The sequence below is a fragment of the Sinohyriopsis cumingii genome, unplaced genomic scaffold (assembly GCF_028554795.1).
Source record: "Sinohyriopsis cumingii isolate HCF-2022 unplaced genomic scaffold, ASM2855479v2 utg002430l, whole genome shotgun sequence".
Classification (NCBI taxonomy): Eukaryota; Metazoa; Mollusca; class Bivalvia; order Unionida; family Unionidae; genus Sinohyriopsis; species Sinohyriopsis cumingii.
In genome coordinates this window covers 55,496-301,669 of record NW_028316206.1, presented here as the reverse complement: position 1 = coordinate 301,669, position 246,174 = coordinate 55,496, and the positions used below count along the sequence as shown (strand labels likewise).

The 246,174-nt window shown below is 37.4% G+C and overlaps 1 protein-coding gene and 1 long non-coding RNA gene across 2 annotated transcripts; both read right to left on the bottom strand.

The window, feature by feature from the left end:
• Positions 1-3,018: 3,018 nt before the first annotated feature.
• LOC149770748 (N-acetylated-alpha-linked acidic dipeptidase 2-like) lies at positions 3,019-123,619 on the bottom strand. Its single transcript, XM_089949167.1, has 19 exons — positions 123,561-123,619; positions 115,935-116,000; positions 114,892-115,048; positions 112,607-112,738; positions 111,345-111,470; positions 97,936-98,116; positions 94,862-94,955; positions 90,278-90,367; positions 88,611-88,696; positions 84,028-84,147; positions 76,676-76,758; positions 72,118-72,249; positions 62,420-62,508; positions 61,616-61,709; positions 27,369-27,499; positions 22,840-22,964; positions 17,988-18,069; positions 13,922-14,014; positions 3,019-3,205 (listed from the first exon to the last, which is right to left on the bottom strand). Exons 1-19 carry the CDS (start codon positions 123,617-123,619, stop codon positions 3,019-3,021), a joined length of 2,127 nt encoding a protein of 708 aa, XP_089805293.1.
• Positions 123,620-129,807: 6,188 nt separating this feature from the next.
• On the bottom strand, positions 129,808-184,665 carry LOC149770747 (uncharacterized). The gene is made up of 3 exons (XR_016418478.1): positions 184,547-184,665; positions 164,735-164,752; positions 129,808-129,985 (listed from the first exon to the last, which is right to left on the bottom strand). It is a non-coding gene; the product is annotated as an uncharacterized LOC149770747 (long non-coding RNA).
• Positions 184,666-246,174: the final 61,509 nt, after the last annotated feature.

The window sequence follows — 246,174 nt, the reverse complement described above, 5'->3', positions numbered from 1 at the left end:
TAGATCAAGACATGTAGATCAAGTAGACCAAGACAAGTAGATCAAGACATGTAGATCAAGACATGTAGACCAAGACAAGTAGATCAAGACATGTAGATCAAGACATGTAGATCAAGTAGACCAAGACAAGTAGATCAAGACATGTAGATCAAGACATGTAGATCAAGTAGACCAAGACATGTAGATCAAGACATGTAGATCAAGACATGTAGACCAAGACAAGTAGATCAAGACATGTAGATCAAGACATGTAGATCAAGTAGACCAAGACAAGTAGACCAAGACAAGTAGATCAAGACATGTAGATCAAGACATGTAGATCAAGACATGTAGACCAAGACAAGTATATCAAGACATGTAGATCAAGACATGTAGATCAAGTAGACCAAGACAAGTAGATCAAGACATGTAGATCAAGACATGTAGATCAAGTAGACCAAGACATGTAGATCAAGACATGTAGATCAAGACATGTAGACCAAGACAAGTAGATCAAGACATGTAGATCAAGACATGTAGATCAAGTAGATCAAGACAAGTAGACCAAGACAAGTAGATCAAGACATGTAGATCAAGACATGTAGATCAAGACATGTAGACCAAGACAAGTAGATCAAGACATGTAGATCAAGACATGTAGATCAAGTAGACCAAGACAAGTAGACCAAGACAAGTAGATCAAGACAATTAGATCAAGACATGTAGATCAAGACAAGTAGATCAAGACATGTAGATCAAGACATGTAGACCAAGACAAGTAGATCAAGTAGACCAAGACAAGTAGACCAAGACATGTAGATCAAGACATGTAGATCAAGACATGTAGATCAAGACAAGTAGATCAAGACATGTAGATCAAGACATGTAGATCAAGTAGACCAAGACAAGTAGACCAAGACATGTAGATCAAGACATGTAGATCAATCTTGATGCATCTTCTTTTTAAGGTCAGTCAGAAAAATGTTCCTCTAGAAATCTCAAAATTCCTACTAAACTGGTCCATGATTAACTTGAGTACAATTGTATATAAAAACACCAACACCATATAGAATAGTGTACAGATAAAATGAGTTAATATTCTTTTGTATGCACGGCATGAACGTTTCATGTGAAATGCAGGTAACAATGATTCAGATAGGAACGAAAATACAATGGGTCAAAGTATAGATACATGGTCACATATTTTTATCAGAACCATGTCACATTCCTCAGGAGCCTGAAGTCACAAAACTTAATTGAGCGCTAAATTTCAAACAGGCTTTAATTTACATTCGTCTTTTCCAATAAGGTTATTTATTGTAGAAATAGAATTGCACCCTTCGGAATAAGCTTCTTATTCTTTGCTATACAAATGTACAAAATAAGGCACAAGCCAAAAGACTTTCAATATGTATTCTAACTGTGTATCACTTAGCCTGACTTGAACGTATATCTTCCAATTTTGTGCATCACAAACTTTCACAGGTTGAAGATAAATCTGTCCCTAGCCTCATAATGTTATTAATGGAAAGTTCGGTTCTTATATCACTAAATCGTTATATCGTGTAATTGAGCAAATAAATTTGTCCACATTTACATTTTAGACAATTATCAGTATTTCTCACAGGTCTCAAGTTATGTTTTTATGTATTTCAACTTTTAAAGTATTATTATCTGTGACACTTTTGCTGAGGCCGCATAAAAACGGCTTTTGAAACCAATTCAAAGAACATCATTTATCGATAATTATTTTTAAAAAATGCATGTGCTTTATTTGACATCATTGTTTTCATTGACATAAGTGTTAAATTGCATTCATTTTTTTAAATTCATCATTTAATGAAAGAATGAAGCTGCAATTACGTCATGTTCTGTCCGATATCGGACAGTTCTGATTTCGTTGTACTTTGCTCCTTTAAGGTACTACAGTGTCATAAATTTGACTTGATACTTATGTCGTTCCTTTTCAGCATTCTTTTGGGGCATGAATAGTGAAGGGTTAATTAGGACATTTTACTCTTTTTTTACCTAAAATTTGCACATTTGGAATTTGTGTGAAACATAAGGACAAAAGTAATTATGATTTATCTGATTTAATGGTGTATGAAAAATGTGTGGGTGTGCAAATGACTGACAACATGGTATGCCATTTCAGAATCAGATAAGCAATGTGTATTATACACAGGAAAACATTAGCGAAACGTCAAATAACTGTAAATGGTTTCTGTATGTTCTTATTATAGTCTCAAAATCATCAAGCCACTCTTTTAAACTATATCATTTACTATGTGTTTGATCATTAACTAATGACAAAAGGTTGAAACAGAAGAGTCTAATTACCTTTTAAATTCAATAAAATGTAAAATAAATAGGGTCAATATCCAGGTGAAATAAATATGGAAATAGGGTTTAATGGTACACCACTGCAATCTCTGCCATAAGTGTGAATGAAAAATTAATCGTCTGATTTTAAATTATCTTAAGGGTATTAAATAAAAGATATTTTAGGATGAAAAAGAAATCATATTAACTGTTAAACAAAGGCAGTCAGCATATATATATAAAGTATATATGGAACATAAGTATATATTTCATATGCCTATGTTTGTAGCCAATAAATACAGGACATTTTTCATGTATTGAGTGAATAATAATTGATATATTTCTAGTGGATGAAAATCTTAACATTTTCACGAGTTGCAAAGTCATGTGGAAAAACACTAAAGTTTTTCGCCCATGAGATGAACTATGCCCATTAATTACTTGAACCAACGAAAGTTTCTGTTTATTTATGCTCAGATAGATTGGCTAGCTCTTGTGTATTGCAGATTTGTTTCCAGTAAATACTGTGCTTGCGTATATTCACAACAAAAACGTAAATAGTAACATAATATGAAGTAAAATTAAAAAATCAATACAAATTTAAAATTTGACAAAAATCGAGTTGCCGATAATTCATTGCTATCAGTTAAAGTGGATGACACAGCAACTTTTTTGTGATTTCAGGAGGAGATACTTCTGTACCTATTTGATTGGTTCTTAAAGTCCAGTTGGATCCAATGAATTCGCAGCAGACTGAATAGTGTACGTCGTGACATAAACTTGTTGTTTCAGCAACTCCCAACTGCTGGCATTATTGTTCTCAATTTCATACATGGTATCCACGATTCCTGGAAAACTTATGCCTGTGTATGTGTCCAGCTTGCTAGGGGCATACATTACGTGCCTGTAGGAGTTAAGAACACATAGGTTATCAATCATATCATTGCACCCCATTGTGACCTCATAACACAATAATAATATGTGTATTGCACCTCAGTATAAGGCGACCTTATAACACAATAATAAAAATATGTGTATTGTACCCCAGCATAAGGCGACCTATCACAATAATAAAAATATGCGAATTGTACACCAGTACAAGGCGCCTTCACATGCAACATAGTCCACTTGTAAAAGACATATATGGTCACATATTTCGAAATAATAATAATAATAATAATAACAATACAACTTTCTTTCTGTTTAATGTGCTTGAATAACTCACATACTCGCTTATAATGCAGAGGCAGGTGTGGATCCCACCTTTCTTATTGAAAAAGCAAAATTAAAATAGGCCACAGTCTGTTTAATGTAATTTGCAATTTGTAAAAAACATTATATACCTTTTACGTTTTCATAACAAATTTCTCAGCACAGTGTAAATAACAATATATGGTGAAATTTTGATCAATTCAAATGTTAGAAATGTCTACTCGTGGCAATACTTTAACAAATAAACGTCAATTAAAAAAGTATTATCAAGTATTATTAAGTGAAATGTGTGCTTTATTTTAATCTTTAAGTTGGTTTTGGTGTAATCATCCCCAGTCAATCCGATGCAAGGTCGTCTAATTGTTACATATGTTTGATTTAATTTGTACTTGATTTAAATTGTGTTTGATTTGATTTGATTGTTGTGTGTTTTGGAATCTTTTTATTTTCTTTACATGTCAATATAATGTAATTTTGTTTACTAGGAATTTGACATTTTCCAGAAAATTCAGTTTGACCTGAGTTTTCCTTAGATACTCAATAATAGAAACACCTGTTTCTATTTTTGGCTTAGTTCCTGGCCTTGACTGAGGGTCAAGTAAACAACCTTTTATAGTAGTAAAATGATTGGTTCTTATCAAGGACATACAGGAGATATGTGACTTTTACATATAAACATGATCATGTCATCCTCGATTTCGCAATATATTTCCGAAATTGCGAAATATTTAGCATTAATAGTGATGTTTAGAGAGAGAGAGAGAGAGAGAGAGAGAGATCTTGAGATCTTAGATTCCAGGGCTTTTAAACACTTGATGCCAAGTTGTTTTCTTCTGTTGTGACCAGAAATGAACTTCTGAGTTTTTGAGCTATTAGTTATTTTTCCCCAAATTATTTGGACTCTAAAAGATTAATTAGTTTCTCTGGAAATATTATTGTATTCATACAGAATTCTTGAACAAGGACATTTATTGAAAATTCTGTTTGGATTTCCAAGACCGGAGGATAAATTATTGTGTTTATACAAGGAACTGTATATGTCAACACAATACAGCTAGAGCATACGTCATCGCCTTCCATCTTGGACTCTTCGTCGGGATTCGCACTTGGAATCATTATAATATTTCAATATTAGAACTTCAAAATTTTTATTCGTGGATTATTCTTGTATTAGTTTTGGATTTGAATCTGGAAACCGTAAGTTCTCATATTTTTTTTACAGTATTTTTCCAGGGATATATATTATTTGTTATATTTTTTTAAAGCTTGTTGTTTTCACGCTTTCTTGTGTAACTGTTTAATCCAGCCTAAACATGTAACATAAGATAATAAATAGTCACACAGGTCTAGCAAGAAATTGGGTCTTTCCAACAGTGCTATGTATATTTAATTTATACTGTGTGTGTTTCGAGGGTTGCAAATAGAGCTATTGCGTACCTGACTTTTGTCATTCTTTTAAGTGGTAAATAATATGTCCATTATAATTTGAGTTCAAGGGTTACTGAAATTTTCCATGGAAATGATTAGCTTCCAAAACAGGTCAAGTGGGCATGTATACAATGATGAATTGCTAAACAATTTCTCATTTCTGTTTTGAGATCAGTCTATGGAATCATTTACAGTTGTGTTGATATATAATTTGAGACAAATAATTTATTTAAATTATTCATTGAAATTACAAAGTACTCATTGACTTTTGGACCAAAATCACAACTTTGGGATTATTGAGAACTCATTCAAAATAAATTCTGGATCATTGTGGTTTATCTGGATATTCATTCGGAACATTCTATACTTTTTCTTTCGATGGGACCTATACTATTTTTTGGGATTTAATTCACAATACTGTTACGTGTTTAGGCTCTCGTAAACAGTAACAACAAAAAGAACGAAGAAAACAAGCTTTGTAAAATTTAACAAATAATTTATTTTCTTAAAAATAAAGGTAAAAACGGTAAAAAGAACTTACGGTTTAAAAATCAAATAAAAAATAATCCAAGATTAATCCAAGAATTGAAAATTAGAAGTCCTAAGTAATCAAATATTCTAATGAATTTGAGATCGAGTTCCGACGAAAATCCAAAATGGAAGGCGATGACGTATACTGTAGCCAGTATAGTATTGACGTGTGAAAACTTCTTTGTTGTACCATGGACAATAATATTCCAGTGTTAGAATTCCGAATAAAATTATAATAAATGTCTTTATCCAAGAATTTTGTATGAGAACATAAATATTCACAGGGAAAAGAATTAATCTCTTAGAATCCAAATAATTTGAATAAAAATTAAAATATAACTCCAACTGGATACAACAGAAAATAACACCTTGATATCTAAGTGTTTAAAAGCCGAACTGAGATTATTTCTCAAAACATCAGTATTAACCCTGACTACTGCGCAGTTCCGGTATAACCAGAATTTCGAAATAGAGGTTATTACATGTAAACAGTCACGTACACCCAGTACAGTCTAGATTCCACCATAAAATCCCACACTAGGAATGAATACAAAATTTAAAAAAAGAAGTTGTTTACTTCAACTGTTACTAATTTTTAATCAAGGTCATGAACTAGGTCAGCATAAAGATACAAAGTATTATTATTATGTGTTTACGAAAAAACAGTCAGGTAAAACTAATTTCTAAAAAAGTTCAAATTCCGATAAATAAAATTACATTACTTAAACATGTAATGCAATATAATTTTTTTTAACGCAAATAATCAAACAATCAAATCAAAACAAATATAAATAAATTAAATCAAATATAAACAACAATACTGTAAGTGTCTCTTAAATTTTCATTTTGTAAGTTAGAGAACTAAATTATTTGTTGTTTCTACTAAACATCTTGGTTTCATTCCGTTTTGTTACATATTTTAAGACCTAAAGTCATGACCGCAGTAATAATGAGTAAATCTCGCCTCATAATAAAATGCATCATATATCTTGATGGCATAAGCCTCTTTACCAAGTTTAATCAACAGCATGTCTAAAATAGTCACTAAAGGGAAGACAAACAGTTAATTTTGATGCAAAATCACCTCCTTCATATTCATAGACCCAAGGTCTTGATAATTCAAACCTAGGTATCAAGTTTCATCAAAAGGAACTCAAAAATGCAGCAGCGGTAACAAACTCAGGCCAATAAAAAATATATAGCTTTAAAATATATTTGGATCCAGTCATAATCGAAATTCTTGGATACCTTGATAATATAAGTCCCCATTCAAAGGTCTAACAAAATTGGACCAAAAATACGGCTTCCATGGTGGTAACAACCCCATTCAATCAGAAGGAGAACCATCTCATTATTATGCAAGGATCTTGCTCATAATAAATATCAGCTAACAAATCATATATTCTAAATTTTATCAAAATTGGTCGTGAAATATTGTCTCATTGATGGTAACAAGCTCAGCCAAACAGATGCAAGATCACATCATTAGATGCGTACATTTCATACATTCTCAAACTCTTGCAAGATCTCTATGATATAAGCATATATTCGTCGACTTATCAAAACTCGATTGGAAATACGATGTACTGATCGGAAACAATTTAGACAATCGGATGCACCATCACTGTATTTAATACGCATGGATCTAGTTCAATCTCAACTTTATCAGAGTTCTTGATATTTTAAATCTTTATTCCGAGTTTGATTGAAATCAGATCCAAATATTGTTTCTAGAATTCTAACAGTGATAAAGTAAATAATCGGGATTGGAAGCTCCAGAGAGCCTGCTGACTTCCCCCATTCACATTGGATACGCAAATGAGGTTTGCAATCGTCAGCGGAGCAGCAGGATTAAAGAAAAGTTGAATTTACCCTAAGGTCATAAACATATGATTAAAGCTATCAGATGCAATGTTTCATTCGAAAGCAATTATGTTTACTACCTTACCTGAATATATTTTGCCAATATCAGCACCAAAAGAAGCCAATTGCTTTTCTAGAAAACATGTTTCTTCAATAATACTTACTTGATCATAATACCTCAGGCGAACTACTACTAAATTGCAATGCCAGCCCCCTCATACTAACACTCTTGAGTTAAAAAGCCAAACGTTACCTGCCCATCTATGTTACTGTTAGATAAAATGCCTTTTCCTTGATAGAGGTTCCAAATCCCGTGAATATTTCAGTTACTCCTGACGTGGCACGCTGTCTATATGGATGTAGCTGTGGGAAGGCTCGAATATGAACGTGTATTATGATGGAGTAAATATTATTGAAGAAACATATTTTACCAGAAAATAATGGTTTCTTTTTAAAATTCGTTTCCTGATCATAATGCCTTGGGAGAATGCGGAAGAGATACAGATACAGAAAATACATCTCCTTAAACTGTAAAAACCATGTCTGGTTCCCGAAAGTATGTGAGACAGCTTCTAGATAACCCGACTGGAGAACAGACTCCATATGTCAGAGCAGTTTGAAATGGTAACATTTTACCTCCCACAAATCGAGAGAAAGTTGTGAAGTTGCTTCCTTACGAGACTGTTGAACGACCCGGGAAGGTAATCTGTTGCGCCACGGCATTAAATCCCACCAGACTGAGTTGAGCCATTTGAGATGAAAGATCTCGGAGATCAAAGCTGGACTCTGATGTCCGTCCCATGGCATGGATAATGTCAGCTAGAGAACAGTTTCGCTCAAATGCATTGTTGGAGGCGACTACCTTAACTTTTTGAGCCAAGATGTGAAGCAAATTCTTTTGATCCGTTGTTGTTTTCAGACATGCAGAACAAATAACCAACATTATTCAGGATGAGAACGTCTGTGCTGTTTTGCCATCCTTTCCCTCTGTGAGGTATGATAAGTGGTGTAATCTGCCTCGACGTAATGGCTCGGTCTTTCATAAGTACCACTTCTACAGAGCTTGCCGTAGATTAATTTCAGATGAAGTGTCCAGGGTAGACAGGGTTTTCATAACATAAGTCGGAATTGGAGCCTGTTCTGGGCAATGAAAACAGGGGCCTTCAAGAGTGATATTTACCCATCTTGTCTGAACTGCTCGTAGTTCAGGTTCACTGATATTGCATGTATTTCAGTTATTCTGCGCTCACTCGCTAGTGCAGTGAAAAAGCGGGTCTTAGATGAAAAATGAATCAATGAGGCTCCTCAGAGATTCCATTTTGAGCAAATAGTCAAAGTCATCGGACGTATGTAATCAGTACTAGACAAAATATTGGTTAGGTCTTTGTTTCGTTAAATAATCTCTCTTCCTGACTGGCGCAGGGTTTCATTGATCCTGGAACGGTATCCTTTAATTGTGACTGGTGATAACTGTATCTCGTCAAGTAAGCATAGTAGAACATTTGCTATATGAGGTAATGACACCTGCAACGGTACAACGTGTTGTTAGTCGCACAACTGTGTGAAGATTTCCACTTGCCTTAGAACGTTTTTAAAGTGGAGGGTCAACTCGCTTAAACGATTTCTCCACCACTGGTTGTGAGAACTATTTTTTTTCTTTCTGAGTGCCTTTTTTGGCATGACTCAGACGCACAGGGTCAGCAAGTCTGGGTTGGGATGAAATACATGTTGTCGTGGTTACTTGAACAGATGATGAACTATCTCGACTTACCTGGAGATTTCAGTTGAAAGATTCATGAGGTCGCTGATCCAACTTTCTTGCGTTTTTGTATCATCATCGCAATGAGAGGTGTTGAAGTGTAAGCGTTCCAATCTGTAAAAGGAGCATCTACTACCCAGACAATCGCTTCCGGGATTAGTGAGGCAAAGGTTGGAAGTTTCGCATTCAACCTTATCGCAGATAGGTACACCATTGTTCGTTCCATCGAGCATATATTTCAGTGAAAACTGAGGGATAAAGAGGCCGTTCCGTTTCGACGTAGTTGAATACTTGCGGAACAACGTGTTCCCTAATACGCTTAGTCGATCTGGAATATGACGAAAATTCGCGTAGATTTGTCATTGAAGACGCTAAAATCCTAAACATGAACGGAAAGGTCTGTGGAATTTGTTTCACCGTTGAGGTAGGTCACCACATTGGAGTTGTCGGACAGGATGAGAACTCCCTTCCAGTGCAGATCTTCTTGACACCAATGCAAAGTTTTTGTAATGGCTTTCAGCTTGAGAATGCTGATACGTAAATGAGGCGACCATGGTCAGCTACATTCTCGAAATGAGTGAACGTGTCCCCCCCCACCAACAATTACATCCATATAGATGGTGAAATCCGAAGGATGGACTGCAGAGGTATACCCAATCTAAGTTTAGGTCTTCTTAGACGGAACGTCATATTTGTATAGATCGCGTCAATCTGCTCTAATGGAAAAACAACATAATGTTTTCTAATATGCCCATATATAAGCAACCTCGGGCTAAGCAAACTCAGCAAGCGTAGGAATTCCCGGGTTGATAGTTTGTACCGTATAAGCAAGAAATAAAAACCATTAAACTGATGTTTGTTCCTGACGTAGACATGCTCTGTTTACTACCTAGATTAACAACATGTTGAAATCGTACGAAGTAGGAATTGACCTTGTTGACAAGGAAACTAAGGTTGAGAAGATACAACTCACCCAATATTTTGGAGAATGTAGTCCAAGTAGTGGATGTTGGCGCTATAGACGTGGTCCGGACACGGGTGAATTCCCGATCCATCTATTGTAACCACGAGGAACTGATTCTGTGTCTAACTGCGAGTGCCATGAACTAGCAAGTGGTGTACTTGTATGCATATTGCAGAAACTTGGTGGAAGCCGTGAGAATGGGGACTCGAAGATACGCATGTTCCAGGTCCACACTGATTGGGTAGTCTCTCGCATGGTCCGCATTAAGAACCCATCGTTGTGTTTTTACCGTTAACAAAGGGGAGCGAATGAATTTATTGAGTGAGCTTAGGTCAATAAGAGCGCGAAGAGTGCTGAGTTTCCGGCTGAGCGAACCTACACAGAAGAGTAGGTGTGCTGAAAGTGATACGGAAGCATTCATCTTACCGGGATATGTGATAAGGGCGGCGTGAAGATGTTTTTAATTTTTTTTTAGATAGATCGTCGTCTCTCTGCCTCTTGTCTATTTTTATTTGGGAGAACTGTCGTAAATCCGGTAGACATCATCATGGTGTGTGTCCTAGGAGTGTCGATGCGATCTTGCTGTTGAGTGCCTTGTAAATCCCTCTGGAATAGCTGAGACTGTAAGGGAGTACAACTGGTCTGCTTGATGGCTTGTTTGTGGATGTTGTCAACCAGGCCATTAAAGAGGAGATTAAAAGATAAATGTTGCGAGCGTAACTGGGACGAACTCTGGTGTTAAAAAAGGTAGACAAAAACACTGTATCTTTCTCCGCCCATTTTTCGAAGCTGCTGTTGCGGAATTGGCTATAGCATGTTGGGATGGGGGCTCTGCTAAGGCGAGAGTAATTTTGGAAAGATTCCCACGCGTGTTCTATGGGATTCGTGGTAGCAGAACATAGAGTTTGTAAGCCTATTGAAAGATGGCCATAGATACTGGATCCAAAATAGGACTAACAGCCACTAAGTTACGAACCAACTGCTGTGTGTCTTTTCAAGACTACTAATTTCAGTGTACATATAATGGCTTAATCATCCCCAAAGCTGCAATATCTCAGTCGATTGCTGAGGTATCCAAATGGAATTCTGGTGTGTGGGGCTTAGAGAACTAAAGTTGGAGAGAATGTGTCTTTTTGAGAAAAGGATCGGTTAACGCTTGGATCTTGTGATCGACAATACAAGCATCAAAGAATGTCAATAACCCTGCCTGAATGTGGAATTAATTTGAAAGTAGATTCTTACTTTGTAGTCAATACTCAATTGGTGCAGGAACGTAGACCATATAATTATTTTTGAGTGAGGAGGAAGACAGAACTACGGTGGCAGTATGTGGAAAACCTCTTCAGTAGAAGTCTGTAAGACCGAGTCTTCGCGCAATCAAGTAATATCTTGTAACGACGAGGGGAATTGCAAGCAAGTTTTGTCATTTATGGATAATGACTTTGAAGTCGACATCTCTTGTGCTGCCGGCAAATTAGTTTGCAAATAATTTCGAGGATAGTGGCTCACTAATTTACAGAACGTAGATCCACCCGTAATTCTGACATGTGAGATGGTAACTAAGACTGTTGCTTTGCTCTTTTTCTTGCTCCCCCAAAAGTATCGTGCTTTGGAACCCGAGTGTACAACCTTATGACATTATCGTCCCTCAAGGTACACTTCTGTACATTCCCTTTTAGTACCCACAGTACTGCCGTCCATTGACTTCTGTCTATGACATGCAAGTCTGGCTTGTATTGGTCGATTGACAACCGGAGTAAATTGCACATGTGGACTGGTTTTCAGTCTGGTCCTGCCCATGATCTAAATCTGTAAGGCTAAATAGATCAGACAATATATACAGGTGTAGCGCGACACGCGTTCTGCTTTATGAGCCTCATGATGTATATGCAGAGCTATACCCTGTGCTATGTACCAGTAAAAGGGTGAAAGCGCTGCGCTTACAGGTAGGGTTTTGAGTGTCGCTACTAATAGCTGCGAAGTGGACGATAAAATATCAATTTTTAAAACGTTACCTGAGGAAAGGCCAATTGACTGCCTATACAAATAAAATCACAAAAGCATCGCTTGTGAAAAGTATGATGTGAACGCTATGGTTAAATTATCCATAGAAAACTTACCTGTCTGTATCCAACAAAGGCAGAAACTATACGGCAATTGAGTTTTCTTCTGTACATACGATACAATATATGCACAGTAAAATGCACTGAAGCTTCATTATTGATACTTCAGAAGTGGACGTTATGATATGTCAATTATGAAAGAATGTTACCTGTAGGAAAAAAACAAATGTCGACCCATGCAGGTAAAATGATCTGAGCTTCGTGTATATAACTACAAAGTGGACTCTAAGACAATATTAATATAGAAAACTTGCCTATATGTATCCGACAGAAAAGAACAAAAAAGTAAGTTGGAAATTTATAGAGTATACTTCCCTTCGCAGAGGACACTTCTACAACTGCTTTTAGGTATAAAAAAAGCTACCAAAGTGCTTATATGAAGTTTACAAGACTTCTCTAACTGTAGAGAGTGTGCTACTCGGCACGATCGGAAGTAATAACTTAAGTAGTTACGGGATTTGACGCCATTCCCTGTATCTAGGAGAGATCGCCCTATGTAACTCTCACCTATGTGGACATTTAACTTTTAGCTTTATACCTGAAACGTTTTTGCCTGGGATGACTGGATATGAGAGCTAGTTCTTCTGGGTAACTATTGAGTAACATGTTTGAAAAAGAAACACCACAGATCCCTTCCATTCTAATATCTGTTATATGCATTGATGAGATGGCGTCAAAGCAAACATCAGTGAAATATTTGTTTTCATACTCTTACGCCAACATTAATTTCCAATTTTAAAGTAACAAAATGGAAAACAAAAATTATAGAGCTCAAATTAGTAGTAATGCATTTTTCAATATATTGAGTGCATATACATATCAATTATTTTCAATTATCTTGAATACAAATTTTTAATGTGGTTTCCAAATGGCCATGATCGAATATTCTATACAATTTCAACATTAACAGTCCACAACGCATTTAGTTCAATATTTCGTTTAAATGTCTAAAAATTTTAATTACAGTCAATGCACTGTCATTTCTTTGAAGATAAAAGGATCCATTTATTTCTTCTGCTAATGATGAAATGTACACGCAGAATACTTACAAAATATGTAGAACCATAGTACTTTTCTAGTACACGCAACGAATCTAAAGTTATGATGTTACAGTGTTTTGGGAACTTCATTCATATAACAATAAGGAACCGGAGAGATATTAGGTGGGGAATCAAATAGAAGATTTTGTTCATTATTAAACGCATCCCTGAATAGGATGATATAATCATACATTCAAAAAAAATATTTCAAATCAAATCAGAAACATTGCCTCCAAAATAATAACAAAGAATTGTTCATGAACTGATGATAGGCATACCATGAAATTGCATGGCCTAGTTACTTACAAACTTATGTTGACAGACAAAGTAAAAGTTCAAATAAAGAAGTAAGTTGAAAGTAATAATACATAGATATGCGGTGAGGAAACTTCCCCCAAAACATTGCATGCGAAACCTGCTTGGTATTGTATCCTGGATATCTAAAATCCAGTCTCAATACCGAAATCAATAAAATATTTAAAGGAAAACATTAAAATTGTCTGACTTTCTGGGATCAAATTAGTTCCACCTTTAGCATACAAAGTTTAAATTACTAAGGTGTATTCTAATAATCAGATTCTTAGCTATTGAGCATTACTTTGATGAAGGCTACATTGAGAATAAAAGAGCTGATCTAAAGTACTGTAAAAACACAGCTAAAACCTATAACTGTGATGGTACAATTATGAATAAAACTTACTTGTAGATTGGTCTTCCCGGCACCCCTTCTGGGTCTATGAAGGTCCTCTCAAGCTGCATCATCTTATCATTTACCATTCTTACTGCCAAGGGACTGGAATAGAACAGTTGGTTATTTAATTCTTGTTAATCTTGTTTTGAAAAACTCTGTGGTGAATAACTGTCAGAATGAGATATCCATCTGGTTCCAAAATGATACTTTATTGCAAACTGGACGATGGCTTAATAATTTGATGGGATGACAAATTCTTGCCTAATATGCAATTGCAATTATTCTGGTGATATACTGGTTGAGGTAAAATGCCGAAAATGTGAAGAGACAGCCAGAAGGTGATTGTCATATGCAGAAATATAATGATTAAGGATGCAGCATTAGCTCTAACAAGGCTTCTGATTATCATCAAAGAAAAGTCACTGAGATATTGATATTGAGATGGTAGTTGCTGAAATAACAGTGGTGATATTTACAGAAAGAAGAAGATGGTGATGTCCATCACTTTTCCCATTTGGTTTATCCAAGTAAAACTTTAATGCCTTAACTAGACAAGAATAGCCCGTCTTGATCATTCCAAACACAGATGTGACTGTTATTGTAGATTTGAATTGAATCGGGAGTTACCAAAGGTCGCTGTATTTTTGTTGTTGCTGGAAACTCCAGTTGAAAAAAAATCAAAGTTAATATTGAATTATAAACATTATTTTCCCAACAGACCAAGCATGAATTTCACTCCTTATTGCTGATGCCTGCGTGACGAAAGACTGTTTTGAGGTAAGTTACCCAAAGGAAGCGTTCTTCAAGTGTTCATAAGGTATTTTAAAGGGCGACCAAAGATCACATTAAAGGTTCCACCTAGACAAAAACAAGAAACAAAGTACTTAGGTTTTGAAAATGACGTTCCGGTTCCAAACAATAGAGAAATTAAGAGTGATGGAGCGGGCTTCTCTCTAACATCCCTAATGACAGAGACCGAGTAGATTTTCAATTGACCACACCAATAAGAAAATCTGCAATTAGAATTAAAACGTGAGTGAGGAAGAATGAACCGTGCTTGAAAACTATTTTCGGTGCATTGATCGTTTGATATGAGACAATCTTGATGGTGAAGAATCTGTGGATTGCTGTGCTGGAGAGACCCTCTGTGCTGCGACAGAATATATTTCCTCAGCAACAACTCGGTAGGGCTTTCTACTACCAACATGAGTATTATCAGGATGAGCTGTGATGTCAAGGTCGTTACAATGTCAAGAACGTTAGACATTATTCTGAAAGGTGGGAAGCGCAGGCATACAATATGAGTACACCTTCATTTGTCATGCCCTCTGAAGAGACATCACATGGTAGGTTGCTGTTGAACCCATTGCAATCACGTCTTATATTGACTTAAATCTCAGTTAAAGATTTGTCTCTACTAGCATTGCAATCACGTCTTATATTGACTTAAATCTCAGTTAAAGATTTGTCTCTACTAGCATTGCAATCACGTCTTATATTGACTTAAATCTCAGTTAAAGATTTGTCTGTACTAGCAATAGATGCAGAGACAAATCTTTCTGGTCTAAAAAAAGATGTCTGCTATGATATTTATTTTACCTGATATGTGGAAAGTCTAGAAGCAATATTTGAATCTCTCCATCTGAGAAGTGTCAAGACTTTCAACCGAAGAAAAAGCACGAGTGCACATTGATGCATAGTGTACTCCACAACTGTTGTACATTCCAACCATGATTCGGATACGTCTTATACAGCTGGCACATCCTCGTAGTGTTAGAAAAACGTTCCGTATTTCTATTTTTTATATGAAGGGAAATTTCTCTTTTAGACCACATGCCCTGCAAGTCTACCCCTCGAGCTCTAAGTTTGCACAAGAGCCTGATTCTGAGATATCAGTGCAATGAAAGGATCACGGATCTGAGACATGTATTGGAGTCCGTGCCAGACAACTGCACTGGTTCAGTCATGAACTCAGGTGATAATTGAATTTGAATCACACTGGAAACTGAGCTGATAGAGATTAAGAGATTGAAAGCTGCAGAAAATGAAATGCTGAAAATTAATCATTCCCACGGAAACTAAAAAATCCTTTACAGTCAGAGACACCATGAGAGAGAGAAACTGATATACAGACAAACAGAGACAGAGGCTAGCAGACAACAAATATATCCACACATAGCAAAATTATTAAAATATATCAGAATTGATGGCCTCTCCAGGTTGTGGATTAGATCCAGACGAGTAATGTACACAATTGTGTACTTAAGTTCTCTATATATAATGGGACAAAACTAAACGTGAAATATTACAAGGACTGTGCAGAAAGTGTCAAATGCAATACACTAATGTAATGTACACAATTGATAATAATAATACAAAAAATACACTTTGTATGGCAATGATCTCCAGTGTTATGGGAGACTCGCTATAACCACACAGATTACAAGCAAGAGCATGGCAGTATTCTGAATACTTGAAGTAACTAAGGCATTTTACTAGGATTATGTTGTTTTGTTCTACTACCTCCAATTGCTAACAGGAGGAAGGATTCACTTTGGTCTGGGGACTAGTGTCAGAAAAAGGGATAGCAATGCAATAATAGACGGCAATGTATTACTGTTATTAAACAGTAGATTTCATACCGCACGAAACAACAAACATTTCATGCAGCCACAACAGCAAACTTTGCAAGCATCCGAACATAATGAGAGAAAAAACATGAATAATTCAATGTGCAAATTGCGATGTTGAAATATTACATCTGTTTTGATATTGCAAACGTTCTGTACATTAATCATTCAAGTTTGGCAATTGGATTGGGTTAATGACAAAACATTGTTAAAATAACTGTTTAGCGATTTTGCATGATTTAATATATTTAATATATTTTAACCGATTTTGCGACATTGTGTCCTGGCTACATTTGCCAAGATATTACCATAGTTAAGGTTTTGCGATCAACAGTACATGTTAAACGTGTCAAGACAAAGTTCTGCATGAGCATTAGGCATGGAAATGATTACGTCGAGTAAAAGAATCGGAGAGCTTTAAGACCCTTATGTTAATGAAATGAAAGCGTTTTTAGTAGTGAATATGTAAACAGTTATTATTAAAATAATGAACCTTTATGTTGCAAATTAAAGCATAATATAATACATATCAGACATAATATACTCAACATAAAAGACAGTTGAGTTATGTATCCAACATTTCAGAGCATTATATCCGAAGTTACATCACATCCGGGTACAGATCATCCAGCTCAAAGGATGGTTTTCATATGAACCTGTAACTACTTGGATTGAAGTTGACATATTCCTCAGTTTCCCGACAAACCAAGCGTTTTAGGAACATCTGGGTGCGTTTTCCAATATTTCTTTGTTTCCCTGATACGTATGGATTAGCTGCCTCTGTCTATCTCTGAGAAAAGTAATTATCTCCCATTTCCTCAGCATTATATACCCAGTATTATGTTTAAACTAACGTAAAAGAAAACAAAACATTTAATTGACCAAATATGTAAAACTTAATTTGAAATCAATGTATGGAGTATATGGTGGTGTCTGACGGCAAAATCTACCCACAACAAGTACCAATCAATTTTGAACGCACGAATAAAGCCTAGGTAAAACCTAGTATTGTGTAGTGGTCCCAGCCTCATGCTGAGATTTTATTTAATGTCAACTGTTCTTTATTTTCAGAAATATACAATGAAAACCAATAACCGAGTTATCTGTATAATTCTGAAACTTGTTGAATGTTCACAGCCACATTTCATCCATGAACCACGAGTCTCAGCCAATAGATACAAAACTTTAGGCAAGATGCTTGAAAATCTGAGAGTCCTTGGTCAGAAAATATATTTAATAAAGATTTTAATCTACATTGTATGCTGTAAATTGCATGCAGTTTTCAAGGTGAGTATTGAACTGTCTATATGTGTTATCTTAAAGACAAATTCTATGCTTCAAGTATTTGTTTCCTTTCGTTTCTCAAAACATGTGCGTTATATTTATAAGCTGTTGATGTTACCGTTAGTGTTTAAAATAATGAGTATACATATATCTATACTTACTCATTTTTATCAACAGTCTGTGTGTGGTCATAAAAATTCCGTGCAGCTAATGTCAGGTTCTTACTTGCTGACTCCAAGGCATCTACAAAAGAATCTTGCTGTACTAATATCAAGATGCTACTACAACGCTCATGTCTGACTTAGACCAGACTAAGACGAGTTAAACAAGCATACAATTAGTGATTATTATGAAAATCTATATGCCGATCCGTTATTCCTATCTCGAATGGAACATTTAGTAACTTGAGAGAGCAACATTTTTATAAACTATTAACGCTGTACGGACCTTGTACTAACATGCCATGTGTTATTTTAATGCATAATGAACTCAGTATCAATACAAGTAGGGTGCTGGTTGTAAGTGAACTCAGTATCAATACAAGTAGGGTGCTGGTTTTAAGTGAACTCAGTTTCAATACAAGTAGGGTGCTGGTTTTAAGTGAACTCAGTATCAATACAAGTAGGGTGCTGGTTTTCAGTGAACTCAGTATCAATACAAGTAGGGTGCTGGTTTTCAGTATCAATACAAGTAGGGTGCTGGTTTTAAGTGAACTCAGTATCAATACAAGTAGGGTGCTGGTTTTAAGTGAACTCGGTATCAATACAAGTAGGGTGCTGGTTTTAAGTGAACTCAGTATCAATACAAGTAGGGTGCTGGTTTTAAGTGAACTCAGTTTCAATACAAGTAGGGTGCTGGTTTTAAGTGAACTCAGTATCAATACAAGCAGGGTGCTGGTTTTCAGTGAACTCAGTATCAATACAAGTAGGGTGCTGGTTTTCAGTATCAATACAAGTAGGGTGCTGGTTTTAAGTGAACTCAGTATCAATACAAGTAGGGTGCTGGTTTTAAGTGAACTCAGTATCAATACAAGTAGGGTGCTGGTTTTAAGTGAACTCAGTATCAATACAAGTAGGGTGCTGGTTTTAAGTGAACTATATTGTAATAGTCATACACCATATCACAATTAGGTTGCTGTATCAGGGGAAACGCATTGTCATTACCATACATCGGACAACAAGTTGGATGCTGTTTTTGAGAGAAATACCATGTCATAATCATGCATCAGACCACAAGTTGGATGTTGTTTTTAAGGGAACTAACTTTTCATCATCATGCATCAGACCAAAGGTATAATGCTGCTTTCACAGGAGCAATTATGCATCATAACACATGATTTTAGCTGTTTTAAAGGAATCTACATTGTTATAATCGTGCATAATGCTACACATAACATGTTGTTTCTAACGGAACTACATTGTCGTAATCATGCTTCAGGTCACACGTATTACACTGTTTTGAGCAGAACTACATTGTTATACTCATTTTATCACACATAGGATGCTGTTTGTGGGAAATGCATTATCATAACCATGTATCAGACTACAAGTTGGATGCTTTTTTAATGGAAGTACATTGTCATCTTGTGTGAGACCACACGTTGAATTTAGTCTTTAACGGAATTACATTGTCATAATCATGCATTGTAAACACAATTATTATGCTGTTTTTAGCAGAACTACATTGTTGTGAGCATGCATTATATCACACGTAGGATGCTGCTTGTGGTACATGCAGTATCATAACCATGTATCAGACCACACATTTGATGTTGTCTTCAAAGGAATTACATTGTTATAATCATGCATTGTACCACATGTAGGGTGCTGTTTTCAAAGGAACTACATATGCCATCGTGTATCAGACAACAAGCTGAAACTAAAGCGAAGCAATATTTTACTTGTACAAAAAACAGGTATTAGATCAAAGAACTGTCAGGCTATGAAACTACCATATTCTCTTAAGGATTAACTGAATGTGTTTCTTATAGACAGCAAACTTACAGCTTGTGATTATTCAGTGTAATATACCCAATGACGATGTATACAATTTGCATTCTCAGTAATGTGCATTAGCATGAGTGATATAAAGGTGTTTTAAACACGTATGAGGTTTTTATCTGTGTCTTTCCTTGTCAGTAAACTAGTGAACTAGCTGTTGACATTTATTTATGATAAAGAGGGCAACATTTCTGATATTTGAGTTTCCCAGGATTTTGTCATCTCTGTTTTATTCAATGGTAGATTTATCCTGATAACAGCACTTTAGACAAAATCAGATAGGTATTTTACCTATAGGATCATTGTAAATAATGGTGTTTTGTAACTGCACTAACGAACCAGTCAAAGTGATTAGACCCATTTACGTATCTAATCCGATCAAAGCCATATCTGGAGCTTCAATCTTAAAGCAGTTTTGAAGTATATTATGGAATATCTTTAAAAGATACATTAATTAGAATGCATGCAAATAATTTCAATCCAACATCCTGTTGTCAAACACTATCCTCACAGTATCAATATTAGTATTGGAGCCAGTCAGCTATTTGTATATGCTATTATAATCTGAGTCACATTTACAAATAATGTTCTAAGGCTGGTCGAGACTTTTTGGACCGTAACCAACTTATGATGTTAATATTTTACTCAAACAAATTAAGCAATATTGTGTATTCTACAGGTCAAATAAGATGCCAAGAGTTTGCAGGAATAAAATATGGTAAATATGTCATTTATGGCCAGCATACACTTATCAAAAGAGGCAGTATGTATATCAATGAACAGACTTACTTTACAAACAGAATATAAGCACCAGCAATATGATTAGAAAAGAAAACTCAAATATTTATTATTAAAATATTCTTTGCCGGCAAGCAAGGTTATAATGAAACCTAGTTTACATGCCTATACCATTTTGACAATCATTAAACTCTTCGGACAGTCGATACACTGATAATAAATGTAATGAAACCCGTCTTAATGTTCACCTGTACATATCGGTCACCTGGTCTTGATAGCCATTGTAAAATCTCCCTGGAAAAATTCCTATATAAATGTCCTCTGTTTAACGGTCATCTACATTCTGCACCCAGTAGCTACGTGTCGCAGAGCCGAAATTGGTCTCTCCCTGCCTTAAGCTGTTACGGTCGCATATCATCAGTGACCAAATGAAACTAATGCTTGATGAGCAAGACATTGTTTAGATAATGATGTATTAATGTGTAAGCATTTCATATATCATTTATACTCACCATACTCTAGTCACGCTGTCAGGCAAACTCAAAGGTGCCAATAAGCAAGTCGGATTTTATTATTACATGAGAGGGGGGAAGAAATTTGTTGGTGTAATTGTGGAAAAGCAGTCAAGTAGTCTCAGCAGAAATTGGATTCGGGCTAACTCAGATGCAGTGAATTATTTAGCATGAGATATTTTTTTCCCGACTTTGACAACAGAGTTCACCTTTGACAAGAGTTACGAGTTTCATCCTTTTTCTTAATGGTCAATGGTCATTTAATATTCTAGACTTGTCTATCAAGCAGGCGAAGTTTAGATTTATGGATCACAAAGAATAATCATATGTGACTTCTTTTGATTAAATATTTATCAAAACTAAGGCCTCGCACATAAGCCGACTGACTTTAAATTTCGGCGAGTTGAGCAAGTTGCTAATCCAAATACTGTTTCTGAAGCACGAACAGTTAGTATGGTTCGCATGCAAGCTGGCCGACCAAAGGGTCAATTCTGTTTTACAAGTATCTGTAAGCTATCGATTTTAAGTGAAATTAATGTTTTGTTATGGTGCTCAAACCAAATTTAGATCAGTAATTATCTTAGATCAGTGATGATTTAATTTATAGAATGGATCCCAGTGAGTAGGATACACTAATCTTGTATGAAATATATATTTGGGAGAGAACAACATATAAAGGTATTGTATGATTTTGTTGAACGGTGCATGCAAGCAATTTTTATTTAGGATATAATAATAATAATAATAATAACATTTTTAAGTAGTACGAATAATATTCATTGCATGTTATTTCTTCATAAAATAATTTTGAAAGGTGAAACTTTGTACAGATTTTGTCATAATTCAAAGGCTTGTTTTGCATTCTCCCATGGATAGCCGTTATTGAATGGTTTGACTTTATATTAAATTTCTTGACAAAATATTTGGAAAAATTTATACGTTTCATACACCATGAATTATTGGGACAGAAAGAAAAGTAAATATTGTTCGATGTCCATATAATAGGTCATTTTAGGTACATGTATGTAGTATGCATGTAGTTAGGTACATGTATGTAGTATGCATGTAGTTAGGTACATGTATGTAGCATGCATGTAGTTAGATACATGTATGTATCATGCATGTAGTATGTATGTAGTTAGGTACATGTATGTAGTATGTATGTAGTTAGGTACATGTATGTAGTATGCATGTATTTTGGCTCATGTATGCAGTATGCATCTAGTTAGGTACATTACATGTTACTTGTCGGAGCCTCAATTGCATGTACCAAATACTTCCAACCTGACTACTCACAACATGCAATTGGATACTTCATATGCATCTAAACAAGTCAGGAAAAAAGTATTGTTACTTATTAGGCATTTTTCTCTCTTCACACACTGCCACTTTAATTTCTGATTTTACAGTTTATTTATATGTATATTTAGGAAAAACTGTGTTAATTTAAGGCAATAAAATTTAAAGCTGAAATGGACAAGTCAGCTAGCAGACAGCACAGCTGTCCTTCACAAAAGTAAAGTGACTAGTATGTAACAAACGTGAGAAAGAGACCTATGATTTGTAAAATGTAATTGTAGCACGTTAGACTGCATGCAGACATTAATTTCCTGACAGCGAAAGTAGAAACATCCAATGGAAATTTGATGATGCACTTATTTCTTTCCAGCGTTTCATAGAATATTAATATAAAAAAAGGATGGATTAACAAGATTATATTGCAATAATATTCCGCGTACAACTTAAGCTTCAATAATGCTTACCAATATTAACAGTATGTTCTTGCCATATAATTCCAAACTGGGTCCTTAATGAGGCTACTGCATCTGATACGGCCTTCGCATATCTCCTTACATCACATGACAACAGTGTTTCATCAGCAAGTTTCCTGAAATATAAATCAACAGTAAATTCCAGGTTTCTACCTGAATGAAATTGAATTTTCGAAAGGTATACATGTGGCACTAACTGAGCAGAATCAACATTTTAGCATTTAAAAATCAAAATCTGCTATATTTTGAGACTCTATCATAAAATCCAAGTTTAGACATTGAATTAGACACCTGATCATGAACTAAAATACAATACGCATCATTAGAAACAAGGGCAGATGTATTGAACCAACTATAACTCGACATCTACATTGAATTTTACATGATAAATATGCTCAAAAATAACTTTCAATCCAAACGCATCTAAGAAACAAGTCGTCTGTAAAAACTAGTCTGTAATACAGAATTTGCTTACTTTCAAACTGGGTCAAATTCTGTAATTTTTTAATGCAAATGTTTTTAACCTTTTGCAAAATGGTCATATTTGGAAGTGGGACAACATCATTTGGACAAACCTGACAGCCATCCAGACCAAGATACGTTCCGTCAGATTTAGCAAGATTCTGTTGAGTGGATGTTATTAAATGATCACTTGTAAATATTTCTGGTAATTGCAACCATATTTAATAGTGAATCAATTTCATTTGTAAAATTTTAAAATGTATCCATTCCAAAATGTTTTTTTGTTAAATTTAGCTAAATTCTGTGTAGCAGTTTTTGAGAAATCATTTAATAAAGGTTTTTCGGTATTTAGTACTATTGACTATCTTTGATGGAGGACCAGTATCATTTGAACAAAACTGTGACCTATATGCCTGTATTCTTTCTCTCAAATTTGGTTAAAGTTTGTATGCCAGTTTATGAGAAAAAGCTGTGTAAGGATTGTCCATTTTTAGAAAGGTCAACCATATTGGATGGATCAGCATCCCTTAAACAAGCTCGAAAGGTCGTATAATATCAGAATATACCTCCAGCATCATGTGCAAATTGGTAAAGCAGTTTTTGAGAAGTTGTAAATAGCAATAATAACTACTGGAATGGAATATGCCTGACTGATAATGCATGCCGGATGAAGGGTTTCACTATAAACTCACTTGGCCTTATGGCCAGGTAAGCAAATTTTAAACATTTATATGACTGTTAGTACAGAAATTGTTCATAAAAAGGAAGGATTCATCAGTAGTAATAGCTATGATCACATAATGTATGTCTCACCTTGTTTAATCTTGGATAAGCCTCTTTTGGGTTAAAAGTTGAGAGAGAGAGAGGATACAACATACCCGGTAAATGCCAGTTATACAGTCATCAGGAGCATAATCGTTAACCACTTCAGTTAGGCAAAATATATGCAATGTTGTTCGGTTTTACGTTTGCTTGATTTGCTGTTACCATTTGATCAACAATAGATACTAGTTTTAACCGCCAAAACATTTTGGGATACTTTGACCACAGCATAAACGTTTTCACACTCAACCAAATGCTTTTCCAGCTGGAAAATCATCCCCAATGTCTCCTATGTGCACATGCAGAGATGTCATATACGAGCCTACACCACGAATAGCAGAAAACTCAAGGTGTGATCAAAGCACAAGACCCACTTACCTGTTGTATTTAAAAAGTTCTTGCTATTAGTGCACTGCACAAAAAAGGACTTTATTTATGATAGCACGTTTGCTCATCCCATTAAAGTACTTGCCATGCACTTCTCCGCACTTTCTCAGTAAAATTATCCAATTATTAAATGCTGTTTTGTTTCAATTTTTTTTACATGATATTATGCTGTTCATACACTGAAAAACTAAACTTCAAATGGCCTGGTGGTGGTCAAATAATTTGCCCCTCAGCGAATCTCTGATGGCAGGATTCAGCGAGATTTCATTTGGAGCTATATTATGGATATGTGGATGATGTGGGACAGGTTGGATGGCGTGATCCTTCACAGAGTGTGTCACAATGTTTGATTTATGCTCTGGTGTGTTATCAGCAAGTAGATCGATGCCTCTTGTATTGGTGCGCAGAAGGTGGAGTTAGCAGCCATCTCCTACTTGGACAGCATTTTGGAGTAAAAGCTGTGTCCATTGATATTGAGAGAGTCAAGCATATGTACTTGGATGGACGGGCCATTTTAATGTAAAAAAAAAGACTCGTCAAACTTTATTAACAGATTGAGTGTGCCGAGAGATTTGTGTTCTCTAATCATTTTCTCAGCTCCAAGACTTTGTTTTTTTCTCTCGAGTAGGGTTCAAGAAAGGAAACCTAAGTTTTATCACTGTCGTAATCTGATTAAAATGTCTCTGTGAATCTATTCATATTTGGGAATATCTGATCAATAAATGCAGGACCCATCTGGAACAATCCTTTCTGAGCCTCAAATGATTCTTCAATATATTAAAAATATCTGATGAATTAATGTTCATGATAATGGAAATATGTTCCAATTTGTATCGAATATCTTCGTCGGTTGCACCCTTAACTGCGACCACTTTCCACCCATCTTGTACAAACCTTTCCAAACTTCAAATGATTTTTAAATATATTAAATCAATCCTTTCCGAGCTTCAAATGATTCTTCAATATATTAAAAATATCTGATGAATTAATGATAATGGAAATATGTTCCAATTTGTATCGAATATCTTCATCGGTTGCACCCTTAACTGCAGCCACTTTCCACCCATCTTGTACAAACCTTTCCAAACTTCAAAAAATTTTTAAATATATTAAATCAATCCTTTCCGAGCTTCAAATGATTCTTCAATATATTAAAAATATCTGATGAATTAATGATAATGGAAATATGTTCCAATTTGTATCGAATATCTTCATCGGTTGCACCCTTAACTGCAGCCACTTTCCACCCATCTTGTACAAACCTTTCCAAGCTTCAAATGATTTTTAATATATTAAAACAGCTGAAAATTCAATACATAAAATAATAGAAATATCTCGGACAATGCATCCAGCATCTTCATCAATTGCCACCTTCATTTCAGCCACTTACTACGTGGGTTATGGCCCATGGATTTGTCACCATCTTCAAAACGACAAAACCACATCAAAATTGTAGGATACGACTGAGCATTACATCGGTAAACTTTATTGAAATTGGTCTTGATATCGGTTGAAAAATAATCTAAGAGCACCCCAATTTGACGGTATGATTTCTAGTTAGTAGCTGAATTGTACTTCTCCGACATTCTTAAGTCAAAGTCATTTACTAATGCTACTTCACACGCATTTGTCTGCAAGTGTCTAGTATGTTGCTGTTGCATTTCAGCTAAGTTTATAAAATGTTACTTTTTATCGATAGGTATTATATTTTGACATCTTCAACGAAACATTGAAGCTGTAACACAGTATTCAGAACTTTTCAAATACTTCACGTAGAAAGTTGAACCAGAGAGATTTACAACATTGTTTTGTCACAGAGGTATCGTTTTTTCATTCTGCAGCTGTATAAGCTTACAGCCAGCCCCATACAGCAGTACTATAGCTTGATGTACCCACACATACTCTGAATAAAAGACGGGTTATTCTTTACTTTGAAAATGAATTAATAAATCCAGTTATATGATTGTTTCAGAGGGCTAGCACAAGTTTATATGAATTAAAAGCAATGCATAAAATTCATGTCTGATAGTTAATAAGTTAAGTTTCATTTTCTCTTAAGGACATAGGCATATCTCGAAATAGTGATTTTGCATGTTTAGAACTAGCCCAAACTTTACATAGAACCTATAACAAAATGTTTACAGCATTATAACATTATTTGAAATTGTGCCATGTTTTGGTCTTAGTAGCCGGTTTCCCTGTTTATGCAGTACATGTCACCACTTTAGTGTGACATTAATAACACTACAGGTGTTTGTGTTGTTATTGCTTGCTAGGATAGACTCATCTGGGCACGCATTTCGATGTAATTTGTACAGTTTTTACTATATTTTTGATTTACCAAGTAGTTCAGGAGACGTAGTGCAAGCAAACAGTTGCATACATTAAAATATGGAGTGACTGACTGAAGAGCTATAAAAACATTCTGGTAATTTTATTCAATGCAATAAGCTCACAATTAGTTTAAATTCTAATTTTTCTCTACAATAATCTATGCAAGGTTCTCACTGAAAATGATTGGCTTTTTCTCCACCTTTGAACAATTTTTGCCAGATACTTAGCTTTTTCCAGCTAGAAATAACTTAGTCTACTTATGACTATTCCTGTTTTATAGGTAAAAAATTAACCCTGAAATTAATTGACTTTACGTTTCTTTTCATGTTCGTTCGATAATAATAAAAATGTCAGAACTATTAATTCCGCTGTCGAATTAATGGAATAATTTAAAATGCCATAATGATACATGATGGTCTGGTCTGTTCATTGTCTAAATTCATCAGTGCTATACAAAATTCAACATACGCTATATGGATTGAATTACGAGAGCGAGTGAGACAAAATAGACTTACCAGCCTAATACTCCCCAAAGTCTTGCGACGGCCAAGGTGTAGTTGAATGATGGATCAATAAATGTTGTGTACATGTGGAATGTTTCATATGCAGAGTGATATAACGGGTAGGAAGGTATGTCCCACTTTTTCTGAAATTTGAAACATGGTAACATTTTTGTTTTCATGCGGAAAAAAAGATTTTACAGTAATTCAATCGTGGGGAAAATAAAGGAACCTCATGTTCTTGGATCCAAATCCTGATTGTTAATCATGGCCTATGAACAGCATTATATGTCAATAACATACATAAAGCTCCAATTTAATTAATCATATTGTTTCTTCACATTAAATTCACTACAATCTTCTAGTTTAATTAATCATATTGTTTCTTCACATTAAATTCACTACAATCTTCTAGTTTAATTAATCATATTGTTTCTTCACATTAAATTCACTACAATCTTCTAGTTTAATTAATCATATTGTTTCTTCACATTAAATTCACTACAATCTTCTAGATTAATTAATCATATTGTTTCTTCACATTACATTCACTACAATTTGCTAGTGGTAGCACTTTTTATACCTCTTACTTAGGTCTGAGAAGTCTGAAGCTCTTGTGTATTTAGAACAGACTTAATTACTGGATTGTCAAGCAAGTGTGTTGACCGGTTATGCACTAATATTTTATTATGACTAGGTTCCATGCATTTATGGGGTATGCCCGATTATTGGAGAGGGTATGGGTGTTGGTGCGATCAAAAAATATAACTTATGGACCAGAATTCAATTCCTTGTCCTTCTAGGGGACACAGTACAACTCTCTGACCTTTAAGATAATTATACTGCATGGTGTAGTATTGATGGACATTGTGGCTGAGACCAAATTACAACAGGGCCAGCTTTGGAGCCCATGTACGTTGGGCGAGACAATAATATCCAACAGTTCAAAGCAGGCTATTTTTTTATCGTATACCAACATTCAAGAAAATAAACTTTGCATTAATATTGCTTTTCACGAAATTATGACAATACAATCTGATTCAAGAGGAATATTGTTCTGAATAATGAAATGAATAATAAAGAATGATAATAAATGTTATTTTTTTAAATAAATTATTAAGTGACTTACTATGTTTTAGAAAGGCTAAAATAACTATGCACAAAGTTCGTCACTATGTTTCCATTATTTTAAAGAATTCTTGAAGAAACGTTAAGTGGAATAAAATTCCAAAAGGAAATAAGAGATAGCATAAAATTAATACGTTTCATTAGAAGTTTTCAAAGATGTTACAACTTTAAAGTGTCAATTTAAAAAACAACACTGTGTGCCTCAAAATTCTTATACTGTATATACCTAGTCGGCAGTTTTACCCTATGAGTATTGCTTTATATCTAAATTTAGTTTATTATCTGGAACTAATAAAGAAATACATTCAAGCTAAGTGATCTTGCCAAAGAAATGCTAGCACCTTTTTCTTACTAATTATGCTTTTACAGTTTGTTCCCTTAACGTTACAACAATAAATACTTTGAAAATTAAAAATTTAAACTTTCTTTTGTAGTTTAAAGACATTATTGTTTTGAATTATCAACTACCTACCTAGTAAAATAATGTGGCAGGTTATACAACATACAAATCCAAAAAGTGGAACAACCTTTTGTCTTCATATCAAAGTTTAGCTATTATATAAAGCAGACAAAAATAGAGATTAGTGATTTTGTATTATGTTTCATTCAAGCATTGCTCATTATCTTCTTGAGAAACTATTATAAATGGCCTCCCCAAGTAGCCAGATTTTACTGGATGAAAGTCAAAGGTTGTTTAACCTTACAATGTCAGCCACCAGTACAAAGATAGTTAATGCATCAGTAATCACCTTGATTAATCACTACATCTTAGGACTTACATAAGAAGACTGCAGCACATCGTTCGTTAATCTAATTCTTACAGTTATTCACATGTATAATACAACTAACTTGTTCAGGTTAACCTATCATAAAATATATAAAATGTATTATCATTCAAAGTTTATCACTGAATAAACATATTTAGTCGCACTTCCAATCGCAATGGAGAGAAAGGGCTTTCTAAGAATGTATATTTTATTGAAGAATATATTTGATCATAAATGCAAGTATTTAACAAATGTCAGTGCATCTTAAACCGTGAGTCACAGTGACATATTTTGGTTCTAAACGGTGTAGTAGTAGGTATGAAGTACCAATAATCAAGTTTTATTATTGGAACATAAACATCACTCACTACATGAACTTTTAATACAAAAATTGAAGCATGAAATATAGGTCCTAGAGACTTTATTTTGCATTAATGATGTAGAACTTAACACAATGCATTTACTCACCAAGTTTCTTGATTCTAGGTAGGATAGTATGCATATAACACAGAAAAACTTACGTGGCCATAAACTAAATGTAAATAATTAGCCCAAGTCAGTGATACATTAAATATAGGCTACAATGGGCTTCTTTTGTTGTAAGGGCGTGGTAACGACTCATATCATCATACATTTCATTGTTATATTAGAAACAATGCCTCTGAAGTGAACACAAAATACAAATACTAACACAGATCAGTGATGTCAAAAATATTGGACAAGATAACCTGAGATTTACACTGTACGTGTTCCATAGAATACATTATTACAGGTATTCGCTCTTCTGACATCCTGATGACGTGGCCTGCACATCTTAACTGATTTCATAAGCACATTGTGAATGCTTGGAATATCTGCCCATGTGAGAACTTTATTATGGACCTTGTCCTGCCATCCCATCTTCATCAGTTTCCTCGGACAACCCATATGAAAATGGTCCAGCTTCTTGGCATGGCGTCTATACACAGTCCAGGTTTTGCAAACATACAGCAGTGTGGGCAAAACATTGGCTTCGTAGACTTAAAGTTTTATTTGTGGGTCTGATATATGATATGGACACCAGTGTCATAGTCACGGAAGGCAACAGTAAATATGGCCTAGAACACCATATTGTGTGACTCAATTCGTGACTGGGAAAGGTTCAGATGATTCAGTCATCAGTGGAGGATCAGCACGTGAGATGTTGATTGCCACTTGGGGCAGTCGATCAATTGCCTTCTCAGTCGTATATAATTGCTGAATGAAGATGTGGTTGAAGTGTTTTGCCCATTTTTGAAGTATCGTTTCTTTGTCAGAGAGCAATGAGGCGCTATCAGCAATCAGTATTAGAGATGTTCCTGATGACTGTGGCCCATAGGTTGCCTTCAATTCATCAGAGAGGTGCTTCATCGCAATCCTGACAATGCAGGAATGAATCTCGTGACTATTTTATTGTTCAGTCATGAGTTTTGCAACTCGTAGATATTGCATTGGACAGGCCACTCGATGTTGTTGAAGACTGCCTTCATGGAGGATGAAGTCCTTTATTCTAAATAGGCCCATGTTTCCCATGCATGTTACTGAATGGCAGCACCATTATCTTCAAACCAATCATAATATTTACGTATGGTGGGTCCTACGGTTTTTGGAGGCATTTGAGTACATGGAGTCTCTGAAGGTCGCCCCGTTTTCATTTATATTCTCAGAGTCAATATCGACTGTATCTAGCTGACTGCTCATTCCACTGACAAATACCTGCTTTACATTCTCCTGTTTTAATTTTGAGACATTAAGATTTTGGGGCACTTTTTCGCCTTGTGGACGTCTACTACTCTGAATCTGGATATTGAGTTTAGATGCTTTAAGCCTGTGGTCAGTCCCGAATTCTCCACTTCTCATGGCCTTCGTCATTCAGATATCCTGCCAGTGTCTTCACCTGAGGATGAGGTAGTTAATAAGATGAAAGCGGTTGGAGCGTGAATGCATCTAAGACATCCTGTTGCGATTTGGCAGGTCACAGATTGTTGAGATTAGAAGGACGTGGTCAGCGAAATTCCTTTATAGCAGATTACGTTCCTGTTGCATTTATCAAAGCTATATTTTGCCAATGACACCTGACCATGTCAGCAAGGGGTGATGAGCATATCTGCTGATCCACCAGGTGTTAAATTCAGGGTTACAGGCCTAAAGATATATATATACAGAGCACAGAAAAGAAGGTGGGGCCAGTTACTCAATTCTAATAGGGAAAAAAGTTGTTTTCGCATATTGATTCGTTTTAGCTTCATATAAGCACAATTTCTTCTCATTCATAGTTTGTTTTTTTCTATTTAACTAGTGCTGTATTATGCATAAGCTGAATACATAATACCTAACAATAATGCCAAAATTGCTATGCCACGTGAACAATGTCATTTTCTAAGTTAGCAATTAAAGTTACAGGTTATGTCGATCGAAATTTACAATGCATAATCTCTCTGTCTCTCTCTGTCTCTCTCTCTCTCTCTCTCTCTCTTATTTCGCAAATAAGAAACTCATTTTTACAAGCAAAATGCATTTTTGAAGAAAAGAAAAAACCTGTATTGTAGAAAAGCTTTAGTTAAATATTTAATGTGATGGAGTCTTAGACTTTTATTATATGCACTGCGTCGAAAGAATAATGGGAAAATAATTTTAGAATCTTTTGCTTTATATTCTGCTAGAAACCAATTTATACGAAATTATCACAAGTTAACCTTGTTTTGTTCTCTGTCCACATAACAAGTTCAAAATTGTCACGAACTAAAATCTTATTGTTTTATACTGTTTGGTTTTATTACAAGTAGTGAAGGGGGGCACTTTACGGTCAATGGGAATTAGCATTACAAGACCCCTTGGGCAAGATTACCGTCAAGGGAAAATTAACATGGAGAAAAATCGTGGGTAAGATTACCGTCAAGGGAAATTAACATGGAGAAAGAAAAAATCGTGGGGCACTTTAGCGTCAAAGGAAATTAAACAGGGTGGGCCTTTATAGCGTCAAGGGCTTTCACTAAAGTGGGCCTTTATAGCGTCAAGGGAAATTGAACATGGGATTTTTTCATATTTTTAAAAAAAAAAATTAAAAAAGGGGTAGGCAATGGAAAGACTATCTCTTTTCGAGAAATATGGGGCCCTGAAAAGGGCCTTTGGGTTTATGTTAATGTATTCATAAACATAAATGGCACCGCATTGGTCTTCTTCTTGTCCTTAGGCTGCGTCTTACTGTTGGTCCGTACATCAGCACTCTTTTCAGGCATCCTTGTCTTTCGACGTAGATCCTACGTATCCACAGGCTGGTGTTTGTCCTGTGGACAACGGTCCACTTCGATCGGACATACATGAGCAAGTCTGTCCGAAACATCATGGAAGACACAAGGGTGGATGACTCAACTGTAGTCCACATCTTGAAGCGACGAGAACAGGTGAATCAATGCAGTGAACGGCGCTTATTTATAGGTACAGGAAGGATTGAAACGGATTGAGTTCATTCACCAATCCGACAACGCGTTACAAAATTCAGTCAGCCCGCATCCAATCCGAAGAGAGCAGTCTGTGACGTCTGTTGGTCTATATAGATTCGCTAGCGCTTATGTGCAGTCAATCTATGCGACAGTGATTCAACATGACGGAAACTCAGAAAACGATCCATTGGGCTGCACCAACAGGGGAGACTGCCCAAGGGAACCCGGACTTACTTTCAGAAGAGGTGAATTGGGATTTTGTGGATTTTCTCTCCTCGCAAGAATTTGTTCCGGAACCTGCGTTACCTTCTTCATTACCGCAAGTGGAGAATTTTAGACAGAGACAGAAAGAAGAATTGGAGAAATTTATACAACGACAAAAGGAAGCGGAACAAGCTTTTCTCCTACAGCAACAGCAAGAAGAAGAGGTAAGAAAAAAACAACAGCAGCAACAGCAAGAAGAAGTAGCAGCAAAGAAACAAGAGGGTGAAAATCAAACGGTCACGGTACTGTTGGACATTTTAGCGGAGTTAAGAAGTCTGAAACAAATGTATCAGACTTCTTTATTACGACCGAAGAGAATACGACCTTCCCGAGCTAAACACGTCAACCCTGTGACTAAGCCTACCGTACCACCCTTAGTGATTTCAACCCAATCATTATCATCATCAACATTACGCAGTCCAGAAGTAGGCCTTGGCCGTGGCAAAGGCTTAAGGCAGTTAAAGTTGATTGCTTAAACTCACCCCTTCACCATAAAGAAAAAAGGCCCTTTTCAGGGCCACCCACATTTCTCGAAAAGAAATACAATTTCAATTTGCCAATAACTCAAAAAAAAACCCCACCCATTTTACCCTTATAGTACGTGTCTGTGTATGAGTGCGTGAGTGTACGTTCTTATTTTAAAATCAAAACTCAAAGACACTTACCTTATATCATTCATTTATTCTTTTATCTATTTTTTTACAATCCAATTCACAACACAACACTTTAATAAAAAGTTCATTGACTTCTTCTTTCTCCTTGTTTAGTCTCTCTGTTTTTTAAATTTCTTCACCGTCTTTTCCGCATTTTCTTCCCTTCTTCTTTTCTTTTTCTCCTGTTTCTTTGCCTCTTGTAAATAGAATTGTCTTCTTTCTTCCTCTTCTTCCTCTGAAGAATCCCTCTCTTCTTCCGAAGAATCCATCTCTTCTTCTGAAGAATCCCTCTTTTCTTCTGACTCCTCTTGTTTCTTTTTTGGGCAATCTGGAGACCAATGTCCTTTTTCTTTACAATAATAACAGGTATCTTGACTTTTGTCTTTTTTAGCCTCTGTTTTTGTTCTTTTTTGACGGTCTGGACACTCTGAAGACCAATGCCCTTTCTTCTGACAGATATAGCAAGTATCTTGACTTTTATCTCTAAAGGAAGGAGAGTAGTCCGTCGGCTGGTCTGAAGAGAATTTTCTAATGACCCCTCGCAAAGCTCTGACGAAACGTTCCATCTGGTTAGTCTCTTCCATCGTTGTGCTCGGCTTGAGAGTGAAATGAATAGTGAAAGGACAAGACACACACCCTTTTATATACGCTGGTCTGCTATGACTATAAAGTAGCTCATGGTGTTTGAACTTGAGTCATTTGACTTTTTGCTTTCAAGATGAAACGATCTAATTCATTCGAGAAGAAAGAAGAAGAAGAAGAAAGTAAGAGGCAGAAACGTGATCTATCGCCTCGTACCAGGGCTGAAATCTTGGCACAAATTCATGCCAGTGATTTTGAAGAGGACATGAGTGAACCAGAATCCGAACCCTCTAAACCAAGTTCACCACCCTTAGTCAACCCTGAAAAGTACTATTCCATTCGAGAGACGGAAAAGCGCTCCTCTAGAAAATTTAGAACCACGGCTTACAAATACACAGTGAAGTTTAAAGATTTCAAGGCTGAAGTGCCGTTAGAGAAAGCAGAAGTGTTCATCACTGGGGTGTGGGATTCTTTGCTCACTTCACTCAAGCAACAATGTCAACCCAAAGAAGACGATCGCTTGAGACTTTCCATACAACACGACGGTTTGAAATCCCCTGTTTGGATCGAGTTTAGCACCCCTGCAGAATTGACTGCTTCCAAAGTCATGGGCAAGATTCAACATGTGCAACAATCTAATGACCAGTTTGACATCACCGATGGTAAAGCCACACTGGATATGACCCACGTCTCTCCTCCTCAAGGGACTGGACGCAAAAAGATGTTATTGGTGGACGACCTTCGCAACACCAAAAAGAGTCTCGTCCGAATTCGCAACCCTCATGACCAGATGTGTTTAGCCCGTGCCATCGTGGTGGGACGAACCTATGCCAACAAGAACGACACGGTAGAATGGAAAAGAACCTGGAACACTATTCAACAATCGGACCGAGCCAAACAACGAAACGAAGCAGAACTCCTGTTGCAACAAGCTGGCCTGTCCAAAGACACACCCTGTGGCATTCCTGAGATGCAAAAATTGCAAGATGTCCTAGCTCCACGATACACCTCGAAAGTGCACCCTCGAGAAGTGCGCGGACCTCTATTATTTCGAGGGCAAGACTTTAAGGACGGAAAATACATTCACGTCTATTATCACGATGACCATTTCGATACGATTACCACTATCACTGGATTCCTGGGATACAGTTATTACTGTGAGAAATGTGACCATGGTTATAACAATCGAGAGCAACACAAGCATTGTGGATCGAAATGCACAGGATGTTTGGCCTCTCCACCCTGTCTGAGCGAAGAACCAGTGCCTTGTTCAACTTGTCTGCGCACGTTTGTCAGCCCTACCTGTTACCAACAACATTTGAAGACGCAAGGTTCACAGAAGAAATGCGCTTGTCAACTGCTGAGATTGTGCTCTACGTGTGAACAAGTCATACGTACCAATAATACCAAGGCACACGTATGTTCAGGAAAGAAAAAATGTCACATTTGTCACCACATCGTGGACTTGGAACACCAATGTTACGTGCAAAAATACCAACCCCCACCAGAGAAAGAGGACGGTCACAAGAAGAAAGGCAATTTCATCTTTTTCGATTTCGAATGCATGCAAGAGACCGGCATTCACATCCCTAATTTCTGCGTGGCTCATCGAGCGTGCGAGAAGTGCATTCAAGAACCTATCTTCAGTCATTGCCCTCACTGCAGCAAGATTCCTGGAGGGCGTGAAAAAATCTTTCGGGGGCCGAACACGTTAGCCGATTTTGCCCAATGGGTTTTAGACCCCGTCGACAAGACGTGGAGCCAAGAGGACATCGAACGTTACGGAGATTGTCATCGTCATGCCACGGTGATGGCTCACAATTTCTCCGGATACGATGGACAGTTTCTTTTGAGGTACTATACGGAACAAGGCACCGAGCGTCCTAAAGTGACTTTGAACGGAGCCAAAATCATTTTCATGCAAGTGGGACAAGTACAGTTTAAAGATTCGATGAGCTATTTGGCCATGCCTTTGAGTCGAATGCCTAAAACGTTTGGAATGACAGAAATGGCTAAAGGGTACTTTCCACACTTTTTCAATACGGAAGCCAATCAACATGCCGTTCTACCCCATTTGCCTGAGGTTCACTATTACGACCCCGACAACATGCGTACCGAACAACGAGAAGCTTTCTACGCTTGGTACCAGATTCACGCCTCGGACCCTTTCGACTTTCAGGAAGAAATGCTAAAGTATTGTCGTTCCGACGTGGACATTTTACGGCGTTGCTGTGGAAAATTTCGAGAACTGTTCATGGAACACGGAGGGGTCGATCCTTTGAAAGAAGCTTGCACCATTGCCAAAGCCTGTTCCTTAGTGTATCGACAACGATTCATGCCTGAAAACACCGTGGCTGTCATCAGTCCTCAAACGACCCACTATGTCAAACGTCAATACTCGGTCAAAGCCCTACGTTGGTTACATTACTTGTGCGACAAGGAAGACAAGTGGATTCAGCATGCCCGCAACGGAGGGGGCGAAAAGACCATCGGAACGTATTCGGTCGATGGCTGAGACTTAGAAAACCCCAAGAACGTGTACGAGTTTAACGGTTGCTTATTTCACGGATGTCCCGTCTGCTACCCTGACCGTGGCACTAAAAATCAGTTTTTGCAACGAACCATGGAAGACTTGTACCAGGACACTTGTCAGCGGCGCCTAAAGTTAGAACAGCAAGGATACCAAGTGGTGGAAATGTGGGAACACGAGTACGATCACCGTATGAAAACCGATCCCGAGTTTAAACGCCTCGTGGAAAGTTACCAGTTCATGGACCCGCTGACCCGAGGGATAGTTTGTACGGAGGAAGGACCAATGCCACCTGTTTGCTGTACCAAGCCGACGAAGAGATAGGAGAAGAAATCAAATACTTGGACGTGTGTTCGCTGTATCCCTACGTGTACAAATATTGTCGCTTTCCTGTAGGGCACCCGCAATTGCTGACGGAACACATCGACCTGAAAAACATTCGACAATACGAAGGCTTGATCAAGTGTAAAGTTTTGCCTCCAACGAACCTCTACCATCTCGTCTTACCTCACCATTGTCAAGGCAAACTGATGTTTCCCTTGTGCCGTACTTGTGCCGAAACGTGCAACCAAGACCAGCCTTGCCATCACAGCCAGGAAGAACGGGCCTTGACGGGAACCTGGGACAGCGTAGAATTGTTCAAAGCTCTGGACATGGGATACCAACTGTTAGAAGTGTACGAAATTTGCCACTTTCCCAAGACACAACAATACCACAAGGGTGACCCTACTCAGAAAGGCATTTTCGCAGACTACGTGGATGCCTTTTTGAAACTGAAGCAAGAAGCCAGCGGCTATCCTTCCTGGTGTCACACTCCCGAAGACCAAATAAAATTCAAAGAGAAATACTACGAACAAGAAGGCATCACTTTAGACCACATCGAGAAAAACGAAGGCAGGCGATCGTTTGCCAAAGTGATGTTAAATTGCTTGTGGGGTAAAATGGCACAACGACCGTGTTTACCCAAGACGGAATATTTGACAGAACCTTCCCGCTACTTCCAGATGATTCACGACAAAACCAAATACATGAAACACGTGGACGTCGTTCTAGAGAATTTGATCTTGGTCAATTACGAAGAAGATCTGGACTTTGTACAAGACGACCCTTTTGGAAATGTCATCATTGCGGCTTACGTGACAGCTCATGCTCGCTTAAAATTGTACGAAGCTTTAGAACTGTTAGGGGAACGTGTCCTGTACTTTGACACGGACAGTTGCATTCACATCCATCGCCCGATTCAACATCACCCTGACATCGAAGGAGACCGTTTAGGAGCCTGGACAGACGAGCATCCCGACGACAAGATTCTAAGTTTCGTCAGTGGCGGTCCCAAAAATTACGGCTACGAATACCGGGACAAACAAGGAGAAGTGCACACGACGTGCAAAGTGAAAGGACTGACTCTGAATTATCGTACCAGTCGAGTGGTCAACTTTGGGGTATTGAAAGAAGCCTTGCAATCGGGAGAGGATGGAAACTTTAAAGTGACCACCTATCAACCGAACAAGATTGTACGTTTACCCACTCACCACATCGTCAGTCGACCCTTGGAAAAAGTCTATCAAATCGTGTACCAGAAGCGAGTGCGACTTCCCAATCATTTCACCTTACCGTATGGACACGTTGGTATAAAACATTGGTTGTAAGAGGATAGTCACCCACCAGAAAGATGACTTCGCCACAGCAAGAATTGAGTGAGAAACCCGATGAGAACTCCAAGTTCAAACCCTACCATTTTCCAGTCTTCTCACCTGACTATTGTGATTGTGCCCGTCGATTGGACACGTTTCAGAAATGGCCTACGGATAGGGAAGGATTACCTTCTTCGCATGTTTTAGCTAGAACAGGATTTGTCTACTTGGGACCTGAGTCAGGATTGGGATACGAGGTACAGTGTTTCGCTTGCGGACTGAAGTTACGAATGGATCTATGTATCTATAAAGATTCAGCTATTCTGGAGCATACTCGATGGTCTCCGCATTGCCCTTACCTTTCTATGGCCTTTCCACCCATCACACTACGGTACAATGTTGACGGTACCTTAGAGACGGTACCTTCCAGAACAGGACATAAAAAACGTAAAAAAGGAAAGATGTACAAGCTGGAGACTGCATTGCGACTAGTATAAAAAGGGGCTATGGTCAAGATCGATAGTTCATTGGGACTACCAAGACCGAGCGAACAAGATGAATACTTTGAAAGAGACATCGTTCCAGTTTGGGGATTGTAAAAAAGTTGTATCTTCCTCTAGTGTGACTAATACTGGATGGATAAGACCCATGCATTGCGACGGAAAATGTCCGGAAGGAAACTGCGATTGTCCATGTGGTTACCATTGTAATTGCGTAACAGAGTTTGCAGACGAGTGCGATTGTGAGCCTTGCGATGGATACGATGCTGTACCTTGTGACCTGAGCGATGCCGTAAAGCATCATGGGAACTTTGTTCTCACTGCCCCTATCATGGAAAGGGATGCTGTGCGTGTCAAACCTGAGGGATGCGAAAGCGATGCCGCTCGTCCTCTTGGACATTTTACTGGGTTTCGTTTTAAAGGGGAATGTTCACCTTCACGTCTACCCCCCTACGGATGTCATCCAGCCCTGAGCAAACTCCTACCCATGTCACTCAACCCTCATCGAAACGAACCTGTGAAAGACGAATATTCGTTTCCTGTGCGTTTGTCGGAATACTGCGATTTTGAAAATCGTCTTCAATCGTTCAAAGGAAAATGGCCTAAGTATCTGGGAGGACCCACCCCCGAAGAATTAGCCAGAGCCGGATTTTTCTACTTGGGCGAAGGAGATAAAGTCAAGTACTTCAGTTGCGGTGTGTCACTTCACCACTGGGAACCGCAAGATTCGGCCTACGTAGAACATGCTCGATGGTCACCGAATAGTCATTACTTACCCTTAGTGGGACCGAGACGTTGAAGTAACTTACCATGTCGTTGACGAAGAAGAAACCAGATTGGTTAGGAGTCAAATGTTGGACATCACCCAGACCAGTATTTAAACTTCATTTCAAAAACGATATTGAATCATTACCTAAAGAACTACAAGAGAAGATTTACAAGGAAGTTTGGCAGGGGTTTGCCAGAGTGAAATCTCAATGGGTCACTGTAGAACTTTTGTGTCGAGAAATTCATAAGAGGAAAGTGAAAAAAGTCAATCAGTGTGTTAGATTTCTTTGGGTCAAGGGTGCATTCCTCCTATTGTATCGCTTTAGACCGTTTACATCAAAAGAGTTCAGTGACATTCTTGGACGTTACCCTGAATGGTAGTGGTCAGAAATTACTCACTATGTGGATTACTTTTGTGAATTGTACGGACTGACCTATTCATGAATACTTTACAAGAGAACATTCGTGCTTTGCCTGTGGAGTTGAGAGAAAGGATTTACCGAGAGCTGGTCAAAATACAAGTCAAACGTAAAGAACAATTGCATCCGATACGTCACCAGATCTTTAACCACTGGTACCTGAATGGTATAAGAGAACTGATTCGTCAGAAATTCTTTCAATGGTCAGACATTGTTCAAAACTTTGAGGTCGCTAATGATCGACATGTTCATGATTATGGTTACTTCGAGATTCACCTAGTGCAACGCATTGAGGAAGACAAGTTAAAGGATTACCAACATTTGTTACGTGGAATCTACTTAGCGGAAGAGGAAACTTCTAAACGAACTCTGACGTTTCGGTTACAGTATGCAAGATTTAGATTCCCTACTGGAGAACGAAGATCTCTGGCTAGAAAGTACGTGTATTGCATCCGAAAAAAAGAGAATATAAAAATAGGCTGCCATGCCACGGTTTATGTCACATGTCATTCAACAGATTCCGTGGAAGGAACTCAATGACCATATTCAAACCGTGGATCATTACCATCAATTATTACAAGAACTGTATCCATTCAATTTGGGACGACAAGTGGTGTGTGTCTTAGTGACTTGTTTTCTGGGATTTCGTTTACCAGCCGATTCTTTGTGGACTCTTTACGATCAGTACTTACCACCTCAATGGCCTTAAATGGTCACGAAAAACTCCTTTTGCTCAAAGCCTTGCGTTTTCATCTGGATACGTCTCGACCTCAACAGGAAAAAAAAATTCGTCAACTTTTAGCTACCCAAGACGTGTATGACGATGTGTGTGTAGCTTGTGACTTACATCCCCATTGGACAGATGTCCGTGCCTGGAAAGAATGGGGTTTTGAGGCTTGGACCCAAGAAGTGGCCCAGTATGCACGAGAGTTGTTCAAGGAAAAAAGTTACTTTTCAACCCGTGTTAGTGACGGTGCCAGAAGAACCCGTCACCCAGGACAGGACTGTCGTGGACAGACCTGAAAGACCCTTTCGGGAGGACACTTGCGTGACCTTACCCCCTACTATAGAACTGGTTAGAACATTACCCAAAACATGTTGTACAGACACTTGTGTTTATTCCACGTTCATCGTTATCATGTGCCTTTTATCCTTGTACTTAAGCCTTTGGCTTTTATGTATTTTTGTCTTTCGTATTCATGTTTGAAAAAAAAAACATTCAATAAACGTGTTCTGAAAAAGTATATAAACTCTTGTCTTGTTTGTTTTCGTGTCACAAGTGACATTTCTGACACCATGGCTACCTCTACTGTCTCTGCTCCCTCTTCCTCTACTGTCAAAGTCATCGACGAACACTTAGATCGTGCCAGTTGGGAGGCTTTGTATCTTCGCCATCCCTTTAACATGCTCATTGCTGGACCTAGCGGTTCTGGCAAAACCGAATTCGTCAAACGTTTGATCGAACATAAACATCATTTGATCGATCGGCCCCCTCAACGGATCGTGTGGTGTTACAAAGAGTGGCAATCGGCGTACAACCTCTTGCGAGAAAGTCAAGGCGATTCCATCGTGTTTGTGGAAGGCATTCCTAAAGAAGACGACGGCATCGTCTCTGACTCCCGTCAAACCCATTTGGTCATTCTCGACGACATGTTAGGAGAAGACGAAGAAGAAATTAAACTGTGGTTCACGCGCAAAGGGCATCACCGTAATGCCAGTGTCTTTTACATCACCCAAAATTTGTTTCAACAAAGTAAAGCCCATCGCACCATCAGTCTCAATGCGCATTACGTGGTCTTGTTTAAAAGCCCTCGAGATAAATCGCAAGTGCAAGTCTTAGCCAAATAGTTAGGAACGCCTTGGCTGACTCAGGCGTACGACGATGCCACTCAAACTCCACACGCCTATTTACTCGTCGATTTGAAACCTACAACCCCCGAGGATTTGCGATTTTGTACCCACTTGTTTCACCACTGGTGGCAAGACGGAGGTCCTGTCCTGTACACGTCTCCGTCCTCGACTTCATTTCACTCCCCATAAAAAAATCTATAAAAACCTCAGACCCTTTCTCGTTTGCCTCACACAGTGTGAACATGACGTCCCTTCAGTCGCATCTTCCCGTCAAATTGATTCGTGCCTTGTATGGCATCAGTCGAGAAAAAGATCCACAAACACGAGCTCGTGTCTTAGAAGCTAGTCTCAAAGAAGTCTTACGATGGTTCACGGTGACGGCACGTCAATTACTCCAAGGAATCATTCAGATTCCTCATCAAACCAAACGCTTTTTCGATCGAAACAAAATCGCTTTGGTCCAAATGGCCGATCCCCGCATCGACACTCAAACCAAAAAACAAATCATTTTGAAACCTGGAGGGAGCGGTACTTTAGGAGGGGTCATCATTCGCTCACTCTTAAGATGGGATCCTAATGCCCCCAAAGTTATCCCCAAGACAAAAGTCCAACGAAGCCCCAAGAAGAAAAAGAAAAAGACCAGGTCCCCAAGAAGAATAACTTCTCCAGTGGCAGGACCCTCCTCTTACCAGACACCACCACCCCGGAAAAAGAAAAGAAACCCCCAGAAAAAGAAACAGAGAAAAAGTCCTCAGAAAAAGAAAAGTCCACAGAAGAAAACTAGTCGCAAGAGAGGCACTTCGGCCAGGACACAACCTTACACTCGCAAACCACGACCTGCCACAGCGGTGACTGCGTCTCCGGAAGCCTCACGTTTATCCACTTCTCCGCTGATGTCACCAGGAACTGAAGAGTACTTGGAGACGTTGATCACACCAAGAACTTCTCCGTTGATGACCCCCAAAAGAACTTCCCCAGTGGCAGGACCCTCCAATTTAGTGGCAGTGGCTGCTGCTCACAAAGTACCTTCTCCCAAACCAAAGTCCATGAAAGATCGGGCATGTTACAAAGTTTACTGGATTTGTCCAAGCAAGAACTGGCTCGATTTAGTCCGTTACGTACCCCTGCACGACGTGTCATGCCTGTCCTCAAACTGATACGCCGTAAAGACAATCAGTGGCGACGCGTTCCAGTATAAAAAAGGCCTGTGACCGAGTAGGGTATCAGTGTTTTTTAGGTGCTCCTAAAGACTCAAAGATGTCACCCTCCAGAAAACCCCAAGGAAAGAAAAGGAAAGGACTGCCACCACGTTTAGCCAAACACGGGGACCTGTTATCTGTCCTGTCCAAAGCTTCTCCACTCCTACGAAAAAAACTCATTCAAACGGCCTCCAAAGAGGTCATCGATACCGTGTGCGAATGTTGTTTGAACGTTTTGAAAGGCACGATCCCTTTGTCCAAACACCAGAAACAATGCTTAGGCAAACATCGTCACGTTCTTCGCCAAATGGTTCGAAAGAAAATTCCCATTCGTCAAAAAAAGAAGATGTTAGTGCAACGTGGAGGCATTTTGCCTCTCTTGCTAGGCCCCATACTGAAAGGAGTCTTGGGAACCATGTTGGGAGGACTGGTGGGAGCAAGATAAAAAGGCCTTCGAAAGTCCCAAGATCTCAGAATCGACCCCTGACAACCCCATGGAAGGACGAAAACTAGCTTTAGTGCCTTACAAACGATGGATGGAATACCATCGGTGGCAAGAACAACGCACCCCGCATTTACCTCCCAATCCCCATTTGAGCGAGATGTCCCAGTTACAACACGAATTGCAGTCCTTGATGGATCGCCAAGATTTGTCCGAAACAGAAAAATCGCAAAAGTACGGTCAACTCTTGCAACGAGTGCAACTCTTTCACCAGAAAGCTTTAGACGAAACAGCTCTACCCACTCTGAAAGATTTTAAGACCTTGATGAAAAGTCCAGCACCATCACCAGTACCAGTACCAGTACCAGTACCACCAGTACCCGTGACCAAGACAGAAAAAGGAGAAGAAGAGGAAGGGTTTCAAACTCCACCAGAAAAAGTACGCAAGTTAACAACACCACCTACCTCCAGAATTGGATGGATTAAAAAGATGATGGCCACCCCTTCTTCCTCACAAGAGAAAAAGAAAGTGAAGACAGAAGTGAAGACAGAAGTGAAACAAGAACCGATATCCCCCGCTCAGACATCCTTCTCCTCTTCGACACCTATTGCTGGCCGCACACGCAAAGCATTGCAATCCAAGAAAATACCCCAAGAGAAAAAGAGTAGCCTCTTCCAAGAGTGGGTGCCTTATTAACACACAAACACAAAAATGGAAAAAGTCTTAGCCAGCATTTACTACGATCCCTCGCATCCTGCAGGTTACGCAGGAGTTCAAAAATTGTATCGTGCTGCCAAAACTCGACTGAAAAGTCTCCGTTTACCTCAAGTACAACGATGGTTACAAGAACAAGCTACCTACACTTTACACAAACCCATTCGACGCAAGTTTGCCAGAAGTCGCACCCGAGTGGAAGGCATCGATCATCAATGGCAAGCCGATTTAGCCGATGTCTCTCACTTGGCCAGCTACAATCGTGGCTACAAATATTTGTTTTGTGTCATCGACGTCTTTTCCAAATTTGCCTGGGTCGTGCCCTTGACTTCCAAATCGAGCAGCGAGTTAGTGCGAGCCCTGCAACGGGTGTTGAAACAAAGCGGTCGTCACCCTCTTCGATGGCAAACGGACAAAGGTACCGAATTTCTGAACCAAGCTTTCCAAAAAGAATTAAAGAAACGTGACATTCATTTTTTTACCACCGAGAATCCCGAAACCAAAGCCAGCATCGTGGAACGTTTTCAACGCACTTTGAAAGAACGCATGTGGAAATATTTTACGCATCACCACACTCTGAAGTACATCGACATCTTACCGCACCTGGTGCAAGCGTACAACCAATCTTACCATCGAAGCATCGGACGTGCCCCGCAAGACGTGACTCCCGACAACGAAGTGCTGGTGTTCGAGCGCCTGTTCGGTACGTCCCCGACGAGGGCTGTCCCCAAGAAAAGTGGAGAGTTGGCCGTAGGAGATTGCGTGCGCATTGGCAAAACCAAACGCACTTTCGACAAAGGTTACTTACCTAACTGGACGACCGAATTGTTTCGCGTCACTGGACGAGTGCATGGCCGTCATCCTGCAGTCTATAAATTGGAAGACATGAACGGAGAAGTACTCAAAGGAACGTTTTATTTACCCGAGTTACAACGTGTCACCAAAAAAGAAGACGACGTGTACGACATCGAAAGCATTCTCGAACGCAGAACCCGTAAAGTGGGCAAACGACGTGTCAAAGAAGTCAAAGTACGTTGGAAAGGATATCCACCCAGTTTCGATTCTTGGATCGACGCTTCGCAAGTCATCGACTATAAAAAGAAGAAGTGGCCATCATGCCCTTTCACACAGCAGACGCAGCTACGTCGACCACTCCTTCTTCACCTAGTTCTTCTGTGCAAGATTTACAAAAACAACCCTTGTGGGTGTGGTGTGGAGAACGTGTGCCTAAAATGCAAATCGTCTTTTTCTGCCAAATCTTCGTGGTGTATTGTGTCATCGGGGCAGCCATCGCCAATTTGAGTTTGCAACAAGGAGACAAACAATTGTGGACCATTTTATTGAGCAGTTGCATCGGTTACCTGCTTCCCAATCCCTCCCTGAAATTCTCTTCCAACGGGAACCACGGGAACCTTGTGTCCAGTGCCAGTGTCAGTCACCACTCCAACCACAACCAGAACCCCATTCTAGACGGAGACACGCCTCTGACGTCCAGTAATATCCCCTCGGACAGCCACAGAACTCTGGAATTATGAGTCACGAAAACCAATTTTACTTAACCTTACCCAGTGACAGTTCCATGGAGGTGTTTCCCCACAACACGTTGTGCTGTTACACGGCTAAATTACCTCAGGCCATCCAGTTAGATCACGAAGCCCATTGGGAAGTGGCTTTAGTAGAAATGATTCACCCGAACCAAGTCCTCAATGTCCTTCCCAATCAAAATAAATTTGATGTGGAAGTTCATGACGAGCAAATGCAACAGTGGATGGATACCCATAGCAAATATGACAAGAAAACCCGTACACCAAATCTAAAGTGGACCACCTATCACTTGTTCATTCCCCCAGGCTATTATTTTAGTGGTCAACATTTGGTCAACACCATAGCCACCAGGTTTAATGGTGTGTTTCTGAAAGCTTTGGAAAGTGTCAAAAAAAGTGTCACCCTGGAGTACCACAAAACAGCTCGTCGCTTCCTGATAAAATTTCCTGAGGGGCCCAAAATCATGTCTTTCTTATTTTGTCCTGAATTGTTTGACATGTTGGGCGGAGACATGGAGCTGAGGAAGAAAGTAGAACAAAAAGGACAACCCGAATTACCAGTCATTTACGACAACGATTCTTTTGCCAAATATTTTCGTACCCCGGTAGAACTGAACCAAGGACTGAATTTGATGTTTGTGTACTCCGATGTGGTGGAATACAACGTGGTGGGACACACCTCCGTGCCGTTACTGCGTGTCATTCCTTTCAAAGTGGATTCTGCCGCGAACGCTGACGAGGAAGGTGGAAACACTTACCACGTCCACCGTGAATTTGTCCATCCTCACTATTTGCCTGTCAGCAAGTCGTATTTGGACACGGTCAACATTACTATAAAAGGAGATTTGGGACAAAATATTCCATTCACCAAAGGAAAAGTCACGGTGAAACTCCATTTTCGAAAACGGTTTTCTCACGACTCATAAGTAAGTCATGTATCCAGTGTACCGAGGGGTTGCTCGACAGCGAGGACACGGTTTAGGAGATATGCTGAAATCAGCCTTTCGTTCGGGGGCCCCGGTATTGAAACCGATACTGTCACGCGGATTGCACGCCTTGAAAGATGCGGCACTGACGCAAGGCAAAGAATTTCTCCAAAATGTCATCATCGACAAACAAAACCCCAAAGAAGCCTTCATGAGGGCAGGCAAAAATGTCTTGCTGCAAACGGGCAAAGACATTTTAGGCCGACGAGACACACCTATAAATGCCCTGCACGCTACCGAGTCAGGCATTCAGCAAGGACAAGGCAGAAAGAGACGACGAAGAAAACACCCTTTCACCAGACTTCAAGCGAGAAAGGCCAAGAAAAGAAGAACCGTTCGAGACTTAGACGTTTTCGATTATTGAGAAAGAACAGAACAAAAAAATGATGTACCGAGAGTCATGCGTCTGTTCCAAGACGGAACTGGATCTGTTTGCCATGCCCCCCACCATGATGACGATGCAAGAATCCCAGTGGGTGGAATTTCACCCCGTCTCCTCATTGACAGCCTCAGCTCCCATCGAGTTTGAAATCAAAGGACAGCCCGAAGATTACATCGATCTGAATAGCAGTTACTTGTACTTGAAAGTCAAAGTTGTCGATGAGGATAATTCGACCCTAGATGGCGATGAGGTAATAGCTCCCGTCAACAATTTCATGCATTCCTTGTTTAGCGGAGTGGACTTGTACTTGAACAACAAACTGGTCAGCAGCAGCATGGATACTTACCCTTATCGAGCGTACCTGGAAAATCTCTTGACGTACGGAATAGATGCCAAGAACACTCATCTCAATGCCTGTGTGCTATGGGAAGCTGACGAAGCAGGCCAGTTTGAAAGATTCGAAACTGATGCAAGCAAAACACCAAACAATGACGGATTTGTAGAACGAAGAGACAAAATCAAAAACGGACAAAGTTTAGAACTGATGGATCGTTTACATCTGGACATGTGGTTGCAAGAGAAATATTTGCTAAACGGGGTGAATGTTCGCCTGAGACTGAATCGTAGCAGTGCCGCTTTCCATTTGATAGGTACTACTGTTTGCAAAACTGTCATCGAGGAAGCCAGGCTCTAAGTACGCCGTGTGGAAGTGTTACCTAAAGTGGGAAACGACATCAGTCAGACGTTGAGCAGAACGACCGCCAAGTATCCCATACGACGCGTGGAAGTGAAAACCTTCACCATTCCCAAGGGACAGCGATCCATGATTGAAGATCATCTGTTCCAAGGACAGCTACCCAAACGTTTAATCGTTGGTATCGTCGAGAATACAGCCTTCAACGGAGCTGTCGAAAAAAATCCTTTCTACTTTCAACACTTTGGCGTGTCCAAGATCGAAGTCAGTCGCGATGGCAAGACCTTGTGTACCCGACCTTTCGAACCTGACTTTGAGAAGAAGAATTACTTGAGATCGTACTTGTCCCTGTACGAAGCCACCGGCCAGTTAGGAACCAACACCAGTCACGGCATTACGTACGAGGATTACGCAGGAGGTTATGCTTTGTGGGCTTTCGATTTCACTCCAGACCAAGGCAGCGACGAGGGACATTTCCACCCTATAAAATCCGGCCAAATTCGTGTGGAAATTCAGTTTGCAAACCGAGACCCTGATGTAACGGTGAACGTCATCCTGTATGCCGAATTTGATAATACCATAGAAATCAATAGTTTGAGAGAAGTCATTCTAGATTACTAGAAGCCATGGAAGACTGTTATCCCTCTTTACCTAGTGGAGAAACTTTGGACATGGAATGTAAGGAGACCGTGGAAGAAGAAGAAGTGATCATGATGAAATCGAGATGGCCAGAACAAGAAGCCCATTTAGTCTCCTGTTTTGCCAAACACTTGGTCGACAAAATGACGGAATTGATCAAGAAAAATTGTTATGGATGTCAAAACGATCATCCCAGTCAAATTCAACACGATAAATGCCTAATGTTAAGTCAAGAAGAAAAATTGGACGAGTATCTGGACGATGCTTGGAGTCTCATCTCGAACAAAGACGTGTTGCACCAGTGGTATAAAGACTTGCGTGAACATTCTTGTCCACCATTAACCACTCAAGAGATCCATCGTATCGAAGCTCTCCTGAATCAGAGTGAGGAAACAGAACGAATAACCGTTTATTCGTCAGACATTTTCAAGCAAAAAGTCAGGATCGAATTGACGACTTATTATTACCTGTGAAGAAGAAAAAAGCACACACAAAACATGGATACCTGGGAACTTTATTACCTTTTGAACCACAGTTCGTATACGGCTTCTTGGAATCCTGTCGTCTGTGCTAAAGATGAACTCCTTCATCGCAAACCTAAAGACCATCAAGCTTACGTGATCAACACAGACGACAGTCATCTCCCAGGAACCCACTGGGTAACCGTCTACTTTCCTCAAGAAGGATGTGTGGAATATTTCGATTCGTACGGATTGCCCCCTTTTGAAGACGATATCATTGACTTTATGAGAAGAAATGCTCAGACTACCCGATTCAATAACGTGAAATTACAAGGCACAGATTCCTTGGTGTGTGGACAGTACTGTGTGTATTTTCTGCATCATTGCAGCCTGGGCTATTCCTTAGAACATTTAGTGACTCATTTGATCCTCGTTCTTCTGCTAGAAACGATGTGAAAGTAGATCGATGGTTTTGTGACCATTATGCTTATCTTTTGTCTCAAGCTAGGAAACGTAGTGTCCATCAATGGCCTAATGATTTCCAACAGTGGAAATCACAATTTCATTCACAACGTTGTCAGCCCTGTTTAAAGTAGATTGTCCATTGAGAAAAAAATGTTGGTGATTTGAAAAAAATTGTTTGATGTTATAGTGTTGGATTATTGTTAAAAAATGTTAGAGTTGTTGTTTAGCGTTAAGTGATTTTTGAATAAAAAATGTTGTGTTTTGAAAAAAATGCCTTTGTCTTTTGTTTAGCTATAAGAATGTTGGATTGATGCTCTTTCATTTCTTACTATCCCTCTCATGACACTCACTGAACGTTGCGACTCGAAATCCGTGTGGGGATGTTTTCCTTCACGTCCGCGCTTTGACTTTAAGAACCGGGTTATTTCCAGTCTAACCATCCATTGTCGACTCATCCTCCTACGAAGATGTGCTCCAAACTAGCTAAGCTCAACGAAGCCTACGTGAATTTGCATAGGGTCAGACACAGTCTGATACCGAAGCCAGAAGAAATAGAGAATGTGAGAATGTTAAAAATCACTGAAGACCTGATAGAAGAGCTCTTCAGAGAAAAAATGAACAGGGAAAAAGAAGAATGGACAGAGAACTACAGACTTCAGAGACAGCAGCAACAGCAGCAGCAACAACAACAACAGCAGCAACAACCTGAAGCTGACAGAGGCTTTGTCGATTGTCGTATCGACACCAAAGAGTTCTTCTTCTCTTTCCGAAGAAGCAGACCTATTGCCAGAAAGTCTATCCTCAGAGGACATCGCATTCTTAGAAACTAAAAAAGAATGCCATAGCAAACAAAAAAACAGCCCTTTTCAGGGCTACCCAATACTCTAGAAAAGAAATAACTATCGATTTGCCAATGTGTAGGTAGAGTAGTGTGAAAATAAACACTAACTCTTTATTAATAGTGGAAGTGTATGTGTTTGTGTGTTTGTGTTAGTAAGTGGTTAAGTAAGTTGGTATGGATAGTAGATTAAAATGATGTTTGTTTTTTTGGCTGTTAGAGGTGTATGTTTTGGGTTAGATTAGATTGCTTTGCGTATGTGGATAGTCTATTGAAGTGATTTATAAAAATTTTACAATAGTGATGGGTAGCATAAAAAAGTGAGTGAGTGTTTCTTTTAGGTCCGCGCGTTGTTTTGGGTCATGATCTAGGTAAGATCAATTTTATGTTATTAGGGGGATGTTTTCCATCACGTCCGCGCTTTCACTATAAATTGAAACTCGCTGGGCAGTCTAGCTACCCTTGTTGATTGATCAACACAGCCAGAAGAATGAATAGCAGAATAGTGAAACTGTTAGAACTCCAGATGCACCTGGAATATGCCAGGCGCATAGTAAACGAACTATCAGCGGAGGCTATCGTAGAAGAAGCAAGAATGAAGAAAGAAGAGGAGGAGAGAAGAGAGAGGGAAGAAGAGGAAAAGAAAAGAGAAGAGAGGATGTCGTTCAATATTCCCGAGACGGAGGATTGGGGTGTTGAAGCGAATCATCCTCCCTCTGCGCTCCCCAGAAGAAAGGTGAAAGAAGACTGGGGAAGAAGATGCGTGTGTGGCGCCAGGCCAGGACGGTGCAACCATTAGATAGGTGCATCAGGAGTTCAAAAAAAAAACCAACAGCCCTTTTCAGGGCTACCCAATACTCTAGAAAAGAAATAACGATCGATTTGCCAATGTGCGTAGGTAGAGTAGTGTGTATATAAACACTAACTCTTTTTTAAAAAATGTGAGAGTATGTGTTCGTGTGTTTGTGTTTGTAAGAGTAAAGGTATGTTTGTGAGAATAGTAGATTATGGGTTTCTTTATTGTTTCTTAGCAAATGTGGAGAGTATAGTTTGGGTTATATTATATGAAATGAAAAAGTAGGGGGATGTTTTTCTTCACGTCCGCGCGTTGTTTGGTCATGATCTAGGTAAGATCCATTTTATGTTTTAGGGGGATGTTTTCCTTCACGTCCGCGCTTTCACTATAAGAACCCACAGTGTTCGTTGTTCAAACCATTCTGCAAAGAATAAAAAAGAAGATGGCGTCAAACCAAATGGACAAAATACAAACCTTGCAAGACGTTTTAGACAACTTAGGAATAATGGAACAGATGGTAATAAGACTCGTTGAAGACCATTATTCCTATAGTCCCCATCGTGTAAAGATGGAAATTAATAACTTAAGAAAAGCAAAGGACAAGATTAGTGGTGTCATGAAAGAGATAAAGGAGGAGAAGGAGGATGAAGAGGAAAGAATAAGAATACGCAAATGGAACGAAAAAATTGAAAAAGAAGAAGAAAATGAAAAGAGGAAGAAAGATGAGGAGGAAGAGAAGAAGAAAGAAGAGGAGGAGAAGAAAAAAAAGAAAGGGAAGAAGAGTGTAGGAGATAAAATAAGAACTTGGTGGAGAAAAAGAAGAAATTAGAAGAAGAAAACCCAAAGGCCCTTTTCAGGGCCCCATATTTCTCGAAAAGAGATAGTCTTTCCATTGCCTACCCCTTTTTTAATTTTTTTTGTTTTAAAAAAATATTAAAAAAATCCCATGTTCAATTTCCCTTGACGCTATAAAGGCCCACTTTAGTGAAAGCCCTTGACGCTATAAAGGCCCACCCTGTTTAATTTCCTTTGACGCTAAAGTGCCCCACGATTTTTTCTTTCTCCATGTTAATTTCCCTTGACGGTAATCTTACCCACGATTTTTCTCCATGTTAATTTTCCCTTGACGGTAATCTTGCCCAAGGGGTCTTGTAATGCTAATTCCCATTGACCGTAAAGTGCCCCCCTTCACTACTATTACACAATACTGATAATACCAACTAAAATTTTATTGTTTTATGCTGTTTGGTTTTATTACACAATACTGATAATACCAATTAAAATCTTATTGTTTTATACTGTTTGGTTTTATTACACAATACTGATAATACCAATTAAAATCTTATTGTTTTATACTGTTTGGTTTTATTACACAATACTGATAATGCCAATTAAAATCTTATTGTTTTATACTGTTTGGTTTTATTACATAATACTGATAATACCAATTAAAATCTTATTGTTCTATACTGTTTGGTTTTATTACACAATACTGATAATACCAATTAAAATCTTATTGTTTTATACTGTTTGGTTTTATTACACAATACTGATAATACCAAGTAAAATCTTATTGTTTTATACTGTTTGGTTTTATTACATAATACTGATAATACCAATTAAAATCTTTTTGTTTAATACTGTTTGGTTTTATTACACAATACTGATAATCCCAATTAAAATCTTATTGTTTTATACTGTTTGGTTTTATTACATAATACTGATAATCCCAATCAAAATCTTATTGTTTTATACTGTTTGGTTTTATTACATAATACTGATAATACCAATTGAAATCTTATTGTTTTATACTGTTTGGTTTTATTGCACAATACTGATAATACCAATTAAAATCTTATTGTTTTATACTGTTTGGTTTTATTGCACAATACTGATAATACCAATTAAAATCTTATTGTTTTATTAAAATCTTATTGTTTTATACTGTTTGGTTTTATTACATAATACTGATAATACCAATTAAAATCTTATTGTTTTATGTCTGATCACTTTTAACAAGTGTAGCAGCTGACTTCAAAGTAAGATTGTCTCTCCTCGGCTGGCGCATAGATTTATAAATATGTGACGAACCTCTGTCATGAAAACGTTCTTAGTAGAGCACAGCCTTCACCATGGTAGAAAAATTCGGTGAATTGACAAATTTACATACTCTAAAAATAAGCAATGTCATTTTCTAAGTGTACAGTAAAGGTTTTGAAAAAGATAATTTTATACCATAGTCCACGTATCATTTTTTGTACTGTGTCAATAAACAATGGCATGTTATTCTTAGTCACCAACTGAGAATGAGTTATGATATATATGAAATTATCCCTTGTACTTCATCGTGTATGTAGACTATAAATAATACATTGCTAGTTGTAATCGCCATCAGTCATACATATTAGTCTTAAAGGTCATATTCATTTTCACAACTTACTATTGGCATACGTATCTCTGACATTTATTTAATTAGATATATTTATTTTTACTTGACATAAATGTTTTCAAATCTAAAGGGCAAATACAATAAATGACAACTATCTCACATGAATGTCATTCGCGTTAGTGATACGATAGTACCTTTTTATTTGTTTCTTTAGGTAATATAATGGAAATTAAATGGAAACTATGAAAAATTAATAACCAGTACAACAACCACTTGTATGAAATATGATTTATTGAGCAGGAACATAGAAATTACTACTAGATGCAAAACAGTGTGTACATTGTTACATTTGCACATGTTAACAGAAACATGTACGTGTCCATCAACGAGGATATAAGTTTGAAATAGCCAATTTTTTCCGATGCATGCCCTCTTTGATAGGAGTGGGAGTATCACCAAGAAATTTAAAACCTCATGGTTTTTTCAATTTTACGCACGTTCACCTGGATCTCTAGCCAGGCGACTTATAAATACCACTCTATAGTTTGTATCGTTAAAGGTATGAAATTGACGCTGGCCATTGTTGGGTTTATGGCATCAGGGGTTTTCACATATGCTGTTTAAAGTGTCGACGGTGGGGGGGGGGAACGAATAAAATACAGTCAACGAGGAGTGCCATTAAGCCTACTATGGCTGCAATAAAGTCTGTGACAGGGTTAGACAACATTGTGTAGATATCCACCAGCAGTAGTAGACATTCACTATTTGTAGTGGACACTTAATCTCATGCTCCTTCCCCCCAATGCCCACGTCAATTGTATTAAGTGGGCATTTTGTAATCCACAATACGTGTCATGTAGTTCTGTGCCCACTCCTAAACCCCAAAACATTTATAAGGCCAGGTGAAAAGCAGGCATCATTTTTCCTTCAGTTAACTGACACGTCACACCATTGTACGATGCATTACATAGAACGATGGCACCCTGCAAACCCAGACTATCTTGAAATAGTAGATATACAGTGTGTATATTTTTCCATTGTTTAAGCACTTATTTAAGCTTACATTTTTCATGGCATCTGATCTGTATTGTTATATTGTACATATGTACAATCTATGTACCGGTCCAGTTTTGATATGTCGTAATCGTTTTAAGTCGCGTTGGTAAAACAGGCCATGTAGAGGTTGTGTTTTATGTAACCAGGACTGACGTCACTAAATATAGTTTAATGTATCTTCGGTATTGTTTCAGTGCCTTTTATGACTCACATTTCTTCACACCGAAAAGCCAACAATGTTTCTGGATTACTAGACGCTGATATCAGAGAATTTTGAAGGGTAGATACCAAGTAAATCAAAACTTCAAATGAGATTATATCGACTTTTGATTGGTTTATTCCTCAAATCATGTCGATGATAAATTAATTTTTACCAAAGGGCAAAACATTTGACATTTGCATCATGATGTGTGATATGAAAACGTTTTAGCAACCAGAAAATGTACACAAAACGTATTTTATAAAAGAATGTTCTTCGTATTGTGATGTATATCTATTATTTTTGTATTCATGACTGTAAATTGTAGCGATTGTCTATAGCAAAATTTTGTATATGGGTATGGAGTTTACTTTAAAATATTATTTGTGTAGATTGCATATGATCTATAAATATGTGCTTACGTAGATGTTTATAATTATCATAAATAATATTAATAATAAAACCTGTCTACGAGGTTGGGGTTGTTTCTCATTAGACAGGTCAGCCAAGTTGATTCTTAGAAGAATTAAGCTATTTCCCTTTGGATAGGTTGAATCACATCAAAAAGTAAATTTGAAATATTGAATTGAGTAGTAAGATCTGTCACGTGAGGTATTTTGCTACATATAGTCGTAATACACTCTTGAAGGTGTATATATGGAGAGAAGTAAGCAATCAGATTCATTCCTATTTTGGATTCATTCTTATTTCGGATTCATGTTTAATATGTTAAAATCAGTCTGCAGATGTCTTTAATGTTGTGTTTAGATAACTTGAGAGGAGACATTTCTTAGTATTATTCACTGCAATTACAAAGTGCTCATTGGACCAGACATTATTCTGTGACTATTGTAAATTATGCAAATAAGTTCTGGAAAAAGCCATTGTGATACGTACATTTGAAGGTCCGAAATTCATTCAGAAATTTTGATTTCTTTTAACTTGAGTATAACCTTTTAATATTAATTTGGGTTCAATCCATAATACTGTAAGTTCCTCTTACATCTTCATTTTTAACTTTGAAAACTAAATTATTATTTCATTAAGTTTTACAAAACTTGTTGGTTTTTCTTTCTTCTGTTACTCAGTTTGTGGAAATTAAGCCATAACTAAATCAATAGCTTTATATAGCTATACAATATGTAAAATGCCACTACCGAGATCAGAAAAATATTGTAACATCAAAAAAATCAATGTGTTGCTGACACTTGTTGACTTCTTTATTTGTGGCATCTGATGCTAAAATCAAGAGACTGTTGCGACACTATGATCTTAAAATAAATGACAGGAAACGGCGGTGAAAACAAAAGTAAGTTTTATAAAATTCATAATATTCATTCCCATACAATAGAAAGTGAAAAATTAAAAATAACTTACATCGTGAATAAAATCCTAAGTAGTCCTAACAGTTGTCACAGTTCCAAAAGTATTGAGTAATCTACTGAATTCGAGTGGTATTCCGAATGAAGTGCACTCTATTGTGGCAATGTGCCAATATTTTTGAAGCATCACAATGATATAATCCAAAATAGCTTTAAATACATACACAATAACTCCTGAACAGCTACTAAATCCGAAAGTCTGAGCACTGCGTAATTCCAATGAATAATTGTAATAAATAAATAAATCTACACAACTATTTAACTCCTTTAAGACTGACGGTTATGCTAGGAATAAATAATTTTCAGTCAATTATCCCTTAAATGAAAATTTAAGATGCAATACAGAAAGCAGACAGAGGCTTAGCTTAATCATTTCGAAATCACTGACTGTCAAACAAGGTCAACTATTTTAGCAGCAGTCCAATTAGGAATTAGGTCAGCTAGATTTCCCATGGAGAATTCCATGACCCGTACTCATCTCATCAACATGTTTACTTCAATTCAAAGTTCATCTCAGTACTTTAAAACTATGTAATGTGCTTAAGAAATCTTAATCTACTGACCCACAATCATAAGGAATATTCATATTTAATATATATATATATATATATATATATATATATATATATATATATATATATATATATATATATATATATATATATATCAAAATAAAGCGATCTGGTACTTTCTAACAAGTGAAATGCTTCTGCAATCTGACTTTCTTACCCCAACATCGACGTTATATTAATGCGACATCAAACTCGAACCCAACAGTCTCTAATTCTTGTTTTTCATTTTGTTATTGAAAGTATGGGGGTTGTAATCACCGAATACAACAATCGGAGAAGGAGCTGAGCTTACATACACTTCAAAGTGTTGTAAAGCTAAACTTAAAATCAAACATTCCTTCTCGATTGTGGAATAATTTCTCTAGCACTTGTTGAATTGTTTAGAACAATAGTACACTGGATGATCCACACCACTGTTGTCTTCCTGAATCAATACTCCACCAAACCAACACCTTTGCATCAACAGAAAACTGTAAACGAATGACTGAAATCTGGAGCCTAAAGAATTTGTGCACTCTAGATTAAGGTCTTTAACTAACCTTAAACATCCTCACATTTTGCAGACCAATATATCGCAGTTTTCTTATATTAAAATTTTGTTCAAGAGTTCAGCGTTTACGGAAAAATCAACAATATTTCTGATAATATCCAGCCAAACCTAAAAATCTCATCAGTTGTTTTTAACTGATAAGTATAGGGAGTTTAGAGATAACCTTGGCATTAACTCTAATATGGTTTAACTTGACTTTGTCCCACAATCTGTCCTATAAATGTATTACAAGCACGGCAAAACTCAAGTGTCCCTTGAAGGAAGCCGTATTTGCATCACTCAGTCGATCAAAGAATTGTTCAATGGGTTTCAAGTAATCTTTCCAGGTGTCCTTGTGAATTATGAAGTCATCGATGTAAGCATTACAATTAAACGTTGGAAAGTCGAAGGCGTCCTTTTCATCCCTAACGGTATTACTTTATATTGTCAAAGTCCATCTAGTAGCCCTTTCCGTCAGTGAGATTTGCCAGAAACCTTTCATAAAGTCATACTTGGTGACAACTTTTGCATCTTTAATTGTGTCACTTATGTAATCAATTCTTTGTATTGGAAATGAATCTGTTTTTGGAACATTGTTAACATTTTAATAATCAATACACGTGCCGAAAGCAATATATGGTTTCGGCACAAGAACAGATGGTGAACCCCAGTCACATGTACTTGGTTCTATGAAATCATTCTCCAGCAAATCTTGAATTTTCTTTTTTCAAACATTCTTGTTTGAGGGGATTGATCCACAAAGGATGCTGTTTCACATTAGTATAGTCTATAATTTCGACGTCATGGTAGATTGTTGTTGTTCGTCTTAGAACATCTGGAAAAAGTGCTCATATTCATTTAATATTTGTTTTTGTCCGCTCTTCTCTTGTGACAGCAGATACAAAGGTTTCTTGTTCAGATTGTCCAATATTTCCAAATTCAAAACTTCATTACAGTCGGATTTCACCTCATCATTTAAATCCTCACTGTGGGACAGGTACAGCCTAATTAATTGAATCACGTGCAGGTTGGTTTAAATTTTCAAAGGAATAGTCTTTGGAAATCTTTTCAACACAGACATTATCGTCAATAAGATTTGATTGCTTGACTTGGTCTTACATAAGGGCGGCACAGTCTACCATTATTCTACAGATTGGTTCATCCAATGTAGAAATATCTTGAGGATAGGCGTTAGGTATTATCTGATTTTGTTTTCCTATCATCTGACAAGTGTGAAAAAATCTACAGTACAAATATCACTTTAATGTTCGGTCAATAAAGTAATTCAAGATGTTGTGATAAGTCTGATTCATCCATAAATGACTAGCCAAGGGAGTTTCAAGGGGTAGACTAAGAACTTCCTTGCCATATACCAGAGGTACAACAATTTGATAGCTCACTGACTAAACGTTACATCGGAGTACTTCATGTGGTATCCATCTTCTCATAAGGACCACATTAATCACAAAGTAACAAACACGCACTTCTATGTCTTCAGTTTCGCTAATAGCCCTCTGAAAACAAACAGGAGATCTTAGGATCTTGTTCCGGTTCGATAACGAGTGATTGTCCTTGTTCACCCTGATTAGAATAAAGAAAATGAATAGCAAAAAGATGATCACTGTTATCAATACTTTTTGATTGTTCCAAACGAGGAGCAAAAGTGACCTCATTGAAATCATCACATTAAATGTGTCATCTAAAGGAATACTTTCCTGATCAACGTCATTCTCAAGAGTTTTCTCTGCCATAGTTCTAGTAACTGCACAAGCAGGGTATAAATCAGGGATTTCATTTTCAATAATGATGAATGAACGCACACAACGGGCAAATAAATTCCCTCTTATATAATCACGGGTTCTGAGACTAAGTCTGATGAGAAATTTACACAATGGAGAAGAATATTAACAAAGCCGCTCGCAGCTCCCTGAATAAAAACACTTTCACTAGAAGAAGACTTCTCAGATAAATTCTAATTACCTGATAATAAAACACTCAGAGAAGCTTCTGTGTCCCTTAAAATTTTAATAAAGACAGACATTTTAGTCTGATGCTTATTTTTTAATATGTAGCAATACAAAATAACGTGATCTGCTTCTTGCAATAGGTGCACATAGAAAGAGAAAAGGATTTCTGATCAGTATTATCAGATGTTTGATTCCTGTAAGTTGTGCCAGAGTGAGATTTGGAAGTACTCGTATGAGACAGATGCTGATTTGTTACAAGAAAACTCCTGAGAGGAATACTTATCGAGAAATGAAACCTTCTGATTCAAGGAGTATTTGTCAGTTGTTCGAGCAGAATTATCTAAATTTTCGACCTTTTTCTCATCAAGGTAGTTTCTGAAATCTTCAACTAATAAGATTAGTATAAGTACTTTGCCTATCACCCAGAAATGCAACGGGTTTTGAATAATGTCATCTAACTTTGAAGATTATGATTCGGTAATATGCATTTGATACAGCTGAAGACAGATGAGGGGGTTCATTTACTGTTGTTTGCTGTTAATCAGTTCAAAAATCATTAGCTTTTAATCCTTTTAAACTAGTCTTTTTGGACATATTATCCATGGACTATTGCATTTATTAAAATAGAAATTTATTAAAATGAAGATTCAGAGGTTAATTTTCTTGATCACCTTTCTGATTTCAAATATAAGCTGTCAAAGGCATGTGACATAGCAAACGAACTAATTTTCACTCTGCTCAGTCAAAACTAAAATTAAGGTATGACAGAAATACAAAGGAAAGAAGTTTTCAGCCTGCTGATAGGGTTCTAGTTCTCTTGCCCATGCCTCAAAATCCTCTTCAGGACAAGTATTATGGTCCTTATACGGTTGAAAAAGTAAGTGACATAAATTATATCATTAAGACTTCTGGGAAGCCAAAATATGGACAACTTTGCAATATAAATACGTTATTAAAGTATGTTGATAGTGATAGCCCTGTTAATCATTCCATCAATTTATTTCTACCTTTTCCATACAGTGAGAATATAAGCGTTGGTTTGCAGTAAGACTGTAACCAATCTACGGAATTCAAAGTCATTTAACAAAATGGACTAGAAACTTTCACATCTACAGCCACAATAAAAGAGTGAACTAAAACAACTATTATGTGAATATGACCACTTGATTCCAGATGTTCTGGCATGAACAAATAAAATCTACCATGACGCTGAAATTGTTGATTTTACACAAGTGAAATAAACATCCTTATATGATGGATTCTCTCAAACATTAATGTTTGGGGAAAAAAAGAATTCAATATAACTGGAGAATGATTTCATAGAACAAAGTAACAGTAACTGGAGTTCACCGTATATTCTAGTGCCAAAACCAGATACTACTTTCTGCATTTACATTGACCATGAAAAAGTGAACAGTGTAACCAATGACTAATGATTATATTAGGATTATTGTAAATTCATTCAATGATATTTTGGACTACATCATTGTGATACATCAAACATCATTGTACATAAATACTATTCCAGGCTATTATCACATCAGCCAATTCAAAATTGGAATTCATTCAAAAAACTGCTGCAATTCACTCAGAAAACTCTATACCTTTGGACTTGTGATAGAACTTTTAGGACATTTTGAGATTAAATTTACAATACTGCAATTTCTTTTACATTTTCACTTTGCATTCTTGAGAAATAAATTATTTATTAAATTTTACAAAATATGCTGGTTTTTTTACAGTCTGTAACTTAGTTTAAGACATTAGAGTCATAAGGATAGATAGATAGATAGATAGATAGATAGATAGATAGATAGATAGGTAGACAGACAGACAGACAGATAGATAGATAGATAGATAGATAGATAGATAGATAGATAGATAGATAGATAGATAGATATAATAGTTCATTTTTCTTGATTATTAGGACAAAAACAATACCTTTGTCCTTTGACAAAGCAAATTTTTTGTCCACAAATTTTAATTATGTAATTGATCATTTGCCTGAGCATGAGGTATTTGATTCTTATTCATATATTATATAGCTCTTGAAAGTGTTGCATAAAAACTGAAATTCTTGTAATATTGGCAAGTCACCAATTTACACATTATTATTTTAGTCAATAAATGTGCTCACAAATATACTGCTAACTATGTTCACATATACAATCTAGAACACAACAAATTGTCTTTGCTTAAGATTTGTGACTTTGTGTAAATTGATGTCACAACCCCAACAAGATGTGGAAACTGCATCTTTAGATCTTCTATATGATATCACCCATTATTTGACAATTGATTGACTCCAATATTAGAGGGATCAGAGCAATGCTTGGCAGGAACACAGTACACTGCCATAAATATCTTTATACAGAAGTAAATAGTTATACTGACTTTGCAAACATGTGATGACACTTCAATATTTTGATGTTTTATTGTAAGAAACTTACATTATCATAAGTATACAACAGTGCAATACTGGGCACGCCAGCTCTTTGGTAGAATGCAGCCAGATCACTTCTTGCACCAAGGGAATAAAAAATGCTGCAATAATAATAATAATAATAATAGCAGCATTACTAGTAGAAATGGGGTGGACCCTTAGTATAAAGTCCCTAAGCATACTATCGTCCTTGTAACAAGTATGGTTGTGGACCCAATTAAACTGCTTACATTTTAATTGATAACTGCTGCCTAATTTATTTTACTTCATGACAATCAATTATAATCTAAAGTGACATGCATGGTCTGGTGCACTTTATAAATGCAATCCTGGAACAACCCCAACTTATAAATTGGGCATGCCCCTGATGATCAGCATTTATAACATTGTTATGTAGATGTAATACACTTTTGTAGTCATGGTAGTAGTAGCAATAGTAACTGTAGTGATAGTAGAGATATAACAAGTTATTAACAGCATGATTACAAGATGAAGGAAAAATAATGAGAAGTGAAGAAGATGAGGATAATGATGTTGTGCCCTCTTAGCATTATAAAGATGATACATGAGTTACCAAAGTCAATTAGCATAATATGTATGTGATTGCTAGCAAACATGTGTGAACTGTATGAATCTACTTTTTTAACTGAAAGACCAATGCAACTCACATGGTCCCATTTTGGGGGAACTGGGGTATTATTTTCTAGGAGGTTTCCTGTTTACCCATGATAAAAATTGAAGTTATTCAAGAACAAACTTAGACTCATACAAGCATTTGAACTACAATGGAAATCAAACAATGTCTTTTTACCTTGGTTCTCCGGTACCATTTCCTGGATTTGTCTTGTTCCATATGTCATACAGGGTCCTATAGGGTGATGTTGGATCAGGATTAGGAATCTTAAAAGGAAAAATAGTTTTAAAAGATTCAGTCCAACTTAAAAACTCAATGAAGTCTGGGTCCAAATGTTTTATCTTTTGATTGTTTAGAGTTTTTTAAAGTTGCATGCAAAAAAGATGGCTTCATTATGAGACTGAACCAGTCATTAGAGCAATAACAAGTATTGCAGTGATCCCATGTATTCAAGTGATTCTGAGCATTCTAGTGATCCCATGTATTCAAGTGATTCTGAGCATTCTAGTGATCCCACATATTCAAGTGATTCTGAGCATTCTAGTGATCCCATGTATTCAAGTGATTCTGAGCATTCTAGTGATCCCATGTATTCAAGTGATTCTGAGCAATTTGCACAATGCTGAATATTTAAGTATTGCTTAAGTATTAAACACTGAGTATTGCAGCAATGTTGAGTATTTAAGTATTTGATTTAAGTTGAGTACAAGTTATGCAGAGTACTCATGTGATGCAGAGTACTCATGTGATGCTGAGTATTCTAGTGATTCTGAGTATCTGAGTGATGCCAATGCAAATATATGATTGGTACTTCAGTTGTCAAGATTTACACTGCACAGAATGATATAGAATATAAATCATTTATTAGTTTATCAAATCCATATTTATACACTCTTTGATTGACCGATAATGTAATATAATGTGAAGATTTCCAATGAAAAAACCCAGTCTAACTGTAAACAAGACTGACCATGAATACATGTTATTTAAACATTTGGTTTGAAACTTACAAAATCAAGAACAAAAGTTAGCTATGTAAACATTCTATCTACAACATACAACCACTGACAAAAGTTAAGCAAATAATATAAATTAAATATACATAATATATACATGACAAGCACTTGAGCACATAATAAACACCTGTTATAATTTGAAAGCATTATTGAAATTTATAAATAAAAAAATGGAAGTAAATAAATAAATATATTTAAAATTTAAATCAGACATTACAACATGATCAGAATGTTAAAATATGCAAACACATTTATATCGGTTAATGCATGTGGCAAACACATTTATATTGGTTAACACATGTGGCAAACACATTTATATCAGTTAATGCATGTGGCAAACACATTTATATCAGTTAATGCATGTGGCAATTCAGCAAATGTTCTGGTTTAGTCATAAATGTTATATTCGTTAAATTTACAAAATTGTCAGCTTTGATGATGTTATGTACAGTGCAGAGAATTATAATTTAACAGCAGATAAACAAGCTTTTTTTTAAATGCATGATACATTGTGTTTAATTTCATGTAACAGCTGATTCAGTAAACATAATTTGGCCACATAAGAATAAAATAAACATAACCTGTAGTAAAATAAATAGCATAAGATGTTGCAGATTATATAAAATGAAGACTAGTCATATTGTCTCTAATTAGAATCAGCGGTTTGTCAATTATAGTTTATTGCCCATAGCTAATATAATCACTATAATTGCTTACTGACTCTGCTATAGAAACACTAAAACCTGATATATATATATATATATATATATATATATATATATATATATATATATATATATATATATGACTTTAAAACTTTAAAACTAGTGCCAGATTGCTGAATTCATTAGTTTTTATTTTCTTGTTATACAATCAGTGGTTTGTCAATTATAGTTGAAGTTTATTGCCCATAGCTCATTACTACAAGTTAATATACATATAATTGCTATAAAATGCTTATTAACTGTGCTATTTTAACACTAAAACCTGATAGATAGATAAATAGATAGATAGGACTTTAAAACTTTAAAACTAGTGACTAAATGTTGAATTTATTAGTTTTCATTTTCTTGTTATTGTTTCATTTATCATTACTATTTATCATGAAATATGAAGCAATACCTCTGCTTGGTGACCATTACAGTTTCAATATAGATATAAAGTTCATTGCAAGGATTGTTTGAGTACTCAAGGGCTAATGATGGGCACTGTCTCTGTGGTGAAGATTTCAAAGACATGCAAAATTATAAATTTTGCCTTTTAGTCTTAACGATTGCTTCTTTTACATGTATTTATTTGGGCTTTTTTTCTTCACAATTGGTCTAGTTTTTTTTTACAGAAATGATGGTCCAGACCTCATTCCAACTTAACCAATAAATTATCTGCATTGTCTGATAAACTAAATTCCAAAAGTATTTTGAAAACTGAATATAACTAAGAGCACCAATAACAGTGAAGTCAGATCAATATTTGACTAACATTTTCCTTCGATTACCTTTTTGAAATTTTAATTGATAACTTTGTTTAGAAAACAAATTAAAATTAAAGGCATTCCAAAAACAGATGGTGGTGATAAAGTGTACAAAAAGTCTGCAAGTTCACAGATTTTCTAACAAATTAGGGCAAACATTCCTCTCAATATATGTTCTTTGCATATGTTTGCCAGTACTGAACTTTCTAGTGTAAAACACATTAAAATACACTAATACAGATAGGGACTAATTTTACGAAGACTATCATTGCTGAATGCTTTCAGAAAAAAGAATTGCATCTGAATAGAAAAGTCTTTAATCTGTGATAAAACAAATGTAACTAAAAAATTGATGCATTGTATCAATAGATTTGAAACTTACAGGTTTCTTTCTGACATCATTGATTTGGAAAAGACATTTAAGAACAAAATTGACCACTGTCACAAATTCAAGAAAACTGTAAGGTTTAATTGTCAATTTTTTGTTTAAATGTTACCTGGGAGCAAAGTTTGCTACAATATGCCATTAATAGTTCCTTAAACATATCCATCTGGACATAGAGTTTAGTAAATGTAACCTAGAAACTCAGTTAGTCCTTATCATTTATTCCTGGTTATTTGTGTTTTAACTTTCTGTTTAGTAAACACTGTTTCAAAAACACTGATCCATAATTTGCTCATTAAATTACCATGTGCAGCAAAATGATGGTCATCCTCTGCGATTTTCTGATATATTTATAACTTATCTGAAATACCTCAAAGTTGTTTATTCTTGCAGGTATAGTACTATCAATAAATGAATTTAATTGGGACCATATCTATACTCATGCTTGCAATGTGTACATGGATAATATTAGACAAATTCAGCAATGTCACAACTGTCACTGTAATAAGAATGAAAGCAATTGTTTTCTTTCCAATGTCTGCCATGTAGGACAATCTCTACATAGAAACATCTAAGTGGGGTACAGACAAAATAAAACCAGAATGAAATCCTCCAGTCATACCTCCACCTGACAAAATCCTCGCTGGTCACAATCCATCTCCCACCAGCAAATGAAAGATAGGAATAGAAACCAAAATCAGTGGGAGTGTTCCCAACGGAAGGCAAGCAGGAGTACAATTACTACATACTTAGATTGCAATGATTTACATGTGACCATCCTGAACAGCCATGATGTTGATCCATACCATGCTGAGGTGGCAAAGTTTAGACTCCATTTACATGAACAAAGTGAGTTCATGTGATAGGCCTGTTAGACTCTTTCTAAATTTATATGATAGGCCTGTTAAACTCTATTTAGACTCTATTTACATCTGAATTCATAAATAGGCCTGTTAGACTCTATTTAGACTATTTACATCTGAATTCATAAAATAGGCCTGTTAGACTCTATTTAGACTATTTACATCTGAATTCATAAAATAGGCCTGTTAGACTCTATTTAGACTATTTACATCTGAATTCATAAAATAGGCCTGTTAGACTCTATTTAGACTATTTACATCTGAATTCATAAAATAGGCCTGTTAGACTCTATTTAGACTATTTACATCTGAATTCATAAAATAGGCCTGTTAGACTCTATTTAGACTATTTACATCTGAATTCATAAATAGGCCTATTAGACTCTATTTAGACTCTATTTACATCTGAATTCATACAATAGGCCTGTTATACTCTATTTAGACTATTTGCATCTGAATTCATACAATAGCCCTTTTATACTCTATTTAGACTATTTACATCTGAATTCATACAATAGGCCTGTTAGACTCTATTTAAACTCTATTTACATCTGAATTCATACAATAGGCCTAATCAGATCATTATCAATGCAGTGCTTGATGCCATGGAAACCCTGAGAGTCAATGAGGCATGGCTTCCAGTGGAAGTAGAGCATTACTAGTATAAAGAAGTAATAGTTAATAAGTTTACTGTATCTGACCAGTATTATATTCTGTTAAATACCTAAAAGCTCAGCAATAATTATTTTGGGTGATAAACATGAAATTCCATAATAGAACTAAATATGAACTGTAATTGGCATTATGTTATATTTCTTATTTTTCCCTTGCCCAGTTTCATTATGATGGATGTATTCATGTACTAATACCTAAACCAATACTGGTGGCATTATGTTATATTTCATTATGATGGATGTATTCATGTTCTAATACCTAAACTAATACCAGTGGCATTATGTTATATTTCATTATGATGGATGTTTACATGTAATAATACCTAAACCAATACCAGTGGCATTATGTTATGTTTCTTATTTTTCCCTTGCCCAGTTTCATTATGATGGATGTATTCATGTACTAATACCTAAACCAATACCAGTGGCATTATGTTATATTTCATTATGATGGATGTATTCATGTACTAATACCTAAACCAATACCAGTGGCATTATGTTATGTTTCTTATTTTTCCCTTGCCCAGTTTCATTATGATGGATGTTTTCATGTACTAATACCTAAACCAATACCAGTGGCATTATGTTATGTTTCTTATTTTTCCCTTGCCCAGTTTCATTATGATGGATGTATTCATGTACTAATACCTAAACCAGTACCAGTGGCATTATGTTATGTTTCTTATTTTTCCCTTGCCCAGTTTGATTATGATGGATGTATTCATGTACTAATACCTAAACTGATACCAGTGGCATTATGTTATATTTCATTATGATGGATGTATTCATGTTCTAATACCTAAACCAATACCAGTGGCATTATGTTATGTTTCTTATTTTTCCCTTGCCCAGTTTGATTATGATGGATGTATTCATGTACTAATACCTAAACTAATACCAGTGGCATTATGTTATATTTCATTATGATGGATGTATTCATGTACTAATACCTAAACTAATACCAGTGGCATTATGTTATGTTTCTTATTTTTCCCTTGCCCAGTTTCATTATGATGGATGTATTCATGTACTAATACCTAAACCAGTACCAGTGGCATTATGTTATATTTCATTATGATGGATGTTTACATGTAATAATACCTAAACCAATACCAGTGGCATTATGTTATATTTCATTATGATGGATGTATTCATGTACTAATACCTAAACCAGTACCAGTGGCATTATGTTATGTTTCTTATTTTTCCCTTGCCCAGTTTGATTATGATGGATGTATTCATGTACTAATACCTAAACTAATACCAGTGGCATTATGTTATATTTCATTATGATGGATGTATTCATGTACTAATACCTAAACCAATACCAGTGGCATTATGTTATGTTTCTTATTTTTCCCTTGCCCAGTTTGATTATGATGGATGTATTCATGTACTAATACCTAAACCAATACCAGTGGCATTATGTTATATTTCATTATGATGGATGCATTCATGTACTAATACCTAAACTAATACCAGTGGCATTATGTTATGTTTCTTATTTTTCCCTTGCCCAGTTTCATTATGATGGATGTATTCATGTACTAATACCTAAACCAGTACCAGTGGCATCATGTTATATTTCATTATGATGGATGTTTACATGTAATAATACCTAAACCAATACCAGTGGCATTATGTTATATTTCATTATGATGGATGTATTCATGTACTAATACCTAAACCAATACCAGTGGCATTATGTTATGTTTCTTATTTTTCCCTTGCCCAGTCTCATTATGATGGATGTATTCATGTACTAATACCTAAACCAATACCAGTGGCATTATGTTATATTTCTTATTTTTCCCTTGCCCAGTTTCATAATGATGGATGTATTCATGTACTAATACGTAAACCAGTACCAGTGGCATTATGTTATATTTCATTATGATAGATGCATTCATGTACTAATACCTAAACCAGTACCAGTGGCATTATGTTATGTTTCTTATTTTTCCCTTGCCCAGTTTCATTATGATGGATGTATTCATGTACTAATACCTAAACCAGTACCAGTGGCATTATGTTATGTTTCTTATTTTTCCCTTGCCCAGTTTCATTATGATGGATGTATTCATGTACTAATACCTAAACCAGTACCAGTGGCATTATGTTATGTTTCTTATTTTTCCCTTGCCCAGTTTCATTATGATGGATGTATTCATGTACTAATACCTAAACCAGTACCAGTGGCATTATGTTATATTTCATTATGATGGATGTTTACATGTAATAATACCTAAACTGATACCAGTGGCATTATGTTATATTTCATTATGATAGATGTATTCATGTACTAATACCTAAACTAATACCAGTGGCATTATGTTATGTTTCTTATTTTTCCCTTGCCCAGTTTCATTATGATGGATGTATTCATGTACTAATACCTAAACCAATACCAGTGGCATTATGTTATGTTTCTTATTTTTCCCTTGCCCAGTTTCATTATGATGGATGTATTCATGTACTAATACCTAAACCAGTACCAGTGGCATTATGTTATATTTCATTATGATGGATGTTTACATGTAATAATACCTAAACCAATACCAGTGGCATTATGTTATATTTCATTATGATGGATGTATTCATGTACTAATACCTAAACCAATACCAGTGGCATTATGTTATGTTTCTTATTTTTCCCTTGCCCAGTTTCATTATGATGGATGTATTCATGTACTAATACCTAAACTAATACCAGTGGCATTATGTTATGTTTCTTATTTTTCCCTTGCCCAGTTTCATTATGATGGATGCATTCATGTACTAATACCTAAACCAATACCAGTGGCATTATGTTATGTTTCTTATTTTTCCCTTGCCCAGTTTCATTATGATAGATGTATTCATGTACTAATACCTAAACCAATACCAGTCGCATTATGGTATATTTCATTATGATAGATGTATTCATGTACTACTACCTAAACTGATACCAGTGGCATTATGTTATATTTCATTATGATGGATGTATTCATGTACTAATACCTAAACCAGTACCAGTGGCATTATGTTATGTTTCTTATTTTTCCCTTGCCCAGTTTCATTATGATGGATGTTTTCATGTACTAATACCTAAACCAATACCAGTGGCATTATGTTATGTTTCTTATTTTTCCCTTGCCCAGTTTCATTATGATAGATGTATTCATGTACTAATACCTAAACCAATACCAGTTGCATTATGGTATATTTCATTATGATAGATGTATTCATGTACTACTACCTAAACTGATACCAGTGGCATTATGTTATATTTCATTATGATGGATGTATTCATGTACTAATACCTAAACCAATACCGGTGGCATTATGTTATATTTCATTATGATGGATGTCTTCATGTACTAATACCTAAACCAATACCAGTGGCATTATGTTATGTTTCATTATGATAGATGTATTCATGTACTAATACCTAAACCAATACCAGTGGCATTATGTTATGTTTCTTATTTTTCCCTTGCCCAGTTTCATTATGATAGATGTATTCATGTACTAATACCTAAACCAATACCAGTCGCATTATGGTATATTTCATTATGATAGATGTATTCATGTACTACTACCTAAACTGATACCAGTGGCATTATGTTATATTTCATTATGATGGATGTATTCATGTACTAATACCTAAACCAATACCGGTGGCATTATGTTATATTTCATTATGATGGATGTCTTCATGTACTAATACCTAAACCAATACCAGTGGCATTATGTTATATTTCATTATGATGGATGTCTTCATGTACTAATACCTAAACCAATACCAGTGGCATTATGTTATGTTTCATTATGATAGATGTCTTCATGTACTAATACCTAAACCAATACCAGTGGCATTATGTTATGTTTCATTATGATAGATGTATTCATGTACTAATACCTAAACTAATACCAGTCGCATTATGGTATATTTCATTATGATAGATGTATTCATGTACTACTACCTAAACTGATACCAGTGGCATTATGTTATATTTCATTATGATGGATGTATTCATGTACTAATACCTAAACCAATACCAGTGGCATTATGTTATATTTCATTATGATGGATGTCTTCATGTACTAATACCTAAACCAATACCAGTGGCATTATGTTATATTTGATTATGATGGACATATTCATGTACTAATACCTAAACCAATACCAGTGGCATTATGTTATATTTCATTATAATGGATGCATTCATGTACTAATACCTAAACCAATACCAGTGGCATTATGTTACATTTCTTATTTTTCCCTAACCCAGTTTGATTATGATGGATGTATTCATGACACTAATACCTAAACCAGTACCAGTGGCATTATGTTATATTTCATTATGATAGATGTATTCATGTACTAATACTTAAACCAATACCAGTGGCATTATGTTATATTTTGTTATGATAGGTGTATTCATGTTCTAATACCTAATCCAATACCAGATCTTTTAACATGATTATATTGAAAACTGAAAGCAAGTTACCAGTACTCAAACGTGGTTGGAAAATTATACTCCATCTTCCATCGTGCATGGAGGGATTTTGTTCGAGGGTGATTTTGACATGGGGGGGGGGTATACTCCATCTTCCTTCATGCATGGAAGGATTTTGTTCAAGGGTAATTTTATCAGTGGGAGATTATGTCAGGCTGGGATTTTGCCCTGACTTAAGGGTGAATTAAAGGACATTAAGTATGATTTCAAAACAGCCCTTGTTTTAATTTCACTTTAGTGTTTTTATTTCAGGAGATTAAGTCACATAGTGTACCATCTGTCAGAATGGATACAAAATTGCTGACATGTTAATCTCTACCATCTGTCAGAATGGATACAAAATTGCTGACATGTTAATCTGTACCATCTGTCAGAATGGATACAAAATTGCTGAATGTTAATCTGTACCATCTGTCAGAATGGATACAAAATTGCTGACATGTTAATCTCTACCATCTGTCAGAATGGATACAAAATTGCTGACATGTTAATCTCTACCATCTGTCAGAATGGATACAAAATTGCTGACATGTTAATCTGGATGTTACTGCCTCAAATTATGGTGGCTCTCCCATCTTGTTTGATCCCTCTACTGCCTCAAATTTGGGTGGCTGACCCACCTGAAATATTGATCTCTGTACCACATGAAATGATGACTGCTCTTCTACTATATATTTCAATGATGTATTGCCATGCATTGTGTTATACAACTAATCAAGGAGTGAATTACATTGACATATGTTTGAGTGAGATTTTCACTCATTTTCACAATGTCACATGTTGTGTTGTGTGTTTCAGTGTTTGCACAATTTCTGACACATCAATCTAGATCATAGAGCCTCACATTTAAATGACCCTGCTGCCACAAATTTTGATGAAAAAAATTCAAATTTGGATATTTTACAAATTTAATACTGGATTACATTCATAATTGTGGCATATATTTCAGAATGTTTCTACTCACAAGTTTGGCAGCTTGATAAAGTGGATCCTGAAGAAGTGGACTCGTACCAGCCACCAGATTATCTATGTAGTCCACAGCATAGTCCACATTTATATAGGCTACAGCTCTCTCATACAGCACCTTCATGTATTCCTATGTAAGGAATAAACATGGTGTTTATTTTTCATCATTAGCAATTTCCTTTACTCAGAGCATAAATATTTTCACAGTTACAAATTTTCAGCACTAGACTACACTGCCTTCATCTAATATTGATCACATGACTTATAATGGTCACGTGATAGGAGGAGACTCGGGTGTAGATGAGTGGTAATTTAAGCCTGAACTATGACGATATTTATGCTCTCAGTATGGATAATTACTAATGATCAATAATTATCCAGTATGAGAAATTGCTTATCATCGATAATTATCCAGTATAGGAAATTACTAAGGATCAATAATTATTAAGTATGGGAAATTACTAATGATCATTAATTATCCAGTATGGGTAATTGCTAATGATCAATAATTATCCAGTATGAGTAATTACTAATGATCAATAATTATTCATTATGGGTAATTACTAATGATCAATAATTATCCAGTATAGGAAATTACTAATGATCATTAATTATCAAGAATGAGAAATTGCTTATCATCGATAATTATCCAGTATAGGAAATTACTAAGGATCAATAATTATTAAGTATGGGAAATTACTAATGATCATTAATTATCCAGTATGGGTAATTGCTAATGATCAATAATTATCCAGTATGAGTAATTACTAATGACCAATAATTATTCATTATGGGTAATTACTAATGATCAATAATTATCCAGTATGGGAAATTACTAATGATCATTAATTATCCAGTATGAGAAATTGCTTATCATCGATAATTATCCAGTATAGGAAATTACTAAGGATCAATAATTATTAAGTATGGGAAATTACTAATGATCATTAATTATCCAGTATGGGTAATTGCTAATGATCAATAATTATCCAGCATGATTAATTACTAATGATCAATAATTATTCATTATGGGTAATTACTAATGATCAATAATTATCCAGTATAGGAAATTACTAATGATCATTAATTATCCAGAATGAGTAATTACTAATTATCAATAATTATCCAGTATAAGAAATTACTAAGGATCAATAATTATCCAGTATGGGTAATTACTAATGATTATTAATTATCTAGAGCCGGAAGCAAACTTTTCAGTTGTATGATGTATTTTATCATACAGTATATGTTGTATGATGTATTTTATCATACAGTATATGTTGTATGATGCATTTTATCATACAGTATATGTTGTATGATGCATTTTATTGTACAGTATATGTTGTATGATGCATTATATCATACAGTATATGTTGTATGATGTACTTTATCATACAGTATATGTTGTATCATGCATTTTATCATACAGTATATGTTGTATGATGTATTTTATCATACAGTATATGTTGTATGATGCATTTTATTGTACAGTATATGTTGTATGATGCATTTTATCATACAGAATATGTTGTATGATGCATTTTATCATACAGTATATGTTGTATGATGTATTTTATTGTACAGTACATGTTGTATGATGCATTTTATCATACAGTATATGTTGTATGATGCATTTTATCATACAGTATATGTTGTATGATGCATTTTATCATACAGTATATGTTGTATGATGCATTATATCATACAGTATATGTTGTATGATATATTTTATCATACAGTATATGTTGTATGATGCATTATATCATACAGTATATGTTGTATGATGCATTTTATCATACAGTATATGTTGTATGATGCATTTTATTGTACAGTATATGTTGTATGATGCATTTTATCATACAGTATATGTTGTATGATGCATTTTATTGTACAGTATATGTTGTATGATGCATTTTATTGTACAGTATATGTTGTATGATGTATTTTATCATACAGTATATGTTCTATGATGCATTTTATCATACAGTATATGTTGTATGATGCATTTTATCATACAGTATATGTTGTATGATGTATTTTATCATACAGTATATGTTGTATGATGTATTTTATCATACAGTATATGTTGTACTGACAGAAATAGCTTCCAGCTCTTGTTCTTCCAAATTTTCTTCCCTTTCTTTCTTCTTTCTTTTCTTGAAAGCTTGTATGGATGGGTACTATCATTCATAAATGCTTATAATTAGCATCATTGAACTTTGACCTGTAAATACTTGTACATAATGCAGGTATGGCCATCGATTTCATTACATGATGTAAAATATAACGTGCATAAGGGGAATCTCATTCTACACAAAGATGACTATCTTGTACAGCATTATAATGAGAGATCACTGTAATTATCATTTCAAGTTGTAATGGCAGACTTGATTCAACTATTTACAATTGAATATACCTTATATACAGGTTAATATTAAATACAACATTATGATAAAGTATATATCAGCAAATCAGTTTTCCATTAATAGTCTATGCTTTTACAGTATTTCATCCACTGTAAGTTTGTCACGGAACCAGGATACAATTAAGCATTTGAATAAAACTGAGAATTCCAATTAGACTGATACCAAAACATTAATACCATTAAGATACAATGCAGTTTATTAAAAATGCCCTGACCATGTTCCTTACATAAAATGTCTTTCCTACTACATCAAAAAAGAATAAAAATTTTACAAACTTACTAAATCAGTTACTGGCAGAAAGACAACTAAAACTTTAGCAAAATCAAACCAGTAGTTTCTAAAATATTTTACCTCAAAGTTGCTGTATGTTAGCTTTAATTTAATCCAAGAACGTGTTGACGCACATGATTTAGCATGATACCAGCTATTAACACCATGGTCCTACAGAAAACACTTCTAATGGCCATAGGTAATTAGCTATTTAAGTATTAAGATAGGCTGAATGAAATATTAGGTAGGTTTATCACCGTTTATCTACATGTATCACCCTTCATAACCATGTAATATTCTTCCATCATCAGTCATGCAAACACAGGGCAAATGACTCTTCACACTATATAAATACCATGCAATATACTGAAGTATGCAAATGAGAAGGTAAAAGGAAAGTATCAATTCACAGGGCCACCATTCAATAGAATTGAAGTACCCTGTATACAACAAATGTTATTAGAATGCTCCAGCATATATATATATATTCAATTAAATAAAACTAAAGGGTACAATGAGTGGTTTTGAAAGTGAGACAGACAGACAGAACATCAGAGACAATGCAAACTGCACACACAATTAGATTAGAAACATGCATCAGAGAAAATAAATCAATAATATAATTACTGGTAATATTTTGCACACAGATTTTATAGGCCATTTATTTTGCATACAGATAGGATAGGCCATTTATTCTGCATACAGATAGGATAGGCCATTTATTTTGCATACAGATTGGATAGGCCATTTATTCTGCACACAGATTGGATAGGCCATTTATTCTGCATACAGATAGGATAGGCCATTTATTCTGCATACAGATTGGATAGGCCATTTATTCTGCATACAGATTGGATAGGCCATTTATTCTGCATACAGACTGGATAGGCCATTTATTTTGCATACAGATTGGATAGGCCATTTTTTTTGCAAACAAGAATTGAAGCCTTATCCCAACACCCAAAAGTATACATCTTTAGTATTAAGAAGAAATAAAATGAACAGTATTCCCAAACACATTTCAAGGTGTATTGATTCTTAAGGTAGATACTGACACACACCCACCCACATATATATATAAAATATAAAGTATTATGGTGGGGGTTGTCCTCCAAAATTGCAGCATTACATTTTAATCCAGATAAATTTAAAATAAGGAAATATTTTGAGGGGTTTCTATGGTTGAAGGGTTCCTTGGTTATTTTCATTGTAAGATGAAAAAATTAAGTATGTTTGGTTTCATACGATGTTTAATGCAAGTTGATCATTCAGCAAGGTGTAACATTGGAGAGTTTGTCTTCAGGAATGAGGTATAAATGGTGAAATTGTTATCCAGCAAGGTGTAATATTGGTGAATTGTGTGTTCAACTGATTCTCATTCAATATGAAATGAAAAAATGGACGTATTTATAAAAAAAATCTAGGTGTGTTATTCTTAAGGTAAATTTGAAAGCAAATTGTTATGTCGTTGAACTGTATGTTCAGCGAGTTGTTACTCGATATGTTGCTGCAAATCTGATGCAGTGCCTCATGAATGGTTTCTTGTGTTTTTAATATGAACAGTACTGATGGAAGTTTGCACGATAAAATTAATGATTTTTACCAACTGAAGGGTTAATATATGGTTTTCTTGATTCATGTTTAGGGTGAAGAAGAAGCACAGAGTTGTTACTATATATAATAAAGACCCAGAGTAGAATTTATAGCATAACTATCTATTGATGTATGAACAACCCACATTTTACATAAAAGACATGTTGCACTTAACGAAAAAGGTACTGACAGAAGATTATCAAAAGTAAAGAAAGAGCGGCAGAGACAAAGAGACAAAGGTACTTACAAAACTGACTGATAACTGACCTCAACCCATTCTGTTGATCCAATTAAACCAACCTCCTCTCCACCCCATGTACAAAAAACAATTGTTCTCTGAGGTCGAATATCTGCAGTAGTTAAAATTTGTGTCATTAAATAAAAACACATTTTAGATGAATAAATTCCACTGAATCATTTTCACATAAATAAGAGTTATGCAACTGATGTTCTACTAGTGAAGAGGAAATTCCATAAATTCGAGGCAAGTCAGTTTCTTCCTGTCAGTTTATTATTCTTAATTGCTGAGGACTGAAACTATCTATGACATCAATGAGGAACTCAAAACAGCCAAATTTTGGTAATAAAAATATTTCCTTACAAGTCTAAGTTAACATGTTTTATAATATACTTTTAACTGCTGTACAAAATTATTGTCATTGCCTTTGACCTTGAATCTGATATCATGGATACCAAATCATTGAACTTGTCCCAGATAATGTATAGATATATAATAAATGAACTTGTCCCAAATAATTTCCAGATATAAAATCAATGAACTTGTCCCAAATAATGTCCAGATATAAAATCAATGAATTTGTCCCAAATAATGTCCAGATATAAAATCAATGAACTTGTCCCAGATAATGTCCAGATATAAAATCAATGAATTTGTCCCAGATAATGTCCAGATATAAAATCAATGAACTTGTCCCAGATAATGTCCAGATATAAAATCAATGAATTTGTCCCAGATAATGTCCAGATATAAAATCAATGAATTTGTCCCAGACAATATCCAGATATAAAATCAATGAACTTGTCCCAGACAATGTCCAGATATAAAATCAATGAATTTGTCCCAGACAATGTCAAGATGTAAAATCAATGAATTTGTCCCAGACAATGTCAGGATATACCCACACACAAAGTTTGACCAAATCATATAGGGTAGGACCAACAGGATATCATTAAGAAGTATTTCAGTGAAAATTTCATGTTGAATCCATTCAGTGATATCAGACTTTCAAGACATTGGCTGTAAAGGATTTCAGTATGAAACACTTAGACATAATAAGAACTTGTTTGGTGAAAAGCCTATGTTAGAATGACCGTCCTTTCAGGAGCCATTTTAGCCATATAAGGTATTCCATTTTCATTTAGGATCAACTAGACCTTACAATAAGTCCTAGAAGTCCTCATGTCAATATGACCACCATGTAAGGATGATTTCTGATAACAAGATTCATTTTCAACATGGCTACCATGCTAGTCATTTTTGGCATCTGGTTGACACCATTTTCATTTTGACCCAATCAGAAATTATGAGATCTTTTGATGAAATCCCATTGTCAATATGGCCATCTTTCAAGGAGAAATAGCCAAAACAGGATTGTCCCATTGTCGTATGACCATCTGTCAAGGAGAAAAACAGTATTGTAAAAGTGAGCACCTTAGTAACCATAATGGTTGTCAAATTAGTTGTTGTTGTTGTTCTAGGGTTTAATGCCATTTTTCAGCACAAGATAGGCTATACATGGCAGCCAGTATAACTGGCGGAGGAAGAACCCTGGAAAACCCAGGGAAGAACCACCGACCTACGAGAAGCTACCGGCAGGCTTTCCCATGTACCAACGTTAGCCAAGCCTTGGACTCGAACCCACGCAGACAGAGGTGAGATGGCAGTGATCCGTAACGGAGAGTGCTTTAGACCACTTGGCCACTCAGGGCCCCAGTTGTCAAATTAGCATTGTTGTCATATAGGTCATTAAAACGTAGTGTGACCACATGTCTGATTGACAGCATTTTTCTTTTGGGCCACCTAGACCTTTTAAAGTCATTTGGTGAACACACAATGTTGATATGTCAAGATAAATAATGGAAATACAGTGAAAACAACATGATTTTCAAGATTGTAACCATTCTGGCCATAGTTGATGTCAGATTGGTACAATTTTCACTTGAAAAAGAATGGACTTTTGGTGAAAACCTCATATAGATGTGACCTTCCATTCAGGAGAAGTAGAAATAAGAAGATTTTCAAGATGGTGGCCATATTAGATGTCTGAGCAGCACCATTAGGACCAATTAGACCCTGGGATGTGTGTGCAATGTTTCATGACATCCCTCCATTGAACAGTAATATCAAAATTGTTTAATGGGCAGATGTTTGATGGACAACAGACAACAGGCCATCCCATAAGCTCTTCTGATCTATGACCAATAAAAGCATTCCAAAGGCCGACATTTTGAAAAGACCTTTACATTTCCCTTTAACTCTGATGAACTACTATTATTTTCTGTATAAAATGAGAAAGAACACTATTTATTGCAGTAAAATTATTATATATTTTTATCATGAAACAACGATGTAACAAAACTCTTTATGGAAATAAAGATTGTTGAAAACTGTGCCAATTTTGAAAAAACAGGTGATTAAATGACTTTGGATCAGTATGTATAAAATTTTTATATATTAATATGTATTCAAGACATACTTCAAATTGTCTAATGAAAGATAACTAAATAAACTCATTTTTCAAGGAATTTTAAAGGAAATCTAAAAGAACAGTAAATACAAGACAGGTAAAAATTTAATCCACAAAATTCTTCTCTAAACTACAGTATTAATCAATGATTATTTAGCTCCCTTCTGTGTAGATTTTACCAGTTTCTAGTAACCATTGTAATGATAGCAATTAATACTGACTAAAGTGATATTGGCAATAATATGTTGACCTTTTTCTAACTAAAGTTTTTTTCTTTTCAAATTTTTAAATTATTATTTTAACTTCTAACCTTTTATAAATTCAGATTTTGTTGGTAAACTAATTTTAATTTTATTCATTCTACTTACCTGGTACTATTATATTACTTTCACTTTTCCTGGTACGAGTCTGCAGTTGAAGGTGAATTATAAAAGAATAATACAAGAAGAGACAATAAAAAACTGAACAATCTTCCAGTCTGATGCCTTGGTTACTTAAGTCATCTGAAATATTAACATTTCACCTAAACCATGACTGAAAGGATATCAAAGTGGGAGAGAGAAGGGAAATTTGGTAAGAACATCAGGTAAGTATTTCTTATTTAAAATTGCTATTACCCTCAAAAGCTACATTTTAAAGGCAGTAACACATTACATGTTAATCATCTATTCGTTACTTTTCTAGCCCCAAGAGAGACTGATGGCCCCAAGAGAGACTGATGGCCCCAACAGAGACTGATAGCCCCAATGGAGACTAATGGCCCCAAGAGAGACTGATGGCCCCATAACCAACTGTCAATTTGAACATGCCATCTACTGTCATTACGGCAGTCTAATGCACACTCAAGGATGGTTTGATAACTTGCTTGACTGCCTGCATAGATGCCTTTGCTTTGCTGCAACATTAACAAAGCTATAATGAAGAGAAGTTGAAATGAAAATGCCAGAAAGTATCTTTCATGATATCATCCAGAGAAGAATGATCAAAAAATACCCACAATGCAGCAATAGCCTTAATTACATGGGCATTGATTGTCATGCAAAAAAATCTCTGTCAGTGTAAAGTTAAAATATTCAATAGAATAATCCACCTTAAGATAGTGGCTGCCAAATATCAGAGATACTTTTTACAGGGAGAAAGAGATTACTGCAACCGTTTTTGATCCTTTATTGCTTATCCAAATGGAAACATAAGGTCTAACCAAGCAAAGGAGTAAGTTTGATCATTCCTAGCACATTAAAATGTGACTGTGACAAAGGATTTCATTTGGTTCAGGGGCTACTACAGAAAGCTAATTCTTGACCAGAAAGCCTAGTTGCAATGAAGCAAATGAATCATAGTTGCCATTGAATCATAGGCAATCCTCTCTCACAGAAAATGCATGAAGTTTTCTCCTTGCCTGTGCTAGAGAGAGTGAAGGTGAGACTTCAACCCTATGTGAGGATCATCCATTCCTGTCTTGACAGATACTTTACCAGGATATTTCTCTTGACCGGAATGTAGCAGACTCTCACAATAATCCCATCCAAAGTTATCCATCTGCATAGCTTCCATATTTACAAGCAAAATGGGACAGGAGTGCTTCATTGACATCTAAGGTATGCCACAACAAATGTGGTTAGGAGAAAAGCCCTAAAGAATTACATCCTCAGGCTCTAGGTGAGCATCCCTGCATAAAGCTAATGCATTGTTGTACAGGAAAGATTGACCAATTCTGGCCAGAAACCTGTCTTGATTGAGCCATCATCTCAGGTGGTGATGCAATTAGGATCCTACAAAAGTCAGTGTAGGGCATGGGTCCATGTTAGATCTCCAATTAGCTATCAGCAGGAACAGCAGAGGCCTCATATGATGTATTCCTTGGTGAACCAGGTTTGCTACCATGTTCAAGGTCCCCAGGAGAGAGAAGTAGAAACAAACAGACAACAAAGCCTTATGTGACAGTTTACTATTGTTTTGAGTCTGCATTTGTTTTCTTTCTATCCATTTTTTCCCTTGTTATATTTTGTAAAGACTAAATCCAGATACACACTCTAGTCTAGACCCTCAGATACACACTCTAGTCTAGGCCCCTCAGATACACACTCTAGGCTAGGCACCTGAGATACACACTCTAGTCTAGACCCCTCAGATACAACTATAGTCTAGGCCCCTCAGATACACACTCTAGTCTAGGCCCCTCAGATACACACTCTAGTCTAGGCCCCTCAGATACAACTATAGTCTAGGCCCCTCAGATACACTCTAGTCTAGGCCCCTCAGGTATGTATAACTATTCAGATTCTAAAGAATGATTGTTTATCCATGTGTTGTGCTGTCAGCTGTCAAGTTTAAATTTCAGCATATTCTCATGTCAATGTGTACAATGCTAATGGGATTAATGCTTTATGATGTTCAATTAAAGTTAACTAATGAGTCAAAATTCTTTTCTCCTTTTCCCAGCAGATAAAACATTAGAAGCCAGTAACACTTCTCCAAAACTTATTATGAGAGACAGTATTTGTGACACCCTGTTGGGGTAACATGAACTGTGCATAAATTTGACATATGAAGACATTTATCCTACAGAAACAAATTTATGTCAGAAGCCCACCAGAGGATGTTGCGTATCAATCAAAGAAAATAAATCTTATCCTATCTTAACAGTCATCAACATAGTGGATGATGGGAATCTCTAATAGTCTTAAATTTGATAATTTGACAAGTTATTACCCACTTTCTTCAAAACCAGGAAGAAAAAGAAATACAATCCTGGACCTTGAGTGTTTTTTTATGCTCTCTATTGCCCCTTTGTTAAGAATGATGTATACCTTATACCTTTGGGATGCCAATTTGGCAATTTGATCAACTGAAACCAAACAGTGGTATTTCACTGAGGTGGAGGGTCATGCAAGCAAATCCAGTACCTTTCTTTTATTGTGCAGAGGACCCAAGCATCCTCCATTAGGTCCACAAGGCAAAGTTTAGTCTGGCGCCTACTGGGATTTTGGAAAGAGAGGGACTTTGCAGATAAAGGTGCATCTCTTCAGGACTGATTGCTTACCCTCTTAGGGAGGAGGAAGGAGTCTGTGGACTTCCTGGCCTGGCCCTTCCAGCCACCCCTTTCATTGAAAGAATGGACAGAAGGCATGTAAAAAGGAGTTGGACAGTTCTGTAGGGACCACTACTTCAATATTTGGTGGGGGACCCATAGACTTCCAAGGATAGAGACACTTCTTATCCAGTTTTGCCAGACCTGGAACTGATTCTAATGACTGGTGTTGCTGGTCTCTGATATCTAGTGGGGGACATCTAACATTCTCACCTCTGTTAGAGTGGGTTCACATTTCAGGCTCATATATCATGGGTATGTGAGAATGCTTGCCAGTAGTTCCCATGCAGTGGTTTTTCTTCCCGGGGTTTTCCTGGGTTCTTCCTCCACCAGATATACTGGCCACCATGTATAACCTATCATGTGCTGCAAAATGATATTGATAAGTGCTACAAAATAAACAGATTTGTTTGTGAGCACCATAGAGGTTAAGCCACTAAATAAAGGCTCCATGTCAAATAAGTCTGCAATCAGCAGATCCTTGTTGTGTTCCAGCAAAACCTTCAATGTACTGAATGTACCATCCTTACTAAGATGGAGAAGTTCCACCAAATGTACCATCAATATGGCAACAGCTTCTGTAAGCCTTTGCAAGATAGCTTCTGATAGTGACTCAGATGGTTGAAGGAGATAACCGCAAAGACACTGGTGTGTGAAAGTATGTTAACCAGTGTTGAAACATTAGGCTCCATAGCTTCAAACAACTCTACTGGAGTGCAAGCCCAGGTTCCTGTCAATATCCCTACCTGCAACTCTCTTGAATCTATGGCAGGAGGCCTGGGTGGCTAAACAGGCAAATGTAGCATGTAACAGAACATTAAAACAATGACCCACAGTATGGAAGAGAGAAATGACCACTCCTTCTACTGTCTGGTTGCGTATTAGCCTTGCATTAACTTCTGCACTATGCAAAGATGTGGGGGGGGGGGAGGGGAAAGCAGCAGAAGATCAGGTTTATTCTGTGCCAAGCTAAAGACCAAAGAAACAGAAAGCTTAAGACACAAAACTAGGTGAATAAGATAATAATAGTTTACTGTTTTATAAATTTCCATTCATCATCCATCATTTAATCCCTTGGGTGAGACTGAAATGGAAACATCAGAGGAGGAGAATGAGCAGATGGAAATGGGTCATCGATCCTCAAACTTATTTGTATCCCCTAATATGGATCATCCTGTCACTCATGATTTATGCATGAAAAGAGCTTGAGAAACAAACATTAAGCAAAAAATATAACCAGAGTCAGTGAAGTATCAAAACATTAGGTGGTCACAGTAGTACATCTACAATGACGGCTCAGTCTATGCAAACTTAACTTTTGCTTCGTGAAGAAGACATATGCTTTGATGAAGGAATATCATGCAAATTAATGTGAAAATATTTTTTTATCTCACTGTTATTCACCACGCTTCAGTCATATTATCAATGTAAAACAAAGGTGCCAACATGTCAGATTCAAATGCAAGGCTGTTAGGGTAGAGGTTGAACCAATTTGTTTGCTGGATGGTATGTAAAGTAGTTGTGTTATTGCAGTAGAAATTGAACTTGCCTTCATGCTAGTGTGACAAAAATAAATATTATCATTCATCTATATGATGGGGAATTAAAGCTATCTTTGGGGTAAATAATATACAGCTTCTTTTCATTCCCTATTTATCACAGGCCTCACATAAGACTCTTGTCTTTTAATTTTGGTCAGCTGAGCAACTGGCTAATCCAGATATTGTTTGTGAAGCATGAACAGCTGTTTTCAAACCTAATCTACAGAAGACACTAATACCAGACCAAGGTAGATTCTATCCAACAGGTATTCAACTTACCTGACTGTTTCATTTTTCCCATTACACGTGTAATTTCAGTGAGAGCTGCTGTCCCTGACAGGGGATCTATTGCTCCAAACACCCAGGCATCATGGTGGTTACCTAGCATCACATACCTGTCTGGATACAATAAAATTTAATTGCTGTTTTAAATCTATTTAGTTAAAAAAGAGAAGCCAGATATCTTGAGTTTGATACAGTTCATCAAAATTTAATCTCATCAAGGTGAATCCTTCTATAATTTTTCACTTCATTTTCAAATTCATAGATTAAAAAGCCCCAGGTTATTCTTTTATATATAAAATCCATCTCTAATACATACCTGTCATATTCCCAAACAGTGCAGAGGGGGGAGGAGGTTAAGACTCAAAAAGTGTGTTTTATGGTCCTAAAATAGGTCCCTGCATGTAACCAAATAAACAATACTGAATAGAGAATAAGCTATCTGTTCTTATAAGCCTATATCAAATGTTTGGACATTTAAATCTGAATAATAAAATAAAAACTTATGTCTGTTTTTTTGAAGCATTTAAAACACTTACAATGAAAAAATAATATTTGGTAGACTTAGTATTGTCTAATATCAATGCAATACATACATGCAAACAGATAATCACACCCATACTATCATTAAATAAAAACATACATCAAGTTTTGGTCTTTAAACTCCATTGGATGGCAAAATATATGCTTAATTTGGTGCAGTCTTTGCTCCTTTCAACAGTTGAATATGGGGTTTGAAGGTAATGCAAGTGTCATTAGTGTTCATCCTTTCACTCACTAGATACTGGATTTATGTCTAGGGAAGAGAACAAGAATTATGTATGTTTGTGTCAGACATTAAAGCAAGTATTAAGTATGTCTGTATCTATGCCCAGATTAGATCAAGTATCAAATCTATGTCCAGTCATTAGAACACGAATCAAGTATGTCTGTGTCCATGCCCAGATTAGATCAAAGGTCTCATCTATGTCCAGTCATTAGAACACAAATCAAGTATGTATGTGTACATACATAAGAACAAAGATGAAATATGTCTGTGTCCAGAACAAGAATCAAGCTGGCCTATGTCTAGAACAAGCAACAAGCTGGTCTATGTCTAGAACAAGCATCAAGCTGGCATATGTTTAGAACAAGAATGAAGCTGGCCTATGTCTAGAACAAGCATCAATCTGGCATATGTCTAGAACAAGCATCAAGCTGGCCTATATCTAGAACAAGCATCAAGCTGGCCTATGTCTAGAACAAGAATGAAGCTGGCCTATGTCTAGAACAAGCATCAAGCTGGCCTATGTCTAGAACAAGCATCAAGTTGGCCTATGTCTAGAACAAGAATGAAACTGGCCTATGTCTAGAACAAGCATCAAGCTGGCCTATGTCTAGAACAAGCATCAAGCTGGCCCATGTCTAGAACAAGCAACAAGCTGGCCTATGTCTAGAACAAGCATCAAGCTGGCCTATGTCTAGAACAAGAATGAAGCTGGCCTATGTCTAGAACAAGCATCAAGCTGGCCCATGTCTAAAACAAGCATCAAGCTGGCCTATGACTAGAACAAGCAACAAGCTGGCCTATGTCTAGAACAAGCATCAAGCTGGCCTATGTCTAGAACAAGCATCAAGCTGGCATATGTTTAGAACAAGAATGAAGCTGGCCTATGTCTAGAACAAGCATCAAGCTGGCATATGTCTAGAACAAGCATCAAGCTGGCCTATATCTAGAACAAGCATCAAGCTGGCCTATGTCTAGAACAAGAATGAAGCTGGCCTATGTCTAGAACAAGCATCAAGCTGGTCTATGTCTAGAACAAGCATCAAGTTGGCCTATGTCTAGAACAAGAATGAAACTGGCCTATGTCTAGAACAAGCATCAAGCTGGCCTATGTCTAGAACAAGCATCAAGCTGGCCCATGTCTAGAACAAGCAACAAGCTGGCCTATGTCTAGAACAAGCATCAAGCTGGCCTATGTCTAGAACAAGAATGAAGCTGGCCTATGTCTAGAACAAGCATCAAGCTGGCCCATGTCTAAAACAAGCATCAAGCTGGCCTATGACTAGAACAAGCAACAAGCTGGCCTATGTCTAGAACAAGCATCAAGCTGGCCTATGTCTAGAACAAGCATCAAGCTGGCCTATGTCTAGAACAAGCATCAAGCTGGCCCATGTCTAGAACAAGCATCAAGCTGGCCTATGACTAGAACAAGCATCAAGTTGGCCTATGTCTAGAACAAGCATCAAGCTGGCCTATGTCTAGAACAAGCATCAAGCTGGCCTATGTCTAGAACAAGCATCAAGCTGGCCTATGTCTAGAACAAGGCATCAAGCTGGCCTATGTCTAGAACAAGCATCAAGCTGGCCTATGTCTAGAACAAGCATCAAGCTGGCCTATGTCTAGAACAAGCATCAAGCTGGCCTATATCTAGAACAAGCATCAAGATGGCCTATGTCTAGAACAAGCATCAAGCTGGCATATGTCTAGAACAAGCATCAAGCTGGCATATGTCTAGAACAAGGCATCAAGCTGGCCTATGTCTAGAACAAGCATCAAGCTGGCCTATGTCTAGAACAAGCATCAAGCTGGCCTATGTCTAGAACAAGCATCAAGCTGGCATATGTCTAGAACAAGCATCAAGCTGGCCTATGTCTAGAACAAGCATCATGCTGGCCTATGTCTAGAACAAGCATCAAGCTGGCATATGTCTAGAACAAACATCAAGATGGCCTATGTCTAGAACAAGCATCAAGCTGGCATAGTCTAGAACAAGAATCAAGCTGGTATATGTCCAGACATCAGATCAATAATCAGGCTGATCTATATCCATATGTCACAAGAAGAAGAAGCAGCAAGTATGTCCAGATATAAGAAAAAGCATCAAGTATTTCTAAATTAAAACAAGTTTCAAGCTGGTCTATGACAATAGTTTGATATCAAGTATGTCTATGTCCAGACATTAGTCTTATATCAAGTATGTCTATGTCCAGACATTAGTCTTATATCAATTATGTCTATGTCCAGACAATGGACTTATATCAAGTATGTCTATGTCCAGACAATAGTCGGATATCAAGTATGTCTATGTCCAGACAATAGTTTGATAACAAATGTGTCTATGTCCAGACAATAGTATTATATCAAGTATGTCTTTGTCCAGACAATAGTCTTATATCAAGTATGTCTTTGTCCAGACAATAGTCTTATATCAAGTATGTCTTTGTCCAGACAATGGACTTATATCAAGTATGTCTATGTCCAGACAATGGACTTATATCAAGTATGTCTATGTCCAGAAAATAGTCGGATATCAAGTATGTCTACGTACAGATGTTAGTCTTATATCAATTATGTCTATGTCCAGATGTTTGTCTTATATCAATTATGTCTATGTCCAGACGTTTGTCTTATATCAATTATGTTTATGTCCAGACATTAGTCTTAAATCAAGTATGTCTATGTCCAGACATTAGTCTTATATCAAGTATGTCTATGTTCAGATGTTAGTATTATATCATTTATGTCTATGTTCAGACATTAGTCTTATATCAATTATGTCTATGTCCAGACATTAGTCAGATATCAATTATGTCTATGTTCAGATGCTAGTATTATATCAATTATGTCTATGTCCAGACGTTAGTCTTAAATCAAGCATGTCTATGTCCAGACATTAGTCTTATATCAAGCATATCTATGTCCAGACGTTAGTCTTATATCAAGTATGTGTATGTCCAGACATTAATCTTATATCAAGTATGTCTATGTCCAGACGTTAGTATTATATCAATTATGTCTATGTCCAGACAATGGACTTATATCAAGTATGTCTATGTCCAGACATTAGTCTTATATCAAGTATGTCTATGTCCAGACATTAGTCTTAAATCAAGTATGTCTATGTCCAGACATTAGTCTTATATCAAGTATGTGTATGTCCAGACATTAATCTTATATCAAGTATGTCTATGTCCAGACGTTAGTATTATATCAATTATGTCTATGTCCAGACAATGGACTTATATCAAGTATGTCTATGTCCAGACATTAGTCTTATATCAAGTATGTCTATGTCCAGACATTAGTCTTATATCAAGTATGTCTATGTCCAGACGTTAGTCTTATATCAAGTATGTGTATGTCCAGACATTAATCTTATATCAAGTATGTCTATGTCCAGACGTTAGTATTATATCAATTATGTCTATGTCCAGACAATGGACTTATATCAAGTACGTCTATGTCCAGACATTAGTCTTATATCAAGCATGTCTATGTCCAGACATTAGTATTATATTAATTATGTCTATGTTCAGATGTTAGTATTACATCATTTATGTCCATGTCCAGACGTTTGTCTTACTGTACCATGTAACTGTTCTTGGTGATTAAGGTGTTGGGGATATGTATGTTTGTGTTTCAACCCTTTTCAAAGGGAAAGATTTCACAAGCCTGTGCCTTCTCACAACATCTAAAATATACACAGCAAGTATTGCATAACTCTAATGCTAGCTAGGATATTTTTGTTTTAAGATATCTTTACTAAATATTAATAATGTTAACTATAAAAAAATGGTCAGTTATCCTGAAATACCTGGTTCAACCTTCCCCCTTATAATTCCAATAATATTTTCCACTGTCACAACCTTTAGGTAATTGTTCACTGTCAGTTTCACCTTCCTGAAACACAAATGACACGAAGGTACAAACAATATTTATAGGTAAGTAAAATTAACAGCAGATCAAGAAACTATAACATGTTGACATGTAACTGAATACAATTCAAATCTTTTATTTTGTTGTAATAGAAGGAAGGTACTTTGTCAACAAAAAAAAACAAAGGTTATAACTCAATAACATTTTGTCATAAAATAAAGGAAATCAAATTGTTTTCATAATGAAAAGCTTTATATCTAATCTTGCTTGAGTTTGTGCAATCAATCAACTGTATGTTGAGCAGAAACAAAATTCATTAAGGACGTAACATGAAGGAATTCGACATGATAGACAGGCATGGTAAATTCTTTTTATACATCTAGAGATATGATGGGGCAGGACACGCATTCATTTTTTTCAAAATTATAGTATTTTCAAAGGTATTAAGTCTGAAAAATATACTGGGAAAAATGATGGGGTTAATAATTAAAATAATGAAAGTTAATATATTGGTAAATTTTTGGGATGAAAGATTTCAGACATGACAGATATGTAAATGTATACTGGATTACACTTGAGACCAACCTAACCTGAAATTTGAAAACTGGCTTTTACTCATGAAATGACATAAAGAAATTGATTAATTCAAGAGCTTTGCTTCCATCTTATGTAGCAGCAAAAGCTGATAATGAAATTTTCAGAAGTTTTATGCAACACAAATTTTATCATGTTTGTACAATAGAGCCTATACAAATCTTGTGCATTAGAGCTTATATAACTCTTGTACATTAGGGCTTATAGATATCTTGTACAATACAGCTTATATAAATCTTGTACTATAGAGCTTATAGAAATCTTGTACATTAAGGCTTATAAAATTCTTGTACATTAGAGCTTATATAAATCTTGTACATTAGAGCTTATACAAGTCTTGTACATTAGAGTTTATAAAAATCTTGTACATTAGAGTTTTTAAAAAATCTTGTACATTAGAGTTTATAAAAATCTTGTACATTAGAGTTTATAAAAATCTTGTACATTAGAGCTTATACAAGTTTTGAACATTATACTTATAGAAATCTTGTACATTAGAGCTTGTAAAATCTTATACATTAGGGCTTGTCAAATCTTGTATATTAGGGCTAATACTAAGTTTATACAACAGAGCTTATAAAGATCTTGTTCATCAGAGCTTATAGAAATCTTGTATATTAGGGTTTATAGAAATCTTGTATATTAGGGCTTATAGAAATCTTGTATATTAGGGCTTATAGAAATCTTGTATGTTAGGGCTTATAGAAATCTTGTATGTTAGGGCTTATAGAAATCTTATATGTCAGGGCTTATAAAATCTTGTATGTTAGGGCTTATAGAAATCTTGTATGTTAGGGCTTATAGAAATCTTGTATGTTAAGGCTAATATAAATCTTGTGTGTTAGGGTTAATATAAATCTTGTATGTTAGGGCTATTAAAAAACTCTTGTATGTTAGGGCTTATAAAATCTTGTATGCTAGAGCTTATAAAATTTTGTATGTTAGGGCTATTAGAAATCTTGTGTTTATCCTGCTAAATGAAAAAGAGCCTCAGAATATTCTCAAAATTACCTGGTTGAATTGGCAAATCCAGGACCAACCCTGTATGTTATATTAAGTTTTCCTTTCCAGGTATCAGGAACTGATGGGCCACCCAGTTCCCTGAAATTTGTAATAACTTTTCTTACCATGCTAAAAGAACTTGTATTCAACTGCAAATAACTAGTGTGAAATGTTCTTCATTTCAGATCACAGATGTTATAAACATATTACACTCTGATCTGCTGACAGAAAATTGCTGTTATACATGGTTACACATTATCATCTATCATCAGTGTAAACCATACCAAAATCTTTGTAATTTTTAAATCAGAATATTCTAGAATCATTTAACTAAAGTCATTTGAATAGATAATCTTTTTCATTTTCAAAATATAAAGAGCATCTCTTTAGTTTGGTATGTAAAGTATTTATCCCACGATAAAATGAACAGTGTAGGGTATGTACAGTATTTATCCCATGATAAAAGGCACAGTGTAGGGGGCAACCTAACACATTTGTCAAAATATAGGATGGACCCATGACCTAAGTTAATTGTTAAAATGTTTGAATCATGAGGTATGGCTTATCATTTCATAATTACATTGTCAGCAAGTGAAAAATAAACTGCACTGAAGTGTGTTATTCATCACAATTTTCTATTTTATACTAGGAGACAAAAACAATTTATAAATTATTTTTCATTTCTGATAAATGTCAAGAAGAATTAAGGTGTATGCCAATTTAATATAATAAAGTAATTACCTAAGCCAATTTAATATAATAAAGTAATTACCTAAGCCAATTTTATATAATAAAGTAATTACCTAAGCAGACAGAATAATGTTATTATTTATAGTATTTATGAATCAGTTTACTATATATTTGTTATTATGTACAATTTCATGGATAAGAGGTAAATGATGAAATATTACTCAAATATGGAAATATTACTCAAATTTGGAAATATTACTCAAATTGGAAATATTACTCAAATTTGGAAATATTAATCAAATTTGGAAATATTACTCAAATTTGGAAATATTACTCAGATTTGGAAATATTACTCAAATTTGGAAATATTACTCAAATTTGGAAATATTACTCAAATTGGAAATATTACTCAAATTTGGAAATATTAATAAAATTTGGAAATATTATTCAAACTTGGAAATATTACTAAAAATTGGAAAATGTCTGGTCACTGAACATTTTCCAGAAAGATTTGGAGTTTTATTATGTAGGAATTAGGCCACATCATCATTAAAAAAATTAAAACATTTTCCAGAAAGATTTGGAGTTTTATTATGTAGGAATTAGGCCACATTATCATTAAAACAATTAAAACATTTTCCAGAAAGATTTGGAGTTTTATTAAGTAGAAATTAGGCCACATCATCATTAAAAAAATTGAAACATTTTCCAGAAAGATTTGGAGTTTTATTAAGTAGGAATTAGGCCACATCATCATTAAAAAAATTATTCAGTGCTTTGAGTAACAAAATTTATACCTGACTTGGAAATATTATTCAAAATTTACAATTGCATCCTTTTGATTGGTCAGAAAATATCTTCAATCTCTTCAAGTAAGATTTTGAGTTGTATTATGGAGGAACCAGATCTTGTCTTGCATACTGTCCCAACAGATCAATGTCTACACTGTTTGTTCTACTAATAAAATTAAGCAAGCCACATGGATACTGATATTCTGGCACAATTTGTGATGGCAAACCTGGGTCTATTCCATAATCAGCTGGGACCTGTTTTTACATACAAAGGAAAATATTGTATCTCTCTTATCCTATTAAAGCTCAATTTCTTCATTAAGATCAAGGATGAATAATAAGACATGATTGGAACCAAACAATGTTCTTTCAAAATGGTTTAAGTATTAGAATGTAATCAAATTGATCTGTATTGATACAAACACTTAATTATTTAGAAGAGTCAATTGTTTTTAATTCAAATGCCCACTGTTGCCTTTAATGACTTTATCAGCCTATTTGTAAAGGATTCTCTTGTCTTGTGACCCAGGAAAAGAGCAATTTGAAGATGACAGATTCTCCATGTCCCTCTTTTACATAATGACTAATACTGAAAGTTCCTTATGGTCCATGACTCCCAATCTCTAAACTACTTATGTTGCACCCTATGGTACATGACTCAATTTCTATACTACTTATGTTGCACCTTATGGTCAATGACTCCCAATTTCTCTACTACTTGTGCTGTACTCTATGGTACATGACTCCCACTCTCTCTACTACTTGTGCTGTACTCTATGGTACATGACTCCCACTCTCTCTACTACTTGTGCTGTACTCTATGGTACATGACTCCCACTCTCTCTACTACTTGTGCTGTACTCTATGGTACATGACTCCCACTCTCTCTACTACTTATGCTGTACTCTATGGTACATGACTCCCAATCTCTATACTACTTATGCTGTACTCTATGGTACATGACTCCCAATCTCTATACTACTTGTGCTGTACTCTATGGTACATGACTCCCAATCTCTATACTACTTGTGCTGTACTCTATGGTACATGACTCCCAATCTCTATACTACTTGTGCTGTACTCTATGGTACATGACTCCCAATCTCTGTACTACTTATGCTGTACTCTATGGTACATGACTCCCAATCTCTATACTACTTGTGCTGTACCCTATGGTCTATGACTCAATTTCTATACTTTGTATGATTTTCCCTATGGACCATGACTCAATTTTTATACTATTTATGCTGTACCCTGTGGTCCATGACTCAATTTTTATACTACTTATGCTGTACTCTATGGTACATGACTCCCAATTTCTCTACTACTTATGCTGTACTCTATGGTCAATGACTCCCACTCTCTCTACTACTTATGCTGTACTCTATGGTCAATGACTCCCACTCTCTATACTACTTATGTTGCAACCTATGGTACATGACTCCCAATCTCTATACTACTTATGTTGCAACCTATGGTACATGACTCAATTTCTATATTTTTTATGATTTTCCCTATGGACCATGACTCAATTTTTATACTATTTATGCTGTACCCTGTGGTCCATGACTCAATTTCTACAATACTTATTCTATACCCTAGTGTCCATGATTCAGTTTCTGTACTACTTATGCTGTACCCATGATGGTTCAGCAATATCTGTTAATAAACTACTTAGTTAATAAACTACTTAGTTGATAAACTACTTTTGTTACACTTTGTTTTTATGAAAACATTTTAAAAAATCTTGAATGCAGAAAATTCCAAGCATCAAAAGGCACCTCTATACAACATGCTTGACATGTGTACGAAGTTTGGCCGAAAGACTTTAAACAGCTTGAGAGGTATGCTCCAGAGATGAAAATGTTTCCATGCTAGAGGTATGCTCTAGAGATGAAAATGTTTCCATGCAAGAGGTATGCTCCAGAGCTGAAAATGTTTCCATGCTAGACAGGTATGCTCCAAAGATGAAAATATTTCCATGCAAGAGGTATGCTCCAGAGATGAAAATGTTTCCATGCTAGAGGTATGCTCCAGCGATGAAAATGTTTCCATGCTAGAGGTATGCTCCAGAGATGAAAATGTTTCCATGCTAGAGGTATGCTCCAGAGATGAAAATGTTTCCATGCAAGAAGACACTGAGACAGTTTCTCCCTGCACCTTTCCCACCCACATCCCATATTAAAACTCAAAACTTAAAGAAAAAACTAAACTGCAAGATTTGGCCTGACATTGCTTCCCTCTTTGAAGGTCTACTGCATTTAGTTTATACACAGAATCTGATTGTCTGATATACAAATGTAAATTAACTGAAGTCATTTAAATGCATGGGTGGGTTGTTCTCACTAGCTTGTACTATTATACTATTTTATAATGGGTGGGTTGTTCTCACTAAACTGTACTATTATACTATTTTATAATGGGTGGGTTGTTCTCACTAGCTTGTACTATTATACTATTTTATAATGGGTGGGTTGTTCTCACTAGCTTGTACTATTATACTATTTTATAATGGGTGGGTTGTTCTCAATAAATTGTACTATTATACTATTTTACAATGGGTGGGTTGTTCTCACTAAATTGTGCTATTATACTATTTTATCCTGGGTGGGTTGTTCTCACTCGCTTGCACTATTTTATCCTGGGTGGGTTGTTCTCACTAACTTGTACTATTTTATCCTGGACTGGTTGTTCTCACTAGCTTGTACTATTTTATCCTGGGTTGGTTGTTCTCACTAGCTTGTACTATTTTATCCTGGGTTGGGTGTTCTCACTAGCTTGCACTATTTTATCCTGGGTTGGTTGTTCCACTAGCCTGTACTATTTTATCCTGGGTTGGTTGTTCCACTAGCCTGTACTATTTTATCCTAGTGAGCCCGTTTTATTACATAATGAGATTGAAACAAATTTTCAGGAAGGAAAAAAACATTCATGCTGATGAGCTGAAGTCTTCTTTTACAAAAGTTTGCCAAATAATTATTAAAGATGTCTTTGTCTGGCTTTAAGCTCATCCCAACTTCTTGAAATTTAATCTGGATGGTAGACCGGACTTATTATAGGAATATATTGCAGTCCACTTTACAATTTCAGCCTAAAATGAATTGTCCTTTACCTGAGAAAATGAAATGCATCCCCGTAACTGACTGGCTGGCAAGGTATCTTGATATTAATGATAGTTTTGTCAATGGCTAGTCGATGGGCGTATTCTGAAAGAGGACGAAATTGTACACCTAAATAAGAATATCAAATATTAACTAATCTACTGTTAAATTTGATTAACAAAAGAGTTGTAAAATGACGATCTAATATTTTGTAGGTGTATACATTTTGCAGGGATAAAATGATCATTAAAAATACTTGTAAATGCACACATGTTTATTTTAAAGGAATAATTAGATATGTAAAATATTGGTAAAAATTAGAAGTGTGTAAAATGTATACATTATAAGGAACCATCTACAGAGGAATTGGATTCATGCATGTTATTCTATCTCCTAATGTGTAAACAGAAAGGTGGAATGAAGAAAATCAAAAGGCACAACTAAGGAAAATGGGTCAAATTCAGAATTATGTAAAATCAATACCATTTTGTTTCTTATGCTGTAAACTGTTGTACAATGAACAACAAGAAACTCTATTATATAAATCACAAAGACTGGACACATTAAAATCTTTCCATTATAACTCAGTTATCTACCTTGTCCTGGGACTACCAATCAGCTATCACATAATTACAAACAACAAGAAACAATATAACCTAAATCAGAAAGACTGGACAGCTTTAAAATCTTTCCATTCAGTTATCTACCTTGTCCTGGGACTACCAGTCAGCTATCACATAATTACAAACAACAAGAAACTCTATAACCTAAATCACAAAGACTGGACAGTTTTAAAATCTTTCTGTTATAACTCAGTTATCTGCCTTGTCCTAGGACTACCAATCAGCTATCACATAATTACAAACAACAAGAAACAATATAACCTAAATCACAAAGACTGGACAGTTTTAAAATCTTTCCATTCAGTTATCTGCCTTGTCCTGGGACTATCAATCAGCTATCACATAATGACAAAACTTCCAATAGGCCATTGACCAATCTGACCATCCAGCTATCACATGATTACAAAACTTCCAATAGGCCATTGACCAATCTGACCATCCAGCTAGAGGTGAATGTTTACATAATGGCATTTTCTTCTCCATATTACAGGGTTAGTCAAGTGGTCTTGCCAGAGTTCAATGTCACTTATGTTGCTTATACCATGCAACACATGCAATTTCAAGTCTTTTTTACTTCAACACATGCAATTTCAAGTCTTTTTTACTTCAACACATGCAATTTCAAGTCTTTTTTACTTCAATACATACAATTCCAAGTCTTTTTTTACTTCAATACATATAATTTCTAGTCTTGTTTACTTCAAAACATGTACATACAATTTCAAGTCTTTTTTACTTCAATACATGCAATTTCAAGTCTTTTTTACTTCAACACATGCAATTTCAAGTCTTTTTTACTTCAATACATGCAATTTCAAGTCTTTTTTACTTCAATACATGCAATTTCAAGTCTTTTTTACTTCAACACATGCAATTTCAAGTCTTTTTTACTTCAACACATGCAATTTCAAGTCTTTTTTACTTCAACACATGCAATTTCAAGTCTTTTTTACTTCAACACATGCAATTTCAAGTCTTTTTTTGCTTCAACACATGCAATTTCAAGTTTTGTTTTACTTCAATACATGCAATTTCAAGTCTCGTTTTACTTCAATACATGCAATTTCAAGTCTTGTTTTACTTCAATACATGCAATTTCAAGTCTTTTTTACTTAACATCTCATATATAGTTTTCATGACATTTTCCCAACTCAACTAAAGCCCTAATTGCTCTATAATGTGTGTTTTTGCCATTACTATTTTTAAAGCAGAAAAATTCTTATTTTAGAGAAATACCATTGCTAATGACAAATTCTTATTTTAAAGAAATACCATTGCTAATGAGAAATTCTTATTTTAGAGAAATACCATTGCTAATGAGAAATTCTTATTTTAGAGAAATACCATTGCTAATGAGAAATTCTTATTTTAGAGAAATACCATTGCTAATGAGAAATTCTTATTTTAGAGAAATACCATTGCTAATGAGAAATTCTTATTTTAGAGAAATACCATTGCTAATGAGAAATTCTTATTTTAGAGAAATACCATTGCTAATGAGAAATTTTTATTTTAGAGAAACACCATTGCTAATGAGAAATTCTTATTTTAAAGAAATACCATTGCTAATGAGAAATTCTTATTTTAAAGAAATACCATTGCTAATGATTGGGTGGAGCATTCTCATCCAAAATTAATGTTGATATGCCTTCAAGATTTCCATTAATTACTTCTTTACTCTTAATTACTTCTTTACTCTTAATTACATTTTTACTCTTAATTACTTTTTTATTTCTAAGCTGAATTTAAGCAACAAGACTAGATTAAGTCCATGCTCATGCTGAAGCTAAAACTATTGTGTTGTAGTTGGAAAAGAAAATCACAATACAACCTAATACAAACAAATTCAATTTTGATTCTTTGAACTCATGTCTGAGAAAGAAATGGGAGAATGGGAACCAGGTTGATAATATTTATTCAAATTTACAAATAAGATCTTAAAACATACCAGTTCTTCCAAAGTGGGACCGAGGACATATTTAATTGGAAAAGAATACAAGTAACAAAGCTAAACTGGGTGTTGTGTTATGTAACCAAAATTCAACAATAAAATAATCAAGACTCCTAATTTTAGATTTGTTACCATATTTGTCTGATTTTAAGCCCATGCTTGATGATAAAACCACTGCTATTCTTACACAATTATAGCAACTATTTACTAACATCACTGTTGTCTGTTAACAAGCACACACTAACTTGTTTATAAATTGAATAAGCTGGAAGCCTGGTCTTACAATGGAAGAAATACTGAAATCGGCATCATTTTTGTTTGCTTTTGATATTTGAAAGACAAATTATTTCAAGATCAATATTAGTTAAACGTCTTTCTTTGCTAATTTAATCTGAGAAATTTCAGGCCAATTTTAATACATGTAAAATACACGACACTTAGGAATTGTAATACAGAGACTTATTTGGCTCCAGAAGGAAAATCCATGTTAAACATTTAGTCTTATTCATACCTCTGGCAGGATAGAATGGTGTAAGATAGTCACCATTTGCACCAACGGTTCCATGCTGAACACCAGTATCTGGCAACCACCAAGAATTAGGGTATGTATCTGATGTTCCATTAATATCAAAGTCGGCCGGATCAGAGTACAATATCACACCAGAGGCATTGAATTGCTGAGCATTTAATACCTGAAATAGCATTACATCCATTTTCAAATAGCAGCCATAAGTATTACAGCTATTATTAAATAGAAGCCATATTATGGCTATTGTCAACTAGCAGACATATAATAGCTATTATCAGAGGATAACAAGATGTCTTTCTCTTGGTTGTATTAATGAACTGATCATGATGTAGCAAGCACCTGCAAAGTAAAAAATGATGTGGCTAATTGCAATTTATGGACTGGTATTGATTGAATCAAATACTATTGTTTCACACATTTTCATTTGATTGCAATTTATGTGGCTTTTTTAGTTGCTCTAAATGACAATTTTAAAGATGCAATTAAAATTTTGCCAAATGTGATGCTGAAGACCCCCAAAATATTTTCTTACTGTTACACTCCTAGTAATCAATTAAATTCCACTATTTTAATAAATGAACTTCATTACTTAATGTGATTAGCTTTTCTGTGTACATTTTTATATTAACCCTTATGAAAGAATTATGAATCATTTTATATTGTTTCAATACACATGTATGTATAAGGTTGCTGTAATTTCCGCGAACTGCTTTAAATTGATATATTGTGAAAGCTCTGTGGATATACAAAAAATAGAAAAAGTATAAAGTATCAAAATACTAGTATTGCTGAAAATTAAAGCAAGAATAGTAAAACAATGCTAGTATGTAAAAACATAGATTTAATGTTTATTTGAATTTATTCTACATTCAAGTAAAACTGATGCTGAAAAAATTATATTCTTCTGAAATTACAACTCTATTTTATATTTGCATATTTAATCCAAATGAACATCAACACTGTACCTTGCTAACATCAAGACTATACCATACTAACATCAAGACTGTACCATGCTAACATCAAGACTGTACCATGCTAACATCAATACTGTACCATACTAACATCAAGACTGTACCATACGAACATCAAGACTGTACCATACTAACATCAAGACTGTACCATACTAACATCCAGACTGTATCAGACTAACATCAAGACTGTATCAGACTAACATCAAGACTGTACCATGCTAACATCAAGACTGTACCATGCTAACATCAAGACTGTACCATGCTAACATCAAGACTGTACCATGCTAACATCAAGACTGTACCATACTAACATCAAGACTGTACCATACTAACATCAAGACTGTACCATGCTAGCATAAAGACTGTACCATACTAACATTAAGACTGTACCATGCTAACATCAAGAATGTACCATAATAACATCAAGACTTTACCATGCTAACATCCAGACTGTATCAGACTAACATCAAGACTGTACTATACTAACATCAAGACTGTACCATACTAACATCAAGACTGTACCATGCTAGTATCAAAACTGTACCATACTAACATTAAGACTGTACCATGCTAACATCAAGAATGTACCATAATAACATCAAGACTGTACCATATTAACATCAAGACTGTACCATACTAACATCAAGACTATACCATACTAACATCAAGACTGTACCATACTAACATCAAGACTGTACCATGCTAACATCAAGACTGTACCATGCTAACATCAAGACTATACCATACTAACATCAAGACTATACCATACTAACATCAAGACTACACCATACTAACATCAAGACTACACCATACTAACATCAAGACTGTACCATACTAACATCAAGACTGTACCATACTAACATCAAGACTGTACCATACTAACATCAAGACTGTACTATGCTAGTATAAAGACTGTACCATACTAACATCAAGACTACACCATACTAACATCAAGACTGTACCATACTAACATCAAGAATGTAGCATACTAACATCAAGAATGTACCATACTAACATCAAGAATGTAGCATACTAACATCAAGACTGTACCATACTAACATCAAGAATGTAGCATACTAACATCAAGAATGTACCATGCTAGTATCAAGAATGTACCATACTAACATCAAGACTGTACCATACTAACATCAAGGCTACACCATACTAACATCAAGACTGTACCATACTAACATCAAGACTGTACCATGCTAACATCAAGACTGTACCATACTAACATCAAGACTGTACCATACTAACATCAAGACTGTACTATACTAACATCAAGACTGTACCATACTAACATCAAGACTGTACTATACTAACATCAAGACTGTACCATACTAACATCAAGACTGTACTATACTAACATCAAGACTGTACCATACTAACATCAAGACTGTACCATGCTAGTATCAAGACTGTACCATACTAACATCAAGACTGTACCATACTAACATCAAGACTGTACCATGCTTGAACTGCTATTATTAATGAAACACTATGTTACAACTCCGTGGTCTTAAACAAAGTAACAGAATGAAGCAAAACCAAAAAGTTCTGTAAAATTCAACAATTTATTTGTCTAGAATAGAAAGTGAAAATTTATCATGAATGTTCAGTATTGTGAATTAATTCCAAATAATCCTAAATCTTCAATCAAAAGTAAAACAATATTGAATATTCCAAATGAATTAAGTCTTGAATGTGCTGATGTACCAAAAGTCTTGAATAGTTTGAATTACCAACACTCTTGATGTATCACAATCACATAATCTAAATGTCTTTGAGTGAGTCCTCAAAAATCCCAAAGCAGTTTTTAGTCCAAATGTTATTGAGCACTTTATATCTTCAGCTATCAAAAGAAATATATCTGCATTTGTAACAAAAACTTATGGTACAAATTAAATGGTACAAAAAGTTTACTTCATATATTTTGAAAATGTAAATATTTAATTGGAGTTATTTTGTTCTCTTCGGTTCATCCTATATGACAATGTAATCATGCAATAAGGATCTGTTTGACCCTCTTGAAATTAAATCAGTTATGTCAGAAAATAAAGCATTTATTCTGCCTAAACAATTGGAGAAATATAATCATAAATGCCCTATTTAAAGTAGAAGTATTTTTACTACCAAAACAGTCAGAAAAATTTCATCAGAAAGGCCTTTTTCAAAATGGAAGCATTGATACTGCTTAAACAGTAATTTAATACAATCAGAAAAATTCTATTTAATACGATCAGAAATTCCCTATTTAATATGATCAGAAAGGCCCTATTTAATACCATCAGAAAGGCCCTATTTATTACCATCAGAAAGGCCCTATTTAATACTATCAGAAAGGCCCTATTTAATACCATCAGAAAGACCTTATTTAATACCATCAGAAAGGCCTTATTTAATACCTTCAGAAAGACCCGATTTAATACCTTCAGAAAGACCCTATTTTATACAATCAAAAAGGCCCAGTCTAATACCATCAGAAAGATCCAATTTAATACCATCAGAAAAGCCCAATTTATTGCCATCAAAAAGGCTCTATTTAATACAATCAGAAAGGCTCTATTTAATATAATCAGAAAGGCTCTATTTAATACAATCAAAAAGCCTAATTTAATACAATCAGAAAGTCTCTATTTAATCCAATCAGAAAGGCCCAATTTAATACCTTCAGAAAGGTCTAATTTAATACAATCAGAAGGGCCTAATTTAATATCTTCAGAAAGGCCTAATTTAATACCTTCAGAAAGACTCTATTTAATACCATCAGAAGGCCTCATTTATTGCCATGAGAAAGACCTGATTTAATACCTTCAGAAAGGCCCTATTTAATACCATCAGAAAGGCCTAATTTAATACCATCAGAAAGACCCAATTTAATACCTTCAGAAAGGCCCTATTTAATACTATCAGAAAGGCCTAGTTTAATACCAATCAAAAGACCCAATTTAATACAATCAGAAAGGCTCTACTTAATACACTCAGAAAGGCCCAATTTAATACACTCAGAAAAGCCTAATTTAATACAATCATAAAGACCTAATTTATTACAATCAGAAAGGCCCTGTTTAATACAATCAGAAAGGCCCTATTTAATACAATCAGAAAGGCCTAATTTAATACAATCAGAAAGTCTTTATTTAATACACTCAGAAAGGCCTAATTTAATACAATCAGAAAGGCCCAATTTAATGCAATCAGAAAGGCCTAATCTAATACAATCAAAAAGGCCGCATTTAATACCATCAGAAAGGCCATATTTAATACAATCAGAAAGACCCAATTTAATACAATCAGAAAGGCCTAATCTAATACAATCAAAAAGGCAATATTTAATACAATCAAAAAGGCAATATTTAATACAATCAGAAAGGCCTAATTTAATACAATCAGAAAGACCCAATTATATACAATCAGAAAGGCTCTGTTTAATACAATCAGAAAGGCTCTATTTAATCCAATCTGAAAGGCTATATTTAATACAATCCGAAATGCTCTATTTAATACAATCAGAAAGGCCCAATTTAATACCATCAGAAAGGCCTAATTTAATACCATCAGAAAGTCCTAATATAATACAATCAGAAAGGCCTAATTTAATGCAACCAGAAAGGCCTAATTTAATACAATCAGAAAGGCTCTACTTAATAACTTCAGAAAGGCCCTATTTAATACCATCAGAAAGACCCAATTTAATACAATCAGAAAGGCTCTACTTAATACACTTAGAAAGGCCCAATTTAATACACTCAGAAAGCCTAATTTAATACAATCAGAAAGGCCTAATTTAATACAATCATAAAGACCTAATTTAATACAATCAGAAAGGCAGTACTTAATACAATCAGAAAGGCCCTATTTAATACAATCAGAAAGGCCTAATTTAATACGTTCAGAAAGTCTTTATTTAATATACTCAGAAAGGCCCAATTTAATACACTCAGAAATGCCTAATTTAATACACTCAGAAAGGGCTAATTTAATACAATCAGAAAGGCTCTGTTTAATACAATCAGAAAGGCTCTATTTAATCCAATCAGAAAGGCTATATTTAATACAATCAGAAATGCTCTATTTAATACAATCAGAAAGGCCCAATTTAATACCTTCAGAAAGGCCTAATTTAATACCATCAGAAAGTCCTAATATAATACAATCAGAAAGGCCTAATTTAATGCAACCAGAAAGGCCTAATTTAATACAATCAGAAAGGCTCTACTTAATAACTTCAGAAAGGCCCTATTTAATACCATCAGAAAGACCCAATTTAATACAATCAGAAAGGCTCTACTTAATACACTTAGAAAGGCCCAATTTAATACACTCAGAAAGCCTAATTTAATACAATCAGAAAGGCCTAATTTAATACAATCATAAAGACCTAATTTAATACAATCAGAAAGGCAGTACTTAATACAATCAGAAAGGCCCTATTTAATACAATCAGAAAGGCCTAATTTAATACGTTCAGAAAGTCTTTATTTAATATACTCAGAAAGGCCCAATTTAATACACTCAGAAATGCCTAATTTAATACACTCAGAAAGGGCTAATTTAATACAATCAGAAAGGCTCTGTTTAATACAATCAGAAAGGCTCTATTTAATCCAATCAGAAAGGCTATATTTAATACAATCAGAAATGCTCTATTTAATACAATCAGAAAGGCCCAATTTAATACCTTCAGAAAGGCCTAATTCAATACAATCAGAAAGGCTCTATTTTGATACAATCAGAATTCTCTACATAATACAATCAGAAAGGCTCTATTTAATACAATCAGAAAGGCCTAATTTAATACAATCAGAAAGGCCCAATTTAATACCTTCAGAAAGGCATAACTTAATACAATCAGAAAGGCCTAATTTAATACAATCAGAAAGGCCTAATTTAATGCAATCAGAAAGGCCCTATTTAATACCATCAGAAAGGCACTATTTAATACAATCAGAAAGACCCAATTTAATACCATCAGAAAGGCTATATTTAATGCAATCAGAAAGTCTCTATTTAATACACTCAGAAGGGCCCAATTTAATACCTTCAGAAAGGCCTAATTTAATACAATCAGAAAGGCCTAATTTAATGCAATCAAAAAGGCCCTATTTAATACCATCAGAAAGGCACTATTTAATACAATCAGAAAGACCCAATTTAATACCATCAGAAAGGCTATATTTAATGCAATCAGAAAGTCTCTATTTAATACACTCAGAAGGGCCCAGTTTAATACCTTCAGAAAGGCCTAATTGAATACAATCAGAAAGGCCTAATTTAAATGCAATCAGAAAGGCCCTATTTAATACAATCAGAAAGGCTATATTTAATGCAGTCAGAAAGGCCTAATTTAATGCAATCAGAAAGACCCAACTTAATACTATCAGAAAGGCTATATTTAATGCAGTCAGAAAGGCCTAATTTAATACAATCAGAAAGGCCTAATTTAATAAAATCAGAAAGGCTCTATTTAATACAATCAGAAAGGCCCTATTTAATCCAATCAGAAAGGCTCTATTTAATACACTCCGAAATGCTCTATTTAATACACTCAGAAAGGCCCAATTTAATACCTTCAGAAAGGCCTAATTTAATACAATCAGAAAGGCCTAATTTAATACAATCAGAAAGGCCCTATTTAATACAATCAAAAAGGCCTAATTTAATACAATCAGAAAGGCTCTATTTAATACCATCAGAAAGGTCTAATTTAATACCATCAGAAAGGCCCTTTTTATACCATCAGAAAGGCCCTATTTAATACAGTCAGAAAGACCCTATTTGAAATCTTGTACAGCTGATCCATCACTGTCATTTTTTAAATTCGAATGCTGAAAGAAACATTTAAATAAATGTATAACTTGTATCCATTCGGCATCAGAAATGTCATTTTTTGTAATTAATCATACAAGATAACCCTCCTTGCACTTAATTGGTAACATGGAATAGACATTTTTCCCAATTACACATAAGCTGGTGTCTGGGTTATACTGCCCAGCAATCAGAAACACTTGTCTAGTCTTATCAATAGCAACAGGGTATTAACTCTTTATTGTTCCAGCTTCAGGTCAGAGTGTGAGGTCACATTATTTTTTCCAATAGAAATTAAATTTAGAAGGGTACTATTAAACACTCCATCATTACATCAGAAATTAAAGTTTGCACTGTATATGTTGCATAAATTGAGTAACAATTTGATTAGCAAGTGAGCTCATTCAGCTAAAATAATGGAATTTTGTATATAAAAAAACTATTTTAAATACATTCTTAAGTATTTTGTATATTTCACTTACAAATGAAAAACATCATTGATGCCATTATCTATTATTCTATTGACTATACCTTTCAAAGAATTTTTACTTGGCTTTTAATATATGTCTCAAATATTACAGTACATCAAACAATATAACATACTTTTAAAGTTTTAAAGATTATTTCCTGAAGTTAGTTATAAATATTTTAAAACAATTATTTGACATTTTTCAGAAAACAAAGCTCTTTTATAGATGTATTGCATCAAGAGGGACATTAATGCACTCTGAATCATGCCAGGATAATCAGCTGGCCAGGGCATGCCCTCATGAAAAAGCCAGCTGGCCAGGGCATGCCCTCATGCAAACGTCAGCTGGCCAGGGCATGTCCTCATGCAAAAGTCAGCTGGCCAGGGCATGCCCTCCTGAGAAAGCCAACTGGCCAGGGATGCCCTCATGCAAAAGTCAGCTGGCCAGGGTATGCTCTCATGAGAAAGCCAGCTGGCCATGCCCTCATGAGAAAGCCAGCTGGCCAGAGCATGCCCTCATGAAAAAGCCAGCTGGCCAGAGCATGCCCTCATGAGAAAGCCAGCTGGCCGGGGCATGCCCTCATGAGAAAACCAGCTGGCCATGCCCTCATGGGAAAGTTAGCTGGCCAGGGCATGCCCTCATGATAAAGCCAGCTGGCCAGGGCATGCCCTCATGAGAAAGCCAGCTGGCCAGGGCATGCCCTCATGAGAAAGCCAGCTGGCCAGAGCATGCCCTCATGAGAAAGCCAGCTGGCCAGAGCATGTCATCATGAGAAAGCCAGCTGGCCAGGGCATGCCCTCATGAGAAAGCCAGCTGGCTAGGGCATGCCTTCAAGAGAAAGTTAGCTGGCCAGGGCATGCCCTCATGAGAAAGCCAGCTGGCCAGAGCATGCCCTCATGAGAAAGCCAGCTGGCCAGGGCATGCCCTCATGAGAAAGCCAGCTGGCCAGGGCATGCCCTCATGAGAAAGCCAGCTGCCATGCCATCATGAGAAAGTCAGCTGGCCAGAGCATGCCCTCATGAGAAAGATAGCTGGCCAGGGCATGCCCTCATGAGAAAGCCAGCTTTCCAGGGCATGCCCTCATGAGAAAGCCAGCTGGCCAGAGCATGCCCTCATGAGAAAGTTAGCTGACCAGGGCTATAACAACACAATGACATTGATACAGTAGAATGCCATGACAAATCAATAACATTGATGCAGTAGAATACTACAACAGTACAATGTCATTGATCCAGGAGAATGCCATAACAACACAATAACATTGATACAGGGTAATACTAAAATAATGCAATAACATTGATAAAGTAGAATGTCATAACACAATAACATTGACACAGTGGAACGTTATAACAATACAAAAACACTGACACAGTAAAATGCTATAACAACACAAAAACAATGACACTTTGGAATACTATGATAACACAATAACATTGATACAGTGGAACGCTAGTACAACACAATAACACTGATATCGTGGAATGTCATGACAAAACAATAACATTAATACAGTGGAAATCTATAACAACACAATAACATTGATAGAGTGGAAATATATAACAACATAATAACATTGATACAGTGGAAATATATAACAACACAATAACATTAATACAGTGGAAATCTATAACAACACAATAACAGTGATACAGTGGAATGCTATAACAACACAATAACATTGATGGAGTGAAAATCTATAACAACACAATAACATTGATACAGTGGAATGCTATAACAACACAATAACATTGATAGAGTGGAAATATATAACAACACAATAACATTGATAGAGTGGAAATATATAACAACACAATAACATTGATACAGTGGAATGCTATAACAACACAATAACATTGATACAGCAGAATGCCATAACAACACAATAACATTGATACAGTGGAAATATATAACAACACAATAACATTGATACAGCAGAATGCTATAACAACATAATAACATTGATACAGTGGAATGCTATAACAACATAATAACATTGATAGAGTGGAAATCTATAACAACACAATACCATTGATACAGTGGAATGCTATAACAACACAATAACATTGATACAGTGGAAATATATAACAACACAATAACATTGATACAGCAGAATGGTATAACAACATAATAACATTGATACAGTGCAATGCTATAACAACACAATAACATTGATACAGTGGAAATATATAACAACATAATAACATTGATACAGTGGAATGCTATATCAACACAGTAACATTGATACAGTGGAAATCTATAGCAACACAATAACATTGATACAGTGGAAATATATAACAACACAATAACATTGATACAGCAGAATGCTATAACAACATAATAACATTGATACAGTGGAATGCTATAACAATACAATAACATTGATACAGTGGAAGTCTATAACAACACAATAACATTGATACAGTGGAATGCTATAACAACATAATAACATTGATACAGTGGAATGCTATTACAACACAATAACATTGATACAGTGGAATGCTATAACAACATAATAACATTGATACAGTGGAATGCTATAACAACACAATAACATTGATACAGCAGAATGCTATAACAACATAATAACATTGATACAGTGGAATGCTATAACAATACAATAACATTGATACAGTGGAAGTTTATAACAACACAATAACATTGATACAGTGGAATGCTATAACAACATAATAACATTGATACAGTGGAATGCTATAACAACACAATAACATTGATACAGTGGAATGCTATAACAACACAATAACATTGATACAGCAGAATGCTATAACAACATAATAACATTGATACAATGGAATGCTATAACAATACAATAACAATGATACAGTGGAAGTCTATAACAACACAATAACATTGATACAGTGGAATGCTATAACAACATAATAACATTGATACAGTGGAATGCTATTACAACACAATAACATTGATACAGTGGAATGCTATAACAACACAATAACATTGATACAGCAGAATGCTATAACAACATAATAACATTGATACAGTGGAATGCTATGACAATACAATAACATTGATACAGTGGAAGTCTATAACAACACAATAACATTGATACAGTGGAATGCTATAACAACATAATAACATTGATACAGTGGAATGCTATAACAACACAATAACATTGATACAGTGGAATGCTATAACAACACAGTAACATTGATACAGCAGAATGCTATAACAACACAATAACATTGATACAACAGAATGCTATAACAACATAATAACATTGATACAGTAGAATGCTATAACAACACAATAACATTGATACAGCAGAATGCTATAACAACATAATAACATTGATACAGTGGAATGCTATAACAACACAATAACACTGATACAGTGGAAATCTATAACAACACAATAACATTGATACAGTTGAATGCTATAACAACATAATAACATTGATACAGTGGAATGCTATAACAACACAATAACATTGATACAGCAGAATGCTATAACAACATAATAACATTGATACAGTGGAATGCTATAACAACACAATAACATTGATACAGTGGAAATCTATAACAACACAATAACATTGATACAGTTGAATGCTATAACAACATAATAACATTGATACAGTGGAATGCTATAACAACATAATAACATTGATACAGTGGAATGCTATAACAACACAATAACATTGATACAGCAGAATGCTATAACAACATAATAACATTGATACAGTGGAATGCTTTAACAACACAATAACATTGATACAGTGGAAATCTATAACAACACAATAACATTGATACAGTGGAATGCTATAACAACACAATAACATTGATACAGTGGAAATCTATAACAACACAATAACATTGATACAGTGGAATGCTATATCAACACAATAACATTGATACAGTGAAAATTTATAACAACACAATAACATTGATACAGCAGAATGCTATAACAACACAATAACATTGATACAGAGGAAATATATAACAACACAATAACACTGATACAGTGGAATGCTATAACAACATAATAACGTTGATACAGTGGAATGCTATGACAACAACATAACATTGATACAGTGGAATGCTATAACAACATAATAACATTGATAGAGTGGAAATCTATAAAAACACAATAACATTGATAGAGTGGAATGCTATAGCAACACAATAACATTGATACAGTGGAATGCTATAACAACACAATAATATTGATACAGTGGAATGCTATAACAACAACATAACATTGATACAGTGGAATGCTATAACAACACAATAACATTGATACAGTGGAAATCTATAGCAACATAATAACATTGATACAGTGGAATGCTATATCAACACAATAACATTGATACAGTGGAAATATATAATAACACAATAACATTGATACAGTGGAAATATATAACAACACAATAACATTGATACAGTGGAATGCTATAACAACACAATAACATTGATACAGTGGAATGCTATAACAACACAATAACATTGATACAGTGGAAATACATAATAACACAATAACTTTGATACAGTGGAAATATATAACAACACAATAACATTGATACAGCAGAATGCTATAACAACATAATAACATTGATACAGTGGAAGTATATAACAACACAATAACATTGATACAGTGGAAATCTATAACAACATAATAACATTGATACAGTGGAAGTATATAACAACACAATAACATTGATACAGTGGAAATATATAACAACACAATAACATTGATACAGTGGAATGCTATAACAACACAATAACACTTATACCATGGAATGTCATGACAAAACAAATGCTTGGTACAAATATGCCTGTTACTACCATGTGACTGTTCTTGCACTGACTAACCTTCTCCTGAAAAATAGGCCTGCATTATGCTTTTATTTTAAATGTATAAAATAAGTTAGCTCATGATTTGGTTGACACCTGTGTTTTATGCCTGTAGCTGGTGTTTGGTTTGCACCTGAATTCAGGGTTTAATTTATGCCTGTACCTGGGCTTTGGTTTATATCTGAACTCAGGGTTTAACTTATGCCTATACCTGGGTTTTGGTTTATGCCTGAACTCAGGGTTTAACTTATGTCTATACCTGGGCTTTGGTTTATGCTTGAACTCAGGGTTTAATTTATGCCTGCACCTTTGCTTTGGTTTATACCTGAACTCAGGGTTTAATTTATTCCTGTGTTTTATGCCTGTACCTGGGGTTTGGTTTAAGCCTGAACAAAGGGTTTGCTTATGCCTGTACCTGGGGTTTGGTTTAAGCCTGAACAAAGGGTTTGCTTATGCCTGTACCTGGGGTTTGGTTTAAGCCTGAACAAAGGGTTTGCTTATGCCTGTACCTGGGGTTTGGTTTAAGCCTGAACAAAGGGTTTGCTTATGCCTGTACCTGGGCTTTGATTTATGCCTGTACTCAGAGCTTAAATTATGCATGTACCTGGGATTTGGTTTATGCCTGAACTCAGGATTTAATTTATTCATGTACTGGGGTTTAGTTTGCATCTAAACTCATGGTTCAATTTATGCCAGTATTTTATACCTGTATGTTAGCTTTGGTTTAAGCCTGAACTCAGGGTTTAACTTATGCCTGTTCCTGGGCTTTGGTTTATGCCTGAACTCAGGGTTTAACTTATGCCTGTGCCTGGGTGTTGATTTATGCCTGAACTCAGGGTTTAACTTATGCCTATACCTGGGCTTTGGTTTATGCCTGAACTCAGGGTTTAACTTATGCCTATACCTGGGATTTGGGTTATGCCTGAACTCAGGGTTTAATTTGTGACTGTGGTTTTCACCTGTAATATACCTTGTATGCTTGATACTACCTTAATTAAGTGTATCTACTGTTTGAATCCAGGCACACTTACTTACATAATTCGCATCTGTGTAAGCCTGAATCTGGTTAGTATTACACCACAGATACACTATTACAAGGCATATTCCTCATATTCTAGAGAAACTGTAAAGCATCCTTATTTTAGCTGTAGTATATGCCTATAGTGTGCCGTTATAATTGCTGTATGATTTCATATGAGTAGTAGAAATACTGTATATATTCATGCCATTTTAATTCACTTTTCTATTACTTCAGACAACCAGTCAACAGCTATGTTCTGAAATGAAGCATGATTGTCAGGGTTAAATAAACTGACCTTGCTACCTCGAAATAGTTTCCCATATCGTGCAATAACTATCTTGTTGGTGACATCAATGGACATATTATTTTTCAGGAACATGAAATCTTCAATTTGTCCATAGTTGACATATACCAGATCACCCTGTAAATGCAAAATATATTCTATAGTAGGAGTGTTTTTTTCTTCAGTTACTGTGCTCACAAGTCCTGTCTTTAAAAATGTATGGTATTTACTTTCAGCACTGTTCAGCAGTCGTGCTAATAACATATACTACTCTCAAGACAATACAGTAACACATCAATTATTTGTAATCAATTACCTGGACCTAACTTTATGTTATTTATATTATAGTGTAGAGAGAGAGAGAGATAGAAAGACTGATGACTTATTTGTTAACAAACATCAATGTCCCACACAAACGTAGGAGAATCAACCTTTACCTCTATAATTTACATAGGTGACAAATAACTGGATAGATAAAGAGATTGATAGATAAATTGGAAAAATAAATACCAAACCAATATATATATATATATATATATATATATATATATATATATATATATATATATATATATATATATATATCACCAACTGGTATATTACTAAGTGGAATTTGCAGTGAGTAATATTTAATTTAATTTTTTGAAATTATTAAACTCAAGATATACAAGCATACAAGTATTTTGTAATAAATACTGCAATGAAATGGATCAACATACTAAGTTGAAGGTGTTGATGTACCTTTGGTGGTCTGTATCATGTTGTTGTACCAGCAGTCTTTTGTTGAAACACAGTAATTTAATTTCAGGCTTTAATTCACTATAAATCCCAGCAAATGAGGTGCACTAGATTACTTGGTCTAAGCCTGCTTTGAAAGATTTTTCCAGACAGGCTGTTTATTGGGATTCCTTATATTTTCTACCATAAGAGTGTTAAGCTTTCTTAATGAAGCATTGTGATCTAAATTCATTTGTATCTGACAAATGCATCTTATAATACAGTTATATTATCAAATTATTATCAATGCATAATGTTACTTTTCATAAAACAATTTTATATTTTTCTTCAATCAAAATTACAAGCCATTTATTTATACACCATGTCATGTATTATTTACTAAATTTCATAACTTATTCTATTAAAATTAATGCATTTTGTATTCTAAAACAAAAATTAACTCCCCTGAGTGTTCATAAACAAGCGTTGAAAGATGGACAGACAAACATGAAACAAAATAAAACAGCAGGTTATAAGAACAAATTTAAGACTGGTACCTCAACAATCCCTGCTGGAGCAAATGAATTGTATGGTGGAATAATGTCAGACTGGTTGCCATCTGCATCCAGGGGCTTCTCTACAAAGGCAGAGGTGAAAATTGCAGTCCCATTGTCAATCACTATCTCCACCTGAAAGTTAAATATTCTCATGTATCATGTTTTGATTGGAAACAACGGTCATTATAACACATGACCATATGAGGTTTATTATTAAGAAAGGAAGATTGCACACTTTTAAAAATTACAATTATAAAATACTGATTGATTTTCCAAGCTTGTCAGATTTATCTCCCCTGAGTTACAGTTGGTTATCATATAGGCCATGCTTTACAACTTGAATGTACTAAAATTACATTTAATTTTCAGAAATTCTGTATATACAGAACTGCATATGTACTGTGGTAATTAGCTTATCTTGATTCATTATAAATTTGAAAAGACTGATCCTAATGATGGGCCAGAAGACCTCAGAAGTAGTATGAAATGAACTGCCCTTTCCATCTCCTTCAATTTTATTTGTTATGACTTTTTTTAAACTATTTATGTTCTATGTATTTCCTTTTGATGAGGGGGACTATTAAAATAAGCACTGTCTTCTCTAGTTTATTAACCAATTACAAATATAAATTTCTATCATATGTAACCAAGCCTTAGACAGACACATGGACAGACAAAATATTCAGGGCAACATAATGGATTACAATCAAGGAATCTGCACATGGTGAGGTCCTTGAAGCACATGGTGAGGTTCTTGAAGCACATGGTGAGGTCCTTGAAGCACACAAATGACTGATTGTAAGCAGTATTGAGGTTTTATTTACTCTGACTTGTAATATTTGATTAGTATATTACAAGAAAGGAAAGGTACAATAAGACAAGGGAGACAAATTCATGACAAGTTAGAATTTAGGCGTTCAAAACATTAAGACCCCTGCCAGCTGGCTCAGGGATATGCTATAAAATCCTAATTATTTTACTATTGGGTAACAAATTATCCTTGAAATTAAATCCACCACCAAAAAAATATTGGATGTTTTGGTAAATAGTTTGATCATTGACATTTTCTTCCACAAAGGCATCTATTCACTTTAAGCTACAAAATTGTGTCCCAATAAATATTTCTGACTTTACGGTATGCTTTACAAGGCAACGAATGAATGCAGCTGGTTTGTTATGGGATGCATCGGGTGATTATATTCCAACTTGGAGGATCTTTGGATATTTTTTAAATAGTGTGGCACTGTCTTTAATTAATTTGCCTTGCTGGGGAGTTTGGAATATCTTTACTGTTTCTTCTTTATCTCTTGGAATCATCTGATACACATTTAGAGGGGTTTGTCTTCCTTTGACTCGACTGTTAATTCACCACTTAGACACCACATGACACTCACTTCAGACTCCACTGTTAATTCACCTCTTAGACCGCACATGACACTTCAGACTTTACTGTTAATTCACCACATGACACCCACTTCAGACTCCACTGTTAATTCATCACTTAGACACCACATGACACTCACTTCAGACTCCACTGTTAATTCATCACTTAGACCCCACATGACACTCACTTCAGACTCCACTGTTAATTCACCACTTAGACCGCACATGACACTTCAGACTTTATTGTTAATTCACCACTTAGACACCACATGACACCCACTTCAGACTCCACTGTTAATTCACCACTTAGACCCCACAAAAGAATATGTCATCGGGATCCACTGTTAATTCACAGTTTAGATCCCGCAAGACACTCCTCTCATCAGGATCCAGTGTTAATTTACCATTTAGACCCTTATATAACTCCCTCTCTCTCTCCCTCTCTCTCTCTCTCTTCAGGGTCCTCTGTTTGTTCACAATTTAGACTCATTTTGACACTCTTCAGGACCTACAGTTAATGTATAATTTAGATTACACAAGACACTTTCTTCAGGATTCACAGACTGAATTTTGATGACCCGATAAAACAGTCTTTCTTCAGAATCCTTAGACTGAGTTATGTTGACCCCACATGACACTCATTTAAGTGGTCACAGGGAAAACATACATAATTATGTGGATTCGCCACTTAGACCCCATAAAATTATCTCTCTCTCTCTCTCTCTCTCTCTCTCTCTCATATGTCAGGTCCACAGACTGAATTATGATCCTACAGTGTAAGAAGACTGGGACCAAACTTAAAACTTCCTCTCCAAATAGCCACCCAGTATTATCAAGCTGGTGCCTTGATGGTTTTCAATCATAATGGTAGACAGTAAAACTCAAGACATTTTATGACTGACCTTATTTGGATTTGTAATGTTAGGGTAAGACATTAGAACTTCATAGGGAGTAACTTCTACTTTGTCCAGTCCATTGTCTCTCCATTGCTGGGCTATGTGCTTCACTAAATCTTTTACACCATCTGTCCCTGCCAATCTTTGTTTGCTTGTGTAATTCCTATTAAAATGGACATGAAGAATAAATAAACAATCAATATTTTCATGAAGATAATACAACTGTACTGAGAAAAGGTGTGACAGAGTCCCCCTAAAAGGAGAGACTGTGCTTTGGAATGATTATTAGTCTCTTAAATGCAAGTCAATCAAAACAAACTCTAAATGGCATATATATTCACATATGTGAAATATATACATTAAACACCTAAATGTATATCTAGCTTTATACTTACATTCAGCTCTATAACACTTTTATCTAGCTACTTAATTATACACATAATTACCAAAAGCTATAAGAAAATTTACAGGTAACTATATAATTACATATAGCTATATAAAACTTTTATCTAGTCATCTAATCACAGATATCTATAAAACACAAACAGCTATATAAAACATACCTATCATAGAATTACATATATATATATATAAATCTTACATCTGGCTATATGATCACATACTGCTATATAAAACACATGAAGTGGAAAAAAATTCTTCCATCCAATTCTTATTTATCCGAAAAAGTCTTAAAGTTTCAATTTAATATTTTTTATCATGCAGATAAAAAATTATAATCATGTTTTATTTTGTTGTCTTTCAATACTTTATATATACTTTGTATAATTTAAAGTGAAATAGAGATTATTATAGCTATACAGAACAAAACAGGACTACTTTTCAAGCCTTCCCACAACCTCCTTAATACATGTACATGTGCTGTTGGTTTCAATTCAAAGAGTGCTTTTCTAATTGGGGCCCAGGGCAAATTACATTCCATAAGTACTTATTTTAATTTCTGCATAAAAATGTGATTTATTTATTTATTTATTTATTTAGTTATTTATTATAACATCAGTATGGGTTTGTACTTCTAAAACCATGCTTACTTTAGGTTAGATCTGAGATTGTCCTTATCCAGCTCTTTCAGTATGAATTGGAATGAATTCTCCATGCTGAAAAACAGGAATTAAAAATTAAGAAACATTTAAGAAAGAAGCTAACACTAGATATATGCAAATAACAATTTATGTCCCTGATCCACCTTTGACTTCCCAGCATTTCACATGACACAACAGCAATATAGGACCCTGAGCCACCTCTGACTCTCCACAACTGTACTCCACAATGCATTCGTTTTAAATTTCCAACTGCTGTGCTTATTCTTCATGAAGACGATCTTAATTCTTCATGAAGAAATCAAACTCTCTATATAGAAATCTAAAAGATTGCCAAGAAATGTACTTTCTGGGGATAATTTGTTGTTCATGTCACAAAGATAAAATATGTACCTTAAGTATTTTACTTCAAAAAGAAGAACATCTGTGGTTGTTCATGTCATGCATAACACAATGGTTTACTTTTACTTACTTATTTACTTTTGTGAAGAATACATACATACATACATACATACATACATACATACATACATACATACATATATATATATATATATATATATATATATATATATATATATATATATATATATATATATATATATATATATATATATATATATATATATATATATATATATATATATATGTATGTATGTATTCTTCACAAAAGTAAATTTTGGCCAAGTATGATTTCAACATACGACAAATGAAAACTAAAATTACAAACCTTAAATGGGTATTCCTTGGTAAATATATTTTCGCTACCAACATCTCAAAAAATCATCTCAAAAAATAAGGCTCTCCAGAAATTAGTGCTATTGTGACTTTCTGGTCTTTAAGTAATTGAAACGAGTACAAACCAACAAGCTTTGAAAAATTCAACAAATAATTTATTTCCCAAGAATACAAAGTGAAACAGGGGCCCCGAGTGGCCGAGTGGTTTAAAGCGCTCACCGTTCCGGATCACTGCCATCTTACCTCTGTCTGCGTGGGTTCGAGTCCAAGGCTCGGCTAGCGTGGGTACGTGAGAAAGCCTGCCAGTAGCTTCTCGTGGGTCGGTGGTTCTTCCCTGGGTTTTCCAGGGTTCTTCCTCCACCAGTTATACTGGCCGCCATGTATAGCCTATCTTGTGTTGAAAAATGGCGTTAAACCCTACAACAACAACAACAAAGTAAAACTTTAAAAAGAACTTTTAGTAATGCGAATTACATCCCAAATTAGTCAAAAATGTTCTTCTACAGTCCCAAGAATAAAGTTCTAGTTAAATTTCAATGGTGTTCAAAATAAGATAGAGCACTGAAGGTGCTGATGTGCTTGTAGTGGCCTGTGACGTGGTGATGTGAAAACAGTCTTTTGACGAATCACAGTAATATAATTTAAGATGTCATTTTCTGACTTTCCTATAATTCCAAGTTAATGTATCTGTCCAAGGATATTATTAAAGAGCATACTGTATTTCCAGTGAGAAAAAAAAAATTTGAATAAATAATTTAACCCGAATTAAATACTGAACACGTACAACACAATTTACATCAAGATGTTACAGCACGAATGAATAATTTTAGATAAACATGATTATATATTTTTTTTAAATAACACAAACGAGGAGTCAGGATGTAGAACAAAAGTTCATTTCTATAACAATCTGTAGCTTAATTATAATATAGAACGTAACTATCAGGTAGGCTATGTATTTTTATGGGAGAATTCCTATAAACATGACCCAGATACTAATAAATATGTTTACGTCTATTGATAATGATCATAATATTTCACCCAAACCCCAATATAAAAAAATTAGCTATGACTTTTTTGTTTACCAAAGGGGACGTCCATTAATTATGTCAACAATTTTTAGGCAATTTTTTACCCCCTCCTCCCCCCCCCCCCCCTTGTCAACAACTGTCAAACATTCAGTGACTCCCCTAATAAAATTTAACCCCCCCCCCAAAGTAACAATATTTTATACGGCTGGCTTTTATGCTACAAATAGAATTATGGAAGTTAAAAGGTCTACAAATAAATTTTAATACATTTTTTTACTTGTTTAACAGATTTCAAATTGACTATAACAATTTTACAGCACATGCAAATGGGAGGGGGGTGGCATTTGCCTGAAATGAACAAGAGAGTCTGTTATCAAAGTGTACAATATTTGTAAGGCATTAAGGTTACTGCATCTGGCTGAAGAAGTTATATGCTTGTGTAGGCTACATAATTTATTTTATGTATGATTTTAAAGATGACTGTATAATAGTCAAGCTCTCAAGTTTCCTAGGCTCAGTTATCCATCCTTGGAGGGATAGCTCATGGACTTCAATATATATAGCATCTATACATATAACATAGATGCTATTTAATAGAAGTCCATGGATAGCTATACTATTTAGATGTCTATGGCTCAGTGCAGTCTTTGAATTTAGTAACAGCTTCCCTTAAAAATCTTTCTACAGTCTACAAGCTACATCGAATAAAAACAAAATATGATGATGCAAGACTATGACTTCCTTGGCAAGAGCTCAACCGGTTTAGGATTAAACTGGTGGGCTGTAGACGGGCGAGCGAGTGTGTGCCATACCAACGCACCGACTAATTTCCTATTTTTTTTTAATTAAATTTATTGTAAAAAATAACATTGTTGACGTAAATTTATCTTGAACTCCCCCCTCCTCCATGTCAACAATTGTCAAACTTCTTCAAACCCCCTCCCCCCCATTTTGTTGACATAAAAATTGGGCGACACCAAATTAAAAACAGCATTACTATTTCTAGTCAGAAACATAGTGAGCTTGATTTTGGACAAGGTCAAGTACAAAATACAATTATACATAAAACACAGTCATGGAGGAAGAAACTAATTATGAAACACGTGACAAACAGTAGTACTAGCAAAATAGGTATCAAATAAACTCAGTTACTCCCATTAATAGTATATTATATGTTCCCCACCACCCCATGTTAATGGTCGTCTATGTAGGCACTAGTAGAGTATGGTCAACTTTATAGATTACTGACCAATATGTTTATGTTTCAATGACTTGAACTTTGGTCAAGGTACGCAGCTTTGAGCAAAACTAATTTTCCTGAGACCAATATTTTTTTAATTAAACTTGCCATGATCTTTGACCTTAAGACCAAATAACAACGTAATGAGATGATATGCTCCCCCTTCTGGCAGACGAATACAGACTGTACAGTATAAAACTCATAATAATATTCACACATTTACTGCTGTTGTGCTGCATAAACCATGCAGCATTATAAAAAAGTCACTTATTGATGAACTCTCTCTCTCTCTCTCTTTCTCTCTTAACGCATGATTAGTGTCACACAGTAAGTGATCTAGTTCATTTCGGAAAATTCAATTTTGAAATTTCAGAGTTATTTAATATGACTTGAAACCACCTGAATAATTATTCATTATTGATTGATTTAATTTGGTTTGCTTTAGTGTTTTACGGCAAGGCAAAACATACAGGTTATTTAGTGTCTAGGCAATAGGAGCAGTGGCGTACTGAAGATAAATGGAGCCCGGATCGACGATAATGATGGCCCAAAGTGGTTTTTGCGCTCCAAGACCTCTGGCGCCAGTTTTTTTTGGGGCGCCACAAGAATTATGGCGCCCAGGGCAACCGCCTTGTCGCCCCCCCCCCCTTCCCCGTTTGTATGCTACTGAATTGGAGTAAAGTCTCTTGCCGAAGTACACATCACAGTAGCTGAGCCGATGGCAGGATTCAAACCCAAACACCTTCGGTCGTGAGACGCCTCTATGGAAACTTAATCCCTTAGTAGCCTCTTATGACATGCAGGCGTAACAAGTCCATTCTACATTCCTAAATCCGTACGGGAAAGAGAAAAATAATCTATATGAAAACTTATCGAACACGTAATGAGGAAATTGACCATATGTCTATATTGACTGGCAAATAATTTGAAGCGCGCAGCATTTGCGTTTACTTTACCCTGTCGATGAGTCTCAATTTTAGACTGATCTACAAGAAAGGGGCGTATGGGTAATATATGCTTTCAATCCGAATATAATTTCGTATTACAACTTGTCAATTTCCACTCGACACAGTAGGAGGTATGTTGAGGCTAAGGTTAGGACCTTCGAGAAATCTGTAATTACTTGAAACATTCCTTCCCACTTTATTAGTGCTGAAATATAGATGCCGAAATATTACCTAGCCTATGAGTGTAATCTTTATTTTCATTCGTCGAAACATATTCGTTAAAAAATATAACATGTTAATTGTACCACCACCACCATCATGACCAAAGAATGTGTTACTCTTCTCTGAAGTAACTCCTGTAACTGTCCGCTTTTGGCAAACAAAGAAAAAATGTCCGAGGCGTTACTTTTTGAAAATAATGGGTTACGTTTATATGGAATATATATGGGAAAATATTTTTTCTATGCGTTACTTTTCTCACTTAGGACATGAAGGGGCACTCATTGATCTATATCGTTTACGGAGTAATTTTATTTCCAGGATTTGTCTTCGTGGATACTCGCGATTTAAGTGACTGGAATGGTAATTAGTAATTGACAAGATGGTACTTCTGTTTGGTCAACCAATTTTAGGCCCCCTATGTCCCGGTATTTGGTTACAAGTCTAAACTGGGGAGTTTTCATCATGGAGTCTCACTGCTTGAGTAACCTGGATGGTCATTGATACTTAGGCATGCTATCTGAAGACTGGCCTTACGTTTCATACATGACTTTGCGGGGTTTTGTATCTCTACTTTTGATTAGACGTGTAAACCTGAGATGTTTCATCGTGGAGATCCACAACATAAGTGACTGCAAGGGTCGTTGATATGTTGGTATGCTATCGCAAGACTAAACTTCTGGTTGGTCACCTAACTTAAATTCCTTTAAGTCTCAAATTTGCATTGTGACTCATAACGAGAACTCTCCAACAATCCAATAACTAATGGAAAAATGACTAGAAATGAACATTATTCAAACTTACTCAAGTTGGTGTTGTTGATAACTAAATCGCTGATGGTCATTTTTACAGTCCTTCGTACCTATTGAATTATGCACGAACCACCCAATCAAAAATCCCACAACCAGTGCCAGGACCACACTCACCACCAACCAAATTGCTTTTTTCGTCTCCTCTCGGGGTTTACTGTCCATCTGTCAGAAATTGAAGAGAAAAGAATCTTACAAAATAAGATCAAAAACTGTGGCTTGCAGTTCATGTTTAGCTGGTGTTTTAGAGCAATATTATTAATATTATGTTGAGTCAGAGAATATATTAGAATGATCCATTCTATAGGTAGAAAACGCTATCAGAATTCCACATATAAGATGTATTCCCATTGAAATACGTATGAATATGTAATTTCGACGTGTGATTGTATGATTATATGTATGAGTTTGTGATTTATATATGTAATTGTACGTCTTGTCCTTGTTATTCTCGTGTCTGTACCAATTCTATCTGTTATTAATCTCTGAAAGGAGGAAATAAAGATGCAATGAATGACTGAAGCACTCATGGTCTGGTGATTTTACACGATATTCTGAGCAACAATATCTGTCACTCTGGCTCAAAATTGTATTCTGGCATCCGTGGGAATTTAACACAGTCTATACGTTTTGGTTTCAGAAAAGCATCTGTCCACAATAAGGAATTAACATTAGCATTAGTATCAAACACTTGTTCTCCTCTTAATTAAAATTGAACACTATACAATTTTGATTTCAAGTATGACTCTGCGGCCTTCGTGGAAATTTATTAATGTTGGGCTCTCTGGTTTTAATTGGAATATAGCATTGTGGGTCTCTCTGGCCTCTTACGGAAAATGGAATGTTAAAACTCCACTTAATATCTAACACGACGTTTGGATTGGCCAGTACCCAGTCATATACAATGCAATATCCACAATTACTATTTAATTTGCCGTTTGGAGTGATAACCACCCAAACATTTGCTAGTCAGCATGCCGTTGGAGTGATCAACACGTCACACTAACTATTCCGCACCCAAACTTAATATACACCATGCCATACTTACTATCAAAAACGCCCTCTGGAGTGACTAAGACCCACTCAGCACTAACCAAAGAGTAGGAATGCCTACAGATACGCAAACATACTATTAAACACAAAGGCAGAAGTAGTTACATATACAGGCGTGTATAACATCATAAATTTACTATACAATTCGCCGTTTGAACTGACCAACACCCAGTCGTATGCTATCCAACACCCCACACTTACTATGCGGTTGAAATTACCAACACCCAACACTTACCATTCAGCACCCACGTTAACTATCCAACATACTATATTTACTATCAATACACCGTTTGTAGTTACTAATACCTAATAACCAAAGGGTGGGAATCCTACACATGGACAAATATTATCAAACACAAGGGTAGAAGTGCTTTCATATACACTAACATGCTATTACACACAAGGATATGAGAGGTTCCACATACATTCCCCACCAAATATTAAAAGATACGGTGTGAGGAAAAAGTGAGACTGGTTGGTCTCATTTTATCAATCCTCCACTTGAGAGACCATGATTTGCTCTCGTCGATGATATAATTGTTCATGCAGCTCCATCTCAAGTTCCGTTACATAGTCTTCTTGCTGTGCCTTCTCCAGCGTTTTAAGATCTTCGCCGCTTTGTTGTTCTTTTTACTTCTATCCTTTCTTTTTCTTCCACTTCTTCTTTACTCTTTCATTCTTTTCATCTATCAAATCTGCGATGAGCTTTTTCTCCGTTTTGTAGTATATCAGTATTCGTTTTACTAATATCCTATGCGGAAAGCCCTGTCTTGAAACCGGTCCACGAAGTCGTTCACGTTGTCGAAATGGATGGTGGCTTCCAAAAGTCTTTCATCAACACTGCAACTTATTTTGTTTCTATGTCGAATCAACGGTGAATGACAAGAAAGATTAATAGTTGTATACTACCATATGCACGAACGTGAAGATAATCCTTAGAAACTGGATAAGAGGAGGTCACAATATTATCATCTTAGAAAAGTTCAAGGATCGACAGAGAGAAGATAAAAAGTTTGTTAAAGGAATTGTTTGTTAAATAAAGAATAGCTATCACCATTTTTCAAAATCATCATTTATTTTAAATTGGTCCCGCTGACTCATACATCACAATAGAGTGAAGAGGATGGATCAGAGGTAGATACGATCTTCTTCATGTACAAATATCAAGTAAATAATAAATATAAACACATTTACAAAAATTTATACCGTTATGAAATAAGGCTAGAATTCCAATGATCTAGTACAGCGTCATTTTCCCATCGATGTGCCAAGAAAATGCAGATCCATAGTGTTCATAAAGTAGTTATATATGGTACTCTGGTCTCAGAAATTTCACTGTGACCTTAATGGAAATTTAACACTTACAAATGGTACTATAGACTCAGTATTAATTTAACATTGGTGGAGATCACTGGCCTTTAACGGGAAATATAATGTCTAAGCACCACTTACTACCCAACACGCCGTTTCGAGAGACTAACACCGAATCTTATGCTATCCACAATCTCACACATACGATCCAACACGCCGTTTGGACTGGCTAGCGCCCAGTCATGTACTATCCACCACCAAACACTTACTATCCAACATCCCACTCCTCAAACTTGTAATCCAAGACCCCACATTTATACTCCAACATGCACTTTGAAGTGTCTAACAGCCAGTGATGTACTATCTAACACCCTACATTTACTATCCAACTTGCCGTCTGGAGTGACTGACACCCGTCATTCACTAACCAATACGTCACTGGGGGTACGAACACACCACACTTACAATCCAACACTCTATACCTACTATACAAGAAGACATTTTGAGTGAATCACACCCACTTACCCAAAAACCACAAACATACAGCACACAATAGTTTGAAAATTATTAAATAGAATTCCTTTTCTGTGAAATCTGGTTAGGACTGAAAAGGGCCGTTTGGTTTTCTTCTTTCAGACGCACTTTCCACTAAAGGCCGCACTTCCCATGTCTAGCTCCACAGGCAGCACATCTCTTTTCCTATTTGTTTCCCCGCCAACAATTGACAGAAACGAGGATGGATAAGTAAGGCTCCCTCACTTTCCTAAAGTTCCACAGAGGGATTAAGGTCGCTTTCTCGAGTTCCATTGCCATATCTTCCTATTGGCTCCTCTTGGTTCCTCCTCAGTTGTTGGGATCTTGGTCGCTTTTATTGCTATTGCTTCCATTTTGTCGTTTCTCTTTCTTCCACACCTACTTTTTTCCATCATTTACTTCCATCTTCACGTCTGTTAAGAGCTCTTGCGTCACGTTATCGGTGTTCGTTTAACTAATCTTCTATGAAAAAAAGGCTCCGTATCTTGAACCATGACCATACAGTCGTTGAGTTTGTCCACAGGATGTTGGCTACCAAAACTCTTTCATTAATATTTCAACTCAATGAAGGACGTGAAGGAAAAATTCTTAAAAGTGGATACGCGAACGTGAAAGAAAAGATCTTCGTAAAAATGTTTTTTTTTTTTAAAAATAGTCGTTGGTGAAGCGATGCGAGTTTCGATTGCCACACTTGGCCAGACTTTAGCATTAAGCTATGGTTTTGTGCTATAAGCTATTAGGTTGTGACATTTTCTGGTTATGCTTGAATTTCAGTTCATTTGTTACAAATGTTTTTGTCTCTCAAGATTTAATACACTAAGTGATATATTACCTTTCGTAATGCGCTGTTGGTAAGGAGAGGAGAGAGTTAAGTTTGTCACTTTTTCAAACTAGGTCAGAATTCGGCATTCAGCTAAGGTATTCTTGTATCGTAAGATTATGTCATTTTATGTTTGAGTTTGAAAATGGCGAAACTGAAATACATTACAGTTTTTCCTCGTACTTAAAATGAATGTGCTTATTATGTAGCATTATTTTTTTTTCTCATTAAAATCCCTTTGATAGCATATGTATATGTGCATATAGTGTATATTTTAGTACTCTTACTTTTTTATGTGTGATAGTATGTGATTTCATCCCTCGTTTATACCCTACTTTTTTCTTAGAAAGTGTTGGGGTGTTGATCACTCCAAACAGCATTTTGAATCGTAAGTGTGTGGTGTTGGATTGTACATGACTGGGTGTCAGTCATTCTAAATTGCATGCTGAATAGTAAGTGTGGAGTGCGGGAATATAAGTGCAGGATGCTGGTCACTCCAAAATCTTATTGGTTTGTAATTGTAGTATTCAATAGAACACAACTGGGTGTCGGTGACTCCAAACGGCATTTTGGATTGCAAGTGTGGGAAGTTAGATGATCACTTTTAAAGATCATATTGGAAAGTAAGCGTCTTGTGTTTGATAGTAAGTGTGGTGTGTTGGATAGTATATCACTGGGGGGTGTCAATCCAAATAGCGAATGAAATAACAAGGTGTAGCATTAACATTACATTTCCCGTTAAAGGATGGAGATCCCCACAATGTTGAATTCCCACAGGGGCCATAGTGCCATTTTTAAGCCAAGCATTAGAGTTACACTGTTAAATTCCTGTTGATGCTAGATTATCATCTCAGACTTAATTCTCACTGAGGCAAAAGTGCCGTTCTTAAAACAAAAAGTATAGCCTCAGTTTTATGTTCCCATGAAGGCCAGAGTGTCAGTCCGAAACGAAACATTACAGCATCAACGTTAAATTCCATTGACGCCAGAGTACAATCCTAATATAAAAATTCCATAGTAGCAGAGTGCTGTTCCATTGTTAAATTCCTAATGAGGCTAGAGTGCTGTCTCAATGTCAAAGTCCCAATGAAACCAGAGTGCTATATTTTAATTATAGCTTCAGTGCTTAATTTCCACTGACCTCAGAATGCCATCTCAAACGTAAACTTCCCACTTAATATAGAGTATCAGAGTGCCACATTTTACCGCAATCATGTAAAAGAATTCTATTGAAAAAGCCAAGCATTAGAGTTACACTATTGGAAAAGAGTAATCATAAGTAGCTTTAGTAATATGAAATTTTCTAATAGTCACTTGATGACTTTATCTGCACAGTTTGGTGCTTTATAATGTGTGCTTTGACAATTAGATTGCAACAAGGTCATAATCAATTATGCCATTTTTGAACGAGACATGCATCTGATTATGTCGATTAGAATATACACCAGCCAAGCCAAGTCTGCCCATCATTCGAGATAATCAAGACTGCTGGGAATAATTATATAGAACCAATTATATAGAACCAATTATATAGGACCAATTATATGGAACCAATTGTATAGAACCAATTATATAGAACCAAACGTGCATTTCCTCAATCTTTTGATTTTTCTTTTAAAATATTGGTCTCAAATTCTTGAACAATATTCCAGTTTTGGTTTTTGTTTTGAAACGTAATTTCCCTGAATTTTTATCTTTACTCTCTCTCTCTCTCTCTCTCTCTCTCTCTCTCTCTCTCTCTCTATATATATATATATATATATATATATATATATATATATATATATATATATATATATATATATATATATATATATATATATTATAATGAATGTGATTTCTGAAATGGCAATTTCGTCAACATGTACATTCCAGGAAGGTTACTAGAAGTGTTAACACTCAATATTTTGCATGTGTGATAATATATAACAAAAGCCCCTCAAAGGAATTAACGCTCTACTGGATGAAATGACTCTTCAGGAATCCAAGTCCGTTTTATTAGTTCTTTTAGTCATATCTGATATTTTTGGACAAATCCTAAATTCCAAATTTGGTAACAACCTGTCTCTTACATATATCTATGTTAGCATGTTCACAAAGTACTTGTCAGAGTAGTACGAATTCTTTTGGCACGACTTTGGGCCTTGTTAGTACCTGTTCACAAAGTACTTGTAAGAATAGTACGAATTCTTTTGACACGACTTTGGGCCTTGATAGTACATGTTCACAAAGTACTTGTAAGAGTAGTACGAATTCTTTTGGCACGACTTTGGGCCTTGATAGTACATGTTCACAAAGTACTTGTAAGAGTAGTACGAATTCTTTTGGCATGACTTTGGGCCTTGATAGTACATGTTCACAAAATACTTGTCAGAGTAGTACGAATTCTTTTGGCACGACTTTGGGCCTTGATAGTATATGTTCACAAAGTACTTGTAAGAGTAGTACGAAGTCTTTTGGCATGACTTTGGGCCTTGATAGTATATGTTCACAAAGTACTTGTAAGAGTAGTACGACGTCTTTTGGCATTACTTTGGGCCTGATAGTACATGTTCACAAAGTACTTGTAAGATTCATGACAATTTCATCAACACGTACATTCCAGGAAGAATTCTAGAAGTGTTAACACTCAATATTTCGCATGTGGGCAATAGCCCCTCGAAGGCTCTACTGGATGAAATGACTCTTCATGAATCCAAGTTAAGTCCGTTTTATTTGTTCGTTTAGTCATCTTAACTGCTGAGTATATAAACGATCTCTGATAGTTTTGGACAAATCCTAAATTCCAAATCTGGTAAAAACATGTCTCTTACATATATCTAAGTTAGCATGTTCACAAAGTACTTGTAGGAGCAGTACAAATCCTTTTGGCACGATTTTAAGCCTTGAAAGTACATGTTCAAAAAGTACTTGTAAGAGCAGTACAAATTCTTATGGCATGACTTTAGGCCTTGATAGTGATATCAAGGATAAAAAAAAATCACCTAACTTATATTTTATAAAAATGACAAGATAAACAAGATATTCTGTAAAAACCATGATTAAATTTTTTTCGGGAAAAAAAGTTCTTTCAGTAGCATCATTCAGTTTATTATTCTTATATATCCACCAATAAAAATCCACTTGCACATGTTTGTGTTGATGTGCTGACTAGCCGATACAACAAAAAACATGGGTCAAGACAGTTGACCTTAACATGAGTCTTAGAATGCTGGCTGTCATTAGAATTAAATTTAAAAGATAGTCTGGTCTTTACACACACACACACACACACACACACACACACACACTGTGTTCATTAGCTGAAAGTAGTACAAAATTAAAGGAATGGCTTTTGACTTGACGCCATGGTGAAGTAGGTCTGGTTTATACACTAGTCGCCAGATTGGCGCCATTTTCATTTAAAACCAGTTAAATATTGCAAGAGGGTTTTTTTTGTGAAATTTCCAAGCAGGTGCTACGATTCAAGAGGAATAGAATGACACTATGATGCCATGCTAAAGGCATGATGAGCATCACTGTTACGATTCTATGATCTTAAATTAAGTAACAGAAAAAAGGGAAAACCAACAAGTTTTGTAAAATTTAACAAATATTTTTTTTCCTAAAATACAAAGTGAACATTTAAAAAGAACTTACAGTATTGTGACTGAAATACCAAACAGTCCTAAAAGTTCTATCACAAATCCACATGTATGAAGTTCCAATTGAATTTCAGTGGTGTTCCAAATAAATTCCGATATTGAATGTGTTGATGTGCTTGTAGTCTCGAACGTCCTAATGTGCCAATGGTCTAGAGTGTGTCGGTATGTTAACACTCTAACACTCTTTTGATGCATCAGAATAATTTAATCCAAAATTAATTGTATTGTCGGACTTCGCTACAATTCCAAATTCAGGTTCCAGTCTAAGAATATTATGTCTAAGAATATTATTGAGCACTAGGATAATTTAAAGAAATCAAGCAAAATGAAAAACTGAAAACAACAATAAGACTGATTCTGATCATATGTTAAAGCAGGAATGAGAAACTTTTAGAAAAACAAGATTATATACCCCTCTACTTGATATAGGTCGCATTTACCCTTGTCTGAAAATACTTTGTTAACTAAGATAAAATTTACATTCTAGAAGTTTCTATAGTTAGAATAGAGATTGAATCTTTAAGTCAAATTGAAGTAAACATTTTTCCCCTCTAATAATGATCTGAATATCTAATCCACAATCATAGACAGATAGTAAGCTGTGTATTATGTTGTTTGCAAAATAAATGTTGTAGGTTATGTACAACATTAACTTGATTTTGGACAGGGTCAAATACAAAATACAAATGTAGATAACATATAATCACTGAGAAAAGGCAACATCTAATACAAATTAAATATACATATCACCACATTCGTTCAAAACCAGCTACATATTGATATAGTGTTTGAATGATAAAACTGGAGAAGCAGCCATCCAAAGATTTTTAGAATGGCATTCAAGACAGCCATTTTGGTGGATAGATCAGCGCCACTTTAACAGATGAACAACTATATATTTCAAGAAAGAGTTTTCTTTTTTTCTTCTTAAATGTTGCAAAGGCAATCCATTTGCCGAAGTTAGTTGTTACAATATTTCTCAAAATTTAGAGAGGTCACATTGTCATTTTTTATTTTCATTTAGGACCATCAACATTTAGTGAAAACTGTTTTAGTAAAGCCTCCATATCGATACGACCATCCCTTTAACAGAAGTAATTATAGCAAGATAGTCAAGATGGCCACCTTTGATCAGCTTTATCTTTATTTAGCACCAGCAAGGTACCATAAGAAGTCTTTAAGTGAAAACCTACGTTGATATTGCCGTCTGTTCAGGAGGATTAGCTATCCCATAATTTTCAAGATGGCTACTTGTAGCTACGACAATCTGTTAAGAAGGAGTATCAGTGACATTCGCTAATGGCCATCCATTCAGGAGTATCAGTCTTCACGAACTTATCCATACCGCCATCATAAAGACCATATTAGATGTCCCTAGGAAACCATCATCATTTAGGACCGACAAGGGATCAAATAAAGTCATTTTGTGGAAAACCGTATGTCAGTGCATCCAGCCTTTCAGGAGGAGGAACGATAACAAGACCATATTAGATTTCGGACCTGCACCATTTTTTTTATTTAGTAACAACTGTATGTCATAAAACTTTTTTCATGAAATCCCCATGTCGATATGACCATCGAAGAAGGAAAAATTTCGATAACAATATTTTAAAGCTGGCCGACACCGCGACCACATAGGACGCAGCAGGAGTTCTATTTTCATTCTGTACCCAACTAGACATCTTCAGAAGTCTTTCTGTTAAAAAAAACAACTTCTGTCATTAATAATATGCTTTCCAACAGTGAGGTCTGCACCAAACTACACAGTATAGGAAGTCTTTCTGGGCACATTGGAAGAGAGTACAAACAAACAAACGGTAATAATTTTGTATTAGATCATAGTACACATCATAGGCATCGCACAGAAAATTAGCGATAATTGTCAAGGTAAAAGGATAAACAGCTAACAAGAGATTTTAAAAAATATTAATGATTTGCTGTTAAGTCATCTTCAGTGTAAACACTTTCGTCCGGGATCTCCATATGCGTTACATATTAAAAGAAAATGATGTTCATCGTCTAAGAACCTTAACTCCTTTCTCAATATGGGTATATTCAAACCATACTGTTGATTTGTCTCTGTTGCTTAATTATGACCGGAACATCAAAATATATGGACTGCATTTCTAATTGTAATGTAAATCCTACAGATAAAACCTTTTCATGATTTTACAAAGAATTAAAACATATTTAGCTTCCTTGCGTTGACCCCCTGCCTTACCTATGCCATTTTTGTATCATACAATCTTTGACTCTTCATTTAAATTATTTTATAAACATTTTAGGATGTCCAACGCTTTGCTCAGTCCCATATGAATATAATAATTTATGCCCTCGTGTTGCCCATGTAATGTGATTACTTTCATCAAAATATTTAGGTAACAGTTATAAAAATACCTTTCTTGATCCATGAACTAAACGTGGTCAAACTGTAATACACCGAGTAAGATAGGTAAATGTACACTGGGTATGTGCCACTTTACCCAGGTACATCAGCAATATTAGTTGAGGATGAGTTAGTAAGATACTTGTATGAATATCTATGTTTTCGTGTAACCTTTGGTACATGACTGTATCTGTATTGTGTGTAAGTTTTGGTACATAATTGTATCTATCTTGTGTGTAACTTTTGTTTTTGAAAGTAAATTGCAGTGATCTTCATTAACAAGATATTATGTAGCAAATTTTGTGTCAACGTTAATGATATTGAGCTGCAAATAGGTATTTACAAGTTAAATTCAACCTATACATTAACCATGTTGATAAGTTTAAAGAAATTTCTCATTTGCTAGTAGGTTTAGGTGGCTTTTTAGAAAAATTAAGTTGTTTCCCATTGGATGGGTGGGTCAGATGGGTTTTTTTACGACGTAGGTCTGGTGAGTGGGTTTTGTTAAATATCAGATTGAGTACTAAGATCTGTCACGTGGGGTATATTGAGACATATAATCGTAATAGACTCTTAGATATGTGAATAAGGAGAGAACTGAGCAATTAATTCATTCCTATTTCGGTTTCTTATTTCATATGTTCTTAAGATCAGTCTGCATATGCGTTTAATGTTGTGTTTAGCTACAGAATGGAGCCTGCTTAATGAATTTTGTAAGTAAAGTAATGGTCCTGATTTTAAGGTTCGGATAATTTTGAGAACTTAAGGTTCGGAGATAGGAGTTTCAAAAAAATTATCCGATGTTTCAGTCATAAAATTCAAAAAGTGGTTAATTTCCGAGTTACTGTAAAATAATAACGATCTGAAGTACTCGTACCATTGATGACATGAGATCGTGTTGTTACTGCGTGCTTTGCATGCTCATAGATGTTTGATAGCTTCCAAAATTTTGAGACATTGGACCTTGATTCTATTAATTCCTTTTTCTTGTTGTATTTGTAATTCTCTATTTTCATGCGAATCACATTTTTGAACCCCTTTCTACTCATTTTGAAATCTGTCGAATTTTGAATGGAACTGTTAAATCGAAATATATAGAGGATTTTTTTTTAAATAGAGGTCATTTTGTTTATCCCACCAAAAAATTGTGTTTTCATATCTTTGTTACACCGTAACAACATGTATCAATGATACATTGCACAGCTTCCTCAATTCTATAAGATTAAAGAATCCTTAAAATTATATCGAAGTTCATAAAGTTCACATTAGAATTAATTTAAAAAATTCGTTAGTGTTTTCTTTCGTTCCATCTCTACCTGTCAAAATGTTTACGTTCCTCCAATATGTGCATGTTGATAATGTTGGCTAGTGGAAAAGTAAATTCACATACGACAGGGAAGTGTACAGATTCACTCCTACACCGAATTCCGAAATCTGAACAATATTTACAGAGACAGGTTGAATCAATCAAATAGCCCCTTGATTTGCAATTCATGTGAAATTTCCTTCTTGATTCTGGCGCATTCTACCATTTAGAATATGTATAGAGTATGTTATATATATATATATATATATATATATATATATATATATATATATATATATATATATATATATATATATATATATATATATATATATACAAATAGATTCATATCCAGCTCACCTGGTTCATTTACACAAACAGTCTGAAAGGTCAATTAAAATTAAATCTAAAGTATCAGCTAAAACTAAATCTAAATTATTAGTTAAAACTAAGAACTAACGTAATTGTTTCAAAGCTTAAACGACATTAATACTGTAGACATTTTTTCATAGACAACGAAGGCTCGCTTTATCCTGCAAAATGGAAATGAATATAAATATTGAGTGGAAACACGAACATAGGACCGCATTTAAAAGACATTCACAACAACGATCTATTCTACAAGTGTTGTCACTTCCTTATCAAAACTGAACGAATAAATTAATTTAATGTTTGTATCTTCTGATGTCGACGAGTGTAACATTGAGGAAACAGTTGATCCGTTGCTAACAGTCATTCCTTTCAAAGTGAATTCTGCTATAGCTGCTTACGTATCAAATTCTCGGAAAAATTGTACATCCTCATTATCTTCCTGTAAGTAGACAGTATTTTGACAGTGTCGACGTTAGTATAAAAGGAGATCTTGGACAATATATTATATTCACGAAAGAAAAAGTCACGGTGAAACTACATCTTCGAAAACTATTATCTAGTGAATTGTAAAACCCGATCTATCTTGTGTACCGAGGAGACTGATCCTGAAACTCTGGGTATTCTCAAGGATTGCAAGATTTTAAAGATGCAACTTTGACGCTAAGAAAATATTTTTTCCGAACGTCATCATTGACAAACATAATTCTAAAGACGACTTGATCAAAGCAAGAAAAAAATGTCTTGATTCAAACACGAAAGACCTTTTGGGTCACCAAGACACCCGAATTAATTCGCTTCTAGCTTCTGGCGAATGCATTGATTCATCGTCTTAACCACAGCAAGGACAAGGCAGAACGAGGCGTCAAAACCCCCTTCAGCTCTCATAAACGCATTCAGAAAAAAAATTAATAAAGAAGAATCGGAGCCGTCAGAGAATTGGGCCTGTTTGATTACTAATTGAAAACATGATGCACCGAGATTCTTGAGAATCTTGTCATAGTTCGATCTGCTTGGCATCTACCCATGATGATTACGATGCAAGAATCCCGATGGGTAGAATTTTATCCTGTGTCGTCTTTGACTGCCTCAACCCCTATCGAATTTGACATAAGGGAAAAATTGATGTCTACAACGATCTTAATAGCAGTTGTTTGTAACTGAAAGTCGAAGTTCTCAAAGTGGACAAAGTTAAACCAGGCTTCCATGCCATTATATCTCCCGATGATTATGCAGGAGGTTATGCTTTGTAGGACTTTGATTTCACTCTAGCTAAGGCAGCAACCGATGACATTTCCACCCTATAAAATTGCGCCAGGTTGTGTGTGGAAATCCATTCTTGAATGTAGAAGTTGACAATTGTTATGTATATATTAGCTGTGTATGTTAATTTTCATGATTATAGGTTCTAATAATCATTTAGTAAATTACATACTAAATACTATTTTTCTTTATAGTAGTAGGTTCGTACTGTAAGATGATGTCATTTTACGAAACTAATTACATAGATTCAACATAGTGTTTGCACTTTCTGATGAGATCATTTCGTTCAGGTAAACATGTTATTGGCCGTTTGATCTTGAAAGCTGTAGAATAAATATTGATGAGGACGATGACGGGATTCACCCTTGGAAAACTAGACTGACCTAATTCCTGATTGGCTAGCTGTTGAAGTACTTGAGCTTGCTGACAGAGTTAGAGTGATTTAGAAATGATTATTCGCCCCTCATTCTGCTTCTGAAATTACGTCTTAGTTTTTTATATAAAGGATGATTTACTGGAATTAATTAATCCTAGGATAAGCTTCAGTCTTAGTGGAGGCAAATAGTTGTGTGGTTTTAATTTATTTATTTTGATTATTATTTGGAATTACAAAGTTCTTAGATTTTAGGACTTAGTAACTGTTTTGGAATTATTATGAATTCATTTAAGACATTTTTGGATTATATCATTCTGACACATCAAGACCATTGGCACTTCAGTACAATAGATTGAGCTTCATTCGGAATATCACTGGAACTCATCTAGAATACTCTATACTTTTGGACTTGTGATAGAACGTTTTGGACTATTTTTAATTTTTCACTTTATCTCTTAGCGAAATAAATTATTTGCTCAATTAAACAAAACTTGTCGGTTTTCATTCTTTTTCTGTTGCGTAGAATCGTAACACAATACTCTGGAAATCAAGAGTTTGGGAGAAGTGACTCCAGACTATTTTTATTTTAAAAAGATGGAAAAAGAAGAACCTATAGAGACTGGCGACGAAGATGCTTTTGATTCAAAACAACAAAAAAAAAAGAAACAAATACGGACATGATGTCAAGATGGCCAGAACAAGAACAACATTTAGTTTCCTGTTTTGCTCAGGATGTAGCTGAGAGAACTGTATGTCTCACCAGAAAACATTGTTATGGATGTCCAATCAATCATACTTGTCAGAAAACACACGACAAATGTATAATGATGAGTCAAGAAGAGAAGCTGGATTAGTATCTGGAATAAACATGAACTCTAATCTCATCAGAAGAGAATATTCTGAGAAAGTGGTATAAACGTTTGCGTGACTATTCCATATTTCCATTAAATTCTCTGGTGACTAAACGATTGGAAACTATTTTGCAACAGTGTACTAATACACATAGCTTAACGACTGGCTTGACATAAATTTTCTATGAAAAGGTCAGGTGTGCATTGATGACTTTAGCTGTGAACAAAACCAAGAAAAAGGAAAAATGAGGAAACTGTATTACCTTCTGACGCACAGTTCGTACATACCTTCATGGAATATTGTGGTGTGTGCTCAAGATGAAACTTCCTCATCGCAAACCTAAAGAGGTTTAAGCCTATGTCATCAACACAGACGACAATCATTGGCAAGGAACCAATTATATAGCGCCTACTTTCCCAAAGATCACAGTGTGGAATATTTGTATTCATACGGATTAATTCATCTCGATGGCACTATTGACTTTATTAGAAGAAATGCTGTATCGACTTGATTCAATAATGTGAGATTACAAGGATCAGATTCCACGGTGTGTGGACAATATTGTGTGTATCTTGTTCATCACCGCAAACTCGGATATCGCTTACAACATTTTTGACTTGTTATAATCGTAAGTACTAAAGAAACGTTGATAGACTAGAAAGATGGTTTTGTGAACATTATAACGATCCCTGTTTTAGCTCAGAAACGTAGTGTGCATCCATTGCAAAATGTCAGTGCCTTAGATCGCTGGGAGTCAAGTTCGACTCCACAATAGTGTCAATCTTGTTGATACGTTCATATTTAATATTGTTTGCTTGTATTTGTGTTACAAAAGCCACTATTATTATTATTAAACATGTTGATTTTTAAAACAAGAAATGGTCTTGTCTTGTCTTGTTTCATTGAAAACAAAATTGTATTGACATGCTTTTTCACATTTCTCTGTATCGATATTGTTCATGTCATCCTTTACGTCCGCGTACTGCATTGGGGGTATACTTTCCATCAAGTCCATGCTTTTTCTATATAAAGCCGTGTGTTCGCCATATTCGCCTACCACTCTTGCTTGTGCATGATCGTACTTGTATATGTCAACACCTTTATTTACATCCTACCACTCTTATGTGATTGTAGGTTAGTGTGCATGTAAGTATAATGAGTGTAAAGCACTCCTTCCCTTTTATTGGTTAGTACGTGTGGCGATCTTGATCATTTCCCCAGCATGTGGATAATAATCAAAATGTTGGTGTTGTTATAGTTTATAAAAATTTGGGTTTTTGACAGTGTGTTTTTGTGATTTCATCCCCTTCTTTAATATTATGCCCATTTCATTTGAATGCAGGTGTGGGGTTTAAGACACTAAATAAGGTGTTTTGGATAGTGTGCATGGTGTGCTGGATAGTACGTATGGTGTGTTTTAATAGTACTCAAGAAGCAGGTGTTGGATACGAGAAATGTGTGTTTTTGAATAGAAATAAAAAATTAGGTGTTTGATTGTATATGTGACGTGTTTGGATAGCGGCAAAAAATGTATAACCAGAAACGTAAATAGCAATAGCGTGTACCCTATGTGTATTACAGTATTAACAAGAATATTGATAGAAACACCGACACACTGGCTCTTGACCGAGAACTATTGGCTCCATAGTAGTTAATGGGGATCTTATAGGGTCTATGGGATTTATCATTACAGACCCCCTTGGGAACATATAGGGTCTATGTAAATTTAACATGGAGAAAAATCGTGGGAACATATAGGGTCTATGGGAATTAACATGGCCAAAAACCCTGGGACAATATAGGGTCTATGTAAATTTAACATGGACATTAACCCTTGGGACTGTATAGGGTCTATGTAAATTTGAAACAGGGAGGGTCTCTATTTTTTTTTTAAAAAAATAAAAAAAATAAAATAAAAAAAGGGGTAGGCAATTCAAAGACGATCTCTTTTCGAGAAATATGGCTGGCCCTGAAAAGGGCCTTTGGTTTATGTTAATATGCCCTTAACATAAAGGGCATTTGCGACATCTTCTTGTCCTCAAACTTCGTCTTACAGCAGGGCCATACATCAGAGTCCTCTTGAGGCAACCTTGTCTCTCTATATAGACTCTTCTTATCCACAGGCTGCTGCTGGTCCTGTGGACAACGGTCCACTTGGATCGGACATACATGAGCATGTCCGTCCTGAACATCATTGTTGACACAAGGGTTGAAGATTCAACGTCGGTCCACATGTTGAGGCTCCTACAATAGGTGAATCAATGCACTGAACTGCGCTTATTTATAGGGACAGGTAGGATTGAAACGGATTGAGTTCATTCACCAATCCGAACACGCGTTACAGAATTCAGTCAGCCCGCATCCAATCCGAAGAGAGCAGTCTGTGACGTCACGTAGTCAATATAGATCTGCTAGCGCTTGTGTGCAGTCAATCTATGCGACAGTGATTCAACATGACGGAAACTCAGAAAACGATCCAATGGGGTGCACCAGCAGCGGAGACCGCCCAAGGGAACCCGGACTTACTTTCAGAAGAGGTGAATTGGGATTTTGTCGATTTTCTCTCCTCGCAAGAATTTGTTCCGGAACCTTCGTTACCTTCTTCATTACCGCAAGTGGAGAATTTTAGACAGAGACAGAAAGAAGAATTGGAGAAATTTATGCAACGACAAAAGGAAGCGGAACAGGCTTTTCTCTTACAGCAACAGCAACAAGAAGAAGAGGTAAGAAAAAAACAACAGCAAGAAGAAGTAGCAGCAAAGAAACAAGAGGGTGAAAATCAAACGGTCACGGTACTGTTGGATATTTTAGCGGAGTTAAGAAGTCTGAAACAAATGTATCAGACTTCTTTATCACGACCGAAGAGAATACGACCTTCCCGAGCTAAACACGTCAACCCTGTGACTAAGCCTACCGTACCACCCTTAGTGATTTCAACCCAATCATTATCATCATCATCAACATTACGCAGTCCAGAAGTAGGCCTTGGCCGTGGCAAAGGCATAAGGCAGTTAAAGTTGATTGCTTAAACTCACCCCTACATCGTAAAAAAAGGCCCTTTTCAGGGCCACCCACATATCTCGAAAAGAAATACAATTTCAATTTGCCAATAACTCAAAAAAAAATAACCCACCCATTTTACCCTTATAGTACGTGTCTGTGTATGAGTGCGTGAGTGTAGCTTCTTATTTTAAAATCATAACTCAAAGACTCTTACCTTATATCATTCATTTATTCTTTTCTCCATTTTTTACAATCCAATTCACAATTCACAACACAACACTTTAATAAAAAGTTCATTGACTTCTTCTTTCTCCTTGTTTAGTCTCTCTGTTTTTTGAATTTCTTCACCGTCACACTCTTTTCCTCTTCTTCCTCCTCACTTTCTTCCCTTCTTCTTTTCTTCTCCTGTTTCTTTTTCTTCACCTGTCTGCTTTCTTCCTCTGAAGAATCCCTCTCTTCTTCTGAAGAATCCTTCTTTTCTTCTGACTCCTCTTGTTTCTTTTTTGGGCAATCTGGAGACCAATGTCCTTTTTCTTTACAATAATAACAGGTATCTTGACTTTTGTCTTTTTTAGCTCCTGTTTTTTGACGGTCTGGACACTCTGAAGACCAATGCCCTTTCTTCTGACAGATATAGCAAGTATCTTGACTTTTATCTCGAAAGGAAGGAGAGTAGTCCGTAGGCTGGTCTGAAGAGAATTTTCTAATGACCCCTCGCAAAGCTCTGACGAAACGTTCCATCTGGTTAGTCTCTTCCATCGTTGTGCTCGGCTTGAGAGTGAAATGAATAGTGAAAGGACAAGACACACACCCTTTTATATACGCTGGTCTGCTATGACTATAAAGTAGTTTATGGTGTTTGAACTTGAGTCATTTGACTTTTTGCTTTCAAGATGAAACGATCCCATTCATTCGAGAAGAAAGAAGAAAGTAAGAGGCAGAAACGTGATCTATCGCCTCGAACCAGGGCTGAAATCTTGGCACAAATTCATGCCAGTGATTTTGAAGAGGACATGAGTGAACCAGAATTTGAAACCTCTAAACCAAGTTTACCACCCTTAGTCAACCCTGAAAAATACTATTCCATTCGAGAGACGGAAAAGCGCTCCTCTAGAAAATTTAGAACCACGGCTTACAAATACACGGTGAAGTTTAAAGATTTCAAGTCCGAAGTACCGTTAGAGAAAGCAGAAGGGTTCATCACCGGAGTGTGGGATTCTCTGCTCACTGCACTCAAGCGACAATGTCAACCCAAAGAAGACGATCGCTTGAGACTTTCCATACAACACGACGGTTTGAAATCCCCTGTTTGGATCGAGTTTAGCACCCCTGCAGAATTGACCGCTTCCAAAGTCATGGACAAGATTCAACACGTGCAACAATCTAATGACCAGTTTGACATCACCGATGGAAAAGCCACATTGGACATGACCCACGTCTCTCCTCCTCAAGGGACCGGACGCAAAAAGATGTTATTGGTGAACGAGCTTCGCAGCATTAAGCGTAGCCTTGTCCAAATTCACAATCCTCATGACCAGATGTGTTTAGCCCGTGCCATCGTGGTGGGACGAACCTATGCCAACAAGAACGACACGGTAGAATGGAAAAGAGACTGGGAGAACATTCGACAATCGGACCGAGCCAAACAACGAAGTGAAGCAGAACTCCTGTTACGACAAGCTGGCATGTCCAAAGACACACCCTGTGGCATTCCTGAGATGCAAAAATTGCAAGATGCCCTAGCTCCACGATACACTTTGAAAGTGCACCCTCAAGAAGTGCGCGGGTCTCTGTTGTTTCGAGGGCAAGATTTTAAGGACGGAAAATACATTCACGTTTATCATCACGATGACCATTTCGATACCATTACCAGTATCACCGGATTCCTGGGATACGGTTATTACTGTGAGAAATGTGACCATGGTTATAATAATCGAGAGCAACACAAGCATTGTGGATCGAAATGCTCAGGATGTTTGGCCTCTTCACCCTGTCTGAGCGAAGAACCAGTGCCTTGTTCCACTTGTCTGCGCACGTTTGTCAGCCCTACCTGTTACCAACAACATCTGAAAACGCAAGGTTCACAGCAGAAATGTGCTTGTCAACTCCTGAGATTGTGCCCTACGTGTGGACAAGGCATACGTACCAATAGTACCAAGGCACACGTATGTTCAGGAAAAAAGAAATGTCACATTTGTCACCACATCGTGGACTTGGAACACCAATGTTACGTGCAAAAATACCAGCCCCCACCAGAGAAAGAGGACGGTCACAAGAAGAAAGGCAATTTCATCTTTTTCGATTTCGAATGCATGCAAGAGACTGGCATTCACATTCCTAATTTCTGCGTGGCTCATCGAGCGTGCGAGAAGTGCATTCAAGAACCTATCTTCAGTCATTGCCCTCACTGCAGCAAGATTCCTGGAGGACGTGAAAAAATCTTTCGGGGGTCAAACACGTTAGCCGATTTTGCCCAATGGGTCTTAGACCCCATCGACAAGACGTGGAGCCAAGAGGACATCGGACTTTACGGAGATTGTCATCGTCATGCCACGGTGATGGCTCACAATTTCTCCGGATACGATGGACAGTTTCTTCTCAGATACTATACGGAACATGGCACCGAACGTCCTAAAGTGACTTTGAACGGAGCCAAAATCATTTTCATGCAAGTGGGACAAGTACAGTTTAAAGATTCGATGAGCTATTTGGCCATGCCTTTGAGTCGAATGCCTAAAACGTTTGGAATGACAGAAATGGCTAAAGGGTACTTTCCACACTTTTTCAATACGGAAGCCAATCAACATGCCGTTCTACCCCATTTGCCTGAGGCTCACTATTACGACCCCGACAACATGCGTACCGAACAACGAGAAGCTTTCTACGCTTGGTACCAGGCTCACGCCTCGGACCCTTTCGACTTTCAGGAAGAAATGCTAAAGTATTGTCGTTCCGACGTGGACATTTTACGGCGTTGCTGTGGAAAATTTCGAGAACTGTTCATGGAACACGGAGGGGTCGATCCTTTGAAAGAAGCTTGCACCATTGCCAAAGCGTGTTCCTTAGTGTATCGACAACGATTCATGCCTGAAAACACCGTGGCTGTCATCAGTCCTCAAACGACCCACTATGTCAAGCGTCAATACTCGGTCAAAGCCCTACGTTGGTTACATTACTTGTGCGACAAGGAAGACAAGTGGATTCAGCATGCCCGCAACGGAGGGGGCGAAAAGACCATCGGAACGTATTCGGTCGATGGCTGGGACTTAGAAAACCCCAAGATCGTGTACGAGTTTAACGGTTGCTTATTTCACGGATGTCCCGTTTGTTATCCTGACCGTGGCACTAAAAATCAGTTTTTGCAACGAACCATGGAAGACTTGTACCAGGACACTTGTCAGCGACGCCTAAAGTTAGAACAGCAAGGATACCAAGTGGTGGAAATGTGGGAACACGAGTACGATCACCGTATGAAAACCGATCCCGAGTTTAAACGCCTCGTGGAAAGTTACCAGTTCATGGACCCGCTGAACCCGAGGGATAGTTTGTACGGAGGAAGGACCAATGCCACCTGTTTGCTGTACCAAGCCGACGAAGAGAACGGAGAAGAAATCAAATACTTGGACGTGTGTTCGCTGTATCCCTACGTGTGCAAATATTGTCGCTTTCCTGTAGGGCACCCGCAATTGTTCACGGAACACATCGACCTGGTCAACATTCGACAATACGAAGGCTTGATCAAGTGTAAAGTTTTGCCTCCCACGAACCTATACCATCCCGTCTTACCTCACCATTGTCAAGGCAAACTGATGTTTCCTTTGTGCCGTACTTGTGCCGAAACGTGCAACCAAGACCAGCCTTGTCATCACAGCCAGGAAGAACGGGCCTTGACGGGAACCTGGGTCAGCGTAGAATTGTTCAAAGCTATGGACATGGGATACCAACTGTTAGAAGTGTACGAAATTTGCCACTTTCCCAAGACACAACAATACCACAAGGGTGACCCTACTCAGAAAAGCATTTTCGCAGACTACGTGGATGCCTTTTTGAAACTGAAGCAAGAAGCCAGCGGCTATCCTTCCTGGTGTCACACTCCCGAAGACCAAATACAATTCAAAGAGAAATACTACGAACAAGAAGGCATCACTTTAGACCACATCGAGAAAAACGAAGGCAGGCGATCGTTTGCCAAAGTGATGTTAAATTGCTTGTGGGGTAAAATGGCACAACGCCCGTGTTTACCCAAGACGGAATATTTGACAGAACCTTCCCGCTACTTTCAGATGATTCACGACAAAACCAAATTCATGAAACACGTGGACGTCGTTCGCGAGGATTTGATCTTAGTCAATTACGAAGAAGATCTGGACTTTGTACAAGACGACCCCTTTGGAAATGTCATCATTGCGGCTTACGTGACAGCCCATGCTCGCTTAAAATTGTACGAAGCTTTAGAACTGTTAGAAGAACGCGTCCTGTACTTTGACACGGACAGTTGCATTTACATCCATCACCCGATTCAACATCACCCTGACATCGAAGGAGACCGTTTAGGAGCCTGGACAGACGAGCATCCCGACGACAAGATTCTAAGTTTCGTCAGTGGTGGTCCCAAAAATTACGGCTACGAATACCGGGACAAACAAGGAGAAGTGCACACGACGTGCAAAGTGAAAGGACTGACTCTGAATCATCGTACCAGTCGTGTGGTCAACTTTGGGGTATTGAAAGAAGCCTTGCAATCGGAAGAGGATGGAAACTTTAAAGTGACCACTTACCAACCGAACAAGATTGTACGTTTACCCACTCACCACATCGTCAGTCGACCTTTGGAAAAAGTTTATCAAATCGTGTACCAGAAGCGAGTTCGACTTCCCAATCATTTCACCTTACCGTACGGTCACGTCGGTATTGGTCTGTATATAAAAAGGAACCCTAGGCAAGATCGATAGTTCATTGGGACTACCAAGACCGAGCGAACAAGATGAATACTTTGAAAGAGACATCGTTCCAGTTTGGGGATTGTAAAAAAGTTGTATCTTCCTCTAGTGTGACTAATACTGGATGGATAAGACCCAGGCATTGCGACGGAAAATGTCCGGAAGGAAACTGCGATTGTCCATGTGGTTACCATTGTAATTGCGTAACGGAGTTTGCAGACGAGTGCGATTGTGAGCCTTGCGATGGATACGATGCTGTACGTTGTGATCTGAGCGATGCCGTAAAGCATCATGGGAACTTTAGTGCCCCTACCCCTATCATGGAAAGTGATGCTGTGCGTGTCAAACCTGTCGGATGCGAAAGTGATGCCGCTCGTCCTCTTGGACATTTTACTGGGTTTCGTTTTAAAGGGGAATGTTCACCTTCACGTCTACCCCCCTACGGATGTCATCCAGCCTTGAGCAAACTCCTACCCATGTCACTCAACCCTCATCGAAACGAACCTGTGAAAAACGAATATTCGTTTCCTGTGCGTTTGTCGGAATACTGCGACTTTGAAAAACGTCTTCAATCGTTCAAAGGAAAATGGCCAAAGTATCTGGGAGGACCGACCCCCGAAGAATTAGCCAGAGCCGGATTTTTCTACTTGGGCGAAGGAGATAAAGTCAGGTGCTTCAGTTGCGATGTGACACTTCACCACTGGGAACCGCAAGATTCGGCCTACGTAGAACATGCTCGATGGTCACCGAATTGTCATTACTTACCCTTAGTGGGACCGAGACATTGAAGTAACTTCTTACCATAATAATCTGTTCATGGATACTTTACAAGAGAACATTCGTGCTTTGCCTGTGGAGTTGAGAGAACGCATTTACCGAGAGCTGGTCAAAATACAAGTGAAACGTAAAGAACAATTGCATCCGTTACGTCACCGGTGTTTGAACCACTGGTACCTGAAGGCTATACAAGGATTGATTCAATTGAAAGTGTTCCATCGGACAGACATTGATCAACGATCCTCTAGTTTTAAAAAGGATTGGTTTGGTATGGACGATTCTACCTACATCATTGTAAACGTACTGCATCGAATTCCAGAGGAAGAGTTAACGAATTACCAACATCTTGAACACAATGTCAACTTAGTGAAAGAGGAAACTTCTGAACGAATTGTAATGTGTAGATTAGTGACTCAACGATTTAAATTTGACACTGAAGTGAAATCATGTTTGTGCAAAGAGTACATTTCTTGTGTCAGACCAAAGAGGATTTAGTATGACCTATTCATGGATACTTTGCTAGAGAACATTCGTGCTTTGCCTGTGGAGTTGAGAGAACGCATTTACCGAGAGCTGGTGAAAATACAAGTCAAACGTAAAGAACAATTGCATCCGTTACGTCACCAGATCTTTAACCACTGGTACCTGAATGGTATAAGAGAACTGATTCGTCAGAAATTGTTTCAGTGGTCAGACCTTGTTCAACACTTTGAGTTAGTGAATGATCGAAATGTTCATTATTTTGGTTACTTCGAGATTCACCTACAGCAATACATTGAGGAAGACAAGTTAAAGGATTATCAACATATTTTACGTGGAATCTACTTAGAGGAAGAGGAAACTTCTAAACGAACTCTGAAGTTTCGGTTACAGTATGCAAGATTTAGATTCCCTACTGGAGAACGAAGATCTCTGGCTAGAAAGTACGTGTATTGTTTCCGAAACAAAGAGACTATAAAAACAGGCTGCCATGCCACGACTTATGTCACATGTCATCCAACAGATTCCGTGGAAGGAACTCAATGACCATATTCAAACCGTGGATCATTACCATCGATTATTACAAGAACTGTATCCATTCAATTTGGGACGACAAGTGGTGTGTGCCTTAGTGACTTGTTTTTTGGGATTTCGTTTACCAGCCGATTCTTTGTGGACTCTTTACGATCAGTACTTACCACCTCCATGGCCTTAAATGGTCACGAAAAACTCCTTTTGCTCAAAGCCTTGCGTTTTCATCTGAATACTTCTCGACCTCTACGGGAAAAAAAGATTCGTCAACTTTTAGCTACCCAAGACGTGTATGACGATGTGTGTGTAGCTTGTGACTTACATCCCCATTGGACAGATGTCCGTGCCTGGAAAGAATGGGATTTTGAGGCTTGGACCCAAGAAGTGGCCCAGTATGCACGAGAGTTGTTCAAGGAAAAAAGTTACTTTTCAACCCGTGTTAGTGACGGTGCCAGAAGAACCCGTCACCCAGGACAGGACTGTCGTGGACAGACCTGAAAGACCCTTTCGGGAGGACACTTGTGTGACCTTACCCCCTGTTGAACTGGTTAGAACATTACCCAAAAGATGTGATTGTTGTACAGACACTTGTGTTTATTCCACGTTCATCGTTATCATGTGCCTTTTATCCTTGTACTTAAGCCTTTGGCTTTTATGTATTTTTGTCTTTCGTATTCATGTTTGATAAAAAAACATTCAATAAACGTGTTCTGAAAAAGTATATAAACTCTTGTCTTGTTCGTTTTCGTGTCACAAGTGACATTTCTCACACCATGGCTACCTCTGCTGTCTCTGCTCCCTCTTCCTCTACTGTCAAAGTCATCGACGAACACTTAGATCGTGCCAGTTGGGAGGCTTTGTATCTTCGCCATCCCTTTAACATGCTCATTGCTGGACCTAGCGGTTCAGGCAAAACCGAATTCGTCAAACGTTTGATCGAACATAAACATCATTTGATCGATCGGCCACCTCAACGGATCGTGTGGTGTTACAAAGAGTGGCAATCGGCGTACAGCCTCTTGCGAGAAAGTCAAGGCGATTCCATCGTGTTTGTGGAAGGCATTCCTAAAGAAGACGACGGCATCGTCTCTGACTCCCGTCAAACCCATTTGGTCATTTTCGACGACATGTTAGGAGAAGACGAAGAAGAAATTAAATTGTGGTTCACGCGCAAAGGGCATCACCGTAATGCCAGTGTCATTTACATCACCCAAAATTTGTTTCAACAAAGTAAAGCCCATCGCACCATCAGTCTCAATGCGCATTACGTGGTCTTGTTTAAAAGCCCTCGAGATAAATCGCAAGTGCAAGTCTTAGCCAAACAGTTAGGAACGCCTTGGCTGACTCAGGCGTACGACGATGCCACTCAAACGCCACACGCCTATTTACTCGTCGATTTGAAACCTACGACCCCCGAGGATTTGCGATTTCGTACCCACTTGTTTCACCACTGGTGCCAAGACGGAGGGCCTGTCCTGTACACGTCTCCGTCCTCGACTTCATTTCACTCCCCATCAAAAAATCTATAAAAACCTCAGACCCTTTTTCGTCTGTCTCACACAGTGTGAACATGACGTCCCTTCAGTCGCATCTTCCCGTCAAATTGATTCGTGCCTTGTATGGCATCAGTCGAGAAAAAGATCCACAAACACGAGCCCGTGTCTTAGAAGCTAGTCTCAAAGAAGTCTTACGATGGTTCACGGTGACGGCACGTCAATTACTCCAAGGAATCATTCAGATTCCTCATCAAACCAAACGCTTTTTCGATCGAAACAAAGTCGCTTTGGTCCAACTGGCCGATCCCCGCATCGACACTCAAACCAAAAAACAAATCATTTTGAAACCTGGAGGGAGCGGTACTCTAGGAGGGGTCATCATTCGCTCACTCTTAAGATGGGATCCTAATGCCCCCAAAGTTATCCCCAAGACAAAAGTCCAACGAAGCCCCAAGAAGAAAAAGAAAAAGACCAGGTCCCCAAGAAGAATAACTTCTCCAGTGGCAGGACCCTCCTCTTACCAGACACCACCACCCCGGAAAAAGAAAAGAAGCCCCCAGAAAAAGAAACAGAGAAAAAGTCCCCAGAAAAAGAAAAGTCCACAGAAGAAAACTAGTCGCAAGAGAGGCACTTCGGCCAGGACGCAACCTTACACTCGCAAACCACGACCTGCCACGGCAGTGACTGCGTCTCCGGCATCCTCACGTTCATCCACTTCTCCGTTGATGACACCCAGAACTGAAGAGTACTTGGAGACGTTGATCACACCAAGAACATCTCCGTTGATGACCCCCAAAAGAACTTCCCCAGTGGCAGGACCCTCCAATTTAGTGGCAGTGGCTGCTGCTCACAAAGTACCTTCTCCCAAAATCAAAGTCCAAGAAAGATCGGGCATGTTACAAAGTTTACTGGATTTGTCCAAGCAAGAACTGGCTCGATTTAGTCCGTTGCGTACCCCTGCACGACGTGTCATGCCTGTCCTCAAACTGATAAAACGTAAAGACAATCAGTGGCGACGCGTTCCAGTATAAAAAGAGCCTGTGACCAAGTCGGGGTATCAGTGAACTTGTAAAAAAGATGTCACCTCCAAGAAGCCACAAAAGAAAGAGACAAAGGCAGACGCGTCATCCGACAAAGCGCTTAGCCAAGCATCGACATTACCCTAAGAAAAGACACAGTCGTTCCAAGAAAAAGAGGCGTCAACAAAGGGGAGGATTCCTTGGTGATTTTGGGAAAAACATTGTCACCTTTATGACAAAGCGATAGTCCCAAAAAAAAGATAAAAGGGCGTGCGTTAAGTCATCGACGTTAGTGTCTGTTCGGTGAATGTCCCGGAACCCACAAGCAAAAAATGTCACCCTCCAGAAAACCCCAAGGAAAGAAAAGGAAAGGACTGCCACCACGTTTAGCTAAACATGGGGACTTGTTATCTGTCCTGTCCAAAGCTTCTTCACCCCTACGAAAAAAACTCATTCAAACGGCCTCCAAAGAGGTCATCGATACCGTGTGCGAATGCTGTTTGAACGTTTTGAAAGGCACGATCCCTTTGTCCAAACACCAGAAACAATGCTTAGGCAAACATCGTCACGTTCTTCGCCAAATGGTTCAAAAGAAAATTCCCATTCGTCAAAAAAAGAAGATGTTGGTCCAACGTGGAGGCATTTTACCGCTCTTGTTAGGCCCCATACTGAAAGGAGTCTTGGGAACCATGTTGGGAGGACTGGTGGGAGCAAGATAAAAAGGCCTCGGAAGTTCCAAGATCTCAGAATCGACCCCTGACAACCCCATGGAAGGACGAAAACTAGCTTTAGTGCCTTACAAACGATGGATGGAATACCATCGGTGGCAAGAACAACGCACCCCGCATTTACCTCCCAATCCCCATTTGAGCGAGATGTCCCAGTTACAACACGAATTGCAATCCTTGATGGATCGCCAAGATTTGTCCGAAACAGAAAAATCGCAAAAGTACGGTCAACTCTTGCAACGACTGCAACTCTTTCACCAGAAAGCTTTAGACGAAACAGCTCTACCCACTTTGAAAGATTTTAAGACCTTGATGAAAAGTCCAGCACCATCACCAGTACCAGTACCAATACCGGTACCAGTGGTCAAGACAGAAAAAGGAAAAGAAGAAGAAGAAGAAGGGTTTCAAACTCCACCAGAAAAAGTACGCAAGTTAACAACACCACCTACCTCCAGAATTGGATGGATTAAAAAGATGATGGCCACCCCTTCTTCCTCACAAAAGAAAAAGAAAGTGAAGACAGAAGTGAAACAAGAACCGATATCCCCTGCTCAGACATCCTCCTCTTCGACAGCTATTGCCGGTCGCACACGCAAAGCCTTGCAATCCAAGAAAATACCCCAAGAGAAAAAGAGTAGCCTCTTCCAAGAGTGGGTGCCTTATTAAGACACCAATCAACACAAAAAAATGGAAAAAGTCTTAGCTAGCATTTACTACGATCCCTCGCATCCTGCAGGTTATGCAGGAGTTCAAAAATTGTATCGTGCTGCCAAAACACGAATGAAAAGTCTCCGTTTACCTCAAGTGCAACGATGGTTACAAGAACAAGCTACCTACACTTTGCACAAACCCATTCGACGCAAGTTTGCCAGAAATCGCACCCGAGTGGAAGGCATCGATCATCAATGGCAAGCCGATTTAGCCGATGTCTCTCATTTGGCCAGCTACAATCGTGGCTACAAATATCTGTTTTGTGTCATCGACGTCTTTTCCAAATTTGCCTGGGTCGTGCCCTTGACTTCCAAATCCAGCAGCGAGTTAGTGCGAGCCCTGCAACGAGTGTTGAAACAAAGTGGCCGTCACCCTCTTCGATGGCAAACGGACAAAGGCACCGAATTTCTGAACCAAGCTTTCCAAAAAGAATTAAAGAAACGTGACATTCATTTTTTTACCACCGAGAATCCCGAAACCAAAGCCAGCATCGTGGAGCGTTTTCAACGCACTTTGAAAGAACGCATGTGGAAATATTTTACGCATCACCACACTCTGAAGTACATCGACATCTTACCGTACCTGGTGCAAGCGTACAACCAATCTTACCATCGAAGCATCGGACATGCCCCGCAAGACGTGACTCCCGACAATGAAGTGTTGGTGTTTGAGCGTCTGTTCGGTACGTCCCCGACGAGGGCTGTCCCCAAGAAAAGTGGAGAGTTGACCGTAGGAGATTGGGTGCGCATTGGCAAAACCAAACGCACTTTCGACAAAGGTTACTTACCTAACTGGACAACCGAATTGTTTCGCGTCACTGGACGAGTACATGGCCGTCATCCTGCCGTCTATAAATTGGAAGACATGAACGGAGAAGTACTCAAAGGAACGTTTTATTTGCCCGAGTTACAACGTGTCACCAAAAAAGAAGACGACGTGTACGACATCGAAAGCATTCTCGAACGCAGAACCCGTAAAGTGGGCAAACGACGTGTCAAAGAAGTCAAAGTACGTTGGAAAGGATATCCACCCAGTTTCGATTCTTGGATCGACTCTTCGCAAGTCATCGACTATAAAAAGAAGAAGTGACCATCATGCCCTTTCACACAGCAGCAGACGCAGCTACGTCGACCACTCCTCCTTCCCCTAGTTCTTCTGTGCAAGATTTACAAAAACAACCCTTGTGGGTGTGGTGTGGAGAACGTGTGCCTAAAACGCAAATCGTCTTTTTCTGCCAAATCTTCGTGGTGTATTGTGTCATCGGGGCAGCCATCGCCAATTTGAGTTTGCAACAAGGAGACAAACAATTGTGGACCATTTTATTGAGCAGTTGCATCGGTTACCTGCTTCCCAATCCCTCCCTGAAATTCTCCTCGAACGGGAACGTTGTGTCCAGTGCCAGTGCCAGTCACCACTCCAACAACCACAACCAGAACCCCGTTTTGGGCGGAGACACACCTCTGACGTCCAGTAATATCCCCTCGGACAGCCACAGAACTCTAGAATTATGAGTCACCAAAATCAATTTTACTTAACCTTACCCAGTGACAGTTCCATGGAGGTGTTTCCCCACAACACGTTGTGCTGTTACACGGCCAAATTACCTCAAGCCATCCCCTTAGATCACGAAGCCCATTGGGAAGTGGCTTTAGTAGAAATGATTCACCCGACCCAAGTCCTCAATGTCATTGCCCAGCAAAATTGGTTTAAGGTGGAAGTTCATGACGAGCAATTGCAACAGGAGTTGGATAAGAGAACCATATCTGACATTAAAGACTATGATGACAAAACTAAAACGACCACCTACCACTTGTCCATTCTCCCAGGCTATTATTTCAGTGGTCATCATTTGGTCAGCGCCATAGCCTCCAGGTTTAATGGCGTGTTTGGGAAAGCTTTTGAGATTGTCAAGAACAAAAGTGTCACCATAGAGTACCACAAAGTAGCTCGTCGCTTCTTGATGAAATTTGAGCGGCCTAAAATCGTGTCCATTGTATTTTGTCCTGAATTGTTTGACATGTTGGGCGGGGACATGGAGATGAGGAAGAAAGTAGAAAAAGAGAAAGGCGAATTACCCATCATTTCTGACAACGTGACGTTTGGCCAGTATTTTCGTACCCCGGTAGAACTGAACCAAGGACTGAATTTGATCTTTGTGTATTCCGATGTGGTGGAGTACAACGTGGTGGGCCACACCTCCGTGCCGTTACTGCGTGTCATTCCTTTCAAAGTGGATTCTGCCACGAACGCTGACGAGGAAGGTGGAAACACTTACCACGTCCACCGCGAATTTGTCCATCCTCACTATTTGCCGGTCAGCAAGTCGTATTTGGACACGGTCAACATTACTATAAAAGGAGATCTGGGACAAAATATTCCATTCACCAAAGGAAAAGTCACGGTGAAACTCCATTTTCGAAAACGGTTCTCTCACGACTCGTAAGTAAGTCATGTATCCAGTGTACCAAGGGGTGGCTCGACAGCGAGGACACGGTTTAGGAGACATGTTAAAATCGGCCTTTCGTTCGGTGGCCCCAGTGTTGAAACCGATGGTGACACGCGGATTGCACGCCTTGAAAGATGCGGCACTGACGCAAGGCAAAGAATTTCTCCAAAATGTCATCATCGACAAACAAAACCCTAAAGAAGCCTTCATGAGGGCAGGCAAAAATGTCTTGCTGCAAACGGGCAAAGACATTTTAGGCCGACGAGACACACCTATAAATGCCCTGCACGCTACCGAGTCAGGCATTCAGCAAGGACAAGGTAGAAAGAGACGACGAAGAAGAAAACACCCTTTCACCAGACTTCAAGCGAGAAAAGCCAAGAAAAGAAGAACCGTTCGAGACTTAGACGTTTTCGATTATTGAGAAAGAACAGAACAAAATGATGCACCGAGAGTCTTGCGCTTGTTCCAAGACGGAACTGGATCTGTTTGCCATGCCCCCCACCATGATGACCATGCAAGAATCCCAGTGGGTGGAATTTCACCCCGTCTCCTCACTGACCGATTCCGCTCCCATCGAGTTTGAAATCAAGGGACAGCCCGAAGATTACATCGATCTGAATAGCAGTTACTTGTACTTGAAAGTCAAAGTTCTAGATAAGGATAATGGTGAAGTAACAGACACTGAGAATATAGCTCCCGTCAACAATTTCATGCATTCCTTGTTCAGCTCAGTGGACTTGTACTTGAACAACAAACTGGTCAGCAGCAGCATGGATACTTACCCTTACCGTGCCTACCTGGAAAATCTCTTGACGTACGGAACAGATGCCAAGACAAGTCATCTCAATGCCTGTGTGCTGTGGGTAGATGACGAAGCGGGCAAGTTTGACGCAACTGACAATGACGGCTTTGAGGCAAGACGAAGCAAAATCCTAAAAGAAAAGAGTTTAGAACTGATGGATCGTTTGCATTTGGACATGTGGTTGCAAGAGAAATATTTGCTAAACGGGGTCAATCTTCGCTTGAGACTGAATCGTAGCAGTACCGCTTTCCATTTGTTGGCTGATGCTGATGCTACTAAGACTGGCAATCCTAAAAGCACAATTTTAGAGGCCAAACTCTACGTACGACGCGTGGAAGTGTTACCCAAAGTGGGTAACGACATCAGTCAAACGTTGAGCAGAACGACCGCCAAGTATCCCATACGACGCGTAGAAGTGAAAACCTTCACCATTCCTGCTGGACAGCATTCCATGACCGAAGATCATCTGTTCCAAGGACAGTTACCCAAACGTTTAATCCTTGGTATGGTCTCGAATTCAGCCTTCAACGGAGCCTTCGCTCAAAATCCTTTCAACTTTCAACACTTCAACGTAAAGAAAATCGAAGTCAGTCGTGATGGCAAGACCTTGTGTACCCGACCTTTCGAACCTAAATTTGGTGACGGGAATTACTTGAGATCGTACTTGTCCCTGTACGAAGCTACCGGCCAGTTAGGAACCAACACCAGTCACGGCATTGAGTACAACGAATATGCAGGAGGCTATGCTTTGTGGGCTTTCGATTTCACTCCAGACCAAGGCAGCGACGAGGGACATTTCCACCCTATAAAATCTGGCCAGATTCGTGTGGAACTTCAGTTTGCAGATAAACTACCAGCAACAGTGAACGTCATCCTGTATGCAGAATTCGATAATACCATAGAAATCAACAGTTTGAGAGAAGTCATTCTAGATTATTAGAAGTCATGGAAGACTGTTATCCCTCTTTACAAAGTGGAGAAACTTTGGACATGAAACGTGAGGAGACTGTGGAAGAAGAAGTGATCATGATGAAATCGAGATGGCCAGAACAAGAAGCCCATTTAGTCTCCTGTTTTGCCAAACACTTGGTCGACAAAATGACGGAATTGATCAAGAAAAATTGCTATGGATGTCAAAACGATCATCCCAGTCAAATTCAACACGATAAATGCCTGATGTTGAGTCAAGAAGAAAAATTGGACGAGTATCTGGACGAAGCTTGGAGTCTCATCTCGAACAAAGACGTGTTGCACCAGTGGTATAAAGACTTGCGTGAACATTCTTGTCCAACATTAACCACTCAAGAGATCCATCGTATCGAAGCTCTCCTGAATCAGAGTGAGGAAACAGAACGAATAACCGTTTATTCGTCAGACATTTTCAAGCAAAAAGTCAGGATCGAATTGACGACTTATTATTACCTGTGAAGAAGAAAACAAACACAAATCAATGGATACCTGGGAACTTTATTACCTTTTGAACCACAGTTCGTATACGGCTTCTTGGAATCCTGTCGTCTGTGCTAAAGATGAACTCCCTCATCGCAAACCTAAAGACCATCAAGCTTACGTGATCAACACGGACGACAGTCATCTCCCAGGAACCCACTGGGTAGCCGTCTACTTTCCTCAAGAAGGATGTGTGGAATATTTCGATTCGTACGGATTGCCCCCTTTGGAAGACGATATCATCGACTTTATGAGAAGAAATGCTCAAACCACCCGATTCAATAACGTGAAATTACAAGGCACAGATTCCTTGGTGTGTGGACAATATTGTGTGTATTTTCTGCATCATCGCAGCCTGGGCTATTCCTTAGAACATTTAGTGACTCATTTTGATCCTCGTTCTTCTTCTAGAAATGATGTGAAAGTAGATCGATGGTTTTGTGACCATTATGCTTATCTTTTGTCTCAAGCTAGGAAACGTAGTGTCCATCAATGGCCTAATGATTTCCAACAGTGGAAATCACAATTTCATTCACAACGTTGTCAGCCTTGTTTAAAGTAGATTGTCCATTGAGAAAAAATGTTAGTGATTTGAAAAAAAATGGTTTGATGTTATAGTGTTGGATTATTGTTAAAAAATGTTAGAGTTGTTGTTTAGTGTTAAGTGATTTTTGAATAAAAAATGTTGTGTTTTGAAAAAATGCTTTTGTCTTTTGTTTAGCTATAAGAATGTTGAATTGATGCTCTTTCATTTCTTACTATACCTCTCATGACAATCACTGAACGTTGCGAATCGAAAACCGTGTGGGGGATGTTTTCCTTCACGTCCGCGCTTTCACTTTAAGAACCGGGGTTGTTTCCAGTCTAACCATCCATTGTCGACTCATCCTCCTCCGAAGATGTGCTCCAAACTAGCTAAGCTCAACGAAGCCTACGTGAATTTGCATAGGGTCAGACACAGTCTGATACCGAAGCCAGAAGAAATAGAGAATGTGAGAATGTTAAAAATCACTGAAGACCTGATAGAAGAGCTCTTCAGAGAAGAAGTGAACAGGGAGAAAGAAGAATGGACAGAGAAGTACAGACTTCAAAAACAGCAACAACAGCAGCAACAACAACAACAGCAGCAGCAACCTGAACCTGACAGAGGCTTTGTCGATTGCCGTATCGACACCAAAGAGTTCTTCTTCTCTTTCCGAAGAAGCAGACCTATCGCCAGAAAGTCTATCCTCAGAGGACATCGCATTCTTAGAAACTAAAAAAAGAATGCCATAGCAAACAAAAAAACAGCCCTTTTCAGGGCTACCCCAATACTCTAGAAAAGAAGTAACGATCGATTTGCCAATGTGTGTGTAGGTAGAGTAGTGTGAAAATAAACACTAACTCTTTATTGATAGTGAAAGTGTATGTGTTGGTGTGTTTGTGTTTGTAAGAGCTCAAGTAAGTTGGTGTGGATAGTAGATTAAAATGATGTTTGTTTGGCTGTTAGAGGTGTATATTTGGAGTTAGATTGAATTGCTTTGCGTATGTGGATAGTCTATTGAAGTGATTTATAAAAAAATTTTAAAATAGTGATGGGTAGCATAAAAAGTGAGTGAGTGTTTCTTTTAGGTCCGCGCGTTGTTGTTTTTTTGGTCATGATCTAGGTAAGATGAATTTTATGTTATTAGGGGGATGTTTTCCTTCACGTCCGCGCTTTCAGTATAAATTGAAACTCGTTCGGCAGTCCAGCTACCCTTGTTGATTGATCAACACCAAAAAATGAACACGAAACTTGAGAAACTGTTGGAGCTTCATGTGCATCTGGAATATGCCAGGCGCATATTAAATGAACTGGCCGCGGAAGCCATTGTCGAGGAGGGAAGGATAAGAGAGGAGGAAAGAAGAAACAAAGAAGAGGAGGAGAGAAGATATAAAGAAGAAGAAGAAAGAAGATATAAAGAGGAAAGAAGAAACAAAGAAGAGGAGGAGGAAAAGGAGAGAAGAAATTTCAAAATCCCAGAGAGCGAAAATTGGGATTCTGAAGCGACATATCCTGCCTCTGCTCTCTCCCCCCAAAAGGTAAAAAGTAACTGGGGGATAAGATGTGTATGTGGCGCCAGGCCTGGAAGGTGCCACCATTAACCAGGTGTCCATGAAGTTCCAAACAAAACAGCCCTTTTCAGGGCTACCCAATACTCTAGAAAAGAAATAACGATAGATTTGCCAATGTGTGTAGGTACAGTAGTGTGAAAATAAACACTAACTCTTTATTAATAGTGGAAGTGTATGTGATTGTTTGTTTGTGTTTGTGTTAGTAACTAATAAAGTAAGTTTGTGTGAATAGTAGATTATGGGTTTCTTTATTGTTTCTTAGCGTATGTGGAGAGTATAGTTTGGGTTATATTATATGAAATGAGAAAAGTGGGGATGTTTTCCTTCACGTCCGCGCGTTGTTGGGTCATGATCTAGGTAAGATCAATTTTATGTTTTTAGGGGGATGTTTTCCTTCACTTTCAGTATAAAACTAACAGTGTTGGCCATTGGAGCTCATTCTACGGAATAAGCAAACAAGAAGATGCCAGCAGCTTCAGCTTTATACAACGATCTTATGGGAAGTTGGTATTGGATGGTAGATGGATTGAGTGTAGCAGAAAGGGTTGAACAGGAATGGAGGTATGAAGTGACAAAAGACTTCGTCTCAAGACAAGTAAACAGCCTGCACTTAGCCGTAAACATCGTGAAAGAAATGATAGAGGATGAGGAGAAGAGAATCAGAGGTTTAATTAACCCACTGTATGTCAAAGTGGGTAAGTTAAAAGAAGCAATAGATCATGTGACAAGTGCAAGGTGCTTTTTAGAAGACGTTGTAGAATGGACAGATTGGTGTTTCGCAAAGTGGGGGTTAGAAAAACTTAAGAAAGCTGAAGAACTAATGAGGAATGTGCTGACCAAAGAGGTCAAGAAGATCAAAGAAAAGTGGTCCAATGAAAGAAAAGACGAAGAAAATAGAAGAAAAAAGGATGAATTCGAAAAACTGAACACAAACTGGATGAAAATCCAAGAGAAGTTCCGGGCCATGGGCCACCCGGACTGGCTGCCGGAAACAGAAAAGAAGAAGAAAGGAATGATGGACAAATTAAGAAGATGTTGGAAAAAGTTAAGAAGATAAAAGAAGAAGAAGAAAAACCCAAAGGCCCTTTTCAGGGCCAGCCATATTTCTCGAAAAGAGATCGTCTTTGAATTGCCTACCCCTTTTTTTATTTTATTTTTTATTTTATTTTTTTATTTTTTTAAAAAAAAATAGAGACCCTCCCTGTTTCAAATTTACATAGACCCTATACAGTCCCAAGGGTTAATGTCCATGTTAAATTTACATAGACCCTATATTGTCCCAGGGTTTTTGGCCATGTTAATTCCCATAGACCCTATATGTTCCCACGATTTTTCTCCATGTTAAATTTACATAGACCCTATATGTTCCCAAGGGGGTCTGTAATGATAAATCCCATAGACCCTATAAGATCCCCATTAACTACTCTCCATGTATGTTGGATATTTGGACCGATTCAAGCAAAAACGGTACACTTTAACTGATTGTCTGTCTTTAAAACTAACTCACGCTCATTTCTAGAATTTCTGGAATGGTGAATGGGTGTTGTATTTGCTCCTAGGGTGGTACTATTTTGTTTCTAATCTTCTACATTTATAAAACTGCGAGTTAAAATTGTCCTTTTGGATATTAAGAGTCAATCACGGATACGTTCCAAACAAAGAAAAGTCGCCTGTTGGTGTTGTGATATTAATATTGCGTCTGTCATGGCTTATTTGCAATAAATTGCCGTTCCCTGTACGATAAATAATACAGCCTTGTGAGACATAATTTAATAGTTTATGCCAATGGCATTGAATGTCTTTAAAAGGTGACATTAGGAGTGGTACATCAAATTTTGTAACATGAATATGTGGTCAGTAGTTATAAAGTTTAAAGACTGGACAAAGAAACTATGACTCGATTCATCTGTGGAGAGTATGAATCTTAAGTTGTATATTTTTTCAATTTCTAAGTTAGCCATCAGGAGGACAAGTACCACGGAAACGAAACATGACTCATTAGTTAGTGATGGAAGGCGGGAAAGAGATTGTATTTTGCTCAAATTTTATTTTGCTTGGCTTTTGAAATTAAACACTTTCTAGAGGAAATCGACATTAGGGTACACTACATAGAAATATCGGGAATACCTGAAGATGTTTGCAATATAATGAGATAGCATTTCGGAACTTTTCTAATATTTTGAAATAATGCCTTCTTTTAGGGACAGCCAAATTTGTCACACACTGACATCGCAGTGGAAGGAACACTAATCTTTTAAACGTAGGTAGTAGTGAACCTTCTCAATCAAGCGTCATTAAGGTATTGGATGGAGATCAGCACTTAAAAGTCCAAGTTAATTACAAACAACCCGAGTGGCATCCACAAGGAAATAAGAGTGAATGGACAGAAGCTAAGACAACTTCATGTACCTAGCTGTTTTTGCCTCCAATGAAGGTTTAAAACCTGAGGTACTGTCCAGACAAAAGCTGCACTGGCTAGGCTGAAGCCCATTTCGAAGGACAGCAACATCACGCTTGGGTCAAAGATTAAGTTAGTGTGCTTACTCGTCATGTCCATATTCATGTATGCATGTGAGACATGGACCCTGACAGCAGAACTCGAGAGAAGAATGCATGCCTTGGATCGAGATTTTATCGAAGGATGCTGAAAATCGCATACTTAGACCGCGTATTTAATGAGGAGGTGCGCATTAGAATCCAAGATGCATTAGGACCAGATGAAGATCTGCTCACTACTGTAAAGAAACGCACACTAAGATGATATGGCCACGTCTCACGCTCATCTATTTAAGATAATATTACAGGGCACAGTGAAAGGAAAGATAAAACGCGGTAGACTGAAGAAGAGTTGAGAAGATAGCATCAAAAAGGGGACAGACATGGACTTTGCAATGTCCCAAAGAGCACTGGAGAACAAGACAAAATGGAGAGAGAGGTTGTCGCAAAGTCATCAGTGGCGCTCTTCCGACCTGCCGGGTTACAAGAGAAACGAACATGAATGAAAAATGAACAAACAAAACTGGAAATGAGTTACTTCTAACAAAATCCAATGTATCTGCTTTGGCTTGCAGTCCACGATTCATATGAAAGATTACCGAGCAGGGAAACATTAGTTTTTTATAAGTGGCATGTTCTTTTATCATCTGATTTGTTTTATTAATATATATATTTGTTTACTGGTAGCCACTGAGACTGTGCATTGTTACAAATAAATCTGTTCTTGCCTGAGTTTTAAGTCAAGGTTCTTTTATTAGATTCCTATCCTTTCTTATGTCGCATATCTGGATGAACCAATGTTATAGGTAGTGAGTGGTGGCATTGGAGTGTATGATCAAAGTTTAAACATTTTCGATGATAAGCCGATTGCTTTCAGTATTATTTTTATGTAACGAACTTTAGATTGTGATGCATGTAAGGTCGAAGACGACACATGAATCGTAGGCAGACTAAAAGAGTATGTGCCTACAAACGACAACAAAAACAAACAATGGTTTCTATCAAGTAGAAAGGAACAAAAATGTTTATGGGTCTTGCTTTGAGATATGTAATTTATGTATAATTAACTGTTATAACGATGCTTGCAGAAATTATAATTAACTGTTATAAAGATGCCATGAGAAATTTTTTAATGAATAGTAATGATAACTACATTAAAGTCTCTACCATGATCGTCGACAAAAGGCTAATGGTATATAATTTTCCTCTATAATGATATTTACACTGAACTGTGCTTACGAATTATTCAAACAACAAGAGCGCGTCACGTCATGGTGTGTCTTTGAACCTGTGATCTCTTTCGTCATTTTTGACATCAGGACGTCGTATCTTGGAGTAATAAAAAAAAAAAACCTTTAGCATCGAAAGGAATAATAGAGAACTCCATGTAAACACTTTCCTTGTTTCATTTTTGTGTATAATCTTCTTTATATATATGTGTCTTTGAACCTGTGATCTCTTTTGTTATTTCTGACATCAGGACGTCGTATCTAAGAGTAATAAAAAAAAAACCTTTAGCATCGAAAGGAATAATAGAGAAGTCCATGTAAACACTTTCCTTGTTTCATTTTTGTGTATAATCTTCTTTATATATATGAATGTATCCCATGGTTACTGTGTTATTCATATCTGTTTTGGCTTGGCTGCTGTTGTACGGCACATGAAAGCATGTAGGATATTTAGTACCCAACCAATCAGAGCAAAATCTCATGCAAAAGGACACACCACGGTGGCACACACATGATGGTCCGTTGGTAGGACTCAACCCTGAACATTTTCTTACACAAGCCTGAGACTCAAACCACTTTGCTAATGTGGTTTTTATTACAATTATAAACCAGATGTTTTAATAATAGACCCTTTTATTAAAACCTACTGACATAACTAATGACGGCCGGATGACATTTAAGGTGAAGGCGTAATGATGAAAGCATCCAAATGTAATTTCAAGTCAGGTCATTATACTATTTTTGCGGTTCTTATTGAGTTCCATTGTATTATTGTCACGTTATACATTTGATTTAACTTTACATTTGAGATTATTTCAAAAGAAATTCTCTTGCGGCTCTTGAATCACTCAAATGGTTTCAAAGATTTTAATTGAAATAAGCAGTCCTGTAAAACCTCTTCTTCTTGTTCGCATGATATTAAATGTCATTACAACCCTTTACTGGAATACACTTTGGTTACAGAGGAGACAACTTCAGTTAGCACCGCATTAAGATTTTTGTGCCAATTTACTACTGATTTCATCCATACTACAGATCTATGACAAAGGTAGTTCAATCAAATCAATTTGAGCAATTTGTTTCATGTTAGGATATCATCGCCTTATCAAATAGATTAGTTTTACAATTGTAACTAGATACCGCCACACATGACAATAGAAAACCTGTGTTGTCTAACAATTTTCACGCATTCAGAAACAGCGAGAGAGAGATAGAGAGGAAAGTTTTAATTATTTTTAAATCCTAAATTTCACAAAATTTGTTTAATAACGGAAAGGCTCAATGTACCATTATCCGCACCATAGTGTTACATCATATTAGATAATATTTTTGAAAGTTCACTAAATATTCCAGGAACAAGCCCAAAATATAACAGCTTCTAGTTTGGATGAAAACGAAGGAAACCTTCCAGTCTCGTCGCAAACATATATTAAAAACTAAACCTTTTGTACGAAACCAATGTTCATCAGTGATGTGGTCATATACATATATGTTACAGTGCTAAATAATATTACGATGATCCTAACATTGTTTTACCTAAATTTTCCCAAACCAGGAAAGAAAAGGAATCTTACTGGATACGCAGCCTTAGAACATTGAAATGAAGCGGTTTAACCAAGAATACTATAAAAAGACAAACATGTCCAAATAAAATTATCTTTTGCAGCCGACACATTTTCTTTTAAATAATTTTCTAACTTTGCCTAATAGCCTATGTCTTTTATAACATAAAATGACATATGTCGTTATGGCTCATCAATTTATAGGTCAATACAAATATTTTCCAGTATCAGCAACAAGCTGAAATAAACTAGGTGAAATATAATAAAGTTAAAAGGTTGAATTCTTGTAGAAAGAGCCATGTAAAGATTTGCAAACATAACCGTTTTTCTGTTTTATTTGTTTGTCTTGTCTATGTTTTACATATGCCTTTTAAAAAGACTTATTAAAGAGTCGAAAGCGCTCAGGCTAGTAAGATACTAGTTTCGCACTGGTCATTGTCAGTTTATTGCATTTATATTAATCAATCCCTGACGCACGTGATCTCTTGCTGGGTCCAGTACACTTGAAAAGATTCGCCATAGATTTGTTTTCTTTATATATATATATATATATATATATATATATATATATATATATATATATATATATATATATATATATATATATATATATGTGTGTGTGTGTGTGTGTGTGTGTGTGTGTGTCCGTTAACAGTTAAGAACGATTTTATACTGTGATAAATATTTCAACCCATTTGATAATTGAATTAGTGAAATTCAAAATAAATTGTACTTTAAATAAAAATTCCTAATCCACAGAATCTAACGCTTTTTGGAAGTCATTCAGTAATAACATACCAAGCATGTTATGCCTTTCATTTCAAAGCACTGGAAGTCATTCAGTAATAGCTTACGAAGCATGTTATGCTTTTCAGCGTAAAACATTGGAAGTCATTCAGTAATAGCATACCAAGCACGTTATGCTTTTCAGTGTAAAACATTGAAAGTCATTCAGTAATAGCATACCAAGCACGTTATGCTTTTCAGCGTAAAACATTGGAAGTCATTCAGTAATAGCATACCAAGCACGTGATGCTTTTCAGGGTAAAACATTGGAAGTCATTCAGTAATAGCATACCAAGCACGTTATGCTTTTCAGCGTAAAACATTGGAAGTCATTCAGTAATAGCATACCAAGCACGTTATGCTTTTCAGTGTAAAACATTGGAAGTCATTCAGTAATAGCATACCAAGCACGTTATGCTTTTCAGCGTAAAACATTGGAAGTCATTCAGTAATAGCATACCAAGCACATGATGCTTTTCAGTGTAAAACATTGGAAGTCATTCAGTAATAGTATACCAAGCATATTATGCCTTTCAGTGTAAAACATTGGAAGTCATTCAGTAATAGCATACCAAGCACGTTATGCCTTTCAGTTCAAAACATTACATCGTATACATACATCTTCCAGCCACACAACTAGTTTGATCATCATTAAGTACGGTAATATTTTAATACTATTTGCAATACATGCTGAAGCCACCTGATAGGTAGTATTAAGGAGAGATAATTGTCATCGATTCTTGAAATAATACTTATCTTAAATCACATTTAGGAATACAAGTAATATTGCCTTCCTTTTGAGTTGCTGATTAATTTCATAACTATTTTCAATTAACCTAACTACAAAAAAAACCTAAATCATTCCAAACAACTTAAAAATTCAGCAGAAATTCATCAGAACCTGTACACTTACATTTTTTTCAATCTTTTTAAGAAGCTAAATCTTCGGATAAGGATATATTGCCCTAAATTTCTTGGCTCTGTTTGGTATTTAGGTTTTGAATATCAAAGTCATCGAGTATTAAGCTGAGATCTAAGTTTTCAACATTTCTTGAAGCATATAGAATTTTTTGTGTCTATTCAAGTATTTCTTTTCGCTTGTTAAGGATAGTGTTGTCACATTTTATGATACGTTTCAAATATTTGCTGAGATGGTTTCATTTTCTAATATGTAAAAGATTTTATTTTCTCACCCTCTTCAACTCATTTAAATCTAAACCTAATCATACGAACCTTAAGTTTTTCCTGTTTTTGTAACTCATTTTTATTCACATAAAAATTAGTATTAATTGTTTGATTTTCATTTGATAAGGTATTAATATCTTTAATTAAATCTTTCTCTAGTGTATACTTGCCTGTGCTTGAATGAAGTGTAAGATATTGGTTTGCTTTACTCTTAATTTCAAGAACTTCAACACTAATTGGTCATTTATCTTAAATTGAATTTCATCCTTTGGAATATCACTGATAACAATTTGGACATATATATCACATAAATATTGTAATTCAATGTTTATAATTATTTCTACATATTTTCAATTTACGTCCTGTCTTTAAGTAGTGAGTTAATGAAATTCCAAGATTTATGTCCCCTTCTTAAAGTTCCCTACTTTATATACTAATGTTAAAAGAGAATGATCCGTCCTAAACCCTGGTAGAATCTACACTACTTCAATATCTGTAAACAGGTTTTCAGAAACCAGGGGAAAAAAATCAAACCTTTCTCATTTGGTTTCTACCACTCCAAGTGTATCTTTTGACCGCTCCGGTGACCTAGTGGTTAGATCGTCCGCCTCTGATGCGAGATGTTGCTGGTTCGAACCCCAGCTGAGTCATACCAAAGACTTTTTTTAAAATGGTACTAACAGCTGCCTCGCTAGGCGCTCAGAATTAAGAGGCTAGTATTAGGACCGGTCAGCCTGGTGTCAGGGTAATGTGACTGGGTGGGACATCATGCTACATGTCTGCGGCATGATGCCCCAGTGCTAGACATCACTATAAACTGTTTTCAACTGCTGATAAAAAAAATTTGTAGACTCTTTGTTTGGACCATACATATTTAATAAAGTTATCTTATTATTTGATATTTGCGTATCTATAATAATATTACTTCCCTGCATATTTTTATTTGTACTTGCTTTACTATAAATTCGAAATTGAAATTATTGTTAAGAAGAACTGCTAATCCTCTACATTCACTTGAAACATTACTGAAAAAGCATTCATATCTGCACTGACATTTTACATGATACTCTTCTTCTTGTAGGAAATAGATTGAAAACTGGTTTTGTTTATAAAAAATTGTAAGACATCCCTCCTCTTTGATACGTCACCCCCCCCCCAACCTTAACAATTGATGGATCCAATGGTAATTTTGTCAGTCATCAGGTAAAGTCCCAAAGTTACATATGTTTTGAGGTACGAATCTGGACAGGGATATCTGACAGTTCAATACATCACATACATAATTGTTTATAGAATCCTAAGATGCAAATACAATGTATTAGTACCTTTGCCTTTCACATAGGAAAGGCTACAATTTAGGCAAGATAAAAGAAGACAGAGAATGACTGAATTAAGAAGAAGCAAAATGGCATCAAATGTATTTATCCCCTCTCGGTGTAAGAGAGCCTACTAATAAGTTAAAAATGTAAACATTTATAATATATCTACATTTTCTACAAATACTTCCACGATTACATTCAATGCCACAATGAAAGCAAGCAGAAGATTATTCAATTGGCATAGCAAGAATGCAGCAAAATATTCGCAACAAAAATACTGACATAAACACCTTTGCAGCAAAGATAGCAATCAAAAAAGGTATAACAAGAACATAGAATGCAAACAATATACAGTACAGATGTAATAATAATAATAATAATAATAATAATGAAAAAGAATTGTAAATAATGCAAAAAAGCGTTCCAATCGAAAGAATGTAAGCAATGGTCCTACCGGTCACATGACAAAAGCATGACAGTACAATTACATAGCAATACAGCCCCAAAATACAATGGCAACGAGACAAATATCAAGGTCTCAATTTAGATACATTTTCTTAGTCAATTCAATCTTTGAAGATATCGTATTCTGTTTACGATCTTTCATATTTATTAAGCAATATGTTACGGTTGTTTACTAGTAAAGTAAATTAAGACCATAAAAAAATTCCATTGTTTTTTTTTTCTTCAACAAAAATGAAAGAAATATTTTTTCTTTGAAACAAGCAGTTTATTTTAAAACAAATTTTACAATACAGTGGTGCAACTGGTACAGAAGAAAAAAATAAAGCAAATTTTGATAAGGCAAGGGATTAACATATTTCACGATATACTTACAGTATTGTCTCCCCTTTCCTAAAGAGAGAAAACGAGGTAACATTAGGTCTGTATATAACATATTTGCATTTGGCATATTACTCATTTCCTGAATTGAATCACATAAATAGATTAATTAATGTTAACTTATTTGTTAATTTCTATTCAATTTCTATATTTTCCTCTATCATGTTGGCAATCAATGTCTTGAATCTATACAAAAATATAACTGCTTCCTTGAAAAAAGTTCATGTAGCATATTTTCACTTTATTTTAGAATATTCTAATGTTTTTAAAAAATCAAAATAAAATAGATCCCATTCTTGAAGTAGTATTTTAAAAAATGGATTCATATATGTTTGCTAAGACATGGGAAAAGTCCACGAATTTGACTGCGAGAAGTGTATTATTGCATACTGTAAATTTGCTACTGAATCAGCGCCTTTCTTCACTTTACTAGTCAAATATTAGATAACCCAACTATCTGGCATCCTTCCTTGTTTCAAACCACACATCTAGGTTTTTCCCCTTATTCTTCTCTAAAGGTTCTCATTTTTTGAATGACATAAACTTCCTCAGCCAGTCTTTCTATTTTCATACGAACTGACAGTTCAGTCACTATTCTCTTCCTGGAGCCTTGCAATGTTTGAGCACAGGACAACACTAGTTCCCTACCTATCTACTCAACACCGTAATCTTATTATAATCGGTGCTGGACCAGGAGCATTAATTGGAGTTTTATGTGCATTTACAAACCAATGTCATGTACTCTTTGCTTGCTGATACCCAAATCATTTTCTAGCATTTGTTTGACCACTTGATATGTGTTATTGCCAGGATTATTTTGTCTCACCCCGTGCAACGGAAGGTTGTATTTTCTTTCATGCTTTTCCATGAAGAGAATCTTTCCCTTCAGATGTTTAACTGACTCCTTTATCTTCTCATACACGGCCTGGAGCTCTTACTTACTATCATTCTGCAGTTTTATCACTCTCTCGTCGTTACAATTTAGGCTCTTCTCAATACCAATGATTTTAAGTTTCACTTCTTTAACTTCCTCCTTAGCAACCTGAAATTCTGACTTTAAAGTTTCTACACTACATGTTATATCATTAAGAATCGAACCTTTCGTCTGGTTTCTTATCAAGTTCATCGAACAGTTTCTGCAGCAACAACTTTTCAAACGAATTCCGGTTGTGACATGGCGGGAAGCCGTTGTTCTTGGTTCGCTAGGAATGGTATCTCGTAAGAGAAGAGCCTGATTGGACACTAGTGTAAGTCATTAATATTTTGGAAACCATGGGAACTAAAATGGTATAGGTAAACTATCGCAACAAAATTTATGAATGTGTATATGGAATAAAATTTGAACGTATGATGTCCCTTTTACTACCCCCCCCCCCTTCCGTTTACGAAGAAACTTATTTACCTTGCAGAGAAAATGGCATCCAACCGTAATTTGAGGAGTACACTAATTATGTATAATTACAGTAATTGACCCATTTGGTAAACTCTCGCCTAAGTTTTAGTTATTGTAGCATGCAACGGAAAATATATTTCTGAAGGACATGTTCTCATTACATCTATCTACCTTGCGAACCTTCTGTAAGTGAAATATCTCAAACTATTTCCACGTCTCTCTTGACGCAAACTTATAATATAATATAGACCTTTAAAAGGCTGAAAAAGAATTGTATTAATTTGTTCGTGGACCTCTTCAAAGGTTTATGTTTCTGTTCTCTAGGTAAATTTACATATTCATTTTTGCCACACGAGCGTCTGCAGTTTCTAGTACAGTTGAATTGTTCTTTCATTCTTTCACTTGCAATTAATGTGTATGCAGAAATGACTGTGAACGTAGAAAACTGGATAGATACTAAATTTCAAAGTTATACAGATGAGTCAAAGGCTTCCGTATAATTAGATGTCAGCTATAAACCTAGCATGGAGTTCGGAAGAAATTCTGATTTAAAAGTATCGTTTTGGTTATGCATGGTATACACGTTTGGAAACTTTTGTAAACATTCGCAGAGTTTGTATTTTCAATATCTCTAAGTTTCACTGAATAAAAATGAATTACTCAGCTTTTATAACTCCACAAGTTTACATTTTGTATCTGTAAATTTTCTCCATCCATCGATGAGCACAAGTTAATTAATAATGTATGTAAGCTGCTCTCTGGACCTTGGATTATTACCAAGTAACCATTATTAATAACTTTGGTCATGATGATTATTTGGACGTAACACAAAACCAAACAAAACTGGTCAGACTTTAATTCAGAATGATGGAATGTCCATGAGTGGAATAAATCCAGCTATATAATGTGTTATTCCATGAACATCTGGAACGTACCATACAAATGTATCGATTAATTGGAAAAGTTATTAAAAAAATATATAAAAACTTACAAAACTGAATTATTCGAATTAATTTTGTTGACAAAGAGAGCACTGTCTTTGTTGCATAATACACGTGTGAATCTCTCTCTCTCTCTCTCTCTCTCTCTCTCATATGTACACATACATGTTGAAAATTGAAAATAGGAGCGAATGTTTGTGCTTACCAAACTATGTAATTCGTGGTGACATCGGCTTTTCTCAAGCCGCATTAGCTGAATAAATTGATGTTACACACAGCATTGTTTATACTTTATTGATGTTACACACAGCATTGTTTATACTGTATTGATGTTACCGACAGCATTGTTTATACTTTATTTAGTAGAGTGTTTTATATCAATCTCAGCACAAAGAATACTAACACACATAAACACGAAGAAAAACAAACACAAAACAAAACATTACAAAACATAAATGAACAGAACCGAAATGTATAGATACAGACACGGCTGGTGTAATAGCCTTGACGTACTGTAATTCCAGAAGTGAAGTACAAGGATCATACTGATTTATGATAAAACATTTATCTGTAGAGTTAAGGGAAGGTAAAGTTGTTTCGCTGATTGCGATTGGACGCGGAAAAGTTTTTTAACAGTTGTTTTTTTTCCTTGTCATATTCTGTGCAAAACTTACACAAGATTATTTGAATAGGAACGTCCAAAACAGTTCGGTATAATGGTTGGTTCCGTAGAATATTCTGTGCGTTTTGGGGCTGTCACTCAAGACCGACTTTAATCTCAAAGGAAAGAGAGCGTAACAATACCACTGTACTGGTAGACAGATTTGTGTTTCTTGTGTTCACATCTTGTATGTTATCTTCAAGGGACTTCGTTCACAATAAAACTATGGGTGCAAAAACATAAATAAATGTTATCAAATCGTTAATGAAAGCAGGCATACTCGTGTAAAAACACATTGAATGCACGCATCGGTTTATGATTTGCATACACAAATTGTCACAAATCTTGCGATTAAGATGTTGAAATATACATTAGGCTGTAATAAAATGTATATTACAACCAACACCGTTTGACTTCTGTTTATCTTTTGAAGTTGTATGCAAGTAATTTCCAAAATTAGGTTTGTCGTAATTCCATGTTACTATGACACGATCTATGATGACGGTTCTGTCCTAACATTAAGTGTGATATAAAGATTCTGATATAGTTCATTGGATAATACAAATGTTGTATATCAAGGGCTACTTTCACAAGCTCTATGATGACGGTTCTGTCCTAACATTAAATGTGATATAAAGATTCTGATATAGTTCATTGGATAATACAAATGTTGCATATCAAGGGCTTGTATATGAGTGAAACCCCACTGCAAACATTGCGTTTTGACCTTACATTCAAATAGGGTACAAGTCTACAATGACTTTCTACACATTTTCAATAGCAGATTCACGTACTCCATTCATATGACGTGTGGTGATTTGATTGGCTGACACTGGACATGTGCATCATGATTGGATCTTGCGTTTTCTATCTCTATTGACACACACATATGATGAAATAATAATAAAACAAATAGGGACTGTTATGCAAGAGATTTTCTTCTTCAAATTCAGTCAAGGTGTTGGTATTTTTGATGTTTGGATTTAGAGAGATAATGCTCTTTGGAAATTTATAGTTTGGTAGCATAGATCTCTTTACACCGGGTACCGTTTACATCGTCAGATGTGGAGGAAAGATGCCCTCTAAAATCACCAAACAAGCACCAAGGGAGTAAACGGGCACCTTACTACAAATCGTGGTTTTGCAATGTTCTGGACTGTAGAAGAGAGTTCACCTGAGTTTACTTTGTAAAGGGCCCTATAATTTGATTAGAAAAGGACATTTTGATTCATAGGCATATCTCTATCATAAAACTCTACAATTACGATAAATCTTCAACTGGGTACCTTATGTCGTCACCTGACAAATCGATTTTTCCAAGATCAAACTTAACACAACAGACACATTAAAATGCAAGTGAAAGAAAGAGAGAACAGCTATTACGGCATAAATATGTGTGTGTGTGTGTGTGTGTGTCACTTCTATTAGCCTTTGCTTATGACTCTAATTAAAACTCATGTGACCGCTCACTAAACATGATCAATTACTGTATCAGTACAAATACCTTTCCGAACACGACTGAATTGCGTTTCAACCTTTTTTATCAAAGGAACAATCAAGGTGGATCGATAATTTGGACACGTACTATGGATCGAAATATACATGTAAAATATTTGAAAAGAACTAGATATTGAACAGATCAGCCTATAGATTTAGACTCACGTCTTTATAATATTTGATATAGAAGTATGCCAGTCTGTCAGGAGACCTTCTATACATGTAACTGACACGTTATCCAATTATATTTGCTTGATTAATGACCTGTGATCTAACATTGACATTCCATGGAGTATATATATATATATATATATATATATATATATATATATATATATATATATATATATATATATATATATATACAAAAGTCCAGTCTAAGAATAGCTTTCCTCCCTTGGCCACACTTTCAGTGATATAACACTTATTGCAATTGCTCACAACCCCAACTGAAAAGAGGAATCTTAGTACATACGCCGCCTTAGAACACTGAAACCAAACGGTTTAAACCAAGAAGACAAGAAAAAGACAACACGCACAAATAAAATCATCTTTTGCAGCCGGCATATTTTCTTTTAAATATTCTCTAAATTTGCTTATTAGTCAGCCAGTAACTTATAATTACTTCTATGACAATGAAATACCCGGGATATAATTTGCGGTTACATACATTTACGTAAAATAACAGATGGTGATCTGGCTCATCGCTTTCTAGATCAATATAAAATATTTCTCAGCATCAGCATCAAGTTGAAATAAACTAAATAGTCATGTAAAATTTTGTAACCTCAACGATTTTTCTTGGAGTTTTTTCTATTTTTTTTATAAAAAAAATTGTTGTTCTGTCTCTATTTTGTATTTGCCTTTGAAAAAGAATCATTTACAGTCGAAAGCACTCAGGCTAGTTGAAAACTAGTTTTGCACTTTTTGCTGTCAGGTTCTTGCATATATCTTAAATCAATCCCTGACACATATATAAAACTTGTCTGAAAGAATACTATAAGATTATTGGAAATTCCGCCCACGCTTCCATCAACTTATTGGCAGGACAAACCCATTATCTTTGCAAAACTTCGTTCACTCGTTTGTTATTTTTAAGTCCATTTCCTCTGTGAATCTGACCATCTATTTGTAGTTTATGGGCCCATTCGCTTATATATTTACCCTTCCATTAGCACGTCCTTCGTTTCATTTATTTGTCAGTAAATTTGTTTATCCATCAGTTCTTCAACCATCCGTTCACCAGTTGCCCATCTGTTTATTTGCTGTTTGCTGACCCGTCGTTTCATCTCTTTCTCGGTCAGCCTGCTCGTGGTATGTTTATCAGTATATTCTTGTGTTTGTCTGCAAGTCTAAACAACCGTCTGTGTGACTTCCCCCAAAAAGTTGACTGTTTATGTCACCTTATATACGTTTTGTTGATACAGAGTGTATATTAAAATGCCAAACATTACGAAATTTGCTTTCTTTTCATACCTGTACCGTCCGTGTAACGTGATCAGATTTCCTTCCTATAATTTACTTCCATTATAGGTATACCTGCGCTACCTTCATTCTGACCATCTCTGATATTTCTACGAGACTAACATATGTTCCGGATATATGTCGCTGTAGTAAGCTGCAGGAATATAATACATTTTGTTTCCCCAAATGTCTTCGGAAAATAGATGTCGTAATCTATTCTGACAACCTCGGTATTTTTTTTACGACAGTGCTGACTATATGACTGATAGAGAAGATGCGAATGCAAAAAGTCATAATTTGTTGCTTTCGCAACTTCTCGTCCACTTTTTGATTAGGAAATAACAGCGGTGGTCCGAATAGCAGTTATCGGCAATGCCCTACTCGTAACGTCTCACTGGACAGTTTATCCGGTGAATTTTCATCCGACAATGACCTAATGCAGAAAAATGAGAATAATTTCACACTGAAGATACAAATAAAAACAAACTAATGATTTTTGTAGAAAGCATGCACGTGAGACTTTGATTGAGGCAATCAGGTTAATTCCTTATACAACTGGTGGCTATTATACTGAGCCAACACTGCCACCAACCCCTCTTTTTACATTCATTCTTGACAGAAAAGAGCTATTTTGAATATTTTACAGTGACAAGACATCTTAAAGAATCAGTGTGTGCCTTATGCATGAATAAAGTTCACTAGTACTATAACAAATTAGGATACTTTTCATCTCTCCTCAACCATCTCGCTTTTTAGATATTTACCTCTGTAGCAGACATACGTAAATACGTAAGCCAAGTCGGCTGTTCATTTGCAGCCCAAGTTACGCATCTGAGTTCAATTGAAACTTAAGCTGAAGAAGAAATGAATGGGCACAAAAGAGAAGAAACAAAGTAAAATATTAGTCTGTTGAAAGATGCACAAACTAAAGAAGAATACAGACTGACGCTTAACAACAAGTACCAAGTGCTACAAGAGCTTCTTGAAGATGAGGAAGACAATGCGAACAACAGATGGCAGAAAGTTAAGGAGGCAGTAAAATCAGCATGCCAAGAAGTACTAGGGCCCATGAAGCACCAGCAGAAAGAATGGATATCAGCCGAAACATTGCGCAAAATCAAGGAGCGGAAAAAGAATAAATCAGTGGTAAATAGCAGTAGGACAAGAACTGCAAAGGTAAAGGTACAAAAAGAGTACACTGACGCCCACAGAGAAGTGAAAAGAAGCATCAAGATAGACAAGAGAAGCTACATTGAAGGACTGGCAGCAGAGGAAGAAGAAGCGGCCGGAAGTGGAGTCATAAAGAAGCTGTATGACATCACCAAGAAGCTATCCGGTAAGTACCGCAAAACAGAGAGACCCGTAGAGGACAAGCTTGGAAAGACCATAGCAGGTACAGAACACCAAATGAATAGATGGGCAGATCATTTTGAAGAACTGTTGTACAGGCCGGCACAAATAAATCCCCCAGAAATCCACCCAGCCAACGCAGATCTCCTCATAAACTGTGACAATCCCACCGGAGACAAGATCAGGAAAGCCATCACCCAGCTGAAGAACGGCAAGGCAGCTGGACCTGATGACATCCCAGCAGAAGCCCTCAGAGCAGAATAGAGGCTTCAGTGGAAATGTTATACTCCCTCTTTGACAAGATCTGGGAGGAAGAAGAAATACCAACTGACTGGAAAGAGGGACACCTCATCAAGATTCCAAAGAAAGGCGACCTCAGCAATTGCTCCAACTACAGAGGAGTCACATTCCTCTCAATACCAGGGAAAGTCTTCATCCGGGTCCACTTGGAGAGGATGAAGGAGGCCGTCGACCAACAGATATGAGACGAATAAGCGGGCGTCCGGCAGAACGGATCGTGTACGGACCAAATAGCTAATCTTCGCATCATAGTAGAGCAATCGTTGGAGTGGAATTCCTCGCTCTACATCAACTTTGTCGATTATGAGAAGGCATTCGACAGCGTGGACCGAGAGACACTCTGGAAACTTCTTCGCCACTACGGCATCCCAACCAAGCTGGTGAACCTGATCAAAAACGCTTATAACGGAATGTCCTGCAGAGTCATTCATGCAGGACAGCACACAGACAATGACTGGCGTGAGGCAAGGCTGCTTGCTGTCGACCTTTTTTCTTCCTTCTCGATATTGACTGGATTATGAAGACGTCCCCCAATGGGCGGAGAAATGGGATCCAGTGAACAATTTTGAGTCAACTTGAGAACATGGACTTTGCCGATGACCTAGCGCTCTTGTCCCACAGGCAGCAGCAAATGCAGGACAAGACCAATGTAACCGCAGCCACATCAGCACAGGTAGGCCTCAACATCCACAAAGACAAGACCAAGGTCCTCAAGATTAATGTCAGTAACAACCCAGTCACACTGCATGGAAGTCCCCTGGAAGAGGTGGAGTCCTTCACGTGCCTGGACAGCATTATCAACCAGCAGGATGGCACAGACGCAGACATCAAGGCAAGGATCGGAAAGGCGAGAGCAGCTTTCATACAGCTCAAGAACATCTGGCTCTCCAAAGAAATTTCCTTGACTATCAAGATCAGACTGCTCAACTCCAACGTGAAGTCAGTTCGACTGTATGGAGCAGAGACCTGGGAAACCACCAAGTCGACCGTAAAGAGAGTTCAGACCTTAACAGCTGCCTAAGAAGAGTTCTCCAGATCCGATGGCCAGGCACCATCAGTAACACCAACCTGTGGCAGACAACTTCCCAGTTTCCGGAGGAGGACGAAATCAAAAAGAGAATGTGGAGTTGTATAGGACACACCCTACGTAAGCCGCCAACCAACATTACCTGACATGCATTGAGGTGTAACCCTCAAGGCAAACGGATAAGGGGCCGACCAAGAAACACCTGACGACGTGGCCTTGGGGCGGACATCACTAAGCTTGGTTGCACCTTGAGTCAGCTCGAGGGGATGGCACAGAACCGGCAGGGTGACGGGCAAAACTGAAAACTGCTAGTCTACCTGTGACAGACAGTCACCAAATAAGCCAATCCATTCTCAAGCCTAACTCAAAGTAAATCTAAACCACATTACAGATTTAGCTTCTGTGTGAATTTATAAATGCTAGATAATTAGGTTCATACCTTCTACTTCAAAATTAGGTGTCAAAATACGAAACTATCCAGTGAGACCTAAACCCATTGTAAGGCAGTAACTACAACATCGACAAGGTAACTACAACATCGACAAGGTAACTACAACATCGACAAGGTAACTACAACATCGACAAGGTAATTAATGTGAAAAAAAACCTATGAAAAAACTATGCTAAAAATTGTCTTGACACACACACACACACACACACACACACATACATGCACATATTTAACTGCAAATAAATTTTGGTATTTACCCATGAATGTATTCTATTTACACACACACACACACACACACACACACACACACACCCCATGAAAGAAAGGTATTCGAAGTCACAGTCAGGAAGCAGAAGGAAAATAAATTTTATTGAAAGTGGCTGACGGGAAGAAACTTTTAAGTTTGGCAGATGCCAGCCTATCCGATACGTTGCATCTGACAAGATTCAAGAATGAACTAAACAAAGTATCTTAGACTAGTATAGCAACGGGAAAAATGTCTCCTGCCATTATGCCCACGTCACTGAAATACCAATAAATTTACCTGTCGCATACCTAAGATATTTTGTCTAGTATATTCTCAATTTCTATCAGATGTTCAAAAACGAAATGCTATATATTTATATAATTCTGTCGATCAGACCCTGCTTAACCTAAATTTCCTTCCTGTCTGCAATTGTCTTTTTTTTTTTTTGCATATTTATATTTAGGATCCTTTCTTTTTATATAAAATGGTTCTCAAAATAATGTGTGTGTGTGTGTGTGTGTGTGAGAGAGAGAGAGAGTGATTTGGATTTTTAAGGTAGCTTTTCACAATTTTTCAGTCTCTCAAAATAGTACTAAAACATTTGACATATTAACATTTCAAAGTATATGCTTAAGTGATTATTTCTATTTGACATATTAACATTTCAAAGTATATGCTTAAGTGATTATTTCTCCACATTCCTCCACTGAACACAAGGCATTTATCCCTAAAAGCTCGTCTTTGTTCTTTGGTCAGTATAATCATCAGATGGTGCTAGATTTTAGAGAAATAATTTCATATATTTATTGCCACGAATTTCTTAACCTTGTATACATTTATTTATATCTTCTTTTAATGTCTACGAAATTTAAGTTGTTTCAGTATAAGTATTTAAAAAATTCCAGGGATTGGCCCTCTTCGCCCTTTTATCTATATATCGGCTCCAGTGACAAGCTCAAATTCGGCTCAGGCAATCTCTAGTTTCCAAGTAACTTGCCCATGGGCAAGTCCAAAAGGATGAGTTGGGGTTTGTTATTGTTCCGTTACTAACTAAAGCAACTTTTGACAAATAAAGAATATACATTGCCATTCTAACTTATCAGTTTCATTTTAATCGTAATATTTGAATTTATCCGGGATTAGCCGAAATTCAGGTCCTTAACCTAGCCTAGGGCAGTTTGTTAGCTTGACATGGTTAAAGATAGTTTTGATGCATGTCACCATCTTTAGGTGAGTAAGACGTTAATTGTTAACAACAAAACTTTTAAGATCTCATTGATAGGTGTGTTTGGAAACGAAAGACCCTCGTCACTAACGATTAACCAACAGGATTTCATTCAAAGCATGATCGATGAACCGAAAATGTAATACGATCTGTTGTGTTATGGTAATTGACTAAAGACCGATAAGCAAATACTGCTTGGCTAACAATTACATCGATAAGAATAAGTGTTCTCAATCTCAAGGGTCGGCTTGTCAAATATTTTAATGCATGTCGGTGATTTCAAGGTGACTAGATGCTAGTTAGACATAAAACACCCCAGAAGAACACGATAGAATGAAATCATTGACAATTTTATGACTTATTTCAGCGATGGACTTCATTTTACTTTGATTTCCTCCTGGATGCATAATTAATTATGCATGATCTTTTGAACTTTAATTGGAAAGATAAAAATAAAGAATATGTTATGTATCAAAACATAATTAAAATTAGACCAACACGGCTTGTTATTTAAATCTCTCTCTCTCTCAAAACCATTTTCTAGCTGAGCATTTTTTGTGCAAGTGTATACATACATACATACATACATGCATGCATGCATGCATACTTACTTACATACATACATACATACATACATACATACATACATACTTCTGTTTATAGTTATGTGATGTGCATTATTAGAGCCACTCATCTGTTCTATCTTGGTTTCTAAATCTAGATTCAACCCAGATACAAACATATGTAGCGTAAAATGTATATTAATAATTTTTCAACTTTCGCACAAATTGTGATTATTTATAAACAAAATGTACATGATGGCAAGACTTAACATGATGGTACAGTAGAACCTTTCTTGAAAGACCACTTCTGTACAAAGTGTGATGCCTCTTAAGACACATGACCTCTCATGACAGGTCATAATATGATATTAAAAATATCTGTATTTAAAATGTGATCTCTCAAAGCAGGTGCTCTCCAATGACAGGCAAGTAAATCTGAGCACTTAAAATCTTGTTTCTCAAGATGATTAGTTTCTCATGCCAGTGGTCTTTCAAGACAGGTATTACTGTACAACATCCATTCATGTATTCATTAATTCGAATTCATTTTAAGTGAAGCTCATTATGATAAATTGTCGTTAGGGTAATAAAAGCTATCAGCCTTTCAGTCATAAACAGCAAACACTTTACATGGATTGTTTTTTGTTGTTTGTTTTTTGTTGTTGTTGTTGTTGTTGTGTTTTTTTTTTTCGTGGATCAGATAGTACACATAAGAATGAAATTTGATTAATATTTGTCAGTTTGTATGCACCATATAAAATTTATGTACCATTTAAATTTATATACCATTATGTACCATTTAATTTTTCACAATTCTAGTGAACAACATGAACGACAAGACCTTAAGAAAGAAGTCTGCCCACCCAACCCACTGTTCAAAACAGTACTACTTTAAAAATGCATAATGTTTTCAGATACTTTTACTAGATTCCATTCAATGCCGACTGCAGTCATGCTTATGAGCATACGAATACAGTGTTATATTGTGTGCATTAATATCCACACCGTCACATCATATTGTACTTAAATTGCGATGCATATTTACAGTTAAAGATATTTTATCCAAAATTTGCAGTGGTAAACAATATTTTCTTTAGCCATTATGCCCTCTGAAAGCTTCTATTTGGGGAAAATTGATAAGCTCAATTCCTTTATGGCGAGTTGTAAACTCAGCATCAGATTCATTCAATTATTGAGTCTAAATTTAACTCTGGCAAAACGCTCTGTATAAATAATATTTTGGTGTAAATTTCTTGAAATTAAAGTACATGATGATGATGATGATGATAATGATGATGATGATGATTAAACCGCAATATAAACTACACATATTTTTAAAGGATAAATATATTTGGTCTTTGTTTGGCCTTTGTAGATGGGTTTCACTTAAGCTGTACTAAATTTCTGGATACTGTTATCAACAGACAAAATAACATAATTTCCGTTAAAATATGGTTTTCAAGATATTTTATACACAAGAGAACATTGGCTTAGAATCTTTTTAAGGGTACAAAAACCAGACTTGAGTTCGGTTTGGTTCCATGATACCAGATACACGTTGCATATCTTCTTGGTACAAAACGTTACCCTTTGGTCATCTTCGAAATAAGTTCTTTCTTTATCACAGTCTTAACACAAATTTCCTTTCATTCACCTTCGTAGAATTTTGTTTCGTTCTCTCAAGTACCAGTTCAAAATAATTTCATTTCCATGTTTGAAAGGATAGTTTTGCTTTCAAAAACAATTTCCTTCTAGTTGAACAAAACGCAAGTAATTAAGGTCCCGCCAGGGGAACACATTCTAAAACAGCCCGAGTTAAGGTGTGTGCCATATTGGTTGACAGTTCTTTTCTGCACCAACTGAATTCATGCCATGTAAGGTCTTTGCAAAAGTTCATATGCGCATCCATCCAGAAAAGTAATTTTGTCCTTTCCCCAGAACCGTTGACAACAACCGTAGTACACATGCCTTTTGTCACAATGGATTTCATGTGAAAAGTTTCCTTAAAGACTCTGTATCCAAACTGGAATTTGCAGTGGCTTCTGAAGTCTCTGTGACTGTGCAAAGTTAAACAGAGCATCATCCCTAGGATATATGACTGTTTTATAGGTGTCAATATAGTAAATGAGTATTTCTTCTAAATAGTTCGTTCTTTTTCTACATTATTTATTAAATCAAGTGCATTACTTATAAGTTAGATGCCCCAAGACTATATTATTGTCGGTACTAACTTTGACATAACCTCTCAAAATATCAGCAAACGTTATGTTGAATTTTTTGGAAAGAGTTGTGTTTGAATAAAATGACTGGAAATTTTAGTGTTATGGGCCGGAGGCCTAAATTATTGAAAACAAACTTACGTTTGAATAAACACTACTCCCGTACCTGAAACAATTAATATCATGTCGCATCAAGTGAAGCACCCACATTTCATATTCACACAGCTGCAGTACCCGAAACATGTGACAGATTAATGTAAATAGTACAGCAGATGCATATGTAAGAAATGTATTGTTTCCGAAATCTAATGTTTCTAGTCTCTAAATAGGTAAAAACCTATATTTAGCTATAAAGAGCTAAGATGCCTAATTATTAACCGTGGGTAAATCGCGGGTTCTGCACCGAATCCTTTTCAAAGTATAACTATACTGATTTTTTCCCGATAATATATATTTTCTTTGTTTTTCCATATTTTGATGAAATCTGGTGCATTATTTATAAGTTCAGATTCACCAAGACTACCTTACTTAAGTAAGGGACTAGCTTGGACACCAAGAATTTATCTTACTTATGTTAGGCGCTAGCTTGGACACCAAGACTATATCTTACTTATGTTAGGCGCTAGCTATGACACCAAGACTATATGTTACTTAAGTAAGGGACTAGCTTGGACACCAAGAATATATCTTACTTATGTTAGGCTCAAGCTTGGACACCAAAACTATATCTTACTTATGTTCGGCGCTAGCTTGGACACCAAGACTATATCTTACTTATGTTAGACGCTAGCTTGGATACCAAGACTGTGTCTTATGTTAGGCGCTAGCTTGGACACCAAAAGACTATCTTACCTATGTTAGGCGCTAGCTTGGACACCAAGACTACATGGTACTTATGTTAGGCGCTAGCTTGAATACCAAGACTATCTTATGTTAGGCTCTAGCTTGGATACAACAGACAACATATGCTGCATTTTTAATGGAAGTGACCTTTTCTGGAACTGGTTGAATCACACCAGTTTTATTCGCCATCATATGTACTTAGCTGAACTCAATAAATATTTTATTTTCTATTTAGGATTACAATTCTGTTTAATGCAAGTAATATTACACACTGGTTAGCAAATTTCCATGAAAAATCAGAGAGAAAAAAACAGTACTTATTTTCTTAGGGATTACAATCTTTTGCAATAAGATCCGCCTGGCTCAATTAGTGTAGTGATACCTTAACATAAGATTACAGTAACGTCACATACCCATCTTTGCAAGCTTTGTTTAAATGCATGTATCGATGGTTAGCACATCAGAACCTTGGCTGTCAAAGAGGATCGTGCCAATGCTACTGTATCAACAGTGTACTGTTACACTGTAATGTGCTCCATTTCCTATAGACTACAAATGCACCATCTCTAGCGTCATCATCGGAAACCCACACGCGATTGATTTTATTACCACTCCATTTTATCACAAATGGATTTCCAGTTATGCACTTTGTTAAAGTTTAAATTTATGCTTAAAGTTGATAATATTTATGAAGACAAGTTAATCACTTAGACCTAGTTTTCATACTATTGTGATTATTTAAATCGTCCGTCGTTAGGTTAGTTTTGCAGTTTCTTTTATCTATTTGTTTTGAAATCTGCTCAGTCATTATTCCAAGCATGTGCTTTAAAGTTTGTACTCACATAACCTGATGAGTGGATGCAACAGAAGGAGCATACATGGTTATATCAAGGATAAGTCACTGTAACTTACTTTATTATGATCAATGTCTGCTTTCACATCTGATGCCTAAGGTGGCCAAGTGGTCTAAGGCGCTCGCCTTTACAGATCGCTGACATGTCTCCTCTGTCCGAGTGGGTTCGAGCCTCATCTTGGCCAACATGTGTTGGTGAGAAAGCTTCCCAGTTGTTTTCCTGTGTCGGTATGTCTCGCGGGTTTTCCCGGATTTTGCCTTCTACAAATATACTGACCATTATGTATACCTATTCTGCGCTGAAAAATGGCGCTAAACCCACGGAACCAGAAACCACTTGCCTTCACATCTGGCAATATTTTATACACAACTATATTAACACTTGATGTATGATTGCATCCACTGTAAGAAAAGAAATACACTTGTTTGACCTTTTTTGTGGATTGGATTTTAGAATCAATTGAAAAAATGTATTATATAACTGCAACAATACTTGGTGTATGCAGGAAAGGATTATCGTAATGACTCAGAAGCATGATTCCTGACGATTTAAACTTGTAGATTGTTCAAATGCAATAATAACTTTCTTATTACAATGCCAATTCATGAATTAAGTTCTATCATGCCAACATATATTTTAATTCTGGGTCTATTCTCGAACTGAAAATTATGGGAGGAAATTCTCTCTGCCCCCACCCCCATTCATCATTTTTTGAAAAAGGTGAAAATTATCTGAAAATAAGAGGAATTTCCTGAAGAAATAAATGCAAGGCTTAAAAAGATGATGAGTGAATTTTTTGCTCATTTTTCTGCGCGATCTTTTAGATATAATCGCATTTTGCAAATAATAAAAGGCATGTATTAAAGATCCATTCTTGTTTCACTTAATCAATCTGCGTCTACATGAGTGTGCAATCTTTACATATCACATGGTAACAATCTATATTTATATCCAATGTTTGTAGATGGTATAGGGGGTTGCAGCTGGCTGTATAAAACAAATAAATGTAAGGAAACCTGCTGCATATAAAGATGCATGGTTCGCCCACCCCCTGATAGGGATGAATCAACAGTCTCAAAATGGCATAACCATTCTAAAAATATTGCTAGTGAAATTTGTGGTCTGCATCTCTTCTGATTATGTTCATGCTGATGACCATAACATGTTCTAAGTTTCTAAAAGATGTAAAATTATGTGATATATTGTATTCACTTGCCTGTTATCAAAGGGACAATTACTCTTACAAAGCCATGGAAGCACAGGTATGTGTCAACATGTGCATCTTCAGATGAAAACATAATATGTACATAGTTTCTCAGTGATCCATAAACAGATAGTCGAAGTAGATATTACAGTCTGTATACAGAGTGCGAAACACTATCAGGTTATCAGCTAAATGCAAAACATAAGCATAAACATGTAAAAATTTAAATATAGGTCATAGTGACATTTTCTTGTCTCTATATGTTGCTAATAGAGATGCACATAATGAAGATTGATTATTCCGGCACGAACAGTGCTTGAGAATGGTTTGGTTTGGTATTTTAGTTTCTGGCAACACAAGTAGATGATTGTGTAACATATCAAGGTACATAAGAATATACGCATTACATATAACAGTCAGCGAAGCAATCACTATGGGTCAGAGTAACCTACGTTTGCAATGAGCGTGTAATACTCATCAAAGCGTATATATTCACCAAATTTCATGATTCCAGGTTTAACAGTATATATTCTGAGAATATACAAACAAGCGGAGCTATAAGGAACAATGAACCTAGAATGTAGATATATGTATAGGTATGTAGAAAGTTAGCTCTCTTCCCATTGGACATGTGCTATGAAACCCACTCCATAATGCTGCCCAGAACATAGGAAGGATGGCAAGGATGCAATGAGTCCGTACATATTGTTATGTATATTTAGTTGGCATTGTTTTTTTTTGTTTTTTTTGTTAGTTTTTTAATTATTTCATTATATGCCGTGAGTAATGAAACATTGTATCTAGTGGATGACCTTGTCTAAAATCAGTAACAGTTTTGGTAAACAACTTATTTTTAACTCAGAGTGAGGATATTTATCTTAAGCCGAGTCAAGGACAATGTAATATTTTTATAGATAGACTAAGTGATGATTGTCATATGTTTATTGTGATTTTGGTGAGGGACTTTCTAACTATAATCCTTCTAGAACAATGTACTTTTGACCCTTACCAGTGGTCTCTTTTTTTTCGTCTTAGTTTAAAATATAAATCTCGTTTATTTAAACATTATTAATTCGTGCTTTAATATCTAGCAGAATCAATTTTATTATTGTTATGTCCAGAAATTCAGTTGGGCTGGAATTTGTTTCTTCAAATCAGTCAAGTGATTTTTCTCAGGAAATACAGAGTGCTCATGCAAAATATATATATATATATATATATATATATATATATATATATATATATATATATATATATATATATATATATATATATATATATATATTCTTGGACAGAGACATTCACTGAGATTTATAGTGAATTCAAAACTAGAATTATATTACTGTGATTCAATAGAAGACTGTTGTTACAACACCTCCGTACAGGGCACCATAGACACATCAACACTTTCAGCACTGGATTAATTTGGATTTCCACCAAAGTTTATTCAGAGCTTTAATTACTAGGACTTGTGTCTGTAATTCTATAATTATTCTGCTATTTAATTCGCAATACCGTAAGTTCTTTTTTTAATTTTCACTTTGTATTATAGGGAAATAAATTATTTGTTGAATTTTACAAAGATTGTTGCTTTTCACTCTTTTCTGTTACTTAATTTAAGAGCATAGACTCGTAACAATATGCAGTGAGTCCGGATATATGCAATGAATCCATGCATATATTTATATGCTATTGTACTGTGCATATGCTAACGTTATGGATAGTAAAATAGTTCTTCTCTACTTCATTGGGATCAGCGAGCTAATAATACAATGGTAAAGTGATTTTTTAAAATGCGTATCTTCAGATAATAACCATAACATTTACCAAGTTTTAAGGCAATCCATTCAAAATGCGATGATAGTTGTGGCCACAATGTCCTGTCATACACAGCGTTCATTGTACGTTACACAGGTGACATTATGACTCTTATGTACTTAAGACTATATTGGGACTAGTTCTTTGTATTAAAGTAATGAATAGCTGACTTAAAACATGTCAACTGACTATTGTCAATTGAGAAACATAACACTCTAGCCTACGTGATCAAAGGCCTGCGAACTATTTCTCACTGACACAGCGTTTCTCTGGAGGGACACAAGTATGAGTTTTTGCGAAGGGACTACATAGTTAAAAACAAATAGATGCAGCAAACATCTAAGTAAAAGCAAGACTCAGAATGAGCCAGCTTCAAGGCTGGATGTTAAGAAATGCATTCCATTTATTCTGGCAGGGTACTAATAGCATCATGCTTGTCAGAAATGGGGTCAACGTAATTGGCAATTGTAATCATTTGTAGGGAGCCACGATAGCTCAGCCGGTGGAGTGTCAGACTCGCAATCCAAGGGTAATGGATTCGGCAAACTCCCAGGCAAGTGCGAGTCAGCTACCTCTAAATTTCGTTGGGAATGTCACTTGGCTCCCATTTCCTCTGCATGATAGAGCCAATAATGTGCTAACTATGCTGTCAAAACCAATAAACAGAGTAATCACTATAATTGATTACTAATTTTCTAAATAACTACAAGAAATTATGATCAGACAATTTTATTTTACAAACAATTGTAATTAAATTGATTACAACCTAATAACTTTAATCAAGAATGCTGTCAGATTGAAGCATTAATACAGTTTCTTGGATATATGTTTACAACTTGAATGGATTTCATAACTGTTTAAAATGTGAATGATATGTAGTTAACTTTTGAGGTATTTTGATTGTATTTTCAAACATTCTCTGGATACAATTCTTCGGTTGGTCTCGTATATCTCTCAATCACCTTGTTAGAAACTAATATTGTTTCATAAATACTCGACTTAAGCAGTGAAGTTCCAGTGTTTTTTGGGAGGTTTTTTTGGCATTTACATGTATGAAAATAACCTACATTGAGAAATTATTTTCCATTTAAACAATAAGTAAACTACCACATGTGCATTAGATGGAAGGTAACAAAGTTTCGGCTTTGACCGATTGTATTTCACTCTCAACAACTCTGTGCTCGTATACTTGTATTGCAACATTCAACAACAACACTGGGAAATACTCGTTTTCATGTGGAGCTCTAGACATTGTACGACAATTAGTGGGTGATCTATACCAAGGATAATCTAAGAATGGTTCGGAAAATCATCAGGCGTTGTTATGAAGATCAACTTGTCTATATTGGCTGTACCAGGCCTAATGTGGCAATCACAGGAAGTGGGATGCATCTGTCAGCGAAGCAAAAATAGGCCTACTGCTCGACCAGTAAGTACTACATGCCCTCCAGTTGCACACTAATATCAACTTAACAAAGCTATATTTTGTTCGAAGATTGTCTATTTCCACATTATTTGGTGTGATCCAATGTCAAAGACTAATACATATTACGTTGGTCAATGGTTTAAAATCAGAATGTATCGGTCCAAAACCCGAACGTGATTTTCAGGAGGATATTCACTAAAAGTAAATCCGTGACATTCAGGTACATGTAACTAATTAAATTGGCTTACAATTCGGACTAGAACTGACACAGGTATTTTCTGTTTTGTTTTGTTTTGTTTTGTTTTAACCAAGTAAGTACTAACCTCATTTAACACACTGTACCCTGCCATCCTTTCTGTTTCAGAAGTGTCCTTCCTCTGCCTTGCTTGACTTCGAGGTATATTACTAAACAAAAAATGTCCCCACACTGAATGTATAAAACAGTAGCGTCAAAACTGTTGCCAAAATCCCGAGCATGCGCACTTTCGTTTTCCGATAACAATATGGCCCGTCCTAGGACGGTAAATTGGTTTTGTAGGATTATGTTAAATTCAAGCCAGCTGTAATATTTAAAACATTTTAAATTTAAAAAAAATAAAATTAAGACGTAAAAAGACAGTTATTTCATGCAACTTACAAAAGATACTTATATTGCCATATATTTATATACAATGTGCACTTTTTAGAAGCATATGCAGCAGTTTTTGTACATGCCTAGTGTATGTGAATTGTAACATTGCAAGAACACACACCAAACGTGAAACGTATCCAGTTTAATGCAAGGAACAAGGAGTATCCATCGATCCTGGTGTTAGGTACTATCACATTTAAGCAAAACCTTCAGAAGAAAAAAGTCCAGTATTTTATTCACCGGTGTAGATATTACGCGACATATTGAAATTACGCAGCAAATTTTGAATCACGAATTATTGTGCTCTTTCTTGAGAAATTGTAAGACCATGCGAATCGATATAAGTAGTTATATGCGTGTATTGCGGGTCAAAAGATATTTGCATAGGCACCAGAAGGTTAACATGCGGGGCGGGGTTTGGGGTGGGGGTGGGGGCCTTGGAATCATGAAGAAAATTATAAGTGTAATATTGGCTTGGTATTATGGGTTTAAAATATTGATTGGGTCAGAACGGGAATTTAACAAGGGAATCGCACTATGGGATCATAACAGGAATTTAACACGGGGTGAAACAATGGGGTCATAACGGTAAATGTAATGTTAACTTGGGGATCGTTTTAGGCCGTTTATATGTTTAAAAATGTATGTGGTCATAACGAGTAATATAATGTTAAAGTAAGTAGATATTATTCAGCACACCCATTTTGATTCTTCTATTACAATCCAACACACACACACACGAGTATCTACCACACAATTCTTCTATTACAATCCAACACACACACACGACTATCAAGCACACACATTTTGATTACAATCCAACACACACACACACACTCGAGTATCTACCACACAATTCTTCTATTACAATCCAACACACACACACTCGAGTATCTACTACACAATTCGTCTATTACAATCCAACGCACACACACTCGAGCATCTACCACGCAATTCTTCTATTACAATTCAAAACAGACACTCGACTATCAAGCACACCCATTTTGATTACAATCCAACACACACACACACACACACACACACACACACTCGAGTATCTACCACACAATTCTTCTATTACAATCCAACACACACACACACTCGAGTATCTACTACACAATTCTTCTATTACAATCCAACACACACACACACACACGAGTATCTAGCACGCAATTCTTCTAGTACAATCCAACACACATACAAGACTATCAAGCACACACATTTTGATTACAATCCAACACACACACACACACTCGAGTATCTACCACGCAATTCTTCTATTACAATCCAACACACACACACTCGAGTATCTATCACACAATTCTTCTATTACAATCCAACGCACACACACTCGAGTATCTACCACGCAATTCTTCTATTACAATTAAAAACAGACACTCGACTATCAAGCACACCCATTTTGATTACAATCCAACACACACACACACACACACACACACACTCGAGTATCTACCACACAATTCTTCTATTACAATCCAACACACACACACACTCGAGTATCTACTACACAATTCTTCTATTACAATCCAACACACACACACACACGAGTATCTATCACGCAATTCTTCTAGTACAATCCAACACACATACAAGACTATCAAGCACACACATTTTGATTACAATCCAACACACACACACACACTCGAGTATCTACCACACAATTCTTCTATTACAATCCAACACACACACACACACTCGAGTATCTACTACACAATTCTTCTATTACAATCCAACACTCACACACACACACGAGTATCTACCACACAATTCTTCTATTACAATCCAACACTCACACACACACACGAGTATCTACCACACAATTTTTCTCTTACAATCCAACACACACACTCGAGTATCTACCACACAATTCTTCTATTGCAATCCAACACACATACACTCGAGTATCTACCACACGCTTAACCGGCTTCAAGCAGCTGTTCCGTTTTTTATTGCCGTTTTCATGATATTTGTGTTTGTTGCATGTTTTCATCTACGTTATTGTGTTCATTATGTATTGGCTGTTAAATTCGTATGTGTTTCTTCATCTCACTGTTTTGGAAATGTGAACAATTAGACTTTTTCTCAGCTGCCTTGCTCCACTGTTTTTGAACAAACCGCCATCACGTGATACTCGCCAGTCAACCCGTTTATGATACGATGGACCCTCATTAATTGCTTTAAATGATCACTCCTTGGCTCTCCACACCACATTGTGCTCTAGACTAAACGAACTTGGACTAAATTCATCATTACCTAAATGTAAACAGAAGCGAAGAAAGAAACGTTGTTTCAAAGCTGGCCGGCGTAGAACAGGAAGAATTCCAGTTATCTCCCTTATTTCGGCTCAACAATTAAAAAAAAAATTCGACCGTTAATTTAGATAACCTAATTCAAATCCCTATTAATTCGTCAACTTTGGTGCCAACTATCCAGGAGACACCTCTGCGTATTGCATTATTCAATGCCCAGTCAGTAGGACCACCGGAAAAGCGCACAGAAATAGTTAATTTTATCAACGACTAGAATATTGACGTCTTTTTCCTGACATAAACATGTCTAAAAACATCAGGCGATGAGCCCAAGTGTGCGGATCTAACATCCACTGGTTACTCCATCAAGTCGTTCCCCCGTAACTCTCGCGGAGGTGGAATTGCTGTCATCATAAAGAACTCTATGATAAAACGTCTTAACCACACCACAACATTCAATTTCGATCACACATCGTTTGAACTAGTCCAAACCACACCCACACTGGAGCAAAGGTCAGTCCATTTTTTCTGCCTATACCGCCCTCCTCCTAGTAGAAAAAACAAACTGGCTGACCTTCTCTTTTTGGAGCAGTTTCCGAATCTCTTGAACTATGGAAATTCGATAGGTGGCAACCTGATTATTCTTCGAGATTTCAACTTTCACTTTGACTGTCCCGGAAACACAAATACATCAAAACTCATAGATTCCATTAATGTTTTCAACCTCAAGCAGTCAGTTAACCAACCCACCCATAAACATGGTCACATTTTAGACTGGATTCTTCAAAGACCTGATGATAACATTCTACGGTCCTCCCTGGTATCCCATGACCTTGCATCAGATCACCTCTGTATTATATGCCATATTGACGTATCAGTCCCTAACCCTCCACCTTTATCTGCTACTAAGAGAAACCTCCGTATGATAAATAGAACCAAACTAATGCACGACGTCCAAGCTAACCTAACAACTTACCTCCTACCGCAGAACAACTCGATAACTGCCTGCGTTCATTGCTTGACAAACATGCACCAGCTACCAAGTGCAGAGTATCAATTCAACAGTGTTCTCCATGGTATAGCAGTGTTAGGGACCAGCTTCGTACTGTTAAAAGAGACCGTCGTAAAGCTGAGAGGCTCTGGCTTTCCACCAGACTCACTATTTATAAGCAAATCTATGAAGCCGCTAAGAAGAATGTCACAAATATAGTCCATGCAGCGAAATCAGCCCACTACACTACTAAGATCATGGAAAGTTCCAGCTGCAAAGAACTCTTAGAGATTACTAACAAGCTAATGTCAAGGAACAAATCTGCACCACTTCCAACTACCTTCTCTCCAGTCGACCTTCCGGACATGTTTGCAAATTTCTTCCGTGACAAAGTACAAACCATTAGAGATAAGCTTGACACCACAATTTCAATTGACTCGTCGTCACCATACAGTTGGGATACAGAATTTGAGCGGCAACCATTAGCACCATTTGAACCTGTCTCTATGGATTTCGTAAGTACAACCCTGATGAAGAGTGCACCAAAGTCATGTGAACTTGATCCAATTCCAACATCACTGCTGCTTGAGTGCTTAGATCCAGTATTGCTTTCACTAACTGATGTCATTAATACCTCTCTCTCATCCGGGAAATTCCCATCATGTTTCAAAACTGCCATTGTAAAGCATCTGCTGAAGAAACCAACACTAGACCATACCGATTTATAGAACTACCGTCCAGTTTCTAATCTCCCATTCATATCAAAAATCTTAGAAAAGGTTGGTCTATCCCTTGTATCTCATCTAACTTCCAACAGTCTTTTTAGCAATGTACAATCTGCATATCGCCCTTGCCACAGTATTGAAACTACTCTTCTAAAAGTAGTTATTGACATTCTCTCTGCGTTGGATAGCGGAAAGATTACAGTCCTCACCCTCCTTGATTTGTCTGCAGCATTTGACACAATAGACCATCATATATTACTTCACCGTCTCCAGCATGTATTTGGCATTCATGATACAGCCTTACTGTGGTTCAAGTCCTACTTGGTCAACAGGACACAAATTGTATCTGCAAATGCAATACACTCCAGCCTAGTTGATCTATGTTGTGGTGTTCCACAGGGGTCTGTTTTTGGATCTGTTCTCTTCATTCTGTACACTCAGTCCTTCTCAAGTGTCATAGATCATCATCCAGTGTCTCACCAATTGTACGCTGATGACACCCAAATATACAAATCTAGCCACCCAACTGAAGTTGATGCTACCATCCAAGGTGTAGAGAGGTGCATTTCTAATGTGAAATCATGGATGACATGTAACAAGCTGCAGATGAATGATGATAAAACTGAGGCCGTTCGGATCACAACACAAAGACTTTCTCATTCACATCCTTTACCTCAAACAATAAATATCAGCAACACCAACATTAAATTCACACAATCAGTACGAAACCTAGGTGTTACTCTGGACAGTACTCTCACATTGCACCAACATGTCATGAACATATGTAAGGCTGCATATCTTGAGCTGAGACGCATCAGCTCAATTCGCAAATATCTTTCAGCTGATGCCACTAAAACACTTGTATGTTCATTAGTACTTTCAAGACTGGACTATTGTAACTCAATTCTGTCTGGTTCATCTCAATATCTGCTCCAGAGACTTTAAAAAGTTCAAAACACAGCTGCTCGGATCATACTTAGAGTACCACGATCAGAGCACAACTCGCCGCTGCTCTGTACCCTACACTGGCTATCCATTCGACCCAGAATCAAACACAACATTTGTTCTCTGTGCTACGTTTCACTGTCGGTCTCTAGTCAAACATACCTATCCGACCTCACCCATGTGTAAACACCAGCAAGATACTTACGCTCCTCTACTGACAATCGTATGCTCATTATTCCCACTATGAAAACAAAGTCATATGGACAGCGTTCTTTTGCATACCAGGGCCCAGCAACGTGGAATGAATTGCCCACTCAACTTAGACACAAAGACACAGTGATCACATTCAAGAGGGCTCTCAAAACTCACTTATTTCGACTGCAAGAACAAACTTAAAGACATAACAATGTTTCCTATCTTAAATATTCTCAGCATGTTTTTTAATGTTTTCTAATTTCATGGTGTTTGTTTTTGTAATCAAATCAGTAGTGAAGGAGGGCAACCTAGCGGCAATGGGAATTAGCATTACAGAGACCCCTGGGCAAATCTAGCGACAATGGAAATTTAACATGGAGAAAAATCGTGGGCAAATCTAGCGACAAGGGGAATTTAATATGGAGAAAAAATCGTGGGCCACTCTAGCGACAAGGGGAATTGAACATGGGGGGGGGGGAATAAAGTGTGGGTCTATCTAAGGACAAGGGGAATTGAACATGGGATTTTTTTTTTTAAAAATAAAAAAAATATTTTTTTTTAAAAAAAGAGGTAGGCAATTGAAAGTCATTCTCTTTTCGAGAAATGTGGGTGGCCCTGAAAAGGGCCTTTGGGTTTATGTTAATGTATCCATTAACATAAAGGGCATCTGCGGCATCTTCTTGTCCTCAAGCTGCGTCTTACTCGAGGGCCATAAATCAGTGTCCTCTTGAGGCAACCTTGTCTTTCTACGTACACTCTTCGTATCCACAGACTGGTGAATGACTTGTCGACAACGGTCCACTTGGACCGGACATACATGAGCATGTCCGTCCTAAACATCATGGAAGACACAAGGGTGGATGATTCGACTGTGGTCCACATCTTGAAGCGACGAGAACAGGTGAATCAATGCAGTGAACTGCGTTTATTTATAGGTAGAGGAAGGATTGAAACGGATTGAGTTCATTCACCAATCCGAACACGCGTTACAAAATTCAGTCAGCCCGCATCCAATCCGAAGAGAGCAGTCTGTGACGTCACGTGGTCTATATAAATTCGCTAGCGCTTGTGTACAGTCAATCTATGCGACAGTGATTCAACATGACGGAAACTCAGAAAACGATCCATTGGGGTGCACCAGCAGGGGAGACTGCCCAAAGGAACCCGGATTTACTTTCAGAAGAGGTGAATTGGGATTTTGTGGATTTTCTTACCTCGCAAGAATTTGTTCCGGAACCTTCGTTACCTTCTTCATTACCGCAAGTGGAGAATTTTAGACAGAGACAGAAAGAAGAATTGTAGAAATTTATACAACGACAAAAGGAAGCGGAACAAGCTTTTCTCCTACAGCAGCAGCAAGAAGAAGAGGTAAGAAAAAAGCAACAGCAACAAGAGCAAGAAGAAGTAGCAGCAAAGAAACAAGAGGGTGAAAATAAAACGGTCACGGTACTGTTGGACATTTTAGCGGAGTTAAGAAGTCTGAAACAAATGTATCAGACTTCTTTATTACGACCGAAGAGAATACGACCTTCCCGAGCTAAACACGTCAACCCTGTGACTAAGCCTACCGTACCACCCTTAGTGATTTCAACCCAATCATCATCAACATTACGCAGTCCAGAAGTAGGCCTTGGCCGTGGCAAAGGCTTAAGGCAGTTAAAGTTGACTGCTTAAACTCACCCCTACACCAAAAAAAGGCCCTTTTCAGGGCCACCCACATTTCTCGAAAAGAGATAGCCTTTCAATTTGCCAATAACTCAAAAAAAAACCAACCCATTTTACCCCTATAGTACGTGTCTGTGTATGAGTGCGTGAGTGTACGTTCTTATTTTAAAATCATAACTCAAAGACACTTACCTTATATCATTAATTTATTCTTTTATCCATTGTCACAATCCAATTCACAATTCACAACAGAACACTTTAATTAAAAGTTCATTTATTTCTTCTTTCTCCTTGTTTAGTCTCTCTGTTTTTTGAATTTCTTCACCGTCTTTTCCTCTTCTTTCTCCTCATTTTCTTCCCTTCTTCTTTTCTTCTCCTGTTTCTTTCCTCTTGTAAATAGAATTGTCTTCTTTCTTCCTCTTCTTCCTCTGAAGAATCCCTCTCTTCTTCTGAAGAATTCCTCTTTTCTTCTGACTCCTGTTGTTTCTTTTGTGGGCAATCTGGAGACCAATGTCCTTTTTCTTGACAATAATAACAGGTATCTTGACTTTTGTCTTTTTTAGCCCTTTTTTTCTTTTTTTGACGGTCTGGACACTCTGAAGACCAATGCCCTTTCTTCTGACAGATATAGCAAGTATCTTGACTTTTATCTCGAAAGGAAGGAGAGTAGTCCGTGGGCTGGTCTGAAGAGAATTTTCTAATGATCCCTCGCAAAGCTCTGACGAAACGTTCGATTTGGCTAGTCTCTTCCATCGTTGTGCTCAGCTTGAGAGTGAAATGAATAGTGAAAGGACAAGACACACACCCTTTTATATACGCTGGTCTGCCATGACTATAAATTAGTCTATGGTGTTTAAACTTGAGTCATTTGACGTTTTTCACTCAAGATGAAACGATCCTATTCATTCGAGAAGAAAGAAGAAGAAAGTAAGAGGCAGAAACGTGATCTATCGCCTCGTACCAGGGCTGAAATCTTGGCACAAATTCATGCGAGTGATTTTGAAGAGGACATGAGTGAACCAGAATCCGAACCCTCTAAACCAAGTTCACCACCCTTAGTCAACCCTGAAAAATACTATTCCATTCGAGAGACGGAAAAGCGCTCCTCTAGAAAATTTAGAACCACGGCTTACAAATACACGGTGAAGTTTAAAGATTTCAAGGCTGAAGTGCCGTTAGAGAAAGCAGAAGTGTTTATCACTGGGGTGTGGGATTCTTTGCTCACTACACTCAAGCGACAATGTCAACCCAAAGAAGACGATCGCTTGAGACTTTCCATACAACACGACGGTTTGAAATCCCTTGTTTGGATCGAGTTTAGCACCCCTGCAGAATTGACTGCTTCCAAAGTCATGGACAAGATTCAACACGTACAACAATCTAATGACCAGTTTGACATCACCGATGGAAAAGCCACACTGGACATGACCCACGTCTCTACTCCTCAAGGGACTGGACGCAAAAAGATGTTATTGGTGGACAACCTTCGCAACACCAAAACAAGTCTCGTCCGAATTAACAACCCTCAAGACCAGATGTGTTTAGCCCGTGCCATCGTGGTGGGACGAACCTATGCCAACAAGAACGACACGGTAGAATGGAAAAGAACCTGGAAAACTATTCAACGATCCGACCGAGCCAAACAACGAAATGAAGCAGAACTCCTGTTACAACAAGCCGGACTGTCCAAAGACACACCCTGTGGCATTCCTGAGATGCAAAAATTGCAAGATGCCCTAGCTCCACGATACACCTTGAAAGTGCACCCTCAAGAAATGCGCGGGTCTCTGTTGTTTCGAGGCCAAGATTTTAAGGACGGAAAATACATTCATGTTTATTATCACGATGACCATTTCGATACTATTACCAGTATCACTGCATTCCTGGGATACAGTTATTACTGTGAGAAATGTGATTATGGCTATAATAATCGAGAGCAACACAAGCATTGTGGATGGAAATGCCCAGGATGTTTGGCCTCTCCACCCTGTCTGAGCGAAGAACCAGTGCCTTGTTCAACTTGTCTGCGCACGTTTGTCAGCCCTGCCTGTTACCAACAACATCTGAAGACGCAAGGTTCACAGCAGAAATGTGCTTGTCAACTCCTGAGATTCTGCCCTACGTGTGGACAAGGCATACGTACCAATAGTACCAAGGCACACGTATGTTCAGGAAAAAAAAATGTCACATTTGTCATCACATCGTGGACTTGGAACACCAATGATACGTGCAAAAATACCAACCTCCACCAGAAAAAGAGGACGGTCACAAGAAGAAAGGCAATTTCATCTTTTTTGACTTCGAATGCATACAGGAGACTGGCATTCACATTCCTAATTTCTGCGTGGCTCATCGAGCGTGCGAGAAGTGCATTCAAGAACCTATCTTCAGTCATTGCCCTCACTGCAGCAAAATTCCTGGAGGGCGTGAAAAAATCTTTCGGGGACCGAACACGCTAGACGATTTTGCCCAATGGGTTTAAGACCCCGTCGACAAGACGTGGATCCAAGAGGACATCGAACGTTACCGAGATTGTCATCGCCATGCCACAGTGATGGCTCACAATTTTTCCGGATACGATGGACAGTTTCTTTTGAGATACTATACGGAACAAGGCACCGAGCGTCTTAAAGTGACTTTGAACGGAGCCAAAATCATTTTCATGCAAGTGGGACAAGTACAGTTTAAAGATTCGATGAGCTATTTGGCCATGCCTTTGAGCCGAATGCATAAAACGTTTGGAATGACAGAAATGGCTAAAGGGTACTTTCCACACTTTTTCAATACGGAAGCCAATCAACATCCCGTTCTACCCCATTTGCCTGAGGCTCACTATTACAACCGCGACAACATGCGTACCGAACAACGAGAAGCTTTCTACGCTTGGTACCAGGCTCACGCCTCGGACCCTTTCGACTTTCAGGAAGAAATGCTAAAGTATTGGCGTTCCGACGTGGACATTTTACGGCGTTGCTGTGGAAAATTTCGAGAACTGTTCATGGAACACGGAGGGGTCGATCCTTTGAAAGAAGCTTGCACCATTGCCAAAGCGTGTTCCTTAGTGTATCGACAAGGATTCATGCCTGAAAACACCGTAGCTGTCATCATCCCTCAAACGACCCACTATGTCAAACGTCAATACTCGGTCAAAGCCCTACGTTGGTTACATTACTTGTGCGACAAGGAAGACAAATGGATTCAGCATGCCCGCAACGGAGGGGGAGAAAAGACCATCGGAACGTATTCGGTAGATGGCTGGGACTTAGAAAACCCCAAGATCGTGTACGAGTTTAACGGTTGCTTATTTCACGGATGTCCCGTCTGTTACCCTGATCGTAGCACTAAAAATCAGTTTTTACAACGAACCATGGAAGACCTGTACCAGGACACTTGTCAGCGACGCCTAAAGTTAGAACAGCAAGGATACCAAGTGGTGGAAATGTGGGAACACGAGTACGATCACCAAATGAAAACCGATCCCGAGTTTAAACGCCTCGTGGAAAGTTACCAGTTCATGGACCCGCTGAACCCGAGGGATAGTTTGTACGGAGGAAGGACCAATGCCACCTGTTTGCTGTACCAAGCCGACGAAGAGAAAGGAGAAGAAATCAAATACTTGGACGTGTGTTCGCTGTATCCCTACGTGTGCAAATATTGTCACTTTCCTGTAGGGGACCCGCAATTGTTAACGAAACACATCGACCTGAAAAACATTCGACAATACGAAGGCCTGATCAAGTGCAAAGTTTTGCCTCCCACGAACCTATACCATCCCGTCTTACCTCACCATTGTCAAGGCAAACTGATGTTTCCCTTGTGCCGTACTTGCGCCGAAACGTGCAACCAAGACCAACCTTGTCAGCACACCCAGGAAGAACGTGATTTGACGGGAACCTGGGTCAGCGTAGAATTGTTCAAAGCTCTGGACATGGGATACCAACTGTTAGAAGTGTACGAAATTTGCCACTTTCCCAAGACACAACAATACCACAAGGGTGATCCCAGTCAGAAAGGCATTTTCGCTGACTACGTGGATGCCTTTTTGAAACTGAAACCAGAAGCCAGCGGCTATCCTTCCTGGTGTCACACTCCCGAAGACCAAATACAATTCAAAGAGAAATACTATGAACAAGAAGGCATCTCTTTAGACCACATCGAGAAAAACGAAGGCAGGCGATCGTTTGCCAAAGTGATGTTAAATTGTTTGTGGGGTAAAATGGCACAACGACCGTGTTTACCCAAGACGGAATATTTGACAGAACCTTCCCGCTACTTCCAGATGATTCACGACAAAACCAAATACATGAAACACGTGGACGTCGTTCGAGAGAATTTGATCTTGGTCAATTACGAAGAAGATCTGGACTTTGTAGAAGACGACCCTTTTGGAAATGTCATCATTGCGGCTTACGTGACAGCTCATGCTCACTTAAAATTGTACGAAGCTTTAGAAATGTTAGGGGAACGCGTCCTGTACTTTGACACGGACAGTTGCATTTACATCCATCACCCGAGTCAACAGCACCCTGACATCGAAGGAGACCGTTTAGGAGCCTGGACAGACGAGCATCTGGACGACAAGATTCTAAGTTTCGTCAGTGGCGGTCCCAAAAATTACGGCTACGAATACCGGGACAAACAAGGAGAAGTGCACACGACGTTCAAAGTGAAAGGACTGACTCTGAATTATCGTACCAGTCGTGTGGTGAACTTTGGGGTATTGAAAGAAGCCTTGCAATCCGGAGAGGATGGAAACTTTAAAGTGACCACCTATCAACCGAACAAGATTGTACGTTTACCCACTCATCACATCGTCAGTCGGCCCTTGGAAAAAGTCTATCAAATCGTGTACCAGAAGCGAGTGCGACTTCCCAATCATTTCACCTTACCGTATGGACACGTCGGTATTGGTCTGTATATAAAAAGGAACCCTAGGCAAGATCGATAGTTCATTGTGACTACCAAGACCGAGCGAACAAGATGAATACTTTCAGAGAAACACATAACAAGTTGTTTAGAAAGGCACAATTCAAGTGTGAGGCTTCTGAAGTGGAATGCGATTGTGAGCATTGCGATGGGTACGATGATGTACGCTGTGACCTTAGCGATGCCGTAAAGCATCATGGGAACTTTTTTCTCACTACCCCTATCATGGAAAGTGATGCTGTGCGTGTCAAACCTGAGGGATGCGAAAGTGATGCCGCTCGTCCTCTTGGACATTTTACTGGGTTTCGTTTTAAAGGGGAATGTTCACCTTCACGTCGCACCCCTACGGATGTCATCCAGCCCTGAGGAAACTCCTGTTCATGTCACCCAACCCTCATCGAAACGAACCTGTGAAAGATGAATATTCGTTTCCTGTGCGTTTGTCAGAATACTGCGACTTTGAAAATCGTCTTCAATCGTTCAAAGGAAAATGGCTTAAGTATCTGGGAGGACCGACCCCCGAAGAATTAGCCAGAGCCGGATTTTTCTACTTGGGTGAAGGAGATATAGTCAAGTGCTTCAGTTGCGGTGTGTCACTTCATTACTGGGAACCGCAAGATTCGGCCTACGTAGAACATGCTCGATGGTCGCCGAATTGTCATTACTTACCCTTAGTGGGACCGAGACACTGAAGTAACTTACCATAATCTGTTCATGGATACTTTACACGAGAACATTCGTGCTTTGCCTGTGGAGTTGAGAGAACGCATTTACCGAGAGCTGGTCAAAATACAAGTGAAACGTAAAGAACAATTGCATCCGTTACGTCACCGGTGTTTGAACCACTGGTACCTGAATGCTATACAAGGACTGAATGAGTTGAAAGTGTTCCATTGGACAGACATTGATCAACGACCCCCGGTTTTAAAAAGGAATGGTTTGGTATGGACGATTCTATCTACTACATTGTAAACGTACTGCATCGAATTCCAGAGGAAGAGTTAACGAATTACCAACATCTTGTACACAATGTCAACTTGGTGAAAGAGGAAACTTCTGAATGAATTGTAACGTGTAAATTGGTAACTAAACGATTTAGATTCGACAATGAATTAAAACCATGTCTGTGCAAACACTACATGTCTTGTGTCAGACAAAAGAGGATTTAGTATGACCTATTCATGGATACTTTGCTAGAGAACATTCGTGCTTTGCCTGTGGAGTTGAAAGAACGCATTTACCGAGAACTGATCAAAATACAAGTGAAACGCAAACGGAAAGTTATTGAACCGTTTTTAAATTATGCTCTGTTCCAAAGTATAAGAAGACTGATTATGAGTGGATATTACATCAGGCACAAAGGTAAACGAGGCTATTGGCCACCACCCAAGGATTCCAAAAACAGTGCATATACTTATGGATACTTTACAAGAGAACATTTTGGGCTTGCCTGAGGAGTTGAGAGAAAGGATTTACCGAGAGCTGGTGAAAATACAAGTGAAACGTAAAGAACAATTGCATCCGTTACGTCATCAGATCTTTAACCACTGTGACCTGAATAGTATAAGAGAACTGATTCGTCAGAAATTGTTTCAATGGTCAGACATTGTTCAAAACTTTGAGGTCGCCAATGATCGACATGTTCATAATTTTGGTTACTTCGACATTCACTTACTGCAACGCATTGAGGAAGACGAGTTAAAGGATTACCAATATTTGTTACGTGGAATCTGCTTAGCGGAAGACGAAACATCTAGACAAACTCTGATGTTTCGGTTACAATATGCAATATTTAGATTCCCTACTGGAGGACGAAGATCTATGGCTAGAAAGTACGTGTATTGCATCCGAAAAAAAGAGAATATAAAAACAGGCTGCCATGCCACGACTTATGTCACATGTCATTGAACAGATTCCGTGGAAGAACTCAATGACCATATTCAAACCGTGGATCATTACCATCGATTATTACAAGAACTGTATCCATTCAATTTGGGTCGACAAGTGGTGTGTGTCTTAGTGACTTGTTTTCTGGGATTTCGTTTACCAGCCGATTCTTTGTGGACTCTTTACGATCAGTATTTACCACCTCAATGGCCTTAAATGGTCACGAAAAACTCTTTTTGCTCAAAGCCTTGCGTTTTCATCTGGATACTTCTCGACTTCAACAGGAAAAAAAGATTCGTCAACTTTTAGCTACCCAAGACGTGTATGACGATGTGTGTGTAGCTTGTGACTTACATCCCCATTCGACAGATGTCCGTGCCTGGAAAGAATGGGATTTTGAGGTTTGGACCCAAGAAGTGGCCCAGTATGCACGAGAGTTGTTCAAGGAAAAAAGTTACTTTTCAACCCGTATTAGTGACGGTGCCAGAAGAACCCGTCACCCAGGACGGGACTGTCGTGGACAGGCCTGAAAGACCCTTTCGGGAGGACACTTGTGTGACCTTACCCCCTACTATAGAACTGGTTAGAACATTACCAAAACATGTTGTACAGACACTTGTGTTTATTCCACGTTAATGGTTATCATGTGCCTTTTATCCTTGTACTTAAGCCTTTGGCTTTTATGTATTTTTGTCTTTCGTATTCATGTTTGAAACATTCAATAAACGTGTTCTGAAAAAAGTATATAAACTCTTGTCTTGTTTGTTTTCGTGTCACAAGTGACATTTCTCACACTATGGCTACCTCTGCTGTCTCTGCTCCCTCTTCCTCTACTGTCAAAGGAATCGACGAACACTTAGATCGTGCCAGTTGGGAGGCTTTGTATCTTCGCCATCCCTTTAACATGCTCATTGCTGGACCTAGCGGTTCAGGCAAAACCGAATTCGTCAAACGTTTGATCGAACATAAACATCATTTGATCGATCGACCCCCTCAACGGATCGTGTGGTGTTACAAAGAGTGGCAATCGGCGTACAGCCTCTTGCGAGAAAGTCAAGGCGATTCCATCGTGTTTGTGGAAGGCATTCCTAAAGAAGACGACGGCATCGTCTCTGACTCCCGTCAAACCCATTTGGTCATTTTCGACGACATGTTAGGAGAAGACGAAGAAGAAATTAAACTGTGGTTCACGCGCAAAGGGCATCACCGTAATGCCAGTGTCGTTTACATCACTCAAAATTTGTTTCAACAAAGTAAAGCCCATCGCACCATCAGTCTCAATGCGCATTACGTGGTCTTGTTTAAAAGCCCTCGAGATAAATCGCAAGTGCAAGTCTTAGCCAAACAGTTAGGAACGCCTTGGCTGACTCAGGCGTACGACGATGCCACTCAAACGCCACACGCCGATTTACTCGTCTATTTGAAACCTACGACCCCCGAGGATTTGCGATTTCGTACCCACTTGTTTCACCACTGGTGCCAAGACGGAGGGCCTGTCCTGTACACGTCTCCGTCCTCGACTTAATTTCACTCCACATAAAAAAAATCTATAAAAACTTCAGACCCTTTTTCGTCTGTCTCACACAACGTCAACATGACGTCCCTTCAGTCGCATCTTCCGGTCAAATTGATTCGTGCCTTGTATGGCATCAGTCGAGAAAAAAATCCACAAATATGAGCTCGTGTCTTAGAAGTTAGTCTCAAAGAAGTCTTACGATGGTTCACGGTGACGGCACGTCAAATACTCCAAGGAATCATTCAGATTCCTCATCAAACCAAACGCTTTTTCGATCGAAACAAAGTTGCTTTGGTCCAACTGGCCGATCCCCGCATCCACACTCAAGCCAAAAAACAAATCATTTTGAAACCTGGAGGGAGCGGTACTCTAGGAGGGGTCATCATTCGCTCACTCTTAAGATGGGATCCTAATGCCCCCAAAGTTATACCCAAGAAAAAAGTCCAACGAAGCCCCAAGAAGAAAAAGAAAAAGACCAGGTCCCCAAGGAGACCTTCTCCAGTGGCGGGACCCTCCTGTTACCAGACACCACCCCGGAAAAAGAAAACAAGCCCCCAGAATAAGAAACAGAGAAAAAGTCCCCAGAAAAAGAAAAGTCCACAGAAGAAAACTAGTCGCAAGAGAGGCACTTCGGCCAGGACGCAACTTTACACTCGCAAACCAGTGACTGCGTCACCGGCATCCTCACGTTCATCCACTTCTCCGTTGATGACACCCAGAACTGAAGAGTACTTGGAGACGTTCATTACACCAAGAACTTCTCCGTTATTGACCCCAAAAAGAACTTCCCCAGTGGCAGGACCCTCCAATTTAGTAGCAGTGGCTGCTGCTCACAAAGTACCTTCTCCCAAAATCAAAGTCCAAGAAAGATCGGGCATGTTACAAAGTTTACTGGATTTGTCCAAGCAAGAACTGGCTCGATTTAGTCCGTTGCGTACCCCTGCACGACGTGTCATGCCTGTCCTCAAACTAATACGACGTAAAGACAATCAGTGGCGACGCGTTCCAGTATAAAAAGGGCCTGTGACCAAGTCGGGGTATCAGTGTTTTTGGTACTCATGAAGACTCAAAGATGTCACCCTCCAGAAAACCCCAAGGAAAGAAAAGGAAAGGACTACCACCACGTTTAGTCAAACATGGGGACATGTTATCTGTCCTGTCCAAAGCTTCTCCACCTCTACGAAAAAAAACTCATTCAATCGGCCTCCAAAGAGGTCATCGATACCGTGTGCGAATGTTGTTTGAACGTCTTGAAAGGCACGATCCCTTTGTCCAAACACCAGAAACAATGCTTAGGTAAACATCGTCACGTTCTTCGCCAAATGGTTCAAAAGAAAATTCCCATTCGTCAAAAAAAGAAGATGTTGGTTCAACGTGGAGGCATTTTACCCCTCTTGTTAGGCCCCATACTGAAAGGAGTCTTGGGAACCATGTTGGGAGGACGGGTGGGAGCAAGATAAAAAGGCCCTCGGAAGTCCCAAGATCTCAGAATCGACCCCTGACAACCCCATGGAAGGACGAAAACTAGCTTTAGTGCCTTACAAACGATGGATGGAATACCATCGGTGGCAAGAACAACGCACCCCGCATTTACCTCCCAATCCCCATTTGAGCGAAATGTCCCAGTTACAACACGAATTGAAGTCCTTGATGGATCGCCAAGATTTGTCCGAAACAGAAAAATCGCAAAAGTACGGTCAACTCTTGCAACGACTGCAACTCTTTCACCAGAAAGCTTTAGACGAAACAGCTCTACCCACTCTGAAAGATTTTAAGACCTTGTTGAAAAGTCCAGCTCCATCACCAGTACCAGTACCAGTACCATCACTACCAGTGACCAAGACAGAAAAAGAAGAAGAAGAAGAAGGGTTTCAAACTCCACCAGAAAAAGTACGCAAGTTAACAACACCACCTACCTCCAGAATTGGATGGATTAAAAAGATGATGGCCACCCCTTCTTCATCACAAGAGAAAAAGAAAGTGAAGACAGAAGTGAAGACAGAAGTGAAACAAGAACCGATATCCCCCGCTCACACATCCTCCTCTTCAACACCTATTGCTGGTCGCACACGCAAAGCATTGCAATCCAAGAAAATACCCCAAGAGAAAAAGAGTAGCATCCTCCAAGAGTGGGTGCCTTATTAACACAGAAACAAACACAAAAAAATAAAAAATGGAAAAAGTCTTAGCCAGCATTTACTACGATCCCTCTCATCCTGCAGGTTACGCAGGAGTTCAAAAATTGTATCGTGCTGCCAAAACTCGACTGAAAAGTCTCCGTTTACCTCAAGTGCAACGATAGTTACAAGAACAAGCTACCTACACTTTACACAAACCCATTCGACGCAAGTTTGCCAGAAGTCGCACCTGAGTGGAAGGCATCGATCATCAATGGCAAGCCGATTTAGCCGATGTCTCTCATTTGGCCAGCTACAATCGTGGCTAAAAATATTTGTTTTGTGTCATTGACGTCTTTTCCAAATTTGCCTGGGTCGTGCCCTTGACTTCCAAATCGAGCAGCGAGTTAGTGCGAGCCCTGCAACGGGTGTTGAAACAAAGCGGTCGTCACCCTCTTCGATGGCAAACGGACAAAGGCACCGAATTTCTGAACCAAGCTTTCCAAAAAGAATTAAAGAAACGTGACATTCATTTTTTACCACCGAGAATCCCGAAACCAAAGCCAGCATCGTGGAACGTTTTCAACGTACTTTGAAAGAACGCATGCGGAAATATTTTACGCATCACCACACTCTGAAGTACATCGACATCTTACCGAACCTGGTGCAAGCGTACAACCAATCTTACCATCGAAGCATCGGACGTGCCCCGCAAGACGTGACTCCCGAGAACGTAGTGTTGGTGTTTGAGCGCCTGTTTGGTACATCCCCGACGAGGGCTGTCCCCAAGAAAAGTGGAGAGTTGACCGTAGGAGATTGGGTGCGCATTGGCAAAACCAAACGCACTTTCGACAAAGGTTACTTACCTAACTGGACGACCGAATTGTTTCGTGTCACTGGACGAGTGCATGGCCGTCATCCTGTCGTCTATAAATTGGAAGACATGAACGGAGAAGTGCTCAAAGGAACGTTTTATTTGCCCGAGTTACAACGTGTGACCAAAAAAACAGACGACGTGTACGACATCGAAAGCATTCTCGAACGCAAAACCCATAAAGTGGGCAAACGACGTGTCAAAGAAGTGAAAGTACGTTGGAAAGGATATCCACCCAGTTTTGATTCTTGGATCGACGCTTCGCAAGTCATCGACTATAAAAAGAAGTGACCATCATGCCCTTTCACACAGACGCAGCTACGTCGACCACTCCTTCACCTAGCTCTTCTGTGCAAGATTTACAAAAACAACCTTTGTGGGTGTGGTGTGGAGAACGTGTGCCTAAAACGCAAATCGTCTTTTTCTGCCAAATCTTCGTGGTGTATTGTGTCATCGGGGCAGCCATTGCCAATTTGAGTTTGCAACAAGGAGAGAAACAATTGTGGACCATTTTATTGAGCAGTTGCATCGGTTACCTGCTTCCCAATCCCTCCCTGAAATTCTCTTCCAACGGGAACCACGGGAACCTTGTGTCCAGTGCCAGTGTCAGTCACCACTCCAACAACAACCACAACCAGAACCCCATTTTGGGCGGAGACACGCCTCTGACGTCCAGTAACCCCTCGGAGAGCCACAGAACTCTAGAATTATGAGTCATAAAAAACAATTTTACGTAACCTTACCCAGTGACAGTTCCATGGAGGTGTTTCCCAAGAACACGTTGTGCTGTTACACGGCCAAATTACCTCAGGCCATCTCCTTTGATCACGAAGCCCATTGGGAAGTGGCTTTAGTAGAAATGATTCACCCGACCCAAGTCCTCAATGTCCTTCCCAATCAAAATAAATTTGATGTGGAAGTTTATGACGAGCGAGTGCAACAGTACTTGGATACCTATGGCAAATATGACAAGAAAACCCGTTTGCAAAATCAAATGTGGACCACCTATCACTTGTTCATTCCCCCAGGCTATTATTTTAGTGTTCAACATTTGGTCAACACCATAGCCAATAGGTTTAATGGCGTATTTCTGAAAGCTTTGGAGGATTCCAAAAAAGGTGTCGTCACCCTGGAATACCACAAAACACCTCGTCGCTTCCTGATAAAATTTCCTGAAGGGGGTAAAATCATGTCTTTCTTATTTTGTCCAGAATTATTTGCCATGTTGGGCGGAGACATGAACATGAGAATGACCATGATGAAGAAAAACGAATTACCCATCGTTTATGACAACGAGTCTTTTACCAAGTTATTTCGTACCCCAGTAGAACTGAATCAAGGACTGAATTTGATGTTCGTGTATTCCGATGTGATGGAGTACAACGTGGTGGGACACACCTCCTTACCGTTACTGCGTGTCATTCCTTTCAAAGTGGATTCTGCCACGAACGCTGACGAGGAAGGTGGAAACACTTATCACGTCCACCGCGAATTTGTCCATCCTCACTATTTGCCTGTCAGCAAGTCGTATTTGGACACGGTCAACATTACTATAAAAGGAGATTTGGGACAAAATATTCCATTCACCAAAGGAAAGTCACGGTGAAACTCCATTTTCGAAAACGATTCTCTCACGACTCGTAAGTCATGTATCCAGTGTACCAAGGGGTTGCTCGACAGCGAGGACACGGTTTAGGAGATATGTTAAAATGAGCCTTTCGTTCGGTGGCCCCGGTGTTGAAACCGATGGTGACACGAGGATTGCACGCCTTGAAAGATGCGGCACTGACGCAAGGCAAAGAATTTCTCCAAAATGTCATCATCGACAAACAAAACCCTAAAGAAGCCTTCATGAGGGCAGGCAAAAATGTCTTGCTGCAAACGGGCAAAGACCTTTTGGGCCGACGAGACACACCTATAAATGCCCTGCACGCTACCGAGTCAGGCATTCAGCAAGGACAAGGCAGAAAGAGACGACGAAGAAAATACCCTTTCACCAGACTTCAAGCGAGAAAGGCCAAGAAAAGAAGAACCGTTCGAGACTTAGACGTTTTCGATTATTGAAACACAGAAAAAAAAATGATGCACCGAGAATCTTGCGCTTGTTCCAAGTCGGAACTGGATCTGTTTGCCATGCCCCCCACCATGATGACGATGCAAGAATCCCAGTGGGTGGAATTTCACCCTGTCTCCTCATTGACAGCCTCAGCTCCCATCGAGTTTGAAATCAAGGGACAGCCCGAAGATTACATCGATCTGAATAGCAGTTACTTGTACTTGAAAGTCAAAGTTGTCGATGAGGACAATTCGATCTTAGATGGCGATGAGGTAATAGCTCCCGTCAACAATTTCATGCATTCCTTGTTTAGCGGAGTGGACTTGTACTTGAACAACAAACTGGTCAGCAGCAGCAGCATGGATACTTACCCTTATCGAGCGTACCTGGAAAATCTCTTGACGTACGGAATAGACGCAAGAACATTCATCTCAATGCCTGTGTGCTATGGGAAGATGACGAAGCAGAGCAGTTTGAAACATTCGAAATTAATGCAAGCAAAATACCAAACAATGACGGATTTATAGAACGAAGAGACAGAATCAAAGATGGACAGAGTTTAGAACTGATGGATCGTTTGCATTTGGCCATGTGGTTGCAAGAGAAATATTTGCTGAACGGGGTGACTGTTCGCCTGAGACTGAATCGTAGCAGTGCCGCTTTCCATTTGATAGGTACTACTGTTTGCAAAACTGTCATCGAGGAAGCCAGGCTCTACGTACGACGCGTGGAAGTGTTACCTAAAGTGGGTAACGACATCAGTCAGACGTTGAGCAGAACGACCGCTAAGTATCCGATCCGACGCGTGGAAGTGAAAACCTTCCCAAGGGACAGCGATCCATGATCGAAGATCATCTGTTCCAAGGACAGCTACCCAAACGTTTGATCGTTGGTATCGTCGAGAATGAAGCCTTCAAGGGAGCTTTGGGTAAAAATCCTTTCTACTTTCGACACTTTGGCGTGTCCAAGATCGAAGTCAGTCGCGATGGCAAAACCTTGTGTACCCGACCCTTTGAGCCTGACTTTGAGAAGAAGAATTACTTGAGATCATACTTGTCCCTGTACGAAGCCACGGGACAGTTAGGAACCAACACCAGTCACGGCATTACGTACGACGACTATGCAAAAGGCTATGCTTTGTGGGCTTTCGATTTCACTCCAGACCAAGGCAACGACGAGGGACATTTCCACCCTATAAAATCTGGCCAAATTCGTGTGGAAATTCAGTTTGCAACCCGAGACCCTGATGTAACGGTGAACGTCATCCTGTATGCAGAATTCGATCATGCCATAGAAATCAACAGTTTTAGAGAAGTCATTCTAGATTACTAGAAGCCATGGAAGACTGTTATCCCTCTTTACCTAGTGGAGAAACTTTGGACATGAAATGTGAAGAGACTGTCGAAGAAGAAGTGATCATGATGAAGTCGAGATGGCCAGAACAAGAAGCCCATTTAGTCTGCTGTTTTGCCAAACACTTGGCCGAAAAAATGACGGAATTGATCAAGAAAAATTGCTATGGATGTCAAAACGATCATCCCAGTCAAATTCAACACGATAAATGCCTGATGTTGAGTCAAGAAGAAAAATTGGACGAGTATCTGGACGATGCTTCGAGTCTCATCTCGGACGAAGACGTGTGGCACCAGTGGTATAAAGACTTGCGTGAACATTCTTGTCCACCATTAACCACTCAAGAGATCCATCGTATCGAAGCTCTCCTGAATCAAAGTGAGGAGACGAAACGAAGAAACGGTTATTTGTCAGACATTTTCAAGCAAAAAGTCAGGATCGAATTGACGACTTATTATTACCTGTGAAGAAAAAAAAACACACAAATGGATACCTGGGAACTTTATTACCTTTTGAACCACAGTTCGTACACGGCTTCTTGGAATCCTGTCGTCTGTGCTAAAGATGAACTCCCTCATCGCAAACCTCAAGACCATCAAGCTTATGTGATCAACACGGACGACAGTCATCTCCCAGGAACCCACTGGGTAGCCGTCTACTTTCCTCAAGAAGGATGTGTGGAATATTTCGATTCGTACGGATTGCCTCCTTTGGAAGACGATATCATCGACTTTATGAGAAGAAATGCTCAGACCACCCGATTCAATAATGTGAAATTACAAGGCACAGATTCCTTGGTGTGTGGACAGTACTGTGTGTATTTTCTGCATCATCGAAGCCTGGGCTATTCCTTAGAACATTTAGTGACTCATTTTGATCCTCGTTCTTCTTCAAGAAACGATGTGAAAGTAGATCGATGGTTTTGTGACCATTATGCTTATCTTTTGTCTCAAGCTAGGAAACGTAGTGTCCATCAATGGCCTAATGATTTCCAACAGTGGAAATCACAATTTCATTCACAACGTTGTCAGCCCTGTTTAAAGTAGAGTGTGAATTGAAAAAATGTTTATAATTAGAAAAAATGTTTGATGTTATAATGTTGGATTATTGTTAAAAATGTTAGAGTTGTTGATGGTTAGTGTTAAGTGATTTTTGAATAAAAAAATGTTGTGTTTTGAAAAAAATGCCTTTGTCTTTTGTTTGGCTATAAGAATGCTTAATTCATGCTCTTTAATTTCTTACTATCCCTCTCATGACACTCACTGAACGTTGCTCCTCGAAAACCGTGGAGGGATGTTTTCCTTCACGTCCGCGCTTTGACTTTCAGAACCGGGGTTGTTTCCAGTCTAACCATCCATTGTCGACTCATCCTCCTACGAAGATGTGCTCCAAACTAGCTAAGCTAAACGAAGCCTACGTGAATTTGCATAGGGTCAGACACAGTCTGATACCGAAGCCAGAAGAGATAGAGAATGTGAGAATGTTAAAAGTCACTGAAGACCTGATAGAAGAGCTCTTCAGAGAAGAAGTGAACAGGGAGAAAGAAGAATGGACAGAGAAGTACAGACTTCAGAGACAGCAGCAGCAACAGCAACAACAACAACAACAACAGCAGCAGCAGCAACCTGAAGCTGACAGAGGCTTTGTCGATTGTCGTATCGACACCAAAGAGTTCTTCTTCTCTTTCCGAAGATGCAGACCTATCGTCAGAAAGTCTATCCTCAGAGGACATCGCATTCTTAGAAACTAAATGATTGCCATAGCAAACAAAAAAAAACAACAAAAAAAACCAGCCCTTTTCAGGGCTACCCCAATACTCTAGAAAAGAAATAACCATCAATTTGCCAATGTGTGTAGGTAGAGTAGTGTGAATATAAACACTAACTCTTTTTTTAATAGTGTGAGTGTATGTGTTTGTGTGTTTGTGTTTGTAACCGCTCACGTACGTTGGTGTGGATAGTAGATTAAGATGATTTGTTTTGGTGTTTGAGGTGTGGGAAGAGTAGATTTGGGGTTGGATTGGATTGCTTTGCGTATGTGAATAGTATGTTATTTGTTTAATAAAATTTTTTAGAATAATGATGGGTAGCATAAAAAGTGAGTGTTTCTTTTAGGTCCGCGCGTTGTTTTGGTCATGATCTAGGTAAGATCAATTTTATGTTTTTAGGGGGATGTTTTCCTTCACGTCCGCGCTTTCACTATAAATTGAAACTCGCTGGACAGTCTAGCTACCCTGTTCATTCGTTGACAAAACAATGAATACCAGAATTGTGAAACTGCTAGAACTCCAGATGCACCTAGAATATGCCAGGCGCATACTAAATGAACTGGCCGCGGAGGCCATTGTAGAAGAAGCAAGAATGAAAGAGGAGGAGGAAAGAAGAAGAAAAGAAGAGGAGGAGAGAAGAAACAAAAAGAGGAGAGAGGAAATTTCAGAATCCCAGAGACAGAAAATTGGGATTCTGATGCCACATATCCCGCCTCTGCACTCCCAAGAAGAAAGGTGAAAGGAGACTGGGGAAGACGATGCGTGTGTGGCGCCAGGCAAGGAAGGTGCCATCATTAGATAGGTGCATCTGGAGTTCAAAAAAAACCCAACAGCCCTTTTCAGGGCTACCCAATACTCTAGAAAAGAAATAATCATCAATTTGCCAATGTGTGTAGGTAGAGTAGTGTGAATATAAACACTGACTCTTTTTTATAGCGTGAGGGTATGTGTTTGTGTGTTTGTGTTTGTAAGCGCTCACGTAAGTTTGTGTGAATAGTAGATTATGGGTTGGTTTATTGTTTCTTAGCGTATGTAGAGAGTATAGTTTGGGTTTTGTAAAAGCTAAAGTAGGATTGTGTGGGTAGTAGATTATGGATTAGGTTTTAATGATTTGCGTGTGTAAATAGTAGATTTGGGGATTGTTCATTGATCGTTCACGTATGTGGATAGTAGATTATATGAAATGAGAAAAGTAGGGGATGTTTTCCTTCACGTCCCCGCGTTGCTTGGTCATGATCTAGGTAAGATCAATTTTATGTCTTAGGGGAATGTTTTCCTTCACGCCCGCGCTTTTCGTATAAGAACTCACCACGTTCGTCGTTCGAACCATTCTACGGAATAACAGATAAAAGATGGAAGTGTCGGCGTTGTTTAATGACTTAAGAAATGTTTACTTTTGGATGATAGATGGAGAATATACTATTGAAAGGACAGAAAGAGAATGGAGGCTGAGAAAAAGTCTTGACTATGTCAATGAACTAAAATTAGCGAGGAAGATGATAGAGGAGATGATAGAAGAAGAAGTTAAGAGATTGAGAGGATTGATTCAACCAGAGTATGTAAGAGTGGGGACTATAAAAGAGTCTATGGACAAGGTAAAAGGAGTGAGATGCTATTTAGAAGAGCTAGAGAAATGGTCAGAGTGGAAGTTGGTGAAAAGGGGCAGTGAACAACTAAAGAAAGCGGAAGAAAAGATGAAAAAGATAATAGAGGAAGAAGTGCAGAAAATTAAGGACAGGTGGGCAAAAGATAGAAAAGAACAAGAGAATAGAAAGAAAAAAGAAGGATATGAGAGACTGAACAATAACTGGATAAAAATCCAGCAGAAGTTCCGAGCCATGGGTCACCCGGACTGGATACCGGAAAATGAAAAGAAGAAGATCAAAGGAATTTGGGGAAAGATTAGGGGCTGGATGAGGAAATGGAGGAAATAGAAGAAAGCCAAAGGCCATTTTCAGGGCCACCCACATTTCTCGAAAAGAGAATGATTTTCAATTGCCTACCCCTTTTTTTAAAAAAAATATTTTTTATTTTTTTTTTTAAAAAATCCCATGTTCAATTCCCCTTGTCCCTAGATAGACCCACACTTTATTCCCCCCATGTTCAATTCCCCTTGTCGCTAGAGTGGCCCACGATTTTTTCTCCATGTTAAATTCCCCTTGTCGCTAGATTTGCCCACGATTTTTCTCCATGTTAAATTTCCATTGTCGCTAGATTTGCCCAGGGGTCTCTGTAATGCTAATTCCCATTGTCGCTAGGGTGCCCCCATTCACTACTCATATCATTATATGTTTTATATCTTATAGGTGTTGTCTAATGTTGTAAAGAGCTTAGAGCTTCTAAAGATTAGGATTATTATTAGCATTATATATATATATATATATATATATATATATATATATATATATATATATATATATATATATATATATATATATATATATATATATATATATATATATATATATTTGACATCCTAAAATAGGTAAGTGAAATTATACCAGTGATCCAAAATAAGGCCAAAATTACGAGAAAACATATAATAATTAACGTTATAAGTAATTCATTCTTGTGTTTAATCAAGGGGAAATACGAGTATAAATAGAAGAGATGTGTTTCCAGAAAACTTCACAGGTGCCTCTAGAAAGTACAAATTCAATTTTTTTTATACACTCGTAACATTCCTAAATATTTAATAATTTAAATATGTTATTTTTAACTATTTTGCTACGCGCGACGATGCGATATAATATTTTTGACCTTGCTTTTTTTCCTACCCTGTTTGAGCCCCAGTACAACGATATCATTTACTGCGATATTATGAGAATCTCATTTTATACTGCGGAACATACAGCATCTTGAATCGGACGACGTTTATCGCAAAACTTGCATCATTTACAGGAATGGAGGTAAATAATATATAAGCGAGTACGGCAACTTTCATTAGCAGGTAAATTGCTGTCTTTTATTTGGGATTCATTTCTTGCTTAGTACCGTGAGAAAACTGTATGCCAGTATACGTTTGCTTTCTTGGTATATTCTCTTGAAATAAGAATCAAAAAGAAACGTCATATCACATCAGAAAATTACCTTTTATTCTTCTTTGTTTCCTTCACTGTATGTCTTTTTTTAAAAAATTTTTATTGTACGGGTTCTTGTTAATTTCTTTTATGTGTCTTGCCTTCTTAAATTTCTCGACAGGTGTAGATTCTTCGTCCTGTGTTTCTACTTCAGCTTCCTCCTACTCCTTCCTCCCTTTTTCTGAGGTCACTCGGAAAGTCGCTGGGTATTTTTCTTTGCATTGATAAAGAGTACACTGCTTTTGTCTCTCTTTTCTTCTTGTCTTTCCTTTTCTGACATTTGGACTGGAGTAGTACATAATTTTTTTTGAAGTCTACTTTCCAATGAATCTGTAAATCTCTGACGAAAAGTGCTATCTGTTCTGACTCTTCCATCTGTACGGACTGAAACTTGAATGAATTTTTATCTTAAGAAGAGAAGCACTCAAAATAGGGAAACGGTGTTTACCTTAGTCAAACCAAATTTTGATTAAAGATAAATTTCTGAGAAGAAACGATAAAAAGAAACCACATATCTTCTCTTCTTTATAAAGGGAGATGATATATATATATATATATATATATATATATATATATATATATATATATATATATATATATATATATATATATATATATATATATATATATATATATATATATATATATATATATATATATATATATATATATATATTTTGTTTATTTAACGTTTGGTTCCATGACTGTTGACTGGTTGACTGTTATGTTCTATAGATTGAACCTGTTTGACATAACAAAGTCACGTGGGTTGTGTTGCGAGCATAAGTCACGTAGGATATTATGCTACTTAGAGTCATATATATATATGTGAGTGTGTGTGTGTGTGTGTGTGTGTGTGTGTGTGTGTGTGTGTGTGAAGTCTCGAATTTTGAATAGTATTAAACCCAATAGTTGAATGCATTGAGCATTATAAATTGTATCAATTTAAGCCTGAATGTCTTTGTGAAGGGTCACTTCGACCTTTCTTCTTTTCTCCCCCCCCCCCCCATGTCAGTGTTAAACTTGAAAGGCCAACATCTACGACTCATTGAGATTTGACTAGGGCATTGCAACGCTGTCCTGAGAAAGTAAACATTTGGGCTGCCAACCATCACCGCTTGGTAGGAACCCCTGTCAAATTATCATTTTCAAAACGAAATTAATATGCAGCATAGTTCAGAGATTCTAGGCCGTCGAATAGCTGACGAAAGAAACGATTATCTTGGGAAAACTTTAGGAACCGCTGTTTACGATTCATCAGCGTAAATTAAGGCGTACACATTGGGAATAATGTGAATTTAATGTGACGACCTGGGTTGAAATTCTTTAGTCCAAAATTCCTGAGAGAGAAGTATGGCTCCAAGGAAGCCTAAAATGAATAGTGTTTTCCTCGTTAAACAAGAGAAGGAGACCAGGTGGTTGTCTTGTAAGAAAAGGCAGGTTTTAGCGCTAGGACGCACAATTTCTGAAAGAGAACATCAATAAATTACGCAATTTTAATTTTTCATGCAATTTTCTATTCTTGGTTATTTTATGCAAATGTGTTTGATATGACTAGGATCCATATTATCTATTTTTCATTCAGTTTCATTGAAATCTGTTGATGCTAGAGTTATTATTCAATTTATCTCTTTAATTTTACAGTTACTAGCTTTGTTTGTTAGGACGATACTGATTATCGTGAGTTAACGATAATCGCATGTTATATCTGATTTTGTAATGTTTAAATAATCTTGTATGTCAGGAATTTATGTGAGCTAGATTTTTGTGAATTTTATGTAATAGTAATCGAGCATGTGGTAGTGTAGGTAAAGAGATACGGTAATGTTAGATACACTGCTCACGTGTGAATTTATAGTCGGTCGCGGTGAAGCGAAAGTAACGATCTATTGAATTAGGTCAGAATTTATGCAGTGTTCGGATAGCTAGTTATGCTTCTGAGAAAAGTAAGTGAGGGAATTGTATGTAAGTATAGAAAGTGATCCGTATAGAGATTTAGGGGTAATTTTGCTCTTTAATGAAACAGCTTTCTGTGAGAGACAGGACATTCCGAAGACGGAAGTTGGAAGACCGGAAATAGATAACGTGCTCAGAATAAAGGACTAGGGGGTCCAGGAAGAGATGAAGCGTTCAGAATACACGGGTCACAAGAGGAAGGTGACGCAATCAGTCGTGGACATTGCGCTGTTTTCACCACTCGTTATTATGATGAAATAACTCCAAATTAGATACTGCTATTAAATTCTGTTGACATAACTTAGATTGAATTAAAGTTGCCGCTGTTAATTGTTATTGATTAAATTTTGTTATTATCTTGCCTAAGGGTGCTCGTATTGCATTATTTCTTTCCAATAATCTTGCTCATTTCTATGTTGATATTCTATCTATCCACTCCCACTGGGCTATAAGATCGAGGGAGGTCATTCAGATTATGTAACTTTACAATATAATGAGGTAATAATATTAAACATATTAAGAGAATTGACGTGTTTAATCCACGAGCGACTTTTAATTTAATTTCGATTCGATTAAATATGAAAACCGTATCCTCTTTCTCTTCATCACTTTAATCACTATCCATGTTCTATTCCACCTTACACGTACCCAAAATCCGCAACTGAACAAGCAAATTATTATTATTATTATTATTATTATTATTATTATTATTATTATTATTATTATTTTTATTATTATAGAAAACTTTTAATATTAGAGCTGCAGTATCGCGATGGTTAGTATTCCGTACTCGCGAACGAAATGATGCTAAAATGTGATGATAACTGGGATTTTAGGAAATGTTTTCTTCTCCAACATCCATTATGAAGCTTCTGCAGAACCGAGAAGCTCGAAATTTGGCGTCATTACTAGGAGACAGAGTGAAACGATATGATGGCAAATAAATCGATTTACATCTATTTTAATACCATGGAGCATTCAGTAAACAATTATTTAACCATTCCAATTGAATTTTATAAACACACATTTAAGACAGACAGACATTTACTTTTGTCTCAGGGTTAGCGATATTGGTAAATTTGAGTGCCATGTTGAAACTATCCCATTTATTGTCTTTGGAAAGATCCCATACCACATCTGCTAGAACGTAAAGCCACACACTTATTGGTTATTACAGATGGTGAAAGGAGCCACTATGTCTAGATAAAGGGCCTAAGCCGTTTGGTGAAAAAAGACCAGCAGAAACATGAAAAGAAAGCTCGTCTGCTACTGGTACCTCCACATCTTCAACCGTTCCGACGTATTGGAACTACACCCGAAAGAATGCCTCAGCAAAAGCGAAATGCCACAACTTACGTCCTTGTCCCAGCCATGCAAGAACCTCCTCTCACTCTAGAACCCTCATCGCTAGATGTGTCCCATACATCATCTATGCGAATTTCGAGGCTCTGAACGTGCCAGTACAGGCGACTAAAAGAAAATAAACATGCAGAAAACACATCAGGTCCCATGCAGCCTCTTTTACAACGTCACTCGCTGCAATGGTGTCTCTAAGCAGCCAGTGTTATGTCGTGGTGAGGTAGCCGTCAACACTTTCATTCAAAGCCTGGCGCGTAAGATAACGGAGATTCGGGGTGTTATTGAAACTCAACCAAGATTATCATGAGTGGATATAACTACAAGGCTTTAAGAGAATCAACCTAATGTCACCTGTGGCGTGACGCTAGGTGATGACAAGGTGAGGGACCACTGCCATATTTCTGGTAAGTACCGCGGTGCCACTAGCTAAAAATGTGCCTAACGAGATATTCTGCTCCGCGATAGGACACACGGAGCATGATATTGACCCTTTAATCAACAAATAATTCGACCCATTTAAATATGTAAACAACTGCTAGCGATTCGAACAAGTACAGTTTCTGCCAATACAGTCCTTCCACAGCCATCTCAGCCGTTCAAACTTAAATACCAAAGATCATGAACACGCGTAACTAGTATCGAAACCGTGGTGGACCATCATCTCCACCTCAAGATAGATGTGTCATCCTGGTTGGCGTACTCGAAGCTTTCCACAACACATCTATCAAGACCTAAGGCCTTCACCCAGCTCACTAATATAGTTTGCTCGGCATGATGGGACGCCCTCCTGAACAAGACCAGTATATCAACATGAGTAGTATATGGGGTCACCCTAGCGTCAAGTGGACTTCCCATGCAAAAACAGTCGATTCACTCTGGCGTCAATGGGAATTTAACATGGGAAATTTTAACATGGAAGGAACTGTAGAGCGTCAAGGGGAATTGAACATGGAAATTGAACAGGACCGGTACCTTAACGTCAATGGGACTTTAACGTTAAAATATGGGGTTTGCGCTTTGTCGTAAATGCAAATTGAACATGGGAATGTCACCTGGATGTCAATGGGAATTGAACTTTGGGTGACGTCATGAGGTTTATAGGGTCAAAACATTTTATAGGGATTTTAATGTATTTGTAAGGACAAAGGGTAGATAGGGACAAACATACAAATACACATTTAAACACACAGAAAAGACGACAGAAATGTTCTAAAACAAACCTCACAGAGAGAATACTGGCTCAAAAAAGAAAAGTCTATTGTATGGGTTCAAAACATTTATTCAAGTATATACATGGGCTCTCTGGCCTGTGCTTTGGTCTAAGCACTATCCATTTAATACATAAACATTTCTACATCAAACAAACCTATTTACTAGTTATTTAGTTCTTGGCTCTAGTAAACCTGTTTACATTTAATGTTCATTTATAAGAAAAAGCTAACACAAAACAAGTAACATGCAATCAAATAGGACAAAGTTCATGTTTCTCTCTCTCTATTCGTCTCACACGTTGTTAAAAATCTGGTCAGCTAGTACTTGTGTCCCAGCGTAGATATTTCCCATCACTTAATCCGTTTCATTCATAAATCGGCTGTTATATCCATCGTGCTAGGTACACTTATCAGTAAGCAGATCAAGTGCAGTCATCGTCTTCTTCCCATGGAGGTACAATGTATACCATATGAATGGTTACTTTTCCTTCGTTGATGTCAAATTTTCCTCTCATCGACTGCACGTCTTCCATAGCCCTAAAAAGTTTGGACGAAGTTATTTCTGCAGGTGTGCTAAATCCGAGACATACAGGTGAGTTCAAACTGTCGCGATACATAGATAGGCTCAAACGACCTCGATCTTTGACTTGGCAATGACATTTGAGTTCCTCTAACAGTGAGTCAAGTAGGTCCGTAATGAAACCTGCTACTTCCTCGGCTGAAATGTCAGACGCGAAGTCTCTAAATTTCACCGTGTAGGTGTAAGTTGTCGTTCTAAATTTTCTTGAGGTCACTGTCTGAGTCATTTGGATGCTAAAATACTCCTGTAGGTCTACTGAATCCTTTCCCTTCTTGGACGCACTTTGCTGTGACGGTATGGTAGTGAAAGAGGTCAGTGATGTTTGTTCCTTCTCTTTTTTCATCTGCGTAGAGTGATTCATCTTTCTCGTTGCTTGTCCTCGCAATGAAGTGTCGTTCTTGGAAGTCGTCCCTTTTTATACTGGGTGATATCAGTATGTCCATAAGGTAAAGTTTTGTGGTCTGGAAGTTTCTCTAGCTGCACGTAGTTTGTCATGGCGTTAGTACATAAATAACTAAGATGTGTTACTGCATTGGTGATGTGATAGTGAGGCAAAGAATCACACCCGAGTTTCTCGTTGGACTTGAGTCTTACGCTCTATACGTGCTGTTTGAAGGGATTCATTTTTTCTCAATTGGTCTTAGTAGTGACAATGAACTGTTGGTCTTGGACGTTGTCCTTTCTTATATGCTGACCAATATTGATGTGACCGTACGGCAAAGTAAAGTGGTTGGGAAGTCGCACTCGCTTCTGGTACACGATTTGATAGACTTTTTCCAAGGGTCGACTGACGATGTGGTGAGTGGGTAAATGTACAATCTTGTTCGGCTGGTAGGTGGTCACTTTAAAGTTTGCATCCTCTCCAGACTGCAATGCTTCTTTCAATACGCCAAAGTTGACCACACGACTGGTACGATAATTCAGAGTCAATCCTTTCACTTTACACTCTGTGTGCACTTCTCCTTGTGGGTCCCGGTATTCGTAGCCGTAATTTTTAGGTCCGCCACTCGCGAAACTTAGAATCTTGTCGTCAGGATGTTCGTCTGTCCAGGCTCCTAAACGGTCTCCTTCGATGTTAGGGTGTTGCTGACCCGGTCGATCGATGTAGATGCAACTGTCCGTGTCAAAGTACAGGACGCGATCCCCTAACAGTTCTAAAGCTTCGTACAATTTTAAGCGAGCATGAGCTGTCACGTAAGCCGCAATGATGACATTTCCAAAAGGGTCGTCTTGTACAAAGTCCAGATCTTCTTCGTAATTGACCAAGATTAAATTCTCTCGAACGACGTCCACGTGTTTCATGTATTTGGTTTTGTCGTGAATCATCTGGAAGTAGCGGGAAGGTTCTGTCAAATATTCCGTCTTGGGTAAACACGGTCGTTGTGCCATTTTACCCCACAAGCAATTTAACATCACTTTGGCAAACGATCGCCTGCCTTCGTTTTTCTCGATGTGGTCTAAAGTGATGCCTTCTTGTTCCCGGTATTTCTCTTTGAATTTTATTTGGTCTTCGGGAGTGTGACACCAGGAAGGATAGCCACTGGCTTCTTGCTTCAGTTTCAAAAAGGCATCCACGTAGTCTGCGAAAATGCCTTTCTGAGTAGGGTCACCCTTGTGGTATTGTTGTGTCTTGGGAAAGTGGCAAATTTCGTACACTTCTAACAGTTGGTATCCCATGTCCATAGCTTTGAACAATTCTACGCTGACCCAGGTTCCCGTCAAGGCCCGTTCTTTCTGGGTGTGCTGACAAGGCTGATCTTGGTTGCACGTTTCGGCACAAGTACGGCACAAGGGAAACATCAGTTTGCCTTGACAATGGTGAGGTAAGACGGGATGGTATAGGTTCGTGGGAGGCAAAACTTTGCACTTGATCAAGCCTTCGTATTGTCGAATGTTGACCAGGTCGATGTGTTCCGTCAGCAATCTCGGGTGCCCTGTAGGAAAGTGACAATATTTGCACACGTAGGGATACAGCGAACACACATCCAAGTATTTGATTTCTTCTCCTTTCTCTTCGTCGGCTTGGTACAGCAAACAGGTGGCATTGGTCCTTCCTCCGTACAAACTATCCCTCGGGTTCAGCGGGTCCATCAGCTTGTAACTTTCCACGACACGTTTAAACTCGGGATCGATTTTCAAACGGTGATCGTATTCGTGTTCCCACATTTCCACCACTTGGTATCCTTGCTGTTCTAACTTCAAGCGTCGCTGACAAGTGTCCTGGTACAGGTCTTCCATGGTCCGTTGTAAAAACTGATTTTTAGTGTCACGGTCAGGGTAACAGACGGGACATCCGTGAAATAAGCAACCGTTAAACTCATACACGATCTTGGGGTTTTTTAAGTCCCAGCCATCGACCGAATACGTTCCGATGGTCCTTTCGCCTCCTCCGTTGCGGGCATGCTGAATCCATTTGCCTTCCTTGTCGCACAAGTAAAGTAACCAGCGTAGGGCTTTGACCGAGTATTGACGCTTGACATAGTTGGTCGTTTGAGGACTGATGACAGCCACGGTCTTTTGAGGCATGAATCGTTGGCGGTACACTAAGGAACACGCTTTGGCAATGGTGCAAGCTTCTTTCAAAGGATCGACCCCTCCGTGTTCCATGAACAGTTCTCGAAATTTTCCACAGCAACGTCGTAAAATGTCCACGTCGGAACGACAATACTTTAACATTTCTTCCTGAAAGTCGAAGGGGTCAGAGGCATGAGCCTGGTACCAAGCGTAGAAATCTTCTCGTTGTTCGGTACGCATGTTGTCGGGGTCGTAATAGTGAGCCTCAGGCAAATGGGGTAGAACGGCATGTTGATTGGCTTCCGTATTGAAAAAGTGTGGAAAGTACCCTTTAGCCATTTCTGTCATTCCAAACGTTTTAGGCATTCGACTCAAAGGCATGGCCAAGTAACTCATCGAATCTTTAAACTGCACTTGTCCCACTTGCATGAGAATGATTTTGGCTCCGTTCAAAGTGACTTTAGGACGTTCGGTGCCATGTTCCGTATAGTACCTCAAAAGAAACTGTCCATCGTATTCGGAGAAATTGTGAGCCATCACTGTGGCATGGCGATGACAATCTCGGTAACGTTCGATGTCCTCTTTGCTCCATGTCTTGTCGATGGGGTCTAAGACCCATTTGGCAAAATCGTCTAGCGTCTTTGGTCCTCGAAAGATTTTTTCACGCCCTCCAGGAATTTTGCTGCAGTGAGGGCAATAACTGAAGATAGGTTCTTGAATACACTTCTCGCACGCTCGATGAGCCACGCAGAATTTAGGAATGTGAATGCCAGTCTCTTGCATGCATTCGAAATCGAAAAAGATGAAATTGCCTTTCTTCTTGTGACCGTCCTCTTTCTCTGGTGGGGGTTGGTATTTTTGCACGTAACATTCGTGTTCCAAGTCCACGATGTGGTGACAAATGTGACATTTTTTCTTTCCTGAACATACGTGTGCCTTGACACTATTGGTACGTATGCCTTGTCCACACGCAGGGCACAATCTCAGCAGTTGACAAGCGCATTTCTTCTGTGAACCTTGCGTCTTCAAATGTTGTTGGTAACAGGTAGGGCTGACAAACGTGCGCAGACAAGTTGAACAAGGCACTGGTTCTTCGCTCAGACAGGGTTGAGAGGCCAAACATCCTGAGCATTTCCATCCACAATGTTTGTGTTGCTCTCGATTATTATAACCATAGTCACATTTCTCACAATAATAAACATATCCCAGGAATCCAGTGATACTGGTAATGGTATCGAAATGTTCATCGTGATGATAAAGGTGAATGTATTTTCCGTCCTTAAAATGTTGGCCTCGAAACAACAGAGGCCCGCGCATTTCTTGAGGGTGCACTTTCAAGGTGTAGCGTGGAGCTAGGGCATCTTGCAATTTTTGCATCTCAGGAATGCCACAGGGTGTGTCTTTGGACAGTCCGGCTTGTTGTAACAGGAGTTCTGCTTCATTTCGTTGTTTGGCTCGGTCGGATTGTTGAATAGTTTTCCAGGTTCTTTTCCATTCTACCGTGTCGTTCTTGTTGGCATAGGTTCGTCCCAACACGATGGCACGGGCTAAACACATCTGGTCATGAGGGTTGTTAATTCGGACGAGACTTGTTTTGGTGTTGCGAAGGTCGTCCACCAATAAGACCTTTTTGCGTCCTGTCCCTTGAGGAAGAGAGACGTGAGCCATTTACAAAAAATATCACAAGAGTGAACTGAAGACGCATGTAATTAAAGAGTGACCACAGAAAAGTACATCCAAACAAGTCGTGCTATATTTCGTAACATGACTAACATAATTTCCATGATCCGCTCATGGCGTGATCATTTGTGTTTTAGTTTTATTGTTTGTGAAGTGACTAATGGTCAGGTACAGAAAAACGTGTCTGATCATCTCACGGTGAGAATAACAAGTGAAACCAATTTGAAGCTAAGGCGGTGGAAAATATCGACTGACCAATGAAGTCACTTACAATGTGAAAAAAATCTTTCGAGGACCAAAGACGCTAGACGATTTTGCCAAATGGGTCTTAGACCCCATCGACAAGACATGGAGCAAAGAGGACATCGAACGTTACCGAGATTGTCATCGCCATGCCACAGTGATGGCTCACAATTTCTCCGGATACGATGGACAGTTTCTTTTGAGGTACTATACGGAACATGGCACCGAACGTCCTAAAGTCACTTTGAACGGAGCCAAAATCATTCTCATGCAAGTGGGACAAGTGCAGTTTAAAGATTCGATGAGTTACTTGGCCATGCCTTTGAGTCGAATGCCTAAAACGTTTGGAATGACAGAAATGGCTAAAGGGTACTTTCCACACTTTTTCAATACGGAAGCCAATCAACATGCCGTTCTACCCCATTTGCCTGAGGCTCACTATTACGACCCCGACAACATGCGTACCGAACAACGAGAAGATTTCTACGCTTGGTACCAGGCTCATGCCTCTGACCCCTTCGACTTTCAGGAAGAAATGTTAAAGTATTGTCGTTCCGACGTGGACATTTTACGACGTTGCTGTGGAAAATTTCGAGAACTGTTCATGGAACACGGAGGGGTCGATCCTTTGAAAGAAGCTTGCACCATTGCCAAAGCGTGTTCCTTAGTGTACCGCCAACGATTCATGCCTCAAAAGACCGTGGCTGTCATCAGTCCTCAAACGACCAACTATGTCAAGCGTCAATACTCGGTCAAAGCCCTACGCTGGTTACTTTACTTGTGCGACAAGGAAGGCAAATGGATTCAGCATGCCCGCAACGGAGGAGGCGAAAGGACCATCGGAACGTATTCGGTCGATGGCTGGGACTTAAAAAACCCCAAGATCGTGTATGAGTTTAACGGTTGCTTATTTCACGGATGTCCCGTCTGTTACCCTGACCGTGACACTAAAGATCAGTTTTTACAACGGACCATGGAAGACCTGTACCAGGACACTTGTCAGCGACGCTTGAAGTTAGAACAGCAAGGATACCAAGTGGTGGAAATGTGGGAACACGAATACGATCACCGTTTGAAAATCGATCCCGAGTTTAAACGTGTCGTGGAAAGTTACAAGCTGATGGACCCGCTGAACCCGAGGGATAGTTTGTACGGAGGAAGGACCAATGCCACCTGTTTGCTGTACCAAGCCGACGAAGAGAAAGGAGAAGAAATCAAATACTTGGATGTGTGTTCGCTGTATCCCTACGTGTGCAAATATTGTCACTTTCCTACAGGGCACCCGAGATTGCTGACGGAACACATCGACCTGGTCAACATTCGGCAATACGAAGGCTTGATCAAGTGCAAAGTTTTGCCTCCCACGAACCTATACCATCCCGTCTTACCTCACCATTGTCAAGGCAAACTGATGTTTCCCTTGTGCCGTACTTGTGCCGAAACGTGCAACCAAGATCAGCCTTGTCAGCACACCCAGGAAGAACGGGCCTTGACGGGAACCTGGGTCAGCGTAGAATTGTTCAAAGCTATGGACATGGGATACCAACTGTTAGAAGTGTACGAAATTTGCCACTTTCCCAAGACACAACAATACCACAAGGGTGACCCTACTCAGAAAGGCATTTTCGCAGACTACGTGGATGCCTTTTTGAAACTGAAGCAAGAAGCCAGTGGCTATCCTTCCTGGTGTCACACTCCCGAAGACCAAATAAAATTCAAAGAGAAATACCGGGAACAAGAAGGCATCACTTTAGACCACATCGAGAAAAACGAAGGCAGGCGATCGTTTGCCAAAGTGATGTTAAATTGCTTGTGGGGTAAAATGGCACAACGACCGTGTTTACCCAAGACGGAATATTTGACAGAACCTTCCCGCTACTTCCAGATGATTCACGACAAAACCAAATACATGAAACACGTGGACGTCGTTCGAGAGAATTTAATCTTGGTCAATTACGAAGAAGATCTGGACTTTGTACAAGACGACCCTTTTGGAAATGTCATCATTGCGGCTTACGTGACAGCTCATGCTCGCTTAAAATTGTACGAAGCTTTAGAACTGTTAGGGGATCGCGTCCTGTACTTTGACACGGACAGTTGCATCTACATCGATCGACCGGGTCAGCAACACCCTAACATCGAAGGAGACCGTTTAAGAGCCTGGACAGACGAACATCCTGACGACAAGATTCTAAGTTTCGCGAGTGGCGGTCCTAAAAATTACGGCTACGAATACCGGGACAAACAAGGAGAAGTGCACACAGAGTGTAAAGTGAAAGGATTGACTCTGAATTATCGTACCAGTCGTGTGGTCAACTTTGGCGTATTGAAAGAAGCATTGCAGTCTGGAGAGGATGCAAACTTTAAAGTGACCACCTACCAGCCGAACAAGATTGTACGTTTACCCACTCACCACATCGTCAGTCGACCCTTGGAAAAAGTCTATCAAATCGTGTACCAGAAGCGAGTGCGACTTCCCAACCACTTTACTTTGCCGTACGGTCACATCAATATTGGTCAGCATATAAGAAAGGACAACGTCCAAGACCAACAGTTCATTGTCACTACTAAGACCAATTGAGAAAAAATGAATCCCTTCAAACAGCAAGTATAGAGCGTAAGACTCAAGTCCAACGAGAAACTCGGGTGTGATTCTTTGCCTCACTATCACATCACCAATGCAGTAACACATCTTAGTTATTTATGTACTAACGCCATGACAAACTACGTGCAGCTAGAGAAACTTCCAGACCACAAAACTTTACCTTATGGACATACTGATATCACCCAGTATAAAAAGGGACGACTTCCAAGAACGACACTTCATTGCGAGGACAAGCAACGAGAAAGATGAATCACTCTACGCAGATGAAAAAAGAGAAGGAACAAACATCACTGACCTCTTTCACTACCATACCGTCACAGCAAAGTGCGTCCAAGAAGGGAAAGGATTCAGTAGACCTACAGGAGTATTTTAGCATCCAAATGACTCAGACAGTGACCTCAAGAAAATTTAGAACGACAACTTACACCTACACGGTGAAATTTAGAGACTTCGCGTCTGACATTTCAGCCGAGGAAGTAGCAGGTTTCATTACGGACCTACTTGACTCACTGTTAGAGGAACTCAAATGTCATTGCCAAGTCAAAGATCGAGGTCGTTTGAGCCTATCTATGTATCGCGACAGTTTGAACTCACCTGTATGTCTCGGATTTAGCACACCTGCAGAAATAACTTCGTCCAAACTTTTTAGGGCTATGGAAGACGTGCAGTCGATGAGAGGAAAATTTGACATCAACGAAGGAAAAGTAACCATTCATATGGTATACATTGTACCTCCATGGGAAGAAGACGATGACTGCACTTGATCTGCTTACTGATAAGTGTACCTAGCACGATGGATATAACAGCCGATTTATGAATGAAACGGATTAAGTGATGGGAAATATCTACGCTGGGACACAAGTGCTAGCTGACCAGATTTTTAACAACGTGTGAGACGAATAGAGAGAGAGAAACATGAACTTTGTCCTATTTGATTGCATGTTACTTGTTTTGTGTTAGCTTTTTCTTATAAATGAACATTAAATGTAAACAGGTTTACTAGAGCCAAGAACTAAATAACTAGTAAATAGGTTTGTTTGATGTAGAAATGTTTATGTATTAAATGGATAGTGCTTAGACCAAAGCACAGGCCAGAGAGCCCATGTATATACTTGAATAAATGTTTTGAACCCATACAATAGACTTTTCTTTTTTGAGCCAGTATTCTCTCTGTGAGGTTTGTTTTAGAACATTTCTGTCGTCTTTTCTGTGTGTTTAAATGTGTATTTGTATGTTTGTCCCTATCTACCCTTTGTCCTTACAAATACATTAAAATCCCTATAAAATGTTTTGACCCTATAAACCTCATGACGTCACCCAAAGTTCAATTCCCATTGACATCCAGGTGACATTCCCATGTTCAATTTGCATTTACGACAAAGCGCAAACCCCATATTTTAAAGTTAAAGTCCCATTGACGTTAAAGTACCGATCCTGTTCAATTTCCATGTTCAATTCCCCTTGACGCTCTACAGTTCCATCCATGTTAAAATTTCCCATGTTAAATTCCCATTGACGCCAGAGTGAATCGCCTGTTTTTGCATGGTAAGTCCACTTGACGCTAGGGTGACCCCATATACTACTAACATGCACCTGTTCGTTGACAAGAGAATCCACGCCAACATTTCGATGGTGTGCCACCGATATGCGGAAGCCAGCAACCCAATGTGTCCATGATAAGACAAGAGGAATCCAAACAGCTGAGTAGTAGCTCCCTCTCCGACTAAGTCATGATGCAGAGTTTTGCCATAGGTTTCCAATGGGTCAACCCTACCGCACTCTAATCTGTTGCAGCAGACTCTCAAAAGCGTTACACTTTTTACTTGGTAGTTGATTATCCATAGGAACATCATGATGTCCACTGGAAATATCAGCTGGCCCCAGATGCGTTGTGTGTGCAAGAGAATCAGCTGGGCGAGTATCCGGGTTATTCGGTGATCCAGCGGGTGTGTGTGTGGGGGGGGGGGTCTCTTCACCAAATGCACAAATCTGTTACCCAGCCTGCGAAAAAAAGAGTGTTATGTGGTTCATTAGCATAACCTATAACTTTACGCCAGCCTGGATGGATCCGTACATCTAGCAAAGCACAGACCTAGAACCAAGCCCAAGTCAGCATTTGAAAAAGGCTTCTTCAAACGGATGAACATCTCAGTATACAGAAAGACCGTGGAGAACCTTCAGAAGTGGGTATGGGTGGATATGGTCAGGCCTTAATGTGAGGAAGACAAGATGCATCGCCAGATGGCAGACAGATCATTTCAGACTTGGAAACTTCAGCGACCATCTTTTCGCGGTCTAAGGCGCGAAGACCAACTTCCTGCTCTACAGCTCACTCTGTACGGGGATGTCGGTCCCTGCCCTGAAGAAACAGCTGACGTACGATTTCTACGGCTGCCATATTAAAAGCGATACACCAGCAAGACTAACCTCTCATACATGGACACCGACATCTTGTTGTTGTTGTTGTTGTTGTAGGGTTTAACACCATTTTTCAGCACACGATAGGCTATACATGGCGGCCAGTATTAATGGTGGAGGAAGAACCCGGAAAAACCCCGGAAAGAACCACCAACCCACGAGAAGCTACTGGCAAGCTTTCTCACATAACCACATTAGCCGAATCCGAGACTCGAACCGACGCAGACAGAGGTGAGATTGCAATTATCCGTAACGGTGAGCGCTTTAGACCACTCGGCCACTCGGCCCCCCCCCCCACCGACATCTTGAAGGAAGGTAGAGAAGCAGCAGAGAGGGTGAACAGACCACTTAAGGGAGTGGTCACCCTTGTGTTTTACCAAAAAAAATAGTGACCACTCATAGAGGTCAATTACCACGTCTACGATTATTGTTTGTCCCAAACAGAATTGTAGACGAGCCCTCTCTGCTGCTATCAGTCTTGGGAATCATCATCTGAATCATGGAAATCTTCATCTGAATCTTCGGAATTTGTTCTATGTTTCAAGTAATATTCAAGTTCTGATGGTGGTTTTTCTATTTTTGGATTTATGTTCTTTCTTTTTCTGTAATAGTTCATCAAACTTCTGTATCGATCTCCACCGCAATTTTTACAAATCTGATATAATCCTCTAACGCCGTTGTTACATCCAACACAACCTCGTGGACCAGCATGAAGGTTTTTCTTTATAAGATAATTATGTTTCTTGCAATATTCTCCACGGCATTTTTTATTACAATTGTTAGTGGTTCCTTGACGTAACCACGCACAGTTGTTCATTATATTAATGATATCTGTTTAATTCAATTTAATTTTATCATCACCCCTGTTACCCAAATATTTTATCAATACCCACACGATATCTTGTTCTTGGATCATGTAAATTTATTGTTATAAATCCATGCGGGGTAGCTTGCGCTCGTGAGAAGAAATTTTTGAATTTAATTATATCCATGTCACCACCACACCAAGTTTGATGAATATTTCGCAACGTGTGTGTGTCTACGCCATTAAACACAACTAAAATGTTGCAGTTGTCTCTGATCACCTTCGGAATTTGTGTATATCGTTGAGTAACATAGATCACGTCTGTATTTTTGTGTCTCCCTCGGGAAAATATTCTGGCTGGATTTGATTGTTTATCTAGCATCACATCGTCGTATACAACTAAATTGATAATAAATCCGTCTATAGAATCTACGGATGGTGCTTCATCAATATCGGTTATAAACTCTATAACATCATTACCTTCATCCAGTAATCGCGCGTTTTCATTGAAATCTTTAAGTACATGATAACATCGTTGATCATCAACGGATGGTGCTACTAAATATAATTTATCCCATTTCAACCATCTCATTATCAGATTAAGTAATAATTGCGTCTTACCCGATCCAGATGGTCCTATGATAATCATTCTGATGGAGTTCGGTAGCGCAGGATGATGCTTAACTGGCTCTCGCTGCCGAGTTGCTGAGAAATCAATTATATCCATATATATTATAACATGAATTTATATTGTTTACGCTGTAGAGTTAAAACTCCAACTACTGATTTAGCCACAGTTATAACAAAAAATAAAAAAATAGCGTACGGTGGAAAATGTTCTATATGCGGTAGAAAGAAATTTTCGTTTTTACCTAATAAGCGCGGTGGTGATATTGCTAATTTGATGTCAAAGTTTCCAGGTGCTCCATGGGCTAAATACAGTGGAGAAAAACATCTACCAGGATATAATTATTGCGGTCCTGGTACCAGACTTGATATCAGGCTCGATGATCAAGATCAACCAAAACCAGGCGAGGAACCAATAAACGCTATTGATCGAGCTTGTCATGCTCATGATGTAGCTTATAAAAGTCAAAATCTACAAGATAGGCATATTGCAGATGTAAAATTAATTCATTCATTAAATTCTATAAAAAATAAAAATATTAGAGAATCATTAGCTAATTGGTTAGTAAGATCCTCGATGAAAGGTAAATTAGCGATTTGGGCTGGTAATTAATAATGGAATCAATTTATTATTCGCCGAGAGGATACTGGAGAGGCAAAGCAGCAATTGGTAAACTTGCTGATGCAGCAGCGGTTAAACATTCTACTGCTAGCGCGTGGTTGTCCAGGCAGGCAATATGGCAAATTTATCTACCACGTCCTAAACAAATTCAGTACGCGTATTTCGATGTCAGTGTTCCTAATGAAGTTCATCAAGCTGAAATTCTGTTTTTACCGCATGATACTGTGCGTGGAAAAACGTACAAATACGCGCTAACCGTAGTTGATGTTGCAAGTAGATATAAAGAAGCAGAGCCGCTATCAGCGAAAACATCATCTGAAGTAGCCGATGCGTTTGAACGAATTTATCAACGAGGACTCGGACCACAAGGTGGTCTGCGATGGCCACAGCTACTACAGGTTGATCCTGGTAAGGAATTTCTTGGTCCAGTATCATCGCTGATGAAACAACATAATACCAAAATACGACGAGGTCATACTGCAATTCACGGTGATCAAGCAATTGTTGAGCGATTTAATCGAACACTTGCTGAACGGTTATTTGGATATCAATACGCGAGGGAATTTATTCAGGATAAAAGATCTCGCGAATGGGTGGCAAGATTACCAGGCGTGATAGCTGCATTAAATAATGAGATCACACGAACAACCAACATGAAACCCATTAGCGCGGTCACAAAAAAAAATATACCAACACAACGAAAAGATGTTGGAAAACAAAAAATATTAGGTGATGTTACAGTCAGATATTTATATGAGCCTGGTGAACTTGAAGGTGGTAAAGCGAGAGCAACTGATCCTATTTGGAGTGTTACCACACACAAAATATCTACCGTGACAAGATCCACTGGGAGAAACGCAGGCGTTTCCAGACCTGCAATCTACAGATTAGATTCGGCCGCTCCTCAACGTGGATTTACACGTGAACAACTACAAATAATTCCCGCGGATACACAACTACCACCGCGATCACTCCGGTGATTTCGATCACTTAACTAGCGCCAGGGTGCCTGCACTCAAGGCGCTAGCGCCTCTACGTCGATTACACTCAAGACAGGTTAACATGGTATTTTCTCGTGTATGACCGCGACTATTATCTTTTCTATCTACGGTAAATTGTCTTGAATCATTACTCGAATACCGCCATAACATTATACAATTACAACTGGTGCAATGATTGTTCTGCTGCTGTTTTAACTTAATAATAAATTCAACATCAAGATCAAAGTCACGTTTATTTTTTTTATCAGATTGTTTGTATCCGATTAATTTTTTTCTTATTATATCATCATCGATGATGTTAAATTTATCAACGATTTCAGGAATTATGATTCTACGTAATTGAGATATATGTCTGACCCTCGATACCGCCAAATAAACTAAATTTGACCACTCGATGCGATCGTCTACAATCCAGACTCGTGTGTCAGAAATAGTTAATCAATGAGACGAGTGGATTGTCATAGCGTATCCCAACACCCATGGAGATTTGTCAGCGTGTATTGCATCTTCGACCACACTGATATCAACGGCGACAATATCATTTAATACGAGATTCTGTTTCCTTGACTCTGTCAAGGGTCCTGGAATATCAACATTAATATTCTGTTTTCGTGTATCTGATGGTCTATAACACAACGGTACGGGTAATTCTGAGTATTTTTTCTTTATGTAGTTGAAATAACTGTTGTTGTAAAGCGTCTCTGATTATTTTTCTACTTGCTACGATCAAATCGGTGGGTCTCCATGAGTTCAAAAAATCACTCATTGATGTCTCTGAGATCACTCCACGTATTATTTCACACTGAATTTTGTTTGATTGTAATCTGATTAATTTTTTAAACTCCTTCAAATTTGCATCAAGAGCTCTATGATCATCATCTATTTCTTCGTAATAATCAACGAAATTTTTTAACCAATCATGTGGAGATGGTCCAACAAAGGGCGGCGGTTGACCATGATCGCCACACATTATTATGGAGGTATTTTTCGTCAACAACCAATCAAGAAACGTTTTTAATGTATCCAATGAGACCGTGCATATCTCGTCCCAAATAATTATTTTAGGTATATATTTTTCTCCCATCCGTTCAGGAGTCCATGTATCTCCGCGCCACCGAAAGAAACTATGATACGTACACGATTGTACTTGCCGCTGTTTCATCTCACGTACAAGTCTATGTGTGGGTGTCAGCACGATTATATCTGAATTTCTAAAAACATTAATCGTTCGAGTTGTTTTGCCGCATCCACCAGGTCCATTGAGATATACTGTCTTATATCTAGTTATTGGATCACTCAACGATGGTGCCTTCGACATTTCTGATATTTTATTACCCTCACGATAAAAATCTCTCACTGGAACATCTGCTGATTCTGTGTAATTGTGTAATAGTTCCTTTTTTATTCTCCACGAACCCCATCGTTCATCATTACTTGTAAATTTCATAACAGGTTCTAAATATTTACTTGAAATATAAAACGAATCTGTTGCGACTCTGACTGCGGTCTCAGGAAATCTATTAATCATCGATAATAAATTTATAGAAACATAAGCCAACATGGAAGATCTTAGATGAGTATATTGCGGGGATACGTCATTTATGTAACTAACGATCGTACCTAATTTTGTTCCGTCGGATAAATAAACACTCTCTCGATTTACAAATATATTTTTCGCCGTTGTATCAGCGATTATAAAATCGTACTCGGCATCATCTAGAATTAATCGTGCGTGATGTCTTTTATAATCATATGCACCACCTTGAGTAAATTTACCTATAATTTTTCTACCGAGATCTTTTGCGGTTTTGAGTTTATTAGGAATATCATCCTTAAACTCGCTGATAACTTCAGAATCTGACATGGGCAACCAAACTTTGGTCTGTGCATGATATGATATAATTGCCTCACTGACCACCAACGATGTCAGTATCATACAATCTAGCATATATCGCAACAAAACTATAGGTGCCCAACGTTTTTCACAAAAATGTCTGCCAAACCAAACATAACAAATCTTGTGAAGATTTTCGTTAAACTCGAACGATTCAATACAGGCGAATCCAGTCAGATCAAAATCAGGTAATGGTCCATTAATTGCCACTCGCGTCATCTCGTTTGTAGGGTGACCAAATCTTTCAAAGTACACAGAACAATCTCCGTATCCCAGAAAACTTCCTGGATAACATGCAACCATATCAACCGAAATAACATCATTGTAATTGTATTTGGTATTCCATAATCCGCCATGTCCATATTCGACGCAACTTGCGCGTACGTCCTCGAGTAAATCAAATCGTGTTGGTTTCCATGAATTTCGTTCTCTGGCGAAATGAGCCGCAACAGATGGAACGGTAAAACAATTAGTTAGTAATTTGTCAGTATTTTCCGCGTGCTTGCACTGTAAAAACTTCGCAAGATTTTTCATCTCGTCATGGAGGGATTCTGTGCGATATATTTCACCGTTCGGTTTGACAAACTGATCAAATTCACCCTCCTCATTACTTTTAAATAACCATACCGATACAGGATCGGTTTTACTTATTTCTTTAATAAAATCAAACATATCTGTGGGGTAAAATCTAACAGTTCGATCACGTGGAAATATTGTTACTGCGTTAGTCCATGCGTGCGCGTTATGATCGATAATATTTATTGGAGCTCCTTTCGATTTATATTTCGACTGGTACAGTACTTCTCCCGTTATTGTCGCCACAGTTATTGGAAATTTTAATATTTTTCCTAACTCAGCAACATCTTTTATTGTAGCACCGGTATCCTTAACTGAATCAGCCCACGAGTTTATTTTTTCACGCCTTAAATCAGTTAATCCATTTCCACGCATCGCGTTTGTAAAGTGTTCTATTACTCGTTCGGCTACACAATTTAACCTTGAAAATTTCATCGGCGCTAGTTTATCAACGTTGGGTTTTTTATTTATCTCATAGATTCCATAAATAACCGCCGTTACAGGATATGCTCGCTCATAATACGGTTTGTCAATACCCGTCAGTAGACCCGGTCTGGAATTTTTACTTAATATGATAGTTTTATTATTACCAAGGACAGGATCATATTTGTCACGGATAATCCAACTACCTGTTTCTGTTAATACAATAAATTTTACTCTGAAGAAATATTTTTGATTGCCCTCGTATTCAGCGATGTAGTTTATGATAGTTGCCGCTCGCTTGTCGTTCATTGTGGCGTCCGTGACTTTGTCGACACTGACTTTGCCAGTGTTGGTGTTGCGTATAATCTTGAACGTTGACCATGTATGAGATGCACCATCCGTGTAAAATTCTTTCTTGGCGTCGTGAATTTTCGAGATCAAACTTTTATTTTTCGGATCAACCAGATCTCGCACTGGCAAGTCAGAAGATAATCTGTCAAGGTTGAATTTATATTTAACAGGCCTAGTTTGGGATAATCTCTCAAACTCGTTCATATAATTAAAACAAATATTTAAATAAAGAAAATTATATATATATACAATGTCCCAATGCAGATGGTTGATGATCGGCTCGGTAAATCGATGCAACAAATCCTGTAGAAAGAAATTTTGTTGGATGCACTCACAAAACATACGACGAGGAAGTCTAGGACCAATACCATGTCTACGGTGTGGTATTGGAGTGCGAGGAAAGACAGAATTATGTGGAAAGTGCGGCGGGAAACGGTTCAGAGAACTTAAAAGATATTATGACAAAAAAAATAATAGCGGTGAAAACGCTATAAAATCCGTGAGGGATTATATATCAAGATTTCAGACAAACAATGATTTAAACGTATAATATTATTATAATGGAGCAAAATATATTTGTCCCACATCCTGTCATAACAAACTATGAATCAAATATTAATGGTATCATCAGACACTGCAAGTTGAAGAGACAAGTTGGTTATATTAATAATTTTGGTTATCCAATGTTCACATGCGGGGGGGGGGGGGAAAGAAACATTATCTATGTCATAGATTTACGTATGAATGTCATAATGGGATGATCAATGACGGTCTTGTTATTGATCATATTGATGGAAATCCTCAAAACAATAATTTATCCAATTTACAAGCTATCTCTCACAGCGAGAATAATACACGTGGAAATACAGGAAGATGTAAGACAATCGGAAAGAGGGTAGTAATTTCCACAAACATAGAAACCGGCAAAGAAATTATGTTTCAGTCTATGAACGCGGCTGCGAAATATTTTGATATTCACTCGCAATCAGTACAAAGAGCGGCAGAAAATATATATAAAACAGCTTTTTCGAAAAAATATAAACAGAAAATTATCTTTAAGTATCAATAATTATCATCACCACATTATTAACTATCATCACCACATTATTAACTATCATCACCACATTGAATTAATTTTTTTAATTTATGTCACAGTAGGTCCTCCATACACTACTGAATTTTTGATTATATAAGGGGAGATTACTTTGTAATATATAGTTTTCTTCGTATATTTTTGGTTTTTTATGATCGTAATTAGTCAGTTTAACTAATTACATCGTAATTAATTACATCGTAATTAATTACTCGTAGAAGTATTATTTATGTTTTTTAAATATTTCCCCATCATACAACATTACGAGAGATCATGATAATGTTATTGATCCGTAGGAAGCTGTGTGTGGAACAGAAACCGTTGTCATGGTAATCGACCTGCAGGTGTGTGTTCATGCCACTGTTATTATTGATTCTCAGTCTGCTTAGGAAAACCGCTGTTATAAATACAGAAACTGTTGTTATTGATTCTCAGTCTGCTTAGGAAAACCGCTGTTATAAATACAGAAACTATTATTCAGAAACTGTTATAAATACAGAAACTGTTATTATTCAGAAACCGCTGTTATTATTCAGAAACTGTTGTTATTCAGAAACCGCTGTTATAAATACAGAAACTGTTATTATTCAGAAACTGTTATAAATACAGAAACTGTTATTATTCAGAAACTGTTATAAATACAGAAACTGTTATTATTCAGAAACCGCTGTTTAGTGTAAATATTGGTTCCTTAGCTATATAGCTAGCTATATAGTTAACTATATATTAACTTCCAAAACATATGTTCGTAACAAAGTTTGATAGCTCGATCAGTATGGTATTGGACTGTGACGCTCGCGGTCCAGGATCAAACCCCCATGGCTGACAATTTGTCGGTGGTGTACGCATAATTGCGATTTTTATAATAGTGGGGGGAACCGCAAAAAACCCCCCGCTCAGCAAAATTCACCCACAATATTGACTTGTGGTTGATACCTATTTTTCGTATCACCCACTGGATTAATTATTATGGGTGGGTTTTTGCTGAGCGTACCTTAATTAAGTTATATGTTTGTGCTGTCCTTGAAACATCCCGACGAACTCGAAGGGGTTCTAGGGATATTTTTTTTTATTTTAAAGATTCATATATTATAAAATGAACCATGAAAATATCAATGATGTAATTGTCGCTATTAAAAAATTGAAAAAAGATGGAATTAATATATCTGATGAACTTAATCCTGAAAAAATAGTTTCTGACTTTGAGATTTTACAAGAACGTAAAACCATGGGGACACACACACTATCATCTGAATACAGGCTCATGAAACGGATTCAATCGGCAATGTTTCAGTCGCTAGCTACCGTAGAAGATGATCATGTGAAGGAGTTCGTTCCTCTTTCTACCGCCGTAGAAAGAATTAAATCGTTATTATCCCACGAGTATGAGGCAAAGAAAACGATTAGTACCCGTATAAGACTATTAAGAAAAATAATGTCAGAGAGTAACTTCGTTACTGGTGAAACGATCCAGAGTAGTAATTTTGAAGATGACTGAGATCTTTGATCAGAAATAATATTTCTGAATTTGATGGGTTAGTAATTTGTTTTTTTTTACTGAAATTTAACAAATTTGTACAAATTTCTTAATTTTGACTACCATTTACCCCATCAAAAGCATAAAATTGTACAAATTTCTTAATTTGAGTACCATTTACCCCATCAAAAACATAAAATTGTACAAATTTCTTAATTTTGACTACCATTTACCCCATCAAAAACATAAAATTGTACAAATTTCTTAATTTTACAAATTATTTATTTCTGAATTAATTTATTTATTTACTGAATTAATTTATTTTTTTTTTACTAAAATCAAGAAAAATGCACGAATTACTTGATTCTGACGGGGTAGTTGGTAGTCAAAATCAAAGAAAAATGCACGAATTACTTGATTTCTGACGGGGTAGTTGGTAGTCAAAATCAGGAAAATTGAGCAATTTCGTTATTTTAGTAAAAAAAAAAAAATCTCAGTAAAAATAATATTATTAATAAATAAAATTAATTTATAATAAATAAAATTTATTAGGAACAATTTGACAAGGTTAGAACTTTCTTGATTTTGACGGGGTAGTTGGTAGTCAAAATCAAGTAATTCGTGCATTTTTATGTTTCTGAGGGGGTAGTTGGTAGTCAAAATCAAGTAATTCGTGCATTTTTATGTTTCTGACGGGGTAGTTGGTAGTCAAAATCAAGTAATTTGTACAATTTCAGTAAAAATCAGGAAAATTAATAAATCCTATTTTTTTTTGTGATAGAAATTTTAATTTTACTTTCATCGACCAGCTTTTTTAGTTGCCTAGGCCGATTAATTTGTACCAAACACAAATTTGTGCCAGTAATAATAAAATATTTTTTTATTTATTTTTTTAAGTTGATCGAATTTGAGTCTGATCTCTGTTACAAATGTTCTTCTAACTGTTAAGAAATCCTCGCGTGTAAAAACCCTCCATTACATGAAGATCTACGACAAAAGTCCTTAGGACAGAAATCCTTAGGACAAAAGTCTTACGACGGAAGTCTTACGACGGAAGTCTTACGACTTTACATACAGATTTATTACAAGCTCTTCTTCACGTATGTCAATTAAGTGATTAAGGTGGTCTGTGAGTTTAAAATTGATTCGCGTTAACATATTATTGTGACACCGTAGATACACAGGATTAGTTGGTTCTTGCACGATTAAACTTCCAGGGGGAACTTGTGGTGTGAACGTGTACAGGATGTATCCTTGTTGAGCTTGATTTGATCTTCCGAGATCTATTTGATAGCTGCCATCGATTACGTCACAAACCAGATTGACCGCGACCGTCGGTGTTATATTAACGATCCCCGGAGATACGTGTCTTCCGCCGCCGTGTGGATCATTATCATATCTGAGAACAACTGCTAATGGTGCTAGTTTTCTCCATGCATCGAGTATTTTAGGAAAAAACTCATCAATGACATCACTGACAGATTTTCTTAACTCGGTTACACTATACCCGGGAAATTTAAAATTTGATACATCTGCTTCTGTTAATTTATATCTTTCTAACCATTTATATGCACTAAATTTTTTAAATGATTCTAAACTAACCATCGCTTGAACTATTCGGCTATTAAAATATTCCATATCTGATATAAGCTGATTTAATATTTCCACACGCGTGATGATTTTTTCACGCGATGACCCTGATATGTCAAAAATATGTTCGTTAAAATATTGATTCAGTTGATCTAGTTGTTTTTTACATTCTTGATTGATTTCCTGAAAATATTCAATAATATCACTCCGATGAAGAGCAAAAACACGTCCTGTTTCCCCCTCCCGACTTACAAAAATCCATGCCTCAATATCGTCGTCAGAGATAAAATGGCCGAGCATTAATTTATTTTTAAAAATACGTAGTTTTTCCCCGTATGATGGATTAATTTCATAATATGATTGCCTATCCGTGACATAATCAGACTTTTTCGGTTCTGGTGGTCCTTCGTACACCGGGGGAATTTCAGGCCATCCTAGCACTGATCTGATTGAAGATTTATAAATATCAACGGCATAATCAGGCGAGTTTATTTCAATCGTCGAGGACAGGGTGGGTTCATGAACATTAATTGATATTTTTGATTCTTTTCCCGTTATTGATTTTATTCTACGCGCAAATTCCTCACCGATCTCTTCAATCTCGTAACTGCCGGTTGGTATTCCAACAACAACCCAGTCAGGTGTTCCATCGGGTTTGTTCTTGTTAGTAAATACGAGCGAATTATTTGCTGGTGTACCATTAAATGATTTTGATCTGATATTTGGCCAGCTGTAATATACTCGTAATTGTGCTAGTGCTATTTCTTTTACTGGAATTGCAGTAGGAAAATTAACACTAAATTCAGGATTAATTGAACTTACCGAGATCATCGTTATCTTTGGCGGAGTTGTGTTGGTCACGATCTGCTGGAGTAATTCTGTCATTATTGATACTTGTATCTTTAATACCTTCGTCGTATATTTTGGTTATCATTGAAAATTCGAAATCAGATATAATTCCATCACTGAGACTCGCTGATAACAACGAGGATAATTTCGAGTATGCTACCGTCGCTGTATGTAATTTTATTTTGTAATCGGATAATTTTTCGTTCGTACAAGTACATATTTTTTTTGTGATGATATTAAGCACACCTGCAATAGTTGTTGCTGCTGAAATGCAAATAGTTACAGCTACTGGTGCCGTCATTGTCAACGCTGATAATATGACACCGGTTTCAGCAACAACAGCGGATACTGAATAAACAATCACATCAACGATAACCAATCGTCGTCGATATTTTTTTACTTTTACTGTATATTGATCGACTTGATCTTTTAGCGCCGCCTGCCATTCACGTGCTTGATTGTATCTGTATTGTGCACCGTCCATATATATTTTTATACAGTAACCAATTGAGGTGTTTCAGCTACAAATTCCAAACACCACCAGAAGGATGTTGCGGTTAATTTCTTATCATCTGCTTCCAGAATAAATATTTCTTCGGTTCCGCTATTTAATACAACAGATACAACCCCGGAAAACCTGTCTGTGGAATGACGTTGTAAATATTTCAAATTTTGCAGCACTGAACACGGACAACCTGTACACGCCAGTGACTGTTGCGGTATATTTGATAGTATTATTTTGCTGCGACCATGTTGCAAATCCCGATGATACCGTGCATACGATGTTTGTGATATGCCCGGGAGTTATTCCAGCTGAAATTTTAATCAAATTGGTTTTATTGATAATCTCAGGAATTTCCGCTACGACGTCTTGCTGTGTTTGTTTGATCGTGTCTAGGTTATTTTTGATATCAACGAGTTTCATGTCAATGGCGCGTGGAGTACCGAAGAATTTATCTATGGTATCATCGGTTTTTTGAAAATTTCTTCGAAATCTTCCAAAAGCTCCTGCGTGAACGTCATACTCAGCCCGTAACGTGGATAATTTACCGTCTACGGTGCCATAGTTGACATCGACGTATTTTTTTGTTGCTGCGTCTTCGTCAGATGTTGGATCTTTTAAAACTACTATTTTGTTCCCGTTCATGCTAAGTTCACCCATCATTGTGTCACCGGTGTTTCTCACGCGATTAGCAACACTTTTTGCAATTTCATCTCTGATGGTTTTAAGTGACATACTTGAATCTCTGATTTTGCCGCTATCAGTAAACACGGGAATATTATCTGTAACTGCACCAAGTACTCGCCGGACTATATCATTCCATTTGATATTGCTGGTTTTTAGTTTACCATATCGATCTTGAAAAATAACAACTTCATCTGGGTCAACTCCAGCCAGGTTCATGATATCAGCGAGGTCATCCTTAGTCGCATACTTCGACAAATCAACGTCGCCGGGCTTTTTCTTAACGCGTGAAGAAGATCTTCCGTAAATGTCAACCATTATATAAGATCCTTCGGATCTAAGATCTGTTTAAAACGCCTTACGCGCAACATATCGGTTGCTTGTATAATCGTGCACGACTTTATGTGGCGGCCTGGATGATTTTGATATAGCGTCGAGTACATTAATTACTTCACGGCCGCATATTGGCGGATCTGTCATTGTTTGTGTGGGTAGCGTTGAATACCAAACTTTGGAACCAGAGGTTGTTGCGTGGAGTGGTGCGACATACTTGATAAATTCAACGGGTGGAGCTAACCCGTACGAATCAAAATAAACAATTCCACGCGGATCAACCGCGTATGATACCCAATGAGTACCGGGTCCGGAACGTTTGTCAAGATTAATAATACCTGTTTCTAGTTTGTTTGGTTGTTTCGGTAATTGATCTCGCATAAAAACACCTCTAAAGGCAGATATTTTTAATTTTTTAGCGGCATTAAGTAAATCAAACTTTGATGCTGGAACGTCTAACGAAATGACCCTGGAAGCCTTAGGCCTCTCCCCCAACGAGATCCTGGCAATCTTAAGCCGCGTCCCTTTTTTTTGTATCCTTGCCCTGTTGCTTTCTTTAGTGCCATTCCAGCGGCTGTTCCAACAGCACCTAACGCGGCCGCTTTTGCTACGGCTGGAGCAGCTGCAGCTATTAATGCCGGAATGGCCGCAAGTAGTGGAAATATACCACCTGTTTTAACCATGTCTTTGATGGCGCTCGGGGAGAGATGAAATTGAACTCCAGTTTTTGATTCTAGGGCTTTATTGAGATGTTTAATCTGATTATTTGTCAACGATAATTTGTTTGGACCACCACTAATATGATCTCGTTTTAGTGATATTTTAGTTCCGCATTTGTTGGCGGTTTTTGATTGAAGCTTTTTTACCTGACCCGGGGTCAGAGTAACATTAACATGACTATACGACATTTTTATATAAATAATATTTTTCTAAATAACACGATTAAATATTTTCCACCGGTGCATCAACGACCCTCATTCGACCACTGCCACCTTCAAGTAACATGGCCTTGTCGCTAAGTATGACCGCGATCGCTCTGTAGAAGCCGGGAACAATTGGTGGACCGGGTATATCAGGAGGAGGGTTAGTAACATGAGCTCGAAAGTGTATATCAACAACAGATTGTTTGGATAAATCAAGATGTTCTAGTGAAAAATAATAAATCGGGTACAATTTTTTAAAATCTAGTTGTGATATTTGCAAACCAGTATCTATATTTTGATCACGTCCCATGAATGACATTAAACGATGATATGCGCGCGCTACATGATTTTGAACAAAATTTAGTTGTATATCCTCGGCTGGTTCTTGATGTCCATTTATCCGTAAGGAAACTTCATTAACTCCAAGGTTATCAAATATCATATGTGAACATTGTTGATTATTCGTCCGAGCATTATCTTGTAGTGCAATAAAAATATGTCGTGGTGCAGAAACACCCTGTTGTGATGCTATATGCCATGTAAATAAACCATTAATATTGCTTTGAGCAGCATCTGTGGTTACTGTTAACCATGATAGCAATGATTTACCGCCTTGATCCATAAAAGATAGTAATTTTTGTTCCTCAGTAATAGATGGAGTCATTACTGGCATCCACAATGAAAGTTTTGATATATTTACTTTACCAGCATCAGCAACACCAGCACCTCGCCAGATTGCATCATTATCATCACCTTTTCTTACGAGCACAATTGTGTGTTTAGCTCCAAAGATGACTTTTCTAACATTTCTGCAAAATCCAAAGATGTGAGATAATGGAATTGCACACGAAAAATTTCTATCATCTCCCGACAGCGCTGCTTGGCGTGTTGCAAATCCTAAGTTGAAAGTCGGGGTAATATCTTTTATGATTTCAAAATCAGCACCTGGTTTACCTTCACGGTCTGGGTTGGCAGCTTCTGCCTGATTAGCAACAGCAGTATCCCGTGGTGTGAGTAACTTGATATACTGATTATGGTTGGCGTTGTCGGTGATATCCTTGGCAAACATCATTGTTGGACCAGCTGATCTTGTAAAGTCGTCAGAATATCTCGCCAGACAAATTATTGTTGTAGCAACATCAACATCCTTCTGAATTGATTCAATATTTTTTCCATCAATCATGTATGTGGCGCTATCAAACAGTGCCATAATTCCGTTGTTGACAAAACCAACACGCAAATTGGCACCATATGCCGTATCAGCTACAACATTCGTCACAAGTTTACCTTCTACTTCAATAAACGCTTCAGCGGGCAAGAAATATCTACTTGTATCATGAACCTGTAATTCGATTCTCCCCCGCTGATTTGGTAGTCTTGCGTCATAGGAATAAAATTGATAATCACGTACCGACTCGTACTTAAGGACAGGTGCCTCCATATCAAATGCTGGGTCTGATTCGCGCCTGAACATTTTTATTATAGTTACCATTTTTCCAAATGATGATCATCGTCGACGAAGACCGCTTCCTGCTATTAAATTTGCTGTTATATTTTTTTCTGCTTCTTCAGATATCGCCGCTAGTTTTTGATTTGCAGCCTGATTTATTATTTTACTTACGTCTGCGGGCATCACCTCAGTACTTGCCAGTTTCACCGGTGGTTGTTGTTTTCGTCGCACTAATCGTGCTAGTCTTTCTTTGATCGCCGAGAACGCCTTACCAGCAACATTGACAATTGCACCAGGAGCTTTATCACGAACAATATCAATAGCCTTCATCGATAATTGTTTTGCAACAGGCGCTACTTTTGGAGCTATCCTCGTGAATAATCCCCGAATGACATCACCAAGTCCATTTCCGTAAATAACACTATAGATTGGTAATCGTGAGTTTACCGCTCTAACCTGTGTGGGTTTACGATGATTATCATGCACAATCATCTTATTTTATTTACCATTTATCTAACAACTAGTCATCAACGAGCTCATCAATAAGTTCTCGGTAAACGCCGATATCCATGATGCCACCTTGAAATAATCGCCGACAAATATCAGCTGCTTCATTGGTTATTTCTGGTGAATTATTTCCAGCTCGTTTTCCTCCTATGAGAACTTCTAACCGTGACACGTCATTGATGATATTATCAGGACATAAACCACGTCCTGTTTTAGGTTCATCTTGGGGTGTTTTAAATACTGGTGGTTGCATTACCGGAGTAAGTACTTCAGTGGTGGCCGGGGGTGAGTCACCTTCTCGAAATCCATGTGGTGAACCTGTCGGTGTAAATGTTACATCCGGTGCAGAAATTTTACGTAAAGGTGAAGAAATTTTCTTCGAGGAGGGTGATTTTTTAAGTGACTCTTTAGCCTTTTTAATTTCCGACCTCAACCTTTGCTGCGGCGAAGAAGATTGCTGTTGTTCTATTTGTTGCAGAGGTGGAGGAAGCTGATACTGGGAGGACTCTCCTTGTCCTAGTTGTTTCAGTCTCTCTCTATAAAGTCTTTTTACTTCTCTATCAAGACTTTCGTATTCTAGACCTCTAGCTTGTTTTTTGTTGTAATATACGCGATATATCCATTTAATGAAATTATCATCATTTGTTTTTTCATGACCGGGTTTTAAAAAACTAGATTGATTAGATATATTATCTAATATCATCTCAGGTAATTTCTCTCTTTCAATATTTCTAATTTCCTCAACAACTCCTTCGTTAAATTTTGCAATTAATTCTAAGTTTTCTCCTCCTGATTTGGATTTAGATGCAAGTTTTTTTCTCACATCGGCGACTTCAGTACGAAGTTCTCCAATACCTTCAAGTATTTCCTCACCAACAGGTGGAGGTTGAGCTGCAGCTATGTCAGTTGGAAGGTCTCGTAAAATCTTCTTTGCCTGTTTAGTTCTTCTTGCTATTTTTTCTGATACCGGAAGAAGATCTTCTTTGATGACAGTTGTAACTTGTTCAGTAGCTGCAGTGACGGGTTTAAATAGTTTTTTAGTTCCTTCTTCAAACTCAAATTTTGCTTCTTGCTGCGCTTGTAGATTTTTTCTGAATGAGTCTTTGACAGGAAGAAATTTTTTAATTGCTTCTAATCGTTCTCGAGCTGTTCTTGCAGTATGAGATTCTGGATGTATCATTTTATTATAACATAATAATTTAATTAATATCAGCAGAAGAGGAGCAGCAGAGAGGGGTGATGATAAAATTAAATTGAATTAAACAGATATCATTAATATAATGAACAACTGTGCGTGGTTACGTCAAGGAACCACTAACAATTGTAATAAAAAATGCCGTGGAGAATATTGCAAGAAACATAATTATCTTATAAAGAAAAACCTTCATGCTGGTCCACGAGGTTGTGTTGGATGTAACAACGGCGTTAGAGGATTATATCAGATTTGTAAAAATTGCGGTGGAGATCGATACAGAAGTTTGATGAACTATTACAGAAAAAGAAAGAACATAAATCCAAAAATAGAAAAACCACCATCAGAACTTGAATATTACTTGAAACATAGAACAAATTCCGAAGATTCAGATGAAGATTTCCATGATTCAGATGATGATTCCCAAGACTGATAGCAGCAGAGAGGGCTCGTCTACAATTCTGTTTGGGACAAACAATAATCGTAGACGTGGTAATTGACCTCTATGAGTGGTCACTATTTTTTTTTGGTAAAACACAAGGGTGACCACTCCCTTAAGTGGTCTGTTCACCCTCTCTGCTGCTAGAGATGATCGGTGTATACAGCTACATGGGTCACATGTATGACATGAGTGATTACCCTCTGTACAGCACTGCAACACAAAAGTGGTCGGGAAGTTCAAGGATAGATGCATACGGGTTGCGTTCACGATATTTGTGGGCCTATGCTCATAGATATGCAACATCCTGATGGTAGACCAGCTAGAAATCCTGAAAGCCAACAGAATTTTCATGGCAGTCGTGAAAACACCTGAAAAACCGCATACACCTGGAAGCTTTCACCCAGCGAAAGGAGTTCCATCAGCAGATGGTAGTTATGCGCTGCTACCACCACAAAATGGGGAGCTGCCGCATCAACAAAATATGTTTCGGCCCTGTAATTATGAGAGAGAGAGAGAGAGAGAGAGGGGGGGGAGGAGGAGAGATTATACGTATAATTTACGTCATTTTTGTTTCTTCTTTATATCATAATCCATTGGCATTTATTTCCTTAAGTTTCTCACTCATGACAAATTGAAATTCAGTATTATATACTGCGCGCATATTATATTTAAAAAATATGAGTGTGGAAACGTTTCAAACACATGCACTCCCACCACATTCATATCTGGAACGTAAAAAATGACTAAAAGTGAAAGTGAACACAACAAAAGAAACCTCGAAACGTCAATATATGAGGTATGGATGAAATGAGGAAAGTAGTTCTTGTCTTCAAAAAGCCAGATTTGCAAGCTGATTATAGCAGTAACGGGCTGTTTGAAAGAACAGTAATCACATAGTTTACTGCGACTGCCTTATAAGACATTTAGTTCTAGGTATGTCATAGGTGATTTGCCACTTGCACTTCGCAAATTTCTGGAAAGTTGTTTCTAGCTGTTTTTAATTTAAATAAACTATTACATAGTAACAACAAATATTTCGTCTACTTTCGTTCTATATGTAATGTTCTGACATGTGCAAATTTTAAAAAGTTTTGTTTTACCAGCCCAGCGGTAGTTTTTAAACTGACAAATTAACGTTAGCGCTTATTTCTCGACGTGGAGAGACAGAACCTAGATAAAGATTTGCCAAGTGTGTGTGTGTGAATTGCCACTCCTAGCCACACACCCCAAGTATTAAAGAATATTTTTTTATTGCAGGAAACAAGGAAACAGACACCAACAAAAATCTAATTAACAATCATCTGCTTAGAGCAACTCATAGATGATTTTTATTAAATGTGTTCATTATTACTAAAAGGGGCCATTTCAGATCATTGTTCTCCCCAAAGTAATACTTGCCACGCAATATTCATTTCAGTTAGAGACCAACTATTCCAAACAAAACAAAAACACAACCTGTTAGTCTACCCATTTTAGCCACACAGTCAAATTCTTTGATAAACCTATGAACCAAAGTTTAAAATATATTTTCCCTCTATTCATTTCAAACAGGTCGACTAGTGTTAAATCCCCGTAAGACCCTTTTTTTTATCAACTCTATTTAACACAGGACTAGCGTCAAACGGTATATCGCCATTCTATATTACTTCTGTCACCATGATTCTTCTTCAAGAAAAGAGATATTATTAACATAGTTTCAGGATCAGAACTTTTATAGGGAAGGCGAAACGTCAAGTCCCATCCCTGCCTATCGCCAGCACATCCATAGTCCAAGTCTCTGTATTCGAGATGAAGGTGGGCAGCTCGTCGCAAAGAGATCTATCAGTAGTAAGGTGGGGCACTATACGTACAATGGAAATTAGCATTACGGAGACCCCTGGGTGAATATACGTACAATGGAAATTTAACATGGCGAAAAATCGTGGGTTAATATACGTACAAGGGGAATTAACATGGGAAAAAATTGTGGGCCGATATACGTACAAGGGGAATTTAACATGGGAATAGAGTTTGGGGGTTGTTTAGGGACAAAGGGGAATTGAATATGGGATATTTTTTTTTTTTTAATTTTTTTTAAAAAAGGGGTAGGCAATGGAAAGGCTATCTCTTTTCGAGAAATATGGCTGGCCCTGAAAAGGGCCTTTGGGTTTATGTTAATGTATTCATTAACATAAATGGTACCGCATTGGTCTTCTTCTTGTCCTTAGGCTACGTCTCACTGTTGGTCCGTAAATCAGCACTCTTTTCAGGCATCCTTGTCTTTCAACGTAGATCCTACGTATCCACAGGCTGGTGTTTGTCCTGTGGACAACGGTCCACTTGGATCGGACATACATGAGCATGTCCGTCCGGAACATCATGGAAGACACAAGCGTAGAAGATTGCACATCGGTCCACATCTTGAAGCGACGAGAACAAGTGAATCAATGCAGTGAACTGCGCTTATTTATAGGTACAGGAAGGATTGAAACGGATTGAATTCATTCACCAATCCGAACACGCGTTACAAAATTCAGTCAGCTCGCATCCAATCCGAAGAGAGCAGTCTGTGACGTCACGTGGTCTATATAGATTCGTTAGCGCTTGTGTGCAGTCAATCTATGCGACAGTGATTCAACATGACGGAAACTCAGAAAACGATCCATTGGGGTACACCAGCAGGGGAGACTGCCCAAGGGAACCCGGACTTACTTTCAGAAGAGGTACATTGGGATTTTGTGGATTTTCTTACCTCGCAAGAATTTGTTCCGGAACCTTCGTTACCTTCTTCATTACCGCAAGTGGAGAATTTTAGACAGAGACAGAAAGAAGAATTGGAGAAATTTATGCAACGACAAAAGGAAGCGGAACAAGCTTTTCTCCTACAGCAACAGCAACAGCAACAAGAAGAGGTAAGAAAAAAACAACAGCAACAACAGCAAGAAGAAGTAGCAGCAAAGAAACAAGTGGGTGAAAATCAAACGGCTACGGTACTGTTGGACATTTTAGCGGAGTTAAGAAGTCTGAAACAAATGTATCAGACTTCTTTATCACGAACGAAGAGAA

Excerpts from the sequence above, each read along its gene's own strand:
- LOC149770748 (XM_089949167.1), bottom strand. The coding sequence starts at position 123,619 with ATGTTGGAGTATAAATGTGGGGTCTTGGATTACAAGTTTGAGGAGTGG. Across the intron at positions 72,250-76,675 it reads GATCAACAGAATGGGTTGAG|GAATACATGAAGGTGCTGTA; the intron begins GTCAGTTATCAG and ends TTCCTTACATAG. Across the intron at positions 27,500-61,615 it reads TGTTGTATACTTATGATAAT|AAAAAGTGGGACATACCTTC; the intron begins GTAAGTTTCTTA and ends TTCAAATTTCAG.